We start from the raw sequence: 288,358 nt of genomic DNA on the forward strand, positions 1-288,358 counted from the left end.
AGATGAAAGAATCCGTTCCATGGCTTGGACTCCCCCTGAGTGGGGTATGATAGTGTATAAGCTCTTCACATCACACGTAACTAGTGATGTCAGCCCAACTGGTAAGGAAATCTTGGAAATCATATCAATGAAACTTGGAGTATCCTTGATGTATGTTGAAAGGTTTTGAATCGTTTCCTTAAATAGGAAATCCAGCCATTTAGCCAGTGGTTCTAGGATGCCTCCCACCGCCGACACAATTGGTCTCCCAGGAGGGTCCTGAAGGTTCTTATGCACCTTGGGGAGTGTATAGATTACTGGGGTCCTCGGGTTTGGTTGATGTAAAAATTCCCAGAGGTCCTGATCGATAAAATTCTGTTCCAGACCCTTCAGTAGAATGGCGTCAATTAAAAGTTTCACTTGAAGCGTAGGATCGCCTTTCAATTTCAGATAAGTCTGGGAATCAGATAATTGTTGGATAATTTCCAATCTATATTTAGCATAGTCTTGAATAACGATTCCCCCGCCCTTGTCTGCTGATCTAATAACAATGTCTTTGTCCATAGCCAAAGACTTAATGATCTGTCGATCCATTTTGGAACAATTTGAATGGTAGGAATGAGTAACTTTTAGATGGTCCGTTGTTTCCTTTTGTACAGACCTTAAAAAACTTTTTATAGAGGCTTGATTCGGCAGGGGATCAAAGGTACTTTTCCTCTTAAACCTTATTTCATCAGAGGGAGTGGTTTGGTTTTTAAAGAAATCCTTAAGTCGCAACGATCTCCCAAACTTATACAATTCAACTTCCCAGTCTAGTGGGTTAGGTTTGGCAGTGGGGACAAAAGACAAGCCCTTACTCAGCAAAGTAATTTCAGCCACTGTCAATACTCTGGATGATAAATTGAAGATAGGTATTACCTCCTCTGTCGTGGTGGTCTCCCACCACGACAGAGGAGGTAATACCTATCTTCAATTTATCATCCAGAGTATTGACAGTGGCTGAAATTACTTTGCTGAGTAAGGGCTTGTCTTTTGTCCCCACTGCCAAACCTAACCCACTAGACTGGGAAGTTGAATTGTATAAGTTTGGGAGATCGTTGCGACTTAAGGATTTCTTTAAAAACCAAACCACTCCCTCTGATGAAATAAGGTTTAAGAGGAAAAGTACCTTTGATCCCCTGCCGAATCAAGCCTCTATAAAAAGTTTTTTAAGGTCTGTACAAAAGGAAACAACGGACCATCTAAAAGTTACTCATTCCTACCATTCAAATTGTTCCAAAATGGATCGACAGATCATTAAGTCTTTGGCTATGGACAAAGACATTGTTATTAGATCAGCAGACAAGGGCGGGGGAATCGTTATTCAAGACTATGCTAAATATAGATTGGAAATTATCCAACAATTATCTGATTCCCAGACTTATCTGAAATTGAAAGGCGATCCTACGCTTCAAGTGAAACTTTTAATTGACGCCATTCTACTGAAGGGTCTGGAACAGAATTTTATCGATCAGGACCTCTGGGAATTTTTACATCAACCAAACCCGAGGACCCCAGTAATCTATACACTCCCCAAGGTGCATAAGAACCTTCAGGACCCTCCTGGGAGACCAATTGTGTCGGCGGTGGGAGGCATCCTAGAACCACTGGCTAAATGGCTGGATTTCCTATTTAAGGAAACGATTCAAAACCTTTCAACATACATCAAGGATACTCCAAGTTTCATTGATATGATTTCCAAGATTTCCTTACCAGTTGGGCTGACATCACTAGTTACGTGTGATGTGAAGAGCTTATACACTATCATACCCCACTCAGGGGGAGTCCAAGCCATGGAACGGATTCTTTCATCTTCAGACAAATACAGGGGCCCCCCAATCGAATACGTTATGCAAATTCTGGAATTGGTTCTGACTCAGAACTATTTTCGTTTTGAATTTGATTGGTTCAGGCAGTCAGCAGGAACATCTATGGGAGCGGCCATGGCTCCAATGTATGCGAATGGATTCATGTTTGAATTTGAAACTCAATATATATTGGAGCCATTTAAAGATATTATTTTACTATACGGTCGCTACATCGATGACATTTTCATGATCATCAAGGGAGACAACAGCACTGCAGAATCTATGGTCCAATATATCAATTCTTGTACACCGAATGTAGAACTCACTATGACAGCAGACCCGCTTTCAGTGGATTTTCTGGATGTACGGATCATTAGAGAAGGTACCAAGTTGGCATATACACTCTACTCCAAGACTACGGACCGCAACACTTTACTTCAGGCGAATAGTTTCCATCCCAATGCCCTCAAACAATCCTTACCATATTCACAATTTTTGAGGGTGATGAGGAACAACTCAGATCCCAGTAAAGCGGAGGAACAATTGAAACTAATGTGGGATAAGTTTCACCAACGGGGTTACAGTGAACAGACACTCCATAAAGCCTTAGATAGGTGCTACTCAACACAAGTCGAGTCAAACACTGTATCAACAAGGAGACTGGTTTTTCCAACCACTTACACTACAGCATCTCCAAAATTCAAACGGATGATTGATAGAAATTGGAGAATTTTGAGGAACGACACTTCTTTACCAGAACCATTTCGCCAATCACCTATGATGTGTTATAGGAGAAATCGAAATCTGAAAGACTTGTTAGTTAAGACAGATCCTATACACTGTTACGAGCAGAAACAAGGCTCTATAAATCTGGGCTGTTATAAGTGCTTAGGTTGTGTCACTTGCGGACACATGTTATCGGGAAAATTCTTTGCTCATCCTCATACAGGAAAAAAGTACATCATTAGGCATCGGCTAACCTGCACCACTGATTATGTAATATACAGGCTTACTTGTCCCTGTGGACTTACTTATATTGGCAAGACGGACCTGCCCTTGCGCGAACGTATTCGCAATCATAGATCCAACATACGAGTGGCGTATAGGGATCAGAAATCAGACTTACCGGTGGCCAAACATTTCTTGGAGAGAGGCCACACTCTACCGACTCTGAAACTCATGGCAATCGACCATGTACCTCCACCCAGGAGGGGAGGGGACCGCAAGAAAATGTTACTACAACGTGAACTATATTGGATCAGAACTCTGAGAACAGTATACCCTGAGGGTCTGAATGAGAAATATACCTTGACTGCATTTTTATAATTTTTCATTTTCTGTGCTATCCAATTAATCTTTTTTGGAGATGGGGTATGTGATGCCCACCCTGTGGGATAGGCATACATACCTATGTTTCTCTCATAACCATGTTTTCTCTCATAACTATGTTGATCCTGGAATATGTCACGAATATGGGGCGGGATGTGGATGCCCACCCTGGGGGATAGGCAATCCTCCCTTTTGTCCATGGTGGCACTGGCACAGGACCTTCATTACTTTGAAAAATCTTAATAGTTTCCATGTGCCTCAGAATTGTAACTCATTATGATGATGATACAGAGGTTTGAAATGTATGGGTTTTTACTATATGAGACAGTTGCAGCTCTGTTTAGTATTTCATATAAGGAGTATCTAGTTTATTTCTAGTAACTACACTAGTCAGTATTAGTTTAATTGGGTAGTCTATTTGGAACCACTTAGGTGATCCACCCCTATCTTAAACAACTTTGATTTTGTTAACTCTGGTGATACAGGTGCTCATGCATTGGTGTGTCACCCTTTTGTTAGATTATCTTGTTATCTCGTATTGGCTTTGTTGGAGTCCGTTGTATATACTAAGAAATCGAATATAGTGCATCAGTTACCGTTCTATGTGGCCATTGTGATCAATTTTGAGATCATTAGTAGTTATTATTATCTAGTAACTGGCCAATCTCCAGTGAGTTTAATTGTGAAGTCTATTTTGGAATCAGTTAGGCGATCTACCCCTATCCTAGCAATCTTCTGTGGAGTGAATTCCAGTGGGACATATGCCCTTATAATGATGTTTAAATATGTTTTTCGATTAGTTTTGTCTGAACTTTCTCAGAGTCTCTAGTATTCCTGTTGGTTTTCAGCCCTGCTTTCTATGAGTCCAGTTTATACATTATGAAGGATATTCATTGCAGTAGTTACTATTCAATGCTGCCAGTGTGACTAATGTTTAAGTAATTGATTCCCCTAGCGTAAAATAGTCTAATTGAATATTTTTTAATTGCACGATCTATGTGTATGGTTGCACTTTTATTATTGTTGATATATGTCACCATGGTGATGACCATGGAGTCAGAGGCTTCACAAGTGTGGTGAGTTATCGTTATCTGTATGGTATATATGTGGGTTTATTTGTCTGCACAGTATGTCCTGACGAAAGCTTGAGGGGATCAAGCTGAAACGTTGACACCTTTGATGTTTTAGTGAGTAAAATAAAAGTTACATTTTATCAAGTCCCTGGAGTGCTATCTTTGAATCTTCCGTTATATATATATATATATATTTACACAAATATACCTACGCATTAAAACACAGAGGGACACACACATAAACACACTGTCGTATACACACACATAAATACAAACAGAGACACACAAACACTGACACGTGCCCACACCTTGACACATGCGTACACTGACAAACAGATCCACACAGACATGTACATACCTTGACACAGATACATACACAATCAGACATACACACACACGTGATCATTTTTATATTTGCAGCCACCCTCCTGTTATCATACATATAATCCAGGAGCGTGGCTTGCTTTGGAAATAACAAAATTAGCCAGAAACGTGGAAAGCGCTAAAAACATAACATGTAAAACAAACTTGTTAGTAAATATATACCAATAGAGCTGCAGTCACTCCTAAAATAGTGAAACAAAATACTAGGCCCACAAATAATGCACTGAAAATAATTCTAATCCAAATAAACAATTTATGCCAAAAAAGAAATCTGTGTAAAAAAATCAGCAAGAGAAAATATAGTGCAGGCCAGTGGCTTAACTACTTAACTACCACGGTTGCAACTGAGACCGAGCCTCTCACTCCAGGGGGCCTGGCTGCAACCGTGGGCCGCCATTACTTGGAGTGAGAGGCCCGGTCTCAGTTGCAACCATGGTAATTAAGCCACTGGCCTGCACTATATTTTATCTTATTGATTTTTTTTACACAGATTTTGTTTTGGCATAAATTGTTTATTTGGATTAGAATTATTTTCAGTGCATTATTTTTGGGCCTAGTATTTTGCACAGACTGCGCTCCCCGCCAGTCACAACAAGTAGCGTGGTCAAGCAGTCCTCTACCAAGTCTGACAGGAAGTGCTCACTGAGAGAATGGGGACATGCAGCCAGCTCTGCCACGCTACAGCAGCGCAGGTACAGAGGGGAATGGGGTAGAGACACATGGAGGGAACTTGGGGGGGATTGACGTATGGAGGACAAAGGGAAAGTGAATTGACACATAAAGGGACGGAGGGATTGAGACATGGAGGGACGGGGGGGGGGTGACACACTGAGGGACAGAGAAGATTGACACAGTGGGACTATGGGAGTATTGACACATGGAGGGACAAGACGAGGAATTGAGACACATGGAAGAAACTTGGTGATGGAGGGAGGTGAATTTACATATTTAGAGGGGTATTGACACATGGAGGGACTGGGGGATATTGACACATGGAGGTACAAGAGGGGGAATTGAGGGGGGGCGTGGTTACGGCTCTGACCAAGATGGCCGCATAGAGAGACAGCTCCGCTCCGCCGGACCCTGACAAGCCGCCTTCTAAGCGTTTAACTCAGCCAAATGGGTCGCACTAAGCGCCCGGAGCAACCCCAGACCCCCAGGAACCTCCAACAGGGCCCCCTGGACGGCTACCTGCTCCCGCAGCCGGGGGCCAGCGGAGAGACGGGAAGCCCCAAAATGGCGCCGACCACCCCGCCGGGGTCAGGCGGCACCGCCCTAGAGAGGATTGAGGATAGGCTGGAGAGCCTGACCGCATCTATGGCCACAAAAGACGACCTAAAGTCACTTACCTCCGCCATCCAAGACACCCTCAGGGCTGAAATAGCGGGGATCCGCTCCGTGGTCACATCCCATGCAGGCCGTATCGCACGGACGGAGGAGGCAATTGAGGCCCTCACAGCACGCCAGACGTCTGCCGACACGGCAATTGCCCGCCAAGGCTCTATGCTCCTATCAGCGAGGAGACACCTCGAGGACCTGGACAACAGAGGTCGGAGGTGTAATATTCGCATCCGGGGGGTGCCTGAGGCTGAGGGTACGGATGAGAATGTGGTGGACATACTCACTGAGCTCTTCCAGACTATCCTGCAACCAACATCGCCGGAGCATATTGAGTTCGAAAGGGCACATAGAATTGCGAGACCCAGATCCCTGGAAGACGGTCCGAGGGATCTCATATGCTGCCTACATTCCTTCCCCATTAAAGACAACATTATGAAGAAGGCCAGGGATAGACCGACGTGGCCCTATAGAGGGGCACAGGTTGCCCTATACAACGACTTGTCCCCACTCACGCTAGAGGCCCGGCGGGCCCTCCGCCCTGTGACTGCAGCGCTAAGAGACAACAACATATCCTACAAGTGGGGGTTCCCCTTCGCTTTGCTGACCAGGCACCGCAACAACTGGATATCTATCCGCTGGCCTGAAGATGTCCCGAGATTCAAGGATGACCTGGGCCTTCCAACTCCTACCGTTCCCAACTGGATCCTGGGACCAACGGCTCCTATGTCGAGACCGCAAAGAGCATCCCGGCGGAGAGACGCCCGCTCCCCTTCTGCTCGGCCTGCAATACGACGTAGGAACCCGGCATCCCCTGAAGAATGAACACTGAACTGCCGGGATGGGAGCCGGCGCCCCGGGGCCCTAACCCGGGTGTCCCACCGACCTGTCCCCCGGACTTCACCTGTAGCTGCTGCCACCTACCCCCACAGTTCGTTTGGGCCTTGACGGGACGGAGCACGCCTACAGGTATGGTGAGCCGCATTTGGGCGGGGAATGGGGGGGTCTGTGGACTCGGGGCATGGCCCTGCGGGCCTCTTCTGGTGACTCTCTCTGCGGCTGCCCTACCACCTTTCTCACCTTGGGGGAGGCTTCTCTTCAGGGACCTGGGCACGCATGTTTTTTTTTGGGGGGGGGGGACTCTTTGGGCGAGGGAGCAGACATCCACCGCATTGACTCGTGCCCTGAACTGCACACCGAAATTCCTGGCCTCCGCTCAGTCAAGCCGATGAGTCCTTGTATGTATACAATATAAGGAGGGAGAAGTGAAAGGGCAAAGGGAAGGAAAGGGGAGAATATTTATTTCAGTCTACTTTATTTTATTTTATTTATTATTATTATTTTATTGTTATTATATTTTACTTCATATCATCTAATTACGCAAGTATCAGCATGTGCCTATATGTGGGGGGTGTGGGGTGGGGTACACATATGTGGGTTAAATATGCAATTGCTGTCATGCCTCTACTTCCTGATTGGTGTATTACTGTATTACTGGGATGTGCTGGGTGTGACACTGACTGGAGACGTAGTTTTACGGTATCCCGCTACCACCCACCGCCCCCACCTTGCCTACGCCCCCTATCGCTGACCGGGAGGGAACTCAAAGACACGCCTATAGGGAAAGGTGGTAACGATGTCTAGACCGGGGGAGCCCTCCACCCCCCCCCCCCCTTTTTCTTTTCCTTCCCCCCCCCCCCCTTTTTTTTTTTCTCTCTCCTTCCCCTACCGACCACATACGACTTGGACGACATCGGGGTTGTGCCGGAACCCGGCTGGCTGAGGGGCGGGTTTGGAGACACCGGGGGTCAATGTTGATACACTGTTATATTCTGTCTCGTTATGATTGCCTGATTTACCCCCCCCCTTTTTTCTTTTTTTTTTTTTTTTTTTAAGCTGCTGCACTCCTCTTGTTAATGTATATTTCATGGCCCAAACACCGAATCTGTGACACTGACTAGCACTCCCATGAGAGAGAGCAGACTTTTCCCTCCGGGTGGATAGACTGGTGGAGCCACCGTTGCCCGTGAGTGGCGCTCTGAACCCCCGTCCCACTAGTACGAAGTCACATGACTAAATACAGAGACAGGGAAGACGTTCAGACGACGACTGGGAAGGTACCCCCCCGTCCGGGGGACTCGAAGGGGACACTGGGGGTCTGAGACGTAGACAATAGCCAATATACAATCCATTTATACCACCCCCGACGCTCCTGAGACACTATGACCGCCCTCCACACACAGACCGATCTGTCTGGCTTGACAATAGCTCTAGGGGGTCCGGTGGGGCGAACGAACCCACTGTTAGGTAAATCAATTCTCTTGGGCAGAGCCTGACGCGCATTCCCCACACCACACACTCGTGCTACGAGTTGGGCAACTGGGCTGTGGTTGCTCTCGCCTTCTGGGCTGGAACCAAGGCGAGGTACCACTAGCACTGGTTGCAGCACGAGACCTACCATTAATATCACTCTATACGGGGTTACACTCGAGATACCTACAATCCCGGAGTGACCACCAGGGACACAAGTTTCCATTTTTTGTCACACTAGAGGGACGCTGACAGGCTACGTTTCCCGGGCACCTGGACCCTGATCTCGAGCCCTAGAGCCTTTGCTACCTGCCTCTCATCCCTTTTACTTATCTCTTCCCCTCTCTACCTCCTCTTCCCTTCCTACGGTGATCTGTGTCGAGCTTGGCTACTCTACCGGTTGCCCCCTGGGATCGCGGGCTCTCTGGGACATCGGTGAACTAGGGTAGCACCGATAACACGCTACGGGTATGGCTTACCAAAATACACCCCTGAGGGTACTCACGCAGAATTGTAGGGGCCTCAACATACCTGAACGCAGGACTCACCTCCTGAGGGAACTGAAGAAAAAACACGTAACAGTGGCCATGATTCAGGAAACCCACTTTAAAGAGGGCGCAGTGCCCCAGCTAAAAAATAGACACTATCCGAACAATTTTTTCTCTAACCATTCGACGGCCCACAAAGCTGGCACGGCCATAATACTAGCCGCTGAGCTCGAATTTAAGGAACTCGAACGTACTCAAGACTCCCAAGGTCGATACCTCTTTTTAAAAGGGGTCATAGCAGATAAGATATACACACTGGCCAACATCTACGCTCCCAACCGACGCCAAGCCCCTTTTCTCCGGAATGCCTTACACATTCTGGAGGACTTTACAGACGGCATCCTAATTGTGGGGGGAGACTTCAATGTCCCCCTAGACCCAATGCTGGATTCCTCTTCGGGACACAGTTGCATCCCACAGAGCAGTATCCGGTCTATACGCAGATCACTGGAGGACCTGAGATTGGTTGACTGCTGGAGGACGCTTAACCCTTCGGTGAAGGATTATACCTACTATTCCGCCCTTCACAATCGCTACTCGCGCATTGACTATCTCTTTATAACACAAGAAGGTCTCTCCCGTCTACTTAGGTCAGACATAGACCTGTAGCGGTACTTACCCTCTCCAGGGGCCGGCCGGGGTCCTCTCTTCTCGCCGCGCGCGGTCCTGCTCCTGCACGAGCCGCGCGCGGCTCAGCCTACGATATGATCAGTCAGGCGGGCAGTGACCGCGAGAAGCGGTCACGTGTCCCGCCCGACACTAAGAGCGCGCCGCGCGTCTCGGGCGCGCTCTTAAAGGGACAGTGGGAGACTAAATTAGAATCAGTCTCCCATTGGCCCCTGTCAGGCCACATTCCCCATACACTCACTTTTTGGGGGCGTGGATATGACAGGGGCCAATCAAAGTGAACCTTAGGGTATTTATACTCACCTGTTTCCCTTGCTCCTTGCCCTATCGTGGTTTCTGTCCAGTTTCCCTTTAGTGCTTGTATCGTTCAGTTGTTTTTTTGGTGCTTGACCTTGGCTTTGTTCCTGACTCCGCTCTCTCTTTATCCTTGCTTGCTTATCCGCTGTTTTGTCCTCTGTGTACCAGTCCTCGGCTTGTTCTACGTTATGCTGTCTCTCTGTTCCCTTGACCTCGGCTTGTTCTAGACTCTGTCTTGCTTATTCTCGTCAAGTCCGGCCATTCTAAGGTCCGGTAAGACGACCCCTGGTTTCTGGTCTCCTGACTATCTGTACTATTCCTGCGTGTTGGGGTATATTACCGTGACATTACGATAGGGCCATGGACCCCGCAGGTTTAGGTCAACAGATGGCCACTCATGAGGCTAGATTCGCAGAACAGGATCACCGTATGGATCAAATGGCTCAAGCCATCCAGACACTGTTATCCAGATCAGCTCCGGTACCTGTACCTACGCCTCCTGTAAACCCTATACCGGACACAGCTAATATGCCTAATGCTTCTGCACATCTAACCCCGCCACCTAGGTATGGAGGGGACGCTAAGACATGTAGGGGATTCCTTAATCAAGTGGAATTCCACTTTGAAATGTACCCACGTTCATTTCCCACTGATAGATCTAAGGTGGGTTTTCTTATGCACCAGCTTACGGATAAGGCACTAGAATGGGCAAATCCTATTTGGGAGGCTAATGGGCCTATGGTACACGACTTCAATAGCTTCCTCACAGCGTTCCGTAGAACATTTGACACGACTAAAAGGTAAAAAAATGCCGCCAGGGCATTAATGAGAATAAAGCAAGGATCTAAATCTGTAGCCGATTATGCTATTCAGTTCCGTACCCTTGCCTCACAGGTAGATTGGACTAATAATGGGCTTACTACCGCGTTTATGGAAGGTCTGTCTGAAACTATGTTGGATGAGGTAGCAGCTAAGGACCTCCCTGTACCCCTGGAGGACCTGATTGACTATCTTATCGATATAGATAACAGGATCCGTGACAGGTTATATACCAGGTCCAGAAATAGACATTTTGTTCCCTTTAACTCCCCTAGAGCTGAGACTCCCGAGGGATCTAAGGGTTCTGAGGAGGAACCTATGCAGTTAGGGGTTGCTAAACTTACTGACGCTGAAAAGCTTTATAGGAGAAAGGAGGGACTTTGTCTTTATTGTGGTAGGAGGGGTCATATGAGACAAGAATGTCCCGTGCGTCCGGGAAACTATCGCACCTAAGACCGTATAGAGGACTGGCCTTGGGTGTGACATCACAGTCCTCACATTTGCCTCTTAATAAATTACTTCTTCCTGTTTCCCTGCACCTTGATAGTAACTGCATAGCAGGGAATATACTAGCCCTGGTTGATTCCGGAGCGGCCGAAAACTTTATTGATTCCAGTTTTGTCAAGGAGAATAACATACCCACCAGAGAGAAGGAGACACCCTTGGCCGTTGAGGCCATAGATGGTAGACCATTATGCTCTCCAGTTATCACACATGAAACTGTTCCACTACATATGTCTACAGGGGTGTTACACTCTGAGACCATTCGGTTTCAGATCATTACTTCTCCTTCCTCTCACCTCGTGTTAGGGTATCCTTGGTTACGTACTCATAATCCCACCATTGATTGGGAGTCAGGACAAATAGTTTCTTGGAGTGATTCTTGCCAAGAGTCTTGTATTGTTAAAGTCACCCCTTTGAATTCTACTAATATTCCTCCCGTACCTACGGTCATACCCTCTCAGTACCTGTCTCTTAAATCTGTTTTTGATAAAAGGGAGGCTGAAAGATTGCCACCTCACAGGCCTTACGATTGTGCAATTAATTTATTACCTGGTACGATGCCTCCCAAAGGGAGAATATATCCTTTGTCTCCTCAGGAGAATCTGGTTATGGAGGAATATATTAAGGAATCTCTAGAGAAGGGATTTATAAGAAGATCCTCTTCCCCGGCAGGGGCGGGTTTCTTCTTTGTATTTAAGAAAGATGGCGAATTAAGGCCGTGTATTGACTATAGGGGCCTAAATAAAATCACCGTCAAAAATGCGTACCCCATACCTTTGATCACAGAACTATTTGATAGGCTTAAACAGGCCACAGTTTTTACTAAATTGGACCTTAGGGGTGCTTACAATCTCATACGTATCAAAAAGGATCACGAGTGGAAGACCGCTTTCAATACCAGGAGTGGCCACTACGAGTACACTGTGATGCCCTTTGGTCTTTGTAACGCCCCAGCAGTTTTTCAGGAATTTATTAATGATGTCCTACGTCAATTTATACATACATTCGTTATAGTATACTTGGACGACATATTGATTTATTCTACTGATTTACAGACTCATCACATGCATGTTAAATTAGTGTTGAGAACTCTTCTGGTTAACGGTCTCTATTGCAAACTCGAAAAATGTTCATTTGATCAATCTGAAGTCCAATTCTTGGGTTATATAATCTCGGCCAAGGGTTTTCGTATGGATCCCAAGAAACTGTCTGCCATTATGGAATGGCCTCTACCCCAGGGGTTGAAAGCCATTCAGCGTTTTCTGGGGTTCTCTAATTATTATAGGCGTTTTATTAAAGGGTTTTCTGCCATTGTTGCGCCTATAACCAGAATGACCAAGAAGGATGGTAATACTCATGTCTGGAAACCAGAAGCACTCGAGGCCTTTGAATTCTTGAAGGCTACATTTGCCTCTGCTCCTGTTTTACAGCATCCTGTCCCTTCACTGCCCTTTATTCTTGAAGTTGATGCTTCTGAGATAGGGGTAGGTGCTATCTTGTCTCAAAGAGATTCACCTGAAAAGCCGTTACACCCTTGTGGCTTCTTTTCCAGACAGATGTCCAAAGCAGAGAGGAATTATGATGTAGGCAATCGTGAACTCCTTGCTATCATTTTGGCGCTCAAGGAATGGAGACATCTGCTAGAGGGTACTAGGGATCCCATCCTCATTTTAACGGATCACAAAAACCTCTCTTACCTTAGTGAAGCAAAAAGATTGTCTTCTAGGCAGGCCAGGTGGTCTCTGTTTTTGTCTCGTTTTAATTACATAATCACATACAGACCGGGTGATCGTAATACTAAAGCTGACGCTCTGTCCAGACAATTCGAGACTACTGACAAACTCGAGGTCGATGTTACCCCTGTCATTCCGCCTGACAGAATAATAGCGACTACTGTTCTTTCCATTTCGTCTTCTCTCTTACAAGCTATTCAGGCTAAACAGTACTTGGCTCCTGGGGAGAGGCCTGCTGATAAGCTATTCGTTGATATACCGGAGAGACGAGACATCTTGTCATTATATCATGACACTAGAACTGCTGGACACCCTGGTATTTCTAAGACATTTTCAGCAGTTTCTAGATATTTCTGGTGGGCTTCCTTGCGCAAGGACGTCACCGATTACGTTAATGCCTGTAGCACTTGTGCCAGTATGAAGTCCTCCCACAGAGTTCCTTGTGGGTTGTTACATCCGTTGCCCATACCCGAGAGACCGTGGTCCAATATATCCATGGATTTCATTGTTGAATTACCTCCCTCTAATGGTAAAACTGTCATCCTAATGATTGTGGATCGTTTTTCTAAGATGGCTCATTTTGTGTCTCTTGTCAAATTGCCATCATCCAGGGAACTTGCCTCTATCTTTGCCAGGGAGGTGTTTCGGTTGCATGGTATTCCCACTTCGATCGTGTCCGATAGGGGTAGCCAGTTTATCTCCAGATTCTGGAGAACGTTTTGTACGGAGATGGGTATCTCCCTCTCGTTTTCCTCAGCCTACCACCCCCAGTCTAATGGAGCTGCTGAACGTGCCAACCAATCTCTAGAGCAGTATCTTCGTTGTTTCGTGTCCCACCATCAGAACAATTGGGCTGACCTTCTTCCTTGGGCTGAGTTTGCTCGTAATAATGCTGCTCATGAATCCTCCGCTAACAGCCCTTTTTACGTTGTTTATGGCCGGCATCCCGTGGTTCTTCCAGCTGCATTCTCCTTACAGGGCATGCCAGCTCTGGACGAACATTTGGCTAATCTACGTAATACTTGGGAGCAGGTTCAGTGTTCTTTGGTGGCCTCTGCTGCTCGCCAGAAGGTTCAGGCAGACAAGCATCGCAGGGCGGCTCCATCCTATGCTGTGGGAGACCGGGTTTGGCTTTCTACTCGCAATATTCGTCTTCGTGTGCCTTCTATGAAGTTCGCCCCTCGTTTTATTGGTCCTTTTCGTATCTTGCATGTGGTTAATCCTGTCTCGTATGCATTGGATCTTCCAAAAAATTTACGCATTCCTAACGTGTTTCATACCTCCTTGTTAAAACCCCTCCTGTGCAACCGTTATACTCGGCATGTCCCTCCTCCTCCTCCGGTTTCTGTGGAGGGCCATGAGGAGTTTGAAGTGGCGGCTGTAATTGACTCTCGTTTGCTTCGGGGTCGCCTCCAATATCTGGTACATTGGAAGGGCTATGGGTCTGAGGAACGCAGTTGGATTTCCGCTGACGCTGTTCACGCTCCTCGCCTTGTGCGTTCTTTCCACGCTCGTTTTCCTGCCAGGCCTGCTCCTCCCCGCCCGGTGGGCGTGTCTTCGGGGGGGGTACTGTAGCGGTACTTACCCTCTCCAGGGGCCGGCCGGGGTCCTCTCTTCTCGCCGCGCGCGGTCCTGCTCCTGCACGAGCCGCGCGCGGCTCAGCCTACGATATGATCAGTCAGGCGGGCAGTGACCGCGAGAAGCGGTCACGTGTCCCGCCCGACACTCAGAGCGCGCCGCGCGTCTCGGGCGTGCTCTTAAAGGGACAGTGGGAGACTAAATTAGAATCAGTCTCCCATTGGCCCCTGTCAGGCCACATTCCCCATACACTCACGTTTTGGGGGCGTGGATATGACAGGGGCCAATCAAAGTGAACCTTAGGGTATTTATACTCACCTGTTTCCCTTGCTCCTTGCCCTATCGTGGTTTCTGTCCAGTTTCCCTTTAGTGCTTGTATCGTTCAGTTGGTTTTTTGGTGCTTGACCTTGGCTTTGTTCCTGACTCCGCTCTCTCTTTATCCTTGCTTGCTTATCCGCTGTTTTGTCCTCTGTGTACCAGTCCTCGGCTTGTTCTACGTTACGCTGTCTCTCTGTTCCCTTGACCTCGGCTTGTTCTAGACTCTGTCTTGCTTATTCTCGTCAAGTCCGGCCATTCTAAGGTCCGGTAAGACGACCCCTGGTTTCTTGTCTCCTGACTATCTGTACTATTCCTGCGTGTTGGGGTATATTACCGTGACAAGACCCTGCCACATGGTCGGATCACGGCTCGGTCTGGATGGAATTGGAGTCTCCCCTGTTCCGCCCATCGTCCTGGACCTGGAGACTCAATGAGGCTCTACTACTGGATCCCGCCACTACAGATCAAATAAACCAGGAGTTGGGACTTTACTTTCGCGAAAACGATGTACCTGAAACGTCACCAATATCTGTGTGGGAAGCCCACAAAAGTGTCATCCGCGGCTCTTTCATCCGCATCGCGTCACAAAAGCGAAAAGCAACCATGGCCGAGATGACCGACTTATACCGGAAGATAACTTCACTGGAAAGCCGACACAAACGGTCACAGCTGAACGAAGTCTATGGGGAACTGATGGAACACAGGAGAAAACTTAGGGACCCCATCACACGAAAACATCTTCGCACCTTACAGCGTACAAAAGGGTTTTACTACGCCCACGCTAATAAGGGGGGGAAATACCTGGCTAGGCTGCTAAAGGGCCCCATGCCCCGCAGGCAAATACGGAAACTCAGACTAGCCTCAGGCGAGGTGACCCCCTTTCCGCAGAAGATAGCTGATGAGTTCCGGATTTTCTACCAGAATCTTTACAACCTGCGTCCTCCCCTTCGGACGACACGAGACGAAAGCCGACGCACGCAAATATCGGACTATTTAATCAACACAGTCACCAACAAGATTGACCAGGATTCAGCATCCGTGCTTGATGCACCGATTAGCTTGGAAGAGCTGACGGCGGCCCTCAAAATATCCAAATCAGGCAAAGCCCCGGGCCCGGATGGCTTCTCGACTGGCTATTATAAGAACTACTCCAACCTCCTGCTGCCATGGCTGACTAAAGCGATTAATGCGGTGGGTGAAGGAGGGAGCCTGGGCGCGGAATCCTTAGCGGCGACCATTACAGTTTTGCTCAAGCCAGGAAAGGACCCTCTGCTCTGCGGAAGTTATCGTCCCATCTCCTTGTTAAACACAGATGCCAAATTGTTTACGAAGGTCATAGCAAGCAGACTTAACCACCTCCTACCGGACCTGATCCACGTAGACCAGACAGGCTTCATCCCGGGACGAGAGGCTAGGGATAGCACACTGAGGCTATTCTCCATCCAACAACACGCCAGGATGACGAAGAACCAACTACTCCTGTTATCGACTGATGCCGAAAAGGCATTTGATAGGGTCGACTGGACGTACATGATGGCCACTTTACAACAGATGGGATGTGGGCAGAGGTTCCTCACGTGGATATCAGCCCTCTATAGTAAACCGCATGCAACTGTAAGAGTCAACGGGTCTACGACTGCTGCCTTTGGGATTGGCAATGGCACCCGGCAGGGCTGCCCTCTCTCGCCACTTCTGTTCGCAATGACATTGGAACCGCTCCTCCAGGCGATTCGCTTAAACCCGAACATACAAGGATATGAGTGGCAAGACACACACCATAAGGTAGCCGCTTACGCGGATGACCTCATGTTCTTCGTTAGGAACCCGAGGACAACGCTACCTTGCCTACTCGCAGAATTCGACACATTTGGTAAGATCTCGGGCTTCAGACTTAATCTCTCCAAATGTGAGGTCCTGAATATCACGATCCCTACGGAAGACTACAAGTCACTTGACTCGCAGTTCCCATTCCGGTGGTGCTATGGCAAAATGAAGTACCTGGGGGTCTGGGTGGCCACAGCACCGGACGACACTTATCAAATCAACTTTGTTCCCCTCTTGAAGTCAATAGCGGCCGATCTGAATAGATGGTCACACCCGCACATAACATGGCACGGCAGAGTAGCTGTACTAAAAATGAATATCTTACCGAGAGTTCTCTACCTCATGCAAACAATTCCTCTGGCCATACCGAGCACCTTCTTCTCCTCACTGAAAACGGCGATAATTAAATTTGTGTGGCGCGGAGGCCGTTCCAGAATCCGTCACGACATACTTTGCCGGCCGCGGAACCACGGGGGACTGGCACTCCCGGACATCAAGAAGTATCACCAAGCCACGATATTACAGCGGATACTGGACTGGCACCTAGACCCTTCGTCGAAACAATGGGTAGCGCTGGATAAAGGCCTACTCGGACCGTCGCTCGAAATGGAGATATGGGGGACAGCACGGGGACGGATGTCCAACGAAGACAACGGAGGTCCGATACAACAAACGCTGCTCGGATGGCGGTCGCTGAGGAACATGGGCCATATCTCGCCTACCCCCAGCCCCATGATACCGCTGACGCATAACGCGTCTCTGGGGGGCGGACTACCATCGGGCGCATGGCCCATCGCGAACGCTGGGAAATACATTCCCATCTACCAAATTCTCGAAGGGGGCGGAATGCGGGACCTGACCACGCTATTGGGAACAAATACCAGGACTCCCCTCACGGTCCTCAGATATCTACAAATGCAACATTATTACAACTCGATACCACATAAAGATCGCTTGCATCGGGACCTCACCTGGTTTGAAGACCTCTGCAACCAGGGCGTCCCACTTAGCCACACAATCTCGGCTTTATATCAACACTTACTTATCGGGGACAAACCTCAGGCATCCACCTTTCGCCGTCAATGGGAAGAACAACTTGGAAAAGTACTTACACCCGCACAATGGGAAACGGCATTGCTATGGCAACAGAAAAGCTCTATGAGTTCATACTACCAGGAGGTCAACTACAAATTGCTCTCATTGTGGTATAGGACCCCAACCTTGCTGCACCGGATCTTTCCATCGATCACCCCATTGTGCTGGAGATGCCAAGCAGCACGCGGCACGCTGATACACATTTGGTGGGACTGTAGGGATATCATCCCATACTGGGCGATGATTAAAGGAGCCATAACCGACATTTTAGGAGATATCCCAGAATGGAACGCAGAACTGGCCTTACTACACATCTCAACGCAATCCATTCGGACCTATAAAAGATCTATACTACGCCACTTGCTTAACGCAGCCAAAGCCAATATACCAGCACACTGGAAAACGAGCGACACGCCGACAAAGAAAGAATGGATCCGCAGGGTGGAGGACATACATGGAGCGGAAGACAACTGATTCCCTTGGGCCCGCTAACCGGGGGGCAGCTGGCGTGGGATCTGCTTGACGCAGAGCACCTCACCCTATATCCCTTCCTACTACACTCACATCCTCCTGTCCCCTTTCCCACCTCTATGATTGCTGAGTTCAAGGGTCCCGGGGCCTGTGGGAGGGGGGCCGAGATCATTATGAAGTGTTATTGACGCACGCAAATCCACCTCACCTTAACACGATATGGGCTCCTGACCCACACGGGACCCGCTCACCTGCTTAGGTTTCTGGGGCGCGAGAGACGCGCCCAGATGCACACACTGTTACCACACGAATAAATATCTGGGACCTCACACGTCCGCAGCTGACAGTCCTGTACCACGTAGACCCACTTCAAACTAACTTCACGCTAACGCTGAAACACACTGTAATGACATGGTTCCACAGCTCATGCCTGACAATTGCGTTGTACTCAACAAACTTATGTACTTCACATCCTGGGATATCCGCGCACTGAGAGCTCTGCCAAGAGGAGCAACAACCATAGATTAGCACACTATTGACAAGGACTGTAGGACACCCTCCCGCGGCAATACGCAGCCAAACCGTGGGAACCAATCCGTGCCGACCTTATATGAGGGCTACTCATACCTCAATAATGTATCCCTATACGACCGGATTCTTACCTTACAGTGACGCTAACCACGATACGTGACTACACCCGCCAACGCGACGTGTTAGGTTTACTTTGTGAGAACTTAACTGACCCACAAATCAGAACCCACTGGGAGTCTGAACCCATCTTTCCTATACCTTCCTTGACACCGTACCCTACTGTTCGTGTAATACAGTGCTAGGTGACTCTCATGTTTCTGTGTTGGGAGCGGTTTACCCCGTATGCAACCAATGTTTGTTTACTGCATATAATCCTGTTGATCGAAACTTTTAATATGATACATACATGTTATTCTGTATAAAGCTACCGTCTCGCAATATATAATACTCACGCTGTAAACGTTATGCTGGATAGCTATTCTTATCATACCCGGAGACCCGCGGGTCTCTCTATTGAAATGTATGTTGAATTCTACTTGCTTCACTATCTTAACATTGCCTACAGAGAACAGAAACCTGCGAGTTTCTTACTGTTTACCAATTGAGTGCCTTTCTCAACATGAAAATATCATAATAAAAAGATTTCCAAAAAAAAAGAGGGGGAATTGAGACACATGGAAGGGACAGGAGGGGATTGAGACACAATTGCGACACATGGAGGGACTAGGGGAGAATTGACACATGGAAGGTACTGGGGGGTTTTGACACACGGAAGGGACTGTGGGGAAAATTGATACATGGAAGGGGCGGAGGGAATTGAGACACATGGGACGGGGTGGGGTTGAGACACATGGAGGGACTGGGGGTAATTGAGACACATGGGGAGACTTGGGTGGGGTTCAGACACATGGAGGGACAGAGGGAATTTTGGCACATGGGAGGGACTGGGTGTGAAATTAACATCTGGAAGGGACTAGGGAGAGTGAGACACATAGAAGGGCTGGGTGGGAATAAGACCCATGGGAGGGGCCGGGTAATTAGATGTTTAGGTGGCAATGAAATCCTTCTTCAGCATCCATTGTATATGAAACACAACCAGGCCACAATGGCACAGTATTAAAAATAGCTTTTATTGACACAAGATAAAATCTGCTTACTTTGAGTAAAAGTGGGTTTGCCAAGCAAAAATCCCACAAAAGCACTTATAACGGCTATCACCCTAGAGGAAATATGCTCAATCGGACGGAAATAGAAGTTACGAAATGTAGCGTCATTAGACCAGTCTGCAGCTTTCATAATGTCCTCCAGTCTGCAGCCCACTACAGAAGCATTGGAAGCCATGGCACCCCTGACGGAGTGTGCCGAAAACGGATGTATCCACTCCGGCCATTGCCATTACGTCACGTATCTGTGTATATATAGTGCAGGGAGCTCTGTATAAAGGTGTCCATGTATAGTGCAGAGAGCTCTGAATGAGAGAGCACTATATGTATAGTTCAGGGAGCTCTGAATGAGAGAGCACTGTATGTATTAAAGGAGTGGGTTGGCCCATGAGGTTATCAAGTGTAACCGGACAGAGAGGGGGTAACCCTCAAGGTATAGAGTACAAAAGGAGAGAAACTGTCCTTAAGGTGAAACCTGATAGAGGGATATTGGTATCAGAAAAGATCTTCCTAATTTATGTTAGGAACTAAAAGTTCTTAAAGTCACTAACCCCAAAGGTTTAGTGTACCGTAGCGATAGACGTTACCCCTATGACGAGCCCCTATACAGGGCGAACAGCGCGTCGGGTTTTTCCGACACTATTCTACACCAGCACTAGAAACGCTGTACACCTAACTGCTCCTAAGATAAACTCCAACAAATTCTATTTGTTCTGGATACCGACCAAGGCACTGGGGCACATAGGTCAGTGAGAAACAGTGCAGAACAATTGATTGACCGACCGATGGTCTCTATTCATTATTACTTTCAATTACCTAATTACCTTGCTACTTCTACCACGGCTACACTCTATTTATTGGTAAATCACCTTTACTCTTGCTTTACTATTACCTCGAAGGCATCTTTCTTTTCTTTGAAATCTCTAGGATTAGTTAAAATAGGGAATCTGACGAAAATAATTGGGCCATCCGTGGAGCTGGTAACGTTATGTGACTAACATTAGTATCTGCAATAGCAGGCACCAACTGGAGAAGCAACCTAGCAGTAACACTGCACACCCATCAGACTAAATATCTGTTCACTTGCCAGCATATACCCTATGACTTATCTTACAAAATGTCCTAAGAAGTATAAATTTTTAGGAGTTGTACTTCCAAGTATGGTATACCATTCTGCACACTAACCACTCTCGACATTTACCCCGCTATCTGCCCCATTACGGGAGAATACCCTGGAGCAAATAAGCGGCTATTTAAATATACAGATCTCTCCGAACTAAGACACAGGTATACCTCTTTCACAATCTAGCTGGATGTCATTTACGTCTCCTAACCGGTGCTCAGTCACGGGAAAACGGTAAACCACTTCCAGTATTATATGTATAGACAATCAAGTACACCAAGCGGTTTAACCCTTACCATACCTATTACTGCGGCAGCCGATTTTTCCTTATACACTGATCACCTCTTAGGAAGCATTTGCCTCAGAAACTCGGAGCCCATCCGAGCTGACAATTACCTCCAGGTCAGACGACCCCATCTCTAGAGACACTAGAAATTAAACATTACCTCGAATAGCTTATAACGGTACAGAATTACAAAGCTAAAACTTTAATAAAAATTATTTGAAAAGAATTACAAAGCTAACCCCCAGAGGATACTGGGAAATAGAGTAGCCACATATTTGCTCTTTGGGAAGGCTTTTGATAAACTGGCTTACCCGGAACATTTGTGGATACATATACTTGGTTACTAGTGCATTACGCCACACATGGTTATTTGACACGTGTATCCATTTGAATTGAAGTACAATAAGTTATTCCATACTTAGACTTTTACTAAAGGAATAACGATATCTGTGCACACAGAGTTGGACTACCAAACAACCTGTGCCTACACTTTATGTTGTGTCTTTCCCTCTATGTTTATCCCCCTACCTACACGCCCCGATTTTTCTTGTGCAAGTAAGTCTGGATGCTAGCCAAGAGCTAGCCAACACATACTGTGACTTAAAATTGGCGACAGTTTACGTTGGGAACGTCTATTTACCCTATTAAAGCATTATTTTTTAACGTCTATCGCTACGGTACACTAAACCTTTGGGGTTAGTGACTTTAAGAACTTTTAGTTCCTAACATAAATTAGGAAGATCTTTTCTGATACCAATATCCCTCTATCAGGTTTCACCTTAAGGACAGTTTTTTTCCTTTTGAGCACTGTATGTATAGTGCAGGGAGCTCTGTATGTATAGTGCAGGGAGCTCTGTATGTATAGTGCAGGGAGCTCTGTATGAGGGAGCTCTGTATGTATAGTGCAGGGAGCTCTGCATGAGGGAGCCCATATATAGTGCAGGGAGCTCTGTATGATGGAGCTCTGTATGTATAGTGCAGGGAGCTCTGCATGAGGGAGCCCATATATAGTGCAGGGAGCTCTGTATGTATAGTGCAGGGAGCTCTGTATGTATAGTGCAGGGAGCTCGGTAGCCAGGCAGTAAAGCTGGGCTAGTGTTGAAGAGGTAGAGTAATAAATGTGAATACAAGTAGGCTCCAGTTGTATTAAAATAAAATAAGAAGAGCTAAAAGAAAGTGAGTTTGGAGGATGTGAATGAGAATCCGTGAATAAGAAGATGGAGTGAATGTGAGAGAATGTATGCAAAGGAAATGTATTGTATGAAGAAGTCCATGTGTAGCGCAGGGAGCTCCCATGTACAGTGCAGGGAGCTCTGTGAGGGAGCCCATGTATAGAGCAGGGAGCTCTGTGAGGGAGCCCATGTATAGAGCAGGGAGCTCTGTGAGGGAGCCCATGTATAGAGCAGGGAGCTCTGTGAGGGAGCCCATGTATAGTGCAGGGAGCTCTGTATGAGGGAGCCCATATATAGTGCCGGGAGCTCTGTGTGTATAGTGCAAGGAACTATGTGTGGGGAAGTCATGTATACTTTAGAGAGCTCAGAGGGAGCCCATGTATAGTGCAGTTGGCTCTGTATGTATAGTGCATGAAGCTCAGCTCTGCATGAGCTCATGTATGGCTCTGTATGTTGAAGCCTATGCATAGTGCAGGCATGGAGCTCTGTGTGAAGGAGCCCATGTATAGTTCAGGGAGCTCTGTGTGAGGGAGCTTTGTATGTATAGTGTAGGGAGCTCTGGATTAGGGAGGCTTTATGTATATTGCAGGGAGCTCTGTATGTATTGTGCAGAAGGCTATGTATGAGGGAGCCCATGTGTAGTGCTGTGGTGGAATCTCGGTAAAAATAAATTTAGTAGGCCAAGATTACCACGTGGCATGTGTACGTGCATATGCTGACGTATCGATCAGTTGGTTGCACGAGGCAAGATACGATCAGTAGTGTACGGAGCATGTGCAAGAATACAGGATATAGTATTCCCCTCCTCCATTGTGCTGGACAGGCCATGCGGTCAAGCAGGAAGTTAATTCTTATTTGTGTTGATTGGTTAAGAGAATGTGCGGGTGGAGCTTAATATGGGAGGAGTTATGTGCCTATATAAGGAGCCTGCACTATTGTCCGGGGCTCAGAACTTGCTGTATTTTGGTGACATTAGTCCCTCTGAGTCCCGATCGGTGATCCAATAAAGAATCTCTTCCTTCCTGAAGAAACCTGTGTCCATCTCTCTGTGCTTCGCTTCCGTCAGTTTCTCCGGTATCATTTGGTGCATTGGCCGGGAAGCTCATAGTTCAACGGTAGCTGAGAGGCAGAGGCGTGAGACGGTCTATCTTTGCCCACGTTCTCTACGGCTGCACCCCTGAACTTCTGCGTGGACCTCCCTTCGTCTCGGCGCCACTGGTCTGTTGTCCAGGAGATCATCGGCCTCTACGTAAGAAGTGCTGGGGTGTCCCCGTCGATGAGTGTGAACTCAGGTTCAGGAACGAGGAGGTAAGACAACTGCTGTTTTAGACGGCAGAACCCACTAGGGGTATACCGATTGTGCGGTAGGCCCAAAGGGGTTTGAATCTGTGTATCTGCCCCCTCTGTCGGAGGGAAGGAGCGAAGGCGCACCGCTCGATCGAACGCTCTTTAGTCAGACCGTTTGATTCTGTTAGTCAGGCGGGGCTCTGGTGTAAATAGCCCTAGCCGGACACCGGTGTCTTGTCTAGACTAGCGTTCTAGGGTGTATATTTTGTTCGCTAGGTCGGAGGGACCGGGAGACTAAGCGGCGTCTGTGTAAATTCGGTCCTCTAGCTCGATTATATGTGGTGCTTGGGCAGTGTGGCTAACCAAAACGTATGTAGATTGTTTTTAGGTAGTCCATTCAAGGTACTGGCCAATAGTTTAGTTGGGAATTGTAAATGTGTTAAAGATTGTTTAGTAAAGTGTATATCTTGTTAGATAGCGCAAGCTCAGCCGTCTAGCGAGAGTGTTAATAGTGTGTTGCTGTATCATAGTGCACGGTACCATAACCCTGTATATTTACTGACACTGTATATAAGTACTAATCACTGTCGTCCATTGCATGTTTAACACCATAACCACTAATAATTGTATTGTGACCTTAACTTGTGCTTTGACCTATGCTAACCGTACTGTAACCGCTATTTGTAAAAGACGATGTTACTGGGGTGTGTTATAGACGGGTAATTCGTATATAGAGAATTATAGCGTGGGTGACTGTATAGTTTCGCCAAAGGGCATAATATTGATTATCTAGTGACTGGTGTAACAGCTGTGTGTGTACGGGAATTCCCTGAGTGTTTATTGTATTATTGTGTACGTTTCACTTGGTAACCGTACCACGTGGTGCTGTTGCCAGAGGAAACGGGTGTGACTGTTGAATAGTACGCGTGTATAGTATTCGTTGTCGACGACGTTCCATTGATAAGTATGGGCGCGTCGCAGTCAACGATTCCGGATCCCTTAGGTTGTATGGTGAAGAATTTTAAAAAGGGATTCAAGACATGTGATTTTGGGGTTAAAATGTCTCCTGTACGTTTGGTCACTTTGTGTACTAGGGAGTGGCCTACTTTGGTTGCGGCATGGCCGCCACGTGGCAGTTTGGATCCAACTCTGGTACAGCGCTTACACGTGGCTGTATCAGGTAGGCCTGAACTTTACGGCCAGTTTCCTTATATTGACTGTTGGAGACAGGTCGTAAATGACTCGCCAAAATGGATTCAGACATGCCACGAGGAGCAGTGTCGCCTCATGGTGGCTAGAACTTGTTTGTCCACTAGGACTGGTGTTAGGCCCATTTTGGACACGCCCCCTGAGTCCGAGATCCCTTTGCCGCCCCCTTAATTTACTTTAAGAGGAAGTGACGCAAGTGCAGGAAGTCCTGCAACCCTCCCCTCATTGCCCTCATCCACTTCCGCTTCCTCCTCCAGTACAGGATCCACCCCCTCTCGTACTAAATCTCCCCTTCCGGAATCAGAGCCAACCCCCATTAGGTCTGAATATCCTGATTTGGCGCCACTTCAGACTTCCGGTCAAGCTTCTTCTAGCTCGACCCGAAGTGTTCTATTCACTACCTTTTCCCAAAACCAAGCTCCCTCATCCTCATGCCCTATCTCTCCCCGACCGGAACCTCTAACTGACGCCCCTCTACGTAGCCCCATACTAACCCGACAACTGACCGGTACCCAACAATTAAAGCACTATCAGATGCCTCTTCGTCTGAATCCCGGGTCAGCCTATATCGATGCCGCAGGTCAAATGGCACATGCTGACCCAGTCTTCGTATATGTCCCATTCACTACAACCGATCTTTTAAACTGGAAGACCCACAATTCCTCGTATACTGAGAAACCACAAGCTATGACTGATCTGTTCACCTCAATAGTACAGACACATAACCCGACATGGGCTGATTGCCAGCAGTTATTAATGACTTTATTTAACAATGAGGAAAGGACAAGAATTAATCAAGCAGCCATTAAAGCGCTAGAGGATAAAGCCCGTACTTTGAACCAAGCCAATCCAGCAGCATGTACCGCAACACATTATCCCAACACCGATCCCGATTGGAATGTAAATGGTGCTGATATGGTTCAACTCAGAGCCTATAGAGACGCTATAATTGCTGGCATGAAAGCCGGAGGAAAGAAAGCCATTAACATGTCGAAGACAGTTGAGGTGATTCAGAAAAGTGATGAAGCGCCCAGTGTCTTTTATGACCGATTATTGGAGGCATACCGCTTGTATACCCCCTTTAATCCGGAAGACGCAGATAATTCCCGAATGGTGAACTCCGCCTTTGTCAGCCAAGCTTACGGAGATATTAAGCGCAAGCTACAAAAGTTAGAAGGGTTTGCAGGTATGTCAATCACTCAACTAATGGAGGTAGCGAATAAGGTTTATATGAATAGGGAAACAGAAAGTAAGAAAGAGGAAGAGCGCAAGATGCGTAGAAAGGCAGATATGTTAGCGGTAGCGATCGCAGGCGTAGATAGAAGGGGCCCAGATAGAGGCGATAGTAAGTGGAATGAGGAACCTCTAAGTAGAAATCAGTGCGCATACTGTAGGGAAGAAGGGCATTGGAGAAATGAGTGTCCGCGAAGAGAACAGTCTGAGAGAGACAGACCTAGGACAGGTTATGGAAACTTTAGAGGCAGAGCGAGAGGTAGAGGAGGCCCCGGAGGGAGTAATGGTAATAGAGGGAGCAATGGGAACAGAGGAAGTGTTAGGGAAGACAGGTATTTTCCAGCAGCGCAAAGGTCCCGCGATAGAGAAGGTAGGGACTTTGTAGGATTGGCTGACACGGTCATGGAGGACTATTGATACCGACCGGGCTCCATCCCCCTTGGTCGAGCGGAGCCTATGGTCGATGTATCAATAGGGGGAAAAAGGAGTGCGTTCATGATCGACACTGGTGCTGAACATTCAGTGGTGACTAATCTAGTTGCTCCTCCATCTGGAAGGACTATTACTGTGATAGGAGCAACTGGAAGAAGTGCTGAAAAACCGGTTCTTAAAAGTCGACTCTGTACATTGGGAGGCCACGTAGTAAAACATCAATTCCTTTATATGCCTGAATGTCCAGTCCAATTGCTGGGACGTGATATGCTATCTAAATTACAAGCGCAGATTACGTTCCTACCAAATGGAACAACATCCTTAAAGTTTAATGGACCTTCAGGTATTATGACTTTATCCGTACCAAAGGAAGAAGAGTGGCGACTTTATACAGCGTTGACTATCCAAAACCCTAGGAGTGATGAATCTTTATTCAACATACCAGGAGTTTGGGCAGAGAACAACCCACCAGGACTGGCCCGCAATATTCCACCTATTAAAATCGAACTAAAACTTGGGGTTTATCCAGTGAGCCTAAGACAATACCACATCCCGCAGAAGGCTAAGAAGAACATCCAATCTTACCTGGATAAGTTCATACGGTATGGTATCCTAAAATTCTGTACTTCCCCCTGGAACACCCCATTGCTGCCTGTTCAAAAGCCCGGTACAGATGAGTATCGACCTGTGCAGGACTTGAGAGCAGTCAATGATGCGGTTGTTAGTATACATCCAGTCGTGCCCAATCCATATAACCTGCTTGCTTTAATTCCGGGCGGGGCTACCTATTTTACAGTCTTAGACCTCAAAGATGCCTTCTTTTGCCTCCGAATTGCCGCAGAAAGTCAATGTATTTTCGCTTTCCAATGGGAAAACGCTGTAACGGGCTCGAAACGCCAAATGACCTGGACAAGACTGCCCCAAGGGTTTAAAAATTCACCTACCCTATTTGGTTCAGCTCTAAGTCAAGATCTACTGGATTTCGAGTCTATCCCAGGAGAGTGTGTATTGTTACAGTATGTAGATGACTTGTTGATAGCAGCAGTTACAAAAGAAATATGTCAACAAGCAACGCACGATCTACTACACATTCTCTGGAAGGCAGGATACAAGGTGTCTAGAAAGAAGGCTCAGTTGTGTTTGCCAACTGTCAAATATCTGGGATTCCATATCTCTGAAGGTCAAAGAATTATGGGGCCAGAGAGAAAAGAAGCTGTGTGCCAAATACCGATACCCAAGAATAGAAGACAAGTGCGAGAATTCTTGGGGGCAGCAGGCTTCTGTAGGATATGGATTCCCAGCTACGCGATACTGGCAAAACCTCTATATGCAGCTATAAAAGGTACAGAGCACGACCCCTTCTTATGGACTCAAGAACAGCAAACGGCATTTGAAGATGTGAAGAAGGCTTTGATGAGTGCCCCAGCATTAGGTCTACCTGATCACACACGACCATTCTACCTGTACGTACATGAGCAAAGAAGAATGGCTGTGGGAGTATTGACACAGTACTTGGGATCATGGCAAAGACCTGTTGCCTACATGTCTAAGCAACTGGATGCAGTGGCCAGCGGACTTCCACCTTGTCTAAGAGCCGTAGCTGCAGCCGCCCTGCTAGTAGCTGAAGCCGATAAACTCACTCTGGGTCAAGAACTTTATGTACGAGTCCCGCATGCAGTACAGACGTTGTTGGATTACAAAGGAAATCATTGGTTTAGTAACAGCCGTATGACCAAGTATCAAGCAATGTTGTGTGAAAACCCAAGAGTGCATTTAGAGACTGTAAACACCTTAAATCCAGCTACCCTTTTGCCACAACCTACTGAAAGTCAACATGATTGTTTGGAAGTAATGGATGAAGTATTTTCAAGTAGACCAGATCTTCGTGATTTTCCCATCCAGAACCCCGATGTTCAATATTACACCGACGGCAGTAGTTATGTGAAAGAAGGGATCCGCTATGCAGGATATGCAGTAACAACAATAGACAAGGTGATAGAAGCTCGGCCACTGGCGAAAGGAACATCAGCACAAAAGGCAGAATTGATAGCACTGACACGAGCGTTACAATTGGCTGAAGGTTTAAGAGTGAACATCTACACGGACTCCAACTATGCGTTTTTAACCACTCATGCCCACGGAGCTTTGTATAAAGAAAGAGGACTACTGAATTCAGAAGGCAAAGAAATCAAGTATGCAGCTGAAATTCTACAACTATTGGAAGCAGTGTGGGAGCCGAAAGAAGTCGGTATCATACATTGTCGAGCGCATCTGAGAGGAGATGGTGATGTAACCAAGGGAAATCGGATGGCAGACAGTACAGCTAAGCGTGCCGCTGAATCAGGAAGACAGGAGTATGTGGGGCATATAGCTGCTCTAATACCAACCCCACTGTCTCAATGGACTCCAGTTTATACAGCTCAAGAAGAGGAGTGGTTAAAGACTGAACCAGGAAAGTATTTGGAGAACAAGTGGTATCAGCTAGAAGATGGAAGAATAGTTATACCAGCATCACTAGCGGTAGAAATTGTCCAAAACTATCACAACGGGACACATTCTGGGAGAGACAGTACAGAAGAATCTCTCAGAAAACATTTCTACATACCAAGATTGTCCAACTTGACTCAGGCCATTGTACGAAGATGTGTAACGTGTGCTAAAAATAATGCAAGACAAGGACCAGTAAAGCCACCAGGAGTCCAGTTTATGGGGGGACTCCCCATGTCCGATCTACAAATAGACTTTACAGTGATGCCTAAATCGGGTGGACATCGTTACCTGCTGGTAATTGTGTGCACCTATTCAGGCTGGGTAGAAGCATGTCCTACTCGTACTGAGAAAGCAGGAGAAGTTGTGAGATTCCTGTTACGAGAAATAATACCCCGATATGGACTACCCTGCTCTATAGGATCGGACAATGGTCCAGCTTTTGTTCACCAGTGCCTACAACAACTGACTCATATGCTTGGTATAAAGTGGAGGCTTCATACGGCATATAGACCCCAGAGTTCTGGTAAGGTAGAGAGAATGAATAGAACTATTAAGAACCAGTTGGCTAAAATGTGTCAGGAAACCCAACTTAAGTGGAACGTTCTCTTACCCATAGCTCTATTGCGAATCCGCAGTACTCCTACCAGAAGGATGGGCCTCTCTCCTTTTGAAATCATGTATGGGCGACCACCTCCCGTACTTGGTAACTTAAGGGGGGACTTGAGTCAGTTGGGAGAAGGAATTACCCGGCAGCAGGTTGTAGAGTTGGGTAAGACTATGGAGGAGGTACAGAAATGGGTACAAGATAGATTACCTGTGAATATTTATCCCCCAGTTCATAGTTACCATCCAGGAGATCAAGTGTGGATTAAAGAGTGGAATAATGTACCGTTAGGGCCCAAGTGGAGAGGTCCTTATGTTGTTCTTTTGTCTACCCCTACAGCGATAAAAGTAGCCGAAGTGACTCCGTGGATACATCACTCCAGGGTTAAGCCAGCAGCAGTCGATTCTTGGCAAGTTACAGCAGATCCAGAGAATCCCTGCAAGATCCGGTTAAAACGCACTACTCAGTCGGAGTAACGAGGAACTATTGTGGATTACAAATTTTATTGTTACAGGGATTTGGTGAAGTGAGTGTTTTAGACGGCCATAATAAAGCCTGTCCGCTTACCAACACATAGTATATAAGCCAGGAAAGTCTCGAAGGGACACCTGTGAAGACGAGCAGAACTCCATTCCCTGCAGCCCTTACATCCTGGAAGCTGAGGTGCCTTCGCACGGACGAAGACTGAGGATGACGGCGAAAGATGTGTTTTTGATATTGTCTATTTATGTGTGTTTTTATATTCAGGAAGGTAGAGGTACCGACACTCCTAGCTGTGAGGTATGCATTAAGACTACGAGAACAGGTAACCATATTTCCCAAACCCTAATTTGGCATTCACAATATGAGTGTAAAGGAGATGTATCAAGATGTAGATACCTTAATATAGAATATAGTGTGTGCCATTTAGGAGTAGGAGAACCTAAGTGCTTCAGTCCAGAGTATCAACCTCGTACAATTTGGTTGACTCTCAGGAATGGAGATCCTCAGGGGACCCTAATTAATAAGACGGTGTTAGAATCCGTACATTCTTTGGGTGTTCTGCTATTTGATGCATGTAAGGCGATATCAAGTGGTAGAAAGCCGTGGAATGTATGTGGGGATCTTAGATGGGAGAGGACGTATGGGTCTAATGATAAATATATTTGTCCCAGTAGTAAAAATAAATATGTGAGTCCTAGATGCCCAAATAGAGAGTATAACTTTTGCCCATATTGGTCTTGTGTGGGGTGGGCAACTTGGGGACAGACGGTAGACAAGGACATGATAGTGACTAAGTTGCCTACCAGCCCATATTGTAAGTCTATGGAATGCAACCCAGTCCATATACTTATAAATAACCCCGACAAGTTCTTAGACAAGTATGGCAATTTATTTGGGTTTCAAATATACGGGACGGGTTTAGATCCTGGGACAGTATTGTTTATAGGGATAGAGACTGATACGGTATCCTCCCAGACTCATCAAGTATACCATTCCTTTTATGAAGAGATGAGCATAGATAATAAGATCCCCCATAATGCTAAAAACCTGTTCATTGATTTAGCCGAAAGTATTGCCGGTAGTCTTAATGTTACCAACTGCTATGTGTGTGGAGGTACTAACATGGGAGACCAATGGCCTTGGGAAGCAAAGGAGGTAATGTCCGGTTCTGAGGCAGTTGACCAACTAATATCTACACAAGCCGATTATCATATGAGTGTTAGAGGTAAATCTGAGTGGAGATTAAAGACCTCCATCATAGGTTATGTTTGCATAGCAAGGAAAGGAATAATGTATAATACTTCTGTAGGAGAATTAACTTGTCTAGGGCAAAAAGCTTATGATGATGATACTAAGAATACAACTTGGTGGTCGGCTTCAAATGTCTCAGAACCATCTAACCCGTTTGCTAGATACGCCAATTTAAAGGATGTGTGGTTTGATCTATCCATCACATCTACCTGGAGAGCCCCAGCAAATTTGTACTGGATCTGTGGTAAGAAAGCCTATTCGGAGTTGCCACAGGACTGGGAAGGGGCATGTGTGTTGGGTATGCTCAAACCATCCTTCTTCTTGTTACCTATTGAAACAGGTGAGACTTTAGGTGTTAAAGTGTATGATGTGAATCATAGGAAGAAAAGGGGACCCATAGAGATAGGCGCCTGGGAAGATAATGAATGGCCTCCCCAGCGTATTATAGATTATTATGGGCCAGCCACGTGGGCAGAAGATGGTACCTTTGGTTACAGAACCCCTATTTATATGCTCAACCGTATTATAAGATTACAGGCGGTGGTTGAGATTATCACTAACGAGACATCACAAGCGCTCAATCTTCTAGGAAGCATAATACCAGGATGAGGACAGCAGTCTACCAAAATAGATTAGCCTTGGATTACCTTTTGGCAGTAGAGGGAGGTGTATGTGGGAAGTTTAACCTAAGCAATTGCTGTCTTCAAATAGATGACGAAGGGCAAGCAATAGCTGAGCTTACTAGCCATATGGTTAAACTAGCGCATGTGCCTACTCAGGTATGGAAAGGGTATAATCCGAGTAGTTGGTTTGGTAGCTGGTATGAGTGGTTTGGAGGGCTTAAGGCAGTGGTAGGTAGAGTCCTACTGATTTTAATGTTGTGTCTACTCCTACCGTGTCTTATACCCTTAGTAGTTAGGTCTGTGCAAAGCCTGATAGAAAATATAGCAGAGAGAAAGGCTGCTGCACAGATAATGGCAATATATAAATATGAGGCTCTAGATCAGGGAGAACCAATGCAGGAAGATGAATGTTGAAGATTCACATCATAAGATAAGTCTGGTCTGGTTCAAGGTAACTTGCGGTGTATGCAAACTAAGGTTAAGTGATGCCTCAAGTAATTGTAAAATATCAAGAGGCATCAAAGGGGGGAATGTGGTGGAATCTCGGTAAAAATAAATTTAGTAGGCCAAGATTACCACGTGGCATGTGTACGTGCATATGCTGACGTATCGATCAGTTGGTTGCACGAGGCAAGATACGATCAGTAGTGTACGGAGCATGTGCAAGAATACAGGATATAGTATTCCCCTCCTCCATTGTGCTGGACAGGCCATGCGGTCAAGCAGGAAGTTAATTCTTATTTGTGTTGATTGGTTAAGAGAATGTGCGGGTGGAGCTTAATATGGGAGGAGTTATGTGCCTATATAAGGAGCCTGCACTATTGTCCGGGGCTCAGAACTTGCTGTATTTTGGTGACATTAGTCCCTCTGAGTCCCGATCGGTGATCCAATAAAGAATCTCTTCCTTCCTGAAGAAACCTGTGTCCATCTCTCTGTGCTTCGCTTCCGTCAGTTTCTCCGGTATCAGTGCAAGGAACTCTGTATTAGGGAGCCCATGTATAGTGCAGAGAGCTCTGTATGAGAGAGCTCTGTATGTATAGTTCAGTGAGCTCTGTATGTATAGTGCAGGGAGCTCTGTATGTATAGTACAGGGAGCTCTGTATGTTGGAGCTCTGTGTGTATAGTGCAGGGAGCTCTGTATGTATAGTGCAGGGAGCTCTGTATGATGGAGCTCTGTATGTATAGTGCAGGGAGCTCTGTATGTATAGTGCAGGGAGCTCTGTGTGATGGAGCTCTGTATGTATAGTGCAGGGAGCTCTGTATGATGGAGCTCTGTATATATAGTTCAGGGAGCTCTGTATGTTGGAGCTCTGTATGTATAGTACAGGGAGCTCTGTATGATGGAGCTCTGTATGTATAGTGTAGGGAGCTCTGTATGTATAGTGTAGGGAGCTCTGTATGTATAGTTCAGGGAGCTCTGTATTATGGAGCTCTGTATGTATAGTGCAGGGAGCTCGGTAGGCATAGTGCAGGGAGCTCTGTATGATGGAGCTCTGTATGTATAGTGCAGGGAGCTCTGTATGATGGAGCTCTGTATGTACAGTGCAGGGAGCTCTGTATGATGGAGCTCTGTATGTACAGTGCAGGGAGCTCTGTATGATGGAGCTCTGTATGTATAGTGTTGGGAGCTCTGTATGATGGAGCTCTGTATATATAGTTCAGGGAGCTCTGTATGTATAGTTCAGGGAGCTCTGTATGATGGAGCTCTGTATGTATAGTTCAGGGAGCTCTATATGATGGAGCTCTGTGTGTATAGTGCAGGGAGCTCTGTATATATAGTTCAGGGAGCTCTGTAGATGGAGCTCTGTATGTATAGTGCAGTGAGCTCTGTAGATGGAGCTCTGTATGTATAGTTCAGGGAGCTCTGTATGATGGAGCTCTGTATGTATAGTGCAGGGAGCTCTGTATGATGGAGCTCTATATGTATAGTGCAGGGAGCTCTGTAGATGGAGCTATGTATGTATAGTGTAGGGAGCTCTGTATGTATAGTGCAGGGAGCTCTGTATGATGGAGCTCTGTATATATAGTGTAGGGAGCTCTGTATGTATAGTGCAGGGAGCTCGGTAGCCAGGCAGTAAAGCTGGGCTAGTGTTGAAGAGGCAGAGTAATAAATGTGAATAAAAGCAGGCTCGAGTTGTGTTAAAATAAAATAAGAAGAGCTAAAAGAAAGTGAGTTTGGAGGATGTGAATGAGAATCCGTGAATAAGAAGATGGAGTGAATGTGAGAGAATGAGCTCCATTTGAGAAGCACATTGATTGCTTGAAAGAAGCTCCAATGTGAAGCTCTGTGTGAGCAGTGAGTGGAAGCAGAAGCCAGTGCTGAGGGAGCCTGGGAGCAGGATAAGAGGAGCTTTGTCGAGCTGCACTTCCGGCCTACGGCTGTAGCTCCGTGAATCTGCCCGATCCCACGATCTCGGAAGCGTTGCAAGGAGGAGCCTGGACAGGTCTTGGATGGGAGACGGCTGCGAGAAGGTTACGGATAGAGCAACCAACCAAGACCAACCGGGTGTTGTAGGCTTATTTTTGCTTTTTCGTTTTCTCTCCCACCACAAGAGGGCGATCAACTCAATGCAATCTTCCATTCACTCTTTTCTGAGGGTTATTCATTTATTTATTTTTTGTCCTTAAAGGCAAACACACTCATTATTATTCTCTCCAATCAAAATGCAAAGTCAATCTCATGTTTAAAGGGCTACTACAACTCATTTACTCACTAATCGCTTTTTAAACATTTCTGACTTATGCAATACGTCTCTTTAGATCCCTCATCTTTTTCTTATAAAAAATTTATAAAAAAGTGTAAAGCTTAAAATACCTCCATTTTAGGAACATTGACATCATACTGACCCCTAAAAGGATTTTTTGTATTATTATTTGATTGTTTATTTAAAAAAATTTAATATGGGGTCTGGCTTTTATGCATATGCCAGCCGCCACATAATTAACCCTCACACCACCAAGGATTTAATAATTTGCTCACTGACTGATAGCAACGCTAGCAGACAAACAGTTCAGACTTTTAAAAAAATCTTGTCAGGATTTAAAGGGACTCACCCAACACATAACCACTCCCACACACATACACAACCAATCACAAGCATCCCTACATGTGCCCTTGTACGCTTAGCTTTGCTAGCTCCCCAGGGCCTCATACACTGCCAACTCTATATATATATATATTTACACAAATATACCTACGCATTAAAACACAGAGGGACACACACATAAACACACTGTCGTATACACACACATAAATACAAACAGAGACACACAAACACTGACACGTGCCCACACCTTGACACATGCGTACACTGACAAACAGATCCACACAGACATGTACATACCTTGACACAGATACATACACAATCAGACATACACACACACGTGATCATTTTTATATTTGCAGCCACCCTCCTGTTATCATACATATAATCCAGGAGCGTGGCTTGCTTTGGAAATAACAAAATTAGCCAGAAACGTGGAAAGCGCTAAAAACATAATAACATGTAAAACAAACTTGTTAGTAAATATATACCAATAGAGCTGCAGTCACTCCTAAAATAGTGAAACAAAATACTAGGCCCACAAATAATGCACTGAAAATAATTCTAATCCAAATAAACAATTTATGCCAAAAAAGAAATCTGTGTAAAAAAATCAATAAGAGAAAATATAGTGCAGGCCAGTGGCTTAATTACCACGGTTGCAACTGAGACCGAGCCTCTCACTCCAGGGGGCCTGGCTGCAACCGTGGGCCGCCATTACTTGGAGTGAGAGGCCCGGTCTCAGTTGCAACCATGGTAATTAAGCCACTGGCCTGCACTATATTTTATCTTATTGATTTTTTTACACAGATTTTGTTTTGGCATAAATTGTTTATTTGGATTAGAATTATTTTCAGTGCATTATTTTTGGGCCTAGTATTTTGCACAGACTGCGCTCCCCGCCAGTCACAACAAGTAGCGTGGTCAAGCAGTCCTCTACCAAGTCTGACAGGAAGTGCTCACTGAGAGAATGGGGACATGCAGCCAGCTCTGCCACGCTACAGCAGCGCAGGTACAGAGGGGAATGGGGTAGAGACACATGGAGGGAACTTGGGGGGATTGACGTATGGAGGACAAAGGGAAAGTGAATTGACACATAAAGGGACGGAGGGATTGAGACATGGAGAGATTGACACATGGAGGGACGGGGGGATTGACACATGGAGGGACGGGGGGGGGGGGTGACACACTGAGGGACAGAGAAGATTGACACAGTGGGACTAGGGAGTATTGACACATGGAGGGACAAGACGAGGAATTGAGACACATGGAAGAAACTGGGTGATGGAGGGAGGTGAATTTACATATTTAGAGGGGTATTGACACATGGAGGGACTGGGGGATATTGACACATGGAGGTACAAGAGGGGGAATTGAGACACATGGAAGGGACAGGAGGGGATTGAGACACAATTGCGACACATGGAGGGACTAGGGGAGAATTGACACATGGAAGGTACTGGGGGGTTTTGACACACGGAAGGGACTGTGGGGGAAATTGATACATGGAAGGGGCGGAGGGAATTGAGACACATGGGACGGGGTGGGGTTGAGACACATGGAGGGACTGGGGGTAATTGAGACACATGGGGAGACTTGGGTGGGGTTCAGACACATGGAGGGACAGAGGGAATTTTGGCACATGGGAGGGACTGGGTGTGAAATTAACATCTGGAAGGGACTAGGGAGATTGAGACACATAGAAGGGCTGGGTGGGAATAAGACCCATGGGAGGGGCCGGGTAATTAGATGTTTAGGTGGCAATGAAATCCTTCTTCAGCATCCATTGTATATGAAACACAACCAGGCCACAATGGCACAGTATTAAAATAGCTTTTATTGACACAAGATAAAATCTGCTTACTTTGAGTAAAAGTGGGTTTGCCAAGCAAAAATCCCACAAAAGCACTTAGAACGGCTATAACCCTAGAGGAAATATGCTCAATCGGACGGAAATAGAAGTTACGAAATGTAGCGTCATTAGACCAGTCTGCAGCTTTCATAATGTCCTCCAGTCTGCAGCCCACTACAGAAGCATTGGAAGCCATGGCACCCCTGACGGAGTGTGCCGAAAACGGATGTATCCACTCCGGCCATTGCCATTACGTCACGTATCTGTGTATATATAGTGCAGGGAGCTCTGTATAAAGGTGTCCATGTATAGTGCAGAGAGCTCTGAATGAGAGAGCACTGTATGTATTAAAGAAGTGGGTTGGCCCATGAGGTTATCAAGTGTAACCGGACAGAGAGGGGGTAACCCTCAAGGTATAGAGTACAAAAGGAGAAAAACTGTCCTTAAGGTGAAACCTGATAGAGGGATATTGGTATCAGAAAAGATCTTCCTAATTTATGTTAGGAACTAAAAGTTCTTAAAGTCACTAACCCCAAAGGTTTAGTGTACCGTAGCGATAGACGTTACCCCTATGACGAGCCCCTATAGAGGGCGAAACGCGCGTCGGGTTTTTCCGACACTATTCTACACCAGCACTAGAAACGCTGTACACCTAACTGTTCCTAAGATAAACTCCAACAAATTCTATTTGTTCTGGATACCGACCAAGGCACTGGGGCACATAGGTCAGTGAGAAACAGTGCAGAACAATTGATTGACCGACCGATGGTCTCTATTCATTATTACTTTCAATTACATAATTACCTTGCTACTTCTACCACGGCTACACTCTATTTATTGGTAAATCACCTTTACTCTTGCTTTACTATTACCTCGAAGGCATCTTTCTTTTCTTTGAAATCTCTAGGATTAGTTAAAATAGGGAATCTGACGAAAATAATTGGGCCATCCGTGGAGCTGGTAACGTTATGTGACTAACATTAGTATCTGCAATAGCAGGCACCAACTGGAGAAGCAACCTAGCAGTAACACTGCACACCCATCAGACTAAATATCTGTTCACTTGCCAGCATATACCCTATGACTTATCTTACAAAATGTCCTAAGAAGTATCAATTTTTAGGAGTTGTACTTCCAAGTATGGTATACCATTCTGCACACTAACCACTCTCGACATTTACCCCGCTATCTGCCCCATTACGGGAGAATACCCTGGAGCAAATAAGCGGCTATCTAAATATACAGATCTCTCCGAACTAAGACACAGGTATACCTCTTTCACAATCTAGCTGGATGTCATTTACGTCTCCTAACCGGTGCTCAGTCACGGGAAAACGGTAAACCACTTCCAGTATTATATGTATAGACAATCAAGTACACCAAGCGGTTTAACCCTTACCATACCTATTACTGCGGCAGCCGATTTTTCCTTATACACTGATCACCTCTTAGGAAGCATTTGCCTCAGAAACTCGGAGCCCATCCCAGCTGACAATTACCTCCAGGTCAGACGACCCCATCTCTAGAGACACTAGAAATTAAACATTACCTCGAATAGCTTATAACGGTACAGAATTACAAAGCTAAAACTTTAATAAAAATTATTTGAAAAGAATTACAAAGCTAACCCCCAGAGGATACTGGGAAATAGGGTAGCCACATATTTGCTCTTTGGGAAGGCTTTTGATAAACTGGCTTACCCGGAACATTTGTGGATACATATACTTGGTTACTAGTGCATTACGCCACACATGGTTATTTGACACGTGTATCCATTTGAATTGAAGTACAATAAGTTATTCCATACTTAGACTTTTACTAAAGGAATAACGATATCTGTGCACACAGAGTTGGACTACCAAACAACCTGTGCCTACACTTTATGTTGTGTCTTTCCCTCTATGTTTATCCCCCTACCTACACGCCCCGATTTTTCTTGTGCAAGTAAGTCTGGATGCTAGCCAAGAGCTAGCCAACACATACTGTGACTTAAAATTGGCGACAGTTTACGTTGGGAACGTCTATTTACCCTATTAAAGCATTATTTTTTAACGTCTTATCGCTACGGTACACTAAACCTTTGGGGTTAGTGACTTTAAGAACTTTTAGTTCCTAACATAAATTAGGAAGATCTTTTCTGATACCAATATCCCTCTATCAGGTTTCACCTTAAGGACAGTTTTTCTCCTTTTGAGCACTGTATGTATAGTTCAGGGAGCTCTGTATGTATAGTGCAGGGAGCTCTGTATGTATAGTGCAGGGAGCTCGGCATGAGGGAAACCATATATAGTGCAGGGAGCTCTGTATGTATAGTGCAGGGAGCTCTGTATGATGGAGCTCTGTATGTATAGTGCAGGGAGCTCTGCATGAGGGAGCCCATATATAGTGCAGGGAGCTCTGTATGTATAGTGCAGGGAGCTCGGTAGCCAGGCAGTAAAGCTGGGCTAGTGTTGAAGAGGCAGAGTAATAAATGTGAATACAAGTAGGCTCCAGTTGAATTAAAATAAAATAAGAAGAGCTAAAAGAAAGTGAGTTTGGAGGATGTGAAAGAGAATCCGTGAATAAGAAGATGGAGTGAATGTGAGAGAATGTATGCAAAGGAAATGTATTGTATGAAGAAGTCCATGTGTAGCGCAGGGAGCTCCCATGTACAGTGCAGGGAGCTCTGTGAGGGAGCCCATGTATAGAGCAGGGAGCTCTGTGAGGAAGCCCATGTATAGAGCAGGGAGCTCTGTGAGGGAGCCCATGTATAGTGCAGGGAGCTCTGTATGAGGGAGCCCATATATAGTGCCGGGAGCTCTGTGTGTATAGTGCAAGGAACTATGTGTGGGGAAGTCATGTATACTTTAGAGAGCTCAGTATGAGGGAGCCCATGTATAGTGCAGTTGGCTCTGTATGTATAGTGCATGAAGCTCAGCTCTGCATGAGCTCATGTATGGCTCTGTATGTTGAAGCCTATGCATAGTGCAGGCATGGAGCTCTGTGTGAAGGAGCCCATGTATAGTTCAGGGAGCTCTGTGTGAGGGAGCTTTGTATGTCTAGTGTAGGGAGCTCTGGATTAGGGAGGCTTTATGTATATTGCAGGGAGCTCTGTATGTATTGTGCAGAGTGCTATGTATGAGGGAGCCCATGTGTAGTGCAAGGAACTCTGTATTAGGGAGCCCATGTATAGTGCAGAGAGCTCTGTATGAGAGAGCTCTGTATGTATAGTTCAGTGAGCTCTGTATGTTGGAGCTCTGTGTGTATAGTGCAGGGAGCTCTGTATGTATAGTGCAGGGAGCTCTGTATGTTGGAGCTCTGTGTGTATAGTGCAGGGAGCTCTGTATGTATAGTGCAGGGAGCTCTGTATGATGGAGCTCTGTATGTATAGTGCAGGGAGCTCTGTATGTTGGAGCTCTGTATGTATAGTGCAGCGAGCTCTGTATGTATAGTTCAGGGAGCTCTGTATGATGGAGCTCTGTATGTATAGTGCAGGGAGCTCTGTGTGATGGAGCTCTGTATATATAGTTCAGGGAGCTCTGTATGTTGGAGCTCTGTATGTATAGTACAGGGAGCTCTGTATGATGGAGCTCTGTATGTATAGTGCAGGGAGCTCTGTATGATGGAGCTCTGTATATATAGTTCAGGGAGCTCTTTATGTTGGAGCTCGGTATGTATAGTACAGGGAGCTCTGTATGATGGAGCTCTGTATGCATAGTGCAGGGAGCTCTGTAGATGGAGCTATGTATGTATAGTGTAGGGAGCTCTGTATGTATAGTGCAGGGAGCTCTGTATGATGGAGCTCTGTATATATAGTGTAGGGAGCTCTGTATGTATAGTGCAGGGAGCTCTGTATGATGGAGCTCTGTATGTATAGTGCAGGGAGCTCGGTAGCCAGGCAGTAAAGCTGGGCTAGTGTTGAAGAGGCAGAGTAATAAATGTGAATAAAAGCAGGCTCGAGTTGTGTTAAAATAAAATAAGAAGAGCTAAAAGAAAGTGAGTTTGGAGGATGTGAATGAGAATCCGTGAATAAGAAGATGGAGTGAATGTGAGAGAATGAGCTCCATTTGAGAAGCACATTGATTGCTTGAAAGAAGCTCCAATGTGAAGCTCTGTGTGAGCAGTGAGTGGAAGCAGAAGCCAGTGCTGAGGGAGCCTGGGAGCAGGATAAGAGGAGCTTTGTCGAGCTGCACTTCCGGCCTACGGCTGTAGCTCCGTGAATCTGCCCGATCCCACGATCTCGGAAGCGTTGCAAGGAGGAGCCTGGACAGGCCTTGGATGGGAGACGGCTGCGAGAAGGTTACGGATAGAGCAACCAACCAAGACCAACCGGGTGTTGTAGGCTTATTTTTGCTTTTTCGTTTTCTCTCCCACCACAAGAGGGCGATCAACTCATTGCAATCTTCCATTCACTCTTTTCTGAGGGTTATTCATTTATTTATTTTTTTGTCCTTAAAGGCAAACACACTCATTATTATTCTCTCAAATCAAAATGCAAAGTCAATCTCATGTTTAAAGGGCTACTACAACTCATTTACTCACTAATCGCTTTTAAAACATTTCTGACTTATGCAATACGTCTCTTTAGATCCCTCATCTTTTTCTAATGAAAAATGTATAAAAGTGTAAAGCTTAAAATACCTCCATTTTAGGAACATTGACATCATACTGACCCCTAAAAGGATTTTTTTTTTATTATTTGATTGTTTATTAAAAAAAATGTAATATGGGGTCTGGCTTTTATGCACATGCCAGCCGCCACATAATTAACCCTCACACCACCAAGGATTTAATAGTTTGCTCACTGACTGATAGCAACGCTAGCAGACAAACAGTTCAGACTTTTAAAAAAATCTTGTCAGGATTTAAAGGGACTCACCCAACACATAACCACTCCCACACACATACACAACCAATCACAAAGCATCCCTACATGTGCCCTTGTACGCTTAGCTTTGCTAGCTCCCCAGGGCCTCATACACTGCCAACTCTCTCTCTCTCTCTCTCTCTCTCTCTCTCTATATATATATATATATTTACACAAATATACCTGTGGTGGAATCTCAGTAAAAAAATAAATTTAGTAGGCCGAGATTACCACGTGGCATGTGTACGTGCATATGCTGACGTATCGATCAGTTGGTTGCACGAGGCAAGATACGATCAGTAGTGTACGAAGCATGTGCCAGAATACAGGATGTAGTATTCCTCTCCTCCATTGTGCTGGACAGGCCATGCGGTCAAGCAGGAAGTTAATTCTTATTTGTATTGATTGGTCAAGAGAATGTGCGGGTGGAGCTTAATATGGGAGGAGTTATGTGCCTATATAAGGAGCCTGCACTATTGTCCGGGGCTCAGAACTTGCTGTATTTTGGTGACATTAGTCCCTCTGAGTCCCGATCGGTGAACCGAATAAAAAATCTCTTCCTTCCTGAAGAAACCTGTGTCCATCTCTCTGTGCTTGGCTTCCGTCAGTTTCTCCGGTATCATTTGGTGCATTGGCCGGGAAGCTCATCGTTCAACGGTAGCTGAGAGGCAGAGGCGTGAGACGGTCTATCTTTGCCCACGTTCTCTACGGCTGCACCCCTGAACTTCTGCGTGGACCTCCCTTCGTCTCGGCGCCACTGGTCTGTTGTCCAGGAGATCATCGGCCTCTATGTAAGAAGTGCTGGGGTGTCCCCGTCGATGAGTGTGAACTCAGGTTCAGGAACGAGGAGGTAAGACGACTGCTGTTTTAGACGGCGGATCCACTAGGGGTATACCGATTGTGCGGTAGGCCCATAAGGGGTTTAAATCTGTGTATGGAATCTGCCCCCTCTGTCGGAGGGAAGGAGCGAAGGCGCACCGCTCAATCGAACGCTCTTTAGTAAGACCGTTTGATTTGGTTTGGAGTCAGTCGGGGTTCTGTGTAAATAGCCCTAGCCGGACACCGGTGTCTTGTCTAGACTAGCGTTCTAGGGTGTATATTTTGTTCGCTAGGTCGGAGGGACCGGGAGACTAAGCAGCGCCTGTGTAAATTCGGTCCGCTAGATCTCAACCTATCTTGGCTAAGTGGGAAGGCGTGCAAATTTGGAACCCACTAGACTATTGATAGAGTAGAAAGACTAAAAGGGTTCTGTTGGAAATTCCGCCCTCTAGTTCGCTATATGTGGTGCTTGGGCAGTGTGGCTAACCAAAACGGATGTAGATAGTTTTAGGTAGTCCATTCAAGGTACTGGCCAATAGTTTAGTTGGGATTGTATATGTGTTAAAGATTGTTAGTAAAGTGTATATCTTGTTAGATAGCGCAAGCTCAGCCGTCTAGCGAGAGTGTTAATAGTGTGTTGCTGTATCATAGTGCACGGTACCATAACCCTGTATATTTACTGACACTGTATATAAGTACTAATCATTGTCGTCTATTGCATGTTTAACACCATAACCACTAATAATTGTATTGTGACCTTAAATTGTGCTTTGACCTATGCTAACCGTACTGTAACCGCTATTTGTAAAATACGATGTTACTGGGGTGTGTTATAGACGGGTAATTCATATATAGAGAATTATAGCGTGGGTGACTGTATAGTTTCGCCAAAGGGCATAATATTGATTATCTAGTGACTGGTGTAACAGCTGTGTGTGTACAGGAATTCCTTTAGTGTTTATTGTGTTATTGTGTACGTTTCACTTGGTAACCGTACCACGTGGTGCTGTTGCCGGAAGAAACGTGTGTGACTGTTGAATAGAACGTGTGCATAGTATTCGTTGTCAACGACGCTCCATTGATAAGTATGGGCGCGTCGGAGTAAACGATCTTGGATCCCTTAGGTTGTATGGTAAAGAATTTCAAAAAGGGATTTAAAACATGTGATTTTGGGGTTAAAATGTCCCCTGTACGTTTGGTCACTTTGTGCACTAGGGAGTGGCCTACTTTGGTTGCGGCATGGCCACCGCGTGGCAGTTTGGATCCAACTCTGGTACAGCGTGTACACGTGGCTGTATCAGGTAGGCCTGAACTTTACGGACAGTTTCCATATATTGATTGTTGGAGACAGGCCGTAAACGACTCGCCAAGATGGATTCGGATATGCCACGAGGAGCAATGTCGCCTCATGGTGGCCAGGACTTGTTTGTCCACTAGGACTATGGTTAGGCCCATTTTGGACACGCCCCCTGAGTCCGAGATCCCTTTGCCGCCCCCTTACTTCCCTTTAGGAGGAAGTGATACGATGCCACCCCTTCCCCCATTGCCCCCATCCACTTCCGCTTCCTCCTCCAGTGCAGAATCCACCCCCCCTCGTATTAAACCTTCCCTTCCGGAACCAACCCCCGTTAGATCTGAATATCCTGATTTGGCGCCACTTCAAACTTCCGGTCAAGCTTCTTCTAGCTCGGCTCGGAATATTCTATTCACCGACCTTTCCCAAAATCAAGCTCCCACATCCTCATGCCTTACCACCCCCCGACTGGAACCTCTAACCGACGCCCCTTCACGTAGCCCTATACTAACCCGACAACTGACCGGTACCCAACGACCCAAACATTACCAGATGCCTCTTCGTCTGAATCCTGGGTCAGCCAATCTCGATGCCACAGGTCAAATGGTATATGCTGACCCAGTCTTCGTATATGTCCCGTTCACGACTACCGATCTCTTGAATTGGAAGACCCACAATTCCTCGTACACTGAGAAACCACAAGCTATGACCGATCTGTTCACCTCGATAGTTCAGACACATAATCCGACATGGGCTGATTGCCAGCAGTTATTAATGACATTGTTCAATAATGAGGAAAGGACTAGGATTAACCAAGCGGCCATTAAAGCGCTAGAGGATGAAGCCCGTGCTTTAAATCAAGCCAATCCAGCAGCATGGGCCGCAACACATTATCCTAACACCGATCCCGACTGGAATGTTAATGGCGCAGATATGGTTCAACTAAAAGCCTATAGAGACGCTATAATTGCTGGCATGAAAGCCGGAGGGAAGAAAGCCATTAATATGTCGAAGACAGTTGAGGTGATTCAGAAAAGTGATGAAGCGCCCAGTGTCTTTTATGACCGATTATTGGAGGCATACCGCTTGTATACCCCCTTTAATCCGGAAGACGCTGATAATTCCCGAATGGTAAACTCCGCCTTTGTCAGCCAAGCTTACGGAGATATTAAGCGCAAGCTACAAAAGTTAGAAGGGTTTGCAGGTAGCAAATAAGGTGTACATGAATAGGGAAACAGAGACAAAGAAAGAGGAAGAGCGCAAGATGCGTAGAAAGGCAGATATGTTAGCGGTAGCAATCGCAGGCGTAGATAGACGGGGAACAGATAGAGGCGATAGTAGGTGGAATAGGGAGCCTTTGAGTAGGAATCAGTGCGCGTATTGCAAGGAAGAAGGGCATTGGAGAATCGAGTGTCCGCAAAGAGAGCAGTATGAGAGAGACCTATCCAGGGCAGGTTATGGAAACTTTAGAGGCAGAGCGAGAGGTAGAGGAGGCCCCGGAGGGAGCAATGGTAATAGAGGAAGCAATGGGAACAGAGGAAGTGTAAGGGAAGATAGGTACTATCCAGCAGCGCAAAGGTCCCGCGATAGAGAAGGTAGGGACTTTGTAGGATTGGCTGACACGGTCATGGAGGACTATTGATACCGACCGGGCTCCATCCCCCTTGGTCGAGCGGAGCCTATGGTCGATGTATCAATAGGGGGAAAAAGGAGTGCGTTCATGATCGACACTGGTGCTGAACATTCGGTGGTGACTAACCTAGTTGCTCCTCCATCTGGAAGAACTATTACTGTAATAGGAGCAACTGGAAGAAGTGCTGCAAAACCGGTTCTTAAAAGTCGACTCTGTACATTGGGAGGCCACGTAGTAAAACATCAATTCCTTTACATTCCTGAATGTCCAGTCCAATTGCTGGGACGTGATATGCTATCCAAATTACAAGCACAGATTACGTTCCTACCAAATGGAACAACATCCTTAAAGTTTAATGGACCTTCAGGTATTATGACATTATCCGTACCAAAGGAAGAAGAGTGGCAACTTTATACAGCGTTGACTAGCCAAAACCCTAGGAGTGATGAATCCTTATTCAACATACCAGGAGTTTGGGCAGAGAACAACCCACCAGGACTGGCCCGCAATATTCCACCTATTAAAATCGAACTAAAACTTGGGGTTTACCCAGTGAGCCTACGGCAATATCACATCCCGCAGAAGGCTAAGAAGAATATCCAATCTTATCTGGATAAGTTCATACGCTATGGTATCCTAAAATTCTGTACTTCCCCCTGGAACACCCCATTGCTGCCTGTTCAAAAGCCCGGTACAGATGAGTATCGACCTGTGCAGGACTTGAGAGCAGTCAATGATGCGGTTGTTAGCATACATCCAGTTGTGCCCAATCCATATAACCTGCTTGCTTTAATTCCGGGCGGGGCAACTTATTTTACAGTCTTAGACCTCAAAGATGCCTTCTTTTGCCTCCGAATTGCCGCAGAAAGCCAATGTATCTTCGCTTTCCAATGGGAAAACGCTGTGACGGGCTCAAAACGCCAAATGACTTGGACAAGACTGCCCCAAGGGTTTAAAAATTCACCTACCCTATTTGGTTCAGCTCTAAGTCAAGATCTACTGCATTTTCGAGTCCATCCCAGGAGAGTGTGTATTGTTACAATATGTAGATGACTTGTTGATAGCAGCAGTTACAAAGGAAATATGTCAGCAAGCAACGCACGATCTACTACACATTCTCTGGAAGGCAGGATGCAAGGTGTCTAGAAAGAAGGCTCAGTTGTGTTTGCCAACTGTCAAATATTGGGATTCCATATCTCTGAAGGTCAAAGAATTATGGGGCCAGAGAGAAAAGAAGCTGTGTGCCAAATACCGATACCCAAGAATAGAAGACAAGTGCGAGAATTCTTGGGGGCAGCAGGCTTCTGTAGGATATGGATTCCCAGTTACGCGATACTGGCAAAACCTCTGTATGCAGCTATCAAGGGTACAGAGCACGACCCCTTCTTATGGACTCAAGAACAGCAAACGGCATTTGAAGATGTGAAGAAGGCTTTGATGAGTGCCCCAGCATTAGGTCTGCCTGATCACACACGACCATTCTACCTGTATGTACACGAGCAAAGAAGAATGGCTGTGGGAGTATTGACACAGTACTTGGGATCATGGCAAAGACCTGTTGCCTACATGTCTAAGCAACTGGATGCAGTGGCCAGCGGACTTCCACCTTGTCTAAGAGCCGTAGCTGCAGCCGCCCTGCTAGTAGCTGAAGCCGATAAACTCACTCTGGGTCAAGAACTTTATGTACGAGTCCCACATGCAGTACAGACGTTGCTGGATTACAAAGGAAATCATTGGTTTAGTAACAGCCGTATGACGAAGTATCAAGCAATGTTGTGTGAAAACCCAAGAGTGCATTTAGAGACTGTAAATACCTTAAATCCAGCTACCCTTTTGCCACAACCTACTGAAAGTCAACATGATTGTTTGGAAGTGATGGATGAAGTATTTTCAAGTAGACCAGATCTTCGTGATTTTCCCATCCAGAACCCCGATGTTCAATATTACACCGACGGCAGTAGTTATGTGAAAGAAGGGATCCGCTATGCAGGATATGCAGTAACAACGATAGATAAGGTGATAGAAGCTCGGCCACTGGCAAAAGGAACATCAGCACAAAAGGCAGAATTGATAGCACTGACACGAGCGTTACAATTGGCTGAAGGTTTAAGAGTGAACATCTACACGGACTCCAAGTATGCGTTTTTAACCACTCATGCCCACGGAGCTTTGTATAAAGAAAGAGGACTATTGAATTCAGAAGGCAAAGAAATCAAGTACGCAGCTGAAATCCTACAACTATTGGAAGCAGTGTGGGAGCCGAAAGAAGTCGGTATTATACATTGTCGAGCGCATCTGAGAGGAGATGGTGATGTAACCAAAGGGAATCGGATGGCAGATAGTGCAGCTAAGCGTGCCGCTGAATCAGAAAGACAGGAATATGTGGAGCATATAGCTGCTCTGATACCAACTCCACTGTCTCAATGGACTCCAGTTTATACTGCTCAAGAAGTGGAGTGGTTAAAGACTGAACCTGTAAAGTATTTGGAGAACAAATGGTATCACTTAGAAGATGGAAGAATAGTCATTCCAGCATCACTAGTGGTAGAAATTGTCCAAAACTATCACAACGGGACACATTCTGGGAGAGACAGTACAGAAGAATCTCTCAGAAAATATTTATATATACCAAGATTGTCCAATTTGACTCAGGCCATTGTACGAAGATGTGTAACGTGTGCTAAAAATAATGCAAGGCAAGGACCAGTAAAGCCACCAGGAGTTCAGTTTATGGGGGGACTCCCCATGTCCGATCTACAAATTGACTATACAGTAATGCCTAAATCTGGTGGACATCGCTACCTACTGGTAGTTGTGTGCACCTATTCAGGCTGGGTAGAAGCATGTCCTACTCGTACAGAGAAAGCAGGAGAAGTTGTGAGATTCCTGCTACGAGAAATAATACCCCGATATGGACTACCCTGCTCTATAGGATCGGACAATGGTCCAGCTTTTGTTCATCAGTGCCTACAACAACTGACTCATATGCTTGGTATAAAGTGGAGGCTTCATACGGCATATAGACCCCAGAGTTCTGGTAAGGTAGAGAGAATGAATAGAACTATTAAGAATCAGTTGGCTAAAATGTGTCAGGAAACCCAACTTAAGTGGAACGTTCTCTTGCCCATAGCTCTATTGCGAATCTGCAGTACACCTACCAGAAGGATGGGCCTCTCTCCTTTTGAGATCATGTATGGGCGACCACCTCCCGTACTTGGTAACTTAAGGGGGGATTTGAGTCAGTTGGGAGAAGGAATTACCCGGCAGCAGGTTGTAGAGTTGGGTAAGACTATGGAGGAGGTACAGAAATGGGTACAAGATAGATTACCTGTGAATATTTATCCCCCAGTTCATAGTTACCACCCAGGAGACCAAGTGTGGATTAAAGAGTGGAATAATGTACCGTTAGGGCCCAAGTGGAGAGGTCCTTATGTTGTTCTTTTGTCTACCCCTACAGCGATAAAAGTAGCCGAAGTGACTCCGTGGATACATCACTCCAGGGTTAAACCAGCAGCAGTCGATTCTTGGCAAGCTACAGCAGATCCAGAGAATCCCTGCAAAATCCGGTTAAAGCGCACGACTCAGTCGGAGTGACGAGGAACCTTGTGGATTACAAATTTTATTGTTTCAGAGATTGGTAAGTGAGTGAGAAGGCCATAATAAAGCCTGTCCGCTCACCGACGTGTAGTGTATAAGTCAGGAAAAGTCTCGAAGGGACCCGTGAAGACGAGCAGAACTCCATTCCCTGCAGCCCTTACATCCTGGAAGCTGAGGTGCCATCGCATGGACGAAGACTGAGGATGACGACGAAAGATGTGTTTCTAATAATGTTTTTATATGTGTATTTTTATATTCAGGAAGGTAGAGGTACCGACACTCCTAGCTGTGAGGTATGCATTAAGACTACAAGAACAGGTAACCATATTTCCCAGACCCTAATTTGGCATTCGCAATACGAGTGTAAAGGAGATGTATCAAGATGTAGATACTTAAATATAGAATATAGTGTGTGCCATTTAGGGGTAGGAGAACCTAAGTGCTTCAGTCCAGAGTATCAACCCCGTACAATTTGGTTGACTCTCAGGAATGGAGATCCTCAGGGGACCCTAATTAACAAAACGGTATTAGAATCCGTATATTCTTCAGGTGTTCTGCTATTTGATGCGTGTAAAGCGATATCAAGTGGTAGAAAGCCGTGGAATGTATGTGGGGATCTTAGATGGGAGAGAACGTATGGGTCTAACGATAAATATATTTGTCCCAGTAGTAAAAATAAGTATGTGAGTCCTAGATGCCCAAATAGAGATTATAACTTTTGCCCATATTGGTCTTGTGTGGGGTGGGGAACTTGGGGACAGACAGCAGACAAGGACATGATTGTGACTAAGTTGCCTACCAATCCATACTGTAAGTCTATGGAATGCAATCCAATCCATATACTTATAAATAACCCTGACAAGTTCTTAGATAAATATGGTAATTTATTTGGGTTTCAAATATATGGGACGGGTTTAGACCCTGGGACAGTATTGTTTATAGGGATAGAGACTGATACGGTAACCTCCCAGACTCATCAGGTATATCATTCCTTCTTTGAAGAAATGAGTATAGATAATAAGATCCCCCATAACGCTAAAAACCTGTTCATTGATTTAGCTGAAAGTATTGCCGGTAGTCTTAATGTTACCAACTGCTATGTGTGTGGAGGTACTAACATGGGAGACCAATGGCCTTGGGAAGCAAAGGAGGTAATGTCCGGTTCTGAGGCAGTTGACCAATTAATATCTTCACAAGCCGATTATCATATGAGTGTTAGAGGTAAATCTGAGTGGAGATTAAAGACCTCCATCATAGGTTATGTTTGCATAGCGAGGAAAGGAATGATGTATAATACTTCTGTAGGAGAATTAACTTGTCTAGGGCAAAAAGCTTATGATGATGATACAAAGAATACAACTTGGTGGTCGGCTTCAAATGTCTCAGAACCATCTAACCCGTTTGCAAGATACGCCAATTTAAAGGATGTGTGGTTTGATCTATCCATCACATCTAATTGGAGAGCCCCAGCAAATTTGTACTGGATCTGTGGTAAGAAAGCCTATTCGGAGTTGCCACAGGACTGGGAAGGGGCATGTGTGTTGGGTATGCTCAAACCATCCTTCTTCTTGTTACCTATCGAAACAGGTGAGACTTTAGGTGTTAAAGTGTATGATGTGAATCATAGGAAGAAAAGGGGACCCATAGAGATAGGCGCCTGGGAAGATGATGAATGGCCTCCCCAGCGTATTATAGATTACTATGGGCCAGCCACGTGGGCAGAGGATGGTACTTTTGGTTATAGAACCCCAATTTATATGCTCAACCGTATTATAAGATTACAGGCAGTGGTTGAGATTATTACTAATGAGACCTCACAAGCGCTCAATCTTCTAGCGAAGCATAATACCAGGATGAGGACAGCAGTATACCAAAACAGATTAGCCTTGGATTACCTATTGGCAGTAGAGGGAGGTGTATGTGGGAAGTTTAACCTGAGCAATTGCTGTCTTCAAATAGATGACGAAGGGCAAGCAATAGCTGAGCTTACTAGCCATATGGTTAAACTAGCGCATGTGCCTACTCAGGTATGGAAAGGGTACAATCCAAGTAGTTGGTTTGGTAGCTGGTATGAGCAGTTTGGAGGGCTTAAGGCATTGGTAGGTGGAGTCCTACTGATTTTAATGTTGTGTCTACTCTTGCCATGTCTTATACCCTTAGTAGTTAGGTCTGTGCAAAGCCTGATAGAAAATATAGCAGAGAGGAAGGCTGCTGCACAGATAATGGCAATTTATAAATATAAGGCTCTAGATCAGGGAGAATCAATGCAGGAAGATGAGTGTTGAAGATTCACATCATAGATAAGTCTGGTCTGGTTCATGGTAACTTGCGGTGTATGCAAACCAAGGTTAAGTGATGCCTCAAGTAATTGTGAAATATCAAGAGGCATCAAAGGGGGGAATGTGGTGGAATCTCGGTAAAAAAATAAATTTAGTAGGCAGAGATTACCACGTGGCATGTGCAGGGCCGGCCTTAGGGGTGTGCGAGCTGTGCGGCCGCACAGGGCGCCATGGTGCAGGGGGCGCCCTGCGGCCGCATAGCTCACACGGCATGTCTGTTAGCCGCAATGCTAACAAGACATTTGCCTTGGGCGGCATTTTCCAGGGGGCGGCAAAAAAAGCCGCCCCCAAATGCCCAAGGCAAATGTCTTGTTAGCCTTGCGGCTAACAGACATGCCTGGCTGCTGGGCGGTCGGGCGGCGCTGGCGGGCGGCTGGCGAGGGAGCACTTCCTCTGAGCTGTCTGCTCAGCTCCCTCGCGCGCCGCAGAGTGAGGCTGGGAGGCGGAGCCGGAATATGACGTCATATTCCGGCTCCCAGCCTCACTCTGCAGCGCGCGAGGGAGCTGAGCATACAGCTCAGAGGAAGTGCTCCCTCGCCAGCCGCCCGCCAGCGCCGCCCGACCGCCCAGCAGCCACTGGACCACCATGGAAGGAAGAGACCCCCCCCAGCATTCCCAAAGGTAAGGAGGCTGGGGGGGGGGTCTAAATAAATGTTAAAAAATGTGTTAATGTGGGTGAGTGTGTGTGTGTCTGTTAGTGTGTGTGTGTGTATGTTAGTGTGTGTGAGTCTGTTAGTGTGTGTGTGTGTGTGTGTGTATGTTAGTGTGTGTGTGTGTGTGTGTGTATGTTAGTGTGTGTCTGTGTATGTTAGTGTGTGTCTGTGTCTGTTAGTGTGTGTCTGTGAGTGTGTTTGTCTGTTAGTGAGTGTGTGTGTGGCTGTCTGACTGTGTGTGTCTGTTTGGCTGTGTGTGTGTGTGTGTGAGACTGTCTGCGCGTGTGTGTGTGTGACTGCGCGTGTGTGTGTGTGACTGTCTGCGCGTGTGTGTGTGTGACTGTCTGCGTGTGTGTGTGACTGTCTGCGCGCGTGTGTGTGTGACTGTCTGCGTGTGTGTGTGACAGGGTGTGTGGGAAGGGGTAAGGAGTGGGGGAGGGGGCGCTGTGAAGATTTTTTGCACAGGGCGCCCAAATGCCTAAGGCCGGCCCTGGGCATGTGTACGTGCATATGCTGACGTATCGATCAGTTGGTTGCACGAGGCAAGATACGATCAGTAGTGTACGGAGCATGTGCAAGAATACAGGATGTAGTATTCCCCTCCTCCATTGTGCTGGAATGGCCATGCGGTCAAGCAGGAAGTTAATTCTTATTTGTATTGATGGGTCAAGAGAATGTGCGGGTGGAGCTTAATATGGGAGGAGTTATGTGCCTATATAAGGAGCCTGAACTATTGTCCGGGGCTCAGAACTTGCTGTATTTTGGTGACATTAGTCCCTCTGAGTCCCGATCGGTGAACCGAATAAAGAATCTCTTCCTTCCTGAAGAAACCTGTGTCCATCTCTCTGTGCTTGGCTTCCGTCAGTTTCTCCGGTATCATACCTACGCATTAAAACACAGAGGGAAACACACATAAACACACTGTCGTATACACACACATAAATACAAACAGAGACACACAAACACTGACACGTGCCCACACCTTGACACATGCGTACACTGACAAACAGATCCACACAGACATGTACATACCTTGACACAGATACATACACACACCTTGGCACCTACACACACAATCAGACATACACACACACGTGATCATTTTTATATTTGCAGCCACCCTCCTGTTATCATACATATAATCCAGGAGCGTGGCTTGCTTTGGAAATAACAAAATTAGCCAGAAACGTGGAAAGCGCTAAAAACATAACATGTAAAACAAACTTGTTAGTAAATATATACCAATAGAGCTGCAGTCACTCCTAAAATAGTGAAACAAAATACTAGGCCCACAAATAATGCACTGAAAATAATTCTAATCCAAATAAACAATTTATGCCAAAAAAGAAATCTGTGTAAAAAAATCAGCAAGAGAAAATATAGTGCAGGCCAGTGGCTTAACTACTTAACTACCACGGTTGCAACTGAGACCGAGCCTCTCACTCCAGGGGGCCTGGCTGCAACCGTGGGCCGCCATTACTTGGAGTGAGAGGCCCGGTCTCAGTTGCAACCATGGTAATTAAGCCACTGGCCTGCACTATATTTTATCTTATTGATTTTTTTTACACAGATTTTGTTTTGGCATAAATTGTTTATTTGGATTAGAATTATTTTCAGTGCATTATTTTTGGGCCTAGTATTTTGCACAGACTGCGCTCCCCGCCAGTCACAACAAGTAGCGTGGTCAAGCACTGTATGTATAGTTTAGGGAGCTCTGTATGTATAGTGCAGGGAGCTCTGTATGTATAGTGCAGGGAGCTCTGTATGATGGAGCTCTGTATGTATAGTGCAGGGAGCTCTGCATGAGGGAGCCCATATATAGTGCAGGGAGCTCTGTATGTATAGTGCAGGGAGCTCTGTATGATGGAGCTCTGTATGTATAGTGCAGGGAGCTCGGTAGCCAGGCAGTAAAGCTGGGCTAGTGTTGAAGAGGCAGAGTAATAAATGTGAATACAAGTAGGATCCAGTTGTATTAAAATAAAATAAGAAGAGCGAAAAGAAAGTGTTTGGAGTTTTGAGGATATGAATGAGAATCCGTGACTAAGAAGATGGAGTGAATGTGAGAGAATGTATGCAAAGGAAATGTATTGTATGAAGAAGTCCATGTGTAGCGCAGGGAGCTCCCATGTACAGTGCAGGGAGCTCTGTGAGGGAGCCCATGTATAGAGCAGGGACCTCTGTGAGGGAGCCCATGTATAGTGCAGGGAGCTCTGTATGAGGGAGCCCATATATAGTGCCGGGAGCTCTGTGTGTATAGTGCAAGGAACTATGTGTGGGGAAGTCATGTTTACTTTAGAGAGCTCAGTATGAGGGAGCCCATGTATAGTGAAGTTGGCTCTGTATGTATAGTGCATGAAGCTCAGCTCTGCATGAGCTCATGTATGGCTCTGTATGTTGAAGCCTATGCATAGTGCAGGCATGGAGCTCTGTGTGAAGGAGCCCATGTATAGTTCAGGGAGCTCTGTGTGAGGGAGCTTTGTATGTATAGTGTAGGGAGCTCTGGATTAGGGAGGCTTTATGTATATTGCAGGGAGCTCTGTATGTATTGTGCAGAGTGCTATGTATGAGGGAGCCCATGTGTAGTGCAAGTAACTCTGTATTAGGGAGCCCATGTATAGTGCAGAGAGCTCTGTATAAGAGAGCTCTGTATGTATAGTTCAGTGAGCTCTGTATGTATAGTGCAGGGAGCTCTGTATGTATAGTGCAGGGAGCTCTGTATGTATAGTGCAGGGAGCTCTGTATGTATAGTGCAGGGAGCTCTGTATGTATAGTGCAGGGAGCTCTGTATGTATAGTGCAGGGAGCTCTGTATGTTGGAGCTCTGTGTGTATAGTGCAGGGAGCTCTGTGTGTATAGTGCAGGGAGCTCTGTATGATGGAGCTCTGTATGTATAGTGCAGGGAGCTCTGTATGTATAGTGCAGGGAGCTCTGTATGTATAGTACAGGGAGCTCTGTATGATGGAGCTCTGTATGTATAGTGCAGGGAGCTCTGTATGATGGAGCTCTGTATATATAGTTCAGGGAGCTCTTTATGTTGGAGCTCGGTATGTATAGTACAGGGAGCTCTGTATGATGGAGCTCTGTATGCATAGTGCAGGGAGCTCTGTAGATGGAGCTTTGTATATATAGTGTAGGGAGCTCTGTATGTATAGTGCAGGGAGCTCTGTATGATAGAGCTCTGTATGTATAGTGCAGGGAGCTCGGTAGCCAGGCAGTAAAGCTGGGCTAGTGTTGAAGAGGCAGAGTAATAAATGTGAATAAAAGCAGGCTCGAGTTGTGTTAAAATAAAATAAGAAGAGCTAAAAGAAAGTGAGTTTGGAGGATGTGAAAGAGAATCCGTGAATAAGAAGATGGAGTGAATGTGAGAGAATGAGCTCCATTTGAGAAGCACATTGATTGCTTGAAAGAAGCTCCAATGTGAAGCTCTGTGTGAGCAGTGAGTGGAAGCAGAAGCCAGTGCTGAGGGAGCCTGGGAGCAGGATAAGAGGAGCTTTGTCGAGCTGCACTTCCGGCCTACGGCTGTAGCTCCGTGAATCTGCCCGATCCCACGATCTCGGAAGCGTTGCAAGGAGGAGCCTGGACAGGTCTTGGATGGGAGACGGCTGCGAGAAGGTTACGGATAGAGCAACCAACCAAGACCAACCGGGTGTTGTAGGCTTATTTTTGCTTTTTCGTTTTCTCTCCCACCACAAGAGGGCGATCAACTCAATGCAATCTTCCATTCACTCTTTTCTGAGGGTTATTCATTTATTTATTTTTGTCCTTAAAGGCAAACACACTCATTATTATTCTCTCAAATCAAAATTCAAAGTCAATCTCATGTTTAACCCCTTAAGGACACAGCTTCAGAAGCTTGTCTTACGCTTAATGACACAAGCAATTTTTGCATTTTCTTGCTGTATGCATTCAACTGCAATTTGCATCTCTCTCGTTTATTGCACTGACGCATATTATATACTATTTTTTAGAGGACAGAAAGGGCTTTAATTTGATGTAACATATATATATATAAATGCTTATTTATTATTAAAAAAATACAGAAAAATGCAAAAAAAAAGAGAAAAAATAAGTTTTTTGTACAGTTTTTGCAATAATAATGTGTGCCTAGTTAGTGCAGGTTAAGGAAAGTAATAAAAAATAAATTCATTTAGTTGTTCTGATTTACAGAATATATAATGTGTCTGGGATTTTCAGTTTTTTGTGGTAGTTACAGGTCACAAAGCACAAGGAATAAAATAAACTTTTAATGTGGAGCGATTTTAGAATTTGGTATGTTTGTCTTGTAAGCTTTATAGCCATAAAAGAAAACAAAATTGCCACACAAAAGTATATATTTATATAAAGTAGACATCACAGGCTATTGTCCTAAGGTTGTTTTGACACTTTCTAAGTAGCCATTTTACCGCCAACCTCTGCTAAATATTGGAGTAAAATTGTGTTTTTTGGGGGTTTTCGCACACAAACTTATAACAAAGAACTTCTCATGTGTATTTTGTAAAGTTGGTGTGTGCTATTCCTGTACAAAGTTTTTTATGTGTTCAGTTACTTCTGCTGAGTACAACGGTACCCCCATTGTATGTCTTTGGCACTATTTCGTGAAGCTACAGTGCCATATAGGAGACCTGTCCGTTTCAACATTTACAGTAGAATTTTGAGAGGCGGATTTAATGGGCCTATGCTTCAATTTGGGGTATTATAGCAGTTTGACTGTTCAAAAAAACCTTTACAAAGGCCTACCATTTGTAAAAGTAGACACCTCAGGGTATCTCATATGGTGCATATTGTGCTTTAACATGCCCCCATTTGTTCACCAATATATGCCAAAGTATGTGGTAAAATATAATTTTGGGCATTTTTTACATATGGATTACATTTTTGCTGGGCATTTTGTACATTTCATATGTGCCACTAAGTTCAAACCCCCTAAATTATGCTCAGCTAAGCCTTCTGAGTAAAACAATATGCCCAATGTATGACCTAGACCAGGGGTAGTCAACCTTTTTCTACCTACCGCCCACTAATGCATCTTTCTTGATGGAAATATTTCCTTACCGCCCACCAGTTTTCACGCAAGTGCGAAATATTTTTTAGAAAGGAGGGTGTTTTTAAAAATAAAATAAATGTACGTACATTTATCTTTTTATTTCTACTTTATCCATGTTTATAATGTTTTTTAACTTTATAAAGTTTAATGAGAAAAAGTAAATTGAAATTACCTTTACTAGTGATTAATGAGGTCCTTGAGGTTGATGCTGCGAGACTAAATATTATCTGGTTCGATTTTCGTAAGGTGGATAGGGGGGGCTGTAAGGTGGGTAGGTGTTCTGTAAGTTGGGTAGGGGTTCTGTATGGTGGGTAAGGGTTCTGTATGGTGGGTAAGGGTTATGTATGGTGGGTAGGGGGACTGTGAGTTGGTATGGGGGCTGTGAGGTGGGTAGGGGGCCATATAGTGGGTAGAGGGGCTGTAAGGTGGGTAGAGGGGCTGTGAGGTGGGTAGGGGGACTGTGAGGTGGGTAGGGGGCTGCATAGTAGGTAGGGGGACTGTGAGGTGGATGGGGGACTGTGAGGTGAATAGGGGGGCAGTATAGTGGGTAGGGGAGCTGTGAGGTGGGTAGGGGGGCTCTATAGTGGGTAGGGGGGTTGTATAGTGGGTAGGGGGGCTGTGAGGTGGGTAGGAGGGCAGTATAGTGGGTAGGGGAGCTGTGAGGTGGGTAGGGGGGCTCTATAGTGGGTAGGGGGCTCTATAGTGGGTAGGGGGGCAGTATAGTGGGTAGGGGGACTGTGAGGTGAATGGGGGGCTGTATAGTGGGACTGTGAGGTGGGTAGGTGGCAGTATAGTAGGTAGGGGAGCTGTGATGTGAGTAGGGGGGCAGTATAGTTGGTAGGGGAGCTGTGAGGTGTTTAGGGGGGCTCTATAGTGGGTAGGGGCTGTAAGGGGGGGGTAGGGAGGCTCTATAGTGGGTAGGGGCCTGTGAGGTGGGTAGGGGGCCTGTGAGGTGGGTAGGGGGCCTGTGAGGTGGGTAGGGGGCCTGTGAGGTGGGTAGGGGGCCTGTGAGGTGGGTAGGGGGGCTGTGAGGTGGGTAGGGGGGCTGTGATGTGGGGAGGGGGGCAGTATAGTGGGTAGGGGGGCAGTATAGTGGGTAGGGGGCTGTGAGATGGGTAGGGGCAGTGAGGTGGGTAGGGGGGCTGTGAGGTGGGTAGGGGGGCAGTATAGTGGGTAGGGGGCTGTGCGGTGGGTAGGGGGGCATTATAGTGGGTAGGGGGCATTATAGTGGGTAGGGGGCATTATAGTGAGTAGGGGGTCAGTATAGTGGGTAGGGGGGCTGTATAGTGGGTAGGGGCTGTGAGGTGGGTAGGGGGGCTGTGAGGTGGGTAGGGGGGCAGTATAGTGGGTAGGGGGCTGTGAGGTGGGTAGAGGGACTGTCTGTGAGGTGGGGGCATTTGAATGGTGGGTAGGGGGCTGAAAAAGGTAAATACCTTTCAGGGTCCTCTTGGTATGGTGGGCAGCTTCCCAGTAACATGTGTGGGGGTGGAGCTTGTGGGCGGGAGGCAGAGCTTCTGTTTGGGGGCGGGGCATGCGACCGGAATGATTTTAGAGTGTGCAGGGAGACTGAGAGGTCTCCCTGCAGCTGCTGGCAGCCACACCAGCCCCCAGCTCCTCCCTCCTTCCTCCTTCCTCCCCTCGGACTGACAGGCTGGCACAGTCTGAGGGGAGGATTAATCAGAATGATTAGGTCTGTCAGCCCAGCCCCAGCCACACCAGCCCAGCCACCCACTCTCTCAAACAGAGGATTTAGCCGCCGAAATCCCTACCGCCCACCTGGAATCCTGAAACGCCCACTAGTGGGCGGTAGGGACCAGGTTGACGACCCATGACCTAGACACTATTTTGTGAAGTTACACTGCTGTAAAAGAGACATAACAAGTTAATTTTTTTAAGTGTGAATTTTCATGGAGGGTTTTGATGCGTCCGTGTCCCACTTGCACCTGATCAGGCTACATATTACAACTACACTATAAAGGCATACCATTTCTTAAAGAAGACATCCCAGGGCAATTCAAAAGGCATATTTTGAACCTTAGCGTGGGATAATTTTTCCGCTAGCTTGTACCAAGTGTAGTGGTAATACGCAATTTTTCTGCCTTTTTGACACACAAAGTGAGTTTGCGCAGTATATTTTTCAAACCTTATGTGTACTACGACTGTATAATACTTAATATGTTGCTCAGCTATGTCGGCTGAGTACAGCAATATCCCCGTATGTACCTTTGCCAGGTATATGTGGACATTGAAGGGGCACATTTGAGACACAGCCATTCCAGTTTTTTTCAAACTTTGAATTTTTACGCTGTGTCCATGTCCCATTTTAGAGTATTTTACAAGGCTATATAATCCAATTACTCCATAAAGGCATACCATTTCTTAAAGAAGACATCCCAGGGTAATTCAAAAGGCATATTTTGAACCTTAGCGTGGGATCATTTTTCCGCTAGCTTGTACCAAGTGTAGTGGTAATGAGCATTTTTTAACCTCTTAACGACGAGTGACGGACGAGGTCCGTCACTCAGGGGATTGCCTTAACGACGAGTGACGGACCTCGTCCGTCACCCGTTAAAATTAACCCCAGATCGCCGCAATCGCGGCGATCGTGGGGTTAATGGTGCTCCGGTCTGCCTCTGCATTAGAGGCAGACCGGGAGCACCGGATCGGGCTGTCAGAGTACATGTGCCCGCTCTGACAGCATGCCAGAGCGGGCACATGTGCTCTCTATACTCACCTCCGCCTCCCTGCACTTCCTGGTTCTGTGTGAAGTGCAGGGAGCCGGATCTTCAGTGATCCTGCCCCCTGGTGACAAAACAATAAAGTTAAATTAAAATCCCACCCCCCTTTACCCCCCCTTTACCCATTTTAATATAAAATTAACCCCTTCCCTGCCAATTGATCACTGACTACAGTGATCAATTGGCAGGGATTACATTTTACTATGATCTGATTTTTTTTTAACCCCTGAGGGTTAATTATTATTTTTTTTAACCCTCAGGGGTTAAATTTATTTTATTAATTAATTTAAATTTTTTAAAGTTATAAATTTAGCTAGCTGGGGAGGGTGGAAGTTAGTGGGGAATTGGGGGATTTAGTATTAGGCTAACTAGGGGTTAACGTTAAAAAAGTTTAAAAATAAGCTTTAAAAAGTTAAAAAGTTAAGTTAAAAAAATTTTTTAATAACGTTTAAGTAAAAAATGTAAAAAAATAAACCCTTTACCCGGTCCAAATAAAATGAACCCCTTCCCTGCCAGTCGATCACTGCCTACAGTGATCAAAATACAGATCACAGTATTATACCGTGATCTAATTTTTTTTTAACCCCTGACGATTAACTTTTATTTATTTTTTAACCCTCAGGGGTTAAATTAATTTAATTAACTAATTTAAATATTGTATAATTAAATATTTTGCTAGCTGGGGTGGGTGGGAGTTATGGGAAAATGGGGAATTTACTGTTAGTGCTGCTTACTGCTAGTTAGGGGTTAACGTAAAAAAAAAGCTTAGAAAAATTTTACATCTGTAAAAAAAAGTTTTACGAAAGTTTAGGAAACTTTAAAAAAATTAATAAGCAAAACAAAAGTTTAAAAAATAGTTTTAAAAAGTAAAAAAAGTTTTAAAAAGTAAAAAAATACATTTAATAACTCTCATTACCACTACACCTGGTACAAGCTAGCGGAAAAATGATCCCACGCTAAGGTTCAAAATATGCCTTTTAAAATACCCTGGGATGTCTTCTTTAAGAAATGGTATGGCTTTATGGGGTATTTGGTTTATATAGCCTGGTAAAATACTCTAAAATGGGACATGGGCACAGCGTAAAAATGTAAAGTTTGAAAAAAAATGGAATGGCTGTGTCCCAAATGTGCCCCTCCGATGTCCACATATACCTGGCAAAGGTACATACGGGGGTATTTTTGTACTCAGCAGACATAGCTGAGCAACATATGAAGTATTATACAGTAGTAGTACACATATGGTTTGCAAAATATGCTGTGCAAACTCACTTTGTGTGTCAAAAAGGCAGAAAAAACGCTTATTACCACTACACCTGGTACACGCTAGCGGAAAAATGATCCCACGCTAAGGTTCAAAATATGCCTTTTGAAATACCCTGGGGTGTCTACTTTAAGAAATGGTAGGCCTTTGTGGGGTAGTTTGAATTTAAAACCTGCGAAGATGCTTGGAAATTGCACTTAGGCCCGGCGTCAAAATTCAAAGTTCGGTAAAAACGGATATGGCTTGGTCTCCTATATGGCACTGTAGCTTCACGAAATAGTGCCATAGACATACAATGGGGGTGTCCTTTTACTCAGAAGACTTAGCTGAGCATAATTTGGGGGGTTTGAGCTTAGTGGCACATATGAAATATACAAAATGCCCAGCAAAAATGCAATCTGTATGTAAAAAATGCACAAAATTATTTTTTACCACATACTTTGGCATGTAATGGTAAAAAAATGGGGGCATGTTAAGGCACAATATGCACCTTATGACATACCCTGGGGTGTCTACTTTTACAAATGGTAGGCCTTTGTGGGTTTTTTTTGAACAGTCAAACTGTTATAATACCCCAAATGGAAGCATAGGCTCATTAAATCCGTCTCTCAAAATTCTACTGTGAATACTGAAAAGGACAGGTCTCCTATATGGCACTGTAGCTTCACGAAATAGTGCCATAGACATACAATGGGGGTGTCCTTTTACTCAGAAGACTTAGCTGAGCATAATTTGGGGGGTTTGAACTTAGTGGCACATATGAAATATACAAAATGCCCAGCAAAAATGCAATCCGTATGTAAAAAATGCACAAAATTATTTTTTACCACATACTTTGGCATGTAATGGTAAAAAAATGGGGGCATGTTAAGGCACAATATGCACCTTATGACATACCCTGGGGTGTCTACTTTTACAAATGGTAGGCCTTTGTGGGTTTTTTTTTAACAGTCAAACTGTTATAATACCCCAAATGGAAGCATAGGCTCATTAAATCCGTCTCTCAAAATTCTACTGTGAATACTGAAAAGGACAGGTCTCCTATATGGCACTGTAGCTTCACAAAATAGTGCCAAAGACATACAATGGGGGTACCGTTGTACTCAGCAGAAGTAACTGAACACATAATAAAACTTTGTACAGGAATAGCACACACCAACTTTACAAAATACACATGAGAAGTTCTTTGTTATAAGTTTGTGTGCGAAAACCCCCCAAAAACACAATTTTACTCCAATATTTAGCAGAGGTTGGCGGTAAAATGGCTACGTAGAAAGTGTCAAAACAACCTTAGGTAAATAGCCTGTGGTGTCTACTTTATATAAATATATACACTTTTGTGTGGCAATTTTGTTTTCTTTTATGGCTATAAAGCTTACAAGACAAACATACCAAATTCTAAAATCGCTCCATATTAAAAGTTTATTTTACTCCTTGTGCTTTGTGACCTGTAACTACCAAAAAAAACTGAAAATCCCAGACACATTATATATTCTGTAAATCAGAACAACTAAATGAATTTATTATTATTATTTTTTTTTAAATTCTTTATTTGTAGGATTTTGGTATTCAAGGGTAGGGGTACAGAATGAAAAAAAGGGGGGGGGGGGGGAGGTTGGAGGGTCCAAGCATTGTAACAGCAAGTATCGGATCAGCGTACATACATTACATAGTCTTAATTTAGTTGTTGGTTTAGCTTCTTTCCGAGTTGTTTTGGCCGTGTATGGCCCCTACCGTCTTCCTGTCAGGATGGTCCTCGGGATAAGTAGTAGTTGTCTCGTGGGGTGGGTACCGCGTCAGTGTAGGTGTGGTGGTTGCGTCGTGAGTGTTCCTGTGATTACAGGAGGGGTGCGACTGGTGGGTACGTCTGTCAGGGTGTGTGGGTGGGGTGTCCTCGTCTGGACTGTGGAGGGAGGGTCATCGGTCAGGTGGGGTCAGGTTGTCGGTGGAGAGTGAGTGTTCTTTTTGCAGGGTCCCACGGCCCCCCCGGGGGGGGGGGGGGGGTGGGGAGGGTAGGTGGGGGGTGGGTACACTTCGATGTGTGTCTCAGGTAGTGCTGGTGGGCTTGTGCTTAGATTAGGTGAGAGTCGTGGTTCATGTTCTGCTGATAATGATTTGTGGTGTGTGTTGTCTTACCAGGGTAAAGATGTGTCGGCCATGAGCCAAGGGTCCCATGTTTTGTGGAACTGTTTGGTGTTTTCGTGGATTTGGGCAGTGAGCCTATCCATGTCTATGTGATCTTGAATTTTCCGAAGTATTGTTTGTTGGTTGGGTGTTGTGGTTGTGGACCATACTTCGCCAATTGCTCTACGCGTGGCTAGGGCCACTCTTGCTATTAATTTGTTTTCGGCTCTCGTGAATGTGTCCATTGGTTTGGATAGGAGCATGGTCCATGGGTCTAGGGGGCATGGGTTATTCAGGACTCTGGTGAGGATTGCTCCTACGGAGTGCCAAAGGGGTTGGAGTTTTGGGCACGTCCACCAACAATTGAGGAAAGTGCCTGTTTCTCCACATTGCTTCCAGCACTGGTTCGTGGGTAGTCTGTGCATGCATGCTAGCCTCTGGGGGGTGAGGTACCAGCGGAACAGCATTTTATAGGCCTGTTCTTTGAATGTTACACATATCGTTAGTGATGCTGTGGCTTCCCAAATTTCGGCCCAATCTCCTGTGTCTGCTGGTGCGCCTAGGTCTGTCTCCCAGGCCCTGATGTATGGGAGGTTGATGTGGGTTGTGTGGGTTGCTATTGAAAGGAATATGTCAGAAATTTGTCCCTTTCTGGTCGGGGCTGTGGTGCAGTCTCGTTCGAACTTAGTGGGCTGGGATTTGCCTGCTTGTTGGATGCAGGGTGTTGCTGCCAGGCTGCGGAGTTGAATGAAGCGGAAGTAGTCAAACGTTGTGAGTGTGGTGGGTTCGGGTAAGTTCTCGTAGGTAATGGGCTGGTTGTTCGTGTATAGGTGGCTTAGTCTGGCAATTCCTCTCCTCTCGAATTGGGCGAAGTGTTGGGCTGTGATTCCCGGGGGGAAGAGTTTGTTCCGGAGAATCGGGGTCATTGGGGAGAGTTCCGAGGAGAGATCGTATTTCAGGTGTACTTTGTCCCAGAGGTCGAGTGAGTGTGTTATGGTGGGTGCGGTTGGGGGGGGCAGTGGTCGGTGTTGTCTGGGGGTCCACATGTATTGGGAGGGGTGGTCATGTCCAAAGATTGAGTGTTCAATGTCCACCCACCTTTTTTCCATGGGCGGGAGATGCCACATTTGGATTTGGGATAAGTGGGCGGCGTATAGGTAATGCATGAAGTTGGGTAATCCAAGGCCGCCTGATCGCTTAGGGACGTATAGTGTTTCACGCCTTATTCTGGGCCTGCGGTGGTTCCATATGAAATTGTTAACCGCTTTCTGTAAAGATTTTATGTCTGCTATTCGGACTGCTATGGGTAGTGTCTGGAAGATGTACAGCAACTGTGGTAGGAGGTTCATTTTGATTGAGGCAACTCGGCCTAGCCACGAGATCCCTAGTGGGGCCCATGTCGGCAGGTCTGCGTGTGCCCGTTCAAGTATGGGTGTGTAGTTTGTTTGATATATGGTGGAGATGTCGGCGGTGAGCTTTATGCCTAGGTAGTCGATGGCCGTTGGGCGGATGCATAATGGGAAGTGGTCCTTGATGTTGGCTAGTTCGTGTGGGGATATGTGTATCGGCATTAGATCGGATTTTGTGATGTTCAGTTTGTAGCCGGATATGTGAGAGTAGGAGCGGATCAGTGTCATTAGGTGGCTGATGGAGGTGATTGGGTTTGTGAGGGTAAGGAGGATGTCGTCCGCATAGGCGGATGCCTTGTAGGTCTGGTCTCTGATGGTGATTCCTTTTATGTCTGAGTCAGATCGTATTGCTTCAAGTAAGGGTTCTAATGATAGGGCAAATAGTATAGGTGATAGTGGGCATCCCTGTCTCGTCCCGTTAGAGATGGTGAATGTGGGGGGGGCAATGCTAGGGAGGAGGAGGGAGCCCTGTGAGTGTGCGTCTGCTTCTAGGAATGAGATGAATTGTGTGGGGAATCCAAAGTGGGTTAGGGTCTGGTAGAGGAAGGGCCATAGGAGGCGGTCAAATGCCTTCTCGGCGTCTAGGGAAATTATTGCCGTGGGGGTGTGTTTGTGAGTGGTGTACCATATGAGGTCTATGGCCCTTCTGGTATTGTCTGCCGCTTGTCTGTGGGGGATGAAGCCCACTTGGTCGGGATGGATTAGGGCTTGTAGTAGGGGGTTTATGCGGTTGGTCATGACTTTTGTAAGGATTTTAAGGTCTACGTTTAGGAGGGATATGGGTCGGTAATGTCCTGGTTCGTCTAGTGTCTTGCCTGGTTTTGGGAGGAGGCAAATGTTTGCTGCTACCATGTCTGTCGGCAGCTTCTCGCCGCGTAGCATGGCATTGAATACCGGGCAAAGGTGTTTGAGTAGGAGGTGGCTAAAGGTTTTGTAATATATTGCCCCGAATCCGTCAGGGCCTGGGCTTTTATTGGGCTGAAATGCGCGGAGGGCCAAAGTCATCTCTTCCTCTGTTACGTCGTCTGTTAGTGTTTGGCTAATCTCTGTGGTTAGCTTTGGGAGCTTAAGTGCGTTCAGGAATGTCTGTGTGAGAGTTGAGACGTCCTGCGTGGGGTCTCCTTGTGGTGCCGTGTGGTTGTAGAGTTGTTGGTAGTAAGTTTGGAATATGGAGCCTATCTGGTCAGGTTGGGTGCACATGTTTCGGTCTGGGTCGCGTATGCTTGTGATTTTGTTGGCCTCAACGCGGCGTTTTAGGCGTCTTGCCAGCATGGTGTCAGCTTTATTGCTTTTTTCATAGTATTTTTGTTTGAGCCACTGGAGGGCTTTCGCGGTGTCCTCCATGGTGAGGCGTTTTAGTAGGGTTCGGGCTTCGGTCAATTGATCTAGGGTGTTGCTGTCTCTGGTCCCTTTGTGTATGGCTTCGAGGCGGTGTATCTCCGCTATTGCGTCTGTGATCTGTTGTGTTCTACGTTTTTTCCGGGCTGAGGCTAAGCTTATGAGTCTGCCCCTGATGACCGCTTTGTGCGCCGTCCATAGGGTCGTGGGGGATGTTTCTACTGGGTTTGAGTTTAGTTCAAAGTAGTCTGATAGGTCTTTGGAGATGGTGTCCGTGATGGGGAGGTCATGTAATAGTATGGGATTTAGTTTCCACGTCCATGGGCGTGTGATGTCTGCGATACACAGTGTTAGGTTGATGTCGGCATGGTCTGACCATGATATCGTACCTATGCTCGTGGATTTTGTCTGGGATAGGACGTTGGGGGAGATCAGAAAATGGTCGATCCGCGAGTATGAGTTGTGGGGGTTAGAATAGAAGGTGAAGTCTTTGGTGGAGGGGTGTTGGGCGCGCCAGATGTCTATGAGGTTTCGAGAGGAGAGGAACTGCCGGAACAGTGTGTCATTTCTGGCAGGTCGGTGTGGAGGTTGTGCGCGGTGTGTCCTGTCCAGGTGTGGGGAGCGTACTGCATTGCAGTCCCCGCCTATGATGAGGCAGGTGTTGGATAGTGTGGTTATGTGTGCGGAGAATTTATTCCAGAAGTCTGGGTCTGGTTGGGTAGGCGCGTATATGGAGCAAAAGGAGTAATGATTGGTGCCTATTCACCCTGTTATTGTGAGGAATTGGCCTGAGGGGTCAGGGTGTGCGGTTATATCTGTTAGGGGGCATGTGCCTCTTAAGATAATGGCTACCCCTTTGGTTTTGGGCGTTGGAGAGTTGGCTAGGAAGCTAGTTTTGTATGTCCGGTTCGTGAGGGGGAAGTGTTTGAGTGTGGTGAAGTGGGTCTCCTGGACTAGGAGGATGTCGGCTTGTTGTCTCTGGGCCCATCTTAGTAGTGCGTGTCGTTTTTTGGGTGAGTTGAGGCCCTTTGCGTTGATGGAAGTGCATTTGAGGTGGGTTGGCATGTTGCGTGGTTGTGTGTGCGAGGTGTCCCTTTGGGAGTGGGTGATTGGGTTGGTGTTGAGGTGGGGTAGGGGGGTTTTGGGGGTTTCGGAGGGGCGTGGGGCCCTGCAACCCGGACCAGCCGGGTTCGAGTGTTTGTGTGTGTGTTGCTGCTGGACTTACAGTTTAGGCCAGCAGGCGGTGGGGAGTGTCGTCCAACGTTCCGTAGGAGGTACAGTCGGGTTATTCTCGGTGGTGGTGTGGTGGGGTTAGTAGGTGTGTCGTCCGCAGTGAAGGTCTCCGTGGGGCCTCTCTGGGCACTCCTGCCCGTCTGGTCTGTCGTTTGTCCATCTGGGTTGTCCCCTTCCTCCCCCTTCGTGGGAACAAAACATTTCAAACGTTAAAGGTGTCATACATGGAATGGTAGGTTAAAACGTGTTATACACTGGAACATATATACGAGTATAAGAGACAAAGAACATATTAATGTTATATGCGATACAATAAGTTTGACAATTCCAGTCATTCCCCGCTCTCCCTCCCGCCGCCCGACCGGATCCCTCAGCAAGGTTCCCCTGTGTAGTCGTTGCTGTCGTCTACTAAGGTGTCGGTGCTATGAGCCCTTGGGGTGGGGGTCCCGTCCGTGGTCCTCGGACTGTCAATAGGGGGTGCGAGATTTTTAGAGTTTGCCTCAGGTCCCCTCATCATGTCTGTTGGGTTCGGTCCCTCATGAGAGGGTCTGTGGGCTGCTGATTGGTGGTGATGTGGGCCTATGGGGGTATGTAGTAGGGGGAATGAAGAGCTGATAGCTAAGCTCGGGGGGTCCTTGGGTCGTGGTATGTGTGGCGTCCCTGGGGTCGGGGTGGGTTGTTCCCTGTCTCTACGTCCTTGTCATGGTGGCATTTCTGGTTTGGGAGGGCCCATCCTAGGTTTGGGGCCTCCCTAGTGGTGAATGTGAGGCTGTGGCTTCGGTCCATGTCAGTCCAATGTGTTATCCCCCTTTTCCCTTTCTCCTTCCCGTGCATAGATATGAGCATTTTCGTGAGTGTTGGGTGGGCTAAGTAAGGCAATGTCCCGGTTTTATGGAGCTGGTGGAGAAAGTTCGTGGGCCTTGGTGGGTGTGCGGCCCCCGGGTTTAGTTCTCCTGTCCACTGTGGCGTGGTAGCTGGTGATCTAGTTGCAGGTGGTCATGTCGATGGTTAGAGTCCCATAGGTGGTTGTCTGTAGAGGAGGGATGTAGGTGGTGGGGTGTTGGGGGTAAGTCCTTACGTGCCGGTGATGAGTTAGTTGCCAGTGTATTATGTGCTAGTCTGATTGTTCAGCTCATGTCCATGTCTTCAGGGTCTTTGTTCGGGGTGATGCGTTGTCTTGCCGCTTTGGGGTTAGCAAGTGGAGTTTGTTTAGGAGTGTGAGGGGTAATTGCAAATGGGGTAGTTCCTGGTTGGTCGGCTAGGCGGCTGGAAGGCAGGTGACGGAGCCCGGGATTAATGCTGGGGCTGGTCTCTTCTGGAGGGTCTGCGACCCCTCTGTTGGGATTGCCAGTTTCTTCTTGCAGTGGTTGGTTGTTCTCTTTGTTCTCGTTGTCTGTCTGGGTCCGGTTCTAAGCGAGGTAGGCCTAGTTGGGCCGCAAAGTCTTCGGCGTCCGCTGCGTCGTGGAGAGTGTAGGTCCTGTCTCCTTTGCGGACCATTAGCTTAAAGGGGTGCCCCCATGCGTACCTGAGGTTATGTCTCGTGAGAGCTTGAGTCAGGGGTCTGAGGGCCTTCCTTTTGAAAAGCGTGCTGGGGGCCAGGTCTTGGAATAATTGAACCTGGTGTCCGTCTACGTGGACTGGGGAGTCTCGTGCGGCCCTCATCAGTGCTTCTTTCACGTGGAAATAATGGAGTCGGACAATGACATCTCTAGGCTGTGTGTTCGATGGAGGCTGGGCTCTGAGAGCTCTGTGCGCCCTGTCGATGATGAGTTCAGCCGGGGGGGCCTCGGGGAGCATTCCGCTGAATGTTTCTCTGAGGGTGGTGTTTAGGGTGTCAGGTGCGATGGATTCAGGGAGCCCCCTGATCCTGACATTATTTCTGCGCGACCTATTGTTTAGGTCCTCTTGCGCGCTCTCAAGGGCTTGTACCTGTGCTTGGAGGTCTTGTATAGCTGTGTCATGTCTGCTAGTCGTCGTGGAGATGTCCTCCATTTTGTCTTCAACTGCTAGAGTGCGTCTGGTTAGGTCTTCCAGGCCTTCTCTAATGGGAGCCATGTGTCTGGCTAATTCTGCAGCCATGTTGGTGTTAATGTCCCTTAAAAGTCCCTTCAGGTCCCCTTTGGTGATTGGGGTGAGGTCTTCAGTACCTTTTTCCACCTCGCTTGTCTCGGACTCAGAATCAGTTTCCCGCCGATCCTCTGCGCCTGTGCGGCCTTTGTCAGCGCGGTTTCGGAATATCGGCGCTACCATCGGGTCGTTCTCGTTTTTCTTCCCATCCTGGGGTTGGAGTGTGCTTTGGGGGAGTAGAGGGGTAAGTCTCGGTTGTTTTCGGGCGGTTGTGCGTGCTAAAGTTAGCTGAATTAGGGCCCTGTGGTACGGAGCTCTTTCAGTGTGCGGCCATCCGTACCGGAAGTCAGGCGCCGCCCCCCCGAATTTATTTTTAATTACTTTCCTTAACCTGCACTAATTAGGCACACATTATTATTGCAAAAACTGTAAAAAAATCAAATTTTTTCATTTTTTTTGCATTTTTCTGTATTTTTTTATAATAAATAAGCATGTATATATATATATATGTTACATCAAATGAAAGCCCTTTCTGTCCTTTAAAAAACGGTATATAATATGCGTCGGTGCAATAAATTAGTCAGATGCAAATTGCAGTTGAACGCAAACAGCAAAAAATGCAAAAATATTTTTTTACTTTGTAAATCTTTTTTTACTTTGTAAAACCCGTTTTTAAACTTTTTTTTTTACTTATTAAATGTTTTACATTTTCTTAACTTTTTTTACACTTTTACATTTTTTTTAAACTTTTCTTTTACCGTTAACCCCTAACTAGCAGTAAGCAGCACTAACAGTAAATTCCCCATTTTCCCATAACTCCGACCCACCCCAGCTAGCAAAATATATAATTATAAAATATTTTAATGAATTAAATAAATTGAACCCCTGAGGGTTAAAAAAAATAAATAATAGTTAATCCTCAGGGGTTAAAAAAAATTAGATCACAGTATAATACTGCGATCTGTATGTTGATCACTGTAGGCAGTGATCAACTGGCAGGGAAGGGGTTCATTTTTATTTAGACTGGGTAAAGGGGGGTGGTATTTTTTTTTTTTTTTACTTAAACGTTACTAAAACAGTTAAAAAAATTTTTTTTTTACCTTTTTAAAGCTTATTTAAAAAAAAAAAATTAACGTTAACCCCTAGTTAGCCTAACACCAAATTCCCCAATTCCCCATTAACTTCCACCCATCCCAGCTAGCTAAATATATCATTTTTAAATATTTAAATTAATTAATACAATAAATTTAACCCCTGAGGGTTAAAAAAAAAAAATCAGATGACATTAAAATGTATACCCTGCCAATTGATCACTGCAGTCAGGGAAGGGGTTAATTTTATTAAAACAGGGGAAAGGGGGGGTGGGATTTCACTTAAATAATTTTTTTTTACACAGGGGGCAGGATCAGTGAAGATCCATCTCCCTGCACTTCACACAGAACCCGGAAGTGCAGGGAGGCGGAAGGTGAGTATTTGAGGCACATGTGCTCGCTCTGACATGCTGTCAGAGCGAGCACCGGTGCTGGGGCAGCCCGATCGGAGCACCGTTAACCCCGCGATTGCGGCGATCTGGGGTTAACTTTAGTAAATGACGGAAATTTTCCGTCAACGGTCCTTAACTGAAGGACAAAAAAAAAAAAAAATGTAATATGGGGTCTGGCTTTTATGCACATGCCAGCCGCCACATAATTAACCCTCACACCACCAAGGATTTAATAATTTGCTTACTGACTGATAGCAACGCTAGCAGACAAACAGTTCAGACTTTTAAAAACTGGTGCCAGGAAAATAAAGGTTGAGCAATAGGACCTTTATAGCTCCAGCTCACACAGGTCCCTTACAGGGATAGTAATATCTAGTTCCTATACTGCTAATCAGAGGCGGCTCTAGACTTTTTGAGGCCTTAGGCGAAAATCAAATATGAGGCCCCCCACGCGCAATAAAAAAAATAAGCAGGTGATATTAAAATGTACTGTATAAATTGCATATTTTAAGGTAAACATTAATAAACCTCATAATCTCAGTATTCACAAACTTATTTTTGTTATTATATTATTCTACAAAATATCAATACACAAACATTGGGTATAGATAAAAGGTTTGTGCCTGACTACCCAGTTATTCTTGTTGGTGTCTCCTAAAACTGAAATAAAGTTGTCAACAGTGTATTAAAAGAACACTATAGTATCAGGAACACAAATGTGTATTCCTGACCCTATCGTGTTAAAGAGACAGTATAGTCACCTGAACAACTTTAGCTTAATGAAGCAGTTTTGGTGTATAGAACATGCCCCTGCAGCCTCACTGCTCAATCCTCTGCCATTTAGGAGTTAAATCCCTTTGTTTATGAACCCTAGTGACACCTCCCTGCATGTGACTTGCACAGCCTTCCATAAACACTTCCTGTAAAGAGAGCCCTATTTATGCTTTCTTTATTGCAAGTTCTGTTTAATTAAGATTTTCTTATCCCCTGCTATGTTAATAGCTTGCAAGACCCTGCAAGAGCCTCCTGTATGTGATTAAAGTTCAATTTAGAGATTGAGATGCAATTATTTAAGGTAAATTACATCTGTCTGAAAGTGAAACCAGTTTTTTTTTCATGCAGGCTCTGTCAATCATAGCCAGGGGAGGTGTGGCTAGGGCTGCATAAACAGAAACAAAGTGATTTGACTCCTAAATGGCAGTGAATTGAGCAGTGAAATTGCAGGGGAATGATCTGTACACTAAAACTGCTTTATTTAGCTAAAGTAATTTAGGTGACTATAGTGTTCCTTTAAACTATTTAGCTTCCCCCCTTAATGTAGCAAAAACGTACCTTATTTCTAGAGCTGCACAATTCTGCCAGCGCTGGATCCGCCCAATTGGCTAACATAAGCTAAACTGATGATCTCAGTCAATCACAATGCTTTCCCATAGGAAAGCATCTGAAATGACTAAGATCTTTAATTTTGATGTCAGCGAAGGAGTCGTCAGGGGCGGCTGCCATGGTTAATTTTCTTAGTCATAAAAAACAAAACCGTTCTTACCTGAGAGAGATGAAATGAGAGGGACCTCACGATTTGGTGTCCAGTGTCCATGCAGCCCTGAGCAGCTTGAAAAGGAGACTGAGAGACGGCACCGTCTCAAGACAGCTGCCTTTGCCTTTTACAGACTTCTTCCTGCAAAATAATAAAAAATGTTTTTTTTTTGTTTTTTTAATACGATAATACAATAGTAATACTATACTGTAATTATAACATATTACATATTATCATATTATTGTTAATATTAACATATTAACAATTAATATATTATTAATGAGTTTAATAATTAATATCATAATATACTACATAATATAATTATATTATTATTAATATTTAATATTGGTAAGTAATATTGTATATGATATACCACCATTATTCTGTGGAAAGATGGGAGTACAGCTCTCCTGCTTTTTTCCTCTCTTCTGCTCTGCTCTCCTTCCCTTTACTTTCTTTCCATCTGCTTTCCTTCCCCTTTTCTTTATTTTCATGTGCTCTCCTTCCCCCTTTTTTAATTTTATCTGCTCTCCTTCCCCCTTTTTTTAGTTTTATCTGCTCTCCTTCCCCAATCCCCTTTACTTTATTTTCATGTGCTGTCCTTACCTTTCTCTCTCTTCTCCTCCGCTCTCCTTCCGTTTTCTCTCTTCTCCTCTGCTCTCTTTCCTTCACCAGCAGCTATTCTTTCTTTTTCTTCTCTTCTTCTTCTTGGTACCCCAAGTGGGGGAGTGCAGGGGGAGGGGTTATGTCGTCACGTCATCACTAATCGGCATTGCGGATTGGCCGATTAGCAGGTTAGTGGCAGGAGATGGGGAGACGACTCTCTCCACCACGGAACCCATGTTAGCGCCGGCGCCGCAGCAATGTGGATGCGGCCACCGGCCGGGCATGAAAGAATTTTAATAATCATTTATTTTTTTTACCGCAGCGGCTCTCTAATTACATGGTTTAGACAGCCGCAAGGCCCCTTTTAGCGCTGCTGCCTAAACCGCCTAATTAGAGAGCCGCCTCTGCTGCTAATGGACCTCTATACCTTCAGCTAACACTGGTCCTTTACGGGGATAAGAACTATTCGGTTCACAGTGAGAAATCTAGTTCCTATCCAGTTAAAGGGACACTGGTATATAACATGCCCCTGCAGCCTCACTGCTCAATCCTCTGCCATTTAGGAGTTAAATCCCTTTGTTTATGAACCCATGTCACATCTCCCTGCATGTGACTTGCACAGCCTTCCATAAACACTTCCTGTAAAGAGTGCCCTATTAAGGCTTTCTTTATTGCAAGTTCTGTTTAATTTTCTTTTCCCCTGCTATATTAATAGCTTGCTAGACCCTGCAAGAGCCTCCTGTATGTGATTAAAGTTTAATTTAGAGATTGAGATGTAATTTACCTTAAATAATTGTATCGGTTTGAAAGTGAAACCATTTTTTTTACTCCTAAATGACAGTAAATTGAGCAGTGAAATTGCAGGGGAATAAACCATACACTAAAACTGCTTTATTTAGCTAAAGTAATTTAGGTGACTATAGTATAAAGTAATTTAGGTTCCTTTAAGGCCAGTTTCTCCAATGTAGCAACCTGTCACACACTGTACACTGTATCAAGTATACCACATTTGCAGTTGTGCACGAATAGGATCCCTTAGTGTTGTATGTTTTGTTATTGTGTCTGGATGGGTTATTGCCACATATAGGTTGACACAGTTTGCAGAGTGATTTGTTGCATTGTACAGTGCCATTCTGTGTGAGCTCCTGTTCTGTGGTCAATTTGCTGGGGATCCATCTCTGTCTCAGGTTTGGCGGTTGTTTGTATGCTAGTATGGGGGACTCAGGAAATATTTCTTTGAGTGTGGGTTCCTCTGAAATTAACAGCTGTAGATCTTTAATAATCTTACATACTCCTTCTAGAGTTGGGTTGTAGGTAACTACTAAAGGGGATTCTTGTTTTGCTTTACTTTTTTATTTTTTAGGAGCCTTTCCCCAGGGTGTTTTTACGGCAGATTCTATTTTTTTTTCCAATATTGTCCTTTCCTTATAGCCCCTTCGCCTAAAGGACTGACAGTGTACTCAGGTGGTTATCTCTGTCTCTTGTGTCCGAGCAAATGTGGTGATATCGGATAGCCTGGCTGTAGATGATACTTTATTTGGTGTGATTGGGATGGAAACTGGAATTGTGGAGGTAGCTGTAACTGTCTGTGGGCTTTCTGTATACAGGTGAAGGAAGAATGCATTCTGTGTCACAAGGTAGTGCCCATCTACAAACTCAAGCGTGCAGCAAGGTACCAAATATATAAAACAAAAAAACAGTTTGTCTATTTTTATTTAGAAATAAATCACAATTACAATTTGACAATGGCACAATACTATTAAACATTCCAAGTTTAACTAACAATGTTTGGTCATTATCCAACTTAAATTAAAGATGAACCAATGAATATCATGTTAAAGCAAAATACATTGCGGTGCTCTCTATTTGGAAGATTATATATTTAATACATTGCTACACACAAATACACACACCAGTCAAGCCATAAGACTTGCTTTTCCCACAGAAATCTCACTTTAACAGTGCTCTCCCTACAGCAAGGGATTCTGGGTAGGCGTATGTGAATGAGCTCAACAAAGAGCCACATTTTTTCCTCATAATTCCACTTTATACATGGATTCTTTGGAGTATGTGTCTGCTGTATACAACAGCTTTGATACAACTCAGGAAGAGTATACAGCAGACACATACTCCAAGGAATCCATGTATAAAGTGGAATTATGAGGCAAAAATGTGGTTCTTTGTTGAGCTCATTCGCATACGCCTACCCAGAATACCTTGCAGTAGTGAGAGCACTTTTAAAGTGAGAATTCTGTGTGAAAAGCAATCTTATTGCTTGACTGGTGTGTGTATTTGTGTTTAGCAATGTATTAGCTATCCATTTACTTCAGGTGGAAGGGGTTTTCATCCACACTTTTTTCCCCACCGCAACTCTGTTGGTATGTTTTTTTTTTTTTTTTAAAGAAATTTTAACGGTTTCAGAGACAGAGCTAAATGGCACTGTTCTCACATATATTTAACAGACTTGTTGCGCTCAAAATTCAGCAAGTTTCTGGCAATGCAAAGTCATATGGTTTAAATAAGTCTATTTCGCTCCTCAAAATAAAAACTTTGTTATTAAGGAAAAATTCCTCATTTAATGGATGAACCAGTATATCTCCGCAATTTTAAAAGAAATGGATTGAACTGAAACACTTTTCGAGCATGAATGCTCCAAGGTTCCATGGTCTCCAATAGTGATTGAGAAGCATCGTGGACAAATTTCTCATCTGAGGCTATTGTCACAATCCATCCAATCCAGTGCCTTTCTATGAAAGCATTTTAAAGGCCACTGCCTCTCGTGAACAATAAGGTTTGCGCTAGGCAGAAGTGAAGGTATGTTAACATTGTTGCAGAAACAAGATTTGCAGCTATGGACAAGCATGTTGTAGTGGTTATGATGCTTGGAGTAGCCCTTTAAAAGGTTCATTATTATTAATTAGGAATGCAGGCACGCATGGCTAGGGATCATTCACATATACCAGATCACTTTTAGCGGCTGTAATAAAGGCACTTACAATTTCTATAAACCTCATAAGCTGAATTCTACTGTAGAATTAAATGGAAGGGAATCTAAGCAAAAAAATAAATAAAAAAAAACAACAAAACACACACACACATATTGTTTTTCCAAGTTCTTATTAGGGAACCAGGACCCTTTCAAGTTTGCAGTTTCAAGTTACTTTCAGAACAAATAGTGGGGGCAGGATAGCCTCTGCACCATAAACTTTGCAATGTGCCTAGTTGATAGGGGACCATTTCAAGTATATGATGGAGATGACTCTGCAGCACTTCTATTTACCAGAAATAAGTTAATTTGCCTATTGTCAATGTACAAAGTGCAGCCAAACTGCAGTGCTTTTTGTACATGTTGTACTTGTATTATGTATTTGGTGTGATCTCAAGGTTGTCCATTCTTCGTACTATGAATTTTTACATATGTTTTTACCCACATGTTTAAGGATAAGTTCCTAAAGACCTTGTGTACTCCCTTTGTTCATTTTGTCTTTTGATTAAAGAACAATAACTCTTAGGCTTATAAATTGATATCCTCTTATTAATATCACCTATGTCACCAAACAATTATATGGATACAGTTTCACCATATGGCCATATCGGGTTAAACCCACCACTACGCCACAGTATCCCCAGGATGATTAATCAAGCCAGGGGTTTAATCTGCTAAACGGCATAGTTAGGGTTGGTGTTAAGGGAGGGTTAGAAATAGCATCAAAGTGTGACGCTTGTCAGTATGGCGACACAGATAGTATCATCACCAAATAGCATATCTAGGAAGCATGTAAACGGGCATATCAAATGCTGCGGAATAAACTGGCGCTATATACATACCAATAATAATTATAATAATCATAATTAGTCCCTTCTGTATTCTGCCCCTATAATTTGCCCCCATACCTGGCAAATCTATACATGTAACATATGAATGTACTCTGCTGCAGTAGCAGAATAAAAATCAAAGGTCTTTACAGTCTTTGCAGTAGTGAGACATACATGGTTTGGGAAAGTAATCCTGAACAGGACAATTTGGGGAAAATGATTAAAACAAAATTCAAATATACTCAGCAATTTTGACTGGATTGGTGAAAAAAAATGGTTAAATAAAAACTGTGAAAACACTAATAGTTCTATACCCAGGTGGGTATACTTTCTACAAATATTTACTTTTGTGTATCCCTATTTGATTCTGTGAGTTGAATGTTATATTTATTATACATTTAGTCAGAGTTCAGTAAATGACCCTGGTGTTCTTCAGTTGCGTAGAAGTTATTATGAACAAAACTTTGAGAAAAAAAACTAAACAAAAAACAGGTTTTAGTTTCTATTATTTCCTTCAATTTAGTATTTTGTAACTAGTATTGTGTTAAATATGCATAAATGGTGTCAGAAAAAAACCAAAGTCTTTAAAAATAAAAAAAAAGCAGTATATATATTACATATGGGGAAAGTGTTAAATTATGGTGCAACAAACAGCAAAAATGCAGCAAAGGGCCTCTAATGAGAGGACAGCATTTTGGCAAAGGCTCAGTCCTGGTGTAAGTACATTTTTAAATCATAAGCCAATTCAATAAGGGTCCTCCTCAATCTTTGATCTGTATGTCAACATTTAATACCTTTATTTTATTTGCCAATATTACAGCACTGACGGAATATATTGAATAACAATAAAATACTTGTTAAAAATGTGATCTATATTAATTTTCATTAACTTAAGGATTCTCCACTTATCTTCCTTACACCTATGGCATTGAACCCTGTACTAGGGAACATTTTTGCAGCAAAATACTAGTTAAAATTCATTTTTCTTGTAGTAAGATAGGGTTTTGTGTAAGTTGGATTCTTGAGAGTGTTTTCTTCTCTCCCCCGTTTTTCCAGAACTGGCCCATATCTGAGGAACCAACTACAATATGAATTTTGAAATTACCTCACCATATTCAAAAATTCTTGCAAAACTAAAAGGTCCTTTATGAAACTGAACTGAGATGAATGCTTAAAGTTCCAAGATCACTACAATCTAGATTTTTACAATAAATATATAAATGCTTATCACAAACTATAATCCCACTAGCCAATATGGTAATTTAATACTGTCACTTGTTGATTCAAGATCATCTTTGAAGGCTACATTGAACAATTCCAATATTCTTTCCCTTAATGAGAGGGAATCAATGGGCAGAAAATATACTTCACTTACTCACGATCTAGGAGAATTAGTGCATGGACCTTATTTTTTGTGCAGATCCAGCTAATGAAGCTTACAAAAAGGTCCGTGCACTCACCAATAGGTGATAAGCAGACTTTAATGAGCAAACTACCATCCAAGTAATGTTTTGGCCTCACTACCCACTGCCAATTAAAGTTTGCTTATCACCTATCGTGTAGTGCAAAAACTTTTTTGTTGCTGCATATAACTTGTAAGAGTTTTGCCACCTCTGGTTATGGTCCCACCAAAGGGGATTGTTTGGATCGTATTCTCGGTGTAGATTGGACTTGGTTCAGTCCTTAAGTTACATAAAGAACACAGAATAGAAAAGACACAGCAAAAATCTTAAAGCAGGACAATCACAAAGCCAGGGCATATCAAGTCTTAGTTGTACAGTATGCCATAAAATAACAATATTCCATTTAGTGCCAACATACATCATGACATTAGGTCATCGCTAGATTGTATTGTGATGTAATTCCAGTAAAATACAAGTTTAGCAGGCTAAGATTGCCACAAGGCATATGTATGTATATGTGTTTGTAGTATCAGTTAGTTAATTACACGTAGCTAAGATACTGTCATCACTGTACTGACCAGGTGCAGGAATGTAAGAACTGGAATTACGCGTCCCTCTCCTTTGTATCAGATGAGCCACGTGGTTAGACCGGATGGATGAGTTTAGACTCTATTCATTAAATAGGTTAAGGGTATGTGTGGGTGTAGTTAATTGTGGGAGGAGCTACAGTGCTATATAAGGAATGTACTCTATGTATTCAGTACTCAGACTTTGCTGTATTTTGGTGACGCTAGTCCCTCTGAGTCCCGATCGGTGATCCAATAAAGAATCTCTTCCTTCCTGAAGAAACCTGTGTCCATCTCTCTGTGCTTGGCTTCCGTCAGTTTCTCCGGTATCATTTGGTGCATTGGCCGGGAAGCTCATCGTTCAACGGTAGCTGAGAGGCAGAGGCGTGAGACGGTCTATCTTTGCCCACGTTCTCTACGGCTGCACCCCTGAACTTCTGCGTGGACCTCCCTTCGTCTCGGCGCCACTGGTCTGTTGTCCAGGAGATCATCGGCCTCTACGTGAGAAGTGCTGGGGTGTCCCCGTCGATGAGTGTGAACTCAGGTTCAGGAACGAGGAGGTAAGACAACTGCTGTTTTAGACGGCAGGACCCGCTAGGGGTATACCGATTGTGCGGTAGGCCCAAAGGGGTTTTTGAATCTGTATCTGCCCCCTCTGTCGGAGGGAAGGAGCGAAGGCGCACCGCTCGATCGAACGCTCTTTAGTCAGACCGTTTGATTTGGTTAGTCAGGCGGGGTCCAGGTGTAAGATAGCCCTAGCCGGACACCGGTGTCTTGTCTAGACTAGCGTTCTAGGGTGTATATTACGTTCGCTAGGTCGGAGGGACCGGGAGACTAAGCGGCGCCTGTGTAAATTCGGTTCGCTAGTTCTCATCCTATCTGGGCTAAGTGGGAAGGCGTGTAAATTTGGAACCCACTAGACTTTTGATAGTACGACTAAGAGGCGCCTGTGTAAATTCGGTTCTCTAGCTCGTTGTATAGTGCGACTAAGAGGCGCCTGTGTAAATTCGGTTCTCTAGCTCGCTATATATGTGGTGATTGGGCAGTGTGGCTAACCAAAACGGGTGTATATAGTTTTAGGTAGTCCATTCAAGGTACTGGCCAATAGTTTAGTTGGGAATTGTAAATGTGTTAACGATTGTTTTAGTAAAGTGTATATCTTGTTAGATAGCGCGAGCTCAGCCGTCTAGCGAGAGTGTTGATAGTGTGTTGCTGTATTATAGTGCACGGTACCATAACCCTGTATATTTACTGACATTGTATAATAAGTACTAATCATTGTCGTCCATTGCATGTTTAACACCATAACCACTAATAATTGTATTGTGACCTTAACTTGTGCTTTGACCTATGCTAACCGTACTGTAACCGCTATTTGTAAAAGACGATGTTACTGGGTGTGTTATAGACGGGTAATTCGTATATAGAGAATTATAGCGTGGGTGACTGTGTAGTTACGCCAAAGGGCATAATATTGATTATATAGTGACTGGTGTAGCAGCTGTGTGTGTACGGGAATTCCCTGAGTGTTTATTGTTATTGTGTACGTTTCACTTGGTAACCGTACCACGTGGTGCTGTTGCCAGAGGAAACGGGTGTGACTGTTGAATAGTACGCGTGTATAGTAATCGTTGTCGACGACGTTCCACTGTTAAATATGGGTGCGTCGCAGTCAACGATTCCGGATCCCTTAGGATGTATGGTTAAGAATTTTAAAAAGGGATTCAAAGTTTGTGATTTTGGGGTTAAGATGTCCCCTGTACGTTTGGTCACTTTGTGCACTAGGGAGTGGCCTACTTTGGTTGCGGCATGGCCGCCACGTGGCAGTTTGGATCCAACTCTGGTACAGCGCTTACACGTGGCTGTATCAGGTAGGCCTGAACTTTACGGCCAGTTTCCTTATATTGATTGTTGGAGACAGGCCGTAAATGACTCGCCAAAATGGCTCCAGACATGCCACGAGGAGAAGTGTCGCCTCATGGTAGCTAGGACTTGTTCGTCCACTAGGACTGGTGTTAGGCCCATTTTGGACACGCCCCCTGAGTCCGAGATCCCTTTGCCGCCCCCTTACTTTCCGGTAAGAGGAAGTGACGCAAATACAGGAAGTCCTGTAACCCTTCCCTCACTACCCTCATCCACTTCCGCTTCCTCCTCCAGTACAGGATCCACCCCCCCTCGTACTAAATCTCCCCTTCCGGAACCAGAACCCACCCCCATTAGAAACGAATATCCTGATTTGGCGCCACTTCAGACTTCCGGTCAAGCTTCATCTAGCTCGGCCCGAAGTGTTCTATTTACCACCTTTTCCCAAAACCAACCTCCCACATCCCCATACCCTATCTCTCCCCGACCGGAACCCATGACTGACGCTTCCCTACGTAGCCCCATCCAAACCCGACAGTTGACTGGTGCCCAACAATTAAAGCACTATCAGATGCCTCTTCGCCTAAATCCCGGGTCAGCTTATATCGATGCCGCAGGTCAAATGGCACACGCTGACCCTGTCTTCGTATATGTCCCATTTACCACTACCGACCTTTTAAACTGGAAGACCCATAATTCCTCGTATACTGAGAAACCACAAGCCATGACTGATCTGTTCACCTCAATAGTACAGACGCATAATCCGACATGGGCTGATTGCCAGCAGTTACTAATGACTTTATTTAACAATGAGGAAAGGACAAGAATAAATCAAGCCGCCATTAAAGCATTAGAAGATAGAGCCCGTGCTTTGAACCAAGCTAATCCAGCAGCATGGGCCGCAACACACTATCCCAACACTGATCCCGATTGGAACGTAAATGGTGCTGATATGGTTCAACTCAGAGCCTATAGAGACGCTATAATTGCTGGCATGAAAGCCGGAGGAAAGAAAGCCATTAACATGTCGAAGACAGTTGAGGTGATTCAGAAAAGCGATGAAGCGCCCAGTGTCTTTTATGACCGATTATTGGAGGCGTACCGCTTGTACACCCCCTTTAATCCGGAAGACGCAGATAATTCCCGAATGGTTAACTCCGCCTTTGTCAGCCAAGCATACGGAGATATTAAGCGCAAGCTACAAAAGTTAGAAGGGTTTGCAGGTATGTCAATCTCCCAACTAATGGAGGTAGCTAATAAGGTCTATATGAATAGGGAAACAGAAAGCAAGAAAGAGGAGGAGCGCAAGATGCGTAAAAAGGCTGATATGCTAGCGGTAGCGATCGCAGGCGTAGATAAACGGGGCCCAGATAGAGGCAATAATAGATGGAGTAGGGAGCCTTTGAGTAGGGATCAGTGCGCGTATTGCAAGGAAGAAGGGCATTGGAGGAACGAATGTCCGCAAAGAGAGCAGTACGAGAGAGACCAACCCAGGGCAGGCTACGGAAACTTTAGAGGCAGAGCGAGAGGTAGAGGAGGTCCCGGAGGGAGTAATGGTTATAGAGGGAGTAATGGGAACAGAGGAAGTGTGAGGGAAGATAGGTATATTCCGGCAGCGCAAAGGTCCCGCGATAGAGAAGGTAGGGACTTCGTAGGATTGGCTGACACGGTCATGGAGGACTATTGATACCGACCGGGCTCCATCCCCCTTGGTCGAGCGGAGCCTATGGTCGATGTATCAATAGGGGGGAAAAGGAGTGCGTTCATGATCGACACTGGTGCTGAACATTCAGTGGTGACTAATCTGGTTGCTCCTCCATCTGGAAGGACTATTACTGTGATAGGAGCAACTGGAAGAAGTGCTGAAAGACCGGTTCTTAAAAGTCGACTCTGTACATTGGGAGGCCACATAGTAAAACACCAATTCCTTTATATGCCTGAATGTCCAGTCCAATTGCTGGGACGTGATATGCTATCAAAATTACAAGCGCAGATTACGTTCCTACCAGATGGAACAACATCTTTAAAGTTTAATGGACCTTCAGGTATTATGACTTTATCCATACCAAAGGAAGAAGAGTGGCGACTTTATACAGTGTTGACTAGCCAAAACCCTAGGAGTGATGAGACATTATTTAACATACCAGGAGTTTGGGCAGAGAACAACCCACCAGGACTGGCCCGCAATATTCCACCTATAAAAATTGAACTTAAACATGGGGTTTATCCAGTGAGCCTGAGACAATACCACATCCCGCAGAAGGCTAAGAAGAACATCCAATCCTATCTGGATAAGTTCATACGGTATGGTATCCTAAAATTCTGTACTTCCCCCTGGAACACCCCATTGCTGCCTGTTCAAAAGCCCGGTACAGATGAGTATCGACCTGTGCAGGACTTAAGAGCAGTCAATGATGCGGTTGTTAGCATACATCCAGTTGTACCCAATCCATATAACCTGCTTGCTTTAATTCCGGGCGGGGCTACTTACTTCACAGTCTTAGATCTCAAAGATGCCTTCTTTTGCCTCCGAATTGCCGCAGAAAGTCAATGTATTTTCGCTTTCCAATGGGAGAACGCTGTAACGGGCTCAAAACGCCAAATGACTTGGACAAGACTGCCCCAAGGGTTTAAAAATTCACCTACCCTATTTGGTTCAGCCCTAAGTCAAGATCTATTGGATTTCGAGTCCATCCCAGGAGAGTGTGTATTGTTACAGTATGTAGATGACTTGTTGATAGCAGCAGTTACAAAAGAAATCTGTCAGCAAGCAACGCACGATCTACTACACATTCTCTGGAAGGCAGGATACAAGGTGTCTAGAAAGAAGGCTCAGTTGTGTTTGCCAACTGTCAAGTATCTGGGGTTCCATATCTCTGAAGGTCAAAGAATTATGGGGCCAGAGAGAAAAGAAGCTGTCTGCCAAATACCAATACCCAAGAATAGAAGACAAGTGCGAGAATTCTTGGGGGCAGCAGGCTTCTGTAGGATATGGATTCCCAGCTATGCGATACTAGCAAAACCTCTGTACGCAGCCATCAAAGGTACAGAGCACGACCCCTTCTTATGGACCCAAGAACAGCAAACGGCATTTGAAGATGTGAAGAAGGCTTTGATGAGTGCCCCAGCATTAGGTCTACCTGATCACACACGACCATTCTACCTGTATGTACACGAGCAAAGAAGAATGGCTGTGGGAGTATTGACACAGTACTTGGGATCATGGCAAAGACCTGTTGCCTACATGTCTAAGCAATTGGATGCAGTGGCCAGCGGACTTCCACCTTGTCTAAGAGCCGTAGCTGCAGCCGCCCTGCTAGTAGCTGAAGCCGATAAACTCACTCTGGGTCAAGAACTTTATGTACGAGTCCCACATGCAGTACAGACGTTGTTGGATTACAAAGGAAATCATTGGTTTAGTAACAGCCGTATGACCAAGTATCAAGCAATGTTGTGTGAAAACCCAAGAGTGCATTTAGAGACTGTAAACACCTTAAATCCAGCTACCCTTTTGCCACAACCTACTGAAAGTCAACATGATTGTTTGGAAATAATGGATGAAGTATTTTCAAGTAGACCAGATCTTCGTGATTTTCCCATCCAGAACCCCGATGTTCAATATTACACCGACGGCAGTAGTTATGTGAAAGAAGGGATCCGCTATGCAGGATATGCAGTAACAACAATAGACAAGGTGATAGAAGCTCGGCCACTGGCGAAAGGAACATCAGCACAAAAGGCAGAATTAATAGCACTAACACGAGCGTTACAATTGGCTGAAGGTTTAAGAGTGAATATCTATACGGACTCTAAGTACGCGTTTTTAACCACTCATGCCCACGGAGCTTTGTATAAAGAAAGAGGACTACTGAATTCAGAAGGCAAAGAAATCAAGTACGCAGCCGAAATCCTACAACTATTGGAAGCAGTGTGGGAGCCGAAAGAAGTCGGTATCATACATTGTCGAGCACATCTGAGAGGTGATGGTGATGTAACCAAGGGAAATCGGATGGCAGATAGTGCAGCTAAGCGTGCTGCTGAATCAGGAAGACAGGAGTATGTAGGGCATATAGCTGCTCTTATACCAACTCCACTGTCCCAATGGACTCCAGTTTATACAGCTCAAGAAGAGGAGTGGTTAAAGACTGAACCGGGAAAGTATTTGGAGAACAAGTGGTATCAGCTAGAAGATGGAAGAATAGTTATACCAGCATCACTAGCAGTAGAAATTGTCCAAAACTATCATAACGGGACACATTCTGGGAGAGACAGTACTGAAGAATCTCTTAGAAAACATTTCTACATACCAAGATTGTCCAACTTGACTCAGGCCATTGTACGTAGATGTGTAACGTGTGCTAAAAATAATGCAAGACAAGGACCAGTAAAGCCACCAGGAGTCCAGTTTATGGGGGGACTCCCCATGTCCGATCTACAAATAGACTTTACAGTGATGCCTAAGTCGGGTGGACATCGTTACCTGCTGGTAATTGTGTGCACCTATTCAGGCTGGGTAGAAGCATGTCCTACTCGTACAGAGAAAGCAGAAGAAGTTGTGAGATTCCTGCTACGAGAAATAATACCCCGATATGGACTACCCTGTTCTATAGGATCGGACAATGGTCCAGCTTTTGTTCATCAGTGCCTACAACAACTGACTCATATGCTTGGTATAAAGTGGAGGCTTCATACTGCATATAGACCCCAGAGTTCTGGTAAGGTAGAGAGAATGAATAGAACTATAAAGAACCAGTTGGCTAAAATGTGTCAGGAAACCCAACTTAAGTGGAACGTTCTCTTACCCATAGCTTTATTGCGAATCCGCAGTACCCCTACCAGAAGGATGGGCCTCTCTCCTTTTGAAATCATGTATGGGCGACCACCTCCCGTACTTGGTAACTTAAGGGGGGACTTGAGTCAGTTGGGAGAAGGAATTACTCGGCAGCAGGTTGTAGAGTTGGGTAAGACTATGGAGGAGGTACAGAAATGGGTACAAGATAGATTACCGGTGAATATTTATCCCCCTGTTCATAGTTATCATCCAGGAGATCAAGTGTGGATTAAAGAGTGGAATAATGTACCGTTAGGGCCCAAGTGGAGAGGTCCTTATGTTGTTCTTTTGTCTACCCCTACAGCAATAAAAGTAGCAGAAGTGACTCCGTGGATACATCACTCCAGGGTTAAACCAGCAGCAGTCGATTCTTGGCAAGTTACAGCAGATCCAGAGAATCCCTGCAAGATCCGGTTGAAACGCACTACTCAGTCGGAGTAACGAGGAATTATTGTGGATTACAAATCTTATTGTTACAGGTGTGAGTGAGAAGGCCATAATAAAGCCTGTCCGCTTACCATCACATAGTGTATAAGCCAGGAAAGTCTCGAAGGGACACCTGTGAAGACGAGCAGAACTCCATTCCCTGCAGCCCTCACATCCTGGAAGCTGAGGTTCCATCGCACGGACGAAGACTGAGGATGACGGCGAAAGATGTGCTTTTGATTGTGTTTATTTACATGTGTTTTTATATTCAGGAAGGTAGAGGTACCGACATTCCTAGCTGTGAGGTATGCATTAAGACTACGAGAACAGGTAACCTGAGGTATATGCAAACCAAGGTTAAGTGATGCCTCAAGTAATTGTGAAATATCAGAGGCATCAAAGGGGGGAATGTGATGTAATTCCAGTAAAATACAAGTTTAGCAGGCTAAGATTGCCACAAGGCATATGTATGTATATGTGTTTGTAGTATCAGTTAGTTAATTACACGTAGCTAAGATACTGTCATCACTGTACTGACCAGGTGCAGGAATGTAAGAACTGGAATTACGCGTCCCTCTCCTTTGTATCAGATGAGCCACGTGGTTAGACCGGATGGATGAGTTTAGACTCTATTCATTAAATAGGTTAAGGGTATGTGTGGGTGTAGTTAATTGTGGGAGGAGCTACAGTGCTATATAAGGAATGTACTCTATGTATTCAGTACTCAGACTTTGCTGTATTTTGGTGACGCTAGTCCCTCTGAGTCCCGATCGGTGATCCAATAAAGAATCTCTTCCTTCCTGAAGAAACCTGTGTCCATCTCTCTGTGCTTGGCTTCCGTCAGTTTCTCCGGTATCAGTATGTGTGTCATTTTGCTTAAGGCACTTCTGGAGCAATCTAAACATAGTTTGTAAAGCAAACATATAGTCCTTATCAGTCTTAGAAATAAATAACCTATTCATACATGTCATTTTACTTCAAATAGGACATTGGGTACTTAGACATTTCCTGTGGATATTATCAGTTATAACAGATCACAGGACAGTCAAATGTCACTTGGTGTGTTTGTCAGTCAGGGAAGATATTGTGCTAATCAGCATTTACAGAATATATACAATGGGTGCTATGTATACTCCATCCCAATAAAAATCATCTCTGTTGTACAAATATTGTTTTAACTAAAAGGAATTACACACACAACATTTTAAGGCAAGAAAAGAACATATTAACTGAAAACATAAAAAAGATTTAAAAAAGAATAATCCCAAAACACAAAAAACCATAAGGATAACAGCAATGACAAACAATAATATATCATACATTTTTTCTGAGGTTAAGTTGATACTAAAGGATTGTGAATCAAAGCAAGCTATTAAAACAGAAGTGTGGAGGTTAACAGCTACTTTAGAAATATCAAAATCAACAAAGAAAGGACGGCTTGCTGAATAAAGTCAATTTCAAACTTGTCTGGCTTCCAATCTTTAACCCCTTAAGGACACATGACATGTGTGACATGTCATGATTCCCTTTCATTCCAGAAGTTTGGTCCTTAAGGGGTTAAATGAATCCTACATCTTTTAATTCAGTCCTATCTGATGATATTGGATTTGAAGATAGGGTTGAAATCTATTAAAGCAACGTTGTTATGTCCAAAAATGTTCAAAAACAGGCTCATAATTAAAGCTTCCACCAGCCACCCGTGGAGCCTTCCTAAAAAAAAAAAAAGCATAGGATCCATTCCATAGAAACAAGGGGGATATGTTTGCACCGCTGTTACTTTGGTTCATTGGAGAAGTCCGCGATTTCTATTAAATGGCTCATCAGCAGTAATTAATCTTTGCAAGTTGTATAATGAGCAGTGTAATTTGCAGGCTCTGGTTTACTAAAAGAAAAAGAAAAACAAATGAATACATACACATATAGGACACGGATAGGAATAAAGAAAAGATCAAATCTAGAAAAGAAAAACCACATCAGAAAGTTAAAAAAAGGCTAACGGAAAGGATGCAATCTAGAAAAGGGCAAATGAAAAGGTCAGTATTAGTATTAACATTAGAAGGAAAGAATATCCGAAGCCATTCACAGACTATCCACAGGATTCACTGAAATTGGATCTGATGCAGATTTGCTAAATAAATATATATAATAATATAAATACAGAAAATATCAAAGCAAGTTTCTAATAACAAAAAAAGAAATATGGGGGGGGGGGAGGGGGGGGGGAAGATCCATTAATAAAATTAGTATATACTTTGCAAGTATTTACAGACAGATTTCGAGGCCTATCGTCAACCAGAGATGGCAATACTAGAGACAAACAGGAACAGATGCATGCACACGTATAAAATATTAACACTTGCTGTGAGGCAAAGGCATACGAATATTGGAAAAATAAATGACAAAAAAAAAGAAGTTACTAATAAAAAAATAAAAAACAACATACATTGAAAAGCATAAAAAGCATTCGTCCAAGTAAATTACACTCCATTCAAGAGCACTTACGACGAGAAGACAAAGTTATTCACAGTTAATTTTCTCAGCAGGCACAGCTATGTTAAGCAGACGTTTACCAGGTGAGCAATGCATTATCTGTATCTGATGATGCAAGAAAGCTACTAAAATTCTACTTTAACTGTAAAAAGGGCCAACAGTGTGAGCAAAGCTTTTCTAGGCAGTTTGAGCAGGCAACCTTCAGCACTCCAGATGTTGTTTACTACATCTCCCATAATGCTCTGACAGCCATAATGTTGGCAAAGAATCAGAGGAGATGTAGTCCACAATATCTGGGGTGCGATAGGTTGTCTACCTCTGCTCTAGTGCAGTGGTTCCCAATCCAGTGCTCAAGTTATAACAATGGTCCAAGTTTGTCAGCATGTCCATCAGCACAGAAACTGGAAAGGTCTATGTCCTGGAGAGTTATTGTGCTGCGTGGACTGGCAGTAGCCTTAAAAGGTTTTATAAAAATAAAATGCGGAAGCTTAACGGTTCATTCTCTTTTCAAATAAACTTTAACCGCTTAAGGACCAAACTTCTGGAATAAAAGGGAATCATGCCATGTCACACATGTCATGTGTCCTTAAGGGGTTAAAGGAGCATTATAGTGCCAGGAAAACAAACTCTTTCCTGGCACTATAGGGTCATTAGGTCCCCCCCACCCGCATGGCCCACCTTCAGCCCCCTACCTTTCTCCAGCACCAGGCTCCGTCAGCGCTGGGGAACTCTCCTTCTCCTGTCGACTTCATTGACGAATGCGCATGCGCAGCAAGAGCCCAGCCCTATGCACGTCCAGCGTCTTCTCACAGTGATTTTCACAGTGAGAATCGCGGAAGCAGCATCTAGTGGCTGTCAAAGAGACAGCACTAGAGGCTGGATTAACCCTCAGTGTAAACATAGCAGTTTCTGTGAAACTGCTACGTTTTCAGCTGCAGGGTTAAAACTAGAGGGACCTGGCACCCAGACCACTTCATTGAGCTGAAGTGGTCTGGGTGCCTATAGTGGTCCTTTAAACATTTCCCACATGCAAAAATTTACCCTGAGGGCCAGCAAAAAACAAACAGGAGATCTTTGCTTAGTTTTCTTATCATTTTAAATCCAAGAGCAAATTGTTGACAATTTGTCTATGTATAATTCTTATTAAACAAGTAATAAAGGAGAGGTGGTTAAAAGGCAGATCTCCTAAATATTACAACTCCCACTTTGATCTATAATTTAGTTACCCTGCCATACATATAGTCATATGGGAAGGTAAATATAGAAAGATGCAGCTATTGGAAATCTTACATCTACTCTAAAACTAACAATGTTTTCAGCTACAGTATCTAGAAATTTTTAATACAAAAAAAAAAAAAAAGGTTAAAAAAATGTACAAACCTTACATTGGCCAAGAACAAAAAGCAGTATATATTTTGTGGAAACTTTTTTTATGGAAACTTTATGTATATGTTAGCAAATGGCTTGTTAATAGTTATTGTTATTTATTAAATATTCCCTATTGGTTTTAGCTATAAAGTGTTTTTGCACAAACATGCTAGTACAGCAAAGCCAAGGCACTTCGAGCAACATTGCACAATGCAGGTGATAGTAACACTTCTAGGGAGAACCGCCAAGTCAGGAAGATGATTCATTGCTGCACAATGACAAGCATGGATATACCTACATTATAGTTTGATCTACAGCTTTCTCATACTTTGGTAATGTGTTTTGGAGAGTTTCAGCATTGTATATACTGGATAAAAAAGAAACAAAACTACCATTTGGAAAAATAAAATCACATTTGAGCAAACAATTAAAACATTTTTTAAGGAGATGCTTTTCACTTGAAATAAACCAGAAAAACATCACAACATGCTGATAAAGTATTCTAATTGCTTTCTGTAATGTGAGATAGCGATGTATGGGTTAATTTAAAGAAAACTATTTTCCGCAATGTACCAATATCAAAAGCTGTCTAGCGATATATACCCAGTGCTAATTGCACTTGCAAAAAAGTCCTGGATTCTAGATCAACAAACTCCTGACTGGAATTAGGATAAGAAAAACAGAGAATAAAATAGCTTGAGAATGGGCAAAAGTTTGCATAAAGCTCAGCAGCTTGCCAATTGGTTAGTCCCCCCTGCTCAGGTCTCAAAAATGTTTTTGCTCACTTGTGCCACTACTGACAGAAACTGTACAAATTACGCATACGACTGATCCCGCCCACGAGGACCGTCCAGATCCAAAATGCTGGCAAGTTTCATCTGTATGAGGGATGCAGCCTTGACGATTGTTTCGGCCATCTTTGGGCCTCATCAATAAGGTGTAGCGGATACTCCTCCAGGCACCGTGAGCATTGGGTCCACATCTGGATTACCCTTTAACTTAGGGAACTTTGTAACAAAAACAGAGAATGTGAGAACCTGTGCTTACTAAGCCTGGAGGGTTATCACATACAGCTTGCTGACGAGGCCCAAAGTTGAAGGCAAGAATTGTACGGGGTTGCTGCATCTATTGTGCAAGATGGAACTGGCCAGCACTTTGGATCTGGACTGCTCTCATGGAGCAAATATGTTTGAGACCTAAGCAGGGACTAACCAAAGGCCACGCTATTGAGCTTTCTTTTAGCTTTTGCCTATTCTCGGAGTTCACATATGCTCTGTTTTTCGTGCAATACAATTGTTTGCAATTACACTTACTACAACACTTATAAAACTTTGACAACTAAAAAAACCAAGTGACTGGATAAGGTTCCTGGAAGTACTGGTCTGCTTAGAGCTGCACGTTCAATACTTAGCGGTCTTATGGTAGAGCTGGGATTCAAATGTACACTTGTGTATACAGTCAATAAATGTATTACAAAAACTTATATTTACAATGCTGCAGATTACATTTTTCTTTCAAATGATTGTTTGCTGAATAAATACTACTGTCAAAAATCCGAAACCGTTTTATGTCAAAATATTAAATGCATTCTCCTTAAAAAAAAAAAAGAAGAAAAGTTAAAATAAAAGGCATATACATTTTTTTTAAAGGAAAAACAAAGCAGACATGCAATAGAAAAAAAAAAGAAACAAAAAAAAAAAAAAAAAGAAAAGGTTTGCCACTAAATTATTTACTCAAATAAACAAGAGTAAGGCAAAGATCACTGGATGCAATGTGATAAATTAAATCTGGCTTGAAGCAGGAGGAAAATTACTGTTTAAAGGGAAACAGTAGGAACCATAACCATTTCATCTGATTGGATTGGTTTTAGTGCCTGGAGGTCACTGGCACTGTCCCATTCAGCATTAAAACCGGTTTCATTTTGAATGGACAGACAATGTAAAGAGTTCAATGAGAAGAAGCAGTTATAGAGCCTAAAGTGTCCCTTTAACCCCTTAAGGACCAAACTTCTGGAATAAAAGGGAATCATGACGTGTCACACATGTCATGTGTCCTTAAGGGGTTAAACGTACAATTGTGCATTAAAAAAATGAAGGGGAGGAAGAGAAAAGTCCTCTCCAGTAAATAGGGGTGTTGAACTCACTAATGTTAAAACTCACTTTTTACTGGTTTCTAAGATTATGGCACAGTCTCCAAAAATAGATTAATAAGATATCGAGAAATGCAGGATACTCGGAATTGCCAACTGCTATAATATTTGGTTTACCAATAGTATGCTAAATAAAAATCAATTGGCTTTTCTCTATAGATCTGGCAAAATCCTAGGTTACAGACAATATTCTTTTTATTAGCGTAACAAGTTTGATTTGCTAGGTTAAAAAATTACATATACACATATACACATATATATATATATATATATATATATATATATATTACCAATTTATTTTTACATAAATATCAAGGCAGAATAAATTGCAAGTTAAGCAAAATACTATATATTTGTATATTATATAAAATATTTTTTTTAAAAGCTTTACAATGAGAACTACAGAACAAGTATCTGATAATAGGGTTACTACATGGGCACAGAGGGTAACATTCCCAGTGACAGAACATCTTCATGGTTTATTAGGTGCTAATAAATATTCTTACCCTCTTTTTTTCTTATGGCAGCACAGACAGATAATGACCACAAGAATACAAACTATGACAGCTACAATTATTCCTTAAAAGTAAACAAAAGAAAAATACACAACATTAAAAGTAGGAACACAACCTTCCAATGTGCAGAGATTACACATTGTCATAACATATTTAATTCAACATACAATACACATAAAAAAGGAAGAAGCACTGTGAGTTAAGAAGGCTTTCTGCAACATAATGTTTTCATTCTCAGAATGTAGAAGGCATGAAAGTGCTCCGAGACATGGGCAATGTGGTGCAAACCTCATGGATGGCTCAATGTCAACTTGTGGAACTCTCAGAAAATAGTTTTCACAAGATTCATCTATTAGACCAGGGGTCCTCAAACTCCGGCCCCCCAGATGTTGCTGAACTACAACTCCCATGATTCTCTGGCTATCTATGTAATTCAAAGAATCATGGGAGTTGTAGTTCAGAAACATCTGGGGGGCCGGAGTTTGAGGATCCCTGTATTAGACAGTCATACTTGTGGATTGGTGTACATAGAAACAAAAAACAAATAAATGTAAATAGGGAAAAAATGTCTATCACCCAAGCCTAGTATCGCAAAACAGTTTGATACGGTCATGCAATGGATCTGAAACTATTTTATTAAATTATTTCAAAGGGTGCCCCTAGAGCTAATCACTAGCAAATAACAGGCTTTATTTAGGTTTATCAAAGATTCCCCAAGTGGACACAGGAACTTACCGTATATACTCAGGGCCGGCGCCACCTGTAAGGCGACCTAGGCAGCCGCCTAGGGCGCAACTTACCAGGGGGCGCCGGATCCCTGTCCCCGCTGCGCCTCCTCATGCTGCGCCGCCTGAGCGCTTTAGCAAGCCCCAGGCGGCGCAGCACTGCTGCATGGAGGGCGGCCGGGTTTGTGACCGGCAGGAGGGAAGCGCAGAGCGCTCCCTCCTGCCGGTCTCTCCATGTAGCGTGGCCGGGCGGCGCGGAACGCGGGACAGGAACCTTTGTTTCCTGTACCCGGCCGCCGACGGAATGACAGGAGGTTCCTGTCCCGCGTTCCGCGCCGCCGGGCCACGCTACATGGGCAGGAGGGGAGGGTAAGGACCACTAAGGGAGGGGGGGTTAAGGACCACTAAGGGAGGGGGAGGGGGGGTTAAGGACCACTAAGGGAGAGAGGGGGGGGGGGGTTTAAAGGACCACTAAGGGAGAGGGGGGTTAAGGACCACTAAGGGAGGGGGAGGGGGGTTAAGGACCACTAAGGGAGAACGGGGGGGGGGGGGGGGGTTTAAAGGACCACTAAGGGAGAGGGGGGGTATAAGGACCACTAAGGGAGGAGGGGTGGTTTAAGGACCACTAAGGGAGGGGGGGGGTATAAGGACCACTAAGGGAGGGGGGTTAAGGACCACTAAGGGAGGGGGGTTAAGGACCACTAAGGGGGGGGGGGTAAGGACCACTAAGGGAGAGGGGGGGGGGGGTTAAGGACCACTAAGGGGGGGGGGGGGGTAAGGACCACTAAGGGAGAGGGGGGGGAGGTTAAGGACCACTAAGGGAGAGGGGGGGGGGGGTTTAAAGGACCACTAAGGGAGAGGGGGGGTATAAGGACCACTAAGGGAGGAGGGGTGGTTTAAGGACCACTAAGGGAGGGGGGTATAAGGACCACTAAGGGAGGGGGGTATAAGGACCACTAAGGGAGAGGGGGGGGTATAAGGACCACTAAGGGAGGGGGGGGGGTTAAGGACCACTAAGGGAGGGGGGGGGGGTATAAGGACCACTAAGGGAGGGGGGGTATAAGGACCACTAGGGGAGGGGGGGTATAAGGACCACTAGGGGAGGGAGGGGGGGATAAGGACCACTAGGGGAGGGAGGGGGGGATAAGGACCACTAGGGGAGGGATGGGGGGATAAGGACCACTAGGGGAGGGATGGGGGGATAAGGACCACTAGGGGAGGGATGGGGGGATAAGGACCACTAGGGGAGGGATGGGGGGGATAAGGACCACTAGGGGAGGGATGGGGGGGATAAGGACCACTAGGGGAGGGATGGGGGGATAAGGACCACTATGGGAGGGATGGGGGGGATAAGGACCACTATGGGAGGGATGGGGGGATAAGGACCACTATGGGAGGGATGGGGGGGATAAGGACCACTATGGGAGGGATGGGGGGGGGATAAGGACCACTATGGGAGGGATGGGGGGGGGGATAAGGACCACTATGGGAGGGATGGGGGGGATAAGGACCACTATGGGAGGGATGGGGGGGATAAGGACCACAAAGGGAGGGGGGGTATAAGGACCACTAGGGGAGGGAGGGGGGGTATAAGGACCACTAGGGGAGGGATGGGGGGATAAGGACCACTAGGGGAGGGATGGGGGGATAAGGACCACTAGGGGAGGGATGGGGGGGATAAGGACCACTAGGGGAGGGATGGGGGGGGATAAGGACCACTAGGGGAGGTATGGGGGGGATAAGGACCACTATGGGAGGGATGGGGGGATAAGGACCACTATGGGAGGGATGGGGGGGGGATAAGGACCACTATGGGAGGGATGGGGGGGGGGGATATGGACCACTATGGGAGGGATGGGGGGGATAAGGACCACTATGGGAGGGATGGGGGGGATAAGGACCACTATGGGAGGGATGGGGGGGGATAAGGACCACTATGGGAGGGATGGGGGGGGATAAGGACCACTATGGGAGGGATGGGGGGGGATAAGGACCACTATGGGAGGGATGGGGGGGGATAAGGACCACTATGGGAGGGATGGGGGGGATAAGGACCACTATGGGAGGGAGGGGGGATAAGGACCACTATGGGAGGTTGGGGGGGATAAGGACCACTATGGGAGGTTGGGGGGGGATAAGGACCACTATGGGAGGTTGGGGGGGATAAGGACCACTAGGGGAGGGGGATAAGGACCACTAGGGGAGGGAGGGAGGGGGGACAAGGACCACTAGGGGAGGGGGGGATAAGGACCACTAGGGGAGGGGGGATAAGGACCACTAAGGGGGGGAAGGACCACCAAAGGGGGGTAAGGAGGGAGGACTACTAAGGAGAGGGGAGGAGGGTGATTACCACTAAGGGGGTGGGGGGAGTAGGGGAAGGACCACTAAGGGGTTTGTGAGAGGGAGGACCACTAAGGGGTTTGGGAGAGGGAGGACCACTAAGGGGGGAGGGGGGAGTGAGAAGACCACCAAGGGGGACTGCAGAGGGACAGGGGGCTAAGGGAGAGCACTAAGTGACAGAAGGGGAGAACACGGAGGGACAGAAGGGAAGGGGAAATCAATAATTGAGGGGAGAGCACTATGAATTTTTTAAAATAAAAGAAAGAGCTGTTCCCATCTCAGTCCCTATCCTACCCCACAAACCCTCTCTTTTACACTACACACATACACAATGCATCCCCCCCCACACACACAGAAACATACAATGCATTCCTACTCACACACAGACACACCCGAAACACACAATTCATCCCTTACGTTCTCTTACATAATTAATGCACCCCTTACAGACACACACTGCATTCAATTACATACACAGAAACAAACCTTGCACCCCTTACACACACACACACACACACAGAAACATACAATGCATTCCTTACACGCAAACACACACTACATCCCCTATCAACACACTACATCCCTTACACAAATTGCACACATAAAACATCCCCAACTCATGGATGGGCCATGTAGGTGGATTTATGGGTGGGCATTGTAGGCGTATGCCCCCTGGGGGCCCAGACCTTGAGCTGTGTAAGGGGCCCTAAAAAATGGAGCTGCTTCCTGTTCGTTAATTGTTGTGAGCACTGTTAAAAACAGTCTCCAGAGAGCCTCTTCTACACCAGACCTGTGGAGCCAGACTGAGCCCATCATCAGCCTCTTGTCCTCATCTGGTGGTAAGTAGGCAATCCAATATATTATTAGTGGCACTAATCTCTAATTTACCTCACATTAAATGGATACTATAGTCACCAGAAGCACTACAGCATAATGTAGTGGTTCTGGTGTCTATAGCCTGTGCCTGTAGGCTTTTTAATGTAAACACACTGTCTTTTCAGATAAGACACTTTGTGAAGACTGGCGTTGGCCCATATGGCAGAGCATATGGGCGGGGCATTGTGATGTCACATGGTGGGCTGGACATATGGGGGGGGGGGGGGGGGGCGGCAAGTTTTTTTTTGCCTAGGGCGGCAAAAATCCTTGCACCGGCCCTGTATATACTCGAGTATAAGCCGACCCGAATATAAGCCGAGGCCCCTAATTTTACCCAAAAAAACTGGGAAAACTTATTGACCCGAGTATAAGACTAGGGTGAGAAATGCAGCAGCTACTGGTAAATTTCTAAATAAAATTAGATCCTAAAAAAAATATATTAATTGAATATTTATTTACAGTGTGTGTATAATGAATGCAGTGTGTGTGTATGAATGCAGTGTGTGTGTATGAATGCAGTGTGAGTGTATGAATGCAGCGTGTTTATGAGTGCAGCGTGTGTATGAGTGCAGTGTGAGTGTATGAGTGCAGTGTGAGTGTATGAGTGCAGTGTGAGTGTATGAGTGCAGTGTGAGTGTATGAGTGCAGTGTGAGTGTATGAGTGCAGCGAGTGTATGAGTGCAGCGTGTGTATGAGTGCAGCGTGTGAGTGTGTGTGAGTGTGAGTGTGTGAGTGTGAGTGTGTGAGTGTGTGAGTGAGTGTGTGAGTGTGTGAGTGTGAGTGTGTGAGAGTGTGAGAGTGTAAGAGTGAGTGTGTGAGAGTGTGAGAGTGTGAGAGTGGCAGAGCCTTGGTGGGGGGTGGGTGTTTTTTTTTATTATTTAAATTTTTATTATTTAAATTTTTTTGTTATTATTATTAATTATTATTTTTATTTATTTAATTATTATTATTATTGTATTATTTTTTTATTATTTAATTATTTTTTTTTTATTATTATTCATTATTTTTTTTTCGTCCCCCCTCCCTGTTTGATATATGGCAGGGAGGGGGGCTCCTTCCCTGGTGGTCCAGCATTGGCAGTTCAGTGGGGGGAGAGGGGGGCTGGCAGAGCTGTAACTTACCTGTCCTGCAGCTCCTGTCAGCTCTCTCCTCCTCCGCGCCATCCGTGCAGCTCCCTCTGTCAGCTCACACTGTAAGTCTCGCGAGAGCCGCGGCTCTCGCGAGATTTACACTGGGAGCTGGCCGAGGTGCTGAACGGACGGCGCGGAGGAGAAGAGAGCTGACAGGAGCTGCAGGAGAGGTAAGTACAGCTCTGCCAGCCCTCCTCTCCCCCAGTCTGTATTATGGCAATGCAAATTGCCATAATACAGACTATTGACTCTAGTATAAGCCGAGTTGGGGTTTTTTAGCACAAAAAATGTGCTAAAAAACTCGGCTTATACTCGAGTATATACGGTAGATCCCTAACAGTGTTATAATAAATCATTGATTAGTATTAATTTACAGGAGAGGGGAATGACCATCATTTAGTCAATCTTGCAAGTGATAAGGCTTTTGAAATTAATGATCCACCAAAAGGGTGGATAGTGCATTCATGCTATTGGATTGCATGTAAAATTCAGACCACATATGGACTGCAGATAAACCACGGGATAATTACTGATCTAGTAGAGTAGTGGTATAAAATAATTTTTAGGTTTAGGATGCATCCATTTGCATCCTTATTAAAGTGCTGGTGAATCGCTGTATGAGAAGATGATAAAAAAAAAATATCACTAGGTTAGAATGTAACCAAGTGTACTTACCCACAATCAGCCCAGTGGGAGTAGGTGGACGTTCTGAAACAAAAAGAATAAAAATAACATTTTAAGATAAACATCACGAATAGCTCTGTTATATGACAATACGTCGTCCAATAATGTCCTTGAATATTTACAATGGAGAAATTTATAGTCATATCATTTAGAATTAAAAAATTAAAAAATGCTGGGATCTTTCATACACAAAAAGAGCAAATATACACGATGAGTGATAAACCGTATTTCTGGGATTATTGTTTCCTTTATTAACAATGTAATATTTTCCCCTATCCTTCCTATTGGTTATCCTAACAACACACATTTAATTAGTATTAAAGGACCACTCGACAGTGCAATTTACGTAAAAAAAAAAAAAAAAGCAAAAAAATGGAATTGTGCATGTAGCTATTGGGGGTTTATCTAAAAAAAAAAAAAAAAGGTTTCCAAAGCTGCAGTTATAATGACTTCTCTGAAATAGACTTTGATTTAAAGTGACACTATAGTCATTAAAAATGAAAAGTAATTAATTTAGCTTAAGAATGCAGTATTGGTGTTTATATATATATATATATTGCCTCTTATGTCTCACTGCTCATTTATTAGTTATTTCACTAGGTTTATACTACCCTAGGCACATCTCCTTGCATGTGACTTCCTAAACACTACCTGTAAAGAAACATCTAATGTTTAAATTTCCTGTGTTGCACAGTGTGTTTAATTTAAAACTTAACTAATGCACTGTTAATAGCTTGCAGGAGCTTACTGTTTGTAATATATAGCATACTGTTTCAATATACAGAGCAGGATACAAAACCTTATAAAGCAACTTAACACCTGATTGAATATGAAATCATATATTTTCATGCAGGCTGTTTCAGTCACAGCCAGGGGAGGTGTGGCTGGGGCTGCATAAACAGAAACAAAAGTAATTTAACCCCTTAAGGACTGAGCCAAATGTACACATTGTGATCAAAACTAAACGTAAACAAAATCTGGAATTTGACTATATGTCTGTCCAACCATAATTCACCTCTTTCATATTAAGTGCACCAACACTCATTAAATATTATTTTATTCAGAGGAAACAAGGTTTTAATTTTACATCAAATATTTAGCTATGAAACATAATTCAGTATGAATAAAATATAAAAAAATGGGAGAAAATAAGATTTAAAAAAAATGTTTTTTAGTTCTACGTGACATTTTAACTGTGAATGTCATAATACGGTTTGCTTTTAATGCAATAAAATCTACAAATTTGTATTCAGCGATGTCTCACGTGTAAAACAGTACCCCCTATGTACAGGTTTTATGTTGTTTTGGGAAGTTACAGGGTCAAATATAGCATGTTACATTTTTCAGTTTTTTTCACATTGAAATTTGCTAGATTGGTTATGTTGCCTTTGAGACAGCATGGTAGTCCAGGATAGAGAATTATCCCCATGATGGCATACTATTTGCAATAGTAGACAACCCAAGGTATTGAAAATGGGGTATGTCCAGTCTTTTCTAGTAGCCACTTAGTCACAAACACTGGCCAAAGTTAGTGTTAATATTTGTTTGTGTGTGAAAAATGCAAAAAAGTAATTTGATCGCCAATTTTGGCCAGTGTTTGTGACTAAGTGGCTTCTAAAAAAGACTGGACATACCCCATTTGCAATACCTTGGGTTGTCTACTATTGCAAATGGTATGCCATCATGGGGGTAATTTTCATTCCTGGGCTACCCTATGGTCTCAAAGGCAGCGTAACCAATCTGGCGAATTTCAATGTAAAAAAACTGAAACGCATGCATTATATTTGACTCTGTAACTTTACAAAACACCATAAAACCTGTACATGAGGGGTACGGTTATAATAGGGAGACTTCACTGAACACAAATATTAGTGTTTCAAAACAGTAAAATGTATCACAACAGTTATATCGTCAGTGTAAGTGCCATTTGTGTGTGAAAAATGCAAAAAATTTCACTTTCACCGACGATATCATAATTGTAATACATTTTACTGTTTTGAAACACTAATATTTGTGTTGAGCAAAGTCTGCCAACTAAAACAGTACCCCCCATCTACAGGTTTTATGGTGTCCTGGAAAGTTACAGGGTTAAATATAGTGCTAGCAAATTAAATTCCCTGGACTTTCGGCCTGGGTTGTCAGGCAGGTCCCACAAATTGTAAATAATAAAATGACCTAATTATGTAAAATTATTACATAAATATATATGTAGAATTATTATAATATATATATATATATATATATACATAACCGTTAAAGTGCAGAAATCAGTTATTTTGCACATTATCTAGGTTAAAGTGCCGAAAATTGTTTCATTTCTCAAATATTTCTCACATTACCTAGGTAATCTGCAAATTACCTAGATAATCTGCACATTACCTACTAGGCATTCGTTAAAGTGCAAAAATCAACTTAATACAATCACGAATCCAGTTATTTATTTATTTGTCGATATCTAAGAAGAAATGACAGTAATTTAATGGGGTGGATAGCTACCTGAGTTAATAGGATTAACAGCGAACTTGGCACAGGAAAGGGTTACTTACAATAAGGAGAATAAAAGATAAGGGAGGATTGTCTGCCTGAAGATGTCCTGATATAAAACAAATATAAATCTGGTCTTGAGTAGCTTCAAATGACTGCATTATTATGGACATTGCAATGTCTAAAATTGGGAGAGATGGAAGCATTGCTCACATGGGCTGTAACACCCTCCATTGCTCTGTAGGGATATTTCTCTGGTGAATTGTGACATGGGGGGTGGGGGGTGGGGGGTGGAGATGGAGAAAGATAGAAGAACAGTTATGGGACTGTCTCACCAGATGCAGAGAAAAATGAGAGGAATATGCTCCTTTGATAGTCAATCCGGACAATTTGTGATTTTGTTGCTGCATGAAACTTTTCTCTCATTTTGGTTTCGCCTGTTTCTCTCAGTTAAACCAAAAATGATGAGAGAAACAAACAACTTTTGCACTTTAACGATATGGAAGCCGTTAATGTGCACATTATCTAGGTAAAGTGCGGAAAACTCTTGATTCCGCACATTAGCGGAGCAAATCAGTTAATCTGGAGATTAGCTAGGTGATGTGCACATTAACGGATTTCGCACTTTAGCGGTAACATATATATATGTTACATTTAAAGTGCAGAAATCAGTTAACGTGCACATTACCTAGTTAATCTGCAGATTAACTAGGGCGATCAGTTAAAGTGCAGAAAATGATTTAATTTCTCAAATATTTCTCACATTACCTAGGTAATCTGCAAATTACCTAGATAATCTGCACATTACCTACTAGGCACTCGATAAAGTGCAAAAAAAATAATTCTGTCCTCCATCTCTGAGGGGCTCACAGCTCTGGAGGACTCCATGGTGTGCATAGGCTGCTGTTCTTGTCTAGTCCACATACCTCTTCAAACAGTTAACCCAAACTGGTAAGAAACGAGGAGCCCCCACCACCACAAGAGAGCGAGCGCTTCCTGCACATTATGCAGCAACACCCTGAAATGATCCCAGCAGATGCTCTCCACTGTTCTCAATATCATCATATATTTGAAGACTGTCGGAATCAGTGGTCCATGAGTAGACCTCTCCTTGGTCTCATTCTCCCTAATGAGAGAAGTATTTCTCGGACTTACGGAGCAGCATTGTTAGTAGCCAGCCCCTCTGAGAAGCAACAAGCCATGCATCTATGCTTTGAGAATTTGATGGTGGAGGGCATTGAAAGGAACTTGCTCACAAAAGAATCGAGACAGGTTCACACAGAATCTTTCTGCCTTTAGACGAGAAGTGAACGACTCTGCAGAGACTGCACTGAAAGGGTGAAACAGGTTCTGCTGCGAGGACGTTTTGTAATAAATAATTTCCTCTTTACCGAGGGAAAGAAACAAACTTTTGCACTGAAAGGGTGAAACAGGTTCTGCAAGGTTGTTTTTTGTAATAAATAATTCCTCTTTTACAGAGGGAAAGAAATAAACATTTTGCACTTTAACTATACGGAAGCAAACTCTTGATTTCGCACTTTAATGGAGCAAATCAGTTAATCTGCAGATTAACTAGGTAATGTGCACATTAACGGTATATATATAATTTTTTAAAATAATTTTTATTTATATATAGGTATATATAGTGATATATACGTATATACTTATGCATATAGATATATATATTATTTTGTTCTACGTGTATTCTGCTATCAATATATATATTAATATCAATATACAGTTAGAACGAAATGACACATTTTATTTTTTAACATATTTACATATTTATTTATATTATATATAATTTTATCATATTCTACGTATATTTTGAGATTAATATATATAATTATATATATATTAAAATACACCGACAGTATGTATGTATATATATACACGCACACACACACACTTAGATCATATATGTATGTATATATATATATATATATATATATATATATATATATATATACGATCTAAGTATATATTGTTTTTTTTTGTTTTTTAAACTGTGTTTTTTTTCAGGCAGCAGGGGGACTACCTGTAATCCCCTGCTGGCACTGCAGTGGACGGCTATTCCGTCCATGTGATCGTGAGGTCCTCGCGATCACATGGCCCAGGAGGGCCAGAACTGCAGCAGGTGGGATCGCGGCGAGCGGGTAAGTACATAGGACGGCGGGGACGTGCTATGCCGCCTGCCGTTGTTAAGAGTCGGTTCCCAAGGATGGCATAGCACGCCCTCCGTCTTTAAGGGGTTAACTCCTAATTGTCAGATGAGATTGTGCAGTGAGACTGCAGGTGCGTGATCTATACGCCAAAACTGCTTCATTAAGCTAAAGTTGTTTTGGTGACTATAGTGTCCCTTTAATATTGTTGAATAAGCATTCCAAATTATTTCATATTTTTGGATAAACTTTTAAAATGACTTTTTGATCATATTAAAATACACATATATAAAAAATAAAATATTAAATATATTAAAAAATATCAAAATATTTAGAAAATTAGAATATTTTTCGTAAGATTAAATTATTTTAAGCGTTAATCTAAAAATACTAAATATTAAAAGTAATCCAATTATAGAGAACAAATACTTACACTGATGCAAACATATACACACACAAACACAAAAGTTTATCCGCTGTAAAGCTGACAACTGTATAAAACCATAAATAGGATATCAAATATTTGTGTAGAATTTCCTTAGAGCGGCACTGTCATGGCCGAATCCCGTTTTTTTTTTTTTTTTTAACCCCCCTCCCGACTCCACTTCATATGACCCCTTAGTCATCCCCCAAATAACAATAAGTGGGGGGGACCTATTGTCCTCCACCCCAGCCCCCACCCCTGAGTGGCGAGGGCACGGCGCAGACTGAGCTCCGCAGGGCAGGGAAAGACTTATAAAGCCTTGCCCCGCCCTGCAATTAGGTTTAGAATACTCTAATTGGATGGCTTGAAATCCATCCAATCAGAGTGCTCTGTGTCATTTTACACAGCGTGGGAAATTTCCAAAGAACTTTCCCATGCGGTATAAAATGACACAGAGCACTCTAATTAGCTTAAACCAACCAATCAGAGTGTTCTTAGCCTAATTGCACGGTGGTGCAAGGCTTTATAAGCCTTTCTTTGCCCTGCGGAGCTGATTCTGCGCCGTGCCCTCGCCGGGTAAAGATTTTAGAAAAACAACGACATCAAATGGTAAGTTTTCTTTTTTTTACAGGTAGTCAGTTCTTTTATTCCCCCCCTCACTATTTTTAGGGTGAGGGGGGTAGGTAGGAGATTATTTTTTATTTGGGTGGGGGGGGGGGGGTGACTAGGGGCTTGGGGACTCCTAGTCACCTTGGGGGGGCATTTTCATTTAGGGCCGCTACTCAGGGGTGGGGGCCGGGGGAGGACTATAGGCCCCCCTTTTATTTTACCTTAGGACCCCCACCCGCTGCTCAGGGGTGGGGGCCTGGGGGGAGGACAATAGCCCCCCCTCATTTTCCTTTAGGGCCCCCACCCACCGCTCAGGGGTGGGGTCCGGGGACGACGACAATAGGCCCCCCCCTTATTGTTATTCATGGCCCCCACCCACCACGCAGGGGTGGGGGCCGGGGGGGGGAGGACAATAGGTCCCCCCTCCTTATTGTTATTTAGGGCCTAGGGGTACTAGGGTTTTTGTTGTTTTTGTTTTTTTAACAGTGAGCAGCCACTGGCTGCTCACTGTTTACTAGACATGCCCCTACTCGCGATGTAGCGAGTAGGGGCAGAATTTACTAATACTAAGTAATCTTTACTTAGTATTAGTAAATGTGGCTGAAAGACCAATTTAGGTCTTTCAGCCTTTTGGTAGATAGTTCCCTAATAACGTGGGAATTAGGGAGTTATCTACTAAGCACGAATAGGATCGGAGTTTCATTCATTTAAATGAAATTCCGATATGAACAAGGTCACGAATTGCGTCCTAACACGAATGGAGAAACTGTTCTCAATCTGTTAGGACGCAATTCGTCAGTTTTGCCGGCGTTCTAAGGGACAGGACGTTCGGGAATACGGACAGGAAGCATCGCAGGAACATGGAGGAAAGCTTAGAATTGTGGGAAAATTTCTCTGACCACCGGAAATGAAGCACACTTTCCTCCTCCGCTGGTCAGAGATGGTCAGGCGTAGGAAACCTCCATAAGACAAATAGTCACTACTTTGTCTTATGTTTTAAAGAAAACTAGAGCAGACAGGAAGAAATGAAGAACAGATCCTGAGAGAGGGAGAGCAGAGGAATCGATTAAAGAAAGGTAAGTTCGGCATGACAGTGCCGCTTTAATAGTAGCAGAAAATGAAAAACAAAGAAACACTTGTAGGTGTCAACCTTAATCTCTGATAGGGTTATTCACTAAAATGCTAATTGTTGGGAATTAAATGTTAATCAAAGTGAATTTTACATTTTAGGCCAAGACAACTAATTATCCAGAGTCAGCTATGTTTTCCATTTGGCTACTTTGATTTAAAATGTTGATTGAAAATCAATTGATTTGATTGATTGAAATCTAGTATTAAACACACTCCGGTAACCATAACAACTTCATCTAAATGAAGTTATGGGGCCAGGAGACCCCCAGACGCATTCTTACTTAAAGGGGTTAAACCGTTCTTTAATGTTTTAATCCCAAAATGTACCTCCAGCGCCGATCTGCAGGTCCCCCAGACAGCATCCGCCTCTGAATTTCAGAAAGTATAGGGTGCCGCCATTGATAGGCTAAGAGTCAAGCAGGGGCAGAGGAACACTTTAGTGTTAGGAATACATCTTTGTATTCCAAACACTAAAGCTTTCCTTTAATGGATAATAATGTTTTATGAATAGCATTGAGGCATGTGGGGGCAACTATTTACAGTAGACAACAATGGAGACTGGCCGGCACTTTCGACATGAGAAGACAGTCCAGACAGGTCTAACATTGCTATAAAAGTACTGTGAGAGGACACAGAATACATGATGCAACCATAAGCAATAACATACAGAATATGGTCATGTCCATATTTTCTCAACCTTTTGAAAGAGCAATGCAGATACCAAGACTCCTAAATAAACTCCCAATCTACCCTGAAATTTCCATTCAATGCCTTTATAAAATACATGTGTCCCCACCCTTGGATAGGTAAATGTATTTCTTGCAAACCTTTGCACTGAGGGATGTTATTACTCCATGTTCCATCGGCCTTGCAAAATATCGATTCTTCTCCAATTAGTTCAAACTCAGAATTACATGTAAAGTGCACAGTCTCAGGAGGCTCATATTCGTCCTTCTTTGGTTTATGTGATCCATTTGCAATATTCTGAATTTGTGAGCAGTTTATTGCTCCACCTAGGAAAGAAAAACAAATAAATTTTTACAAAAACACAAAAAAAATCCACCTACAGTCTGATCGGGTAAGCGCTCCCCAAGACCACTTGTTGGTCATGTTTGAGAGTATGCATATCAAATGGACATAAAATATTCGTGTATTATATAACAGCTCACTGCAGGAGCTACAAAGCTTGGTGCTTTCCAGCAAATGCAGGTACATAAAATGTGAGTGTATTTATTACTTTTATATGTATAATTTTATGTCTTATTTTCTTTCATTATTTAATTCATTTTTCTTGCCTGGAGAGCACCGTTGTTTTAGTTTTTTTCCTCACCGTTATTCATGGCATCTATTTCCTACAAATCTTCCTAGACAGCTATTACTTGTACACACAGGCAATGCACAGAACAACGCTGGACACATTCCGCAGAAAGTGGTAAATGGTAACAGTAACTTAATAACAAATGGATGAAATTCATGTACCCATTGATGCCTAATAGGAAGATATAGTTGACAACAAAGACTTTGGATATACACGTTTCTAGATTTTCATTCTGGTTGTGCACACCCCAAGAACCATACAGGATTCTTCAGGAGTATTTAAAGGTAAAAAATAAATAAAATATAAATATATATTTCTTATTCTGCAAATTACCTATACAAACAGGTGGTTCATTGCTCCATTGTTTATTAGTCTGACAAGTCCTAGAGTTGAATAGTGATGACATCTGGTAACTGAAAGATAAAAGGACAGCACAGTGGGCTTATGATTATACTCTTCAACTTTTCCTTTATCCCACTTCCCTACCTTGGAAACATTTGTTGACTACAAGAAAAAAGAATCTACTAAAGAGTGAAACCAGAAAAATCTTTAGATTATCAGCAACAGCATGAGAAAGCAAAGGAGGTTTGCCAGTAAGCAAATTCAACAAATGCCTCCAGTGGATATAAAAAATGTATATGCAAGCTGCATTAAAGGACCACTATAGGCACCCAGACCACAGCTTAATGAAGTGGTCTGGGTGCCAGGTCCAGCTAGGGTTAACCCCTTTTTTTTTATAAACATAGTTTCAGAGAAACTGCTATGTTTACACTGAGGGTTAATCCAGCCTCTAGTGGCTGTTTCATTGACAGCCGCTAGAGGCACTTGCGTGCGCCTCACTGTGAAAATCACAGTGAGAAGACGCAAATGCTTTCCTATGAACTGGCTGAATGCGCGAGCGGCTGCTGCCGCGCATTCAGCCGATGACGTCGCGAGGAAGGAGGAGGAAAGCTCCATGCCCGGCGCTGGAGAAAGGTAAGATTTTAACCCCTTCCTCCGTCCAGAGCCCGGCGGGAGAGGGACACTGAGGGTGGGGGCACCCTCAGGGCACTATAGTGCCAGGAAAACGAGTATGTTTTCCTGGCACTATAGTGGTCCTTTAAACAATTTTTTATTTTTTTTTAAATCATACTTTTCGATTTAATTCTTGACAATATTGCTCTGGGATTCTATAGTATAAGGTATTCAAAGGGTGCAAGCAAGGGTTAAAAAACACTAATGGTGTATCTAATGGTGTGACCAACACAGAGCCCCGATTTCAAGATCATCACTTCTGTTTGGAATCACATGAAGGTCCACAGGTGAAAGAAAACAACCTGGTACGGGAATATTATACGCTAATGAAACATTACATTATAGCTCATCATGCATATTACTCACCCCTGTTTACATGTGTAGGTTACTGTAGAGCCAATTGCAAACTTGGGTTCAGAACTGTCATCTTGTCGATGTGCATTCTTAATTTGTCCAGGATCAGCACACAATATCGCTAAACAAGAGAAGAATCAATTAATCTGCGATGCGATATCTCTGGATTAAATCAGCATTCATCATTTCCAATTAATTATCAGTTCATCTTGAGGCACGTCATAGCTCAATTTACTAGAGCCAGATAGGGCAGCAAAGCATAAATTGTTATTTATGAATTGTTATGCCAATTAGTACAAGGTTCTGTCCAGAACAGTAAACTAAATGGTTTCACAATTTGAGGGGCTAAAAAGAAGCCCTATTACGCTAGGTAATACTACCCATGGTAAAGTAAGAAAGTGTCACTTTTAAACGCCACTAGTAAAAAAACCCTCTCAGAGCTACAGTGGAGTAAAAATAAGATTTACATGCTCTGCATGCAATGATAGAAACAAGATCACATTAACTCCTGTAGGGCACAGGAAAAGGAGCATCTCCAGTGCCCTTCACAGGAGCACAAAATATTTAAGGACTTCAGAGGATTAACTCTTTCAGGATCCATAAAGATAAGCACCAGTATTTTATAAAAGGACCACTATCTTGGCCTATGTTTTTTTGGGATGGACACTTAAAAATATAGAAAAATAATTATATATACAATTATATATAATTTTTTTAATATATATTTATTATCTAGTTATTTAATGTCTTAAATGGTAAGACCCGATTTGCTCCCTAAGTCAATTTGTTAAAGGACCACTCTAGGTACCCAGACCACTTCAGCTTAATGAAGTGGTCTGGGTGCCAGGTCCAGCTAGGGTTAACTAATTGTTTTATAAACATAGCAGTTTCAGAGAAACTGCTATGTTTATCAATTAGTTAAGCCTTCCCCTATTTCCTCTAGTGGCTGTGTCACTGACAGCCGCTAGAGGCGCTTGCGTGATTCTCACTGTGAAAATCACAGTGAGAGCACGCAAGCGTCCATAGGAAAGCATTATGAATGCTTTCCTATGTGACCGGCTGAATGCGCGCGCAGCTCTTGCCGCGCGTGCGCATTCAGCCGACGGGGAGGAACGGAGGCGGAGAGGAGGAGGAGAGCTCCCCGCCCAGCGCTGGAAAAAGGTAAGTTTTACCCCTTTTCCTCTTTCCAGAGCCGGGCGGGAGGGGGTCCCTGAGGGTGGGGGCACCCTCAGGGCACTCTAGTGCCAGGAAAACGAGTATGCTTTCCTGGCACTAGAGTGGTCCTTTAACTCTTATGATATGCGAACGTCTCACAATTGACACAATCTAATTCAGTCCAGACAAATTGCATTGGAGGAGCAGAAACGGAAACATTGGAGAAATTGTGTTGTGCTCTTAAAAATGCTGCATAGTTTTAAAAATGATTCCACCATGCAGCCCCCATGTACAGAGGTGAGTGCAGCATGGAACACAGGTAGAAAGTCATATGGGGGGGGGAGGGGGTCTGGGGGGAGGACGGACAAACAAAACAGGGACAGATAAGAAAAAACTGGCAGAGAGGAATTTTTACTTAACTAAACCTGTCCATCACAGCTGATGCCATCTTCTTTCACAAGGACCTCTTCAGCTGCCAGGACCTGATGTCAGTGCTGTATTCTCAAATATGCACTAGAGTTCAACATTGATGTCTGTGACGAAGTGCCCTTCGCCACTTGTGCCTGGAGAGGACTAATTGCCAGCCTCCTGTCCTGCGACTATGGCCCCTGGAAGATTTTGCCCTTTAACCCCTTAAGGACACATGAAGTTTGGTCCTTAATGGGTTAAAAACTTTATTGGGGGGGGGGGTGGAGCCTAACCTCGGAAGAAGATGGACGCGTAATCCCGCAGCTCCCTCTCCCCTAAGCACTCAATCATCCACATCACCCACGGCTCCAAAACCCCTAAACACAGCACTAAAAGAAAACCAAAACCAAGCCTCACGACTACAGCAATGGGAGGTGGAAAAAAAAAAAAGGAGCTCCCGTCATCGGTAGCAACGCTATTCTGCACTCCAGGAAAGACACAAAGGCCTACCCAATCTGACCACGAGGAAGACCAGGGATCTGACTCATAAGGGGGCGCTCGTACACCAGCACCCTCGGCCCCTCTCACCATCGGGGCTCTTCAATCCATGCTAAGGGAGGCCACAACAGACATTAAAACCCACGTGGCTGAAAAAATCGGCAAGCAACTAACAGGCCTACCCCCCTCAAACAGATAGGGGAGAAAGAGGGAGAAAGGGGAGGACACACCGTAAATCGGACAGTGATCAGTGATTGGAGGAGAAAGCACAAACTGAAAGGGGGGGGGGAGAAAGAAAGACATGGCAGATAAACAGGCAAACAAAAAAAACACCTGCAACCGGTAACAGGGAACATGTAGGGCGGAAGAAAGAAATGTATTGAAATATGTATATAACTGGCAAGCATAACTGACTGCATTAATAGGCCCAAAGGGATGCTAAAGCCCGGGAAAGGGCGCAATCCCCACGTATTAGAAATGTTTATGTATATATGTTGAATTGTTTCTTCCAGTTGAATCCTCTTCAAAGGATATACACCGCTCACTAACACCAGTCCACAGGGACCACCCATCAGACCACCGCACCTCAGACCGCAAACCCAAGAGCCACCTACCAAGAGACACAGACAACGATTACACCGTGAGTGACACACCACACCCAGTGCACAGGGAGGGGGGAGAAACGGAGATGTGAAAAACCATACTTTTCTCTCCTTCACCCCAAACTACACTCTCCCCACGAGGGAAACAACCCACACACCTAAATCTTAAAAGGCACCACACACAACCCCCAACCACACCTGGCAAGTTCACAGTAAGACCAGGGTAAACACCCACACCCCCCCACCCACCCCTCACCCTATCCACCAAAACCTCACCCCCAGGGAAACCCGCGCACCTAGAAGGGGAAACTCCAACCCCAAGCCCTTCACTACCAAACCCACGCCCCGACTCTTACGGACCACCAGAGATGAGAAAACTGAGATGCATCTCCCTTAACTGCAAGGGCTTAAACAACCCCGCTAAACGCCATCAATTAATGCGATGGGCCAACAGAACAGAGGCTGACATCATACTCCTCCAAGAATCTAATTTTGATGCAGCAAGACCGTTCCCGCTTAAAAACAGACACTATAAGGAATTCCACCTTGCAAACTCTCCAAACGGAAAAAGAAACTAGCGATACTAATTCGCAATACATGCCCCATTAGCTTTAAACAAACCACCGCTGCCCCCCAGGGCAGATTCCTAACAATAGCGGGCCACACAAATACGCACTAACAACTATCTACGCTCCCACTACCCCAGACCCACCCTTCTGGTCAGCCTTACAGGCACACCTAAAGCTATTTCCCTCCCACCACATGATCCTCGGAGGGGACTTCAATGCAGTCCCAGCACCCCAACAGGACCGAAAACGCCATCCACAACATACCACAACAATGCCCAAAACGACGGCCAATGTTAAACTACTCTCGACCTTTATACTCCAATCAGGCCTCCATGACGTCTGTAGGATACAAAATCCCACAATAGCAGACTTTACCTTCTACTCCAACCCCCATCTTTCCTACTCAAGGATCGACCTGTTTCTGGTCTCCCCCTCACTCCTCACCCAAGATATCACGACAACGATAGGCACAATCACGTGGTTTGACCACGCGGAGATATCCCTCACACTATCAATCCCACAGACAGCAAGATCGTGGTCGTGGCGTCTAAACCCCACCTTACTGCACAAACCTGTTGTAACGGATCACCTGGCACCCCGACTGGGTACCTCCGTTGAAGGATGCTCCTAGCGCTTACAAAGGGCTCCAAGCGCTACGCCAGACACCATAACCACCATAGAATCCTTCCGAGAGCAAGACAGGAACAAACTCTTAAAAGAGCTTAGAAGTGATTATCCAAGGGAGCATGCAGAGCATAGCAATCCCTTGTAGTGATATAGCAATTCCCCCAATAAGAGACAGGACTCTAGATTGAGGGTGAAGAAGAACTCAGGTTTAATGACACACACTCTGCTTTTATGCAATTCTCCCATGCAAGGGAGACGCCCACAGACAATTATACATTAGCCAATCAAACAATGGTTACAACCCACATATTCCCTCCCCTCTGCTTGGGAGATAATCGAGTTTCTTACGGTTTCTACTCAATTATCTCCAAGCTGAAAAATCATACTTTATATACATTTTTATAACTCCTTGATTTTACATCACATACGAATAAAACATATATTTCTGCAATCAGCATAACTTGGGGAGCAACATATGTAAAAAATCACATGAATCCGTCCAGGGGTTAAAAAGTTAGGTTGAGGTCCCTTTATGACCGACCGCGAGCACATTTTCATGCCCAAAACAGTTCCATGGATTTGGGCTCTGTGGTCGGTCTATTTTACACTGAGAAAGTGACTAAGTCCCATTCGAACGAGCGTTCGAATATTCAAACGGGACTTAGTCTCCAGCCGCAGTGTCGAAGTAGAGTTGAAGGTACGGGTCAGCAGTGTTCGTGCAATTGGGTAGCCGAAAACAGTTCCATAGATTTGGCTGCACACACCGCTGACCGCATTCGAATGAGTTAAAATGGCCGCTGCCACGTGTTCGGTTTTCGAATAGCGGCCACTTCGACGACTTCGGCACTTCGACTGCATCTGAAGTGCCAGTTTAAAAGTACAAATCCTTTCTCTGGGAATTAAAGAGCCAGAACCAGCAATATAAAAATCAATTATGCCCAAATCAGTTCCTAGAAGGGCAATACTTTCGCCACACCTGTGATAAAACAAACCATACAAGACGCACTTAAAGAATACTTCGATATAAACAAAGACTCACTGTCATCTATAGGAACACTCTGGGAGGCTCACAAAGCCGTCATAAGAGGCAAACTAATCACAGAAGCCACAAAACACAAAAAACTAAAACTAAAGGAACTCGAGGACCATCTACTTACCCTTAGGACCCTATATGCTCAACACAAGCAACATCCCACCCCAACACTATCAGCCCAAATAAAAACCCACCAACAGGCCATCAAATCATATATGATACACTGCTATGTATTGTTATAGTTACCTTCGTTAACTCCATTTATCTGGACCCCTCTCCAACCCTAAAACAAGATATCGAACCATACCTTCAAAACACCCCCTTCCCATCCCTAACAGACACCGCAATAGCAATGCTGTCAGCCCCTCTCACGACAGAAGAAATCGCCAATACATTAAAAACAATCAAACCCAACAAATGCCCCGGACCAGACGGCTTCACAGGCCTATACTATAAGACATACGCAAATGCTCTCCTACCCCATCTCACAGCTCTAGGGAACTCACTACTAGAGGGGGTCCTCCCAAAAGGAGATGCTCAGAACAAACATCTGCCTTATACCAAAACCCGACAAAACACATCTCGACCCAGGCCACTACCGATCAATGTGGACACAAAGATAATTACAAAAACTTTAGTTAACCGAATACAACCCCTCCTCCCAAAGCTAATACAGCCCGACCAGGTGGGCTTCATACCCACGAGACAGGCAGGGGATAACACAAGACGCATGATAGATCTAATATGGGTAGCCCAAAGTAGGAAAATCCCAACCCTTCTTTTATCAATGGACGCGGAAAAGGCCTTTGATCGAATACTATGGCCATTCCTATTCGCCACCCTCCAAAAATTCAAATTTCCATCACCCATTCTTCAAGCCTTACAGATCCTATATGCCCAACCAACGGCCACACTCCTCATACCAAACACCCAGAATTCACAATTAAAAATGGGACGAGACAGGGCTGCCCGCTCTCCCCACTTACTTGAACCCCTCCTCCAAAACATACGTAGGGAACAAGAAATTCAAGGTATCAAGGTCAGGAATGAAGAATATTAAATAGCAGCCTATGCTGACGATATCTTACTCACGATCACGGACCCTACTCAATCCCTACCACCCTTACTGACACTTCTACAAAAATATGCAACCCTATTGGGATACAAACTAAACCTAGAAAAAACGGAAGCCCTCCCAATAGGAATACCGCAGCAACCCTCGAACACATAAAATTGACCCACCCATTTAGATGCAACTCGCAAAGCATTCACTACCTAGGAACGCACCTCCCCGCAGACCTCAACAAAACATACGCCCTGAACTACACCTCACAACTCCGTCAAGCACACCTAGATCTACAAACATGGGGCCCCATGTCCATATCATGGCTGGGGCGAATAGCCTCCATAAAAATTAATCTACTCCCACGATTCCTATATATTTTTTTTAATTCTTTATTTTTCATGTGCTCAGATTAACAACAGGCGCGCAGAGCCACGACAGCTTCTGCACACATTTTCATAACAGTTTGCAGTGTAGACAGCACATTTTTTTTATATATATATATATGACATGAGCAATACAGGTGGTTAAACAGAAAGATAGAAGCGTTTAGCATGCTAGAGTGAACGTGCATTTGTCTTGTCTAGTAGCGCTGAAGTATGTATATCCAAGATATTGCATCACTAGGGACGACAGCTATAATGGTAGGATATATGTTGCACATTATGAATTATTTATGCAGGCTTAATAAACAGCATATTGAAGCGTAAAATATTAAACGAGTAAATTATTAGGCAAACACATGTGTCAATGTAAGATTAATTGAGAACAGGCTATCTGAACGCATGCCTAATGAGTGCTGCATAAGATTATAAAAACATAAAAATGAGTGTAATACAGTGCTCTATCTTACTAGTCGGTCTAAATTAAAAGTTTAGTTGACAAACTGCACTTTTTCATTAGTCTAATAATCGTTAGAACTGCCACTTTATATATTAGATGCGCACACAAAATTGATGAGATTTAAGAAAAGCTTAACTTGCCACAAACCGCATCAGGTATTAAGGGAAAATAAAGGTATAGGCAAGCAGTGTACAATTTGTGCAGTCAAGGTAGCTGAAACTGTTATAGGCAAAAAACATGTGAGTATACTACATTATGTTCTCTGTTGTGTCAGGGATCAGCAGTGGTGACTGTTGTCCGTGCTTAGTCCCATAATGGCGTTTCAGCTTTAAGCAGCAAGCTTGAGTTCAGCCTATTCCCAAGGATGGGAAGCGTGAGTCCTGTGTGTGGAGGACGACGGTGGCTGCAGCGCTCTGACGGCTCTGTTGGGTATCCCTCCAGCCCCAGGCCGCTTGATAGGCCGGCACCTTCATGCCACGGACTTGGGGACTCTTGGGGTCCCAGTCCTCCCCTCCGGGGGGTAAGCAGGATGCTGTGGTGGTAAGCGCATGATCCTCCGCCTGTGTGGACGGTGCCGCGGGATTCTGCCTCTGGTGGCCCTTGGCCTAGATGATCTCTTGTGGAGGGGTTTGTGTGGTTTGGGGGCTTGGGTGATCGGAGGGGGCCCACTCACCATCCGGCCCTCAGCCTCCCGGTCGCCCCCCTGATGTTGGAGCTTTGGCGCGTTTAGTCATGCCTCCAACCTGTCCCAGAAGCGGGTGAAGATTTCATCCAGCCTCCTGTGGGTGATCGGTGCCGAGTTTAGAGGCTCCGGCTCGGGTTGCTGGGAGTTAGCACCTTTTAGGGCTAGTCTGGCCTCCATTTTGTGGAGTTCTGCTGGGGCAGTGTCTCAGCTAGTCAGAGTGAGTGGCTTCGTTTGATGCCGGGTACAGGCTAGTGCGGACCGGGATAACCCCCGCCGGTCCAGAGGGGGGGGGGACAGGGCTGTGTTGCAAGCTTGGAGGGCACTAGGTCGCACAGAGCGGGGGATCGGCCGCCTAACCCGTCCGGCGATGCTGCTAGGCCTCACTCCCGTCACCCTTGAAAGGCGCTCCGTGCACCTGCGGGCGGCAGACCCCGGGCACTTTGGCTGGTTCCTGGGGTAGGTAAGGCTTGGTTCAGGCGTTTGTGAGGGTCCGGGCTGGCTGGTGTGCAGTTAATCAGGCTGCATGGGAGGATTGAGCTCGGAGCTCACCCGAAGCACGTCCAGCCACCATGAAGCCCAGGCCCCGCCCCCCCTATATTTATTTTAAACTCTACCCATACCCATATCCAAACATGACTTCAAAACACTTCAAACTAACAGACAAATTAATTTGGTCCAACAAAAGGCCACGTATCAAAAGAGCCACAATGTATAAAACCACCAGAACCGGAGGCCTGGGCCTCCCAAACTTTTACCACTACTACCAGGCGGCCCAACTAGCCCAGATACAAAACCTACATGCACAACCGGGGCTCAAGCTATGGGTGGACCTGGAACATGACCTCCTGGGACGTGACCACCTCTCACTACTCTTTTGGGTGCCCAAGAAAGACAGACCACCAACTCTGCGAACCACCCCCGCCCTAACAACATCCTTTAATATCTGGGACACCACAATCTCTAAGAACCCCATAGTTAACAAATCACCTCTCACACCCATTCGGAGAAACAATACAATTTCCCCCAGGCCTATCGCCTCAAGACTTCGCAAGATATGAGGACAACGGGCTATACAGATTCCTCCACTTCTCCCAAGGCCAACAATTCCGACCCTTCCAAGACCTGCCCAGACAGACCCCACTAAACACATTTGACCACTTTCGATACCTCCAGATACGCAGCTTCCTCACTGAACCACACAACAAGGTAGCTGCCACCGCTGGGCCAACCCAATTTGAAAAAACATGCCTACACGCACCCATACAAAAGAGACAAATCTCTACCATGTACCTCCTCTTAAACGCCAACTCCCCAGAAGACACCCTCTCATACACAAAGGCGTGGGAAAGAGACATAGGCTCCATCAGATTGGTCGGACATATGGGAGGCTACAGCCTCACTCACCATATGTGTGAATCACAAGGAGCAGGCCACGGCACAGACGAAAGTACACCCTACAAACCACGAAATCCACACACCCTAGGAGACATAGATGCTACAAAAGCCACCCCGACTCATAAAACACCACATTCAAAAGAACCTCTCCAAGCGAGAAGAGGGTAAAAATCCAAAATGGAGACCACTCTGGTCCTAAAATGAACAAAAGAACAATCGCTGTACATAAGTAGTGTAATCTACAGTGTACTAAGCTATTACACTCCAATGTAACTGCAATGTTTGCTACCCCAACTTCTTTGAAAAACTGAAAAACCACAAAAAAAAACACAAAAAAAAAAAAACGTTATTTGGGCATATTGGATTTTTTTGTACTCTGTCTGCTCCTTAACCCCTTCAGGACGGAGTCAATAGTGCACGTTCTGATCAAAACAAAACGTAAACAAAAACTAGAATTTACGCTATATGTCTGTTCACCCGTAGTTCCCCTCTTTCAAATTATATGCACCCACACTTATTATATATCATTTTGTTCAGGAGAAACAGGGCTTTAATTTATCATTAACTATTCATATATGGAACATAATTTATTATGAATAAAATTAAAAAAAAATGTGAGAAAATAAGATTTTTTCTTAAATTTGCATTTCCGTCTGACATTTTAACTGTGAATGTCACAATACTGTTAGGTTTTACTGCAAAAAAATGCACATATTTGTAATCACCATTAACAGGTTTTATGTTGTTTTGGAAAGTTACAGGGTCAAATATAGAACATTCCATTTTCAAATTGAAATTTTCCAGATTAGTAATGTTACCTTTGAGACGATGTGGTAGCCCAGGAATGAGAATTACCCCCATAATGGCATAGCATTTGAAAAAGTAGACAAGCCAAGGTATTGAAAGTGGGGTATGTTTAGTCTTTTTTAGTAGCCACTTAGTCACAAACACTGGCCAAAGTTAGCGTTCATATTTGTTTTTGTGTGAAAAAAGCAAAAAAACTAATATTTGGCCAGTGTTTGTGACTAAGTGGCTACTAAGAAAGACTGGACATACCCCACTTGCAATACCTCGGGTTGTCCACTTTTGCAAATGGTATGCCATTATGGGGGTAATTCTCATTCTCATTCCTGGGCTACCATACGCTCTCAAAGGCAACATAACCAATCTGCCAAATTTCAATGTAAAAAAAAATTAAATGCAAGCCTTATATGTGACTCTCTAACTTTCCAAAACACCATAAAACCTGTACATGGGGGGTACTGTTTTCCTCGGGAGACTTCACTAAACACAAATATTAGTGTTTTAAAACAGTAAAACATATTACAACAATAATATAGACCATAAAAGTGCAGTTCGTTTGTAAAAAAATGTGAAAAACTTCACTTTTACTTAAAATATCATCGTTGTAATACAATTTACCAGTTTGAAACACTAATATTTGAGTTCAGCGAAGTCTCCCGAGTAAAACAGTACCCCCTATGTACAGGTTTTATGGTGTCTTGGAGAGTTACAGGGTCAAATATAGTGCTTGCGAATTAAATTCTCTGCACTTTCTCCCTGTGTTGTCAGGCATGTCAATCAAATTTGTATTAATCAAATCACATAATTATGTTAAAAGATTATTTAAATATACAAGTAGAATTTTAATATATATGCATTTATAGGTATTTAAATTCTACGGGTATACTAATGTAATCTTTTATGCAATTATATGTATTTATCTATATATATATATATATATATATATATATATATATATATATATTTGCGGTTATTTGTATTTTATATATAGATAGATATATATAGAATGTCATTCTAAGTGTATTTTGTTACCGATATATATATATATATTAATAACAGAATACAGTTAGAATGAAATTACATATGCATATATAATTTATATTTAATTTTGTTTCAATATTTTAATTTTATTATTTTATTTATTTATTATTTTATTTATACGTATTTATATATAATATATATATGTACATCTATTATATATATAATATACAGGGAGTGCAGAATTATTAGGCAAGTTGTATTTTTGAGGATTAATTTTATTATTGAACAACAACCATGTTCTCAATGAACCCAAAAAACTCATTAATATCAAAGCTGAATATTTTTGGAAGTAGTTTTTAGTTTGTTTTTAGTTATAGCTATTTTAGGGGGATATCTGTGTGTGCAGGTGACTATTACTGTGCATAATTATTAGGCAACTTAACAAAAAACAAATATATACCCATTTCAATTATTTATTTTTACCAGTGAAACCAATATAACATCTCAACATTCACAAATATACATTTCTGACATTCAAAAACATAACAAAAACAAATCAGTGACCAATATAGCCACCTTTCTTTGCAAGGACACTCAAAAGCCTGCCATCCATGGATTCTGTCAGTGTTTTGATCTGTTCACCATCAACATTGCGTGCAGCAGCAACCACAGCCTCCCAGACACTGTTCAGAGAGGTGTACTGTTTTCCCTCCTTGTAAATCTCACATTTGATGATGGACCACAGGTTCTCAATGGGGTTCAGATCAGGTGAACAAGGAGGCCATGTCATTAGATTTTCTTCTTTTATACCCTTTCTTGCCAGCCACGCCGTGGAGTACTTGGACGCGTGTGATGGAGCATTGTCCTGCATGAAAATCATGTTTTTCTTGAAGGATGCAGACTTCTTCCTGTACCACTGCTTGAAGAAGGTGTCTTCCAGAAACTGGGAGTTGAGCTTGACTCCATCCTCAACCCGAAAAGGCCCCACAAGCTCATCTTTGATGATACCAGCCCAAACCAGTACTCCACCTCCACCTTGCTGGCGTCTGAGTCGGACTGGAGCTCTCTGCCCTTTACCAATCCAGCCACGGGCCCATCCATCTGGCCCATCAAGACTCACTCTCATTTCATCAGTCCATAAAACCTTAGAAAAATCAGTCTGGAGATATTTCTTGGCCCAGTCTAGACGTTTCAGCTTGTCTTGTTCAGTGGTGGTTGTCTTTCAGCCTTTCTTACTTTGGCCATGTCTCTGAGTATTGCACACCTTGTGCTTTTGGGCACTCCAGTGATGTTGCAGCTCTGAAATATGGCCAAACTGGTGGCAAGTGGCATCTTGGCAGCTGCACGCTTGACTTTTCTCAGTTCATGGGCAGTTATTTTGCGCCTTGGTTTCTCCACACGCTTCTTGTGACCCTGTTGACTATTTTGAATGAAACGCTTGATTGTTCGATGATCACGCTTCAGAAGCTTTGCAATTTTAAGAGTGCTGCATCCCTCTGCAAGATATCTCACTATTTTTTACTTTTCTGAGCCTGTCAAGTCCTTCTTTTGACCCATTTTGCCAAAGGAAAGGAGGTTGCCTAATAATTATGCACACCTGATATAGGGTGTTGATGTCATTAGACCACACCCCTTCTCATTACAGAGATGCACATCACCTAATATGCTTAATTGGTAGTAGGCTTTCGAGCCTATACAGCTTGGAGTAAGACAACATGCATAAAGAGGATGATGTGGTCAAAATACTTATTTGCCTAATAATTCTGCACGCAGTGTACATACATATTATATATATATGTAACGTCATTCTAAGTGTATTTTAATATTAATATATATACTAATATTAATATTAAAATACACTTTGTATGACGTTACATATATATAATATGTATATATATTATATTTATAATATATATACATATTATATATATATATATACAAATATTTTACATTTATTTTTACACATGTTTAATATTTTTTTTTATTACTTCCCACCAGCAGGGGGACTGTCTGACATTTCAGACAGCCCCCCTGCTGGCAGATCCATAGCCAGCTATAGGGGGCCATGTGATCGCTCTTTGAGAGCGATCACATGGCCCCCGGGGGCCTCATTTGCCGGAGGGGGGCTGCCTGGGCTGTCAGGCAGCCCCCCAGAAGAGGATCGCGGCGGAGGTAAGTACACCTCTCCTCCAGGGGCTCAAAGCCGTTACGACGTACCATGCCGCCGCAACGGCTTTAAAGCCCATTTAATGCGTGGCGGCATGGAACGCCGTAACGGCGTTAAGGGGTTAAATGTCATATATTCAAACTCTGTCTGACCCAATAACGGTCATAAATTGAAACACTGACTGAACTGAACTGTAATTTTGTCTTCCACTGAGGAAGAGTTTTTTTGCTGCATGAGAGCTGTTGTTTTTGTGTGCTCATTAAACAGACCTGCTTGACCCTTTCTTGAAGAAATTGGTAACAGGAGAAAGAAGGAAGAGAAAATCTGTCCCTAGTTATACTATAGATATGGAGAGGGGGATAATGACTAAAGAAAGATACTTTAATATTTACCAAAATATTATGCAAGGTCCAAAAGACAAACCGTAAACAAAAGAAAAACCCTTGCTGTAGCTACCTGACTTCACAAAAGTCAATTACAGTAGTCTACGCAAAAAGCACAAATATAAATGGTTAAGGGAGTGAGGAATGACACATAAAAAGTGAGAAAATAAATGGAGTTAACGAAGGTAGCTATAACAATACATCGCAGGGTATAAAAAATATGTCCAGTACAGGGAAATGTTTCCAAATTTGTCTTATCTAGCTAGTATCGTATTTGAGTAATCAGCCAAAACTCAATGTAAGATTCTCACAAAGATTGGTAAATAGAGAGATGAAGTTGGTCAAAACGGTCACAAAATATAGCACCTTAAAAGGTTTGATGCACTGCAACAGTAAAGAGCAATATGTATCATTGTATAAAGAATGCGTATAATACGCTACAATGTATCTGAGTGATATGATCGAAACAGTGCTCAATTTAGTGGGGCAGCCGGCCAAAAATCAATCTATAAACATCGCAAAGACTCTTAAAGGACCGCTATAGTGCCAGGAAAACATACTCGTTTTCCTGGCACTATAGTGCCCTGAGGGTGCCCCCACCCTCAGGGACCCACTCCCGCCGGGCTCTGGGGGGAGGAAGGGGTTAAACTTACCTCTTTCTCCAGCGCCGGGCGGGGAGCTCTCCTCTCCTTCTTCCTCGCGACGTCATCGGCTGAATGCGCATGCGCAACAGGAGCCGCGCTCGCATTCAGCCGGTCGCATAGGAAAGCATTTACAATGCTTTCCTATGGACGCTTGCGTGCTCGCACTGTGATTTTCACAGTGCGAAGCACGCAAGCGCCTATAGCGGCTGTCAATGAGACAGCCACTAGAGGTTTTGGAGGCTGGATTAACCCTCAGTATAAACATAGCAGTTTCTCTGAAACTGCTATGTTTATAAAAAAAAGGGTTAATCCTAGAGGGACCTGGCACCCAGACCACCTCATTAAGCTGAAGTGGTCTGGGTGCCTAGAGTGGTCCTTTAAATGTCACATAGAAGGAAACTTACAATATTAGTGCTGAATTGTCCGGTCTATGGGTAGAGTCAAACTAATTAGAGAGAACCACATACACAGCCCAGATACCTCTATCAGTATTAGAACTGAAGATAAACGCTAGTTCGGCTGCCTTGTAGTAATGGGTATTAGTTAGTACAAAAGATTTCCTCAGAGAGCTAAAATGTTTCTTAACTGTAGTGTGCTCGTAATACACTCGCTTATAAAATATAGAGTACAGCAATCGCAGCCTCTCGTATATGCATTAAGGGTAGATGGTAATCTAGAAACCCCTTACTGAGTACAGATAGTAGAGAGTTAAGGCAGCTAGAATGGTACCTTCATGGGCACCTTGTACAGAGAGATAGTATAGGAATAGCAGATCTTGATAGTTAAGGAAAGAATTTCACAGTTCTTAATATAAGAGGGCTGCAGGTTCAAAATGGCTGTGAAAAGGCTACCCTGATCGGTAGCTAGTTTCCCTGCTTTGCATGGATGGCTATCAACCGTCTAAGATTACCCGGGCACTTAAATGGCTGCCTGATATAGCCAGCAGAAGATATCAAACCGCAAGAGAGGTGCCGAGAAAAGCGGGAAACGAAAGTAAATGTCGAGTGGTGTCACTCATAGAAAAAGTCTTAGATTTTTATACCTATTGATATACCCTATAGGCAGACGCAGAGTGCCACATCTAGCGCCAGTGGTGTCATCAATGTCATAGATTCTCTATCACCTTAGAGTGACACGGGTTGCCTATATACAATTTAATACCTACATCCATTCAGTGTATCTTCTAATTTACAATGCTTTGCAGAAACAAACCGAAAAAGAGAATTAAAGAATGAAATATGCTTACGTGTACATAAGGATTCACGCATATCAGTCCACTCTAATCGACCATTGCATGTTCTAGCAAGTTCAGACCTTGCTTCATATCCAGTCACACAGGAATATTCTACTCTGGCACCCTTAAGGAAGATGGTCTGTGTTCTATAATTTGGATTCAGCTCTTCAGAATTTTTGACAGGAGGTGAATAACAACCATCTAAAAAAAAGAATATACAAAACCAAGACTAAATATCATAAGGTTGTTATACATCAAAAGGAAAGACAGTGACAGAAAACGGGTTATTTTGCATATGGATGTTAGAAATTCACAAAGCACCAAGGCATCACTAATAATACAAGCAGCATCCATAAATAAACCACGTAAAACTAATGAGCCACACAGCATGAATACATCTTCCATGCAGCCTTAATCATCCACAGAGAACTCTGATACTAGACGAGCAGCACAGGTTATCAATTTACATCATCCATCAACACAAAACCAAAATAGCCCCACATCAACAATTTGAGAAATTGAGAAGTTGCTTTTGGTTAAATTGTTCCAGTCACACATCACCAACAATTCACTGGCTGGACGCATCATCAACCACACAGAATATTAATCTTTTCTACTTGCAGCGAATGGTTGTTGTATACAAACTCTGTCTAAGAAAGCAAAAGTTTCTTAGGTCTTGTATAGGATGTGAACACCATACAAGATCCACCTTGTGCTTTGAAAGATTCTAGGGTACTACGGTAAAAATACAGAGATAAGTAGAAAGAGGGAATGGGATAGAGAGTTCCATTTTCTATGCAAGCAGAGTAAATCGTTATAATGCTAGGACTGTGACAGACAGCAGTTAGACAGCCAAGAAGAAGCAGCATTCATGAAAACGCTCTGCTGTAGCTTGGGTGAGAGGGAGGATGACAGATCTAATTATCAAATGCATATAGCCAGTAGAACAAAAACGATGAATACATACCCACACACTGTGGTAATTCTGGCGTCCACTGACTGTCAGCATTACATTTAACACTGCTAGATCCAATCATAATGTTTACTTCTTTACACTTAAATGTGACACCAAAATTCAGCTTGTATGGACCCACAAATCCAGATTCCTTTACAGAGTTGGGAACAACAGGTTCTGGGCAATTGACGCCTATTAAAAATATATGTACAATAAAAGAAGTTCAATAAATTACAGTATTGGTCTATTGAGCACATGTACACATAATAAAATACACAGTCATGCACCACACATTACATTAAGATGTTCATTCAAGAGAAAATTACCATCTAAACTTTATTTAAAAAAAATAGTGGCTTGCAAAAATGACATTTTGTTCTAGCAATAGGCAAGGATACACAGATCTAATTATGCGTTTGTTTTTTTCAAGCTAAAGAAACTCATGCAAATGTGTGCCATATCATTGAAACTTGGTGTAATTGTAATGTATGCATGGTTGCTTTGCATTATAACACTGCAAAATCTTCTCTCAATAAAACTATATTTGCCATAATTGAACATTGTAAGGTTAAAAATAATATATTTTAAATCAAGCATGTGAAACTTGCAGCCCACAATGAGTATATATTTGCTGCCCACCTGCCCTGAGGCCGCTTTGTGCTGTGTTTCCTGCCTGCCCTGCCACGGACGATTGTGTGCTCCGGCAGCCGCAAGAACGCTAAGCATTAGTCCACTCTGGCCGCTGAATATGCACCAAGAACTGGCAGACAGGCAACTCATCCTAAGGTAGGGGAAGAGGGGCTTGAGGGAATTTCCTGTGTAATATGTTAAATTGGGGGAGGGAAGGGACAGTGTATTCAATTTGAGTGGAGGGAGGGGGGGGCAGTGTATTAGATTGGAAGGAGGGTGCAGAGTATTAAAGTGGAGGGAGGGGAAACAGTGTATTAGAGGTGGGGTGCGGGGTTGCAGAAGGCTGTGTATTAGATTGAAGAAGGCAGTGTATTAGTTTGGGAGCAGTGTATTAGAATGTGGGAAGGGGGCAGTGTATTAAATTGGGTTTGCAAGGAGGCGCTGAACGTTCCCCATGGATTTGCCGATTGGCCGCGCAGCTTTTTGCCACACATGCACAATAGCCTCTCATTGCTTTCCTATGGGAAAGCATTGGATTGGCTGAGATCATCAAGTTTGATGATCTCAGCCAAAGTGCAGAACACACTCATAGGGCTTCAAAATCAACAAGATAACGTAAATTTGTATTTTACAGCTGTGAAACAGCATACATTAACCATTTCAGTTCCATTACCCAACTTTTCTTACTATGTCAAGGTAGTTGGACTGATTGGTTACATGCAAATGCACGTCTCTACAAAAAAAAATTGCTCTTTTGTTTAATTTGAAGCTCAACGAGTGTTAGGACGTCCAGTGTCAGGCAATTTTCTTTTATACTGTTTTTTTTTTCTGTCATTTATTGCACCAACACATATTATGTATTGTTTTTCAGAGGGCAAACAGGGCTTTCATTTGATGTCACATATACATAGATACATTCTCATTAATTATAAAAAAATGCAATAAAATGAAAAAGATTTTTTTCACAGTTTTGGCAATAATAGCGTGTGCACAATATGTCCAGCTTAGAAAAAGTAATTCAAAATAAATTAATTTATGTGTCTTGATGTATAGAGTACATCACATGTATAGGATTTCAGCTTATTTTTCAAATTTATATTTTATTATTTTTCAGCAAGTATGATGCGGGATACAGAATGAAGAAGGGGAGGGTAAACAGGGGGTTACATTGATTTACAGTTCTCGTATGATCATATTAACATCGTCGTTGGAACAGAGGTTGACACTTAAAGGTAGTTACCACATTGATACAATACAGATTAGCAAATCTATTGTTCACGTGGTTAGGTCACGGTTCGGTGCCTGCGTGTCATCGTTTCGTGTAATGAACGAGCTAGAGTTAAATTATGAGTCGGGGGGAGGATGGGGAGGGTGGGGGATATATCGGGAGATGATGGATTAGTTAGGGGGGGGGGGCTTGAGAGTACCTTAAGAAAACCTTGCGCCTAGTATTCTACGCGCTGTATGAGTACAATTGTTCGGTTAGCATGTCTTGGTTTACCTGGGGCATGTTGGGGGACCTGGGGAGATGGTTGGTTGTGACTTCGTGTTAATGTCAACACGGTAGTCGAGTCCAGAGATCCTACTTGTGTCGTTTGGTACCCCTTCCCATTGACCCCATCCCGTGTCAAACGCTAATTTCTTTTGTGGGGACATAATTGCCATTCTCTCGTATGTCTTATATTGGGAGATTCTATTCTGGAGTTGGGTCAAGGATGGGCAGGTCTGAGATTTCCAGTTTTGCGTCAGCAGATTTCTTGCTGCCAATATAGTGATGGCTGTTATTTGTTTTTGTGTGATGGAGAGGTCGTCAGGGAGTATTAGTAGGAGACAGGAGGTTTTTGTCAGGTGGAATTTGGGGATCTGCAGTTGGTCTAGTGTTGTCGATACTGCGGTCCAAAGATGCCGGATATCGCTACAGGACCACCACAGGTGCTCCAGAGTGCCCACCTTGTCATTGCACCTCCAGCAAGTGTGTGGTGTGTTGGGGTATATGCGGTGGAGCCTCTGGGGGGTCATGTACCAGCGGTATAGGAGCTTTCTGTGGGCTTCAATGTGCGTATAGCACTTTGTCCATTTGGAGAGGCCATTGAGGGCCCGAAGCCAGTCTTGGTCTGTCAGTGTCGTTTCACAGTCTGTCTCCCAGTGGGTCTTGTAGGGGTATGACGTGGTGGAGTAGAGCTCTTGCCAAGCTTTGTAGCACAGTGTGAGTGTTTTGGGTTTCGTGGGTGCCGTCCAGCACCTACTCAGAAGTATGGAAGGGGTAATATTGGTTGTGGATGGTGCGGTATGAAGTGGGAGCGTGTGTGCTTGTAGTGCACTTTTGATTTGTAAATAGGAGAATATTGCCTTGTTCGGGAGTTGCCACTGTTGCTGAAGGATTGGAAATGGGATCGTACCATTAGTGTCTAACAGCTGTGACAGTGTTGTGATTCCTGCTGTGGTCCATACTTTTAAGGGGATATTGGGCACTATAGCCCGTAAGGCGGAGAGTGGGGATTTGGGGTGCAGTCTGTCTCTGTGTCCCACTTGGTCCATAAACGTATCCCATGTGGATATTGTGATTTGTGTGGTCGGGAACAGGTCATTGCGTTTGGCCCTAAATTTCCTCGGTGTCCACAGGTATTCTATCAGGGAAGCATCTGTGAATTGTGCCCTTTCCATGTCCACCCATTGTAGCATGCCTGGGTGTGCATGTTAGAGCACGCCTGCAGAAAGTATCGCGGCTTTGTGGTATAGTTGCAGGTTGGGAAGACCCACCCCTCCCAGTCGTGGTGCTGTTTGGAGAAGCCTCAATGATACCCTTGGTTTTTTCCCGTTCCATATGTAGGTGCCACATAGTTTTTGTAGGGCTTTACAAAATTGGGGGGTAATCCCCAGTGGTATCATGCGAAAGATGTACAGGATACGTGGGAGGATCATCATCTTATACGTGTTAATTCTCCCTAACCATGAGATGTTAGTGTGTTTCCATCTGCCCATTTCTACCTTACATGACGTCAGTAAAGGTTTATAATTCAAATGTGAGGTGGTAGAAATTGAGGCGGCTATTTTTACTCCTAGGTACGTGATCGAGGTAGACTTCCAATCAAACTGGTGGGAAGTTTGGAGCGAGGATAGCAGGGGTTTAGGTAGGTTTATTGGTAAGGCTTGGGTCTTATCTTGGTTAAGGCGGTAGTAGGATATATCTCCAAAGTGATGTAGGAGGTCTAACAAGGGGGTGAGGGAGCGGTTTGGGTCCGACAGTGCTATAAATATATCATCGGCGAACAAGGCCAAGCTGTATGTTTTGTTGTGGATATCAACACCTATTATTTCGGGGTGAGATCGGATCTTCTGGGCTAGGGGCTCTAGTGCGAGTATGTATAGAAGGGGTGACAGAGGACAACCTTGTCGGGTACCATTTGTTATCGAAAAAGCAGTGGATAGGAATCCCCCATGTGAGACTTTAGCTGCTGGGCGGTGGTATAGGGCCATAATGCTAGTGACAACGGGTGCCGGGAAGTTAAAGTGTGTTAGAACTTTGGCCATGTAGGTCCAGTTGAGGCGGTCAAAGGCCTTCTCCGCGTCTAACGCGAGAAGGAGGCCTGGTGCTTTCCTGGATTCTAACTGTCAGGGTACCTGAAGCCTCTACCTCTGAGAGAGGTAGAGACTTAGAAGTTTATCCGTCCGGACGGCATGTCTCCTCGGCCTCTCGCGGTTCACTCGGTCTTGCTAACGCCGGCCGCGAGGGAGTCACTTCCTTTTATAGCAGGAGGACCGGAGGTCGACGTCATGACGCCAACCCGGAACATCCTGTCACTCAAATCTCGGGAGACGAATCAGGACTCGCCGGAGGCGTGTCTTCTCCCTCTAGCCAGGATACTTAACAGTGGCTCTCTCATTTACTCATTGCCCTGTCGTGGTTCTAGTCCGCCTAGTCACACAGTGCTTTGTTATTCTCTTGCCTTTTGGTTCTGACCCGGCTTTGGTATTTACTCTCCTGTCTTTCTGTTGTCCTTGACCCGGCTTGTCTCTCGCTTACCTGTCTTCTCGTTCCCTCGACCTCGGCTTGTCTCTGACCATTCTATCGTAGTTATACGTTAAGTCCGGCCATTCTAAGGACCGGTATACGTATCTGCTACTCTTTGTACTCTGCGTGTTGGATCTCTGACCCGATCCTGACATTACGACAGGGCCATGGATCCTGCAGGTACAAATTGTCAGCTTGGTTCTCCTGATCCTAGGTTTGACGCCATGGATCATAGGATGGATCAGATGGCTCTAGCACTACAGGCGCTGCTATCTCGTCCTATTAATCCACCTGAGGAGATGCGTAATATATCTGCTTCTTCTATGGGTTCAGGGCTAGAGGTAGCTACTGTAGGTGCTTCTTCCCGAGTTACCCCACCTGTACGTTATGCTGGTTCTCCGGAGAGGTGTCGTGGCTTTTTGAACCAGATCAGTATCCATTTCGAGCTACAGCCCCGTTCATACCCTACTGATAGGGCAAAAGTGGGATTTATTGTTACCTTACTCATTGAGAAAGCTCTGAGATGGGCTAATCCGTTGTGGGAGAATGATAATCCATTAGTCTATAACTATAATGCCTTTGTAGCTGCTTTTAAAAGAACTTTTGATCCCCCTGGCAGGAGGGTCAATGCAGCCAGGTTACTGTTGCGCCTTAGACAAGACAACCAAACACTTGTGGATTACGCACTAGAGTTCAGGTCTTTGGCGGCAGAGGTAAAATAGAATGAACAGGCCTATATAGACGTATTTTTAAATGGATTATCCGATGTAATACTTGATGAGGTAGCGACAAGAGAGCTTCCCGAGAACCTGGAAGACTTAATTTCCTTTATCTCTCGTATTGACGAACGTCTAAGGGAGAGGCAGAATACTCGAGATAGAACCGGTAAATCTTCCTTTAGACTAGCACCATCATTTCAAATTTCTGAAACCAAAACTCCACAGGTTTCAGAACCTATGCAGTTAGGCCTTACTCGTCTCTCAGAGGAGGAGAGACAGTACAGGAGAAGGGAGGGACTGTGTATGTATTGTGGGTCCAGAGGTCATGTACGTTTGAGCTGTCCCAGTCGTCCGGGAAACGCTCGCACCTAAGTTTCTCTAGAGGACAGACCTTGGGTGTTTCGATTTTGTCCTCTACTCATAACTACAAAGAACATAGACTCCTATTACCGGTCTCTTTAACTTGGGAAAAGGGAACTTTAGAGACTATGGCATTGATAGACTCCGGCGCTGCTGAGAGTTTTATCGACCAAAAGTTTCTCACCAAACACACTATCCCATCCCAGTTAAGGAAGACACCCTTGGCTGTTGAGGCCATTGATGGTAGACCTTTAGTTGAGCCTGTGATTTTCCGGGAGACCACACCTCTTTACTTAACTACTGGTATTCTACACAAGGAGGAAATATCCCTACTACTCATTTCATCCCCTTCTGTTCCCATAGTCCTGGGATACTCCTGGCTTAAGAGACATAACCCCGTTATAGATTGGAGATCAGGGGAAATAGTTTCATGGGGTCAGGATTGTCAAGAGAATTGTTTAAAGAAAGTGTCACCTCTTTGTAGTGTCAACTCACTTAATAACGCTACCGACTCTACCAAAGTACAGATACCGTCTTTGTATCAAGATTTAAAGGCAGTATTTGACAAAGGAAAGGCTGATACCTTACCACCACATAGGCCTTTTGATTGCAAAATTAATTTACTTTCTGGTACTATGCCCCCCAGGGGTCATGTATACCCTTTGTCTACGAATGAAAACTTAGTTCTAGAGGAGTATATTCGTGAAAACCTAGACAAGGGGTTCATTAGAAGATCCTCCTCTCCTGCTGGGGCTGGATTTTTTTTTGTTAAAAAGAAGGATGGTTCTTTAAGACCCTGCATTGACTACCGAGGTCTTAACAAGATAACCATTAGAAATGTGTATCCGATTCCCTTGATCACCGAGCTTTTTGATCGATTAAAAAGTTCTAAGATTTTCACTAAGTTAGACCTTAGAGGTGCTTATAATTTGGTGAGAATTCACGACGGAGACGAGTGGAAAACTGCGTTCAATACTCGATATGGGCACTATGAGTATACTGTAATGCCTTTTGGTCTCTGCAATGCCCCGGCGGTATTTCAGGACCTTATTAATGAGGTTCTTAGGGAGTTTCAAGATGACTGTGTGATTGTATACCTTGATGATATACTTATACATTCCAGGGATATTGAAACTCACCACGGACAAGTCAGAAGGGTTTTACACAAACTTCTTCAGCATGGCTTATACTGCAAACTAGAGAAATGCAGCTTTGACCAATCCCAAACTACCTTTCTTGGTTATGTGATTTCTGGGGAGGGGTTTGAAATGGATCCGGAGAAGCTCCAATCCATATTAGATTGGCCTTTACCTAAGGGTCTCAAGGCTATCCAGAGATTTATTGGTTTCTCCAATTACTACAGACGTTTCATTAAAGGATACTCCTCTATCATTGCTCCCATCACCAATATGACCAAACAAGGGGCTGATACTAAGAATTGGCCTACTGAAGCACTTCTGGCTTTTAAGACACTCAAGGAGCTGTTTGCTTCCGCACCAATTTTAGTTCACCCTGATACTACACTACCTTTCCTACTCGAAGTTGACGCTTCTGAGACAGGTATAGGTGCTGTTCTGTCCCAAAGGTTGGGTGTAGATAAACCATTACATCCTTGTGGATACTTTTCCAAAAAATTGTCAGGTACTGAAAGCAGATATGACATTGGTGACAGGGAACTACTAGCGGTTATAATGGCCTTGAAGGAGTGGAGACATTTATTGGAGGGTACTTTGCATCCTGTTACTATTTTGACAGATCATAAAAACTTATCCTATATTGGAGAGGCTAAACGACTATCATCTAGACAGGCTCGTTGGTCCATATTTCTCACTCACTTCAACTACGTACTCACATATAGGCCAGGTTCTAAGAATTCTAAAGCCGATGCCTTATCTCGCCAATATGAACCTGCTGCCGTATCTGAGCCAGTTTTGTCCTCTATAGTACCCAAGTGTAACATTATCGCTAACACTACTCTCAAAGTTCATTCTCCGCTACTTGATCAGATAAGGAGCTTGCTACGGAAGGATATTAAGGATTTTATCGGAGTTTGTGAAGTCTGTACTAAAACTAAACTTCCGCATTCGCTTCCTTGTGGCCTTCTACAACCTCTGGAAATTCCTGACAAACCTTGGTCCTGTGTGGCAATGGACTTTATTGTGGAATTGCCTGTTTCTAAAAAGCACACTGTTATCCTCACCGTAGTCGATAGGTTTACCAAGATGGCACATTTCGTACCTTTGCCTAAACTCCCGACTTCTCCTGAATTGGCGGAGATCTTTGCTAAAGAGATTTTTCGCTTGCATGGGATTCCTTCGGAGATCACTTCTGATAGAGGCTCCCAATTTGTTTCACGTTTTTGGAGATCCTTCTGTTCTCAATTAGGCATCAAATTGAATTTTTCGTCCTCCTATCATCCTCAGTCTAACGGAGCTGCCGAACGAACCAACCAGAAGATTGAGCAATACTTACGTTGTTTTGTTTCCGAACACCAGGACGATTGGGTCGGTTTGATTCCTTGGGCGGAGTTTGCGCACAACAATCTCGTTTGTGACTCTACGCATTCAAGCCCCTTCTTCATGAACTATGGCTTTCATCCATCTATTCTTCCCTCGGTTTCTCCTTCCCAAGGAGTGCCGTCAGTTGATGTCCATGTGGCCAATTTGAGGAAGTTGTGGGATCAGACTCGACAGATTCTTCTACACAATTCTATACTGGTTAAGAAACATGCTGACAAACGTAGAAGGGCGGCTCCGAATTTTGTTCCAGGCGATAGAGTTTGGTTGAGTACTAGGAATATTCGCCTTAAAGTTCCTTCCATGAAATTCGCTCCTCGTTATATTGGTCCCTACAGGATCTTGACTCGAATTAACCCAGTGGCGTATCGTCTAGCTCTCCCAGCTACTTTACGCATCCCGAACTCCTTTCACGTGTCACTGCTGAAACCTCTAATCTGTAACAGATTCTCCTCCACAATCGCCCCTCCGCGCCCTGTTCAGGTGGAGGGTCAGGAGGAGTATGAGGTTAACTCCATTATTGACTCTCGTGTCTCCCGGGGGAGAGTACAATATTTGGTTGACTGGAAGGGTTATGGTCCTGAGGAGAGGAGTTGGGTACCACAAGAGGATGTTCACGCTCCTCGCCTTCGCAGGGCATTTCACTCCCGCTTTCCATCTCGCCCCGGCTCCTTCCGCCCGGTGGGCGTATCTGAGAGGGGGGGTACTGTCAGGGTACCTGAAGCCTCTACCTCTGAGAGAGGTAGAGACTTAGAAGTTTATCCGTCCGGACGGCATGTCTCCTCGGCCTCTCGCGGTTCACTCGGTCTTGCTAACGCCGGCCGCGAGGGAGTCACTTCCTTTTATAGCAGGAGGACCGGAGGTCGACGTCATGACGCCAACCCGGAACATCCTGTCACTCAAATCTCGGGAGACGAATCAGGACTCGCCGGAGGCGTGTCTTCTCCCTCTAGCCAGGATACTTAACAGTGGCTCTCTCATTTACTCATTGCCCTGTCGTGGTTCTAGTCCGCCTAGTCACACAGTGCTTTGTTATTCTCTTGCCTTTTGGTTCTGACCCGGCTTTGGTATTTACTCTCCTGTCTTTCTGTTGTCCTTGACCCGGCTTGTCTCTCGCTTACCTGTCTTCTCGTTCCCTCGACCTCGGCTTGTCTCTGACCATTCTATCGTAGTTATACGTTAAGTCCGGCCATTCTAAGGACCGGTATACGTATCTGCTACTCTTTGTACTCTGCGTGTTGGATCTCTGACCCGATCCTGACACTAACGTTGAGATCATATTTAGAATTTTTCTGGTATTATCTGAGCCCTGTCGACTCTGGATGAACCCCGACTGGTCATTATGAATTATTTTATGGAGGAGGGGGGCTAGCCGGTTGCTGATCAGTTTTGCATACAATTTGGCGTCTCCATTTAGGAGAGAGATGGGTCGGTAGTTTTTGCAGTGTGTTGGGGGTTTGCCGGGTTTGGGGAGAGTGGAGATGTGTGCCAGGAGCATTTCGTCAGGTAGCGCTCCTTTAGTGGCGCACTCATTGACTAGTTGGAGGAGTAGTGGTGCTATGGTAGGAGAAAATGTCTTGTAATATTCGTTTGTGAGGCCATCTGGGCCTGGTGATTTATGTGCTGGGAGTCGGGAAATTGCTTTCGTGAGTTCGTCTAAGGAGAAGGGTCGTGTTAAGGGTATGAGGTCTTCTTCTGTCAGTTTGGGTAGGTGGAGTGAAGATAGAAAACCGTCTATTATATCTGGTGTCGGCTTAGTGACGTTGGGGTCATTTTTCAGGTTATATAGGTCGCCATAGTATTTGGCGAACTGGTCTACGATAGTTTGGGGGTTCGTCACTTTCACACCCTTTGAATCGTGGAGGAAGGCGATCCTGGAGGCGACCGTTCTTTTCTTTAGCTGCGACGCCAAAATAGCCCCAGCTTTGTTGCCACTCATAAAAAAATTGTGTTTAAGCTTCCTAAGTGTGTATGTCGTTTTTGCCAGTTCGAGGGTGTTTAGCTTGTTATGAAGGGTCAGGAGTTCTGATTTTGTGGTGGGGTTTGGGTCCCTTTTGTTATGGTGAGTTAGATTGCGGATATTTTCTAAGAGGGTGTTGTATTCAGCCGTTCTCCGTTTTTTGGCATGGCTAGCATGTTTTATGAAGCTGCCTCTGATGACCGCCTTATGTGCTAACCAGATATTTTCAATTGAGGATTCACCAGTTTTGTTTTCGGTGATATAGTGTTGTAAATCTTGTGTTATTTGGGACACTACCGATGGGTCTGTTAAGAGAGATTCATTGAGTCTCCAGGAGCCTGAGCCCCTGTTGGAGAATGTCTCGTTGATGCTGAGTGTGATGGGGGCATGATCTGACCATGTCATTACTCCAATTTTGGCTCCTTCTATTCGGGCCATTGATACGGAAGGAATAAGGAATCTGTCTATCCGGGAATAACTGTTGTGGGCTGCCGTGTAGCAAGTGTGGTCTATATCAGTTGGGTGTAAAATGCGCCACGGGTCTACTATGCGTGCTGCGGCTAGTGTAGAACATATCTTTGTTGTAAGTGCGTGCCTATTTTTGAGTGTGCAACTTTTGACTTGGGCTGTCGAGGAGGAGTCCAGGGTACTATCTAATAAAAAATTTGTGTCGCCTCCAATGATCACCTCCCCGTGTTTATACATATCAGTTAACGCTAAAATCCTCAGCAAAAATTCATTTTGGTTATCGTTAGGACTATACACATTAATGAGAGTATATGGAGCATTGTTCAGCATACATTGTATAATGAGATAACGGCCCTTCTTATCACTAATCTTTCTAACTAAGGAAAACACCACATCTTTGCCAATTACAATGGAGACCCCCCTTTTTTTGGTCGAGTAGCATGAGTGGAAATCGTGCGGGTACCACTTGGAGGTAAATTTGGGTCTAGAGCCCCATTTAAAATGGGTCTCTTGGAAAAATGCCACTTGGGCTCCACTTCTCCTTGCCTCTTGAATGGCCAGACGCCGTTTATTAGGGGAGTTAAGCCCTTTAGCATTGAGGGACATTATTTTAATTACCATTTAACCAGTGCGTGGCGTGCTGCGCCAGTGGTTCGTGAAATGCAGCCCAGTCTGTCAATTTCTTGTTCAGGCCATGCTGGGGGGTATTCTCGTGTTTTGTAGCCCTGATAGGTATGGGCGGTTTGTAATATTGTGCATGAAGTAGATTGAGTTTGCACGGTACTCTCATCGGGGGGGGTGGGATAGGGATGGGAAGCAGAACAGGGGATTAAACTATATACATCATTCCGAAAGTCACATTCTGGTGACATGTGGTTGCCTAAGGCAACGGAGACGAAAGGCTACTAAGGCCTTGGGGGTGTACCACACGAGGTGTAACACTAAGGTCTCGGTGCGTGTGAGATCTATAATATCATAACATAGAGCATGGTGCAGCCGGGTGTTACTCACCCGTAGCGGCTAGGCTTATGGCCTTTAGTCAAACCCTGGTAGGGTGATCGGTGGACATATTATAACATAAACATAACATATGAACGGTATAAACCTGTATTCAAAGTCCTTAGTAAAGGGTGACCTGGCAGTGGTCAGATATTCTCAGGTCGGCGCCTCTCCTGGGTCTGTGCGTGCTTGGGAGGCTCTAGACACTCGCGACCAGTCCTTCTGCAGTGTCTTAGGTGTTTGGGCCGGGGCTGGTTTCTTCTTAGGGCTGGTGGTTACGAAGGGTACGTCCCAGTCTTGTAGCGCCTTTTTGCCGTCCTCAGGGGTCATGATGGGTCTGTCGATGCCATTCCTTTTAACGAGCAGTTTTGTGGGGAAGCCCCATTTGTAAGGGATATTTGCGCTTCTTAGTGCTTCGGTTATTGGTGCAAACGTGCGTCTTTTGGTCATAGTTGCCGCAGAGAGATCTGTAAATAGTTTGATATCTCTGTACTGTTCTGGCCACTTGTTCGCGGTCCTAGAGGTCTGCATGATCCTGTCTTTGACAGTGAAATGGTGCACTCTAGTGATTGTGTCTCTTGCAGTTTCAGGTGGGAGATGCTTAGGCTTGGGGAGTCTGTGAGTTCTGTCGAGTATGAGGTCAAACTCCGACAGTGATGGGATCAGGATTTTAAACAGGTCTTTAACATACCTGGGTAGGTCCTGTTGCGTTATGGTCTCAGGTATACCCCTTATACGGATGTTATTCCGCCTGCTTCTATCCTCTTGGTCGGCCATCTTGTCTTCCAGAAACTTAAGCTTGCGTTCAAGTTCAGTGTAGGCCTCAGCCAACACGTTATGGGCATCCACTAATTCTTCTGACTTGTCCTCTAAGGAGGCAGTGCGTTCTCCTATGCTGTGGATGTCAGCTTTGATGTCTGCAGTCATTTTTTGGATGTCAGCTTTGAATGAAGATTGCAGTTCCTGCATGATTAGCCTGATTGAGGCGTTTGTAGCTGGGCTGTCAGGTGCAGTTAGATATTCTCCTGATTCAGAGCTGTGGATAGGAGAGTGCCGATCGTCGGCGCCATCTTGGATTTTCGGCTCCGCGGTTTGGGGCCGTTCCAGGTGCAAATTTAGGGTTTTTTGCTTAAATTTTTTCGCTGCCATCTGTGCTGGGTGTTCACCGCTGTCTGGGTGTTTCTGTCCATCCGTTTTCAGGGTTTAACTGGCTTGTAAAGTCGATTTATTGCCGCGGACCGGGAGAGCTCCGTTTCTGCACGTCCGCTCACATGTGCAGTCAGGCCACGCCCCCCGGATTTCAGCTTATTTTAAAAGTTACAGGTCACAAAATACAAGGACTAAAATAAAATTTCAATTTGCAACAATTTTAGAAGTTGGTATGTTTGTCTTGTAGGTTTAGTAGCCATCACAGAAAAAAAAAATTGCCACACAAAAGTATATATTTATTTACAGTAGACATCACAGGCTATTTAACTAAGGTTAGTTTGACACTTTTTACGTAGCCATTTCATTGCCAATCTCTGCTAAATATTGGAGTAAAATTGTGTTTTTCTTTATTTTTCATATACACATATAACAAGGTTTTGTAATGTGTATTTCGTAATGCTTGTGGTTGCTATTTGGTTAAATTGTTCTGGTCACACATCACCAACAATTCACTGTCTGGACGCATCATCAACCACACAGAATATTTATCTTTTCTACTTGCAGTGAATGGTTGTTGTATACAAACACTGTCTAAGAAAGCAAAAGTTTCTTCGGTCTTAGAACACCATACAAGATCCACCTTGTGCTTTCAAAGATTCTAGGGTACTACGGTAAAAATACAGAGATAAGTAGAAAGAGGGAATGGGATAAAGAGCTCCATTTTCTATGCAGGCAGTGTAGATCTTTATAATGATAGGACTGTGACAGACAGCAGTTAGACAGCCAAGAAGAAGCAGCATTCATGAAAACGCTCTGCTGTAGCTTGGGTGCGAGGGAGGATGACATATCTAATTATCAAATGCATTTGTACATAGGTACACATGGGGGTATTGCTGTACTCAGACTACATAGCTGAGAACTATATGAAGTATTATACAGTCGTAGCACGCATAAGGTTTGCAAAATATACTGTGCAAACTCACTTTGTGTGTCAAAAAGGCAGAGAGAATGCTTATTATCACTACACTTGGTACAAGCTAGCGGAAAAATGATCCCAAGCTAAGGTTTAAATTATGCCTTTTGAAATACCCTGGGATGTCTTCTTTAACCCCTTAAGGACCAAACTTCTGGAATAAATTGGAATCATGACGTGTCACACACGTCATGTGTCCTTAAGGGGTTAAGAAATAGTATGCCTTTATGGTGTAGTTGTAATATGTAGCCTGCTCAAGTACTCCAAAGTGGGACACGAACACATCAACACCCTCCATGAAAATTTACTCTTAAAAACTTGAACTTGTCACGTCTCTTTTACAGCCCTGTAACTTCACAAAATAGTGTCTAGGTCATACATTGGGCATATTGTTTTACTCCGAAGATGTAACTGAGCATAATTTGGGGATTTCTATGACAGTGGTACATATCAAAAATGCCATTATTCCCCCCTCACCACAAACATAAATTGGTGAAAAAATGGTGACAAGTTAAGGCACAATATACACCATATAAGATACCCTGGGGTGTCTGCTTAATCAAATGAAAGCCCTTTGTGGTGTTATTTGAACAGTCACACTGCTATAATACCCTAAAATGAGACATAGGCCCGTCTTCTCACTGTTATTTTCACAGTGAGAATCGCGGAAGTGCCTCTAACGGCTGTCAGTGAGACAGCAATTAGAGGCTGGATTAACCCTCAGTGAAACATAGCCGTTTCTCTGAAACGGCTATGTTTTCAGCTGCAGGGTTAAAACTAGAGGGACCTGGCACCCAGACCACTTCATTGAGCTGAAGTGGTCTGGGTGCCTATAGTCAGGGCCGTCTTTAACGCGGGGCAACTGCCCCGGGCCCTGTCCCTGCTGCGGGGCCCAAGACAGCTGCTCCGTTTGCCCTCTGCCCGCAAACTATCGGGTGGCCCATGCACTTAGGGCCACCCGGTGGGCCTATGTCAGCAGGGGCCCGGTTGGGCGCTGTGGCGCTTTAACAGCGCGACCGGGCCCTTGCTTTCCGACAGCCGCGCGTCACTTCCTCCCACAGAAACAGGAGCTGCGCGGGAGGAAGAAGCTGTTCCGGAGGGGGCCAGGCCGGGACAGCTTAACTCCCAGCCACCCCAGCCAGCCCACTGGACCCCAGGGAAGCCACCCTCCAGGAAAAGGTAAGAAACTGGAGGGTGGTTATGAAATTTTGCATGGGTGTCTGAGTGTGTGTATGTGTTAGTGTGCCAGCATGTCTGTCAGTGTATCTGTATGTCTGTGTGTGTGTCTGTCAGTGTCTGTGTGCTTCAGTATGTATGTATGTATGTATGTATGTGTGCATGTCTGTCAGTGTGTCAGTATGTCTGTGTGTGTGTGTGTGTATGTCTGTGTGTGAGTGTGTCAGTATGTCTGTGTATGAGTGTGTCAGTATGTCTGTGTGTGTGAGAGTCTGTCAGTGTGTCAGTATGTGTGTGTGTGTGTGTGTCAGTATGCCTGTGTGTGTGTGTGTGAGTCTGTCTGTGTGTGTGTGTGTGTGTGTGTGTGTGTGTGAGAGTTGGTCAGTGTGTATGTGTTAGTGTGCCAGTATGTCTGTCAGTGTATCTGTATGTCTGTGTGTGTGAGTCTGTCAGTGTCTGTGTGCTTCAGTATGTATGTATGTATGTATGTGTGCATGTCTGTCAGTGTATGTGTGTATGTCTGTCAGTGTGTCAGTATGTCTGTGTGTGTGTGTGTGTGTGTGTGTGTGTGTGAGAGTTGGTCAGTGTGTATGTGTTAGTGTGCCAGTATGTCTGTCAGTGTATCTGTATGTCTGTGTGTGTGAGTCTGTCAGTGTCTGTGTGCTTCAGTATGTATGTATGCATGTCTGTCAGTGTATGTGTGTATGTCTGTCAGTGTATGTGTGTATGTCTGTCAGTGTGTCAGTATGTCTGTGTGTGTGTGTGGGTGTGTGTGTCTGTCAGTATGTCTGTGTGTGTGTGTGTGAGAGAGTGTCAGTATGTCTGTGTGTGTGTGTCTGTCAGTATGTCTGTGTGTGTGAGAGAGTCTGTCAGTGTGTCAGTATGTCTGTGTGTGTGTGTGTGTGAGTCTGTCAGTATGTCTGTGTGTGTGTGTGTGAGTCTGTCAGTGTGTCTGTATGTCTGTGTGTGTGTTTCAGTATGTCTGTCTGTATGTGTGCCAGAATGTCTGTATGTCTATGTGTGAGTCTGTCAGTGTCCATGTGGTTCTGTATGTCTTTGTTTGTCAATATGTCTGTCAGTGTGTGTTTCAGTATGTCCATCTGTCTGTGTGTATATGTGCCAGTATGTCTGTCAGTGTATCTGTATGTCTGTGTGTGTGTGTGTCTGTCTGTGTTGTTCAGTATGTCTTTGTGTATGTGTGTTTCAGTATGGCTGTCTGTGTCAGTATGTCTGTCAGAATGTGTCTCTGTATCTGTATGTTGTCCATTTGTGTTTGTGTATGTATCTGTATGTGTCAGTGTTTGTATCTGTATATCTGCATGTGTTTCAGGTTGTGCATCTGTGTGTCTGTATGTGTGTCAGTGTGTGTGTCGGTGTATCTATATGAAGTCAGTGTGTGTACCTTTGTATCTGCATGTATGCCAGTGTTTGTATGTGTGTGTTAGTGTATCTATATGTAGTCTGTGTGTATCTGTATGTTCTTGTGTGTATCTATATGCGGTCAGTGTGTATCTGCGTGTGTGTGTCAGGTAGTGTATTTGTGCGTATCTATATGTAGTCAGGGGGGCCCAAGTAAATGCTTGCCCAGGGTCCAATCAAAATTTAAGACGGCCCTGCCTATAGTGGTCCTTTAACATGTGTCCACAAGACACCCAGAAGTGAAGATCTTTAAAGGGACACAATGGACACCAAAACAACCTTCGCTTAATGAAGAAGAAAATTGGTTTAATGAAGCAGAAAATGAAATTATAGGGACGGAAGGACAAAGAGTACCACTGATCAAAGACAAGGTATTGAAGGGTTTATTGCCCAACAAACCACAAGTAGTCTTTAGCAGAGCTCCTAAAATAAATTAAAAGAAGCCACAGAGGTCCTAACAAAAGAATCTCCATGATCACCAATAAAGAGAAAGGTTTCTACAAATGCAATAGGTGTGCAGCTTGCAAGGATAGCAGAATTAATTTTTTTTTGTCAATCTATTTTTTTCAGTGTCGAATTACATACATGCTTGTAGCACCATGACATTTACCAAAATAAACTGCTCTGATTTTTGCACAACAAAATAAGAAAATAGAGAGAGCCTTGGGGCCAATCTAAGATGGCGGCGACCACGCAGGCCCTAAACAGCCGCGAAGCACAACACGACCCAAGGTCCAATCTGGACCGAATCTTTGCAGACTTTTGGCTCAAGCTCGAGCACAAAATGCAGCAAGGGGCCCAAAAAACGGCCGGGAACCACTTACCTCGACAACCATCACAAGCCTCACAACAAAAGCCTGCAACTTCAGCAGCAAACAAACTCGCAAGATGGCGGAAGAGGACCCGACAAGCACCTCGCACACACAATACAGCAAAGCGGTGGGGATCGCAGAAATTAAGCGGGAGAATCCCACAAGTACCCGACACACCAGGGATAACCCTGTACCGACCGCACGACCCAGCTATCCGACCCCAACGGCACCCGTTTGAGAGCGGCACCAAAACGAGGCAGAAAGCATGGAGGAGTCTGCAGCAAGAAAAGCGGATCCCGGGTGGTGCTGCGTCTGCAGTCGGGAAAGACATACACTCTGAGACAAAGCAGAGTAGCAGCTGTCCCTAATTGCAGCCTGGCAGATCGAGGTGCACGGGAACCACCGAGACCCCGTCAACAGGCGTCGGATGAACACGTCCCAGCGCAAAACAACCATCCCCTGCAGCATGGACTCTAATATCACAGTATCACATCATTACTGCAGGGTGAGGTTAGCTGTAGCCTTGCTACAGCTACTACCAGGTGCCTCAAAACCTATTGTGTCCGAGACTTTACCTCTGGCATAGTGCCGGTCTACTAAGTGAAATTCCGGTTAAGTACTCACTCACTCCCTCCCTCTTTTATTTTTCATGCCTGCTGCCCACTTGCCTTGTCCCTGATGTCTTACCTCTGATAGGCTGTGTTAACCCTTGTTTCCCCTCTTCCTTTTTGCTATGACTCCAGCAGCCCTGATGGCCGACATACTAATTTTCGGCCCTCGATTAATAATGCCTTCCCCTTCCACTCCTAAAGGGGCCTCCTGGGGGGTTAATGTTGATAGGCCAGCAATATGTTCTCTGTTTAACTGTTATACAAATTTGCAGTAATCATCTTAGTTTAACTCCTTCTCGGTTTCAGCATATGTATCATCTAGCTACTTAACTTCTCATACATTGTTAAGACATAGTACTAACCATTTAAATGTCAATGTCAGAGCCAGTTACAGCTAAAACATCAAGAAACTAGACAAACTAGCCTAGAATGACACTCAAACTTTGTACATCACAATTATGCCATATCCTGTATTATCTACGTTCCTATCTTGTTTAAAAAAAAAAAGTGCAGTACCTCTTGACTACCTGTGCCAAATGTATAACACGATATGTAGTATTGAACAAGTCAATGTATACAACTGTATTTAACCCTGCACTCAAAAATAAAGAATTAAAAAAAAAAAAAAAAAAAAAGAAAAGAAATGTTTATCGTTGTGCTAAATCAGTCGAGTACAGAAATTATAAGCTATCAACCATAATACTAACTTCACTACAGCTCTATAAGCGTTAACCAGGAGATAACCTAGGATGTTACAAAGTAAAGCCGTATACGAATACATGAGTAAAAAGAAGAATAAAAAGCATAGGAACACAACATTAGCTACTAAACAAATATGAGCTAGAAAGGCATATAAGAAGCAGGGTGGTGTCCATCATAAGTAAGTACTGAGACTGTATAAGAGTAACATGGTTGTCCAGATGAACGGTAGCTCAGTTAGCCAATGCCCAATGTAGGGAAACACAGTGGCGATGCATGAGAGTCAAAAAGGGCAGCACTGAAAGGGAGGCATTGGGAGGTCTCCCTCCAGCCCCAGGTTTGTATGAAGGCCTGCATCTCATAGCCATAGACTTGGGGACTGCAATTGTACAAGCCCTTCCCTTTGTGGGAATAAAAGAAGAGTTTGGTGGAACTTCGCTGCCAGCGGAGAACATTCTTCTGTCTGATGCTTTGGGGGGAATCCTCACGATGGCCTTCGGCCTAGGTGGGTGAACCTTGTAAGCAACACTCACTTCTCTGACATCTCACTGGTTTCCCTCTTGAGGGTAGGATGCCGCAATGCGTTGTTCTAGGTTGTCCCATAAGCGAGAGAACAGCTCATCTAGTCTCCTCAAAGACTGCTCCACTAATTTAAGATAGGCCACTTCAGGCTACAGGCAGGTAGTCCCCTGGGAGATAGACACGTCCGCCATCTTGTGGAAGTCGGTAGTGCAGGAAATGCCTGGATAACCCCCACCGGCCCGGAGGGGAGTGGGGTAATGGGGCAGCGTCGGTCCTCAGCAAGGGTATGCAGCCACGCCTCTCTTGAACGGCTGAAGAACTAGGCTCCGCTGGAACCACCTAGGGTTGCATCAGAAAGCTGTCATGGAGCACTCCAGAGCACCCCAGTCAGCTCCACAGACCCTTAAGGTAGGATTAGTGCCTGGTGGGCATGATGGGAGTCTGATGAAACAGGCTAAGTCATGTTGAGAACCCCCCCCCCTGCACGCCCCAAATAGAAACCCAGCAAAGACTTCAGCGAACCAGCAAAGCAGAGTGAAACAAACATTGCACTACACACCAATCACCTTAAAGGACCACTCTAGGCACCCAGACCACTTCAGCTTAATGAAGTGGTCTGGGTGCCAGGTCCTTCTAGGGTTAACCCATTTTTTCATAAACATAGCAGTTTCAGAGAAACTGCTATGTTTGTGAATGGGTTAAGCCTTCCCCTATTTCCTCTAGTAGCTGTCTCATTGACAGCCGCTAGAGGCGCTTGCGTGATTCTCACTGTGAAAATCACAGTGAGAGCACGCAAGCGTCCATAGGAAAGCATTATAAATGCTTTCCTATGTGACCGGCTGAATGCGCGCGCAGCTCTTGCCGCGCGTGCGCATTCAGCCGACGGGGAGGAGAAGAGGAGGAGAGCTCTCCGCCCACCGCTGGAAAAAGGTAAGTTTTAAACACTTTCCCCTTTCCAGAGCCGGGCGGGAAGGGGACCCTGAGGGTGGGGGCACCCTCAGGGCACTCTAGTGCCAGGAAAACTAGTATGTTTTCCTGGCACTAGAGTGGTCCTTTAACGCTGAATCCGGGGAACAGCAAAGGTACCTAGAATTTTTTGGGAACTGCACATATTATAATCTGGTGACAATTGTGAAAATGTGAGAATCAATTTTTAAACATGTTATGTGAAAGTTTTAATAAATATTGTGAAATTTTTAACATTACTATGCATAAGTGGTACTCCTCTTCTCTCCTTATTATTCTATTTTATTTTGCAATGCTTATTGGTGGATCTGTAATAGGTAAACTCTGAAGAGGCCACGCACAGAGAGTCCGGACACAGGTCAGTTCAGGAAGCAAAAGGTCTTAATTCTCACCGATCGGGTCTCAGCTGAACTCATGTTCAAAATGTCTGAGCACATGGAGTACAGGCTTTTTAGAAGCTATTCATCCCCCATCTGTACCCTTACACCAAATTAAGCAAACTGTATTTACAGCATTACCTCATATGGATAGGCCGTATGGCACTAGGAGAATGGAATGTGGTTTTATAAAATCCAGCACATGCTCAGTACAGTTTCTTAGCTACACATAACTAACTGATACCTGTACTTGTATATACCACATGGAGATTTTAGGCCAACTAAATTTTGGGCCTAGCTGAAATCCCATCACAGATCTACTATTCAACACACTATATGATGTTTCAAGAAAAACACGGTTAAGATTATTAATACCAAAACAATGATATCTACTAATATAAGTGCATTAACACAATAACTGTCTATTTGATGGAACTGCCTCTCATCAACCCCAAATATGCAAAGTATACAGTAAAATTGTTAATGGTACAAATTTATAAAGTCCAAAGTTATATAAAAAGGTCTATAACCCCATAAAGTGATCATAAACCACCATATGTACCTATAGAAAGATTCCAACAACATATTCTCGTCTGGGTACAGAACATGGTTATAGAGGTTAAATGTGTCCAGCAATAGGGACACTACTAATCATTTTAAGTCATGTAAGAAGGTAAACTAAAAAACAAACTTAATTTCTTCAGAGGGCAGATTCATATCACACCGCATCCATGGGAGGTAAGAACAGAACTGGGCTCAGAAAGAAATCACTGTAGAGGGAGGAGTTGCCCAAAGCATTGCATTAGGGGTGTCTCAACCTCCTTCAGTTGATAGGGACCTCATTCCATATGTTTTGACTCACGGGCTTCCATCTTAAGAAAAGAATATGATCTTAATTATTTTATCTAGAAGACACAGAGAAACAATGGTTTACCTTTGCACTCAGGTGGAGAAGAACCCCAAGTCCCATTAGCTGTACAATGTGAATAAGCTGTACCAATAAGTTCTAAACCATTTTTGCATTCATAGCTTATAGAATCCAGGTACTGATACTGATCCTTTGGGGAAATTATTGCCAAATTACCAGATGTATCAGGAGGCGTACAGATTTGAGCTGAAGAAGAAATAAAAAAAGACCTTAAAATGTTACTTAAAAAGCAAGTGCTGCCAGAGAGTAAATATAACTCTTACCAGTCTAGCAAAATTACTTCTCACAGGCAGAGTAAGTGCTGTGGTGCTTACCATCACATACTGGTAGCTCATTAGTCCAAGTTCCATCTGCCTGACAGTCTCTATAATTCCTTCTTGTGATCATCCGGAACCTAAAAATGTAAGGAATAAATAATATAAATACGTGCAATGGTGAGGTTCCTAGCGCTTTTCAAATCCGGGTGTGGCAGCTGGTACTTCCCAAACCAGTCTTTTCTCTCTGGCCGTACCTAGGTATAAGTCAAGAAAGGGTACAAGTAAAATAAAAGGGACTATACTCCCATAAGGAGAACAAAAATGAGTTTTTTGCTCAGTCCTGTGTAGTGTAGGTGGTTTACTTCCCACCAAGAAGGTAAAGAGGGTGGCTCCTCCAGATACAATCTTCAGGGATAAAACCAGGTAAGATAAAAAAAACTAGTTTTATTTTAAACAAAGATAATAAAAACAAAGACATAAAAACATTAATGCGTTTCACCCAAAGGAGCTTTTTCAAAGTGTTGCCAGAGGAGCCACACTTGTTATCTCCTTGGTGGGGAGTAAACCAGCTACGATACAAATGATTGAGCAGAAACCTCACTTTTTGCTCTCCTTATGTGAGTACACCTCCTTTAATTTTACTTGAATAAAACAACAAAACAGAGAGCACTATTTTTCTGTTTTTATTCTCATTTTTTAATTGGTGAATATCTGTGTCTGCAATTTGGAGGGAAATACCCGTGAATGCTCGACACTTCAACTGGCCCTTGACTACTATTACTAACCATATAGGAACCAAGCTGAGCCACATATCCACAGGAGGGGATCATACTGCCCAGCCGCATATATCTGGAGCTGAACATAAGTTCCAGAAAATTGTAAGTGGCATTTCTCTTATTTTACCTCATAACCTATGTAATATACTACACTATATTCTGTTTTCTGTCTTCACATTTTCCATATTGACTCGCCACCATACGAATTGGAGGACACCCAGAAGAAGCGGCTTCACTGTACCATTTCCTGACGAATAAATAATATAAATCAGCGATTACCACAAAGTCTTCAACTTAGCCATATTTTCAGTTCTGTTATTTTGGTCTAAAATTTGAATTACCCCAATTGTATTGCACCAATTGAAACCCAGGAACTAGGTTCTAGGTTCCATAGCTCAATCGATTTACAAGGTGCACATAATCCACACATACCATGTGTCTGTGTATTTACCCATCCAGCCTTGAATGAAAGCAGGCATAGCGTCTATTGCTCTTTAATATCCTAGCCCTTTCCACCCATTGCTGAATCAAGATAGTCAAAGTAGACTAAATAAACCACAACAAAAGGACATAGTCTTAAATTAGAGGGGCAAAGGTTTAAAAATAATATCAGGAGGTATTACTTTACTGAAAGGGTAGTTGATGCATGGAATAGCCTTCCAGCTGAAGTGGTAGAGGTTAACACAGTGAAGGAGTTTAAGCATGCATGGGATAAGCATAGGGCTATCCTAGATATAAGATAAGGCCAGGGACTAATGAAAGTATTTAGAAAATTGGGCAGACTAGATGAACCGAATGGTTCTCATCTGCCGTCACATGTTTCTTTGTATGTTTCTATGTAGACTACATTTAGCATTAAGATTAATGTTAAGTTAACCAGTGTTTTATTTTTTCTAAGAAAGAGAGTGAGCAGCTACGTTTCGATCTGCTACGAGGTCTTTGTCAAGCTTGACAGTGACCTCCTAAGTAGGTCGAAACATTGCTGCATTGTCACTTTTTTTACCTAATAAATCTGCCTATGGTTTGAACACCCTGAGTGCCTGGAGACCATTTTTCTGTTTGCCTGAACACTGTGGGTTTGCTGGTCCTGCTGACGACTGGAATAGAGTGTGGCTCCTCTTTTTATGCTCATTAATTAGGCACTTTAACAACACAGAAGTGAGAGGTCCTCCTAAACACCTCACAAATAGCAAGTGCTCTAGGGGTCTGGAGTGTTTTCTCTTTGGAAATTAGTGCTCTCTGTTTGGTACTATGAAACAGGAGGTGGATTAGAAAAGAAAAAACGCTGTTCTTAGTTTTAAAATAATAAATAAATAAAGCAAGACAAACTTTACAGTATGCATGTATATATGCAGTATAATTAACATGGTTGGATTGCATTGCTGTATACCCTTCTCAGCTGGGGGATTTTCTTCATCCTCACCTCAACCCACTTGCACACCCTTCTCAGTTTCAGACCAGTCCACTAATGACAGAAACAGGTCATCGTTGTGCAGCAGCAAGAGAGAGAAACTCAACACCAGAAACTGCTTTGCTTGGCCACACTAATCAGACTACAGTACCTCACTTCTATCCCTGTTAAAATGTTGCAAGATGAAAATATCTTCAAACTAGACTTATCTAAATCTGTCAGACATGCTCAATGCACTTTTCCAACATTCCTAGGGATAGGACCCCAACTGGTTAGATCAGAAAGAAGAAATTGGTCAATACGAAAACAAAACAAAACAGGTTTGACAGCTTTTTTTCAGCCTGCAGAGTGAGGCAACTGTCTCATTCAATAAAATGATTGTCTCAAAATGAAGCATGTCCATTTAAGATTGTAAAGTTTACCATAAGACTCAAACTCTTTAACTAAATTTGGTAGGGAGATCTACAGTTGTTTGACAAAGAAGTCATCTGCACAGGTTGCGGATGTATGCAGAGTATCTCCTACGTGGAACCCAGAGAGGATTTTGCTTGACAGAGAGAATGCACTCATACTGCATTATCTTTTGCAATGGAAATGTGTTGCCAAAAATGAATGTACTAAATCAGTTAACAAGTTAACAAGTAGTATGCAAAATTTAATATATCATTTTTTTCTATCGCACAACCGATTGTTAACTTTTAGTTACTTATTTGGTTTTGCTAAAACCATAGAAATTATACTTTTTTAAATACAAAAAAAATAAATACAAATACACTACAGGTGCCCACAGGAAAGCATACATTTAGGAGAGTCTCTAGAAACAGTTTCAGCGGTAAGTGTTGCAGTTTGCATGTTCATATCCAATGGTAAAATTAGTGTTGTGCATATAAAACCCACCCTTCATTGCAGGTGTAGGTAACTCTGGAGCCAAAAAGAAAATTTTCAGCAAGCATTTCTCCATTTTCAATTTCTCCAGGATTTGAGCAGCTCTTTCCTACCAAAGAAAAAGATAAGAGGAATTACATAAATATATATTTTTTTTATTTTAAATCCGAAAACTCCAATGAAAACATTATTCGGATTTTTAATGTGTTGAATGAAAGAAAGTACAATATCATTTAGCAATTTCTGTGAGTCAAGTATTTTGTTGCTCCACCTTGTAATGTTGATAGCATTAAGTGTTTTTTTTTTGTATCAATCCTGATCAATATAATTTGAGCACATACCAAGCTTCCAAGTCATGCCAAGGCCCACCGCATAACTAGTGAGAGGTGTTGCATCTTTCTTTATTGTTGCCTCTCAATTGCATGTTTTTGTCCAATATCCTTCAGGTGTTGCATTGGTTAGCGTTCCCCTCATGATTTTGGGTTACCCTGGTTTTGTTACACGACAATGTGGCTCAGAGACACACTGAAAGCAATCTGGAGCTCCGGGTATACCAAGGCTCTGGGGACTTTTCATGTCCAATATACACCCCGTACCAATAAACATGGATTTATTCACTAAACAGTTAACTGCAGTAACCTTAATACAAAATTAGAAAATAGTTTAGGAAAAATTCTCATCCTCCCTCTCAACCAAATCTTAGTTTGGGGGGGGCTAGACTAAAAAAATATATAGTATTTATGGGGACACTTGAACTAGGGTGGAACAAACTTTATATGCACACAAAGGTTGTGGAAAAGATGGCGCTATATAGTTGTAATGTTTAAAATGAATTTAGCTGCTATACACACTACGTGGGTACTCCTATAAACCCAACACACACAGAAAATCACCAAAAACAACAGTAAATGAACTCCATAAATATAACAACACATCTTTTAAAGTAATTAATTATTAATTTCCCAAATAAGTTTGTATCTCAAAGTATTTCACCTAGTGATTAAGAGACAAGACACATTTACTGCAAGCGAAACCAACATTATAACCATTTAAATCATATATTGTCATCATTTTGATTCTTCCACACTACGGGAATCTATATATAAAAGTTTACTATATAAATACACAAAGTAAAATGCATAATTTTTATTCATATGTGTTATGAATGGGATCTAAAGGTAATATCACTCTTTATATTTATATATTACATTTGCAAGACCTTAATATAAGGTTAACTTTGAGTAACCCCCCCCCCCCCCCCCCCCCCCCTCTTTTGGGAATAATAAATACACAGAAAGACAACAACGAAATATTTATTAACTGAGAACTAAGATTTGTTTACAAGCTGGATTTTATCTATTTTTCATTTATTTGTATTTTTATTGAACACTGATACACTTTTTCTTGTTCCTTTAATATTCTTTTTCGTCATTCCGTTTTTTACTTTGAGTCTTACACGGACTGAAATAAAAACTAGATGGTGGCAATATTTAGGACTACATTACCCATCACCACATTGAAATTTACCGGAAGTGACACTCACAAACTCAAAGGACCGTGGGACATGTAGTACGAACGAACCGGAAGTGACGCGACACTATTTGGCCGCATCACACCAAACACCTCGGATTGGAAAGGAAGAATTTTGGCGGGCAAATTAGGATTTAAAAGAGACAGAAGACACCTTGAAGCTAAATGAGGAAGCCGATTTTCGGTGAAACACGTTTTGGCTGCAAGTGGACCTACATTTAGACCGCTTAATACATTAGTATTGTTCTTATATGATTTTATATTTTTTTGTTTTCTAGCATGTATACATTTTAATATTGATAATAAATATAGTTTTTATACATATTAATTTATTGCATCCTGTGCAAGTGATTCCAGAGAGGGATAGTGTCACCCCACAAACTGACACTGGGCTTATACACTTAGAGCCAGTTATCAAAAGGCTCTAAATAAGATGAGCACTTTTCGTATTTTATTTATATTGATATATATCAGTATTTTAAAATACTACACTTAGTTTGGATCATCTCTGTTTCCTTCTGTATACTTTGGAGAGCAACATACGCGTCTTCGCCTTGAGAGAGGGGTTGTGTGATCTACCCAAAAGACACAGACGCCTGGAAGTTTAGAGCCTTACAACTGTAAAAGGCTCTAAAAAATGTGAGTTTATTCATATTATAACTCTCACAAAAAATATAATTACTATTATCTGTATATATTTCTTTTTTTCTCTCTATATATACATGGAAATACAAGTATGATATAGAGGGTAAGTGCCTTTTAGCACTATATACATATATTATTCTTATATTTACGCTACACTCGTGAAAATTGAGGGTTTAAAGGGTATAGACACCTGATAAATCTGGAAATTTTCTCTGTTTTTGGAACAAACTTTAGCTCACATTCAAGGTTTTGCTTTGGTTCAGAACGTGGGCAATTGCCTCTGTCCTTAATGGGGTAAGTACACAATCTATGGATAAATATACAATGGATGTATTCTCAGTCATGGGTGGTACAAATATTTAATGAAAAAAATTTTCTCAAGCTTATTACTAGACAAAAATGTCTACAATGAAAATTCTTGAGTGATGTGAACATTTTAGATCTTCCAGAACTGATAAACTTGGAAACACTGGAATCGATTTATGACAGAGATTTGCTCCAAGTGGAATTTTGGATAGGTGTGAGCCTAGGAACTTTTTATGAAATTGGCAATGTGCACTGATTGGCAAAGCTGCAAACTACACACTCACCATAGACTGCATGATTGACAGCTCTGAGGAGCAGGGCTGAGAGTTGACCCAGGATGCTCTACCCACCAACTACTTTGTAATAACGCAAAGTTTTAATGGTGCTTAGATTGACCCATAAAAAACACTTACTTAGAGTATACAACTGGATTAAAATGATTTAGATGTCAAATTCATTCTGCTGCATTTTGCTCTTTATTTTATTAAAGTGACTTTGTTCCCTGGTGTTCCATTTTTAGAGACACCAGGAAACTTTCTCCAACTTTCTCCAACTGTAGCATGAGAGCATCATTAGATTCGCTTGCACTAGGCTCAGGGCACAGCGCTCCCTGAATGGTGTGCCTTTAGTGTGCTTGGCTGCTTAATTGGCAGACAGCCTTGCATGCATTTATGCCAAGTGGAAATTCCTTTTCTTCGGGAGGGTCTGCCCCTCTTGGTAATGCAAATCAATTCACTGGTCCGCTCTCTTTATACCTCTGCCTGACATCCCCCTTCATGATGCCGATGTTGGGGGGCATGCAGATAGTTGGCCAGATACCTTCATCTTGGATACCACAGGAATAGATTCCTCCGCATTCCTCCATTAAGAATCAAAGTCAACTTTGGTCGGTACTCCCCTACAAGGAATAGGTAGAACACTGAAGAGTCTATTTCCAGTTACCTGATTGTGGAACCCAGGAGGAAAAGTTTGAAGACAAGAAGCAACATCAGTGACTACACAAGGCATGGCCGCCAGAGGTCTGAAGCAGGGTAAAGGCAAACCTACTTCAGAAAAACCACATGCAATCCTCAGTCACTATAAAGGGGTAATGCTAGCTCTCAGAAGGGGATTGCAGAAAATATTGGAAAACTGGAGCTCCCAGCATACAAATGGTAATTCCCCAATTCACCAGGGATGCCAGTAACAACCAGAGGCTTGGGAGGGTCCAGAGAACACTTTACCTAAAATGGGCAGTCAATATTTCAAATATCTCCCTTTCAGAGACCTCAGATAAACCAAACTGACAGTAAGGCACACAAGAAAGTTGCTTCAGGGATAGCAATTCAGTTAAAGCGGATCTGTCTCTTTCTGGAATCTCTGCATATGTTTCATAGACCACTGAAGGTGACATCTCCTGTTGGGGTCCAGTGGCTGTGGAGTTCGCAAGAGTACAACACTAATTTCTATGGAGGATGCCACAAGATCACAAGAGGCACTAAAGATCACATTTTACAATAAGCAAAATGATGCCTAAATCCCAGAGTCATCGGTTGGGATGGCTGCTGGGATTGGACAATAGTTGACTGTGAAGATTTGCCATTTTCTGATCTCAGGCTTATCCTTAAGACAAAATTGGTCCCTACTTTGTCTCATGGAATCTTTGGATTGAGTTGGAATTCTAGTGAAATTCCAACACAGTCAGCATCAATATTTCATAAACATTATATATTTATGAAATTCTGAGACCTAACCACTTTAAAGAACTGGCATCCAAATTACATACTCAGACACAGCTAGGGAATACAATGGAATGATACTTTTCAGAGCTTCCAAACGCAGAACAACATACTTGCACTTACCCGACGATGCCCCTGGGTGTCATCACAGAGAGAATTAATATGCCAGTCTGACCAGCTGTCCGTGAGAGCGCCAGCCCCTCAGGACCTTAGAGAGGATGCATCTTTATATGACCAAGGAAAGGAGCATATGTTGTTTCGAGGAATATATACCAACCCCAATATACCAAAGAAATCCTCCTTTTAGGGAGGGGATGTGTTCTATCAAACTTAACATGTAAACTAAATAGCTGCTCTAAACAATAGTGTGGGATACCTTCTTTCCCACTCACACCTTCTATACACCTAGATATACTTATACCTGTAGTGGAGCGCTAAAGTGCTTTGCACTGTAATCTTTGCACTTTAGTGCTCCACTATAGGTATAAGTATATGTTATACCATTAGACGATATACCAACCCCAGCCCACCCCACTCTTCAGTCTCCACTTGTGTCACGTATGCCATTGCAGGGGAACAATATGTTTCTAAACATAGGGAAGACACCCTCATCTTCAGGCTTGCAATAAAATAAAAATATTCTTTTTTTTTTTCTTTTGAAATCAGAGCATAACATTCCCCATCTTCACAAAAAATAAATGAGGAAGTATGTAGGATGAGCTTGAAAGGGAGGAATGCAAAGGTGTTTATGAAGAAACTAACATTATTCGGGACTTTTATGTTTTATTAGTTCAGCAGCTGTAACTACCGAACACCGACCGCCCCCTGGCTCATTATCTTCAAAGAGAACAGTCAATTAAGCACTCTCCCAGTATGGCCGCCGTTTGTATAGTCAAACGCCACATGCAGGAGAAAACGGCGGCCATGTTCTCATAAAAGGAGGCAGCGGGATTTGGTCGTCGAGTGTCTGGAACTAAAATCGGACACTCGACTTCCTGAACACCAGTCAAAGTATACGAACACCTTCTTCCTTTTCCTGAACAGCCAGGAGAGCGCTGTTCGGTAGTTTAATTCCCACAAACTAGGGGAACAATCGCTGCTAGGAGCCAGGCGGTACCATTCGTGCATTTATTTGTTTTTGAGACTTTCCAAAATAGACCGACCGCACAGCCTAAACTCATGGAACTGTTTCTGGAGCCTCGCTTGCGGTCGGTTAAAACTAGACTTCCATAGAATTCCAAAACCCCTGAACATATCTGGGTGATATTTGGATATGTTGGTCACCCACATCAGGGCTATCAGGGGACATAACTTTTATGAAGTTTTGGGGTACGTTACAAGTTTTGTGAAAAATTTGTTTTCTTCTGCCTGGAGATTATTGAGTTATTACTGTATCTGACTCAATTATCTCACAGGCAGAGATGATTATCTGTTTGTATTGGGAGTGTCACACTTTGTCACTGTATTATTATTGGTTGTAAACTGTGTGTCTCTGTTCCCAACAAGGTCCATGTGGGAGTGCCCCTCGCATGGGGACTTGCATAAAAGCCAGTTTGGCACCCATTAAAATCATTCCTGTTGTACCCTTCATGAAGTCTAGGGTCATGTTTGGGTAACTGTCTACTTGCTGGGGAGAAAACTACTTGGATGCTGCATTTGTCTGCAACAGTTCGAATCTACACCCGAACTGCAAGCTATAATCACTCAGGCTCAGCAGTTCGGGAGGAAATAGGCAGACAGGGTATCTACTATACCAGCGTTCGTAACAGTGTTCCTGCCTCCTCAGATTGAAATGGACTACATTTCATATGTTACACCTGTAGTCTCTACCCACTTCCTGCACAGCTTTCTTGCTGTCTTGTGTGCAATGTAATCTGCATATCAATCTCATAAGGCACAGGTATATGATGTCAGCTTTCACATTATTGCAGGCTAGGAAGTATTGCAGATATATAGTTACATATGACACTGAACCACTGCTGTTAAGCACCCAAGGTCCTCACAAACAGTGTGGAAACTTAAAGAGTACATGTAAAAGTTTGACTCCTGCAGAGTGACAATATACAAAGAGGGATTGAATTTAAAGTCTGAAAAAGCACTGTAATGCTACTATATTCACCTATAATTCAAAAACATCCAACGCATACAACATTACTAAAAATATTAATAAAAGGGGCGGGGCCTGACAGCCAAGATGGCCGGACGTGCATCCTGAAACCTCCAGCACCAGCAGACACAAATTCATTAACCCTGTCCGAACCACAGGTGCCAGCAACTTAAGGTGCTTGGAACAGGATGCAGTACCTCACAGGGATCACAGCGATACCAGTCCGGCACCGGTCCACACTGGTGGAGCCGGAACCGGCCATGCGGCCTAAAACGGAGCGGAGCCTGCAGCATGGGCGAGGCGGCCGATCACCCGGCAAGGGACCCGCTTCCGTACGAGACACACACACAGCCCTGCTACCCCCCCCCCCATGGACCGGCGGGGGTTATCCCGGTCCTCGCTGGGGACGGTCACCCCCAACCTAGCAACTAAATCAAAGGACAGGCAACAATGCAGGGGCCCAACTAAGATGGCGGCTCGGACGCGGCCCGCGAAGGGGAGAACCCGCATCACACCACCTTTACACATTCTGGAGTTCTTTGACCGGCTTGGCGCAAGCCTCTGGTCAGCACTCCATAATAAAGGCCAGATCTTTAAGCAAATATTGAAACAAGCAGCGGTGTGGATACGCCCTACGACCCGCCACCAACTAAGCAGACACCCGCCAGCGGCTCCCAGGGCGGCCACCCGGCGGTGGCTACACCAAGCACTTACACGGCAGAAGAAATTAATAAACCTCCCGGGCACCGGCTCCCGCTTGAACGTGCACCGGAGGGGGGACAACCTTCTTGTCAGACCCACTCCTCGCCCAGTGACATCTGCAACCTGCAAAACGGCGCAATACCGCATGGACGAACATGCTGAACCCCGCACCCAAGAGCACAAAGCTGCTAAGACGGCCTCTCACACAAGCGACTCACAAGCTCCAAGAGTCATCGTCCAGCCAGGCCCGCATCTACCCTTTCTCAGCACAGCTGCACACCGGAGTGTCGACTCACCGACCAACGCACACCTAAACGACGCAGGGACGCCAGGCTCCCACACACCAGAGAGACCGAGCCAAATGTACCGACCATCACAGGGGGCACACACTCAGCCCCAACACGGCATCGGCTGATCCTACAGAGACTTGGACATTATGCCAGGCATAGTAATCGTTGTTACCCAGCCTCATATGCCCAAAATGAACCCACATGAACCTCTGACATAATGTTTTGTTTTCTTTTGTTGTTGTTTTAATTACTGCTTGTTTCTATGATACCGGAGGCCTGACTAACATTTAAACGCAGCCATGGGTGACTCAGTAGACATCTCACCTAGCACCTACTAATCTATTGCTGCCCTGTACTAATCTATGTCCTAGCCACAGTTACACTACTTTTTATATAGCACTATAGCCGCACAGTTAATTAAACCTGTTTATGCTGCAAGCTTAATATTAGTGCTATTAATTTCGACGCAACAGCTTATAATCATCATGCACGCGACTTAATATAACTTTTAGCTTCAGATTATCACCTTTATTTTAACATACTGCTTAGCCTTTTCAGCTGCCATGTGTGCTTAGCCATTTACCAATATACAGTAACCTGAGGCAACGCAGTTAGAAATCGTTTATGTTCATTTTACTTATCGTAAGCTTGTATAAATACGTGTGTCAAGCGATCATAACTTTAAAAATGTGCACAGTTTTAACCAATGCCTAATTAACGCAAATCGTTGTTTGACTCCGCATGCTCAAGCTGTTGTGGTATGACATGTTCTCCATGCACAAATAAAATAAAGAATTAAAAAAAAAAATATATTAATAAAGTGATGGGCTTACGGATACAGAATTCTTCAGGAGCTGACCATGTGAAGTCTTCCTGGCAAGTAATTTTGGTTACAGTGCGCGGAGCTCGTCGGTACCCAGGCCTACACGAATATTCCACTTCTTGGCCTTTGATGAAAACGTTCATATCAATGAATGTTTGCTTTAACTCTCCATATTGTAATCTGGGAGGGGGCTTACAAGCACCTGTAATAAAAAATGAAAATTTTAAGATTAACCAATTTGATGAGGATTAAAAAAAGATATTGGTTTTATTTTCAGTTATACAAAATAAGTACACAGTTTGAATCAGCAATCCATAGGAAGGAAAATAAATGAATAATGTAGTCAACAATGTTCAAGCTGCAAATTCAGCCAAAAAGATACAGGGTGAGTTAGAACCTTCTATTCAGATGAAAAATAGATACAAAACAGTGGTCCCCGGCTCCACTATTGTTAATACAATAATCAACTTACAATATCCATTTAATCCAGATTTTAATGTCACTCAGTCAATGAATGCCATTCAAATATGGATGAAACTGGTATTACTAATGTGGAAGGGGAACTGCTCAATTTGCAATAGATAAGCAGGGGGTTAGGCTACAAGTGTATCAGTTTTGGTCAAACCACTTAAAAACAGCTTTACCGAGAAGCAGGGTCATGATGGTTATGATGCCTAGAATGCCTCTTTAATTAGATAGTTATCACATTTAATTAGGGCGCACTTATATTGACAAATTGAGGAACCAAAGGAAGAGTTTAGGGCAATACAACACATTTGTGAGGTGCATAGACTTACAGAATGCATCAGTACATTTAAGAAATTCTTTTTTCTCTGTGAATACATTGAACATGGGTCTATATGACAATTTAAAGGTGAAAGCAAGTGGGTGGTTTGTCAGAAAGTGGTTTACCTTTACATTTAAGATAACTGGTGGATGTGCAAATGGCACAAGGAAGAGCACCCCCCTACACAAGTAATGTAAACTGCAATGGAACATATCAAATAGGAAATAATCAGCAAGACAAGCACTTGAGGACAAACACTAGAACCATAGGCATTTGCAGCACATTTTATTAGGTTGTGCACCCAGGAGTTCTTTCTACATTTTATTTAAAAAAAAAATTATATCAAAGTGAATATTTTTTTTAAACAATCATTCCAAACACTACAAAAACACTACAGATTAGTGACATTGTTATGGTGCCAGAACTGTCCTCCCAGTGTAATTTGCTATATTGTTTTAGAACAGTTTGACAATCTAACTAAATCCCACCAGCAACTGCAGTCCCTGCTTCAAGTTTCTTCTGCAGGAGAAGACTGGGAGACCCATGGGAATTGTCCAACAGTTACACTGGGAGGGGGTGCCAAAACACACCACGCAGCATTACCATTGCAGCGGGCTGCAGAGGTTATAATGCTAAGTGTCCTCCTTTAAATACTCAATCATATGTGCCTTTTTTATATATATAAAAATATTATATATTAAAAGACAAAAAACAGTGAGGTGTGTGTGCAAAGACTGTGTGCTGGAATGATTGTGTGTTGTTATAAGTGTGGTGGCTGTAATTGTGGTAATTGTGTTATATATATATATGTTTTGACTGTGTCTGCGGTGGCGGTATGTATTATGTATGTGGCAGTCCATGTGAGGAGAATAGCTTAAGTGATTTGTGTGGCAGTGCATGATGTGTGGGAGCTTTAAAGTGATGTGTGTGGTGATGTGTAGGTAACTGCGAGTGATGTGTAATGCTGTGTGTTGGTAGCTGTTTGGGGGAGCTACGATCTTAATACCCAGGAGGTCACAGCCCTGCTCACTGACAACTTATACACTCACTGACACACAGTGAACTCTAGAAACACATTGATACACACACACACTAACCGACCCATACAAACTCACCGACACACAGCGACCAATGCACACAGACTTACACACACACACAGACTAACCCATACAAACACATTGACACACTTATCCAGACACACCCTAAGACACACACAGTGACTTCTACACATTCATTGACAAACATTCATACAACCATATTGACACACACGGTTACACATGCAAACATACTGACATACACAGTTACCCATACAAACATACTGACCTACACACTCACAAAGTTACTAATTCAAGCATACTAAAACGTACACACTCACTGACACAGTTACCCATACGAATATACTGACACACGCAGTTACCGATATAAACATACGGGGGGGGGGGGGGGGGGGAAACATATACCCGGTGTCACAGTTACCCATTCATACACAATACACTCTTCTTAAGCGGTCCCTTACCAGATGCTTCACTGTCCTGGGACATGTCTAGTGATGCCTGTCGTTATTCAGTTGCTGGCAGATCCTCTTAGACATTTATCCTTCCTAGGTTTCTACTTTGCCCATAGCCCAACCTCTGCTACTTACACTATATTTTTGGATTTGATGGAAGAAAAGAAGCTTTGACTTTTTATTACAATCAATTACTCTGTTTCATTTCCTAGTAGGATCCAGCATGAAAGGTTTTGACTTCAGTTTGCCTTGGCAGAGGAGACAGCACCATGATTTTTCGATTTGACCAGCTGGGGGTGAGCTTAGCCATGACAGCAATGTTGTAATATGGCAGCACTGGTCAGTTTAACTTGTCATGTGTATCAAAGAGAATACGATTAAACTGGCAATACTATAAGTTGTTTCTTTGTTTTATGAGGAAAGTTCTATAAAAGAAAAGTAATGAGAGCCCATGCAACATGGTCTAAGAATAAAAACTGTCCTTATCTGAATATCCTAAAATGCTTTATGGTGATTCTGAATGAGGAACAAATAACAATGACTACTTACGTATGCACAATTCTGAAATTTGGGTCCATGTGGAGTCATCCTGACAGGTTATAGTTTTACTCATTCCAGGATTTTCATAATAACCGCTATCCCTATCACATTGATACACTACAGAAACTCCCACAGAAAATGTTGTCACCGGAATTGGTTTAGTATGATTAACTTCAGGAGGAGGCCCACAGTCACCTGCAAAAAAAAATAAAATAATTACAAAACTAGTACAATACAAATGTAGCAAAACATACTGTATTTTGGTAAGAGACACACATACAGAAGAAAAACAGACCTCAAACATTATTACAGAAAGATTTGGATCATCTATACTACAAAAAGATTGCCTAAGATAATCCTCCCAAAGGTCCCTTTTACTGGGCATTTATTTTTATGTATGCTGGAGGTGTGTAGGATGCCGTGGCTATGAATTGTGCAGACGGGTATCATCATGGAGGATTGACCTGCCTGGAAAATTTCTCCAAACAGCGCCGATAACAGAGGAGAAGAATTGACAGCCGGAGTAAAGTGGCACAGTTGCTACAGAGTACGTTGGAGGTGGTCACAACCGGCCCACGGAGCCATGGTCTGGACCTTTGGTGAGTGCAAACCACAGTAATCACTACCTTGCAGTCCGGTGCTCATCAATGAGTTAAGAGTGCAGCCACTGGCATTCTCAGCCTGCCCACTGGGTCAATGACCAAATGTGCAGACCACACGCTCCCACAGCAGACAACTAGGGATGGTATCTTGAGTATTTTAGAAAGATTATATCTATATGAAATACTCAGAAGTGACAGAGCTACTTTACATACACACAAACTTTACATATATTCACTCCCCAATATAATATTTTTTGTAAAGTAATGTATGTTCTATAGTGTAGACAACTCTCTGACTGAAGCATATCTGCACAAGGTCTTTCTATACTTGTATGGACAGTGTCACCAATGATACCCAACTCACCTAAAAGTGATAAAATGTCCCTGCCTGATTTAGATGCTGTGCTGCGAATGTATCTATCGCACACCAAGGATGCATGGTACGGTTAGTGGGAACTTTGTGTTATAAAGGTCTAGTCAGTAAAGAGAGAATTGCAGGGAATTTCAAACTTTAGGTCGAAATAGTGCAGCTGAATGGGAAATTTTTTCCAACTTAGCTACTTTGGCCTTAAGTGGGTGTGGTAAAAATTTGTGCAGTGGGTGTGGTAATTTTTCAATGTATGGAATTGATAGCTGTGCTGCAAAGTGTCCCTGGAAATGTTTTTCAAATGGCAACTATGCAGGAGTCTTTATTCTTTCTTTTCAATGACCCCCCTTCTGGAACATCTGCCTGTATTGTTTTGACACTTCAAAAGTATGATCAGAGGGGGGCAGGGCCTGGCTGCTGACTGAACAGGATGCACGGTGAGGGAGCTCCTCAACCCTAAAGCCTATCTAAGCCTAAAAACGACAATCTACCTCAAAAATCTTACCCAGCAAGGACATACCATGACTCATGAGCACGCTGGCAACGAATCGGTGTGAAAACTCGATGGTGAAATACGAGAAGAGAACACCCTGCGGCCTACTAATAGACGCCGGGCGGGAGACGCGGGCGGTCTCCTGTCCATTACTTGACTTGCAAGCAGCCTGGGTCTCGCTTCCCCCCCCCCCCTCTGGGCCGGTGGGGGTCATCCTGGTCCCTGCTGGGCCACACGCTGGAGTCCGACCGGGTCGTTGCGAACTGCCCATACGACAAACTAAATGCCATGCAGCGCCAAAGATGGCGGATGCGCCTATGATTCAAACAGCAGCGCAGCATCAGGCCGACATCACTGACTGACTTGATCACTTCAAAGCGCGACTGGATGCAGCCAATTCTGGGCAAACCTAATGGAGAGGATGAAAAGAGTGCCCCCTGCAACGCCGCCACAGGTGAGAAAACAGACACTTGGCGAGAAGAGGTGGCAAGAGGGATCCCCCAAAGGCAAACCGACCATACAAAAGGCACGCCACACTACCTTATGCCCTCCCGGGCCTAGCGCCACCCGGGGAATACCCCCGAAGCACAGACCACACATGTAGAAGGGAACAACACGCCAAAGCCAACGTGGTAAACAAAGCCCCCTGCAACCTCCCGGCTGGGAAGAATTTGGACTCAAAGAGGACCCAAGTTCGTGGCAACATGGTGCAGGCTCTGGAACAGGCCTGGGGCATGGGGAGTACCTCGCTCTCGACAAACAGCATGGCTCACCACAGTGGACATTGCTCGTATGTAAGACATACCTAGCCAGGGTATCGGCTAACCTTATGACCCCGGGAGATGGCTGGAGGCCAAGTTAGGTCGACAGACAGGGGCTCTGATGTGGGACTGTTGGCCTAGCTGCATAATGTAACTTATTGTGTGTCTACTTATTACCTAGGAATACTATGCAATAGCAAAGCTTTGATCACGAGTGCTAAGCATATATTATTGAGTTTTGTTCACTCGTCCACTGTACCTGTCATGTTAACAGAATAGCAGAAACTCCTTGATAAGCAACACTAATGTGTATAGATTTTATATATATGAGCATAGGTAATCTAGCACCGTAAAGCAATGGTTATTTTACGACATATTAAAAACAAAGAGAACGTTACCTGCGCTCTGGCCTAAATCCACATGTACTTTTAAACAAAATGGAGGCTCTTTAGTTTTTATTCCAATGGCCATTTGTATATATAAGCTCACCTGCCACGTCAAGGCAAGCCTCAATAAATAGGCGAGTTCCTACACTAGCCATTAGATGTGCTGATATCAGCCAAGAATCTCCAGTAAGACAGGAAGGGGTATTTTATAAACCCTTTCACATTTAACCCTTTATAGGGCTTCTACACATACAATAAACTTTGCTGGAATCTTACGACATATGTTCATGTTTCTAGTCTGTTTAACTAATGATACGCAATTACACTAATCGGATTGCCCATAGCATGGTTATTGCACCATTCTAGCAACACTATTGCGTATAAGTTTTATATATATATATATATATATATATATATATATATATAAGCATAGCTAATCTAGCACCATGAAGCGATGGATATTTTACGTCATATGTTCATGTTTCTAGCATGTTACTACTAATGATACGCAATTACATTACTCGGATTGCTTATAGCATGGTTACAGCACCGTTCTAACTTACTTATACTTACTTATATGTGTTTAAATCTAAATGTTTAAGCCTGATTTAAAAAAAAAAAAAAAAGTGCCAGTCATTCATGTGCCCCGCATGTTAAGCGTGGGGAAAGCCGGAGGACTGCTTTTGGGGCACCTCTCGCCAGCCTGTACAATTTATGTGCACAGCAAAAATAAAGAATTAAAAAAAAAAATTTAAAAAAGTATGATGAGAAGACAATTACTAGAAAACATAGTAAAAATGTTCTTATTGCCTTTATACAATGCTGATTTGCAATGATTTATTTTTATGCAATGATTTAATTTATGTTTGCTTCAAAACAGTACAAACGTACAAAGAAAAACACTTACCTTGGGCGAGTGCAATGAAGGTCATAAAAAAGACAAAAAATACACTGGAAATACTTGTAGAACCTAATAATGGAGAAACCATGATGGAACCTGTGGAGTAAAGAGAATTTATAGTAAGGTTTCAAGCTATAATAATATTTTATTATAATATTTACAATAATTTTTAGATTTTTTCCTTCTTCTTATTCTCCACAAAGGAATTAAAAAGAATGCAAATGAATGAGCTATGTCACAATTTTATTTTTAAAAGGACAATATTTCCGTTTCATTAAAGGGACACTAGTCACCAGAACAACTACAGCTTAATGTGGTTCTGGTGAGTATAATAGCTCCCTTCAGGCTTTTGTCATGCAAACACTGCCTTTTCAAAGAAAAGGCTGTGTTTACATTGCCTCTAGGGACACCTCCAAGTGGCCACTCCTTAGATTGCCAGTGGAGGAGTTTCCTGGGTCAGTGCTGCACAGTAAGCAGCCTTATCGTTCAGCGTCCCCACGATCTGCATGGATTTTCCTCATAGAGATGCATTGATTCAATGCATCTCTATGAGAAGGTCCTGATTGGCCAAAACGGTATTTGGCCTGGCCCCGTGCCAATTTTAGCCATTTTGTCTTTGGCAAAGCATTGTATTGGCTAAAAATCGCCCATTTTGATTATGTCACAAAGGGGGCAGAGCCAGCACCGGTAGCCCTGCGTGGTGCTGGAAATAAGGAGAGTTTTTAACTTTTATGGGGGGGGGGGGGGGGAGGACGCATGCTTTTGTGGTTAAAGTGCTTTGAGTGTTCCTTTAACCCCTTAAGGACCAAACTTCTGGAATAAAAGGGAATCATGACATGTCACACATGTCATGTGTCCTTAAGGGGTTGAGATAATTCTGACAGGGGTATTTACTTAAGTGAAAATAGAAAAAGAATACAAAGTGAATCATAAATTTAAGTCCAAACAACCCAAATGGGAAGAAATACTGTTTGGCTATTTTACCTTGAATTTGAAAATCACTTTGTATTCTCAAGTTAGTGAATAAACCTGTGAAAAGTTAAGAGGAACAAGAAGAGAGAGATTAATCTGGACTCTACTAATATCTTTACTATAATAATAATAATAATAATAATAATAATAATAATAATAATAATAATAATAATGTTTTTCTGTGAGAAAAGAAATTTGCATTTGGGCCCTGGTTTTATGTGTATAAAAACTATTCATGCAGGTCTATAAACAGAAACATGAAAAATAAGACTAAAGCCTACCACCCAAGTGTCCCTATTTAAGAGGGACATTCCCTATTTAGGGCTCAAATCCTTTTGTCCCTCTTTTCTATGAGCTCAGCATTCTCGGTGTGTGAGTGTATAACAGAGCTTTACAGCAAGAATACATACAGCAATGTGACTTTAAAGGGACACAATAGTCACCAGAACAACTACAGCTTATTGTATTTGTTCTGGTGAGTATATTATGAAAAATGAATACGAATATTAGCTAAACACTGTAAGAAATCACAAGGACAAAATATTCTGACCTGTGCAGTAGGAGCAACAAAGAAAGAGGAGGGGCTTAGGCTGGCAAGGCCTTTAATAGAATGTCTAGCATGTCTGTGTGATTGGTTGCCCTGTTTATGATCTGTGCTGTTGGAGTATTCAATAAAGAGAGTTATGCAAAATATGAAGCCTCCGGTCATGTGATACAATTGTATTTTACTAACAAACTAAAGAAAGTGTACCAGTTAGGACTGGGATAGATAAGAAAAATATTGGAAGCCTACAAGTTAGTATCAGACTTAAATTAGATCCGAACTCCCAAAGGACACCCGCTGGCACAGTGACGGAGACGAGGGATATCGGAACCCTGCTGCAGTGTACATCACAGCCCAAGATGGCGCACGCGGAAGGCCCAAAGGCCTCCACTTCAACTAACCTAGAGGTACGGGCAGACCCACAAGCACAGCTCACGGTCTCAGACAGGACTCCCACTATATCAGCACCACTAGCGGGGCAAGAACTGGCCACCAAACAAGACATTCAAAAATTCCTGCTGGACATTAAGCAAATGCTAGCTGCTGACACAGCTGTACTCAAGGAAGAGGTTAAGGCGGTAACAGACAGGGTCCGCGCCTCTGAAGAGGACATCTTGGATTTCCGCGGCAACATGTCTCACCTGCAAGACGCTCTCCGGAATGTTGAATCCTCACAACAAAACCTGACTGCACGCTTGGCGGACATGGAGGACAGAAGCAGGAGGCATCACATCAAGGTGAGGGGCATACCCAACGGGGTCCCATCGGAAGAGTTGCCACACTACCTGAGGCGACTACTGGCCACTATTCTACCCCAACACACAGCCAGGAAAGTGACCATGGATGGGGCATATAGGCTGCCACAGCACCCGAATGCACCCCCTAATGTCACCCGCGATGTAATAGTCCGGTGTTCCTCTCTACAAGATAAACGAAGCATCATGGCCGCAGTGCGCGACAAAACGCCATACCTGTTTGAGAATGCACATCTCACGTTCTATCAAGACCTTACGAGGTCCACACTGCAGTGGCGCAAATCTCTCAGACCAATCACCGGCCGCTTGCGGGACGCCGGCCTGACCTATAGATGGGGACCCCCAAGGACTCTGACTGTAACTCACCAAGGAGCTGCCTATAAGCTCATGTCCATTGCGGACGCACCACAACTCCTGCAGGCTCTAGGACTACCAGCTATGGATGGAGAAGAAACACCATCAGCTGCCCGAACATGGGACCCTAATCATCTGACCCCTTTTGTGCCAAGAATTGCCTCGCTGACCCAAACAGAGACATGACTGCAACAACCCGCAGTGCCACAGAGCACCAACCAGGCCCGGACTGGCCATCGGGCACACCGGGCAAATGCCCGGTGGGCCGCGGTGGCCATGGGCCGAGGCCGGCAGGGGAGGTCACAGGATCTCCCCTGCCAGTCTATGCAGGGCCGGCACTATCCGAGCGAAAGCCCCGCTGCATTCCATGGCGGGCTGGTGGGGAGATCAAAGATCTCCCTCACCGGCCCACATGCTGTCAAATGCGGCCGCCGGCGGGGAGAGAGGGAGGGAGCCAGCCTGCCTGGAGAGAGGACCTGGCGGAGCTCTAACTTGCAGCTCCGCCGGGTTCCTCTCGCGAAATCCGGAGCGTTGCCACGAGGACCACTGCCACTCTGCCTCCCAGTCCCAGGAACCAGTCCCCCCCTCCCAGGCTAAAGGTAAGAAGGGCGGGGGGGACATAATGCCTGTTATTTTATTTGTTTATTAAGAAAACCTGTACTTTAAAACACTCATATTTGTGTTCCGCGAAGTCTCCAGAGTATAACAATACTCCCCATGTACAGGTTTTATGGTGTTTTGGAAAGTTACGGGGTTAAATACAGGGCTTGCCAATTAAATTCACTGGACTGTCTGCCTGGGTTGTCAGGAAGGTCCCTCAAATTCTAATTAATAAAATCAAATAATTAAGTAGTTCATAGTTAAAATATATATGTAGAATGTGTATATATATATATATATATATATATATATATATATATATAATGTCCAATGTTACCCAGCACACACACTCAAAAATATGAAAAAAATGCCGGGTGCATAAGAGCCATAGCCAAAAACTACTATAATTTGTAATAAATGAGGGCTTGCACTCACGGTCTGTAGATAAGTAAAACAATTCTTGTTTATTTCAATTCGATTAAAACATGGTTGCTGCCATCAACGTTTCAGCCACTCCTGTGGCTTTCATCAGGATCAATTCAGCATACAAAACATTACATGTACAAACTTCTGCTTATATATAGCTAAACAGACTCATCAATAAAATTAACAATGCTTACCACCTGTGTCCTCAAGCGCCCGGCGTCTATCCCGATCATGTGCACATGTGCGAACACGCCGAAACCGGAAGTGGCGTGTTCGCGTCATCAACCCGTTGCCGTGGTTACCCGCAATGTAAACAAGCTCCCCGGCAACGGAGTAGTGTTGCACAGCGCCAGGGCACCTACACGGTGGGGAAATCATGACCATAAAAACATACATATTCTATAAAACTTATCCAATTATGTAGCTGCACAATTTTCATGGCTCACTAGCCCACTGATACTAAGGGTATATAGGAGGAGAGGTCATACTGATCTTGATAAACCAATCCCATTGGACATCTCAATAAAATATCACAATCCCATATCAAATCTACTGTACATGATGAACTCTAATAAGTATATACTTGGGTACTACTCAAATAACACTTAACACTCAAAAAACGAATATATATATCACAGAGTGATTCCTGTGTATCTTAAAGTGAAGCTTAGTGCCTATACATATATCAGATTGAATCAAATTAAAGTGCCATGTGCATTTCTAAATAAATTGTGCAGTAAAGTGCTGTTTATGTTCTACATCTTCAAGATGATATTAAGTGTTATTATGTACATTAAAGTGCTATAAGTGAACTATTATGTACATTAAAGTACTGTAATTAACTTCCAGACAAGGTCAAACCTCAAAGGTGCCTCTTAACATTCTTTAAAGTGATACTCATTGCATTTATATACATTAAAGTGCTATCTGTGATTGATAAAGTGAAACTCTGTGCTTTTATGTACAACAAAGTGCTATCTGCAAATATATCCTAGTGGGACCTCATGTAGTTGAAACTTTCAGTGAAAAACTTAATGTGACTTTAAAGTGGTACTTGTTGCATTTATGTACAATAAAGTGTTATTCGCTACTATGTACATTAAAGTGTTAAATAGTATAGTTAAGTGATTCTCAATATTACTATGTACCTTCCTGTACAAAATGTCAAATATATGGAGAATATCTCCTATTCGTGATGTACATATACCTGAACAGTTCCCTATACTGTGCCGCTACTGAGGATAATCCTATTTATTAAAACATAGCTTTACTCAAAAGAATTGCAAACACCTGTAACCTTATTCAAATAAAGGGGGCATATGATAACTGCTCATTTAAACCCCTCGGTGCAACTGTATCCGGTTCGTAAATCCAGAAGGCTTCCTTGCGTAACAACATATTTCCCCTATTGCCACCTCTTCTTGGTAGGGGAACGTGGTCAATTGCCACAAAATCACTTAACTATACTATTTAACACTTTAATGTACATAGTAGCGAATAACACTTTATTGTACATAAATGCAACCAGTACCACTTTAAAGTCACATTAAGTTTTTCACTGAAAGTTTCAACTACATGAGGTCCCACTAGGATATATTTGCAGATAGCACTTTGTTGTACATAAAAGCACAGAGTTTCACTTTATCAATCACAGATAGCACTTTAATGTATATAAATGCAATGAGTATCACTTTAAAGAATGTTAAGAGGCACCTTTGAGGTTTGACCTTGTCTGGAAGTTAATGACAGTACTTTAATGTACATAATAGTTCACTTATAGCACTTTAATGTACATAATAACACTTAATATCATCTTGTAGAACATAAACAGCACTTTACTGCACAATTTATTTAGAAATGCACATGGCACTTTAATTTGATTCAATCTGATATATGTATAGGCACTAAGCTTCACTTTAAGATACACAGGAATCACTCTGTGATATATATATTCGTTTTTTGAGTGTTAAGTGTTATTTGAGTAGTACCCAAGTATATACTTATTAGAGTTCATCATGTACAGTAGATTTAATATGGGATTGTGATATTTTATTGAGATGTCCAATGGGATTGGTTTATCAAGATCAGTATGACCTCTCCTCCTATATACCCTTAGTATCAGTGGGCTAGTGAGCCATGAAAATTGTGCAGCTACATAATTGGATAAGTTTTATAGAATATGTATGTTTTTATGGTCATGATTTCCCCACCGTGTAGGTGCCCTGGCGCTGTGCAACACTACTCCGTTGCCGGGGAGCTTGTTTACATTGCGGGTAACCACGGCAACGGGTTGATGACGCGAACACGCCACTTCCGGTTTCGGCGTGTTCGCACATGATCGGGATAGACGCCGGGCGCTTGAGGACACAGGTGGTAAGCATTGTTAATTTTATTGATGAGTCTGTTTAGCTATATATAAGCAGAAGTTTGTACATGTAATGTTTTGTATGCTGAATTGATCCTGATGAAAGCCACAGGAGTGGCTGAAACGTTGATGGCAGCAACCATGTTTTAATCGAATTGAAATAAACAAGAATTGTTTTACTTATCTACAGACCGTGAGTGCAAGCCCTCATTTATTACAAATTATATATATATATATATATATATATATACATACATACACACACACAAACACGTGTGTATATATTCAAGAAAGGTTTAACCCCTTGAGGAAAGAGTGTGATGGGGGCCCCCTGGCACCATAACTTCATTAAGATGTCCCTTTAAGTAAACATCTGTATAAAATAAAGACAAAGAAGAGAACATATCAGAACATTAGGAAATGCTTACAAAAATTGCTCCTTCGGTAGTATATTGGTTAATGCTACCAAGGTCTGAAAGGTTTACATTGCCAACGCTGAAAAAATAGCTATTTTGCCCTGTTCAAATGTTTTTACCTAAAATTTGCACTTGATTATATGATTCTTTGCAATTTCCAATTCTGGGGAAAAACTCAACATATTACTATTTAGTTTAATTTTGGATAAACTCAAAGGAGTGCCACACACAAGTAAGTTTACATGGGAGCTCTGTGGAGGGGGGGTCCACAGTAGAAAGAGGTAAGTGCACATGCCATTGTACAGAACACTGGTGAGACCTCACTTGGAGTATTCTACGCAGTACTGGAGACCGTATCTCCAGAAGGATATTGATACTTTAGAGAGAGTTCAGAGAAGGGCTACTAAACTGGTTCATATATTGCAGGATAAAACTTACAAGGAAAGGTTAAATGATCTTAACAAGTATAGCTTGGAGGAAAGACGAGACGGGGGTATGATACAAACATTTAAATACATAAAGGGAATCAACACAGTAAAGGAGGAGACTATATTTAAAAGAAGAAAAACTACCACAACAAAAGGACATAGTCTTAAATTAGAAGGGCAAAGGTTTAAAAACAATATCAGGAAGTATTACTTTACTGTGAGGGTAGTGGATGCATGGAATAGCCTTCCAGCTGAAGTGGTAGAGGTTAACACAGTAAAAGAGTTTAAGTATGCATGGGATATGCATGAGGCTATCCTAACTATAAGAGAAGGCCAGGGACTAACGAAAGTATTTTTAAAAATTGGGCAGACTAGATGGGCCGAATGGTTCTTATCTGCCGTCACATTTTAAGTTTCTATGAACCTTTGTCCTTTGTCAGCCTCAGGCTTGTTCATAAGACAAGTAGTGCCTACTTTGTTTTAAGGTATATTTGTTTGTATGGCATTGGAATTTCAATAAAAATTCCAACACAGTCGGTATGAGTATTTTATAAAGATTATATCTTTATGAAATACTCAAAAGTGGCAGAGCCGCTTTAAATATTTATGGAATAATATGGGTGAAGATGAACGTAGCTTGTTAGCCAATTGTTACAAAAGATTGATTTTGCTTTTGTTATTCCTTGAATAGCGAAGTCCTTATTCATTATAATAAAGTAGTTACGAGAACTTACTGTGAAAAGTCTAATAATTAGCCATTCTCTTCACCACCTCTAACTTGCAATCTGGTGAGGCAGTCCTGTTTAGACTTCCCATCCACAATGAATACTTTAATAAATATCCCATATTTCAATGTTAAAATATTAGGCAAAAAGAGAAACCATGTTGTAAAAATTACAAATTATATAATATATGCAAATAAACAAAGTAACATACAAAAATAAATAATAATAAATCACTTTTCTAGGTTTTTAACCCCTTAAGGACTGAGCCAAATGTACACGTTGTGAACAAAACAAAACATAAACAAAACCTGGCATTTGCGCTATATGTCTGTCCAACCGTAATTCACCTCTTTCATTTTAAATGCACCCACCCTTATTATATATCATTTTATTCCGGGGAAACAGGGCTTTCATTTAATATCAAATATTTAGCTATGAAACATAATTTAATATGAAAACAAATGGGAGAAAATAAGAAATGTTGTTATTTTTTTTAGTTCTACATGACATTTTAACTGTCAATGTCATAATACTGTTTGCTTTTACTGCAATAAAATATACATATTTGTATTCAGCAAAGTCTCACGTGTAAAACAGTACCCCCTATGTACAGGTTGTATGATGTTTTGGGAAGTTACAGGGTCAAACATAGCATGTTACATTTGAAATTGAAATTCGCCAGATTGGTTACGTTGCCTTTGGGACTGTATAGTAGCCCAGGAATAAAATTTACACCCATAATGGCATACCATTTGCAACAGTAGGCAACCCAAGGTATTGCAAATGGGGTATGTCCAGTGTTTTTTAGTAGCCATTTGGTCACAAACACTGGCCAAAGTTAGCGTTAGTATTTGTTTGTGTATGAAAAATGCAAATAACGCCAATTTTGGCCAGTGTTTGTGACTAAGTGGCTACTAAAAAAGTCTGGACATACCCCATTTGCAATACCTTGGGTTGTCTACTATTGCAAATGGTATGCCATCATAGGGGTAATTTTCATTCTTGGGCTACCATAGGGTCTCAAAGGCAACGTAAGCAATCTGGCGAATTTTAATGTGAAAAAAATTAAACACAAACCTTAAATTTGACGCTGTAACTTTTGAAAACACCATAAAACCTGTACATGAGGGGTACTATTGTACTCGGGAGATTTCGCTGAACACAAATATTTGTGTTTCAAAACAGTAAAAAGTAGGGTCGGGGCCTGACCATCATGGCGGAGAGTCGTGCTTTACATGAGCTCTGACACAATCTCCATCAAAAAAGGCGAAAACGACTCACACAAGCGACACAACCGGCAGTATTGAACGCCCTAGGGTCGCCCACGACAAAGGGCACACAGTGGGACACTACTACATAATAGGAGCCTGATGGATCCGAAAACGGCATCGCGGCCTAGTGTGCGCCGGGCGGGAGAGGCGGCCGCTCCCCTGACCCAGAGGCGTCTTGGAGCTGCTTACCGTACGAATCAACCCTGTTACCCCCCCCCCCCCCCCCCGCCGGACCGCCGGGGGTTATCCTGGTCCACCCTGGGATGGCCATCCCAGATATGCTGAGAAGTGGAACGTCGTTCACAAACGGAGGCCCACCTAAAATGGCGGACCCGACACGTGCAGACGACCCAATCGACGAACCTGATATCCTCGCACGACTTAACCTCCACTTCGAAACATTCTGGTGCAAAAACTGGGCCAACCTAATCCGACCTGGCCTCCTGCTTCCCCGAAGCGACCGCAATCCATCGACCCATCGCAAAAGGTCAGGCGGCTGCGGCAACACCCGAACAGGGCGCAATCGCAAACAGACCCGCCGCTACCGCAACACACGGCGGTCCGGCAAAGGCTCAACCCAGGTGCCCAAACCGTCCGGGCAGAAGCGACACGCATTATGGCGCCGCCCGCAGGCACGAAGAAACCTCGCCCGGCCCATGACCTGAGCCGCGGGCCCCACTCTGACCCACGCAGGAGAAGGGAAGGAGCTGGACCACACATGGCAAAGCAAGGTACAGCCATTCGGCACCAACCACATCTATGGACCCACCTAATCACGCTGAGACCCCTACAAGATGACAACCAGCGGGGATCATGGGGCGGCATGGACTCCCTAAGTCTCGCCTCACATCCACGCCCGAGGCCAACCCATGACAAGGGCATAGGCTGATAGCGGCAACACAACTTACCGCAGCTCTGTCATTCACGCTGCAAGCCCTCTATCACTGGAGGACACCGACTAACCCCTGCCGAACTCACTTGGACGCTGTCCAGTTATCAGCATAATTTGACTTTTCGTTTTTGCCTCTTTTCTCGTTAATCTGCTAGCCCATATACTACCTGTCTTTCCTAAAGCGCATTATGTGTTTCCAGTTTAGACCGTTCAGCATAGCAGATCATCTATCACAAATATGGGTAGTATGTCTTTATCTGGGTTTTATTTTCTTTTTGTTTACCGTACCTACTTCACTCGACTAACCGACCTGCAATGAGAACTATCCTTAGTTGATATAGCGGATAGATATATTTGCATAGCCTGGTGATTAGCTTTTATATGTTGAGTGGGTGTACAACGAGAGTATTTGACCTACTGTTATGTTATTGAACAACGGATTATTAACCTTAGACGAGACCAAACTAATCCTATGACTGCCTAGCTTAACATGTCTGAGCTAATATACTACGGTTATAAAACAGAATGTTCTTAGGTGTTTCTATATATCTTAATCATAACCCATAGCTCCTACTAAACCAAATATTTTGCTTTACTTGTTTATCTTTCTTACTGCTCCTTTACTTTTTATAACCGAAGGCAAGGTCAATATTCAGTCAGTTCGCACACCCTTACCCAGTAACCCTCAGGGGCTCAAGCCCACCTGACAAGCACAGCATGTTAATCCCTCATGTACAACTCCACAAATAATAGAGCTTACACTCAGGCACACAGCCTATATAACCAATACGAAGATACCGCCTCACATTATACAATCGTGACTTGCTAGAAGACTTAAACCTGTGGGGCAGACACGAACTAAGTCCACGCACATAAGCTTGAACACATGTAGGCCCTACTCACCTTGTTATTTAAATCTGTAACTTAGCACTGAGTTAGAAGGTCTACACCCGAACAACACCTGTAACCAGAGCCGTACTCTCATAACCTACGCACACACGTGCCCTTTACATCTTGTTACCCGTAATTTTAACTTGTAACGTATTAGATAGTTTCAGCTTGTTAATAATATAAAAATGTGCAACGTCTTTCATGCCACTGTTATCACTGCAATGTCAAAGTTTACGCTGTTGTGGCGTCATGGAACCAATTTGTAATCACCTGCACAACAAAAATAAAGAATTAAAAAAAAAAAAAAAAAAACGTAAAAAGTACAGCAGCAATAATATCGTCCGTGTAAGTGCTGTTTGTGCGTGAAAAATGCAAAAAACGTCAGTTTTACTGGCGATATCATAGTTGTAATACATTTTACTGTTTTGAAATACTAATATTTGTGTTCAGCGAAATCTCCCGAGTAGATCAGTACCCCCCATGTACAGGTTTTATGGTGTCTTGGAAAGTTATAGGGTTAAATATAGTGCTAGCAAATTAAATTCCCTTTACTTTCGGCATGGGTTGTCAGGCAGGTCCCGCTAATTGTAATTAATTAAGATCAGGGCCGGCCTTAGGGGTGTGCGCGCTGTGCGGCCGCACAGGGCGCCATGGAGCAAGGGGCGCCGTCCGGCCGGGATTTAAAAAAAAAAAAAAAAAAAAACAATTTTTTTTTTTTTAATTTGCAGCGGGGGCGGAGCTTAACGTGCGGCGGGGGCGGAGCTAAAAGCGCCGGAAAACTGATGCAGGGGAAGCAGGAAGGAGTCCCTGCTTCCCCACCAAACAGTCACCAGGAGCTGCACTGCCTCCACAGGTAACTGTGATTGTCAGGTGAGTGTGACTCTCTGCCTGTGTGTATTACTGTCTGTGTGTGTGTGTGTGTATGACTGTCTGCCTCTGTGTGTGTATTACTGTCTGTGTGTGTGTGTATGACTGTCTGCCTCTGTGTGTCTGTGTATGACTGTCTGCCTGTGTGTGTCTGTGTGTGTGTGTATGACTGTCTGCCTCTGTGTGTCTGTGTATGACTGTGTGTGTGTGTGTGTGTATGACTGTCTGCCGGTGTGTGTCTGTGTGTATGACTGTCTGCCTCTGTGTGTGTATTACTGTCTGTGTGTGTGTGTATGACTGTCTGCCTCTGTGTGTCTGTGTGTATGACTGTCTGCCTGCATAGGCGTGCGCACGGGGTGTGCCGGGTGTGCCTGGGCACACCCTAATCCCCGCAGCACGCCTATGTATTGAGACCGGCAGGGGAGATCTCAGGATCTCCGCTGTCGGCTCATGCAGAGCCGGCGCTGTCCGAGCGCCGGCTCTGCTCTCAGCCTCCCTCCCCACCGACCCACACGCAGGGAGGGAGGCAGGAGAGGACCGGCGGAGCTCTTGCCAGCAGCTCCGCCGGGTTCCTCTCGCGAGATTTGAGCGTTGCCGCAGCAACGCTCAAATCTCGCGAGAGTGAACTCTAGCCCCGCAGGGTAGAGTTCACTCTCCACTGGACCACCAGGGATGGCGGTAGCATGGTCCCCCCTCCCTACATAAGGTAACAAGGGAGGGGGGATATTAACTAAACGGCACCTCACCTCACCTCCACTGGACCACCAGGGAAGGCAGCAGGAACAAGAATCCCCCCTCGCTACATAAGGTAAGAAGGGAGGGGGGATATTGAGTCATGTACCCCCACCTCCACCCCCCACAATCACCCACACACATACAGCACCTACACACATACAGCACCCTCACACAGCACACACACACATACAGCACCCTCACACAGCACACACACACATACAGTACCTTCACACATACAGCACACACATACAGCACCCACACACACAGCACCTACACACACACAGCACACACAGGACCTACACACATACAGCACCCACACACACAGCACCCACCCACACACACAGCACCCACACACACATACAGCACCCACACACACATACAGCACCCACACACACATACAGCACCCACACACACATACAGCACCCACACACATACAGCACCCACACACATACAGCACCCACACACATACAGCACCCTCACACAGCGCAAACACACACATACAGCACCCACACACACAGCACCTACACACATACAGCGCACACACACACATACAGCACCTACACACATACAGCACACACACACACAGCACACACACAGCACCCACACAGCACCTACACACACATATAGCATCCCCACACACACAGCACCCACACCCACATACAGCACCCACACACAGCGCCCTTACACGCACACACACACACACACAGCAGTGTGTGTGTGTGTATAAATAAATAAATATATATATATATATACACACATACATATACACGCGGCGTGTGTTTGTGCTTTAGGGTGCACACCCTAATGCAATAGGCTGCGCACGCCTATGTCTGCCTGTGTGTGTCTGTGTGTATGACTGTCTGCGTGTGTGTGTGTATGACTGTCTGCCTCTGTGTGTGTCTGTGTGTATGACTGTGTGTGTGTCTGTGTGTGTCTGTGTGTATTACTGTCTGCCTCTGTGTGTGTCTGTGTGTATTACTGTCTGTATGACTGACTGCCTCTGTGTGTGTCTGTGTGTATTACTGTATTTGTCTGTGTGTATGACTGACTGTCTGCCTGTGTGTGTCTGTGTGTGTGTGTGTGAGACTGTCTGCCTTTGTGTGTCTGTGTGTGTGTGTGTATGGCCGTCTGACTCTGTGTGTGTCACATACAACCAATACACGCATATCACACACTGTTAATACACCCATTACAAATATCACACATAGCATACATATCACACAATGTCATCACACCTACTATCACATACACAGACAACACAAACATTACAGCATACATGGATGACGGGGGGGGGGCGCTGTGAAGATTTTTCGCACAGGGCGTCTAAATGCCTAAGGCCGGCCCTGATTAAGATACCTATTTATGTAAAAATATTACATAAATATATGTGTAGAATTAATATATGTCTATATATATATATATATATATATATATATATATATATATATATATATATATATATATATATATATATATATATATATATACACACGTATGTGTATATATAATTTTTTTTAACTATTTTTATTTATATATAGGTATATATATATATATATATATATATAGTGATATATACGTATATATTTATGTATATAGATATATTATTTCGTTCTACGTGTATTTTGATATAAATATATATATATATATAAATATCACAATACAGTTAGAACAAAATAACACATCTTTATATTTTGTAATTATTTATTTTTAATTTTAAATTTTTTTTTTTACGTATTTACCGTATATACTCGAGTATAAGCCGAGTTTTTCAGCACATTTTTTGTGCTGAAAAACCCCAACTCGGCTTATACTCGAGTCAATAGTCTGTATTATGGCAATTTGCATTGCCATAATACAGACTGGGGGCTGTGGGGGCTGGCAGAGCTGTTACTTACCTGTCCTGCAGCTCCTGTCAGCTCCCTCCTCCTCCGCGCCGTCCGTTCAGCACCTCGGTCAGCTCCCACTGTAAGTCTCGCGAGAACCGCGGCTCTCGCGAGACTTACAGTGGGAGCTGACAAAAGAGCTAAACGGACGGCGCGGAGGAGGAGGGAGCTGACAGGAGCTGCAGGAGAGGTAAGTAGCCAGCCTCCCGCTCCCTACCAATGCCACTGGACCACCAGGGAGTAAGAGCCCCCCTCCCTGGCCAGCTAGCAAGCAGGGAGGGGGGACGAAAAAAATAATAATAATAATAATTAAACACACACTGCACACATACACTGCACTCATACACACACACACTGCACTCATACATACACGCACTGCACTCATACACACTGCACTCATACGCACACACTGCATTCATCATATACACACACTGTAAATAAATATTCAATATATACACACACAATGCACTCACACTGTACACACACACACACACACTGCACTCACACTGTACACACACACACACACACACACACACACTGCACTCACACTGCACACACACTGCACTCATACACACACACTGCACTCATACGCACACTGCATTCATACGCACACACTGCATTCATACGCACACACTGCATTCATACGCACTGTAACGGACCGTTTCAGCATGAAAGGGGAAAAATGCGTTTAGGCGATAATCCCCTTTTCCATAGACAGGCACAGCTACTGCAGAACATCACACTCCCGATCTGGATACGAAATAACACTCCGAACTGGAACAGCTGAACAAGAAAAGCAGACATCGGCTTACACTCTTGGCAGTCAGCATACAATCCCATTCCCCCAAAGACCGAGACGACACATCGCTTTGAGGGTTAAGTAAGACTCCAGACTGGGACACCCAGTCTGGCTTTTATTTCCAACTCACACATACAGGCCACACCCAGGGGGAGGCATAAAAGAACCAATGACATAGATGTTACCTCCCACACATCCCCTCCCCTTAGTGTGACACATAATCCCATTATGCATACAGTGTAAAATATACTTTTACACAACTTTCATAACTTTAAAACCATACATCACATTCACATAAAAATCCATATCCACAATCAATCCATTCAGGGGAACAACATATTAAAAAATGGCATGAATCCGACCAGGGGTTTAAAAGTTACTAAAAGTATCTTTTATTCCCCCTGGCTCAAACAGTAAAAGTAAAACATCCCCACAATGCATCCTGGCTTCCTCCCTTCTGCCCTGGAGATAATTGGAGAAGAAATCTAATTATCCAGGACTAGAGGCAGACTCCATTAACCACATGGTTGCAAAAAGACAGTAACAGACATAAACTTACATACTGATACATTTAACACATAAAACACACATTTCTACATATCCCCAGTTTAACTGAACACATAAATACCTACATAATATTTAAGACAGTATTACTGTGATATGTTACAAAGTCTTAAAGGGACATTAGTCCCAAAAGTCCCAATATGTCCATTGCTGATTTTAAAGGGCCAGCAGCAGCAATACAAATTGTTACATGCCCAAATATAGTTTTTAAAGTGCAGCATGTCCAGGGGCCATAGTCAGCGGGCAGGAGGCTAGCAACCAGGCCTCTCCAGTTCACAGTGGCGAAGCTGGTTTCGCCTTTGGATCCATCACACTGAGGCTGGGGAACAGGACCGACCGTCCCTATCCCTTGTGCTGTAAGTGCAGAGACTACGGTCCCATCTGCACAGTTGGGGGGCTTAACATCTCCCCTTGGTGGGTTAGGTTGCCGTGGGAGAGAGGGTGTAACAAGCTCCTCTCTCTGGATGGCAAACTGCCGCTGGGGAGGAAGGACTGCACCTTCTGCTCCCTGAAGCACACACTGCCGCTGGGGAGGGAGGACACTGCTCTCCTCTCCCTTTACTTCACACTGCCTTCCTGGCATATCACTTTGCTGCTGGGGGGCAGGAACAACAACCTCTGCCCCCTGTAACTCAGCCTGCCGCTGGGGAGGAAGGACGACACCTTCATCTCCCTGGGGTACACACTGCCGCTGGGGAGGAAGGACGACACCTTCTTCTCCCTGGGGTACACACTGCCGCTGGGGAGGGAGGACGCTGCTCTCCTCTCCCTTTACTTCACACTGCCTTCCTGGCACATCACTTTGCTGCTGGGGGGCAGGAACAACAACCTCTGCCCCCTGTAACTCAGCCTGCCGCTGGGGAGGAAGGACGACACCTTCATCTCCCTGGGATACACACTGCCGCTGGGGAGGAAGGACGACACCTTCATCTCCCTGGGTTACCCACTGCCGCTGGGGAGGAAGGTCTGCAAACCCCCTGGCCCACTCTGATTCCCGCGGCAAGTACTCTCGCACTGCTTTCTTCACACGCTGTATTAGATCCTCTGAGAGGTTGGGTCCGCATATAGCCAGCACCGCGGTGACCTCTCTGTCATACGCCTCTTGAGTGTAGCTGGGTGCCATGCTTGCTCTGCTGCAGTTGGTTCCTTGTAGATAGGGGCGCTGTACGGGTACTGGCGTTGCCCTCACTTTGTAATCCAGGAATGGTGTTGTCTGTAGCTGTCCCTCTGGTTGTAGGAACGATCCAACCGCTTGCCACCAATTGTAACGGACCGTTTCAGCATGAAAGGGGAAAAATGCGTTTAGGCGATAATCCCCTTTTCCATAGACAGGCACAGCTACTGCAGAACATCACACTCCCGATCTGGATACGAAATAACACTCCGAACTGGAACAGCTGAACAAGAAAAGCAGGCATCGGCTTACACTCTTGGCAGTCAGCATACAATCCCATTCCCCCAAAGACCGAGACGACACATCGCTTTGAGGGTTAAGTAAGACTCCAGACTGGGACACCCAGTCTGGCTTTTATTTCCAACTCACACATACAGGCCACACCCAGGGGGAGGCATAAAAGAACCAATGACATAGATGTTACCTCCCACACATCCCCTCCCCTTAGTGTGACACATAATCCCATTATGCATACAGTGTAAAATATACTTTTACACAACTTTCATAACTTTAAAACCATACATCACATTCACATAAAAATCCATATCCACAATCAATCCATTCAGGGGAACAACATATTAAAAAATGGCATGAATCCGACCAGGGGTTTAAAAGTTACTAAAAGTATCTTTTATTCCCCCTGGCTCAAACAGTAAAAGTAAAACATCCCCACAATGCATCCTGGCTTCCTCCCTTCTGCCCTGGAGATAATTGGAGAAGAAATCTAATTATCCAGGACTAGAGTCAGACTCCATTAACCACATGGTTGCAAAAAGACAGTAACAGACATAAACTTACATACTGATACATTTAACACATAAAACACACATTTCTACATATCCCCAGTTTAACTGAACACATAAATACCTACATAATATTTAAGACAGTATTACTGTGATATGTTACAAAGTCTTAAAGGGACATTAGTCCCAAAAGTCCCAATATGTCCATTGCTGATTTTAAAGGGCCAGCAGCAGCAATACAAATTGTTACATGCCCAAATATAGTTTTTAAAGTGCAGCATGTCCAGGGGCCATAGTCAGCGGGCAGGAGGCTAGCAACCAGGCCTCTCCAGTTCACAGTGGCGAAGCTGGTTTCGCCTTTGGATCCATCACACTGAGGCTGGGGAACAGGACCGACCGTCCCTATCCCTTGTGCTGTAAGTGCAGAGACTACGGTCCCATCTGCACAGTTGGGGGGCTTAACATCTCCCCTTGGTGGGTTAGGTTGCCGTGGGAGAGAGGGTGTAACAAGCTCCTCTCTCTGGATGGCAAACTGCCGCTGGGGAGGAAGGACTGCACCTTCTGCTCCCTGAAGCACACACTGCCGCTGGGGAGGGAGGACACTGCTCTCCTCTCCCTTTACTTCACACTGCCTTCCTGGCATATCACTTTGCTGCTGGGGGGCAGGAACAACAACCTCTGCCCCCTGTAACTCAGCCTGCCGCTGGGGAGGAAGGACGACACCTTCATCTCCCTGGGGTACACACTGCCGCTGGGGAGGAAGGACGACACCTTCTTCTCCCTGGGGTACACACTGCCGCTGGGGAGGGAGGACGCTGCTCTCCTCTCCCTTTACTTCACACTGCCTTCCTGGCACATCACTTTGCTGCTGGGGGGCAGGAACAACAACCTCTGCCCCCTGTAACTCAGCCTGCCGCTGGGGAGGAAGGACGACACCTTCATCTCCCTGGGATACACACTGCCGCTGGGGAGGAAGGACGACACCTTCATCTCCCTGGGGTACACACTGCCGCTGGGGAGGAAGGACGACACCTTCATCTCCCTGGGTTACCCACTGCCGCTGGGGAGGAAGGCCTGCAAACCCCCTGGCCCACTCTGATTCCCGCGGCAAGTACTCTCGCACTGCTTTCTTCACACGCTGTATTAGATCCTCTGAGAGGTTGGGTCCGCATATAGCCAGCACCGCGGTGACCTCTCTGTCATACGCCTCTTGAGTGTAGCTGGGTGCCATGCTTGCTCTGCTGCAGTTGGTTCCTTGTAGATAGGGGCGCTGTACGGGTACTGGCGTTGCCCTCACTTTGTAATCCAGGAATGGTGTTGTCTGTAGCTGTCCCTCTGGTTGTAGGAACGATCCAACCGCTTGCCACCAATTGTAACGGACCGTTTCAGCATGAAAGGGGAAAAATGCGTTTAGGCGATAATCCCCTTTTCCATAGACAGGCACAGCTACTGCAGAACATCACACTCCCGATCTGGATACGAAATAACACTCCGAACTGGAACAGCTGAACAAGAAAAGCAGGCATCGGCTTACACTCTTGGCAGTCAGCATACAATCCCATTCCCCCAAAGACCGAGACGACACATCGCTTTGAGGGTTAAGTAAGACTCCAGACTGGGACACCCAGTCTGGCTTTTATTTCCAACTCACACATACAGGCCACACCCAGGGGGAGGCATAAAAGAACCAATGACATAGATGTTACCTCCCACACATCCCCTCCCCTTAGTGTGACACATAATCCCATTATGCATACAGTGTAAAATATACTTTTACACAACTTTCATAACTTTAAAACCATACATCACATTCACATAAAAATCCATATCCACAATCAATCCATTCAGGGGAACAACATATTAAAAAATGGCATGAATCCGACCAGGGGTTTAAAAGTTACTAAAAGTATCTTTTATTCCCCCTGGCTCAAACAGTAAAAGTAAAACATCCCCACAATGCATCCTGGCTTCCTCCCTTCTGCCCTGGAGATAATTGGAGAAGAAATCTAATTATCCAGGACTAGAGTCAGACTCCATTAACCACATGGTTGCAAAAAGACAGTAACAGACATAAACTTACATACTGATACATTTAACACATAAAACACACATTTCTACATATCCCCAGTTTAACTGAACACATAAATACCTACATAATATTTAAGACAGTATTACTGTGATATGTTACAAAGTCTTAAAGGGACATTAGTCCCAAAAGTCCCAATATGTCCATTGCTGATTTTAAAGGGCCAGCAGCAGCAATACAAATTGTTACATGCCCAAATATAGTTTTTAAAGTGCAGCATGTCCAGGGGCCATAGTCAGCGGGCAGGAGGCTAGCAACCAGGCCTCTCCAGTTCACAGTGGCGAAGCTGGTTTCGCCACACGCACACACTGCATTCATTATATACACACACTGTAAATAAATATTCAATTAATATAATTTTTTTAGGATCTAATTTTATTTAGAAATTTACCAGTAGCTGCTGCATTTCCCACCCTAGTCTTATACTTGAGTCAATAAGTTTTCCCAGTTTTTTGGGGTAAAATTAGGGGCCTCGGCTTATATTCGGGTCGGCTTATACTCGAGTATATATGGTACATATTTTTTTATATTATATATAAATATATATATATAACAATAATTATATATATATTTAATCAGTATCAGTCTATGTGTAATTTGATATTAATATATATATATATATATATATTAATAGTATATATATAATATATATATACCGTATTTATCGGCGTATAACACGCACCGGCGTATAACACGCACCTCATTTTCAGAAGGAAATTCCAGGAAATTTCCCCACCTCCCATAGTATTCCCCCCCCCCCTCATCCCAAAGTGTTCCCCCCCCTTTCCATAGTATTCTCCACCCCCTCCCATAGTATTCCCCCCCTCATCCCATAGTGTCCCCCCCCTCATCCCATAGTGTCCCCCCCCCTCATCCCATAGTGTCCCCCCCCCTCATCCCATAGTGTCCCCCCCTCATCCCATAGTGTCCCCCCCCTCATCCCATAGTGTCCCCCCCCTCATCCCATAGTGTCCCCCCCTCATCCCATAGTGTCCCCCCCCTCATCCCATAGTGTCCCCCCCTCATCCCATAGTGTCCCCCCCTCATCCCATAGTGTCCCCCCCCTCATCCCATAGTGTCTCCCCCCTCATCCCATAGTGTCACCCCCTCATCCCATAGTGTCTCCCCCCTCATCCCATAGTGTTCCCCCCCTCATCCCATAGTGTTCCCCCCCTCATCCCATAGTGTTCCCCCCCCCCTTTCAATAGTGTCCCCTAGTGCACTTTCCCTCTTGTCCCATAATTACTTACCTGTCTTGAAGCGTGGGCGGGCTTCACAGCGCGCACCGCGGTACTGGAACTATAATTTCAGGCTCCGGTTTCCGGCGGGACGGAAAGGAAGTGTGCACACAATAGAACACCGGCCCACGCTTCAAGACAGGTAAGTAAATATGGGATATCGGCGTATAACACGCACCCATGATTTTCCCCCTATTTTCAGGGAGAAAAAGTGCGTGTTATACGCCGATAAATACGGTGTGTGTATATATATATATATATATATATATATATATATATATAGTAAAATACACCTAGACAGTGTATGTGTGTGTATGTATATCATATATTTGTGGTCGGTTAATATCGTATAGTGAAGTACCTTGTGATTGGAATTAAGTCGGTGTGGTGTGCCAGAACCGACGTAGAGGGTAGGCCTGAAAAAGAGGGCCCCCCTGAATGAATTGTATAAGAGGGAGAGGTGGGTGGGGTGAACAGCGTGCGTACGGCAGGTAGGAAGGGGGGGAGTAGCGTTTATATGGAACGCTTAACTCCTCCCACAAATACAGGCCTTACGGCCTTAAAACTTGTGGTCGGTTAATATCGTATAGTGAAGTACCTTGTGATTGGAATTAAGTCGGTGTGGTGTGCCGGAACCGACGTAGAGGGTAGGCCTGAAAAAGAGGGCAAAAGGAAATGCCAGAAAACACACTTATAGCACTATATAAAATCCATGTCTTGCTACTCCTGTGTTGGGAATGTTCCTGTATAATATATAGCCGATTCCTAGTGCCTCTAATGTTTGTTCCGGCGTACTGCTACTGGATGTCGTTCTTATAGAATGGATGTGAAAATAGCAGCTAGTGGTCCTACTTACTCTAATGACTGAATGTGAACGTAGAATCGTATTTAGAAGTAGATAGGGAGTGATTAGTGGTTAAGTGTCTCGATTGTCTGGTTCGAACGTTGACGTGACGCGGTGTAGTGTTTGTACCTTCTTAAATTTTCCTTGGGGAGACATGACTTACCTGTCTGATTAGTTGTGATCGTGGAGTTGTAGGGTTCCCGAACCCTTGTATGGTTGCAGGCACATAGATTTAAGACCTGGTTGTGTGGCGCGAATGCTGTTTAGGGAGTCTGATACTGCCCGGTATTCCCATCTGTGTACGTACGTTACTGTGAAGCGATAACCAATTATCTTTGATATCTTGTGTAAAAAATGGGGTATGGTTTGAAAAGGCTTGTCAGAAACGTGTATGTCAGTTCGGAATAGTGCGATCATGTACGTATGAAGGTTTGAATAAAAGGTGGCAAAAATGTAGAAAAGACTACAGGGTGATCAGTATGCCTGTGGAAGTCCTGCTCCACTGCTTCCTGGAAGAATGTCACGATTCTGTTATATGTATCTTAGAGCAAACGAATAATGTTCTAGATGATAACTTGTGTCGAGCCCCAACAGCCGATTGACCGGAAGGGGATGCCAAAATGCAGATTATGCCTGAGAGATGTGAGTTGGGTGAGGTACGAGACTGAGCGACTCATGGATAGTCGGCCCTAATAGACACGAAAATGCTGCAATCCCTCGTCTGACGTTGCGTATGTAGGACATCCTGAAAAAGAACATGACAACAACAATGAACTCAAACAACAACAATATGGTTAAGTAAAATAGAACTGTCTGGCTAACTAGTGCCGAAGCGAAAAGCTCACTACCCCGTGACAAGTGAGGCCCTGCTAGTAGCCAAGCGGCTGGTGAGAGGCTCTACCTATGATTTGGGCGTGGGGCTCGAGCCACTAGCGTGGTGGCGGGGTGGTGGCCTCTCGGGGACAGTAAAGATCCAAAACGTGTGGCCGTGTCAGGTGAGGCCCTAACTATAAACCCGATAGGTGGGTGAATGCGAGGCACTAACTATGATTTGGGCCGAGGGGCGAAATCTCTGTGTTGAGATTGGGGAGTTGGCCTCGCGGGACCAGCTACGGTGTACAGCTAAGGCCAGCTCCTAACCCTAGATAGCCAGTTCTCTGACCCTAGACGGGGGCTTGATAAGGGGGTAACGTAACGTGCTTGGAAACCCAAGTTGTAGTAAATGATAGATACCCGGATATTCCCAGATAGAGACAGAGGAAACGAAGGGAGAGAAAGGAGGAAGAAAGAAGAAGGAACTGAAGTCGAGGGAAGGAAAATAATGTGCAGTATAGTGAAGTACTATGGAGATATAGCTGATAGTGCAGTATCGATAGACCCCGAGGGTGCTGAAGATTCTCATGATGGTTACTATATAAACCTGAAAGGAGATGAAATGAAGGCGTTGTGCCAAGAAAACGTCGTAGCAGCTGACGGAGAGAGGAGGGTGAAATTAGCAAGGTAGTGAGTAACAAAACGATTGTTACGGGTAGTGAGTACGAATGAAGAGTTGTGGAGTGGAGCCGTGGCCTGACGAGGCAAGGCAGGAATCAAGCCCCCGTACCCCAAACATGTAACAACGTGGCCTGGTAGAGGCAGTTGTTAGGAAACACAATGAAACTAAACCTGATAGAAACAGGTGATAATCGTTTAACAAAGGCCAATTGTGTAACAATTGTAGGAAATGTGAACGAAAACACATTTATACCAGATAGAAACAGGCGGCAATAGTGAACCAGTAATCGTCTACTGCTAGCAGATGACAAAATGAAACAAATAGTAACTGTGATTGTCGGTTCGATACCTCATCGTGTAACAACGTGGCCTTGTCGAGGCGGTTGTTTGAAGTGTGGATGAAACAAAATTGTACCTGATAGAAATAGGCGATAATAGCGACCTAGTGACTGTCTAATGGTAACAAATGACAGTATGCAACATTAATAGAAATCAGCGGGGAATGTCAAATGGCGGTTACGCCTGAACCTGAGGTAATTCGATGCATGTATAACAGGAGATGCGTAAGTGTAAGCGTAATCTGGGAGATAAAACAAATCCAACATATACACAGTGTTTAGTCAGTTAGATTAACTTGACCCAATAAAATAGTACATGCATAGCGTCAGGCATTTAGTGTTATTACGTGGGATGCACCAATAGAAGAATCACCATTAACAACCTGAAAACAGGACGGCAGAGAAGCTACACATTATACAGAATAAAACAGCAAACACCATCAAACCACTAGGTGGAGATACCAGCCGAATGACTAGGACTTTGCACTGATACATTAAAACATAATGGAAAGTATGCCCAAAACCTCCAATTTAGAAAGGACCCCGACCCCCCCCAGACGGGTGATTGAAAGTGACCGCCTAGGTGCTGGCGAGAGGGGAGCGTGGGTGGTCCCTGGTAAGATTTATGTGACTACCAAGTAGCAACAAATTCATAAAATACAACCTAACCTTTTAGCATAGATTAACCCCTTAAGGACAGAGCTTCAGAAGCTTGACTTACGCTTAATGACACAAGCAATTTTTGCATTTTCTTGCTGTTTGCGTTCAACTGCAATTTGCATCTCTCTCATTTATTGCACCGACACATATTATATACTGTTTTTTAAAGGACAGAAAGGGCTTTAATTTGATATAACATATAAATATATAAATGCTTACTTATTATAAAAAAAAATACCGAAAAATGCAAAAAAAATGAAAAATATTGTTTTTTTTTTACAGTTTTTGCAATCATAATGTGTGCATAATTAGTGCAGGTTAAGGAAAGTAATTAAAAATAAATTCATTTATTTGTTCTGATTTACAGAATATATAATGTGTCTGGGATTTTAAGTTTTTTTTGGTAGTTACAGGTCACAAAGCACAAGGAGTAAAATAAAATTTTAATATGGAGTGATTTTAGAATTTGGTATGTTTGTCTTGTAAGCCTAATAGCCATAAAATAAAACAAAATTGCCACACAAAAGTATATATTTATATAAAGTAGACATCACAGGCTATTTACCTAAGGTTGTTTTGACACTTTCTACGTAGCCATTTTACCGCCAACCTCTGCTAAATATTGGAGTAAAATTGTGTTTTTGGGGGGTTTTCGCACACAAACGTATAACAAAGAACTTCTCATGTGTATTTTGTAAAGTTGTTGTGTGCTATTCCTGTACAAAGTTTTATTATGTGTTCAGTTACTTCTGCTGAGTACAACGGTACCCCCATTGTATGTCTTTGGCACTATTTTGTGAAGCTACTGTGCCATATAGGAGACCTGTCCTTTTCAGTATTCACAGTAGAATTTTGAGAGACGGATATAATGAGCCTATGCTTCCATTTGGGGTATTATAACAGTTTGACTGTTCAAAAACCCCCACAAAGGCCTACCATTTGTAAAAGTAGACACTCAAGGGTATCTCATAAGGTGCATATTGTGCCTTAACATGCCCCCATTTTTTTACCATTACATGCCAAAGTATGTGGTAAAAAATAATTGTGTGCATTTTTTTACATACGGATTGCATTTTTGCTGGGCATTTTGTATATTTCATATGTGCCACTAAGTTCAAACCCCCCAAATTATGCTCAGCTAAGTCTTCTGAGTAAAAGGACACCCCCATTGTATGTCTATGGCACTATTTCTTGAAGCTACAGTGCCATACAGGAGACCTGTCCTTTTCAGTATTCACAGTAGAATTTTGAGAGACGGATTTAATGAGCCTATGCTTCCATTTGGGGTATTATAACAGTTTGACTGTTCAAAAACCCCCACAAAGGCCTACCATTTGTAAAAGTAGACACTCAAGGGTATCTCATAAGGTGCATATTGTGCCTTAACATGCCCCCATTTTTTTACCATTACATGCCAAAGTATGTGGTAAAAAATAATTGTGTGCATTTTTTTACATACGGATTGCATTTTTGCTGGGCATTTTGTATATTTCATATGTGCCACTAAGTTCAAACCCCCCAAATTATGCTCAGCTAAGTCTTCTGAGTAAAAGGACACCCCCATTGTATGTCTATGGCACTATTTCTTGAAGCTACAGTGCCATATAGGAGACCTGTCCTTTTCAGTATTCACAGTAGAATTTTGAGAGACGGATTTAATGAGCCTATGCTTCCATTTGGGGTATTATAACAGTTTGACTGTTCAAAAACCCCCACAAAGGCCTACCATTTGTAAAAGTAGACACTCCAGGGTATCTCATAAGGTGCATATTGTGCCTTAACATGCCCCCATTTTTTTACCATTACATGCCAAAGTATGTGGTAAAAAATAATTGTGTGCATTTTTTACATACGGATTGCATTTTTGCTGGGCATTTTGTATATTTCATATGTGCCACTAAGTTCAAACCCCCCAAATTATGCTCAGCTAAGTCTTCTGAGTAAAAGGACACCCCCATTGTATGTCTATGGCACTATTTCGTGAAGCTACAGTGCCATACAGGAGACCTGTCCTTTTCAGTATTCACAGTAGAATTTTGAGAGACGGATTTAATGAGCCTATGCTTCCATTTGGGGTATTATAACAGTTTGACTGTTCAAAAAAAAAAAACACAAAGGCCTACCATTTGTAAAAGTAGACACTCCAGGGTATATCATAAGGTGCATATTGTGCCTTAGCATGCCCCCATTTATTCACCAATATATGCCAAAGTATGTGGTAAAAAATAATTTTGTGCATTTTTTTACATACGGATTGCATTTTTGCTGGGCATTTTGTATATTTCATATGTGCCACTAAGTTCAAAACCTTCAAATTATGCTCAGCTAAGTCTTCTGAGTAAAAAGACATCCCCAATGAATGTCTTTGGCACTATTTTGTGAAGCTACAGTGGCATATTGGAGACCAAGCCATATCAGTTTTTACAGAACTTTGAATTTTGACGCTGGACCTATGTGCAATTTCCAAGCATCTTCGTAAGTTTTAAATTCAAACTACCCCACAAAGGCCTACCATTTCTTAAAGTAGACACCCCAGGGTATTTCAAAAGGCATATTTTGAACCTTAGCGTGGGATAATTTTTCCGCTAGCTTGTACCAGGTGTAGTGGTAATAAGCGTTTTTTCTGCCTTTTTGACACACAAAGTGAGTTTGCACAGTATATTTTGCAAACCTTATGTGTACCACCACTCTATAATACTTTATATGTTGCTCAGCTATGTCGGCTGAGTACAAAAATACCCCCGTATGTACCTTTGCCAGGTATATGTGGACATCGGAGGGGCACATTTGGGACACAGCCATTCCATTTTTTTCACACTTTACATTTTTACGCTGTGCCCATGTCCCATTTTAGAGTATTTTACCAGGCTATATAATCCAAATACCCCATAAAGCCATACCATTTCTTAAAGAAGACATCCCAGGGTATTTCAAAAGGCATATTTTGAACCTTAGCGTGGGATCATTTTTCCGCTAGCTTGTACCAGGTGTAGTGGTAATGAGCGTTATTAAATGTATTTTTTTACTTTTTAAAACTTTTTTTTACTTTTTAAAACTATTTTTTAAACTTTTGTTTTGCTTATTCATTTTTTTAAAGTTTCCTAAACTTTCGTAAAACTTTTTTTTACAGATTTAACATTTTTCTAAGCTTTTTCTTTTACCGTTAACCCCTAACTAGCAGTAAGCAGCACTAACAGTAAATTCCCCATTTTCCCATAACTCCCACCCACCCCAGCTAGCAAAATATTTAATTATACAATATTTAAATTAGTTAATTAAATTAATTTAACCCCTGAGGGTTAAAAAATAAATAAAAGTTAATCGTCAGGGGTTAAAAAAAAATTAGATCACAGTATAATACTGTGATCTGTATTTTGATCACTGTAGGCAGTGATAGACTGGCAGGCAAGGGGTTAATTTTTATTTGGACTGGGTAAAGGGTTTATTTTTTTTTTATTTTTTACTTAAACGTTATTAAAACTTTTTTTTTACTTAATTTTTTAACTTTTTAAAGCTTATTTTAAAACTTTTTTTAACGTTAACCCCTAGTTAGCCTAACACTAAATCCCCCAATTCCCCACTAACTTCCACCCTCCCCAGCTAGCTAAATTTATAATTTTAAAATATTTAAATTAATTAATAAAATAAATTTAACCCCTGAGGGTTAAAAAAAAAAAGAATTAACCCTCAGGGGTTAAAAAAAAAAAATCAGATCATATTAAAATGTAATCCCTGCCAATTGATCACTGTAGTCAGTGATCAATTGGCAGGGAAGGGGTTAATTTTTTATTAATATGGGTAAAGGGGGGGTGGGATTTTAATTTAACTTTTTTTTTTTTAACACCAGGGGGCAGGATCACTGAAGATCCGTCTCCCTGCACTTCACACTGAACCCGGAAGTGCAGGGAGGCGGAGGTGAGTATAGAGAGCACATGTGCCCGCTCTGGCATGCTGTCAGAGCGGGCACATGTACTCTGACAGCCCGATCCGGTGCTCCCGGTCTGCCTCTAATGCAGAGGCAGACCGGAGCACCATTAACCCCACGATTGCGGCGATCTGGGGTTAATTTTACCGCGTGACGGACGAGGTCCGTCACCCGTCGTTAAGGGCATCCCCAGGATGACGGACCTCGTCCGTCACCCGTCGTGAAGGGGTTAAGTTGACAAGACTGTTGTGCATTAACCTTGTTTGGTAATAATTGGCCACCTGCATGCACAGTGAATTCATCAGGCCGGCAATGGGTTAAACGGCTGGCAAGGAGCCCAGTTAGCTGCACACAATAGGCGTTAATCCCTGGAATGATAGCAGGCAATTCCAATGGGTTTTTAAGTATTTAGCCCTGAGCATACTGGGAATGTGACAATATGTAGAAGTGATCTACAGTGCATATGAGACAGCAATTAACACAATAAATCACAACCACTTAGTAAATTCAGTTAAAACCTTAACGCACAAAGATACCGTAAAATAACTGTGACAAATGTTCTCACTAAGTTCACTCTGTACAGTATAAAGCAACAATGTAAATAGTTAAATGACTTAGACAAATGTACAATGACCACCCATGCATTATGTAATGTTTATCGAGGTTCCTCGTTAAACGCTGAGGAAGGGGCATAGTGTAGGTGACATACACACAGTAAGTGACACAAAAGGCACAGGAGGCAAAGCAGAACAATAAAGCAATGTCCCCTTCTGAGACCACTTATACCAGTCACAGGGCTTTAACCCACGGAGAAGCAAAGGCGAGATGGGGGCAAACCTCTAATTTAAAAGGATTAATAATCAAACATAAATGAACGATTAGGAACCGTCTTAATTGGAAGTATAACCGCTGCGAGCATCTATCAAAACAAGTAAAACGATTACAATGACTGTAAACAAAGTCAATAATGAACCAAAACGCCAATCTAGGGGATAAAACGGTTTTATAGAGGTTTTCAGGAAGGGTGCGCCAATGACAGCAGATGTACTTAAAAATGCCAGGGCGCCAGCTGGTAAATTAAGCTCTGCACTGGCAAAGCGTGTCCTTAATAATAGCTTATTTTTCTACCCAGCAACGCAAACAGCTAGCACCAGACAATCTCTACTACTATTAAGGTGAGATATGGAAAGGCGGGAAGCCATGTTAAACCAAGGTAGCTTTCAGGTATAACTGATAATAAGCTTTGCAAGCGATATCTTTTAACAGCAGGTTTCAGGCTCTGCTAAAGCCCTGAATGCAGAAACCGGACTGACTCAGTTTAAGTTTAACAAAAGGGACAAACGGGCCTCACATTGGAAGCGTCGAAATAAAACGTCATCTTTATCAAAGCCACATATGGCACAGGACAAAATCAAAATCACTTTGTCACAAATTGCACAAGTGAAATATTGCACATATTATTTATGCGATTAATTTCATAGTGCACTTTATTAATAGCACTTTATAATTTGTATGCACTTTAAAATATTTTTATTGCCTAAAAGACACAGCACAGCTAGATATATAGTATTTGCATGTGTGTTCCGGTCCCCCATGAGACCACAGCGATGTGGAGGGGACCGGAATGAGACTCACGGTTAGCAGGCAAGCCGGACCGCTGATAATACGGCTGGAGGTTTGTCGATTACCTAGCATTCGGATGTTAGTTGCCCAAAAGGAGGAGCGGGGGGAACGGAGAGGAAGCCGGACCGGAAGAGGAGAGGACCGGAGGAGCCCGAGTGAGGACCGGAAGTCTGGCTGTCACTGAGTGAACAGCGTGCGTACGGCAGGTAGGAAGGGGGGGAGTAGCGTTTATATGGAACGCTTAACTCCTCCCACAAATACAGGCCTTACGGCCTTAAAACATATGATCTAAGTATATTATTTTTTTTTTTTTTTACACTGATTAATTTAATTTTTTCTCACATGGCCGGGGGGGCCCCCAGGAGGACAGACGTGCCGCGGGGGGCTCCCTGGGAGTCCCCCCAACTGCGATCGCCGGCGTGGGATAGCCGGCGACCGGGTAAGTTAAAAAAAAACGGAGGGCGTACTATTACGCCCGGCAGCGTTTAGGGCCGCTTAAAATAAGGCGTAATAGTACGCCCTCTGGTCTTAAAGCGTTAACAGTGGTGGTCAAGCCATTGGGACACTTAGGGCAGCAACAATGAAGATAAAAGTTTTATAATAAAAATAAAGTTACTAACAAAGCTAACTACATCAAAATCAGTCTAGCGTAGAGAATTGGACTAGTAGTAGAAGGGTTGTGTCAGTATTTTATATTTACACAAGTGTATTGTAATTATCAGATTTAAATTAAACACTATATCCCATTAACATTGGTTAAACCTAAATATTCTCTTCACTATCATTTACTGAATGCTGCTAAATCCGTAATTCTTATCTATTGGTAAATAGAGTAAATTCCCTCTACAGCGGAATTAATCCATAAGGTGGAGAGTATTCAGTCCCCTTGGATCACCTATCTCAATACGCTTTCATTAATAAGTAACATTGGGCAGGTGCCTCACTTTATTCTATCAGGTATCTACCAGAACTGTCAGGTCTGATTTTGCTTAGATAATGTGTGTTATGTGCATGTTCACTCGTATTGTGCACCGTTTCTTAAGGGGACACTATAGTCACTAAAACAATGTTAGCTTAATGAAACAGTTTTGGTGTATATATCATGCCCCTGCATTCTCACTGCTCAATTATCTGTCATTTAGGAGCTCAATCACAATGTGTATGAACCCTAGTCACACCTCCCTGCATGTGACTTGCATAGCCTTCCTAAACACTTCCTGTAAAGAGTCATCTAATATTTATCCTTCCTTTATTGCAAGTTCTGTTTAATTTAGATTTTCTTATCCCCTGCTATCTTAAAAGCTTTCTAAACCCTGCAAGAGCCTCTTGTATGTGATTCAAGTTCAATTTACAGAGAAAGAGATCCAATAGTTTAAGGTAAATTACATGTGATTGAAAGTGAAACCAGTTTTTTTCATGCAGGCTGTGTCAATCAGAGCCAGGGGAGGTGTGGCAATGGTTGTATAAGCAGAAACAAAGTGATTTAACTCCTAAATGGCAGTGAACTGAGCAATGAAACCTGAGAAGCATGATCTGTACACAAAAACTGCTTTATTAAGCTAAAGTTGTTTAGGTGACTATAGTGTCCCTTTAACCCCTTAAGGAACAAACTTCTGGAATAAAAGGGAATCATGACATGTCACACATGTCATGTGTCCTTAAGGGGTTAATTACCACAATATATTGCATTAAACCATATAAACACCATTTGTACAGCGCTACAGAATCTGATGGCGCTATATAAATAATAATAATAATAATAAACAGCCTTCTTATGTTCATCGGAATTTGCGCAATACTACAGATATAGCAATATTTAACAACAGAAAACCCATTTAAATATGAATTCATTTTAAAACCCCACAGCAGATTTTGTTGTTGCAAAAATAGTAAAAAAAAAATGTCCATGTATGCTGCACTAGAGTCATGAACAACAGCTGCTATAATTTACTCATAGCTGACTATATGAGATGTATGCAGCATTCTGCAGAGACAGAAAGTAAGGAGAGCTCAGTTTAAAGGGACATTTTAGTCATCAAAACAACTTTAGCGTAATGAAGCAGTTTTGGTGTATATATCAAGCCTTTCAATTCTCACTGGTCAATTCTCTACCGTTTAGGAATTAAATCACTTTTGTTTCTGCAGGCCTAACCACACCTCCCCTGGCTGTGGCTGACACGGCCTCCATGTTTTGGTGATTATAGTGTCCTTTTAATTGCACATCCCCATTATTACATGTTGGACAACGTTAACACATGCAGCCATAATGTTAAAAAAAGCTCTGAGCAACTTGCTTGAAATCCGTGAATGATGCTATGCAATTGAGAGTCTATGCAGTGTACCCCTGGCACCATCAACTATGCAATTAAAAAAAAAAATTTCAGTGCATAGACTGACCTTTTAAGCTGGATGCATTGAGTGTTCCACTAGGAGTATATTTTTGTTGCAAGCGTACAGGTCCATCAGTTTTACGCACGATTTATTAAATTTTATGTTTGGAAAAGTGAAAGGACACAACAGGACTAAACAAAATAGGAAGATATAATTATCTCATATAAAACAGACCAAAGATAATTTCTCCTTTTAGCAAGGGAGTGCAGTTTATTAGCATATTTCCTGTAGATATCTGAATGGTTTTGTAACCAACATGCATTTACAGAAAATACTCCACTATTGTGAAACCTTGCACAATTGAAAATGTTTTTAAGTTTAACCTCTTATTAAAGCATGACGGAATACTTCAACTTGCTTTACTGCTTTATGTGTGAAAAGGGTAGCTTTATTTTGTATAAAATGGTGGGGGTGGGTTAGAAGGGCACTAAAGAACATCATTTCAAACATCCAACTTCAACTTTTAAAACATCACACATCAACTTTTAAAACATGGCAGCCTTTTCAAACATGGTACAGTACACTTCAACTGTACATAAATCACATTTTAAGAGGGAAAACTTTAAAACAGTTTCAACACTTTTTGGAAGAGGAGGAGGGTGGCAACTGGGCAGCACTAACACAAGCAGGTTCTTCTTCATGGCTGTTTTTGTAGGAACCTTTCCAGTGTCTGTCGTCTCTGGTGCTTTTTAAGCATCCCTCGGAAAGGGGACATGATGTCGGTGTCAAAACTGTCCACAAGTCTCTGGGCTAGAGCCTTATCTGGGTGGTGCTGCTGTACAAAAGTCTGTAGGTTTACCCACATTTGGCATGCCTCCTTGAGTTCTCTGGAAGAGAGCTGTTCCTCACTCGTTTCCTCCTCCTCAAAGGAGATCTGCTCCCCCATCGCCTCCTTCTGCAATTCCACCAGGTCCTCGGTAGTTAACTCACTGTACTGTCCCTCTACCAGCTCACAGACATCCTCCTCAGTCACCTCCAGGCCCATGGTCCTCCCCAAGAAAACAATCTCCTCCAACACTGTTGTCTCAGGTGCAGAAGCATCAGAGGCAATTTCCACAACACAGTCTGGCCACAGGTTGCGCCAAGCAGAATTTAGGTTTGTTTTGCTGACCCTGGCCCAGGCAATGGTGATAATCTGCAGACCGCTCACGATGTCAAAATGCGCTCTCCAAAATTCATGGAGGGTGAGGCTTGATCGATTTGTCATCTCAAAGCATAGCCGGAAAAGCTCCCTTGTGTAGAGTTTTTTAAAATTGGAGATGACCTGCTGGTCCATTGGCTGGAGTAGTGGGGTGGAGTTAGGCGGAAGGAACATGACCTTGATGAAGTTAAAGTCCTCCAACAAGACTTCCTCGAGGCCTGGAGGATGAGCAGGAGCATTGTCCATGAGTAGCACAGCCTTGAGCGGCAGGTTATTGTCCACAAGGTACTGCTTGACAGCAGGACCAAAAACCACATTGACCCACTGCACAAACAAGAAGCGTGTGACCCAAGCTTTTGGGTTAGAACGCCACAAAACGCTCAACTGCTCCTTGTTCACTTTGTGTTTCTTGAAGGCCCGTGGGTTCTCTGAATGGTAGACGAGCAGTGGCTTGATCTTAAGGTCTCCACTGGCATTGGCGCAGAACAAGAGGGTAAGACGGTCCTTCATCGGCTTGTGGCCAGGCAATGAGGTCTCCTCTTCTGTGATGAAGGTACGCTTTGGCATCCTCTTCCAGAAGAGCCCAGTCTCGTTGCAGTTGAAGACCTGCTGAGGAAGGTAGCCCTCTGAAACCATGACCTTCAGGAACTTAGTAGCAAATTCCTCAGCTGCAGCAACATCAGAACTTGCAGCCTCTCCATGCCTGACTACGCTGTGGATGCCAGATCTGGTCTTGAACCTTTCGAACCACCCCCTGCTGGCCTTGAAGCCTTCTACATCAGGTGACATACCTGGCTGTTGGTTGAGGTCAGCGTGCAAGGCCTTGGCTTTTTTGCAGATGATCGCCTCAGTCACTATGTCCCCTGCACGCTGCTTCTGTTCAATCCAGAGCAACAGCAACTTTTCGACCTCGTCCAGAACAGGTGGCCGTTGCTTGGAGACCCTGGTTACTCCCTTGGCTGCATCTCTCCCAGTTATCTTCTTTTTCATCTTTAGGATGGTAGCGATTGTGGATGCACTCCTTCCATACTCTTTGGCAAGGTCAGTCAATCGCATTCCTCCTTCATGCTTCCTGATGATTTCTTTCTTGACTTCGAGCAGAATCATCTCCTTCTTCCTCTTCCCAGCTTCCGCTGCTTTCTTGGGTGCCATGACACCTCAGTCACTAAGTGAGCAGAAAATGAAAAAAAAAAATGCTTTACACCCACATGAGCTGGCATGGAAACCACCCCACAATGCAAAACACACAGTAACAGGCATGCACAGCACATGAGCTGGCATGGAAACCACAGTAAAAGCCATGCACAGCACATGAGTTGGCATGGAAACCCCCCCACAATGCAGAACACACAGTAAAAGGCATGCAAATAACTAAGCTCAGCTCCCTATCTTTCCACCTCTTGAGAAATGCACCAAAAAGTCCCAAAACCGCTGCAAATGGCTCCAAAACTCACTGCCAAAACCTCTCCAACACCTCCACGCTCATGTGCTACCCAGCCTCCAGTATGCAGGGGGGAGGCGCTATAAACCGGGAAACTTGCTTCGTATTGCGAAAAAAATTCGTAAACCGAGGCATTTTTTTCCAATGGATTTCCATTCGTAAACCGAATTTTTCAGTTTACCGAAGCACCACTGTTTGTGTGTATATATATTTGTCCAAACAGGAGCAGCGCTCACCGGGGTTAAAAAGTCCAATCTTTATTTTCAAAATTTTAAAAACACAATCAACGTTTCAGGCCTGTATATAGGACTTTCTCCAGGATCACTACACCAATAAGTGATCCTGAAGAAAGTCCTATATACAGGACTGAAACGTTGATCGTGTTTTTAAAGTTTTGAAATAAAAATTGGACTTTTTAACCCTGTGAGTGCTACCTCTTTGGACAAATGGATACTAAAGCCCTATCTAACTAGTACGTACCCGGCAACCAAGGGACATTTAAGCATGAGTGCAAGAGATTATATATATATATATATATATATATATATATATATATATATATATATATATATATATATATATATACACACACACACACACACATACATACATACATACACACACACATACAAACACACACATATATATATACACATACACACATATATATGTCTACACACACACACACACACACATATATACTCTACATATATATTCAACTATTAACTACATAATTATTTTATTTTATTAGTTATAACTTGAGGGACCTGCCTGAGGCAGACAGTCCGGAGATTTTAATTAGCAAGCCCTCGTAACTTTCCAAAACACCATAAAACCTGTACATGGGGGGTATTGTTATACTCGGGAGACTTCGCTGAACACAAATAAGTGTTTTAAAAAGTAAAACTTCTCACAACGATGATATCACCAGTAAAAGTGCACTTTTTGTTTTTTTTTTTTTTTAAAAAAAGGCAAAATACAAATAAAAACGCTAACTTTGGCCAGTGTTTATGATTAAGTGGCTACTACAGAAGACTGGAAATACCCCCACTTTGAATACTCTGGGTTGTCTACATTTGAAAATGGTATGCCATGATGGGGTTAATTCCCATTCCTGGGCTACCTTATGGTCTCAAAAGGATAACATAGACCCAGCAAACCATCTGCAAACTGAATTGGGCAAGCCCTATATTGACCCTGTAACTTTCCAATACACCATAAAACCTGTAAATGGGGGGTATTGTTATACTCGGGAGACTTTGCTGAATACAAATATGAGTTTTACAAAACAGTAAACGTGCAGTCTGTGTGTAAAAAAAATGCAAACAACAAATATGAAAGCTAACTTTGGCAAGTGGCTACTACATAAGACTGAACATATCCCATACTGTGGGTTGTATACTTTTACAAATGGTATGCCATGATGGGGTTAATTTTCATTCCTGGGCTGCCATACGGTTTCAAAGGCAACATAACCAATAGTAATTTCCAAAAAGAGAAATTGGCAAATCTTATGTTTGACCCTGTAACTTTCCAATCCACCATAAAACCTGTACTTGATGGGTACTATTATACTCGTGAGACATTAATATGAGTGTTTTAGAGTAGTACAATGTATTATATCAATATCATCTGTGAAATGGCAGTTTATTTGTGAAAAATGCAAAAAAAAAATAAAAAAACCTAAACAAATATAAATACTAATTTTGGCCAGGGTTTGTGACTAAGTGGCTACTAAAAAAGACTGGACATACCCCATTTTGAATACTGTGGGTTTCCTACTTTTACCAATGGTATGCCATGATGGGGTTAATTTTCATTCCTGGGCTGCCATATGGTCTCAAAGACAACATATGCCCAGCAAACCAATCTGGCAAATTTCAATGTGCAAACATAGAAAAGGGGAATGCCCTACATTTGATCCCTGTAAGTTTCCACACAAAAAAAACATAAAACCTGTACATTGGGGTACTGTTGTACTCGTGAGTAGAGATGTCCCGAACAGTTCGCCGGGAACTGTTCGCCAGCGAACATAGCTTGTTCGCCAGCGAACATAGCTTGTTCGCGGTCGCCGCGGCGGGCGAACATATGCGATGTTCGGTCCGCCCCCTATTCGTCATGGAGGTGGGAGGGTCTGGGAGGGAGGGTCTGCTGCTGATTGGCTGGAATGTGTCTGCTGACTGTGAGGTACAGGGTCAAAGTTTACTCAATGATGACGAATAGGGGGCGGACCGAACATCGCATATGTTCGCCCGCCGCGGTGACCGCGATCAAGCTATGTCCGCCAGCGAACAGTTCCCGGCGAACTGTTCGGGACATCTCTACTCGTGAGACATTATAGAATACAAATATGTGTATTTTATTTCAGTGAAATCCAACAGTATTATGACATTCACAGTTAAAATGCCATGCAAAACTTGAAAAATAAAATTTCTACATTTCTCATACTTTTTTTAATATGTTATTCATATTAAATTATGTTTCATATATAAATATTTGATATGAAATTAAATCCCTGTTTCTCCTGAACAAAATTATATATAATACGTGGGTGCACTTAATATGAAAGAGCTGAATTATGGTTGAACCACATATAGCGCAAATTCCAGGTTTTGTTTATGTTTTGATCACAACTTGTACAATTGGCTCCGTCCATAAGGGGTTAAAGGGACATTGTAGATCTCTAAAGCAAAGGTCACAGAAGGTCTGTCTGTGAAGGTCACAGAAGGTCTGTCTGTGAAGGTCACAGAAGGTCTGTCTGTGAAGGTCACAGAAGGTCTGTCTGTGAAGGTCACAGAAGGTCTGTCTGTGAAGGTCACAGAAGTTCTGGGTGGGGTTAAAAGTTGGGGACTTGCAAAGGCAGCAAGCAAGAGAACGGTTTTGAGATATAACCCCATTGAAATAATGCATAATTGATTAAAGTTTTCATGGAGGGTATATCTACTATGCAGCTTTTTTTTTTAAGTTGTATTTGGGCAGTGGATTGTCCTTCTAATCTATTGGCATCCCCTATATTACTCTAATGATATAGGAAGAGCAGATGTCTGGAACATAGTACAGCGCTACGGAATATGATGGCGCTATATAAATTATAAAATAATAATTACAAATGATGTGAGGTATCTCATACCTAACTCTCCATCACACATAGCTATATGTGAGAACAGCAGTGATTACGGAAAAAATGTACCTTCTCACAAAACTGTACTACATCGCAGCATTAGACTGTAGAGGCTTAATATCATAAATGATTCGTTTTAGATATAAATCAAAATGCCAATGTTGCAGGGTTTGAATAGAATAGTGAGGTAAAATTGGAGAGCCTGACAGAATTACAAATTTTACAGTTCTAAAAGTATCAGATTGTGCCGGATGTCCAAATAACCTACGATAGCGTTCCCATTGTTTAATTACTGTAACATGTGGACATTTTGCAAATGGATGCAGATCACTTTAAAGGGACATTATAGTTACCAGAAAAACTTATTGAATTTGTTCTGGTGAGTAGAATCATTACCTTCAGGCTTTTTGCTGTAAACACTGTATTTTCAGAGAAAATGCAGTGTTTACATTACAGCCTAGTGATACCTTCACTGGCCACTCCTCAGATGGCTGTTAGAGATCCTTCCTGGGTCATGGCAGCCTAAAATGCATCCAAACATTCAGTGTCTCCTCCCTCTGCATGCATTCACTGATTCAATTCATCTCAATGAGGAGATGCTGATTGGCCAGGGCTGTGTTTGAATCATGCTGGCTCTGCCTCTTTGTCAGTCTCAGCCAATCCTATGGGGAAGCATTGTGATTGGATCAGGCTACCACTTCTGCTGATGTCAGCAAGCAGTGGGCAGGTCAAAAAGAAACAGGAACAAGCAAGTATCTCCAGACTTGGTAAGATACAAGTAAGATTTTACTAATTTAGGGATACATGAGGGGGCCAGGGTGGCTAGATGGTGGTTTTTGTACATGTACATGTTTGTGTTCCTGACCATATAGTGCTCCTTTAACCCTTTCCCCTCGACTGTCCCTCAGGGTGAGACATTTTAATTTTCTCATTCCGATCGTATGTCCAACCTGGTGGGACATATGAGTAGCATACAAGTTTGACGATCGTACGGCTCACCCAGAGGGACATAACATTTCGGATAAAGGCGACTTGAAGAAAAAAAAAAATCAAAGTGATTTCTATAAATAAATTTGCCAAAATTTATCCGGAAATTTTATCCGAGTGGAAAGGGTTAAACTCTTAATGGTTAACTCAGAGAAACAGAAACACTACAGCTCACTTGGGTTTTTAAATTGCCACGGGTCACTTGGCAGTTTTTTGTTTGTTTTTTCATTTATTTTATTTATTCAATTTATAGCATTCGACTTAAAGAAGAATTAAAAAAAAAAAGAATACATCAATATAACTGCTTTAAACAAGGACATAGTGGTAATATATATCAATAGTGGTATTATACAACATTAACCCCTTAAGGAATGAGCCAAATGTACACGTTGTGAACAAAACAAAACCTGGCATTTGCGCTATATGTCTGTCCAACCGTAATTCACCTCTTTCATATTAAATGCACCCACCCTTATTATATATCATTTTATTCAGGGGGAACAGGGCTTTCATTTAATATCAAATATTTAGCTATGAAACATAATTTAATATGAAAAAATGGGAGAAAATAAGATTTTTCTTCATTTTTTTAGTTCATCATGACATTTTAACTGTCAATGTCATAATACTGTTTGCTTTTACTGCAATAAAATACACATATTTGTATTCAGCAAAGTCTCACGTGTAAAACAGTACCCCCTATGTACAGGTTTTATGGTGTTTTGGGAAGTTACAGGGTCAAATATAGCGTGTTACATTTGAAATTGAAATTCGCCAGATTGGTTACGTTGCCTTTGAGACTGTATAGTAGCCCAGGAAATAAAGTTTGTGACTAAGTAGCTACTAAAAAAGACTGGACATACCCCATTTGCAATACCTTGTGTTGTCTACTATTGCAAATGGTATGCCATCATAGGGGTAATTTTCATTCTTGGGCTACCATAGGGTCGTAAAGGCAACGTAAAGCAATATGGCGAATTTTAATGTGAAAAAAATGAAACACAAGCCTTATATTTGACGCTGTAACTTTTGAAAACACCATGAAACCTGTACATGAGGGGTACTGTTGTACTCAGGAGACTTCGCTGAACACAAATATTTGCGTTTCAAAACAGTAAAAAGTATCACAGCAATAATATTGTCCGTGTAAGTGCTGTTTGTGCGTGAAAAATGCAAAAAACGTCACTTTTACTGGCGAGATCATCGTTGTAATATATTTTACTGTAATATATTTTAATATTTGTGTTCAGCGAAGTCTCCCAAGTAAAACAGTACCCCCCATGTACAGGTTTTATGGTGTCTTGGAAAGTTATAGGGTTAAATATAGTGCTAGCAAATTAAATTCCCTATACTTTCGGCATGGGTTGTCAGGCAGGTCCCGCTAATTGTAATTAATTAGGATATCTAATTATGTAAAAATATTACATAAATATATGTATGTATATATATATATATATATTATATATATATATAATTTTTAAAAAATATTTTTATTTATATATAGGTATATATATAGTGATATATACAGATATATTTTTGTATATAGATATATATATTATTTCGTTCTACGTGTATTTTGATATAAATATATATATTAATATCACAATACAGTTAGAACGAAATAACACACATCTATATATTTTTTTATTTTATTTTTGTACGTATTTACATATTTATTTTATATTATATATAAATATATTTAATCAGTATCAGTCAATATTAATAGTAAAATACACCTAGACAGTGTATGTGTGTGTATGTATATATATATATATACCTAGATCATATATATATATATATATATGATCTAAGTATATAATTTTTTTTTTTTACACTTATTTTAATTCTTTTTGTTTGATTTCCAGACAGCAGGGGGACTACCTGTCATTACAGTTAGTCCCCCTGCTGGCAATGCCTGAGCCAGCTAACCCGGCCATGTTATTGTGAGGTCCTCGCAAGGACCTCACTCTCACATGGCCGGGGGGTGCTTCAGGACGTCGAACGTGCCGCGGGGGGCTCCCTGGGAGTCCCCCCAACCGCGATCGCCGGCGACCGGGTACCTAAGAAAAAAAACGGAGGGCGCACAATTACGCCCGCCGGCGTTTAGAGCCGCTTAAAATAGGGCGTAATTGTACGCCCTCCGGTCTTAAAGGGTTACATACCTAAAGTTTCTATATGGAATACAATATTCAATGAAAACCATTAGTTATGTTTATACGGTATGTCTTACAATAACACTATATTTGCTTGGTAACCAGCCATTATTAAAAAGCTCATACAAAGGATTTTCCACAATATAGCTGTTACATTGATAAACATAATCAATTTAGAATAAAAACATTTTTTAAAAAGGGTTAAAGAAAATAAGAATAAATTACGTTCCTGAGGCTCGACATGGGGCTTCAAAGGATCACAATCTTTGTTGGCTTATATAATGTCTATTTGTCCAGGGTAACCATAGTTTGACCAAGTTCCTAGTAGCAAAGAAGGGGTTTGATTCCATCCTACGCTGATAGTCTATTTGCTCCGTAATATTATGCCATGATAATGGGATGGAAGATTTCCAGGCCCTAGCTATGCATATTTTAATGGAAAAGAAAATATGGGTTTTTGATATTTATCTTGTGAAGGAAAACCAATATTAAAAAGGAAAAGTTGAGGGCTAATTTCTTTTATCTCCTTGAAAATAGAGTTAACAAGACCAAGCAATTGGATTTTTTCATTATTAAAAGGACCACTATAGGCACCAAGACCACTTTAGCTTAATGAATAGTGATGTCGCGAACATAAAATTTTCGGGTTCGCGAACGGCGAACGCAAGCTTCCGCAAACGTTCGCGAACCGGGCGAACTGCCATAGACTTCAATGGGCAGGCGAATTTTAAAACCCACAGGGGCTCTTTCTGGCCACAATAGTGATGGAAAAGTTGTTTCAAGGGGACTAACACCTGGACTGTGGCATGCCGGAGGGGGGTCCATGGCAAAACTCCCATGGAAAATTACATAGTTGATGCAGAGTCTGGTTTTAATCCACAAAGGCAACATTCCTAAATCACAATGGATATGGATTGACACCTGACATATGACATATGGATTGACACCTTGACATATGGATTGACACCTGTCCTCAGAGACCCTGATACACACTGACACAGAGCAGAATAGGGACTGTTCCCCCTACATAGGGTCACTTGGCAGATATGGATTGACACCTGTCCTCAGGGACCCTGATACACACTGACACAGAGCAGAATAGGGACTGTTCCCCCTACATAGGGTCATTTGGCAGATCTGGATTGACACCTGTCCTCAGGGACCCTGATACACACTGACACAGAGCAGAATAGGGACTGTTCCTCCTACATAGGGTCACTTGGCAGATCTGGATTGACACCTGTCCTCAGGGACCCTGATACACACTGACACAGAGCAGAATAGGGACTGTTCCTCCTACATAGCCCAAGGCAGCTCATCTCATCAGGCCTTGTTTAGTCGAATGTATCGCCCGTCAGTCCCTTCAGGATCCATCCCTCATTCATCTTAATAAAGGTGAGGTAATCTAGACTTTTTTGACCTAGGCGACTTTTCTTCTCAGTGACAATACCTCCTGCTGCACTGAACGTCCTTTCTGACAGGACACTTGAAGCGGGGAAGGCCAGAAGTTCTATCGCAAATTGGGATAGCTCAGGCCCCAGGTCAAGCCTGCACACCCAAGGGGTTCATCGCTCCTCAGAGTGTCGATATCTGCAGTTAAGGCGAGGTAGTCTGCTACCTGTCGGTTCGAGTTGTTTTCTGAGGGTGGATCCCGAAGGGCTGTGGCGATGCGTAGGACTTAAAAAGCTCTGCATGTCCTCCATCAACAACACGTCTTTAAAGCGTCCTGTCCTTGCCGGCGTGGTCGTGGGAGGAGGAGGATTACTTTCACCTCTTCCCCTGTTAGATTCCCGTTGTGCTGTGACATCACCCTTAAACGCTGTGTAAAGCATACTTTTTAATTTATTTTGCAAATGCTGCATCCTTTCCGACTTGATGTAATTTGGTAACATTTCAGCCACTTTCTGCTTATACCGGGGGTCTAGTAGCGTGGACACCCAGTACAGGTCGTTCTCCTTCAGCCTTTTTATACGAGGGTCCCTCAACAGGCACGGCAGCATGAAAGACCCCATTTGCACAAGGTTGGATGCCGAGCTACTCATTTCCCGTTCCTCCTCCTCAGTGATCTCAATGAAGGTATGTTCTTCTCCCCAGCCACGTACAACATGACGGGTACCAGATAGGTGACAACGAGCACCCTGGGATGCCTGTTGTGGTTGGTCTTCCTCCTCCTCCTCAAAGCCACATTCCTCCTCTGACTCCTCTTCCTCACAATCCTCTTCCAGTGTTGCCGCAGGTCCAGCAAACAATGCTGATAAGGCTGTTTCTGGTGGTGACGGTGACCACAACTCTTCCTCTTCACGCTCATCTACGGCCTGATCCAGCACTCTTCGCAGGGCACGCTCCAGGAAGAAAACAAATGGTATGATGTCGCTGATGGTGCCTTCGGTGCGACTGACTAGGCTTGTCACCTCCTCAAAAGGACGCATGAGCCTACAGGCATTGCGCATGAGCGTCCAGTAACGTGGCAATAAATTCCCAGCTACCTAGAGGCTGTCCTAGCACCCCGGTCATACAAATATTCATTAACGGCCTTTTCTTGTTGGAGCAGGCGGTCGAACATTAGGAGTGTTGAATTCCAACGTGTCGGGCTGTTGCAAATCAAGCGCCTCACTGGCATGTTTCGCCGCTGGATATCTGCAAAGTGCGCCATGGCCATGTAGGAACGCCTGAAATGGCCACACACCTTCCTGGCCTGCTTCAGGACGTCCTGTAAGCCTGTGTACTTATGCACAAAGCGTTGTACGATCAGATTACACACATGTGCCATGCACGGCACGTGTCAACTTGCCCAACTTCAATGCCGCCAACAAATTTGTTCTGTTGTCACAAACCACTTTGCCGATATCGAGTTGCTGCGGAGTCAGCCACTTTTCCACCTGTGTTCAGAGCGGACAGGAGTGCTTGTCCGGTGTGACTCTCTGCTTTCAAGCAAGTCAAACCCAAGACGGCGTGACACTGCCGTATCCGGGATGTGGAATAGTACCTGGGGAGCTGGGGGGGTGCCGTTGATGTGGAGCTAGATGCAGCAGCAGAAGAGGACTCAGCCAAGGAGGTTGAGGACATTTAGCCTTCTATTTATTTTTTATTTTATTTATGTTTTTGTAGTATTACATTTTTTGCATGATTACATTTTATATCTATAGCTAAACACGTTTGCATTGCATTTATAATTCTAATTATTTTAATTTGATGTTCTTACTTTTCATTCCTTCTCTGTGTAACACTATGCAATACTTTGCAACTATTTTCTAATCTAGCGACAGTCCCTTGTTTTATGGTACAAGGAAGCAGTGAAATTTGTCCTACCGTTACCTTTTACACAGTGCAGGTTACATACCAATTCTCCCCCTCTAATGGTACACACCACCACAAACTGCAGGAAGGTTTCTGTGCCCCAAATTTTATTAATCCTTACCAGACATTATGCAAAGGTTTCACCTATGAGACACCTTTAACTACTGATGAGAAATCTTTTTTGTCCAATTCTGAAACTAGACCACATGTGATCAGCAGTACCACCAAATGATGTATAAAGGGATTCTAAAGTGTTTTAAATACAAATTTGCATTCCTAACACTATAGTGCTCTATGGTCCCCTGTTCCTCCCCCCTCCCCCCCCCCCCCCCCTTCTTCCTCCCCTCCCCCTCCCATTCTTAGCACATAAAGGGTTATTTAGTCAGCTGATTCCAGCGCTGTTTCCATTGCCTCCATGCAGAGTGTGAAACGACTGACTTTGTTAAACTCTCAAAGTCGTTTTATTAAGTCATACTTCGTTAGAATCCTGGAAACGCCTTTACTGGGGCATCATTAGCCAGCCTGTAACAAGTGGTCCTGGCTGGCTAAAGTCAATTATATGCAAATTTCCATGTACAGTGTGCCATTCATTGGCTGAGAGTGGTCAGTACATTTTCAGCCATAGAGAACGCACACCAGCATTCAGGGACCCTGGTAGGAGGCTAAACCCAGGGCCTGTGAAAGGACTTCTGTCTACACAGGCGAAGACACATTTTACTGCCCCCAAAATGTATCTTCACCTGTCTGTCAAATATTCCCACTTTTGCCCCTCTTACCCATTCTTTTGCCCCTTTTGTGCATCTTACCACCTTTTTCTATTGTTTTCCCTTTTTGTATATTGTATCCCCTGTTTGGCATGCTTTTTTTATGTGTTTTGTGTCTTCATCCTACTTTTCTTTACCCCCTAGCGTCACACACTCACTCGCTCATACACACACACACACCAGCTCTAACACACACAGCTTTACACTCACACAGTCTCTTACACACACACACACAGCTTATAGACACAAAAACTCTTACACACACACATACGCTAACTCTTACATACACACACACTGGCTCTAACACACACACACACACACACACTGGCTCTAACACACACACACACACACACACACACACTGGCTCTAACACACACACACACTAACTCTTACATACACACACACACTTACTGTTTCTTATAGTTGCTAAACAGAGGTCCCGCCAGTGGCATGTAGCTCTGGAAGAGATTGGCCGCGGTCGCTCCTCGCTGTTCCGCCCCCTTCCCTTAGTGGCTGCACGTTTCCCAGCCAGCTGGGCAGATTGCTGCAGAAATTGATCAGCGGGAGCGGAGTTCTCCGTGCTCCTGCCGGTCACTCTGACATTTTTGCGCCCTTCGGGTCCGTGCGCCCTAAGGTGGCCGCTTGTGCCGCCTTATGGAAGCGCCGGCCCTGGCTAAACCTTAGCAAAATGGTTTATTTAATTACCGAAAATGGGGCCTGGATACTCCTGAGATCATAAGCAGTAGGGGGGCTGTAGTGGTTATGATATTTGGAGTAACCCTTTAAATTAGTTACATCAGAGTTAAACTAGAAGCAAGCATCACAGTAGATAAATCCTACAAGTCTACTGCTAACTCAATTAAATAGGTGGGCAATACTGCTTAATCTTATTAATCTCATTCCGCTTTACCAATATAAATTGTTAATTTTTCAGTCACAGGTTTCCACTGCCATGTGAAAGCACTGTACTGTAAATGTACAATGAATACAGTATTCTTTTTTCCAACCACTGGGGACATAATTAGCCTTATGGGTTAGCCACTACTCTACACTAAGCAAATAAAACCAGTACTCCTAAAATAACCAAACAAAAATACATATCTAAAAAAGCAGAACCATGCAAATACATAATTATCTCAAAAAAGTTATGCATCCTTCTTTCAAGATGACTAACCACCACAAATTATAGGGAGACACTGCTATGGTTTTCTATTTGAGACCAGGTTCAACCACTAACATTTTATGAAAACTGTAGCGGACTGTATTGGGCTGTCCCTAAATATTTGTGTTACAATGTTATTTTCGCCTTATTTAATCTCTGTATACACTGTACTGTATGAAGCATTCGTCTGGTTGTTTGGTAAAACCCCTCAGTTCGACATACGAACAAACTACCGAACAACCAGACCACCCATGAGAGAAATGTGGCTTTAATTTACCTCCCCAGCGGTCTTTATTGCCAATTAAGTGGAAAAGATACAAACGCACTGTTGTATTCCCTGTGTGGCCGCCATTCGGCATGCGAAGACGTAGCGGCGGCCATCTTAACATTCGAACGCCCAGCGGAGTTTGATCGTCAAGTGTCTGGAACCCAAATCGGACACTCGACTACGCGAACACCGCTGAGACCTCCAGAGTTCCATAACTGTCGAACCAAACACATGAACGGCCCAACGTTCGGCTAAATGAATCCCACGAACAAGGGGATTCATACGAACGCCAGCACAGCCCTAGATGCTAAGGATTTTCATGACTTTTACCCCGCGGACGGAGACCGACCGCAAGGCCAAAATGCATGGAACAGATCTTGGCTATTGCCTCGTGTGCGGTCGGTCAAACAAACACATCCATCTAACTCCCAAACCCCTGGGTGATTTTTGAGTATGTTGCTAACCTAGATCAGGGCTATCCGGGGAATTTAAGGGTGTATCTTGTATATTTGGGGTACATCCAGAAACCGGGGAAAAGTGTGTACTAAATAATTGGATTATCTGTCAGGCTGAGGGGAGGAGATGTGTGGGTTGTAACTTGTAAATGATTGGTTAATGTATAATTTTCTGTGGGTGTCTCCCTTGCATGGGAGAGATGCATAAAAGCAGGGTAGGTGGGATTAAACATCAGTTCTGCTCCTGATACTGTGTGTCGTCCAATCATTGGGAAAGGAGATGGGATATTGTTGGATTACTTCTTGTACTACTGATGCTGCTTATCCTTGGTTAATTTCTCGTTCCTGCATTACTATTGAAATACCAGCGGAGAAGTCTATGGGAAACTAGTGCTCCGCTACAAAAACAGACTAGACATCATGCCAAATTTAGAAAATCAAACTTCAAAATTCAGACTAAAATGCCCTGGAATCTGGCAGTTATCCACACTCCAGAACCATTTGCTTGGTGGCCATGATAGATTGTTGGGGTATTAAATTTGAAATTAAACTGTTGGAAAGCCAGTTTAATGTCATAAGGTAAGAGTGGTATGGGGTGAAATTGTCCTTTTAAATTTTATTTGGAAATCAAAAAAACTAAAAATAAGAGACAAAAAAAACCAAAAAAAAAAAAACACCCAAATGTTAAAATTAAATACTTTTATTTTTTAATGTTGGTAAGGTTCCTTTAATGGAAACTTGTGTTGTAAAACTATAGTGCCCCTTCTGTCACTTACCCGATATGTCGCTAGCGCTAGTTCAGGTGCCGCCTCTGCTCCTTGGTGGAGGAGACCTAAAGCGCATGCATGGCAATGGGCGCACTCGCATCAGTCACTTAAAGGGAAACTATAGTGCCAGGAAAACAAACACTTTCAATTCCAGAAGTGGGCCAACATCCCACCACTACGTTCCGTGATATAGCCCCTCAGACCAATGCATAGATAGAGCCTTTCAAGCCGCTTGGCATTAGTAGGGCCTCATCTATCACCACTTAAGCGAATATCTTCGCCACTTGGCACTAGTCAGCAGCCAGTACCCTACAGGTAAACATTCTAAATCTCAAATTTTCCTTCAGCTCCAGAAGGGGGAGATGAGCTTTTACTCCCTAGCACTCCAGCTAGGTCTGGTTCACCTTCTAGAAGACAAGAATCTGCCAGCCCTTCATCAATAAGGTCATGGACCATTCCACACATTCAAGTAGAACTAAGGAGAAGGAGCATTCCATTCCCGGCTACTTCCAGGAAAGCGGAATTGTTCAGATTGGTGCACACGAACACAGATAACTCTGAAGCAGGGGAGGGGTCTAGCGGTATCATCAACATGCCCGACTTACGGGGGCGGGGCCTAGCTAACATGGCCGACGAACGTGTCTGAGGGGAGCTCCTCACATACCCACGGCGAAAACTACACAAACATAGCTCACTGACTGCTAAACCGAGGCTCAGGGGCTACAATCGGAACCCCACACAGAAGGGGGATCACCCACAAGCGGCTGAGGAGCACCGTCCACGATCCAAAACACTCACTGCGGCCTAACTGAAAGGTGGACCACATGGAGGGGAGACACGGCCGGTCTCTCAGCCACCCGCTGTCAGAGTGCCATAATCAACCCGATCCCCCCCCCCCCCAGGACCGGAGGGGGTTATCCCGGTCCCACCTGGGGGCCCAGCATCTACAAAGAACAAAGAACTCACCAGTCCTCCAGGTTGCTCCTTCACAACAACCTAAAATGGCGACTGAGGAGGAGAACACGCGGATGCCAGCATGGGAGGCACGATTCAATGATACCTTCGACAGAATCTGTGCAGCATTCTGGCGCCGGATTGCATCCCGTGCAGCACAGCCACAACCACCGTTGCAGCCAGCGACCGGGCATCAGCAGACAACCCGATCTGTCCAGCAACCCCTAAGCCTGGAAACATACCGAGCGCAATGCACTAGTGTACCAACAAGTCGAATAGCCCACGTGGAAGACGCTGCCACTGTGACCGCTTACCCTTCATCTGAGCTGGGCGCGCACCAGGAGGAAATCCTCCGTAGCCTGCCATACACCCAGGGAGACTGGGCTCCGGCAGATCCCTGGGCCCACGATCCTGGTGATGGGATCAATGGCAACCGGGCAAGAGCACCCACTAAGGCCTCAGGCCGAAGACAAGCGGCCCCCGGACGCAGTAACACCACGGCATTGGAGCAAATCATCCGACCTCACCGCCGGAGAAGCGCACCATGCGGAGTGGGCTGAGTACAACCACAGACACAACTGGACATGCCAGTCACTGCCTGGCGACCTCACTGGTACTCAGTTGAGACTTTGATTATCATGCATGTTCTTAGTGTAACGGCACAGCTCTTACTCTCATGCTCCTTAATAATGTTAGCTGTTTAAACGGAGTGCAAAGCTGAATGTCAGGTGTCAAATATATTATGAGCGCAACTAACTACAGAAAATTCACTCTCTATTGCTAATCTTAGCACTTAACATTACCCTATTGAGCATGTACCCGTATTGTCCTATTACTTAACCTTCATGTCAGTCTGTCTTAAATATTTTTATTATTTTGGTTATTAACAACTCACTAGCAACTTGTCACCTGGTGTAGCCTAACCTGTTTAAACAACTTGTATTATCTTTATCCTATCAGTATGCATATACTACACAGGACAGCTATTTTGAATGACAGGCTGGACATAGCAATGTTTTACGGGGCAAGCACCTAGAGAGAATAGCGATGTTCAGACATAGCATATATTATAGGCAAGTTACTGGCAATGTCCACTTTAATGAGAAACCCCCTCAGCTAAATACCCATAGCATCTCGTTATTATGCACCATGTCAGAATTAGCTACTGCTTTGCTACAAACCTTGCTCACAATTTATCTACTCTAGCGTAGACGTAATAGCGCTGTTATACGTCTTTATTTTACTTAATTTTATCCACACCTAGTCTGAAGTAACGACTGTTTAGTTAAGCATTTTACATTTTGTTCAACTTGTTGATGACACGATGTTAAGTAAGCTCCTAACAAAAAATGTGTGCAGTTTCTTTGCAGACCATGTACTTGTTCTTTTTTATTTGAAACTTGCGCTTGTTAGCGCTGTTGTGGCTGAACAAGCAATGTTGTAAACCTTTATGCACACCAAAAATAAAGAATTAAAAAAAAAAAAAAAAAATGCCCGACTTACAAACCATGATGAACTCTCTCATATCTTCCATGGGCCAGATCAGAGACAGCATCGACAAATTAGAATCGGGCCATTTGGCAACTAACCCACCATTGTCCAATGCTACGTCCCTAGCAGCAGCTACAGCGATTCTACAGGGTAATGTTGTGGCCCCTGTATCACAGATAGATACACTGATGATCACACCTGCTCATATGGTGCCTCCTCAGATACGTAAAGATATCCTGGAGGGTAAGGACGTGAATCTGATATCGCTCCTTATTGCTGCCCAGGATATAGTGGAAAATAAGACCTACGCTTATGTGGACCTATCGGTAGTCCTCAAAGCCAGAGATCCCAAACTCAGTAAAAAACTCACCATCCCCGAGTTCGTACTGGGGTTTAGGATCTATAGAGATGTAGTATGTACCAATTTTCCTCAGAGAAGAGAAGAATTGGATACATACATGCACAAGCTGGTTGACTTGGGGCACAAATATGGCGGATATGCTTACTATGATTATCATAGGTTATTTTCAGCTAAGGCGGCAGCAACTCTGGCCCAGTTTAATACGGTTGTATGCTGACCTTATGCTGGTTGCTCTTAAACTCATGTAGATGTCCATCAGTACTGCACTATCTAGATGATTTTCTCTTCATAGAGAGTAATCATAACCCACCACAAAGCCTTGACGCCAGACAGCTGTTTGGGAGGTTGGGAGTCCCAATTTCCCCCTCCAAAACTGAAGTACAGACTGTAGCGGACTAGGCCCTGTACCAGAGTCTGCCCCAGTTTCCTAAAGGGAACTGCTTGCTCGCCTCCTGCCCAGTGATTATGGTCCCGGGAAGATGGGACCCTTTAAACACATTGACTGGGCTTAAGGGGATTTTTGTACGTCACTAATGGCCCTTTAAGAACCAACCAAAGGAATATAAAATAATATTGCAGAGACTTCGGACTATATAAATTATGCAGCACAGGACATTGAGCTGTCTAACAAAATTTGTGTCTTTTAAAAAGTGTTTGTGTATTGCTTATTCTGTATATTCACCTTGTATGCAGCATTCGACTGATTGTTTGGTAAAATCACTCCGTTTATTATACAAGTGAAACTACCGAACAATCAGACCACCCCAGGAGGAAGTGTGCCTGCAATTACCGTTCGCAACAATGTTGCGAACGGGTAATTGGCAATTCGTGCAGTATGGGCTTTGTCCTCTGGGTGGCCGCCATTCGGGAAACGAACACGTGGCGGCGGCCATCTTAAACTCCCGAACAGCTGTGTTTTGCCGTCGAGTGTCTGGAACTAAAATCGGACACGCGACTAGGCAAACACCACTGAGACCTTCAGACTTCCATGGATTTGTGCCGAAACTACTGAACGGGTCGCCGTTCGGTAGAAATATTCATACGAACAAGGGGATTCAAATGAAGGCAAACATCAGTTATTTCATTCTGTATTTTCATCCGGTTATACCCACGAACAGAGACCGACCGCAAGGCCAAAACTTATGGAACTATTTTTGGCTACTGTTGCCTGTGCGGTCGGTCATAACTTTAAACCTCTATAACTCCCTAGCCCCTGGTCCGATCTGGGTGATTTTTGAGTATGTTACTCACCCAGACCAGGGCTATCAGGGTATCCCCTATTTAGGAGTATACTCTAGGTATCTGGGGTACATCCAGAAAGTGTGGAAATAATGTACATGATTAAGTGGATTATGTGTCATGCTGAGGGGAGGAGATGTGTGGGAGGTAACTCATGTGTGATTGGTGTATCGGGTAATTATTGTGAATCCCTCCCTTGCATGGGAGAATGCTTTAAAAGAAGGTTGAGCGATTAAAAGTTCAGTTCTACTCCTCATACTGTGTGTTGTCCAGTGATTGGGAAAGGTGATGGGGTTTTATTGCTGATGGTGATTACTATGCTGCTGGATTATTCTCTCGGTGTGGATATTGTACCTGGGATTATTGCTGGTTCCTGAGCCACACCTGGACTACCAGCGGAAACAGGCTGTGAGAGACCAGCGTTCCGCTACACTGACACTATAGTCAATTTTCTGCGTATTGAACTTGACTCAGTAACTATGGAAGCCAGCTTACCACATGACAAGATTGAGTGTATCCTAGCAAGCATTAGTCACATAGTTACATAGCTGAAAAGAGACTTGCGTCCATCAAGTTCAGCCTTCCACACATTTGTTTTTTGCTGTTGATCCAAAAGAAGGCAAAAAAAAAAACAGTTTGAAGCACTTCCAATTTTTTGCAACAAGCTAGGGGAAAAAATCCTTCTTGACCCCAGAATGGAAGTCAGATTTATCCTTGGATCAAGCAGTTATTACCCTACATTGAAAGATTATATCCTTGAATATTCTGTTTTTGCAAGTATGCATCTAGTAGCTGTTTGAACATCTGTATGGACTCTGAAAAAAACACTTCTTCAGGCAGAGAATTCCACATCCTTATTGTTCTTACAGTAAAAAAAAAAACCTTTCCTTTGCCTTAGACGAAATCTTCTTTCTTCCAGTCTAAACGCATGACCTCGTGTCCTATGTAAAGTCCGGTTTGTGAATAGATTTCCACACAATGGCTTGTATTGGCCCCGACTGGGTTACTGTAGTCGTAAGGAGTTACAGTCCTTGCTGGGATCGTTAAATTTTGCGATGAGAATAATCCCACAGGGCAGGTCTTTCGTTTCTAGGCTTCTATGTCTATTGCCTAGCCTGCCCTCCGAGGATAGTGAGGTTTCTCTGGATTCTCAGGCCACAGCAGATTTACGCATGTGGCAGAATTTCTTATTCCAATGGAATGGGAAGTCCATGTTCATACCTCCACTGTCCCCCCGATTCCCCAATGCTGCAGTCATATGCAGCGGCTTCTACTGGTTTTGCAGCCATCTGTGGTGACCAATGGTTGTGGGGCAGTTGGCCGCCTGAGACCAGAACATTGGAGGTCTTCGATCAGACTTCAGCATTGCTGGAGATTTACCCTATTGTGGCAGCGGCAGCAACATTGGGACACTCCTGGTCAGGACACACGTGCATTGTTTTTCAGACATTCAAGCAACTTGTCACATCATCAACAAAGGCCGGTCCCCCTATCTAGTCATTATGAGTTTTGTTAGACAATTAACTTGGCTCGCGGCAACTCATCAGTTCTTTATATGCCGCTGACCATTTGTCCCGCTTCCGTTTTCAGGAATTCCGCGTACTACATCCCAATGCCTCCACAGTAGCAACTCCAGCCCCTCAGTTTCAAGAGCTCATCTTGGATTAGGCCAACTCCTAGCACACGGCAGAATGCTGTCGCAATGCGCTTTGTCCGAAAACACCAAGCATACAAACGAGCTGTTGATATTTTTGTAAAATTTACAGTGGACTTCCAGGTGGTTGACATGTTCGCAATGGAATCTTTGGTGGCTTTCGCTTCCTTTTGCCACCTCAATTTACATTTGTCCTACAATACAATCAAACTTTACCGCACAGGGTTACAACACCACATGTTAACCCTATTCCCAAACAAACAGACCTTTATATCATCCAACCAAACCGAGGCCTTATTAAAAGGAATCCAGAGGTGCAGTACAAAATCACGTGTAAATATCAAAATACACGTAGAATGATATTGATTACACACACACAATAAAAATTATATGTAAATATGTTAAAAAATAAAAATAATAAAAAAATATATATGTGAAAATTTGTTCTAACTGTATTTTGATATTAAAATATATTGATATCAAAATACATGTAGAATTAAATATGTATATCTATATACATAAGTAATGTAAACTGCAAATGTCCCGCACTCAATGTACCGGTCTTGTACTTGCCTCGGTGCTGCCTCAGCCTTCAATGTATACAAATGGAAAGAGTGCACTCGAGAGGTCTTCGTAAAAAAAATATAAACAATTTATTGTGCCAAACTTCAAAGACATATAAGTCGACGTTTCAGTCCCCGTAGGACTTTTTTCAAGGTCTTGAAAAAAGTCCTACGGGGACTGAAACGTCGACTTATATGTCTTTGAAGTTTGGCACAATAAATTGTTTATATTTTTTTACGAAGACCTCTCGAGTGCACTCTTTCCATTTGTATATATACATAAGTATATACGTATATCACTATATATATATATATATATATATATATATATATTGATGATATAATTGTTATGATCCGTTTTACTGTTTTGAAACACTAATATTTGTGTTCAGTGAAGTCTCCAGAGTATAACAGTACCCCTCATGTACAGGTTTTATGGTGTTTTCTAAAGTGACAGAGTCAAATATAAGTCTTGCGTTTCAGTTTTAGTAGACAACCCAAGGTATTGCAAATGGGGTATGCCCAGTCTTTTTTAGTAGCCACTAAGTCACAAACACTGAGCAAAATTGGCATTCAGATTTGTTTTTTGCATCTTTCACACACAAACATATATTAACACTAACTTTGCCCAGTGTTTGTGACCAAGTGGCTACTAAAAAAAGACTGGACATACCCCATTTGCAATACCATGTGTTGTCTACTATTGCAAATGGTATGCCATCATGGGGGTAATTTTCATTCCTGGGCTACCATACGGTCTTGAAGGCAACGTAACCAGTCTGGCGAATTTCAATGTGAAAAAACTGAAAAAAGTAACATGCTGTATTTAACCCTGTAACTTCCCAAAACACCATAAAACCTGTACATAGGAGGTGCTGTATAAAACACGTACGATATCGCTGAATACAAATATGTATATTTTATTGCAGTACAAGCAAACAGTTTTATGACATTGACAGTTAAAATGTCATGTAGAACTAAACAAAATAACAGAATCTCTTATTTTCTCCCATTCTTTTTTATATTTTATTCATATTAAATTATGTTTCATAGCTAAATGTTTGATGTTAAATGAAAGCCCTGTTTCCCCTGAAAAAAAATGATATATAATAAGGGTCGGTGTACTTAATATGAAAGAGGTGAATTACGGTTGAACAGACATATAGCTCAAATTCCAGGTTTTGTTTACATTTGGTTTTGATCAGAAAGTGTAAATTTGGTTAAAACTGAACATATGCTTGAAGTTCCTCATTTGAAAAGGAAATGTGTTTTTGTCTTGTACAGTAATTTACCAAAACATGTTGCAAATGAGGTCTAAATATGTTCCCCTATGTTCCTAGAACTGGACTGTGAACAAACTTTCTGCAGAAACCCATGATTTAATAATTGTGTAATTGTTACCCTTTCGATTATAGACGTCAACACCCATGCTGCCTAGCAATTCCCTTACTTCAATAAGGGTGGAGATTTATCTGCATTTACTCCCCATCCTTAAACTGCAAAATATATACATTCAAATTCTATATAACTCAGTTACATCAAAACAAGTCATTCCTCCAACACTCAAAAAGATTACATTCAGATTACGGTGATTTAACAGTCTGAACATTTACAGGGTGTGGCACGTAGTATGCAGCAACACAAACATTCTTCTCTTGCAATGTTAAAGGGACCTAAAGCACTTATTCCACTATTTAGCGCTATGTAGTCTTTAAGGGGCAAAGAGCCTTTTGGTGCAATGCCTTAAAATTATATCTTTATTTCCAAATGGTTTTCACATGATTTGACAAAAAAATAAATAAAATAAACAGAATTCTCCCAGCACACAAAATCTAGCTACACAAATGCCACTCAGATCATATGGACTTTTACTTCCATATTTTGCATCTAATTATGGACAGTAAGATGGGTTGTAAGCACTTAGCCCACAGCACAATGTACAATGGGTCTTTTGGTGCCAGAAGGGCTTCAATTTTTATCAAAACACAATCACACACAACTTCCCCGATCATGGAAATCCCCACCTATGACATTCACACTGGCAAGCACAAGAAGAATTGGCAAGAGGTCTAGCCACAGCCGTCATGCTTACCATGACAGGCACACAAGTATGTTTACACACCAATACTCAAAGGCCATCCAAGACACACATAATTACTGTGCTATTACAGTATTGCATTTACAAATTCATATTTCAATACTAATTTAAGATTCAGTTTGCTTCTAGTTAGTTTTAGTAATGGTATTGTTAGAGTTTATTTTTTTCATGGACAAATTGCTTTTTACGTCAGCCTTTTCACTTTTCAGAAATGTACAGATTTCAATAGAAATTGGCACTTGTATACATTAAAGGAACACTATAGTCACCTAAATTACTTTAGCTAAATAAAGCAGTTTTAGTGTATAGATCATTCCCCTGCAATTTCACTGCTCAATTCACTGTCATTTAGGAGTTAAATCACTTTGTTTCTGTTTATGCAGCCCTAGCTACACCTCCCCTGGTTATGATTAACAAAGCGTGCACGAAAAAAAAAACTGGTTTCACTTTCAAACAGATGTAATTTACCTTAAATAATTGTATCTCAATCTCTAAATTGAACTTTAATGACATACAGGAGGCTCTTGCAGGGTCTAGTAAGCTATTAACATAGCAGGGGATAAGAAAATCTTAATTGCAATAAAGAAAGCCTAAATAGGGCTCTCTTTACAGGAAGTGTTTATGGAAGGCTGTTCAAGTCACATGCAGGGAGGTGTGACTGGGGTTCATAAACAAAGGGATTTAATTCCTAAATGGCAGAGGATTGAGCAGTGAGGCTGCAGGGGCATGTTCTATACACCAAAACTGCTTCATTAAGCTAAAGTTGTTCAGGTGACTATAGTGTCCCTTTAACCATGTTAAACCAAGCCTGGGCTTAAGACAACCAGTCCTGTTACTTCCTGGTTTTGTTAGCTCAGTGGAGCTAAACGCAAGAGGCAGAGAACCTGCCTTGCAAAGAATGCTCACTGGAAGGCCTGATTGGACAGCCACAGAAAGTCTGGGCTGGGTAAGAAGGGGAGGGCTTGCAAAGGCTTCAGAATTCTGCAACTTTTTCAAGCTCTTTTTAAATATACCACAATAAAAAAAAAAAAAGATTATAATTAAATGCATGCATGTTTTCATTGGGTTATATCTACTAAAAAAAAAAATTTTTTTTTTTTTTTTTTAATTTAGGGCTGTGGACTGTCCCTTCAAGAAAAAACACTTAAGTGTTATTTGTGCAGCCCTCCAAACAGCAGTGCTTCGTGCAAGATCCTGAAGGCTGGGGGCGGACCAGACAGGTCCCTCCCACCCTTCAGCAGACAGGCCAGCTCTTTTGCTGGCAGGCCTATACATTATGGGCATTGCCAATGTTACCCCCTCTCAGGCCCGCCAACCTGTCCCATTTTATAGACTTCCACTGTTGGGACATATGTTTATGTGCAAGCATACAAGACCTCTGAAATTAAGTGACAATCCTTCCACAAACTTTCAACAAATAAAAAAATAATAATCCCAAAACTGTTGAATATTAAAAAACCCACTAAAGTCACCAAGGCCACTTCATTTCAATAAGAAACTGAATGTTTGCATTGCCGGGTTATATCCATCTCTAGTAGGAGTCATACAGCCAGCCAGTAGAGGTGCTTCTGACCGAGTAAAACTTTGTCATATACCATGGAGGCCCCATAGGAAAGCATTGGGAAGCCTGGATGCGATTGAGGACCCCAAATAGACCATTGCTCCTCCATGACATTGCGGCAGGCAGAGAGGAAAGCAGCGCTGAGCAGAGGTGAAAAAGTATATCAATATTTTACAGTGAATACAATTTATTTTACATATAATGTATTTGTGGTCAATTTAAGGTATGTTATTTTTTTCATAGCCGGTTCACTTTAAAGTGCATATTTTGACTGTACTCGGCAAGCTGTGAACTCATATGAAGTTGTTTTAGATCTATTCATACCAAGGAAGGAAAAGGATTTGCACAAATCCCATTGTCTCAAAGGAGGAACGAGTAGGATTTATGCACCAGGATGAAGACATTAACGTACTTTCTGGCTATAGCAGCTTTAGCACATGCTTTAAACTAATGTTGTTCAGGTTTTGGGGGGAATGGGAACCAGATAAAATTGTGGTGCAATCTGACCCAAACGAAACAAAATCTGACTAAGATTAGGTCACTCCAAAAGAAGTTTTGGTGAAAAGATGGGGATTAGATTTTAGGCTAATATTCAAATTGTGATAGATTCCCTGTTGGGGAGGATGGATTGGGTGTGTGGTGCAGTAGAACTTTGACCGGTCTGAATAAGGCATCAGAATTTAATCATTTTATGTATCTTAAACCAGTATGATTTTATAAGTGAACATTACCTCTATATGTGGTAAAAAAAAAAAAAAAACCAAAGCAGGAAAGCAACGCCAAAAATTTCCATCTGCATTGTAACTGCGAATGGGTGAACTGTGGTGTGTTCTACTAAACAATTTGTAAGTGGTCTCAGGTGTTTTACCTGCTATACATCAATGGCCTGTCAAAGGCATTTTCTGCACCAGTGGACAGCAGCAATAAGCCTCTCCTCCTGTGTTTGGTTTGGTGCATTAGTTAGTGCTCAAATCAGATTGTCTCTTGCCTCTCTATGTGGGATGAAGCCCACCTGGCCCACAGCCAGAACAAAATGTTTGTCTTTCTTTTTCTTTTGCAAATAGTTTAAGTTCACAGTTTAGTAATGTGACAGCTGGAGTAATGTAATAAATCCTAGCCCTTATGAGAAATGTCCAGTCAAAAGGCCCATATAGTTTGGGAAGAGGGGTTAAGCTTAGTTCAAGGAAGATCTATGTGGAAGTCTACTATGTCTGTGGGGAGTTCTTTCTTTCTAAATTTAGTTAGGTAAAGATGTATGAAACATCTAATGTACAGTTTCACATCATACATTAGCTGAGTGTTAATTGAGTAAGTATTATGTAGTAGTCAATGTAGTATTGTTGTTGACATTATGTGCGTTGAGAGGTTATGGACTTGGTTCTGTTTGTATATTTTGCATGAGTTATATCTTTTTCTTTAACATTCTGGGCAGTAACAGTCTGCTTGTCAGCATTCATCATAGAAAAACGGTGCTTTACTTGTAAAATCAGGAGTGCTAAGTTGTGCTAATATGAGTAAGTTTCCTTCTCAGTATAGTCAATTTCCATCCAATATGGGAGAATAGAGTACAGAAAACTTGTGCATAAGTTTGGGGTCAAGGATTTGTTGGGCGAGTAATTGAAAACAAACCTCTCTAGTTACAAGTTCTTTCAAATGAAAGTCTCAAATCACATTTCTGTGCATCCCAAACGAAGAGAGATATGTATTCAGTATTGTTCTCTGAAGTATTGGAACAGGATAGATCTAGCTTCTGTCAGATGCAGAGTATACGTTTCCAGTTAAAGACCAAACGAGAGGATATAGAGATTGTGACATTATGACATGACCATGTTGATCCTTGTGAAGGGTGAGTGTGTGACATGAGAGAGTGCGTTACAAAGGTTCTGTAGTTGTGTGGTTTGGAGAGTGACCGTAGATGTTACAGCATAGACTTCAAGTTGGTTGGTTGGCGTTCTGTCTTGATAGAGCATAGCAGCTCTGTAGTAGCAGCTTTCAAGCTCTGCTTGGTGGGCAATTAGTGAATCAAAATGGTCTGGTCTACAGACTTCACGGCCATTCTCTCAAACCAAGAGATATCTCCAGATACTATGTGTGAGATGGGGAGGTTTTAAGGAGGGACAATACAGAAGCCTGTAAGTTGCTAGATGCATTGGAAACCAATTCTGTAGGTGTCATCAGGTATTGGCGTATGCAGGAGGTAAGATGGGAGTTACAGAGACCTGTGGCAATTTGGGAACTCTGAGGCCTAGTCCTTTTGTCTATTAGAGGAAAGAACACCTTTTAAGTGTACATTGTACCTATGAGTTCAGTACTTTCTCCTGATTGATGAGGCTTGCCAATAATATAAACAAGGTACCTTAACAAGACAGACTTGGCAGAAACAGCAGCTGGCTTCCAGTATTTCCCTAAATGGAACATGTCAAGCAACATTACCACTACAGCCCCCTGTAGTGGGTAGGGAGCATGAAGTGCCCCATTTTCACTGTGCATAATCTCACCCACCCTGCTCTCTGCTCACTGTATTGCATGTCTTTCCAGGTTGACCTTTTCCACAATTACCTTCTCAAATCACATCTTGGTAGTCTATCTAGGTTTTCTGGCCATCACCTTCAAATTCCTCCCACTTCCTCTTGACTCTGGTCCCTTCACAACTCCCTGGATTGTAAATCTAGATAAGTATTTTGTAAACACGGCTGTAAGTACTCAGCTCAAGGTCCTCTGTCCTTTTTGTACTAGCTTGCTTATACTGTGTTATCGGTCTTCCCAAATTGTACAGTTCTGTAGAATATATTGGTACTTTATTAACACACCAGTAATACTAATTACATATGAAACTGTAAAATCATGTGCGCCAAAGCAAACATAACCTCCAATAAAATGTTGAGCCAATATATTTCTATTGCATCATACAAATGACACAATAAACCATTTATAGAGAAAACAAAAAAAAATTAAAAAAACTAGCGGAGATCTATTTATACATAGGCCAGATAACGGTTTCATGAATCAGGATGTGTTTTAACATTGCCTAATAGTAATGTCTGATGCGTAACATTGCCTGATGCGTAAAAAAGAGAGAAAATTCCCTCTTGTGCACATGGGGATATAGACAAAAACTGATATAAATAACCCAAAAGTGTTCTGGGCTGTTTGAATAACTGTCTTTAGCAGCAGTAATTATTGCAAAACATTGCTATTCTAAGCATCATGAAAGTTGCATTGATGTGAGGTGTTTGTACGCAGTGTGTGCACTCGTGTAATTATGTACAGAAAATATTGTGGTGGTTGTATTCTAAGTCTATTTCAGTTGCAGAATTTTCTGTTAACCTTTAAGAAGACTCTGCACTCTACAGTAGAGTTGATTCTGTTTCTCAACTTTGGTCTTGTCAGTGTGAAGACATTTGGTGGACCACAAATGACAATAAACAGGAAGTAGCATTTTCTTTCATAACCATAATATATGCTGGTTTTTGTTCCCTTTTTTTTTTTGCTTTTTCGTGACGGTAGAACGTCATGAATAAAATATCTGTATCCCTCCTCCCCCCTCTTCCAAGTAAGCATTTTAAAAGGAAAAATAAAGTATATTTTTTATACTTTCTCTCTAATGCTGAGTCTTCCTCAGAGCTGCCACAGACTCTTCCTCGTGTAATGATGGTCGAATCCAATGGTCCTCATGGAGGAGTATTGGGAACTATAGGCGCATGCTGTAATCGTTGGCAATTCTGCCATAAACATCATATGCAAGAAATTTTCTATGACAGACCATGACCACACTGCATTTGGCGCATGACATGATATGCATGGGTATGAAAACCGTTAAGTAGCAGTCCAGACTCTCCTACCCAGAGGACTTGGAGGTGTGGCTTGAACACGCACTTCCAAGCCTTCAGTCTATAAATGTTACATTTTTAATTAATCATTTTTAATTAGACAAAGTTGTTGTAGAACCTACAGAGTTCTTATAACAATTGACTACATTTTGTTTAAGCAATTGTTTTAGTTTTAGCATATCATATCAACTCTGTAATCCAAAAGCTTCTCTTCAGTGCTTACCCTTCATCACTAGAAGAACTTCTTCCTTGGGAAATGCAGTTTTCGTAGACCTGAGGTAGGCAACCTTCGGCACTTTAGATATTTTAAACTATTATGTAGTTACAGCTATAATACTGGCAAATCATCAGGGAGTTATAGTTTACATCTGGAGTGCCAAAAGGTTGCCTACACCTGCCCTAGAGACAGAACCTCACTAATATTTCCATTAAGATTTAATTTGGTGATTGTCCACGCCTCACTAAGAGATAACAAAAAAAGAGGAGTTGCAGTTGTGTTTAATTGTAATATAGAGTTGGAAATTAAATATATTGAATTGGATCCAGAAGCTAGATCCATAATTATTGTTTGCATTATTGATAAAGTGACCTACACTCTTGTTAATGTCTATCTTCCGAATGTTGATCCTATGACTAAATTTGCGACCATAATGGACCGAGTCGATAAAGTATCCAAGGGACATTTAATTATAGCGGGGGATTTTAATTGCGTATGGGATCCCAAAATGGACAAGACGCATATTTCTAAAAAATTTTGTGATAAAAGAACTATTAAGCAGGCTAAAAGACTTTACAATATTTCTAAACAATATAATATCCATGATATATGGAGACTATTACATCCCACTGATAAAGATTACTCTCATCAATCATGTGTGCACGGTACGTATGCACGCATTGATTTCTGTCTCCTTGACGCAAATTCGATATCTCTGTGCAATTCAAGTGAAATCAGAGAGAGTCTATGGTCAGACCATAGCCTCATATTAATGGATCTTGGAAATAAATCCCCTATGGCCCGTACTACATGGAGACTAAACGATGCTCTTCTTAATGATGCAGACAATAAAAAGGAATTAATTCAATTATTAAATAATTTTTGGCTAGAAAATAGTTCCTCTGATACAACACCGGCAAATAATTGGTGTACACACAAAGCCGTTATGCGTGGTTACTTAATTAAATTAGCCCATAAAATGAGGGTTCTCAATGGTAAGACCCTGACCGATTTATACATTGAGTTTTATAATATATCGAAACTTAATAAACAGAAGCCATCTATAGAATTAAAAACCAAGCTAAATACTTTAAAAAAACAGATCAATTTGAAGGTTGAGCAAAAAATCAAATTAAATATTCACAAACTAAAATTAAACAATTATTATACGGGAAACAGGGCAAATAAAAACTTGACAAAAAGACTGCAAAACCAGTATGCCAAAAATAGAGTCGAACAATTGACAGATGGACAAAAGATCTATTCGACACCTTCTGCAATTGGGGAGAGATTTAATCAATCAATTTTATGAGGATCTGTACAATCTCAAACTGTCTCCTAATTTAAACGATATTCAAAATTATCTAGCCAGTACCCAGATTCCTAAAGTTACATCGCAAGACCTAATAATTTTAAATAGGCCCATTTCGGTGGATGAAGTCAAATTGCAAATAAATAGACTTCCTATTAACAAAACTCCGGGACCAGATGGCTTTACGAATATGTATTATAGACAGATGCAGCCTCTATTAAGTAATCCTTTAACAGAAATGTTCAATCAAATAGCCCTAAATAAATCTTTTCCATCTGAATTGTTGCAGGCGAATATTATTCCAATACTGAAACAAAATAAATTAAGCTCTGATCCCGGTAATTATAGACCCATAGCGTTAATCAATACTGACATGAAGCTATACGCGGCAATAATTGCCGATAGAATTAAGAAAATTATTTCGTCACTGATTCACCCTGATCAAATTGGATTTGTCCCAGGCAGGTTAGCATCCAACAATACCAGGAGAATAATCGACATTATAGATTGGGCCAACAGAAATGAGTTTCCCCTCCTGACCCTGTCATTAGATGCCGAGAAAGCATTTGACAGGGTCGGGTGGGGCTATCTTAGTGAAGCCCTTAAGGCTTTTGGACTCATGGGCTGGATACACAATGCCATTATGGCTCTCTACTCCTCTCCCTCCGCCAGAACTGTGGGTCCGAACATCACAGCAGGGTGGTTTGCACTTAAAAATGGTACGCGACAGGGATGCCCTCTTTCTCCTCTGTTGTATATTTTGTCTATTGAGCCATTGGCTATTAACATTAGGAACAATGCATTAATAAAAGGTGTACAAACCAATTCGTTGAATGCTAAAATATCTCTCTATGCGGATGACGCGTTACTTACGTTGTCTACCCCTGAGTCGTCTTTAAAATTTTTAATGTTTGAGATCGACAGATACTCTGCTATCTCAAATTTCAAGCTAAATATAAATAAATCTACGGCAATGTTTATGAACTTGAATAATGAGATAGTAAATAGTTTAGCCCTAAGCTATAAATTTATATGGACCGATTCACAAATAAACTATCTGGGATTAGTTATAACGTCTAAAGTGTCAGAAATAATGGAGCGGAATATCTCGATTCTTATGAGAAATATGAACCTCAAACTTAGAAAATGGAGAAATTTAGAAAACTCCTGGCAAGGAAAAATAAACATCATTAATTCATATATTTTGCCTAAATGGCTATATCTGTTTTCCATGATTCCGCTTGGGGTTTCCAGACCTTGGTTGGCGATGATCCAAACATACTTCAACAATTTTATCTGGAATAACAAAAAACCAAGAATTGCCCAAAAGATCTTAACCAAAAAATTGACAAATGGAGGCCTACATTTCCCTAGTATTCTTTATAGTTATCACGCTAGCATTATTAGGCATATATATTTCCTTCAGGACCCTAAACAGGTCTTGGAACCATGGTATATTATGGAGGCCGAAGTGGCCCATGTAGACAAATTACAATATTTGATGTGGACAGTTACAAGTAAAAATTTAATAAATTCGCCTATAAACAATTCAGCGATACTATCCCAAATATTAGAAGAGTGGATACTAATTAAAAAAAAATTAGGCCTAATAAATATGATACCTAAGACATGTCCCTTGGATATATTCCAACTACTTATACAAGACTTTTCGTTAAAGAATTGGGTCTGCGCGGATAGAATAAGAATTGCAGAAATTATGCAGGGAGACAATATCCTACCCTTCCAGAATATTATTGACACTCTGCATATTCCGCGCAGAGAAATTTTTACTTATCTCCGCATAAAAAACTTTATTCACAAAAACGTGATTAAATCATCTTCCATTTTTGCTAAAAAGTTAGAAGTCATATTTAATTTCCAATCTATTAATAAGATTATGTCTGCTGCAGCATCAATGTTGGAAGCTCTTAAGGAGTCTCCCCACAGCTTGATTAAGATGTGGGAACAAGAACTAGAACTGCAAATTTCTCTGGATGATTGGAATGTCTCTTTGAGCCTGGTGAATAAATATATCCACTGTTTGAACCTGTCTGAATGCCACTTTAAAGTCCTCTATAGATGGTATTATACTCCGGCAAGATTGGCGAGAATGTTCTATAATTCCGATCCAACTTGCTGGAGATGTGGTACTCACCCAGGTACTTACATACATATTTGGTGGGCCTGCCCAGCTGTCAAATATCTATGGTCTTGGGCCTTTAATATTTTTACAACTGTGACTACTAATAGAATTATGGAGAATGCCGCTTCTGCTCTTTTACATCTAAACTTGTCATTTGATTCAAAAAAAGACATTTGTTTTGCTATTCATTGTTTAGTCGCTGTTAAAATTATTATAGCGAGACAATGGAAATCATCTAAGCCGTATACCAAACGGTTATTGATTGATCAGGTCCTGTTCCAAATATCTATGGAACACGAGATGATCAACAATGAGAACTCGAAGAAAAAACAATGGTATGGTGATTGGCTGTATAAATATAAGATATTATTTTGCTCCTCCAATAGTCCTTCTTGATTATACCACTATTTGAAATTTAGCAGTTGATATATGGAAAGCGATGAATATAGATAAGTGATAATATAATACATATAAGCGAGTATTGAAACTAATTGATCATGTGCTCTAGATTTGGTGTGGGGCTTTTATTGTTTTTGTTTTTGTTCCTTTTTTGTGTTTTTATTTCTTTTTTGTGATTATAGACTATGTTTGTATGTGATATATACTGACCTATAATTGAACACAAGACAAATCTCGATGATATATAATTTAATAGAATGCTATGTGATTCTGTATTTGTCTGCTAAACAAAATATGAGACCAGTATATTGCTGTATATGTAAAGAAAAAAATTCTCTAATAAAAAAATATAAAAAAAAAAAAAAAAGATTTAATTTGGTGGAGCAAGCATATTGCTGTGCATGCGCCATAGGTTCTGCAAGATTTTCCTATGAGAAACAAGTGACTGAAAGAGTCAGGCATTTTATTTTATTTTAAAACAAAAATGGAGTCCCTTTCACACAATTTCTCTGATCTCTCCAAAAGGGACACCAAAACCATCCCTACCAATTGCAGCAATGAAATATACTTGCCAACATGGGCAAGTATGGGAAAAGGGCTGGGCACAAAGGAACAATTGTATTTTTTTCTAGCATTCAAAATACAGACAGAATGGTTACACTAAAAGAACACTCACAAAATTGACTTCACTTCCTTTTTTAATACATAGGGAGATGATGCATAAACACTGCAATAGTATAAAGACAAATACACTTATAAGGTACCCTCATTTTCTGTCACCACCTATAGTCTACAAAGACCAGGAAATCTTTCCAGACAACACTGTCCTCCAATCATTTTTAATTTTCATGTAAATACAGTACATATCCCATCAACTAAGATCGTGCAAGGATCCAATGGGATACAAATACATTTGTTGAAAAGTACTCTGAAATGAAACCTCAGCATAAATAATTCCTAGCATAAATAATACTTTCACTTTTGTTGAGTTCCAGTTTAAACTTCAAACCACAGGAGAACACATAAAACCTAAAAAGCATAGCTTAACACATTATAAGAAAGAAGTTGCTGTGAGTAGTTTCATTCATAAAATAATAGGACCAAAATCAACAGACACTAAAATACTGCTATATGTATATTATTTAAAGGGGTCCTGTCATGCCCAGTGAAGGAGCTATCACGGTTACAGGGGTTGCCACTGCGACTTGGCATGTCACTCCAAGGAGCCCAGCTGCCCTGTCAACCCGTGCTGAGGCACAAGGCCTAACTGGTGGGCTGGCATGACTTCAAGGCCAGTGCAGAGCCGCACCGGCCGGGGCTCGCAGTCGCCGGGTGACCAGCAGGAGATAGACGCACAGCACTCCTCCTCCTGTCAGTCCCTGCATGTAGCCTGGCAGAGCAGACGATTGTCTGACAGGAAGTGCTCACTGAGAGCAATGAGCACTTCCTTTCAATGCGGGTACCGCGGTCTGCACAGCCATGCTAAATAGAGGTTACTAGGATGTAGGAGGGGAGGGTGATATGGGGGCAGGGGGGAGACACATGCATGGGGCTGGCAGGGAGAGGAGAAGGAGACACGCGGAGGAGCTGGAGGGGAGAAGGAGACACATGGGAGGGTCCAGGACAATTTTTGCAACAGAGTCCGGTGCACTCCTATTTACACCTCTAGTAATGCAACAAACAAATTATGTTCATTAGACGGAGCATAAAATTCTATCTATTCATTGTGCTAACAGTTTTGGAACAGAGGAGATGCGAGTAAATCTCTAAATTTTACATTGAATGCATCATGAATCTTATAATGTATTCAATGTATATGGTAGAGATTTCAAGTAAGTTAATATTTTGACAACAGGTTCAATTTAAAACACTGTTATTTTACATTTGTTAGGATTTTGTAGAAATGTAATCGTCAAACTTTAAATCCTATGAAATTCTACCAGTCTCTACAATGGCATGTCATATTAGTTGTAGTTGCACATTACATGAGTATCTACATTTTGGTCAACCTGCTGTAGAACATGCCATTTAACATTCTATCCAAGAGTGGACTTGAACACATGGATACATTCACAACAAAACAACCACAATGTATTTTAGTCCATGAAGACAGTATAGCAGAGGTCACTTCATTCAAACTAATTACAAATCTGATCACATAATTCTCACTACAGAAACCAATGTTTAAAGGGTTAGTCCAAGCACCATGACCACTTCAGTGTGTGTATTTCCTATGAAACACTGCATCTGCAGAATTTATCCCCTCTGCTGTGTGACTACACTTCTGGCAGTGTCATTAGAGAGACCTGAGCAAGAGACTTTTTTTTAATTCTTAGTTTTAGTTGTGCAGGAGATGACAGTTATGCTTGCAGTGCCACAATATCAGTAGAAAGCACTTCAAAAACAAACAATTAGAGGGATCACTTGCACATTTTAAAAATATATAGTAAACAAGAGTACTAAAGGTAGGCTTCATAATTATGTCTAAAGCTCGTGGCTAAACAGGGTAAAGGCATACCCCGCTTTACATACACTCGCGAGTAAGGACATACCTGGGAGTGTACATAAAAGGTGCTTCTTCTATTCTCGCCCGGAGCAGTTCAGTTCAGAGAGGAGGGCGCGTGTGTGAAAGATGCCAATCGGTTCTTTTGTCTATGTGTGTTGTGTGTGCGTCTCCAACCTGTGACCTTGTAATTTGGAGCTGTGCTGAAGGTGTTGTGTCATACATTAGTGCTAGAAAATACTAAATTGCTACTGAACTTAAGGTAAAACAGAAAGGAAAAATAACTTCTTACATGCATTAGACTTTAGACTTTCCAAGGCATTGCCTGATAAGAGGAGCAGTGTCCGACATGAATTCAGATGCCATATATCAACTCAGTTCCTGATTGTTGTCATGGTTCCGTAGCCTGGGATTTCCTGATCCTCGGGACAAAGGGAACAGTGTGTTCGGGATCCCAAGACTCCGTGGTGGATCTTGCAGATGGTTCGGCAGTCTGAAGTGGCAATCCCAGTGTCTCAAGGAACGGGGGTGCTTCTTCCATTGATGCGAGTGTGTGTGAGGTTCCATTGGTCCCCATCTGTAGGTGATGCCTGCTGTTCTTATGCTGCTTGTGATAGGGCCAAAGGGGCTTTGGTTAGATCTTGGTAGAACATAAGGGATGCATCCTCAAAAGTAGGAGGTCTCTTATTTTTGAGTGCCGACATTATCTGGATTTTATCATGGACCGTTAGGCATCTGAGTATGACGTCTCGGGCTGCTGTTGGCAGCGCCTTAGTAGAGCCAGGTAGGCAATAAATCCTCTCAAACAGAAAATAGTGGATAGTAGGCGCCTGGTATAGTGTGGCAGTTCATCTGTCATGATGATTTCTGTGGGGACACCCCTAATTTTAATGTTTGTGCACCGTTGCCTTTCCTCCATGGCTGTCATCTATGCAGACAAGGCCCTTTCTTGGGACCAGACCTGCTGCACAGAGTCTTGGAGCGTGGAAAGCTGGGTTTGTGTGTCAGTTAGGTCCTGTTCTGAAGCCTGCACATGTTCTGTGATTGCTTTCATGTCTGTTTTTATGGGTGCTAGTTCTGCTGCCAGTATTTTGTGGTCTGATAGTAAGACTTTCAGGTCGTACCTGGTGGTTGGTGTCAGGTTGGTGAAGACTGTAGGCTGTGGTGATTGAGCTGCTCAAGTGTCCAGCGGGGCCTCGGGTGGATGAGTTAGATTTGCGGAGTGCTGGGTTTCTGCGGGAGCCGGTTTAGGCGGTGTGGGCCTATGTAGCATGGCCCCGATGTCCCTGCCGTCTGCCGTGGTGTGTGGTTTCTGTGAGCTGTGGCCCATAGCTGGCATGTGGGCTGATGGGACAGTCGTCGTGGGTGTAGGTTCTTCTCCCAGTCTCTTAGCCACTGCGCCACAGAACAGTACCTCCAGGCTTGGGAGTGTCAGAGTGCGGCGGGCCCTGATTTTTCGCCTCCGTTTAGGCTGGTTGGGTGCCAGAAAGAATGGCATCTATCGACTCCGTGAGTCTTGAGAAGTCCAGCTGACTACCATGGATGGTTGGATGGGCTGTCTGCAGAGAGATATTCGGCTGATTTTAGATTTTTGTTGAGGAGCTTCTAAGAATGGTGTCCGTTCAGGTTGATGGTCAAACTCCACCCCCGACACTTTTTTTTTTACAACACTGACTGAGGTAATTCATCCCCCACTGTAACATCTTAGACAAAGAAAATACTTTGGAATACCAAAGCAGGGGAGGAAACTTCCTCATTTGTCACTGTAAATTATGTGGTCCCGATGGCCTTCCTGCTAGGTCTTCGAAAAACTTCCCTGCCGCACATCAGAACCAATTAAGGCGTTTAACTATCTGCTTGAATCCAGATGATTCCATGAGACATCTAACAGCAATGACAGACAGGAAGATCTGAGTTCTCTAGCTACCATCCAGTATTCTAAATTCTAAAGAGGTTTGCTAAATGCTTGGATCAGTTAGATATAGAATTTTCACAAAACGTTTATATTTTGGGTTGGGCGGAGTGGCACACAAGCTGCATGGACACATAGAGACTGTGCTCTCGTACTGAGGGCTCAAAAGTGGTGAATAAAAGCATAATTTTTAGCTTAGTAAGTGACTTTCAATGATGTCTAGGCAAGATCACAAAGAGCAACATCGAAGTCCGCTGACCCGAAGGAGAAACATAACTTTTTACAGCTAAAACAGCTTCTAATAAGATAGATAATAGCCGAGACAAAAATCCAAGATGGCGATGGAGAAGGAGAAGGAGAAGAGCAGAGCATCTCTAGGCTGCAATCTCCCATAGACTCCGTTCCGATCACTGGAGCTGTGATTCAACAAATGCTGGATAACATGGCTGGTAAGATCCAAAACACTATGCAAGCTGCAGTATTGGATCTTAGAAAAGACCTATTGGACTTGGCACAAGAGCTGGAAGAGGGCTTGATCGCCGAAACGCATTTGCTGCTATTTACACCATCTTTTTATGCACTTTATATCCCTCGGTTACTGGCAGGTGGTGAGTGGAACCCATTGTGGACTTGTCTTTGCTTTTAACTCCCACAACCACTCCATGTTAGTACCCAGTTATTATACATCTTTTTGCATATGTTTTTAAAAGTTGTATTAATAGATATACTTTTTGGTGGAATCATCTGATGTCCTATATCTTGTTCCTTTAAAAAATAAAAATAAAACTAAGAGGACCCTGTAGCGTGTTTTACGGAGTCTGTTATGGCTCTGGGCCATGTGAGTGATAATCCTACCCCACACTTCAACAATATATGTTTTTACAGTTCACATTATGTTTGTTGTGTTTCTGTGTTTTATTTTAGGCACCTTATATTGAGTTATGATCTCAACTTTATCCAGTGTACGTTTGTATATTTATTTATTAACACTATGCCACAAGGCTCATTTCCTAACTGATATATTTATATACTTTGGTTTAGCTTCGCACCATACCTAAGCAAGACATATAACCAATGCAAGCCAAACAGAATCTTTTTTTAGAAGGCTCGGGTGATTACCTTACCAAAACCAGGTAAACCCCCAACACATTGTCAACATTTCTGCCTCATTTCACTATTAAATTCAGAGGCCAAGCTTTTTGCCAAAATACAAACAGACTGCCTCTTACCCATCCTCCCTACACTAGTGTCTGATGATCAAGTGGGGGTTTGTGGCAGGATGCTAGGGCCAAGACAATACCAGGAACATGATAGACATCCTACAAACACTACAACTGGAGGAGGGCCAAGGACTATTACTATCTCTCGATGCTGAAAAAGCATTCGACAGATTAAACTGGCGATTTTTGGAAAGTGTTGGAACTGGAAAAGTTTGATTTTACCCCACATGTTTTTTTACGGCCAACAGAGCTTTATACAGGTCACTGTCCAGTGGAGTACTGACCTCTGGATTCCTATAGCAACCTTTCATCATCACCAATGGTACTAGACAAGTGTGCCCTCTGTCACCCTCTATGCTCTACGTCTTGGCATTGGAACTCCTGGCAACAGCCAGATGTAACACAAACATACAAGGCATAAACATTGGAGATAAAGAATACAAACTAAATCTATTTGTGGATGATGTCCGCTAACACAGCCATTGATCTCCTTTCCCAACTTACAAAAAGAATTGCAAACCTATGGTGCACACTCATATTATAAACTAAACCTCAGGTAAACTCAGGCTCTGGCAGTGGGAATGGACAATAAAACCTTGGGGAGACTTAAAATAGCTTTTAAATTCAACTAGCAACAGGACTATCTTACATTCTTAGGCATTAGACTGACAATATCCAGACAGGCGCTTCTCAAATCGAATTACCTAAAACTCCAGAACGATTAGAGAATACCATGTCCAATTGAACAGGTAAATACTGGTCATGGCTGGGAAAAAGTGCAGTGATTAAAATTATGATTTTGCCCAAAATCCTCTACTTATTCCGCATCTTTCAAATCGTTTCACTGTTTCTCAAACAAATGCAATCCACTCTGATCATATTCTATTGGAACTACAATAAACCTAGAGTGCCCTGGAGATTACTATTGCATTCAGAATGGTGAACTAGGTTTACCCAATTTAAGGGAGTATTACAGAGCTACCCAACTGGCCAACAAAATTACCTGTCAATCGCATACATACACACCACAGTGGGTAGGACTGGAATCAGGAAAGTTGGGGGAAAAGACCCTAACTTCCAGTGGCACTCTGCCAGACAAAGGCCGTGCACGACTGGACTGTGGTCACCAGCGACTCCAATCACCGCTATTCATGCATACAACCATACATTTGCCTACAATGTATGGACATAGAATAAAGTGACACATATCCACCAAGTGCTACACGAAAATGCTTTATATACCTTCCGGCAACTCCAACAAACAAATCGCCTTCCAAACACAGCCTACTTCTCCTACCTTCAACTCTAGCACACTCTGAAAACAAACTCAAGCCAACCCTTCCCCACAGCCAATGCCTCTCACCTGACCAACTATGAGAATATGTGCTTAAACACGCTAAAAGACACAAAAAAAACTTTTATCTCTATGCTAAGCAACGGTCCTAACTGAACCCAAAACCTTCCTGTGGAAATTTCAAGAGGAATGGCACAAAGACTTAGGAGGAGAACTCGCACCTGAAATGTTTTTATTTTTTGCAATGGCGATAGTTCCTCTTAATTTTTATCGGATGTCAATCATTTTCCTTCTATGATACAATTCACTCCTGGTATGTGCGGGTTTACAAAACAGGATGTAAGCATTCCATGACAATCACATTGGAAGGAGCACGAAGTATCAAAACCACTAAATCCGCTGTAGTGGTTATGGTGCCAGGAGTACTCAGCGCTCTCCCAGGGAAATTAATCAAACTGTTTTTAAACATTCTGTTTTAGTGGTTATGGGAGACTTCCCCATTTCAAGGTCATTCCCCATTTTTGAGCCCACATCCTCGGTTTAGTCCACACTCACCATTTCACTGATGCCAATATTCTCACTAAATGTTATCCACTAAAGAGAAAAAAAATTGCTGGGAATTCAAAGTGAATTTCAAATTAGCCACACGGAAAACAGAATTGACTTGGTGAATTTTCTAATTCAACTATTTTGGCCTACATTTTCAAATTCACTTTGAATTCCTGGCGATTCACACTTAAGTGAATAACTCTGCTAGTCTTTCAATGCCATTTGAATACACTCTACTTGATATTGAAAACGTAGAACAACAGCGTTTGCAATGTTTAACCCAGAACTGAGTGGCAACACCCACAGCCTACTAGCACCATTACCACTAAAAGTGGGAGGATTGTAGGCTGCTGCCTTAGAGCACAATACTACATCACCCAAAGAGGATGAATAGATTATGGAGATAGACGGTCACTTTTTTATAGTAGCAAAACATTCCTTGTTGGATTTATAGTCATATATTTGGGATATTCAGTTTATGATCCTGCCCTGGTTTTACAGAGCAGCACACCCAGAAGATAAACTCTTTTCCTTTGAAACAGAGAAAAAATAATTCAACCCAGGTTCGGTTAACGTTTAACAAACAAAGTATTTCTTAACCCATGTGAAATTACATACACATGTGTAGAATATGCACCCAGTAAACCCACCTTAAAATTGAGTGGGTAAAAAACACATGACCTATCGTGATATATCACGACTCCACTGTGTTGACAGCAGTCTATTTCTAAGAGACTTTATTGGCATACTCCCAGTGGAAGCAGACAGTGTTGCTTACAGGAATTGTTTTGTTATGTGTTCCCTTGTGTAGTGTGTGTACAGTGACATTTTAAGGAAGGTAATTGCCATGGGGATGGTTATGGGCATGTGGATAAAGGAGGCCTGTGGTACCACTGGAACGGCTACAGACATGTAAAGAGACTGGACTGAATGCGGAGGGAGATAGGCAGTGAAATGTTGAGTGGAAAAGGGGTGCAAATATAACCTTGCAGAGACACACCATATAAATACACCCCTGCATTCACATACATATTGTCTTGCCGCACAAATACAGTAATGCTTTGATTATTTAGTCCATAACTGTATTAAGTCAATTTAAAAAATCTTATTATTCTTAATATTTAATTATGCAGCACATTTTTCATCTATAGGTAATATAACCAATATAGGAAACCTCTGCATCAAGCAAAGATGATAAATATAAAATAGCTTAGCACATGCATAACAAGACACCAATTGTACATGCTGATGGGTTTTGTTATGCTTTATTTATATTGTGAAATTTTGGTTGAATATACCCCCTTCTGTTGTAATTAACTTTATACGGTTTTTGTATAGTCACTTCAAAGTTATCAGTATATAACCAATTTTCAGAAATGGAACGTAACGTCCCTGCGTGGAGAGTCCATTTAACACAAACTTAAACAATACTCAGAGGGTTAACCACTGCCCTGCATCTATCCGTGTCTGTTCAGGAGAGATAGAAAGAGAGAGAGTGTGTATCTGTGAGTGTGTCTGACAGATTGTATCTGTGAGTGTGTGTGAGTGTGTCTGACACAGTGTGTGTGTGTGTGTGTGTGAGTGTGTCTGACACAGTGTGTGTGTGTGTGAGTGTGTCTGACACAGTGTGTGTGTGTGTGTGTGAGTGTGTCTGACACAGTGTGTGTGTGTGAGTGTGTCTGACACAGTGTGTGTGTGTGTGAGTGTGTCTGACACAGTGTGTGTGTGTGTGTGAGTGTGTCTGACACAGTGTGTGTGTGTGAGTGTGTCTGACACAGTGTGTGTGTGAGTGTGTCTGACACAGTGTATGTGTGAGTGTGTGTGAGTGTGTGTGACACAGTGTATGTGTGAGTGTGTGTGTGAGTGTGTGTGACACAGTGTATGTGTGAGTGTGTGTGTGAGTGTGTCTGACACAGTGTATGTGTGAGTGTGTGTGTGAGTGTGTCTGACACAGTGTGTGTGTGAGTGTGTCTGACACAGTGTGTGTGTGAGTGTGTCTGACACAGTGTGTGTGTGAGTGTGTCTGACACAGTGTGTGTGTGAGTGTGTCTGACACAGTGTGTGTGTGAGTGTGTTTGACACAGTGTATGTGTGAGTGTGTCTGACACAGTGTATGTGTGAGTGTGTCTGACACAGTGTGTGTGTGAGTGTGTCTGACACAGTGTGTGTGTGTGTGTGTGTCTGACACAGTGTGTGTGTGTGTGTGTGTCTGACACAGTGTGTGTGTGTGTGTGTCTGACACAGTGTATGTGTGAGTGTGTCTGACACAGTGTGTGTGTGAGTGTGTCTGACACAGTGTATGTGTGAGTGTGTCTGACACAGTGTATGTGTGAGTGTCTGACACAGTGTGTGTGTGTGTGTCTGACACAGTGTATGTGTGAGTGTGTCTGACACAGTGTGTGTGTGAGTGTGTCTGACACAGTGTGTGTGTGAGTGTGTCTGACACAGTGTATGTGTGAGTGTGTCTGACACAGTGTATGTGTGAGTGTGTCTGACACAGTGTATTTGTGAGTGTGAGTGTGTGTGTCTGATAGTGTCTCAATGTTTTAAAGAATACTAGTATCTCTCGTTATGTGATAGAACCCACCACTTTATTTTGGTTTTCCCTGACCTTATGAGCAAGCACTCAGAATTTCCATTCCTACAGTCCTCCCTGGGTTGCTCCATGCTCCTATAAAGGAGAGGCTCCGTTTCCGATTGCAGTAAAGGCTCATTCCTTGCACTGCATTCTGGATCCCACACACCCTACCCAGGCCAGCTCACCCCACTCACCTCTCATGTGGCAGGGCAGCAGGCGCGCTCCGGGTGAATTCCGAGATATTGTATGGAAAGTACACCCTCAACTAGAAGATCCTGGCAAAACACTAAGCAAACCCGAGCACGTGACCTCGGCAAAAGCAGGAAGACCAGCCTCCCTCGGTGACTGACATCCTGCGCTGGTTTCCATAGCAACAGAACGCAGTTTATCTTTTTTTGTTTTACACATCGATTGCTAGTTACACCCCTGCACTGACTGATAGCTAAATAGCAGTATAAAGCAGAACGCCATGCTACCATTACAGAGCTGTATCATGTATAATGAGGTTTCAGTAGCAGTTACAATTGGGAGTGACATGAGAGGTGACTTGCATTTCTAATGGCAATAGTGCATACCTCCCATCCTGATCCTGGGCATTTAAGGGGCACCAGGTCAGCTCATTGCAGTGGACTGGGTGCAATATCCCTGCCCCCCTTAGTCCTGCAATAATAATCATTGCAATTTTTAAGAAACTGCAATAATTACCTTGCAGGACTAAGTTTGACTCTAGTGGCTGTCTATCAGACTGCATTGGCCACAAGGTGAGATGCAGCGAGGGAACCACAGGTTAGTGGGATAGTGACATATACTTCGATTTTGCCAAGCCATTTGATACAGTTCCACACAATAGGTTAGTAGAAATTCTATATGAAAAGTCTTGTTCTCGAGTAGAACATTAGCTTAACATTAGTTGGTTTCTGCCCATTCTGATTGGAGAGACAAGTCAGTCCCAGCACTAATGAGCCTGGCGAGCTCAATCCAAAGAAATATTGAGGAAGAGCAGGAAAAGAAAGCCCAGAGGGTAATGCAAGTCAGTGCCCCTGGGAAACCTCAATTGAAGCAGTTCAGAGGAACAAACAGAGGGGAACCCAGAAAAGTTAAATGCTATAACAGTGACAAACTGGGTCACTTTGAGTTATTTATTACACGTGAGTTTACAGAGGTTCTATTTCAACTCTCAAAAGTAAAGACAAATAAGTCAATGGGACCTGATGGAATGCACCCAAAGCTATTAAAATAGCTTAGTGGTGGACTAGCAAAACCATTAACAGATTTATTTAACCAATCATTGATAACAGGAGTAGTCCCAGAAGATTGGAAGTTGGCGAATGTTGTGCCCATTTACAAGAAAGGTAATAGGGAGGAGTCGGGCAACTATAGGCCAGTAAGCCTTACTTCAGTAGTGGGGAAAGTGATGGAAACCATGTTAAAGGATAGGATTGTTGAACATCTAAAAACACATGGATTTCAAGATCAGAGACAACATGGGTTTACTTCAGGGAGATCATGCCAAACTAATCTTATTGATTTTTTTGATTGGGTAACTAAAATTATAGATCAGGGTGGTGCAGTAGACATTGCTTACCTAGATTTCAGTAAGGCTTTTGTCACTGTTGCACATAGAAGGCTTATCAATAAACTGCAATATTTAAGTTTGGATTCCAATATTATTGAATGGGCAGTGGCAGTGGCTGAGTTACAGGCAACAGAGGGTTGTAGTCAATGGAAAGGGATTTAGGGGTGATTATTTCTGATGACTTAAAGGTAGGCAGACAATGTAACAGAGCAGCAGGAAATGCTAGCAGAATGCTTGGTTGTATAGGGAGAGGTATTAGCAGTAGAAAGAGGGAAGTGTTCGTGCCATTGTACAGAACACTGGTGAGACCTCACTTGGAGTATTGTACGCAGTACTGGAGACCGAATGGTTCTTATCTGCCGTCACATTCTATGTTTCTATGTTTCTATTTTGCAAGGGACTGCACAGCCCCAAAGTGGGGGAGACTACCAGTCATCTCTGAGAGCAGAGGAGGTAATGCCTTTGTTCGCCTGACCCTCTCTGACATGACATACCATTCTGTGGAGTGGTTGTGGACACTGGAGCAGCCTGCAGTGTTCTCAAAATATCAGAAGAAAATTTGATGCTAACTAACAGGTAAAAGCTATCATGCTGAAGGAGACTGTAAAGCAAGCATGTCAAACGTTAGGCCCGCAGGCCACATGCGGCCCACAAGGACCATCTTTGTGGCCTGGCGAGCCGCGGTACATGCTGGTGTTATAGCAGAGCAGGCACCTGCTTTCCCCATTTACAGGTGCCTACTCTGCTAAAACTGACCCGGCCGGAGAGTAGGGCCGCGAGGGAGCCCAGCCTTCCAGCTCCTCACTGCTCCCTCGCGCACGCTGACTGAAGTGAAGCCGGGCGCGGGAATATGACGTCATATTCTGGCACCCGGCATCACTAAACCGCGCGCGGGAGCAGTGAGGAGCAGGAAGGACACCAGGGAGATGCCCCACATCGGCTCCATAAGGTAAGAAGCAATAAAGAAAAGTATGTGTTTGTAAGTGTGTGAGTGTGTGTGTGTCTGTCAGTCAGTCAGTGAGTATGTGTGTGTCTGTGTCAGTGTGTGTGTCTGTCAGTGAGTATGTGTGGGTGTCTGTCAGCAAGTATGTGTGTATCTGTCAGTGAGTATGTGTGTCTGTCAGCAAGTATGTGTGTATCTGTCAGTGAGTATGTGTGTCTGTCAGCAAGTATGTGTGTGTGTGTCTGTATGTGTGTGTCTGTCAGTGAGTATGTCTGTGTGTCAGTGTGACTGTATGTGTCTGTCTGTCTGTCAGTGAGTGTGTGTGTGTGTCTGTCAGTGAGTATGTGTGTGTCTGTCAGTGAGTATGTGTGTATCTGTCAGTGTGTATGTGTGTGTGTGTCTGTCAGTATGTGTGTGTGTGTGTGTGTGTCTGTCTGTCTGTCTGTCAGTGAGTGTGTGTGTGTGTGTCTGTCAGTGAGTATGTGTGTGTGTCTGTCAGTGAGTATGTGTGTGTGTGTCTGTCTGTCAGTGAGTATGTGTGTCTGTCAGCAAGTATGTGTGTGTGTGTCTGTATGTGTGTGTCTGTCAGTGAGTATGTCTGTGTGTTAGTGTGACTGTATGTGTCTGTCTGTCTGTCAGTGAGTGTGTGTGTGTGTGTGTGTCTGTCAGTGAGTATGTGTGTGTGTCTGTCAGTGAGTATGTGTGTATCTGTCAGTGTGTATGTGTGTGTGTGTCTGTCAGTATGTGTGTGTGTGTGTCTGTCAGTGAGTATGTGTGTGTATGTGTGTGTGTGTCTGTCAGTATGTGTGTGTGTGTGTGTGTGTGTGTCTGTCAGTGAGTATGTGTGTGTGTGTGTCTGTCTGTCAGTGAGTATGTGTGTGCATGTGTCTGTCAGTGAGTATGTGTGTCTGTCAGCAAGTATGTGTGTGTCTGTCAGTGTGTGTGTGTGTGTGTCTGTATGTGTGTGTATGTGTCAGTGTGACTGTATGTGTCTGTCAGTGAGTGTCTGTGTGTGTGTGTGTCTGTCTGTCTGTGAGTGTGTGTGTGTCTGTCAGTGAGTATGTGTGTGTGTCTGTCAGTGAGTATGTGTGTGTCTGTCAGTATGTGTGTCTGTCAGTGAGTATGTGTGTGTGCCTGTCTGTCAGTGTGTGTGTGTCTGTCAGTGAGTATGTGTGTGTGTGTGTCTGTCAGTGTGTGTGTGTCTGTCAGTGTGTGTGTGTGTGTGTCTGTCAGTGTGTGTGTGTGTCTGTCTGTCAGTGTGTGTGTGTGCGGCCCACATAAACTTAAACCTTGTTTATGTGGCCCGTGCCACACTTTGAGTTTGACATGCTTGCTGTAGAGACTCCTGTGACTGTAGGTCCGGTTGAGACCTCCCTCTCCTTTGTCCTCAGTGACACTGTCCCTTGCAATTTGCTGGGAAGAGATGCATTGATGAAACTAAAGGTGAACATCTTGCTGGGGGATTAATTTTTTTTTAAAAATGATAGTGTGTATGTGTGTTAGTTTTTGTGTCAGTGTGTGTGTGTGCGTTACTGAGTGTGTTAGTTTGTGTGTGTCTGTTAGTGTGTGTCTGTTATTGAGTGTGTGTCTGCTAGTCAATGTCAGTGAGTTAGTTTTTGTGTGTCAGTGAGTGTGTGTGTTTTACTGTGTGTGTGTCTGTTACTGAGTGTGTTAGTTGTGTGTTAGTTTGTGTGTGTCTGTTATTGAGTGTGTGTCTCCTAGTGAGTGTCAGTGTGTGTTAGTTTGTGTGTCAGTGAGTGTGTGTGTGTGTGTGTGTGTGAGTGTGTTACTGTGTGTGTCTTTTACTGAGTGTGTTAGTTTGTGTGTGTCTGTAAGTGAGTCTGTTTGGTGTCTGTTAGTGAGTGTGTGTTTGTTAGTGAGAGTGTATGTTTTGTAAGTGAGTGTGTATGTGTGTCTGTCACTGAGTGTGTGTCTGTCAGTAAATGTGTGTGTCTGTTAGCTAATGTGTATGTGTCTGTTCGTGAGAGTGTGTGTGGTTAAAACCCCTTCAGCACTTACCTTTCTCCAGCACTGGGCTCCCTTGGCACTGGGGATCTCTCCGCCCCAATCCACCTCTCAGCTCCTAATGGGCATGCGCGAAAAGATCCTCATGCGCATTCCAAACGGCCATAGGAAAGCATTACTCAATTACTCGGTGTAATGACATGAAGGGGTGCTGCCCTGGAACAGCACTGTCACTTTAAATGTGGGAACCCATTCAGCAGAGAAATAATGCCAAGACACAATTAACTAGGATAAATCAAGTGATAAATATATTTACAGGAAACCAAAGGAAAACGCAAAACAATATATATATATATATATATATATATATATACACACACAGACAAGGCCATAAAATATATACAATAAATCAAAATTAGCACTAATCGTGCAGGCAACAAATATTGAAACAGTCCTTTGGTATAAGGGTAGGATTGTGCAGCTACCACGATTATCAGGTAGGGCACAGGTCCAGAGTCACAAGACAATTATAGTGACATCAAGATCCAAAGGAAAATCAATGAATAAGTCTGCAGGGACAGGATCACTGGTAGTAAAGCCGGAACCACGGAACCAGAACACAGGATCGCAGGACACGGGATCGGAGGACACAATAACGAAGGACCAGGAGGACACAATAACGCAGGATCAGGAGGACACAGGATGAAGACCAGGAGACACAGGACACAGGAAACAGGACCAATTCACAGTATGCAGGAGTCAGGAGCCAAGAACACAGGAAACCAGGGAAACAGGAAACAAAAGGCAATGATCTGGCAAGGAGTGCGGGGAGAACCCAAACTAAATAGGTGCTAAACAAGGACCAGGTGAAGTGCTTAATGAAAAGAAATCAGGAACAGTGCCAAACAGAAACAGTGGTGAGTATGAGTACTGCACGAGGGCAAATCAGCTAAGGAGTGTCGTGACACTCGGAGGATATCTTATCTGACATAATTAGCCTCCTGGAGCTGGCATCCAGGCATTGTGGCTGTGAAGAATACCCCTCCATTTATTCGGTACTTTCCCTCCCTGCTACTTTATTCATGGATTTATTACTGTGACGAAGTGCCCTTCGCCACTTGTGCCTGGAGAGGACTGCTTGCCCGCCTCTTGCCCTGTGACTATGGACCCTGGGAGATTTGGCCCGTTCAATTCAGTATGATAGGAGTTATGTATTTTTGTATCCTTTTGTGTTTTACTGGTAACATGTGCTCAATGGAGTCTGCCTCTATCCCTGGATATAATTGGATTATTTTCCCCATTGTCTCCAGGATAGAGGGCTCTGTAAAACCAGTTTGGGCCAGATAGCCATGCTGCCAGCCAGGCCCCAAAAGATACTTTACTAACTTCTGAACCCCTGGTCTGATTCATGCCATTTTTTATGTGAATGTGATGTATATTTTAGAAGTTATGAATATGCTGTAAAAACTGTATTTTTCCTGCCTGTGATAATTGCATCTTCTATTGTATAAGATAATTGAATCACAGGCAGAGGGGAGGATTTTGTGTGGGCTGTAACCTCTGTTTTATTGGCTACTGTAGATAACGTGTGTGTCCGTCCCCTGCATGGGAGCAGGGCATACAATTAACTGTAGCTTGAATACCTGTTGTTGTTACTTCCAGTAAAGTCTTGTTCCAGCATTAAGCCTTGGCTCATGTGTGGATTATTTGGCGATACCAGCGATTTATTACTCTGTGGATTACTTGGTGATTTTATTTTATAAGAAGAAGGGAATGCTTGACGGAGTAACGGATTCTACTGTCAGAGCGGCCTACAGACAAAGGAGCTGAGGAGAGGCCGCTCCTTGTTCTATATTCCACGGAGTGGACTCGTCAGTCCCGTGCGCCTACTTCCTCGTCCCGAGCGGCAGCTTCTGATGTCCCCACGCTTCCCTCGACGGTCTCTCTTATTACATCACCATGAGCAGCAGGCTTCTGGTCCATGCCCGCCGCACGCGGCAACTCCACTGGTCCGCTCACCACGAGTGGCAGCTTCTGATGCCTGCCTGCCGCTCGCGGCTGTTCCTATCTACGGGGGTCCTGCTGGTGTTATCTAGGACGCTGCACGCACGCGTGCAAAGTGTTTAAGTATGCACTCGAGTCAGTCACCTGACTCGGTGCACAATAATGAGGTCAGGGGTCAAAGTGGAAGGTACAAATACCTTCCACGTGTGATAATTAATTCCAACTAGAAATTCACCATTCAATATCTTCCTGACCCTATTTAAACTTACCTCCTCCTTGCCTTATCGCCCTGTTGTGGTCTTCTGATAGCCCAATAGCACTCTGTCCGTTTGTCTGATTATCTGGTTACCGAATTTTGGCTTGTCTGACTGTTTATTCTACATTCTCTGACCCTTGACCTCGGCTTGCCGTATTGATTATTCTGTCTTTCTGGTTCCCTCTGACTTTGCCTTATATTCTGACTTCTCTCTGTGTGCACAGCCCGGGCACTCTGAGGACTGGTACTGCAATTCCTGTGTCTGAGTTCCGTCAGCGTGTCTGGTTCCGGAGTTCGTGACACTGTGCTTCTACCTCCTGCAACAGGCTCAAAATAGCAAATGCTGCGTGGGTCCCCAGCACCACAGGGGGTACACCTGATATCCTGTCCAGGCTGGATGACATTTTTGATGACTTCTGTGCCGAGCTAAGTGAAAGATTACCTACCACAAAAGCCGATTTCAAAACCACAGCGTAGATTGGGGCGCTCCTTTGGTGCTTTGCACCCTAACATGGCAGCAAGAAAGGCAGTTCACCTCGCTCCGATGTACACTCAAGAGAGAACTGAAGCGATCTGACTTGCGGACCTGTAGCCAGATGATGGCCCTGGTGAAAGTAATATCATATGGCTCGACCTGCCAGATTTCATTGTAGCACAGATGCCTGTTCTTCTCTAAGTTATGGGACTCTACTATGCTCCTGGCCTTGATAGGCTAGCTTGACCTCCCGTACTCCATTAGGAAGCACTCTTGGCCCTCCAATATAACCTCTTTCCATTGATTATGATGGGGAATCCCCACAACACTGTCGATTTCTAACACATATAGTTTAAGTCTCACGGCCTTTTATCTGGCCTGACACGTATTCACTTATCTACTCACATACTCCCTTTCTTACTATGCAACCTGCTTGGAGCCTCCTGGGGAATACATGTGCTGAGTTCTCCTGTTCTTATAAGCCTGTTATTACTTTAAAGCATGCTGCTATTATTGTTTTATTTTATTTTGACTAATAAACATGTCAGTTTGCATATTCTGATTTTATTATTATTCATACTCACCCAACTTCTGATATATCTTGCAAGATCATATTTACTATTCAAAAATTGTGTGGTTTTACTCCATGTCCTGATACTGTAAGCTCTGGATTGCCTGATATTGTGGCAGTGCAGGCCTGTCAGTAGTTCTTTTGCACAGCAAAAATACAGATTTAAAAACAAATTGTTTCATTAAATATAATAAGCCTTTTTAGAAACTGAGAAGTTTAAATGATTGTCTGGAAACTAGACCTGGTGATTTTATTTTATTGATTAATATTTTAAACAACAGATAAATAAAAATAGATTAAGCATATTAAACATTTTTTTCTTAAAATTACAATATAGGTTTTTATAAATGTAACAAATGTTGAAAGAACATGGGTGGTATCTAAATATGCTACAAATAAACTGACTTCATACCATATATAATCAAAGAAAGACACTCTATGAACACTTGCATAACTACAATATGTGGGTGTGACAACCAGTAAACCTAAGGGAAAATTAAGCAAACATGCACGGATTATAGAGAGAAAGTACATGAAACAGGCCTGAATTTAATTCTTTTGGGCAGTCTTTTCAGTTCCACAATCTTTTAAAAAAACTAACTTTTCAATTGATTTATCTACAAAATTCACATGTTGTCTTGAAAAGTATGTCTAACAAATTGTGACCATTTAAAAATCTTATTTAAAATATTAGAGCCTCAATGTAATATTTTTGATATGCTTTTGAAATAATGTAATAGCTTGAAAAATATTTTCATATTTTGTTTTTGTTTTTTCAATCTCTGTTTTTATCACCTGTTATCCTCCCCTCACACCAGCCTGTGAGGGATAACCCGGTACAAGTAGTGTACTCACTTTAGATATAGTGACCTGCATGTCTGGCAGATTAAACACCCTGGACACCTGCACAAAATGGCGGACGCTGTCCAACATCGTGAAAAACCCTCGATCTCCCATAATCTGGCAACATGCAACCTGAGCAGCCTAGACCAAATATTTTCAGCCTTTTCAGCCAAACTTTACAAGTGGATGCATCCTTCCTCGCCTGTGGAACGTATGACACCTCGCCTGCGGGTGTCATACGTTCCACAAGTGGCGGTGACCACAGGAAGGGGATTGTTGACGGCCCTACAATGTCAAGGCAGGCCGTACTGTTGGAGTACCTCAGCAGCTGACCGTTCTTCTGTGCGGTTGAGACCCTCAAGAAGCGTGCATGTGTGCCAGCTTACACCTACTATCCGACACATGTTGTCTGTTGGGCCCCTGGTATCTCTGCTGTCCTTGCTGTCCGAAGCTCAGACATACTGTATCTGCTGCTCAAAGGGGATCGGATGATCGTGACCATGCTGCTGCCTCTCATCTTTACCTCATTTTTATTATTATTATTATTGCCATTTATATAGCGCCAACAGATTCCGTAGTGCTTTACAATATTATGAGAGGGGGGATGTAACTGTAAATAGGACAATTACAAGAAAACTTACAGGAACAATAGGTTGAAGAGGAGCCTGCTCAAACGAGCTTACAGTCTATAGGAGGTGGGGTATAAAACACATTAGGACAGGAATGTCAATCAAATAAGGTGAAGCAGGGCTGGAGGAGAGAGTAAAGTGCTGCCCTATAGGAGAGAGCAAGAGACAGGTGTGTAAGGTAGAGGTTACTCTGGGAGGCCATAAGCTTTCCTAAAGAGATGGTTTTGAAGGCACTTTTTAAAGGAATGAAGACTAGGGGAGAGTCTGATGGGGGTAGGCAGGCTATTCCATAGGAAGGGAGCCGCCCGCCAGAAGTCCTGCAAGTGCGAGTTGGCCATACAGGTGCAAGCAGCAGTCAGGAGGTGGTCATGGGCAGAGCGGAGGTAACGTGGAGGGGCATACCTATGGATCTGTGAAGAGATATAAGAGGGGCTAGAATTGTTCAGTGCGTTATATAGCACTTTGGTTAGCACTTTGAATTGACTCCTATTGGATACAGGAAGCCAATGTAGGGACGGACAGAGGGGTGAGGTGTGAGAGGACCGACTAGAGAGGAAAATCAGCCTGGCGGCATACATTACAGAGCGATAAGGCTTTTGGGAAGACCAATCAGGAGAGGGTTATAATAATCCATGTGGGAAATTACTAGAGCATGGACAAGCTCCTTGGTTGGAATCTACAGGATTTGGCAACAAACTGGAGGCTCAAAGGTGAGGCCAGAGTCAAATATGACGCCAAGACAGCGTGCTTGCAAGGATGGACTAACGTGGATACCATTGACTTGAAGGGAGAGCGAGAGAGGAGGATCAGTATTAGGAGGAGGAAAGACAAGGAGTTCAGTTTTAGAGAGATTAAGTTTCAGAAAGCGGGAGGACATCCAGTCAGAGATGGAAGAAAGACAAGCAGTGACACGTTGCAGGACAGCAGGGTAGAGGTCTGGGGACAGAGATATATTTGGGTGTCATCAGCATACAGGTGGTAGTGGAATCCAAAAGAGGCAATAAGTTTGCCAAGAGAGGCTGTATAAAGAGAAAATAGAAGGGGACCAAGGACAGAGCCTTGGGGAAATCCAACCAAGACAGGACGAGGGGAGGAGGTATCCTTGGAAAAGGAGACACTGAATGAGTGTTTGGAGAGATAAGAGGAAAACCACAAGAGGACAGAGTCACAGAGACCTAGCGATTGAAGAGTTTGAAGGAGGAGAGCATGATCAACGGTGTCAAAGGCAGCAGAGAGGTCAAGAAGAATTAATATGGAGTAGTGGCCTTTGGATTTAGCTGCGATTAGGTCTTTAGTAACTTTGATAAGAGCAGTCTCAGTAGAGTGGAGAGGGCAGAAGCCAGACTGAAGAGGGTCAAGGAGAGAGTTGGAATTGAGGAAGTGAGACACACAGGTAAAGACAAGTCTTTCCAGAAGCTAATGTTTTATTTTTACCCTTGATAAGTACTATATGAATGAATACTCTTGTCTTATTTTATTTGCCTTTTGAACTTTTTCATTCATTTGTTCAGTTATTTCTCTACTCAGGACATCTTTGCTTAGCATGTGATGAATATAAAAAAGTGCAGTATCTCAGACGCTCTATATTACCCAGAATCTTAGACACATTGTGTATATACTCATGTATAACATCTATGTATGCTTGCATTTTCAACTATGCACCACAAAAATAAAGCATGAAAAAAAACCAATAAAACAACAACATCATAAGCATGTTGAAGAAAAATAAAAAATAAACATAAGTAAGAAAATCATATGGTTATAGGCGTATATAGACATTAAAACAGAACACATATCAGAGATGACACTAGTATCATTAAGTATGCTGTCAACCAATTCCACAAGGAAAGGCCTGAGTCAGGAGGGCACATATTATCAAATTCGAGTTTGACTATATGTTTTGTGGGGTAGAGAGTGTTGTCGATATGGCAAGTAGGGCCAGTGCCCTCTCTACCTTCTTTGGTAAATGCAAAGATGTCGGCGGTGTGACCAGTCATTTCGAGAGTAGTAGGAACTGTGGTTTCTTCTTGATCAAACAAATCAAGCCGGCCCCTGGCAATTCTTCTGCAAGTGAAGACGCTTGTGCTTCGGAGACATCCATAGGTGTTTGTTGGACATCTAGACTGCAGCATTTTGTTGGAGTTGTAGTCACTACAAGAAAGCAGTGCATAGGCGGTCGAATGTGTCCAAGATTCATGATCAGAGCTGTGCAGATCTCCCCTGCTCTGGAGAAGTAGCCAGCTCATGCCCAGCCACCATTTTATGTAAGTAGGAAAAATAAAAATGTCTGGGTGTGAGTAAGCTTGTGAGAAGGGGGTCTCAGCTGCACAGTGCCTGGCTGACTCACCGCAGCGGCTGGCACTGTGTCGAAAAGTTCCACTCTTGTCAAAGTGCCGCCTAGAGCCATGGTTCCAACGGGACCCGTGGACAGCCAGCCCTGCTAGTGGGGTTCATGCTTGCGTAGCCAGGGATCCTCATTTTTTGTTAAACCTCTTGGTCTTGAAATGGTGTCAAAATGCCAATGGTGTCCATTTAAAGAGCCTATCTCCTTATAATTTTGACTTAAGTCAAAGAGAGTTTACAGGGAAGTTGCTTGTCTGAGTAATTTTCAGTGACTAATGATTTTCTTGTAGACATAAATAATATAGGTATGGTTTATTTAAAAGAAAAAAACATGTTTGTTCTTTTAAATTATAAAAAATTAGGCTTGTTTCTTTAAATCAGAAACAGTATTTGGATCCTTCTTTATAGGAACACTCCAAGGGGAAGGGTAAGAAAGAAAAACAATATTAGTTACCATTAGTAACAGTGATGCAAAACATTGATTATGCTAGAAAAAATATTTATATAACACAACCAACATTGTGCAATTATTGCAAAACACGCTATCCAATGTTTTGGACCAGTGCCCAACTTGAATTATAGTAGAGCTCCTGAATTCCCAGTTGGTATGACAAATTAAACAGTAAAAAAAAAAAAAAAAAAGTTTTTGAGTGGTTAATTACTAAAGATTGCTTTTCTTTAAAGAACCCAACTGGTGCATTTGAAATGTATCTGAAATCAAGATCAACTCGTAGAGCGTCCATAAAAAATAAATAATTAGTATAAACAGATAGTGTGTAGTCGCTTCACAATTCAAATAAAAACCCCTTATCGTAGCTACAATAATTAGCAGGCAGTGTGACTGTATAGTTGTGCTTCCACAAAAACACCCGGGATTTAAAAACAATATGGCAAAAAAAGCTGGAATTCCACTCACCATACTAATTATAGTGGTAAGTGGAACTCCAGCTTTTTTCTTGCCATATTGTATTTATATGCCGGGTTCCACCCCGTAGTTCCTTGAGCTGTTTAATATTATATTTTCAATAAATCTTTTTTAACCATTTGAAGTCCCATCATCATCTTCTACCACTGACAGTGGAATCGTTAGCCTGCATTGGCGCCCCTGAGCCCGCTGTATAGAGCCTGGCATGGCTCTGGAAAATGTGAGTGGTAGTCCTACGTCTGTTCACAGTTTTCTGTTATATATACAGTTCACACTATGTTTTATTGTGTTTTATTTTTATATTTTAGGTACCATCCTATTGTACTTCATTATATGGTGGTATTATTCAATTTTTCATTTTTATATTCTCACTGGGTTTGGTGTGCATACTGATATACTGTATATTTTAAAAAAATAATGAGAACTAAAATTAATTAAAAGGAAAACTCCAAGCACCATAGGCACTACAGTGCACGGAGTGGTTATAGTGTCAGGAGTGCCCTTGCGACTGTCAAGTGTAAGTAGTCAAACCGTTTGCAAATGGTTTGACAACTCACCTGAGGTCCTGGGATCCAAAGCCTCTGGTACAAAATATTTTATATGTGCCTTCAATTTTTCCTCTAGTATCTCTCTCCCTTTTTAAGTACCCTACTTGTTTCTCTTAACCCTCAATTGTGTTTTCTACTTCATCTCTCCCAACCTATGTCTCCCTATTATTTTGTACTCCTCATTCTGTCTGTCCACAACATCATTCTCTGTCAGTCCAAATCTCCATCCATTTACTGTCTATCCAGCCCCATTCTGTCTGGAATAGCATCTCTTGAGGTAGCAATCCCATTTAAAACTAAAAGCCTTTAGGTTTGGAGTAGATAGTAGGCTTGTGTAAACAGCCTTACTGGATAGGTAAATATTCTGCTATAATACTGAGTGTCTGTGAGCAGAGGTGTGAGTAGAAAACACTGGGCCTGGTGTGAAAATTGTCTTATTCCCCTTTCCCCCCCGCCCATCCATGTATCTCATTCCTCCCTTCCACGTGTCTTATCCCCCCCATGTGTCTCTCCTCCTTGCCCTGCCATGTGTCTCTCCCCCATTTCCCTTTCCTCCTGCAAAGGGACCCGGTACCCCATCTGACAGGAAGTACACTCAGAGCACTTCCTATCAGACTGCAGTTCTGCAACCAAATATCTTATTGACTCTATGAGCTTTAAAGTGAACTTGTCAAGAAAAAGTTTTACTTACCTTAAATTGTCTCCAAATACATTGAATACATCATATATCACAGGGATAAATTATGTACATTTTCAAGGTAGACTCACCTCACCTCCATTCCAGTCTCGCCTGTTTCTGAGGTTCATGAGGGTTACTCTTGTAACACCAACCTCTGGTCTGCTTGCACTCCACCTCCACTCTTCTTTCATTTGCAATGCTTGGGAAGACTTCCTCAAGCAGGGTAAACCATCTGTTTTACAACGCTTGCTTTCAGTGGCGTACATACAGCGGTCGCATGGGTCCCAGCTGCGACCGGGCACGGCATACCAGGGGCCCGGCCGCCCTGCGACCCGGTATGTACGCCAGTGTGGCCAGCCTCTGCCCCTGGGCGGGCTGGCGGGCCTGCGAGGGAGCACTCTCACCTGAGCGTTCTCTGCCTAGCTCCCTCGCGCACCGCACTGATGCCGAAGCCTGAATATGACGTCATATTCCAGCTCCGGCATCAGTAAGCGGCGCGCGAGGGAGCTGGGCAGAGAGCACTCAGGGGAGAGTGCTCCCTCGCAGGACCGGCCGCCGGGCAGCCCCAATGGACCCTAGGGAATCCCCTCAGCACTCCCAAAGGTAGGGAGGCTGGGGGATCACATTTGAAAAAAAACATGTTTTTGTGTATGTGTGTTAGTGGTAGACTGTGTGTGTTAGTTTTTGTGTCAGTGTGTGTGTTACTGTGTGTGTGTCTGCTAGTGAGCGTCAGTGAGTGTGTTAGTTTTGTGTGTGTGTGTTACTGTGTGTGTTAGTTGTGTGTTTGTTTGTGTGTGTCTGTTATTGTCTGCTAGTGAGTGTCAGTGTGTATGTTTGTTTGTTTGTGTGTCAGTGTGTGTGTGTGTCAGTGAGTGTGTTACTGTGTGTGTCTGTTAGTGAGTCTGTTTGGTGTCTGTTAGTGAGTGTGTGTTTGTCAGTGAGAGTGTATGTTTTGTAAGTGAGTGTGTATGTGTGTCTGTCTGTCAGTGAGTGTGTATGTATGTCTGGCACTGAGTGTGTCTCTGTCAGTAAATGTGTGTGTCTGTTAGCTAGTGTGTATGCGTCTGCTTGTGAGAGTGTGTGTGTTTAAAAACCCTTCAGCACTTACCTTTCTCCAGCGCCGGACTCCCTTGGCGCTGGGGAGCCGCGCTCGCATTCAAACTGCCCATAGGAAAGCATTAGTGAGACAGCCACTAGAGTCTGGATTAACCCTCAGTGAAACATAGCAGTTTCTCTGAAACTGCTATGTTTTCACCTGCAGGGTTAAAACTAGAGGGACCTGGCACCCAGACCACTTCATTGAGCTGATGTGATCTGGATGTCTGTAGTGGTCCTTTAAGTGTATGTGTATCTGCATGCACTGGCGTACATTCTGAGGTCGCAGGGTTGTACGCCCTGCGACCCCTGCGACCAGGTGCCCGCCGCATGTGTTGAGGCCCCGGCCCACGCAGAGTGGGGAGGGGTGGGCCACGGATCAATTTTCACACCGGGGCCCCATGGGTCGTGTGTACGCCACTGCAGTAGCTTTGTTGCCAGTAGGGCCGATCCTAGGGTCACAGATGCCTGGATGCAGACATTTTTTTGGTGCCCCCATGTGGGCGTGGCTATCCTAATATCTCCTCTACTTTGAAAATGTCCAGACATGCATGTTTCTATGCCAACAATTTCACCTCTCCTTCTATAAGCCCAACCCATTTTTTCTAATCAGCCACAGACTCATTGACAGTCACACACTCTCAATGAGAGAGGCACACTGACGAAACAAAATCTCACTGATTTGAAACACAATCACTGACAGACACAAACACTCACTGACATATACTCACTGACAGACATACTTACACAGACCCTCAATGACAGAAACACACTCTCAATGACCGACACACTATCTCACTGATATGAAGCACACTGACAGACACACAATCTCATTGTTTTGAAACGCACTCAGTGACAGACGCACTCAGTGACAGACGCACTCAGTGACAGACACATATAGTCTTTTGTTTAGAAATAGACCATTATGTATATGTTTGCTTGTTTCCTGAAACATAATGTCACCTTAATTAATTAAATATATATTCAAAATATAAAAAATATACAATTATTTTACAGTGTATTTCTTATTGAGGTTATGCTATGCGTGAAGATATTTTGGTGACTCTCATCCGTTTACAATTTATTGTCCTTGCAATGACAGACACACACTCTCAATGACACACACTCTCTATCCCCACCTCAATGGCACTGCTAACTGCCGTTAGCTAATGACAGGGGCGCCTGGAGCCATGGTCCCACTGGGTCAATGAATCGACCGGCCCTGGCAACAACGGTGCAAGCCCTGTGGTTGCTATGCTTGCAGAACAGAAGGACTACCTTTGAGACAAGCTTTCCGCTCTTCCTTGTCACTCAATTAATATTCAGCATAGACTCTTTGCTGAAGATTTGACTGACCGGTGGAAGGAAGACCCATCTTATAATAAGTTTTTCTCCCAGTCTATATATCTGCTAGCACAATGTATAAGCACAATGCTATGATCTTTCAAAAAAGCACGAGTCATCATAGACATGACAGGTACCCTTTGATCAACTTTGCCATGCAGGAGGAAGGAAATGCACACGTTTTTATTTTAGGATTTCAAGGCTTAGACAATCCTATGGGGACCTAAAAGGTGATATCAGAAATAATTTCTGTGCAAAGCCTGGGCATTTTCTATCGATGACTCAAGATCATGAAATTCCCAGATGCTCTTAACAGATGAATCAGATGTTCAGTCTGTGCTGTTGAGGAAGAATGAGAAGGGGAACTGTAAAGTTGTAATCATTAAAAAAAAAAAAAAATTAAATAAAATCTGCTTTTTTTTTCTCTAACCCAACAATTAATATTGCATTGTTTTCTTTTCCTTTTTTTTTCCCCTATGTGGTTGAATGTTACCCCAAGTGCCCTATAGACACATCTCTGCTGCCTCTCATACATAAAGGGGCACTATGGCACCCAGACCTCTTCAGCTCATTGAAGTGATCAGGGTACATTGTCCCTGGATCCTTAACCCTGCAATGGTAATTATTGCAGTTTTTGATAAACTGCAATAATTACATGGCAGTGTTAACTCCATCTCTTGTGGTTGTCTACCAGACAGCCTCTAGAGGGACTTCTAGGTCCCTCTAGTACTGGGACTTTTGGTCACCTAAGTGATGCTGGACGTCCTCATGCTATGCATGAGGAAATCCAGTGTCACCCAATACCTCAGAGGAAAGCAATATACAATGCTTCCCTCTGGTGGAAGTACTAATGCAAGTGCGGCGCATGCACATTACATCCCCTCACAGGCTGATGTCCGCGGAGGAGGCGCGGAGGCAGAGCTTGAACCAGCACTGAGGGACATTGGCACTGGAATCAGGTGAGTGATAGAAGGGGTTTAGGCAGTGTTTGTTTTTATAGTTTTCGGTTCTCCAGTTGAGATACACTGCTCCGGGTAACATATCTATCATCTATCTATCTAAAGGAATGACAGGAGGGACATGGGTGGGCGGGTCCTGACTGGAAGGCATATGAGCCCATCTCGCCCTCAAGGCTTCAAGGAAACCTACTGACCGGAGAAGTACTCTCCCTGCATGGTAGATGCCAAGGGAACAAGGCTCTTCTATCACCCGGGGTCCAAGGAACTGGAAGCAGACCCAGCAGCTGATTGGGGCCTAGCCAGGGCTCGGAGTGTTATGGATGTTATGTTTGGTTTACACGCAACTAACTCTATGGTTTATTCACTATTGCACGTGTTTCCTGTTGGGGTGTGTACTTCCTTGCTGTATCTCCTGAAACATATCTCCTGAAACATGGCTGCTATACAGTATAGCTTGCAATGTCTTTATTTATATCACCTGAAACACGGAGTTCTGAGACTTTGATTAATTTAACCCCTCAACATGGCATCTACTGCACTGGAGAGGTGGCACAGACCTGCAGGCTCCTTATCTGGGCACTCACGCAATGCTTGTCTCCCCACGGGGGATCTACATATCAATGTCCAGTCGTTTTCTTGTAAATCAGGAATGGGGCGAAGGGGCACAAAACTCACAAAGGTGATCCTGCCAGTATACGTGTTACCCTGGTTCGTCTATCCAGCGGTGGACTTCTGTATTTTATTTACTCTTTGTTTTCTCTTGATGTTATAGTCTACTTTTCATTATTACTTATCTTAGCATGTTTAACACTAATCATACTTACATAGGTCCTTCATTCTCTTTTTGGACATATGTTTAGTCTGTTTATTATAACATAAAATATGCTTTGTTAATTAAACTACATGTATAAATGTAAAACGCTTATCAGTGCAGTCGTGGAATTGCAAGCCTGTGTGTTCATCTTTGCACAATATAAATAAAGAGGGACCTTATGATAGGAAAGAGGGCCAGATGAATTTGGACCCAAACTAGGGACTGTCTGTCCTAAATAGGGAAACTTGGGGAGTATAAAGTATGCCTCAACCAGAGCTTTCTTCTCCTCACCAGCAACAGTGTGGGTCGACTCTGCCATTCACACCAGAGGGCCCTTCGACTGCTTGCTCTCCCTGCTATGATTCCCAGTTAACCTGCAGCCTGTGAGTGCCCTCCAACTCCCCCACCCAGTCCAGGAAAAGATTGCCTCACTCCCTTTATATGTCTGATTGGGGAGGAGACTGATAAGAAGTATTACATCATACATATACTGTGGGTAGTTAATATATTGTTAAACACATATCTGCACACAACAGTCAAGTCATAAGACTTGCTATTCTAAATCTGCAATTATGTTACTACTGCAAGGGATTCTGGGTGGGCATATGCAAATTAGTTCAACAAATACTCACCTTTTTTCCCTACCATAACTTTCTTGGTTTGTGTATGTACTGTACAAGATATATAAATAGCACCTGAGCTGTAGATGGCGCTGTTTAGGTCCTCTTACTCATTGTGTGTGCCTGTGGACTTGTTAGTCTACTTACCTGAACTCCCTCTAGCTTCTTCTTTATTCATTCTGTGTGCTGACTGCTGTTTTCAAGTAACAGTTGTATTCCAAAGGTTTGCTGTTTAATCCACATAAGTAAAGCCTAATGTTGCATTATCACATGCTCCCAGTATCGTTTCATGATACATTATCGACAGGTTATGGCTGTTTTTTTTAGCTTTCTCTCTTTCAGTAGTGAGTTTGTACATGCATGTGTTCACTCAGCATTTCTTTTGCTAGGATTTGTTTTCTATTTTGAATTGTGAATTCATTACCTCTGAACTGGACTGTGAGTCCATTGTTGGCAAGGGTTTTCAATGATAGGAGTTATAGGCTTGGAACACAGAACATTCTTTACAGGGATACCTTGCTTACCAGCTGATGGGGGATGCAGTTCAAGAGGTACTGAAATCAATTTCTGTGACGAATGTCTCATCATGTGTCATGTGACTTGTTTTCCGTGAGTCAATGCACCATCCGTGTGGTGTTCTATTCTGAGTCACTGTAAAGCAACTGCTCCAGGATGCACCTGCGTTTCCTCTGTGGCTGCTTTAGCTCTTTCTCTTGAGGCTCTTGCCTTCGCTGCTCAACTTTCCAGATTGAACAGTTCTTTTTCAGGTGACTGGCCTTTTTGCAACAAAAACACACTATGGTTACTTTTGCTTTGTGTCTTCGTTCACCTTCACCTTGTTGCAGCAGCAATTTTGATGCAATGCACATGCTCAGATTGACGCAAGCACATAACATCAGGGCGTCATCCCATTTAAACCACTGCTTTAGTTCATAGAAACTTAGAATGTGACGGCAGATAAGAACCATTCGGCCCATCTAGTCTGCCCAATATTTCTAAATACTTTCATTACTCCCTGGCCTTATCTTATAGTTAGGGTATTCTTTTTTTCTTTTTTTCTTTTTTAATTCTTTATTTTTTCTGTGCATGAAAGTAACAGGCATTTGTAATGTGCCACAAAAGCACGCATAGTTTATCCATCAAGATTTGCAGGTTGGCACGAAAAAGACTGCACATTTTTCTTTTTTGTCATCGTTGTTACAAGCTATTAACAGTTTTAAGCATATGTAGATAGATATCAATGGCATTAGATCGTAGGTGTATTACACATAAGGAGCACACCAAGTCATAAGAGTAACAACTGTACAAAGCGTAACATGTTCAAAGCATTTTAGTGTACTACACAAGTTTTTAGAAGTGGTTTGTTAGAAGTATTGGGCATGCAAACTTACAGCGTGCAGTAACAGTAGGTTAAAGTAAAATGAGTGAGATAGACTAGTAGAGTGTGTCTGATGTGCGAGGTGTGTGGATGAGACAAGAGTGGAGTGTCAGACAGCGTTGGAGTGTGGACAGTGTGTTGTTAGAAGCTTAAAACAGAAGGCATATAACATAAAACATAGTTCAAGAGTCAGCATGTGGTTGCGGGGTAACCTCTGGCAGTCTCTGATAGGCATTCAACCCACTCCCGACCTCAGGATTCGCCGCGGCACAGCCAGCTGAAGCTCCATATCCCAGCGATTCCATCTGGCACTGATGAAGCAGGATGATTGCAGAAGTATGAGGCTGGGAGATATGGGCATCTTGCTCGGGAGGTGATTCCGCTGGGTGCCCTGCCTGGTGTGAATTGGTGCGTCGGGCCCCTGGTCCGGCATGTGGGCACAAACGTCGGCCTCGTGGGTTTCAAGCTTGTCCCCTGGCTCCTTGTGGTCAGATGTGGTCTCGACTGTGCTCGTTGTGGGGCAGAGTATGGAGGAGGGTGCCCGTGCAGGAGCCTGGGAGGAGCAGCGTGTTGGGCTGTGGGGCTGCATGCGGTCATCCGTTTCACTCGCTGCTTGCGTTTTATCCGCTGCCCCTCCGCTCCGGAGGCCCGTAGCTTCTGTTGCCGTTTTCGGTCATTTGGGCGGCCCCGGTTTGGAGTAGCTTGGTCGGCTGACCCGTGAGTGCTGGGGGTATCAAGCACAGTTAGCCTGGCCCAGAAGGCGTCGAACAGGCGGTCTAGCCGCTCCGCCAGAGGGGGCAGAGGTGCAGGGTCCCATGCTTCATCCGCCATGATGGATTGTCCTCGTTTCTCGCGGCAGGTAGGGGCTTCTCTCCTGTGTCACATTCTATGCCGGGATATCCCTCACCGGCGGGGGGGGGGGGATAGAGTGTACTGGGGAGACCTCCGGTCCTTGGTGCTGCAATCGGCAGAGGGAGCGGCCGTCTCCCCCATGTCGTTCAGATAGGCCTCGTGCAGGCCGCAGATCTATCCCCAGGTCGTGGCGGTCAGTACAGGCTGAGAGCTTGCTGGTGGTTTGCTGTGTTTGTGGTCCCCCCGTCGCCAGGGTCAGTGCACTAGCTTTTGGGGCTACTTGCTATGCGTCTTGGCAGAATTCAGGCTTATTGCAGGATTTTTGGCACGGAGCTCGTCAGCCATGCGACCGCTCAGCTCGGCTGTTGGCTCCACCCCCATTGTTAGGGTATTCTTATGCCTATCCCACGCATGCTTAAACTCCCTCACTGTGTTAACCTCTACCACTTCAGCTGGAAGGCTATTACATGCATCCACTACCCTCTCAGTAAAGTAATACTTCCTGATATTATTTTTAAACCTTTGCCCCTCTAATCTATGTCCTCTTGTGGTAGTTTTTCTTCTTTTAAATATAGTCTCCTCCTTTACTGTGTTGATTCCGTTTATGTATTTAAATGTTTCTATCATATCCCCCCGTCTCGTCTTTCCTCCAAGCTATACATGTTAAGATCCTTTAACCTTTCCTGGTAAGTTTTATCCTGCAATATATGAACCAGTTTAGTAACCCTTCTCTGAACTCTCTCTAAGGTATCAATATACTTCTGAAGATACGGTCTCCAGTACTGCTTACAATACTCCAAGTAAGGTCTCACCAGTGTTATGTACAATGGCATGAGCACTTCCCTCTTTCTACTGCTAATACCTCTCCCTATACAACCAAGCATTCTGCTAGCATTTCCTGCTGCTCTATTACATTGCCTGCCTACCTTTAAGTCATCAGAAATAATCACCCCTAAATCCCTTTCCTCAGATGTTGAGGAGATCAGAAGCCCTTTTGTGATTTTTTGCACTTAAAAGGGACGTCCCTACCCAAAACAACTTTCAAATGAACATTGTGCTAGCAATTTTGGTAGAAAATGAACAGATTAGGAAAAAACATGTAAAAATAGGGATTTTTCCCACCTGTCAATCAATTCTTTGGCATAGACTATGGATTGGGATGGGGGGGAGATGAAAAAGAAAAATATCAATAAAAATATGGATAAGTGAAGTAGAAGGTGTGACTTAGAGACTCAGTGCTCCTTCTGGCCACCAGCAGCCTTAATGCAGCCACACCAGCCCCCAGCACCAGCCTCCTGAATTTCCTTGGACTGCCTGTCGGCCCCAGGTGCCACGGCTCACCCGCTATCCCAGTGGGCCAGTCTGGCCCCCTAGATACTGGATGGAGCTAAAGAAGCTGTGACTTGGTTTCTCCCCATCTAAATACTATATAATATATATGTAATGTCCTTAAAACAATTCAAAATGAGGCTCAGTAGTGTGTGTGGCCTCCATGTGCCTGTATGACCTCCCTACAACGCCTGTGCATGCTCCTGATGAGGTGGCGGATGGTCTCCTGAGGGATCTCCTCCCAGACCTGGACTAAAGCATCTGCCAACTCCTGGATAGTCTGTGGTGCAACATGACGTTGGTGGATGGAGCGAGACATGATGTCCCAGATATGCTCAACTGGATTCAGGTCTGGGGAACGGACGGGCCAGTCCATAGCATCAATGCGTTCATCTTGCAGGAACTGCTGACACACTCCAGCCACATGAGGTCTAACATTGTCTTGCATTAGGAGTAAGCCAGGGCCAACCGCACCAGCATATGGTCTCACAAGGGGTCTGCGGATCTCATCTCGGTACCTAATGGCAGTCAGGCTACCTCTGGCGAGCACATGGAGGACTGTGCGGCCCCCCAAAGAAATGCCACCCCACACCATTACTGACCCACTGCCAAACCGGTCATGCTGGAGGATGTTGCAGGCAGCAGAACGTTCTCCACGGCGTCTCCAGACTCTATCATGTTTGTCACATGTGCTCAGTGTGAACCTGCTTTCATCTGTGAAGAGCACAGGGTTCCAGTGGCGAATTTGCCAATCTTGGTGTTCTCTGGCAAATGCCAAACGTCCTGCACGGTGTTGGGCTATAAGCACAACCCCCACCTGTGGACGTCGGGCCCTCATACCACCCTCATGGAGTCTGTTTCTGACCGTTTGAGCAGACACATGCACATTTGTGGCCTGCTGGAGGTCATTTTGCAGGGCTCTGGCAGTGCTCCTCCTGTTCCTCCTTGCACAAAGGCGAAGGTAGCAGTCCTGCTGCTGGGTTGTTGCCCTCCTACAGCCTCCTCCACGTCTCCTGATGTACTAGCCTGTCTCCTGGTAGTGCCTCCATGCTCTGGACACTACGCTGACAGACACAGCAAACCTTCTTGCCACAGCTCGCATTGATGTGCCATCCTGGATGAGCTGCACTACCCGAGCCACTTGTATGGGTTGTAGACTCTGTCTCATGCTACCACTAGAGTGAAAGCACCACCAGCATTCAAAAGTGACCAAAACATCAGCCAGGAAGCATAGGAACTGAGAAGTGGTCTGTGGTCACCACCTGCAGAGCCACTCCTTTATTGGGGGTGTTTTGCTAATTGCCTATAATTTCCACCTGTTGTCTATCCCATTTGCACAACAGCATGTGAAACTGATTGTCACTCAGTGTTGCTTCCTAAGTGGACAGTTTGATTTCACAGATGTGTGATTGACTTGGAGTTACATTGTGTTGTTTAAGTGTTCCCTATATTTTTTTGAGCAGTGTATATGGTTTGGCACCACTGCTTTGAAATGCATGTTCTCGGTGTGCCCCCAATTCCCATTTCCTCTAGATACCATTTTGTCTGCTTTAACCCTTTAAACAGAAATTTTCTCTCTATCTATCTGCAGACAGCAAATAACTTCTGATATGTTTTCTTTTACTAAGAGTTGTCAGTTGGAGCAATTTAACCTTCTGACTAGCTTATGGACACCATTTTACTATGGTGTACTAACCCTTTAATTCAGTCACTATCAGCAAAAAAATAAATGATATCCTTCTCCTTTTCCCTTTCTCTTTCTTTTTTTTCTCCTTCCCCTTAATATTTAATTAGCATATTTCAGTTACAGCAGTTAGCCTTTTACCTGACTTCTGGGCACCTTATTGTCTACTTGTAACACATTTTTTATGCTTCTTGGCTAGAGTTCCCTTTACTTGTAGTACAGTAACTTATAAGCTTTATAGACTTCAAGGGTATATCAGTTGTGACAGAGCTCCTGTACTCCGACCACATACCTTCCTACTTGCTTGCAGGGACCCTAGAATGCCCCGGTTGCCGATGCTTGACTGAAGTCTCTCCGGATCTCTCCGGATCTCTTCCGACTGACCCGGCTGTAGCTCTCTCCTTCCAGGCAGGTATTGTCCCCTCTGCCTATTCCAATGCAGCTCTCTCCTTCCAGCCAGGTATTGTCCCCTCCACCTATTCCGCTGCAGCTCTTCGTCCAGGCAGATGTCCGGAACACTGCCTATAATTAGATTATAGCTATTGCCTTTGTAACGGAGCTCCGTGTACTCCGACCGAGTACCCTCCGTTGATGGATGCTCCTAGCGCTCTCAGAGGACTCCAAGCACTGCAGACGACACTACAACCACCGCAGACTCCACAACCGCCGTAGCTTAACTGGAGCCGCGCCGTCTTCCTTCCACCCTGGAATGGACCTTCAGCATTCAGGACCGTGTGGGGAAGATCTCTCCTCCTGGAGAGCGTATCCGGAACAAGCTCTTAAAAGAGCTAAGTGATTAAGAGCTCAGGGGAATATGCAGCGCATAGCAGTCCCCAGTGAGATATAGCAGTTCCCTCCAATAACGAGACAAGGCTACGTATTGAGGGTCAGAAGAGGTCTGAGGACTGGAACACCCAGCCTTCTTTTTATTAGGATAAGGTACACACAGGACACTCCCAGGGGGAGGATGAAATTAACCAATAACAGCATAGTACAGCCCACAGGTTCCCTCCCCTCAGATAAACAGTTAAACCAATTATTACATACAATAAAAAATACAGTTTTCACATACACGCTGTAACTTTAAAACCATACATTCAATTTCAATAAAAGCATATTCAGACTCAGCATACATCAAACATAAACCCTTCCAAAAATCAGCCAAATCCCTCCAGTGGATCAAAAGTTAGCTGGAAGTCCCTTTATGACCGACCGCAAGCACAATTTCCTGCCCAAAACAGTTCCATAGATTTGGGCTGTGCGGTCGGTCAATTTCATGCGAAAAAACGACTAAGTCCCATTTCGAACGGGACTTAGTCTCTGGAGCTGCAAGTTCAGTATGGGAGAAGGTAAGGGTCAGCGGTGTTCGGCAAAATGTGTAGCCGATTTTAGTTCCACAGAATCTTTAGCATACACCGCTGACCGCATTCATATGACCAAAATGGCCGCCGCCACGTGTTCGGCTGCCGAATGGCGGCCACCCAGCGCTCGGCAATTAACCTGCAGTAACCTCACAGCCTGGGAGGTAAATTGCCTGCACACTTTAACTTCTGGGTGGTCCGCCTGTGTGGTACTTGGTTCAGTAAGCCCTATTTACTGAACCAAGTGGGAGAGAGCCAGGGGCAAGTTATTTTACAGGTCTGGGGACATAGTCTTAAAGGGGCATTGTTCAGCAAAGTCACAATATGTCCCCAGACGGTTCTTAAAGGGCCATACACACCCAATAAAAGTTAATACATTTTCAGGGGCACAATCTTCCAGGGGCCATAGTCATGAGGCAGGAGGCTGGCAAACATGCTTCTCCACAATCCGGGGAAGCAGGGCAATTTCTCATTTAAAGGGCCAGTTACAAATAGCAATTTGTAACAGCCTTTACAAAGTCAATTGTGACTCTCAGGCCTAGCTATTTTGATTTATGCCAGGGTGTGACAAACTTCCCTTTTTAAGGGAGTTTGCCATGAGTTTTTGGAGGGGACTGCTTGCCAGCCTCCTGCCCTGTGCACTCATGGTCCCTGTGGTGTATTGCCATTTAAAAAGTGTATTTGGGCTTATTGGATTTCTAAAACACTTTTTCTGCCCCTTTAATTCAAATTGGAAAATGTGCCTCTTCCCCCTTCCCCTTTTCCTGTCCTATTGTTCTCCAGCAGGGCGTTGTCCCAGGTACACTTCCAGACCAGTTAAAACTGGCTGCTTTGTCCCTCCTCAATCTCTCATCAGCCCTTGCTATTGTTTAACCCTATGGCGATCCAACTGTATTTGTGGGATCTGAGCTCTTTTCAGACATATTGAGAGCTCAGATCCAAGCTATCTCGGGATATGTTGGACATATAGGTTAAACATTGTATTATATGAGTTATGTATTTTTATGTAGTTTTTGCAACAGTTTTTGGACTTAGAGATAATTGGCTTACCACAGCCACTTAAGCCAATTATCTCCAGGATAGAGGAGAAGATAGACCGGCCGCACAGCCTAAATCTGTGGAACTGTTTTGGGCATGAAAGCCATGATTGCAGTCGGTCAAATATGACTTCCATGACACTATTGAACCCCTGCTCTGATCTGGGTGATTTTGGATATGTTGTTCACCCAGATCAAGGCTATCCAGGGATGTAGGATTTATGGGGATATGTTGCTGTTTTGGGGGTGTTTCTGTGTTTTGGGTAAAAACTGTATATTTTCTGCCTGTGATAATTAAGTTAGCCCATTGTGTTCAGTAATTTTATCACAGGCAGAGGGTAGGGTTTGTGTGCCTTAGATGGGGGTGTCTGACTGTACTGTACTGTGTTGATTGGCTTTTGTAACTTTGTGTCCTGTGTACCACAAGGTCCACGTGGGTGGTAACCTTGTGGGAAAATGTGTATATAAGAAAGTCCTGTGTGCTCATTAAAACAGTTCTACTTCACCCTCAATTTAGAGTCCTTTCTCTTATTGGGGGAAACAGTTACAAGGGATTGCTATGCTCTTCATACTCCCTTGGATAATCACTAAGCTCTTTTAAGAGCTTGTTTCTGCTTCACTCTCTGGGGAAAGAGAGGTTCACCCACTTGAACCTGGAGCCTTGTCGTAGGTGGGTAGGAGACGGTGAGACCCTAACCAAGCTGCGGCGGTTTGTGGGGTCTGCGGTGATTATGGTGTCTAGTGAAGTGCTTGAAGCCCTCAGGAAGCGCTAAGAGCATCCTTCAACGGAGGTACCCAGTCTGGGTGCCAGGTGATCCGTTACACAGGGCTAGAGGAATCTGCAGCCAGCCAACAGGTTCAAAAAAATCTGTCAACGGGATCCATAAAAATCCACACAGGACACCCAGTTCCAAATGGAAGTAACATGAAATACTTTATTTTACTTGGGACTAGCGCATATGAGCATTACATTTAGATGTGACAAACATAATAAAATTCAAATAACCAAAACATGTCACAAAATATACAGGAAAATATAATAGCATAAAAACATATTTATATGTTATTTCTGTGTGGGAAGAAATATTGAGGAAGTTTCACTCTCTCGTTATTACTTATATAAATATTTGAACAGGTGCATGACTCAGCCTTACTGAATTACTGTTAACTCTTAGAGAGCAGCTGAATTAACACAGACTTCCCACACACTTGAAACAGCTAGGCAAAACCCAGGAAGGTTGCACCCACCAACTTCTGATCATAACCATCAGTCTAATCCAAAGTGATTATAGTGCTTAGCAGGGGTAGGCAACCTTCGGCACTCCAGATCTTATAATGTTATAGATGACCTCTTCCATAATGCTCTTACAGCCATAATGCTGCAAGCATGAGGGGAGATATCGTCCACAACGTGCTGAACGTTCTATACACCTGGCCTAGAGTATTTGATTAATAGTATTTATTCAGTGCTGAAATGTGGTATATGTCTAGTGTCTCTTTTTTTATTTTAGGTTTGGAGAATGCCTCCAAACTGACTTAAGCTAGGCCCCCACACATTTCAAAAGCTTGGAATTTTTTTCCTTATGCAAACCTGATAAGGAAAGAGGGAGTGATCTTACTTTTGGAAGGTGGCCAGAATGCAGCGAGGCTTAACAGTCCATATGATCATCTTGTTTCTGATCAGAAAGAGTAATTAAAGGAAAACTATAGTGTTAGACATACAAACGTATATATTCCAAACACTATAGTTTTGGACAACCAATTAGGGTCCCTGACCCTTGTCAGAGTGAAGAATTAAGTGAAGAATTAAGGTTTTAAACGTACCTTTTCTCCCTTGCCACAGCCGTCTCACGCTTCTGGCCCTGCCTCCATGGCTAAGATCATCAATCTTGACTATCTCAATAAATCCAATGCTATCCCATAGGTAGGTATTGCACATGCTCAGGAAAACGCCATGCTGCGCCAATCATCATCTCCTCATAGAGATGCATTGGAGCACGTAGGTGCTGGGACAACAAATCAGATCCATGGAGGCTCTACTTCGCATTTTGCAGAACTTAAAGGAGCTGCTGCTATTGTGTTGGTTCCAGATACCACAGGACGTCTTCAAAGGTCTTATGTGCATTCCTCGATGAGTCAGAGCTGTTTTGACAGCACGAGGGGGACCAACGTGATATTAGGCAAGTGATTATAATATTGTGGCTGATCAGTGTATTGCTGAGCTAGGTAATGTTTCCGAGTCAGCTTTATTTGCATGCATATCGCAATTTAGTTTACCTCCCTGCATGATCTGTGCAATCATCTAAACTTGAGGCAGTTTAAACCTAATGTCCCCCCCAGGTCCCCACCCATGACTGGCGGGTGGGGACCTAATTGCTTTCAATCAACCAATCAGAGCGCCAAATTACACAGCATGGGAAAATTCCCAAGAGCACTCCAAGCCTTGCCTGTCAGTCTCTTCATTTACCTGTCAGAGCACTCTGATTGGTTGGCTTGGAATCAACCAATCAGAGTGCTCTAATTCAAATTGCAGGGTGTAGGTAGGCCCTGTGGAGCTCAGTCTGCACAGCGCCCTTGCTGGGTGAAGATTGACTATTTTTTACCGGCGGGATTTATTTTTTCCGGTGTATTTTTAATTTTTTTTTGCATGCAGGAGGGTTTAACCTCCCTTTTATTAATATGGGGGTCATAGTGACCCCTATAGGTTTTAATGCTGGGGTAGGAATGGTTAATGTGTATTACAAGGAGGTAGCTGGTGGCGCTGCCGGCTCCCTCCTTGTTTTGTTTTTTTTGTGTGCATGCGCCGTGGTATTATGGAATGGTTTACAGACAAAATTCGGAATGAATGAATTCAATTTTTATTTAGTACAAAATCATTCGTACAAAAAAAAAATTTCACTGGTGCACATGCCTTGTAGCTGTAGATATATTGATAGGGTGGGCTTGCAGCATTGGACAAAGAAGGTAGTCTCTTTATTCATCTTCAGAGGCTTGCATTGTCACGGCTCCCTATGCTGCTGCTTTGTGAGCTCTTTGACTGTAGTTATGGCATAATTTGCAATAATTGCTAAGCATTTATGTGGCGATAGTGACCTCACCACTGGTGTTTGGAGAGGCCTGTTTGCCCGCCTCCTACCTTCTGATTATGGGTCTGGGAGAGTGTGCCTTTTATAAACATTGTTTGGGCTTATTGGATTTTGGGACACTTTTTCTGCCCCTTTGAATCCATGGGAAGGTGTGCCTACCCCTTCTCCCCCATTGTTCTCCAGCAGGGCGCTGTCCCAGGGACCCTGCCAGACCAGTTGGGACTGGCTGATTTGTCCCTTCTCTGTCAAAAAGGACTAACTTTTTTTTTTTTTTTTTTATTCTTTATTTTTCTTGTTCATATGATTGCATAACATAGAGACCTGTAGCGCCACAACAGCGTGTACAGGCATTTCAATGGAAAACATTGTCATGGCAGGAATAAACAGCACATTTTTTGTTTGTGAGAAATAACAGGGTAGTAATACTTGTTGCTAGGGTATGTGCGTCAGATTATTGCATGCTGTGAATGTTTACATGGTGTGTTCAATAAAAACATGGCAACATTTCATTCTTTGTGTGTTATTAGTTTAAGCATACTGTGATTGTCTATTGTTGTGACTTAGATGATGATCAGATCACATTTTATGACCAATTTGTGCAGAAATCCATATCATTCCAAAGGGTTCACATACTTTTTCTTGCAACTGTTTGTTGCTTGCAACTTTACCATTCCATTACCCATACCATACCACCCTCCCATTGCAGACAGACACACACACATTAATGCATGCACACATATAAACACTAGTACACAAATGCATATACACACTGATACATGCGCATGCATACACACAAAAACACACTGATGCACAGAGACACAAATATTGACTAATACAGACATCAAGTCACAATGTGTATTTATCTTTCTGTTTGTATTTCTGAGTGTGTCTGGCATTGTCTACTCTGTATGTGCCTGAGAGTGTGTGTCTAACAGTGAGTATCCTTGTATGTGAATGTATGTTTCTGTGAGCATGTGTATGTTTGTATCTGGGACCGTATGTGTGTGTGGTAGCTGCTTGAAGTGTTTTGTGTATATAGGGGGCTGCCTGTGGCCTTTGTGCACTTTGTTTATGGTGAAGTTTTATGACTTTGTGTGTATGATGATTGTCTTCAGAGGGGACTGTGACAGGGTGAGTAAAGAAGTAACTGTGGTAGGGTGAGTGTGACAGGGTGAAGGGATGAATGAGACAGGGTTGGGGAGTAATAATCATAGGGTTGGGGTGTATATGGCATTATTGGAGTGAGTGTGATAGGGCAAAGCGAGGTGAATTTGACAGGATTAAGGGGATTAGTTGACAGGGTTAGTGTGGCCGAGTGATGGGGTATGTAACAGGATTAGAGATTTTAATGCTCCAGAATGAGTGTGGCAGGGTTGGGGTGAGTGTGGCACAGTTGGAGGAGGGAGTGTGACAGGAAGAGGAGTGGGGAGTGACAGTGAGAGAAAAGGTGAGTGTAACAGGATTGGGGGGTTAATGTGAGTGTGACAGAGCGAGGGGAGGTGAGTGCGGTTTGGTTGGAGGGGGTGAGTGTGAATGGATCAGGAGGGGTTAAAGGGAGTGTGGCAGGGTTAAGGGGGTTTCAGTGTGTGTAGAAGTGTAGTTACAGTGCGGGGGGGGGGGGGGGTGACAGTCAGTGGCGTTGCTAGGGGGGGCCAGAGGGGGCCATGGCCCCCCCCATGTTTAGGCTGTGCCCCCCCCAATTAAAAGTAAAGTTATGGCTCCCGCTGCGCTGCCTACCTTCCGGCGGCTTTAATTTTACGTGAAAACATGCCCCCTCGCGGCTGCCAATTCCCTGAATGATTTCAATTATGTCAGCTGGTTGCGAGGATGAGCGGGTTGCAGCGTGTGTTACGTCATAGGCAGACCTCAGATCATAGAGAGTGAGAGGGAGGGAGCGGAGCAGGAGCGCACAGTGCAGGGCAGCCACACAGCACTGAAGAGCATACGCAGAGAAGAGCAAGAGCAGAGCAAGCAAAGGGGAGCAGAGAGCAGAGCAAGTAATGGGGGAGCAGAGAGCAAAGCAAGTAGAGGGGGAGCAGAGCAGGCAAAGGGGAGCGGGGAGCAGAGAGCAGTCAAGTAATGGGGAGCAGAGAGCAGAGCAAGTAATGGGGAGCAGAGAGCAGAGCAAGTAACGGGGAGCAAGCAAAGGGGAGCAGAGAGCAAAGCAAGTAGAGGGGAGCAGAGCAAGCAGGCAGAGAGGAGCCTTAATTACCGGAGACTGCAGGCAGCTTGCATTGCTGTGACAGTGACACCTTACCTACCTGAGATTGCAGACAACTTGCAGTGCGGCTACACGTAAGATGTGAAACCTTACCTACCATATACTCGTGTATAAGTCGATCTCATGTATAAGTCGAGTGCAGTTTTGTGACCAACAATTGTGAAATATGCTATGCCTCGTGGATAAGTCGAGGGTAAAACTTGGGGCTATGAAATTCTGTGATTTTTATAATTTTGTCAGATTTTACCTAGGTAAGATCCTGGAACATAATCCTGTATATTATGCAGAGTGTGTGTGTGTATATAATGCAGAGTGCGTGTTTGTATGAGTGTGTGTATATAATGCAGAGTGTGTGTTTCTATTAGTGTGTGTGTGTGTGTGTGTGTGTATATAATGCAAACTCTGCATTCGTACAAACACACTCTGCATTATATACACACACAGTCATACAAACACACACTCTGCATTATATACACACACACTCTGTGTGTATATAATGCAGAGTGTGTGTGTGTTTGTGTGAATGCAGAGTGTGTGTGTGTGTGTGTGTGTTTGTGTAGTGTGTGTGAACTGGGTCGGGGAGGGCATTTTTATTATTTAAATTTTTTTAATATTTAAAAAAATATATATTTTAATATTATTTTTTTTTTTATTATTTAATGTTTATTTTTGTCTCCCCCCCCCCCCGCTTGTTACCTGATCATGGAGGGGGGCTATCTTAATCCCTGGTGGTCCAGTGGCATGGGCTGTGCAGGGGGGGAGCGGGAGCAAGCTGTTACATACCTTTGTAGCAGCTCTGGTCAGCTCCCTTCACCTCCGTGCAGCTCCCCTGTCAGCTCCCAATGTAAATCTTGCGTGCCGCGCGGAGCGTTCTGACGGCCGCGGGTGTCGCAAGATTTACACTGGGAGCTGACAGGGGAGCTGCACGGAGGTGAAGGGAGCTGACCGGAGCTGCTACAAAGGTATGTAACAGCTTGCTGCCAGCCCCCAACGTGTAATGAGCCCGGCAGTCCTGGTCTGTATTATAGCAATGTAAGTTGCCATAATACAGACCTTGACTCGAGTATAAGTCGAGTGGGGCTTTTTCAGCACAAAAAATGTGCTGAAAAACTCAACTTATACTCGACTATATACGGTACCTGAGAGTGCAGTTTGTACAGGGACTGAGCAAGCAGAGCGGACACTACAGACAGTGGCATTACTACTGTAAGTAACGTGAACTTTGAAGCTTTTGAGTAAATAATATGTATGTACCACGGATTACATATTGTGCACATAAGAATTAAAGGAATTCTCTAGTGCCAGGAAAACAAACCCGTTTTCCTGGCACTGTAGAATCCTGGAGTGCTCCCCTCCTTCCCGCCCCCCGTCCTGCGTCACTGAAGGGGTTAAAATCCTTTCAGACACTTACCTGAATCCAGCGCCGATGTCCCTTGGCGCTGGGTTAGGCTCTGCCCATGCAATGGGCGCACGCGCGGCATTTGACCTCCCCATAGGAAAGCATTATTCAGGGGATTCCGGCGACGCTGAAGGTCCTCATGCATAGCGTGAGGACGTCCAGCATTGTTTAGACGACCAAAAGTCGTCTAAGAACCCGGAAGTCCCTCTAGTGGCTGTGTGATTATAAAAACTGCAATAATTATACTTGCAGGGTTAAGGGTGATGGGAGTTGGCACCCAGACCACTTCAATGGGCTGAAGTGGTCTGGGTGCCTACAGTGTCCCTTTAAACAAATATTTTTTTTCGGTTTGTGTTGGTAAAGGTTTCACCAACTTTTATACAGGTCATAGGCAGGTCAGGGCACAAATTTTTGTTTAAGGAAGCAGTTTTGGTGTGTAAATCATGCCCCTGCAGTATCACTGATCAATTACCTGCAGTTTAGCAGTTGAATCATTTTATTTGAAAAATATTTACATAAAAATATATAGTTAAATTCCATTCAATTTGCATGTTATAAATTATTTTGAAAATAAATACCATTTTAAAAAAACTATAGTTTTGTAATCATTCTGGCGCCATTATATGATATATGATATATGTCACAATGGAATATCTTAAGCAGGTAGACTTTAGTATATTTCACAATGTTGCTGGAAATCTGAATTTTGTTAACTTATACATGTTCTCTGTGGTGTGTATGCGTGTGTGTGTATATATATATATATGTAAATATTTGTAATTTCTTTATTTTTTCACACGGCAGGAACAGTAACATACCAAAGACAGTCTGGCTTGCACAGAAGCCTTCATCACGATTCTCATAGCACAACATTCAGCATCTTTAAGCTGTCAGAGAACACCAGGTTATGCTTTTGGCAGATCCTTGCTCCGTACTGTCTGCTGGGGATTTTTTTGTGTAAAGTTTTAAAATATACAGTAAACCTTTTGATTGAGTTTTCGGTCAGAATTCATATTATCTGTCAGGCAGTGGTGTATCCTGGTTTTGTCCTGCCTCCCTGGTCCCAAACTCCCTTATTGATCCTAACTGGTCTGACCATAGATTATGTGAAAGAAAAAAGGCAGAGGAAATGAAGAATGAAGAAAAAGAGGGGTGAAGAGAGGGGAAAAAGAGAAAAAGAAGGGGGGAGGGGGAGCAAGCGAGCCGCACCACAACCCATCACCAAATTACATCAGGGCCTGTAAGGGCCACTTCCCCAATCCATGCTGTGGTCACCTGGGTCCCCAACGGTCACCCTCATTCACTTCCCGAGCCCACTGCGCTATTGTCCCATGGTTCCCAAATTCTCTGGAAAGCAGTTGTGGTCCCCTTCAATCTAGCTGTCAGGTTGTCCATCAGTTTGCTTACTCTAATCCTGGATGTTATGCCCATGAAACTAGGACCTTCCGGTGTCAGCCATGCAGCTACTATTGCTCTTCGAGCGCCCAAAGTGATTTTGTGCACTAATTTTTGTTCTCTCCTAGTCCATCCCTCTATTGTTCTATTTAGGAGGTACACCCATGGGTCTAATGCCAGGGGCCTATCAAATATCTGGCTCATAAGGTTCTCTATAGATTTCCAGAAGCCTTGTATAATCGGGCATTCCCACCACATGTGGAGATTAGTACCACTAGCTCCGCATCCCCTCCAACAGTCGTCTGTGTCCAGTTTACGCGTCTGAAAAAGCTTCACGGGTGTAGTATACCACCTGAACATGGTTTTCCATGTCTGTTCCTGGAGCGTTACACATATCGAGGCATTTTTTGCTTCCCATATCTCCTGCCATTCGATGGCCTCCAGCACTTCTCCGAGGTCCATCTCCCACTGGTCCGAGTATGTCAACTTACCCCACTCCGAATTTTCTGCACAGAGATGAGCATAGAGCATTGTTATTAATCCCTTGGGCGCCGTACCTGCCAAGCAAAGCTGTTCGTAAAAGGTAAGTGAATTTTGGGCCACTGCCGTGACGTGCGGTTGTCTGGCATAGTCCCGTAGTTGTACGTATCTGAAGAAGTCGGCTGAAGTTAAATGGTGCCGCTGTTGGAGATCTTCGAACTTTACCAGTTCTCCATTCTGGTACAGGTGGCAAATCCGTTGAAGTCCAGTTCTTTCTATATTGCGAAAGTTTTGTACCGCCATTCCGGGTGCAAGTTTTTGTAAAAGAAACCCACCATCAAGGACTTAACTTCTACCCATTTCCTCTCATCCTCTCATCCGGTGGATCCGTAAACTTCCCCACTCAGTGACTGAAGCTCCGGGTCCCCCTCCCAATGATTAGACAGTGGCACCCCGTGTAACCCTATCCACGTCCTCCACCCGCAACTTGATTTGTCGGGTATCCCTCCCAGGAATAGGCCCCAGTCCCTGCCCCAGCATACGATACCATCCGGAGTCAGCGGTGCCCTCTTGCTCCTGCCTCCTGCCACTCGGTCGGCATCAGCGGCAATTCTTTTGGGTACATTGCCACACTGGGTAGGTTAGGGGAAGGTTGCACTCCGAGGCCTCTGAACAATCGATGCGGATCACCGCCCGGAGCCAGGAGCCCGGTCCCCCTGAAACACTATTAGCTTGAATGGAAAACCCCACGCATATTTAAGGCCTGCTCCCCTCAATGCCTCCGTGATGGGTCTCCATTCTCTCCTCCTCTAGATCGTAGATGGTGCAAGATCCTGATAGAGGAAGAGTTGGGTGCCTGCATAATGTAAAGGCGGCCCTTCTTCATAAGTGCTTCTTTGGTCTTGTAATGTAAAAAATCATATGATGACATCCCTCGGGGCATTAACGTCGGCTCTTTGAGCACGTAGAGCTCTGTGAGCCCTTTCAATATGCCACTGGTCCTCAGGGGTGTTCTAGAGTAGAGGCCTCAAGATCGTGAGTAGCAGCCCCTGCAGGTCTTCATCGTTCCCCTCTGGCAACTCCCGCAAGCAGAGGTTGTTACGTCGCAACCTGTTAGCCATATCCTCCACTGCCAGGTCTGTCTCGATCATGTGTGCCGTCAGCCTATTAACTTGGACGACCACTTCGTTGTGGGCCAGCGTGGCAGACTCCATGCAGTCTTCCAGCTACGCAGTTCGCTCCCCTAGGGCGCCTATATCCGCTTGCAGCACCGCCGTGGATTTTGCAATCTCACCGGCCAGGTAAGCCCGTACCTCCGCCAGTTTGGGTAGAACTTGGTCCTGGTCTGCAGAGGAGGCCTCCTTCGCCGCCCGAGACGACGCCCGTGGAGACCCCGTGTCACCATCTTGGATCTCAGGCTGCCTGTGCTTCGGCACCGTGAGGAGGTCGAGAACCGTTCCTCCAGACTCCGGGCCATTCTTACCCTACTTCTCGGGGATTCTTTTCTCCATGATGGTATAAATGGTGGTGAATTATATTTAATAAGGTCACTTTTGTTAGCTATATTAGGCGCGTGGAGAGCGGAGCTCTAGGGAAACATGTCCAGTTCGCTCGAAGGTCCAGCCACGCCCCCATGTGTGTGTATATATATATATATATATATATATATATATATATATAAATACAAAAAATGAAGGCTTGCACTCACGGTCTGTATGAATTAAAACAATTCTTCTTTATTCAAATTCGCTTAAAACATGGTTGCTGTCATCTCATCAACGTTTCAGCCACATCTGTGGCTTTCATCAGGATCAAGTCAGCATACAAAACATTACATTTACACATAGCTGCTTATATATAGCTAAACAGACTCATAAGTAAATTAAAAACACTTACCACCTGTGTGTTCAGGCGCCCGGCGTCTCTCACTTCCATGTGCGCATGTGTGAACACGCCGAAACCGGAAGTGGCGTGTTCGCATCATTTACCGTTGGCAGGGTAACCCGCAATGTAAACAAGCTCCCCGGCAATGGAATGCTACTGCACACCGCCCGGGCGCCTACTCAGTGGATACATCAGACAATTAAAAACGATCAATTATTATAACCTAATCCCCTACTATAGCAGCACAATCTACACCTAACTCACTAGCTCTATCTTACCTACGATATGCAGGGCAGTGCCAGCTACTTCTCCTTGCTCCAAGTCCTCAAACAACCACTAAATGATACATCGCAGTGGTGAAATTGCTAGGGTTAATAATATTTGAAAAAATCCCAAAGTAGTATAAATCAGATATCAAGCAGCACTCAAAGAAACAAGTTCTACTTAAAAGTGCTTCCGGTGCCTATTAAATTGAAAATTCATATTATTATGTATAATAAGGTTCTATCCACAATATTAAATACACAACCACTCTGTAAAGTGCAAAGTATTATCTTTAAAGTGTGCATAAGAGCACTTAGTATCACTTTAAAGATAATACTTTGCACTTTACAGAGTGGTTGTTTATTTAATATTGTGGATAGAACCTTATTATACATAATAATATGAATTTTCAATTTAATAGGCACCGGAAGCACTTTTAAGTAGAACTTGTTTCTTTGAGTGCTGCTTGATATCTGATTTATACTACTTTGGGATTTTTTCAAATATTATTAACCCTAGCAATTTCACCACTGCGATGTATCATTTAGTGGTTGTTTGAGGACTTGGAGCAAGGAGAAGTAGCTGGCACTGCCCTGCATATCGTAGGTAAGATAGAGCTAGTGAGTTAGGTGTAGATTGTGCTGCTATAGTAGGGGATTAGGTTATAATAATTGATCGTTTTTAATTGTCTGATGTATCCACCGAGTAGGCGCCCGGGCGGTGTGCAGTAGCATTCCGTTGCCGGGGAGCTTGTTTACATTGCGGGTTACCCTGCCAACGGTAAATGATGCGAACACGCCACTTCCGGTTTCGGCGTGTTCGCACATGCGCACATGGAAGTGAGAGACGCCGGGCGCCTGAACACACAGGTGGTAAGTGTTTTTAATTTACTTATGAGTCTGTTTAGCTATATATAAGCAGCTATGTGTAAATGTAATGTTTTGTATGCTGACTTGATCCTGATGAAAGCCACAGATGTGGCTGAAACGTTGATGAGATGACAGCAACCATGTTTTAAGCGAATTTGAATAAAGAAGAATTGTTTTAATTCAAACAACAGACCGTGAGTGCAAGCCTTCATTTTTTGTATTTCTACATATTTTTGGCTATGGCTGCTATGCACCCGGCATTTTTTGACATTTTGTGAGTGTGAGTGCTGGGTACTACTGGATATTTTATATATATATATATATATATATATATATATATATATATACACACACACATTTTATATTTGCCCCCCCCTACTTTTGTCACTGGCCCCCCATGTGCCCCTCCTAAATGTGAATTCTGGAGATGCCACTGCGCTCCCTCCCTCCCTCTCACTCTCTATGGTCTGAGGTCTGTCTATGAAATAACACACGCTGGCGCTGCTCATCTTTGCAACCAGCCGACATAATTGAAATCATTCAGGGAATTGACAGCTGCTAGGTGCGAGCAGTGCCCACTCGCGGCGGCATGTTCTCATATCCAACTAAAAAGCCGGGGGAAGGCAGGCAGTGCACCATGGCCCCCTCTGCCCCCCTAGCGACGCCACTGATACAGTGTGTTTAGTAGATGCAAGTTGGACGTACTAAGAGAGATTTGAGCGACTGACCCAAGGCAGGGAGATGTTTACTTGTCGGGTAAATGTGGCAGTGTAAACTGGGGAAGGTGAACTAACAAGGGGTTTCAAAGTCGTGTGACTATAGAGTTGGTTTTGTTGAGCTGGAAGTATGGCCATTTTTGTGGAATTAGAGGTTAATTGTCGGAACAGTAGGTGGTCAAAAAAAGATCTTGTTCATTAATTGTGCTAGTGCTACAGGAATACCAATGTATGTGATTAATTCATACTGTTAAAACTAGAACCATTAAATTTCACGTAAAAACTCTGACACAATAAAATATATTGCTTTTTGATATGAGAATTGATTTGGATTTTGAGACAGTTGTTTATCATTGTAACTTATTGACAGTGGTGCCAGAACATAGATTATGTGCAAGGTGCTATGTGCTGATAAGTGAGACACCCACTACTCGCTATGAATGACGCTATGTTATGCTACTCGCTATGTTATGCTTTTCTGCGACTCTAATAAATATATTCAAAACAATGTCCCTTAACCCTACAAGTGGTAATTATTGCAGTTTCTCAGAATTACCTCTGACGGTTACCTCCACCTCTAGTGGCCCCTCCGGAATTGAACCTTTGGTCTGTTGTTATCTGACGCTGGACGTCCTCATGCTCTGCATGCTTCAGTTTTTTCTCCATAGGAAAGCATTGAATAATGCTTTCCTATAGGGAAATCCTAATGCAAGCATGGCCAATGGGCGCGCATGCGCATTGGGTCTCCCCTGACGGTTGATGTCGGCAGGGGAGGAGCGTGGGACATCGGCATTGAATTCAGGTAAGTAACTGAAGGGGCTTTTACCTCTTTAGCGCTGCAGAAAAGACCTATAGTGCAAGGAAAAATGGCTTTGTTTTTCTGGCACTAAAGAATATCTTTAAGGACACAATAATAACAATTATAGCCATAAGATACAATATATCAAGCTTGTAGTAGTAAAAAAACAAACTGCACCAAATACATAAATATGAGAATCATATTATAAATCACATAAATAAGTGGATGTATAAGATTTACATCCAACAACTTGAATACAAAGTGCAGTATTGTGGTGGAATCTCGGTAAAAATAAATTTAGTAGGCCGAGATTACCACGTGGCATGTGTACGTGCATATGCTGACGTATCGGTCGGTTGGTTGCACGTGGCAAGATACGATCAGTAGTGTACGGAGCATGTGCGAGAATACAGGATGTAGTATTCCCCTCCTCCATTGTGCTGGACAAGCCATGCGGTCAAGCAGGAAGTTAATTCTTATTTGTATTGATTGGTCAAGAGGATGTGCGGGTGGAGCTTAATATGGGAGGAGTTATGTGCCTATATAAGGAGCCTGCACTATTGTCCGGGGCGCAGAACCTGTTGTATTTTGGTGACATTAGTCCCTCTGAGTCCCGATCGGTGAACCGAATAAAGAATCTCTTCCTTCCTGAAGAAACCTGTGTCCATCTCTCTGTGCTTGGCTTCCGTCAGTTTCTCCGGTATCATTTGGTGCATTGGCCGGGAAGCTCATCGTTCAACGGTAGCTGAGAAGCAGAGGCGTGAGACGGTCTATCTTTGCCCACGTTCTCTACGGCTGCACCCCATAACTTCTGCGTGGACCTCCCTTCGTCTCGGCGCCACTGGTCTGTTGTCCAGGAGATCATCGGCCTCTACGTAGTAAGTGCTGGGGTGTCCCCGTCGATGAGTGTGAACTCAGGTTCAGGAACGAGGAGGTAAGACGACCGCTGTTTTAGACGGCGGACCCACTAGGGGTATACCGATTGTGCGGTAGGCCCATAAGGGGTTAATCTGTGTATGGAATCTGCCCCCTCTGTCGGAGGGAAGGAGCGAAGGCGCACCGCTCAATCGAACGCTCTTTAGTCAGACCGTTTGATTTGGTTTGGAGTCAGGCGGGGTTCTGTGTAAATAGCTCTAGCCGGTGTAGCGGTACTTACCTTATCCGGGGGCCGGACGCGGTCCTCTCTTCAAGCCGCGCGCGGTCCTGCGGCTGCACGAGCCGCGCGCAGCTCGTCCGACTGTTCAGACAGGAAGGCGGGCAGTGACCGCGAGAAGCGGTCACGTGTCCCGCCTGCAGCTAAGAGCGCGCCGCGAATCTCGGGCGCGCTCTTAAAGAGACAGTGGGAGCCTAAATTGCAAAAAGGCTCCCATTGGCTCCTGTCATGCCAATCACCCCATACACTTACCTGTTGGGGGAGTGGAAGTGACAGGAGCCAATCACATTAGTTTGAAGGCTACTTATACTTACCCTTTTCCCTTAGTTCCTTGCCCTATCGTGGTTTCTGCTACAGTTCCCTTTAGTGCTTGTTGTGTTCAGTTGTGTTTCTCCGTATTTGACCTTGGCTTTGTATTCTGACTTCGTTTTCGCTTTATCCTATTCTGTACTGTTTGCCGGCTTGCTGATTCCTGTGTACCAGTCCCCGGCTAGTTTTCGTTTACGCTGTCTCTTTGTGCCCTTGACCTCGGATCGTTCCTGACTCTGTCTTATCCTATTACGTCGAGTCCGGCCACTCTAAGGTCCGGTAGACGCATCTCTCCTCTGTACTGTCTTCTGTTAGGCTGGATCCTGCGTGTAGGGGTATATACTCGTTACAGCCGGACACCGGTGTCTTGTCTAGACTAGCGTTCTAGGGTGTACAATTTGTTCGCTAGGTCGGAGGGACCGGGAGACTAAGCGGCGTCTGTGTAAATTCGGTCCGCTAGCTCTCAACCTATCTTGGCTAAGTGGGAAGGCGTGTAAATTTGGAACCCACTAGACTATTGATAGAGTAGAAAGACTAAAAGGGTTCTGTTGTAAATTCCGCCCTCTAGTTCGCTATATGTGGTGCTTGGGCAGTGTGGCTAACCAAAACGGATGTAGATAGTTTTAGGTAGTCCATCAAGGTACTGGCCAATAGATTAGTTGGGATTGTATATGTGATAGAGATTGTTTAGTAACGTGTATATCTTGTTAGATAGCGTGAGCTCTGCCGTCTAGCGAGAGTGTTAATAGTGTGTTGCTGTATTATAGTGCACGGTACCATAACCCTGTATATTTACTGATACTGTATATAAGTACTAATAATTGTCGTCTATTGCATGTCTAACACCATAACCACTAATAATTGTATTGTGACCTTAAATTGTACTTTGACCTGTGCTAACCGTACTGTAACTGCTGTTTGTAAAAGACGATGTTACTGGGGTGTGTTATAGACGGGTAATTCATATATAGAGAATTATAGCGTGGGTGACGGTATAGTTTCGCCAAAGGGCATAATATCGATTACTTAGTGACTGGTGTAACAGCTGTGTGTGTACGGGAATTCCCTGAGTGTTTTATTGTGTTACTGTGTACGTTTCACTTGGTAACTGTACCACGTGGTGCTGTTGCCGAAGGAACGGGTGTGACTGTTGCATAGAGTGTGTGTATAGCATTCGTTGTCAACGACGCTCCATTGATAAGTATGGGCGCGTCGGAGTCGACGATTTTGGATCCCTTAGGATGTATGGTAAAGAATTTTAAAAAGGGATTCACAGTATGTGATTTTGGGGTTAAAATGTCTCCTGCACGTTTGATCACTTTGTGCACTAGGGAATGGCCTACTTTGGTTGCGGCATGGCCGCCACGTCGCAGTTTGGATCCAAATCTGGTACAGCGTGTACACGTGGCTGTATCAGGTAGGCCTGAACTTTACGGACAGTTTCCATACATTGATTGTTGGAGGCAGGCCGTAAACGACTTGCCAAGATGGGTCCGAATATGCCAGGAGCAATGTCGCCTCATGGTGGCCAGGACTTGTTTGTCCACTAGGACCACGGTTAAGCCCATTTTGGACACGCCCCCTGAGTCCGAGATCCCTATGCCGCCCCCTTATTTCCCTGTAGGGGGAGGTGATACAAGTACAGGAAGTTCCACACCCCCTCACCCGTTGTCCCCATCTACTTCCGCATCCTCCTCCAGTTCAGAATCCACTCCACGCCGTAATAAACCTCCCCTTCCGACACCAGCCCCCGTTAAGTCCATCTATTCCGATTTGGCGCCATTTCAAGATTCCGGTCAGGCTTCCTCTAGCCCGGCTCTGAATATTTTATTCACTGGCCTTCCCCATGATAAAGCTTCCCTATCCGCACGTCTTACTACCCCCCGACCGGAACCTCTAACCGACGCCCCTCCATGAAGCCCTATATTAACCCGACAACTGACTGGTACCCAAAAACCCAAACATTACCAGATGCCTCTTCGTTTGAATCCTGGGTCAGCCTACCTTGATGCTTTAGGTCAGATGGTGTATGCTGACCCAGTCTTCGTATATGTCCCGTTCACGACTACCGATCTCTTGAATTGGAAGACCCACAATTCCTCGTATACTGAAAAGCCACAAGCCATGACCGACCTGTTCACCTCGATAGTCCAGACACATAATCCAACTTGGGCTGATTGCCAGCAATTATTAATGACATTGTTTAATAATGAGGAGAGGACTAGGATAAATCAAGCGGCTATTAAAGCACTGGAGGAAGAAGCCCGTACTTTAAACCAAGCAAATCCAGCAGCATGGGCCGTAACTCATTATCCTAATACCGATCCCGACTGGAATGTTAATGGCGCAGATATGGTTCAACTAAAAGCTTATAGAGACGCTATAATTGCTGTTATGAAAGCCGGAGGGAAGAAAGCTATAAATATGTCGAAGACGGTTGAGGTGATTCAGAAAAGTGATGAAGCGCCTAGTGTCTTTTATGACCGATTATTGGAGGCATACCGCTTGTATACCCCCTTTAATCCGGAAGACACTGAGAATTCCCGAATGGTAAACTCTGCCTTTGTCAGCCAAGCTTACGGAGATATTAAGCGCAAGCTACAGAAGTTAGAAGGGTTCGCAGGAATGTTCATCACCCAACTAATGGAGGTAGCAAATAAGGTGTATATGAATAGGGAATCAGAAAGTAAGAAAGAGGAAGAGCGCAAGATGCGTAAAAAGGCGGATATGCTAGCGGTAGCGATCGCAGGCGTAGATAGACGGGGCCCAGATAGAGGCGATAGTAGGTGGAATAGGGAACCCCTGAGTAGGAATCAGTGCGCGTATTGTAGAGAAGAAGGGCATTGGAGAAGCGAGTGTCCAAAAAGAGAGCAATACGAGAGAGACCCACCCAGGGCAGGTTATGGAAACTTTAGAGGCAGAGCGAGAGGTAGAGGAGGTCCCGGAGGGAGTAATAGTGGTAACAGAGGAAGTGTAAGAGAAGATAGATACTATCCCGCAGCGCAAAGGTCCCGCGATAGAGAAGATAGGGACTTTGTAGGTTTGGCTCACACGGTCATGGAGAGCTATTGATACCGACCGGGCTCCATCCCCCTTGGTCGAGCGGAGCTTATGGTCGATGTATCAATAGGGGGGAAAAGGAGTGCATTCATGATCGACACTGGTGCTGAACATTCGGTGGTGACTGACCTAGTTGCTCCTCCATCTGGAAGAACTATTACCGTAATAGGAGCAACTGGAAGGAGTGCTGCAAAACCGGTTCTTAAAAGTCGACTCTGTACATTGGGAGGCCACGTAGTAAAACATCAATTCCTTTACATGCCTGAATGTCCAGTCCAATTGCTGGGACGTGATATGCTATCCAAATTACAAGCGCAGATTACGTTCCTACCAAACGGAACAACATCCTTAAAGTTTAATGGACCTTCAGGTATTATGACATTATCCGTACCAAAGGAAGAAGAGTGGCGACTTTATACAGCGTTGACTAGCCAAAACCCTAAGAGTGATGAATCCTTATTCAACATACCAGGAGTTTGGGCAGAGAACAACCCACCAGGACTGGCCCGCAATATTCCACCCATTCGAATCAAACTAAAGCTTGGGGTTTATCCAGTGAGCCTACGGCAATATCACATCCCGCAGAAGGCTAAGAAAAATATTCAATCTTATCTGGATAAGTTCATACGGTATGGTATCCTAAAATTCTGTACTTCCCCCTGGAACACCCCATTGCTGCCTGTTCAAAAGCCCGGTACAGATGAGTATCGTCCTGTGCAGGACTTGAGAGCAGTCAATGATGCGGTTGTCAGTATACACCCAGTTGTGCCCAATCCGTATAACCTGCTTGCTTTAATTCCGGGCGGTGCTACCTATTTTACAGTGTTAGATCTCAAAGATGCCTTCTTTTGCCTTCGAATTGCCGCAGAAAGCCAATGTATCTTCGCTTTCCAATGGGAAAATGCTGTAACGGGCTCGAAACGCCAGATGACTTGGACAAGACTGCCCCAAGGGTTTAAAAACTCACCGACCCTATTTGGTTCAGCTCTAAGTCAAGATCTACTGGATTTCAAGTCCATTCCAGGAGAGTGTGTATTATTACAATATGTAGACGACTTGTTGATAGCAGCAGTTACAAGAGAAATATGTCAGCAAGCAACACACGATCTACTACACATTCTCTGGAAGGCAGGATACAAGGTGTCTAGGAAGAAGGCCCAGTTGTGTCTGCCAACTGTCAAATATCTGGGATTCCATATCTCTGAAGGTCAAAGAATAATGGGGCCAGAGAGAAAAGAAGCTGTGTGCCAAATACCAACACCCAAGAATAGAAGACAAGTGCGAGAGTTCTTGGATTCCCAGTTATGCGATATTGGCGAAACCTCTGTATACAGCTATCAAGGGTACAGAACACGACCCCTTCCTATGGACTCAAGAACAGCAAACGGCATTTGAAGATGTGAAGAGGGCTTTGATGAGTGCCCCAGCATTAGGTCTACCTGATCACACACGACCATTCTACCTGTATGTACACGAGCAAAGAAGAATGGCTGTGGGAGTATTGACACAGTACTTGGGATCATGGCAAAGACCTGTTGCCTACATGTCTAAGCAACTGGATGCAGTGGGCAGCGGTCTTCCACCTTGTCTAAGAGCTGTAGCTGCAGCCGCCCTGCTGGTAGCTGAAGCCGATAAACTCACTCTAGGTCAAGAACTTTATGTACGAGTTCCACATGCAGTACAGACGTTGTTGGATTACAAAGGAAATCCTTGGTTTAGTAACAGCCGTATGACCAAGTATCAAGCAATGTTGTGTGAAAACCCAAGAGTGCATTTAGAGACTGTAAAAACCTTAAATCCAGCTACCCTTCTGCCGCAACCTACTGAAAGTCAACATGATTGTTTGGAAGTGATGGATGAAGTATTTTAAAGTAGACCAGATCTTCGTGATTTTCCCATCCAGAACCCCGATGTCCAATATTATACAGACGGTAGTAGTTATGTGAAAGAAGGGATTCGCTATGCAGGATACGCAGTAACAACGATAGATAAGGTGATAGAAGCTCGGCCACTGTCAAAAGGAACATCAGCACAAAAGGCAGAATTGATAGCACTAACATGAGCGTTACAATTGGCTGAAGGTTTAAGAGTGAACATCTACACGGACTCCAAGTATGCGTTTTTAACCACTCATGCCCACGGAGCTTTGTATAAAGAAAGAGGACTATTGAATTCAGAGGGCAAAGAAATCAAGTACGCAGCTGAAATACTACAACTATTGGAAGCAGTATGGGAACCAAAAGAAGTCGGTATTATACATTGTCGAGCGCATCTGAGAGGAGATGGTGATGTAACCAAAGGAAATCGGATGGCAGATAGTGCAGCTAAGCGTGCCGCTGAATCAGGAAGACAGGAATATGTGGAACATATAGCTGCTCTTATTCCAACTCCACTGTCTCAATGGACTCCGGTTTATACAGCTCAAGAAGAGGAGTGGTTAAAGACTGAACCTGGAAAGTATTTGGAGAACAAATGGTATCAGTTAGAAGATGGGAGAATAGTTATTCCAGCATCACTAGCGGTAGAAATCGTCCAAAACTATCATAACGGGACACATTCTGGAAGAGATAGTACAGAAGAATCTCTCAGAAAACATTTCTACATACCAAGATTGTCCAACTTAACTCAAGCCATTGTACGAAGATGTGTAACGTGTGCTAAAAATAATGCAAGGCAAGGACCAGTAAAACCACCAGGAGTTCAGTATATGGGGGGACTCCCTATGTCCGATCTACAAATTGACTATACAGTAATGCCTAAATCTGGTGGACATCGCTACCTACTAGTAGTTGTGTGCACCTATTCAGGCTGGGTAGAAGCATGTCCTACTCGTACAGAGAAAGCAGGAGAAGTTGTGAGATTCCTGCTGCGAGAAATAATACCCCGATATGGACTACCCTGCTCTATAGGATCGGACAATGGTCCAGCTTTTGTTCATCAGTGCCTACAACAACTGACTCATATGCTTGGTATAAAGTGGAGACTTCATACGGCATATAGACCTCAGAGTTCTGGTAAAGTAGAGAGAATGAATAGAACTATTAAGAACCAGTTGGCAAAAATGTGTCAGGAAACCCAACTTAAGTGGAACGTCCTTTTGCCTATAGCTCTGTTGCGAATTCGCAGTACACCTACCAGAAGGATGGGTCTCTCTCCTTTTGAGATCATGTATGGGCGTCCACCTCCCGTACTTGGTAACTTAAGGGGGGATTTGAGTCAGTTGGGAGAAGGAATTACCCGGCAGCAGGTTGTAGAGTTGGGTAAGACTATGGAGGAGGTACAGAAATGGGTACAAGATAGATTACCTGTGAATATTTATCCCCCTGTTCATAGTTACCACCCAGGAGACCAAGTGTGGATTAAAGAGTGGAATAATGTACCGTTAGGGCCCAAGTGGAGAGGTCCTTATGTTGTTCTTTTGTCTACCCCTACAGCGATAAAAGTGGCCGAAGTGACTCCGTGGATTCATCACTCCAGGGTTAAACCAGCAGCGGTAGATTCTTGGCAAGCTACATCAGATCCAGAGAATCCCTGCAAGATCCGGTTAAAGCGCACGACTCAGTCGGAGTGACGAGGAAACTTGTGGATTACAAATTTTATTGTTTCAGAGATTGGTAAGTGAGTGTTGAGACGGCCATAATAAAGCCTGTCCGCTCACCGACGTGTAGTTTAAAAGCCAGGAAAGTCTCGAAGGGACCCCTGTGAAGACGAGCAGAACTCCATTCCCTGCAGCCCTTACATCCTGGAAGCTGAGGTGCCATCGCACGGACGAAGACTGAGGATGCAGCCGACGAAAGATGTATTTGTGATAATGTTTATTTATATGTATTTTTATATTCAGGAAGGTAGAGGTACCGACACTCCTAGCTGTGAGGTATGCATTAAGACTACAAGAACAGGTAACCATATTTCCCAGACCCTAATTTGGCATTCACAATATGAATGTAAAGGTGATGTGTCTAGGTGTAGATACTTAAATGTAGAGTATAGTGTATGCCATTTAGGGATAGGAGAACCTAAGTGCTTCAATCCAGAGTATCAACCCCGTACAATTTGGTTGACTCTCAGGAATGGAGATCCTCAGGGGACCCTAATAAACAAAACAGTGTTAGAAACCGTACATTCTTCGGGTGTTCTGCTATTTGATGCATGTAAAGCAATATCAAGTGGTAGAAAGCCGTGGAATGTATGTGGGGATCTTAGATGGGAGAGAACGTATGGGTCTAATGATAAATATATATGTCCCAGTAGTAAAAATAAGTATGTGAGTCCTAGATGCCCAAATAGGGATTATAATTTTTGCCCATATTGGTCTTGTGTGGGGTGGGCAACTTGGGGACAGACAGCAGACAAGGACATGATTGTGACTAAGTTGCCTACCAATCCATACTGTAAGTCTATGGAATGCAATCCAGTCCATATTCTTATAAACAATCCTGACCAATTCTTGGATAGATATGGTAATTTATTTGGGTTTCAAATATACGGGACGGGTCTAGACCATGGGACAGTATTGTTTATAGGGATAGAGACCGATACGGTAACCTCCCAAACTCATCAGGTATTCCATTCATTTTATGAAGAGATGAGTATAGATAATAAGATTCCCCATAACGCTAAAAACCTGTTCATAGATTTAGCTGAAAGTATTGCTGGTAGTCTTAATGTAACCAACTGCTATGTGTGTGGAGGTACTAACATGGGAGACCAATGGCCTTGGGAAGCCAAGGAGGTAATGTCCGGTTCTGAGGCAGTTGAACAATTAATATCCTCACAAGACGATTATCAGATGAGTGTTAGAGGTAAATCTGAGTGGAGATTAAAGACCTCCATCATAGGTTATGTTTGCATAGCAAGGAAAGGAATGATGTTTAATACTTCTGTAGGAGAGTTAACTTGTCTAGGGCAAAAAGCTTATGATGATGATACAAAGAATACAACTTGGTGGTCGGCTTCAAATGTCTCAGAACCATCTAACCCGTTTGCAAGATATGCCAATTTAAAGGATGTATGGTTTGATTTATCTATCACATCTAGTTGGAAAGCCCCAGCAAATTTGTACTGGATCTGTGGTAAGAAGGCCTATTCGGAGTTGCCACAGGACTGGGAAGGGGCATGTGTGTTGGGTATGCTCAAACCATCCTTCTTCTTGTTACCGATTGAAACAGGTGAGACTTTGTGTGTTAAAGTGTATGATGTGAATCATAGGAAGAAAAGGGGACCCATAGAGATAGGTGCCTGGGAAGATGATGAATGGCCTCCCCAGCGTATTATAGATTATTATGGGCCAGCCACGTGGGCAGAGGATGGTACTTTCGGGTATAGGACCCCAATTTATATGCTCAACCGCATTATAAGGTTACAGGCGGTGGTTGAGATAATTACTAATGAGACCTCACAAGCGCTCAATCTTCTAGCGAAGCATAATACCAGGATGAGGACAGCAGTGTACCAAAATAGATTAGCCTTGGATTACCTATTGGCAGTAGCGGGAGGTGTATGTGGGAAGTTTAACCTGAGCAATTGCTGTCTTCAAATAGCTGACGTAGGGCAAGCAATAGCTGAGCTTACTAGCCATATGGTTAAACTAGAGCATGTGCCTACTCAGGTATGGAAAGGGTACAATCCAAGTAGTTGGTTTGGTAACTGGTATGAGCAGTTTGGAGGGCTTAAGGAATTGGTAGGCGGAGTCATACTGATTTTAATGTTGTGTCTGCTCCTGCCTTGTCTTATTCCCTTAGTAGTTAGTTCTGTGCAAAGCCTGATAGAAAATATAGCAGAAAGGAAGGCTGCAGCACAGATAATGGCCATATATATTAGAGGCTCTAAATCAGGGAGAACCAATGCAGGAAGAGGAGTGTTGAGGGATTCACATCATAGAAAAGTCTGGTCTGATTCATGGTAACCTGAGGTGTATGCAAACCAAGGTTAAGTGATGCCTCAAGTAATTGTGAAATATCAAGAGGCATCAAAGGGGGGAATGTGGGGGAATCTCGGTAAAAATAAATTTAGTAGGCCGAGATTACCACGTGGCATGTGTACGTGCATATGCTGACGTATCGGTCAGTTGGTTGCACGTGGCAAGATACGATCAGTAGTGTACGGAGCATGTGCGAGAATACAGGATGTAGTATTCCCCTCCTCCATTGTGCTGGACAGGCCATGCGGTCAAGCAGGAAGTTAATTCTTATTTGTATTGATTGGTCAAGAGGATGTGCGGGTGGAGCTTAATATGGGAGGAGTTATGTGCCTATATAAGGAGCCTGCACTATTGTCCGGGGCTCAGAACCTGTTGTATATTGGTGACATTAGTCCCTCTGAGTCCGATCGGTGAACCGAATAAAGAATCTCTTCCTTCCTGAAGAAAC

The 288,358-nt window shown here is 43.6% G+C and overlaps 1 protein-coding gene across 3 annotated transcripts; it reads right to left on the reverse strand.

The window, feature by feature from the left end:
* Positions 1–87,109: 87,109 nt before the first annotated feature.
* On the reverse strand, positions 87,110–238,476 carry LOC134608294 (tigger transposable element-derived protein 1-like). 3 transcript variants are annotated; one of them, XM_063450997.1, is made up of 16 exons: positions 238,320–238,476; positions 162,695–162,784; positions 159,188–159,373; positions 156,355–156,546; positions 148,236–148,332; positions 145,209–145,288; positions 144,901–145,080; positions 123,611–123,790; positions 122,656–122,844; positions 107,565–107,673; positions 106,518–106,597; positions 105,694–105,879; positions 98,048–98,080; positions 92,293–92,365; positions 89,936–90,004; positions 87,110–87,661 (listed from the first exon to the last, which is right to left on the reverse strand). In XM_063450997.1, exons 1-16 carry the CDS (start codon positions 238,324–238,326, stop codon positions 87,610–87,612), a joined length of 1,803 nt encoding a protein of 600 aa, XP_063307067.1. In that variant the 5' UTR covers positions 238,327–238,476; the 3' UTR covers positions 87,110–87,609. The 3 variants fall into 3 exon arrangements, with proteins under 3 accessions (XP_063307067.1, XP_063307075.1, XP_063307083.1); XM_063451005.1 differs by lacking the exon at positions 89,936–90,004; XM_063451013.1 differs by lacking the exons at positions 87,110–87,661; positions 89,936–90,004; positions 92,293–92,365; ... (10 more) ...; positions 159,188–159,373; positions 162,695–162,784 and adding an exon at positions 195,207–196,997.
* Positions 238,477–288,358: the final 49,882 nt, after the last annotated feature.

Source organism: Pelobates fuscus, chromosome 1 (assembly GCF_036172605.1).
Source record: "Pelobates fuscus isolate aPelFus1 chromosome 1, aPelFus1.pri, whole genome shotgun sequence".
NCBI lineage: Eukaryota > Metazoa > Chordata > Amphibia > Anura > Pelobatidae > Pelobates > Pelobates fuscus.

What these genes read in the sequence shown, in the direction of transcription:
- LOC134608294 (XM_063450997.1), bottom strand. An exon ending in CTTCATTGCACTCGCCCAAG is followed by an intron (nt 159,374 to 162,694) that starts GTAAGTGTTTTT and finishes TTTTTTTTGCAG; the next exon opens with GTGACTGTGGGCCTCCTCCT. An exon ending in TTCTCCACCTGAGTGCAAAG is followed by an intron (nt 123,791 to 144,900) that starts GTAAACCATTGT and finishes TATTTTTAATAG; the next exon opens with GCGTCAATTGCCCAGAACCT.